Raw genomic sequence first — 231,266 nt, forward strand, 5'->3', positions numbered from 1 at the left:
ACATGGAATATTTACTAATACCTATATGCTGAGCCATAAATTCAGTCTCAATAAATTTTAAAAGATTGGAATCTTACAGGGTATATTCTCTAACCATGTTGTTCAGTTGCTAAGTTGTGTCCAAACTTTGTGACCCCATGGGCTGCAGCACACCAGGCTTCCCTCTCCTTCATTATTTCCTGGAGTTTGCTCAGAATCACACTCATTGATTCAGTGATGCCATCCAACCATCTCATTCTCTGTTGCCCCATTCTCCTGCCCTCAGTGGTCTCTAACCATTAAGAAATTAAAGTGAAGTGAAAGTGAAAGTGAAGTTGCTCAGTTGTGTCCGACTCTTTGAGACCCCATGGACTGTAACCTACCAGGCTCCTCCATCCATGGTATTTTCGAGGCAAGAGTACTGGAGTGGGTTGCCATTTTATTCTTCAGGGGACCTTCCCGACCCAGGGATGGAACCCTGGTCTCCCACATTGTAGACAGATGCTTTTACCATCTAAGCCACCAGGGAAGTCCCTATAAAGAAATTAGTTAGAAATCAATTGTAACAAGATATGAAGAAAAGCCACCAAATATTGGAAATTAACACAATTCTAAGTAATCCATAGGTTAAAGAAAACACAGAGAAAGTATAAATTATTTTTAATAGAATGATAATTACATTTTACCAAATTTATAGTACAGTGCTTAGATGGAAATTTATAGGGTCAAGTACGTATTTTAAATAAGAGAAAAAGTTTACAGCCAATGTTCAAGCTTGAATTTTAAAGTTTTAAAAAATAAATCGTAAATGCAAGAAAGAAGAAAATAAAGAGCCAAAATCAATGAAATGTGAAACAGACACTTCACAAATTTGACAAAAGCCAAAGTTGGTCTTTGAAAAAATATCAACCAAATTGATAAATCCCTAGCTAGAAAATGGAAAAAAGGAAGGAAGGAAATTAAAATTATTAATATCAGTTACAAGAGAGAAATTAGAAATCACACAGATATTAAATGGTAATTTTGTGCCAGTTAATTTCACAACATAGATGAACTGAATACATTTCTTATAAAATACACAACTTAAAATGAGACATATGACGTAGAAAATCCAAATAACTTTTTACCTGTGACAGAGGTTGAATTCACGATCAAAAAAACATGCTACAAAGGAAACCCCAATCCTAGGTGATTATACCAATGAATTCTCTTAAACATTTCAGGAAGATATAACACCAATCTTAGACAAATTATTTTAGAGAATTCTCATATCATTTTGTGAGACCACCAAAACCCTCATGCCAAAACATGACAAAAATATTATAAGAAACAAAAATTATACACTAATACAATCAAATAAATATATATGTATCAATTAATACTGTGGGAAAAAATATTGGTCAAACAAACACAGCAACATATAACAAAGATAATACAGGATGATCAAGTGAGGTTTATCTAGGAATGAAAAGTTGGTTTAACAATTGGAAATCAATCAATGTAAAGACCACTCCAGTATTCTTGCCTGGAGAATCCCAGGGACAGAGGAGCCTGGTGAGCTGCCGTCTATGGGGTCGCACAGTCGGACACGACTGAGGCGACTTAGCAGCAGCGTCAGCAAAGACCATAATATCAGAATAAATGAGAAAATCATAATTTCAATGAATACAGAAAATACCTGGTAAAATTCAATACCTATTCATGATAAAAGTTCCTAGCAAACTAGGAAAACAAAGCAACTTCCTAAATCTGACAAAGGGTGTCTACAAAAAACCTACAGCTAACATCATATCTAATGATTAAATATTAAATTATTTTCCCCTAAGATTGGGAACAAGGAAAGGGTTCCATCACTTTTATACAATATTGTAGTGGAGTTTCTAGCTAGTGCAACAAAGCAAGAAAAAATAGATAATAGTAATGTGGATTGGAAAGGAAAAAGTAAAACTGTCTCTTATCACATATGACATGGTTTTGTATGTTAAAAACTCTAAAGAATCTACCATGAGATACCATTTCATGCCAGTCAGAATGGCTGCGATCCAAAAGTCTACAAGCAATAAATGCTGGAGAGGGTGTGAAGAAAAGGGAACCCTCTTACACTGTTGGTGGGAATGCAAACTAGTACAGCCACTGTGGAGAACAATGTGGAGATGCCTTAAAAAACTGGAAATAGAACTGCCTTATGATCCAGCAATCCCACTGCTGGGCATACACACTGAGGAAACCAGAATTGAAAGAGACACGTGTACCCCAATGTTCATCGAAGCACTGTTTATAATAGCCAGGACATGGAAGCAACCTAGATGCCCATCAGCAGATGAATGGATAAGAAAGCTGTGGTACATATACACAATAGAGTATTACTCAGCCATTAAAAAGAATACATTTGAATCAGTTCTAATGAGGTGGATGAAACTGGAGCCTATTATACAGAGTGAAGTAAGCCAGAAAGAAAAACACCAATACAGTATACTAACGCATATATATAGAATTTAGAAAGATGGTAACAATAACCCTGTATATGAGACAGCAAAAGAAACACTGATGTATAGAATAGTCTTTTGGACTCTGTGGGAGAGGGAGAGGGTGGCATGACTTGGGAGAATGGCACTGAAATACGTATAATATCATATATGGAACGAGTCGCCAGTCCAGGTTCGATGCACGATATTGGAAGCTTGGGGCTGGTGCTCTGGGACGACCCAGAGGAATGGTATGGGGAGGGAGGAGGGAGGAGGGTTCAGGATGGGTAACACATGTATACCTGTGGCGGATTCATTTCGATATTTGGCAAAACCAATACAATATTGTAAAGTTTTAAAATAAAATAAAATTTAAAAAAAAAAAAGAATCTACCAAGCAACTACTAAAGCTTAAAGCCAATTTAGCAAAGTCATGAATACATATAACAACATGCACAAGTCTCAGACATTATTCACATTATGTGAAAGAAACCAGACACAAAAAACTACATGATATATGATCCCATTTATATAAAATTCTGGAACAGGCAAGACTATACAAAGGTGAAAAAAATGGGGAAAGATATTGCTTTGAGGAAAGGGATTAACTGGTAATGGACATAAAGAAACTTTCTGGAGATGATAGAAAGATTTTGTATATTAATAGAGGTGTGGAGTACATAAGTGTATGAATTGGTCAAAACAATATATTGTATACTTAGGATTTGTGTATTTCAATGGATTTAAGTTTTACACACAAAAAAAGAAAAATTAAAACTATAAACAAATACTGAAGTCCAATATTCCTTTTTTCAGTAGTATGACTTAACAATTCTAAGATTAATTTGTGTGAGTTTATACAAGTGGATAAACATATTTTAGGCTTGAGCAAATGAGTAAATATATTACTCAAAATATGAGAGCCAGATTTCTCCTTGTAGGAGTTACAAATATGAAAGCAGGAAAACAAGAATATACCCTGAGGTACTGGGTTGAAACTGACCTTATGGAGATGATAGATGAGAAATAGACAAACAGATAGACAGAGATAAGAGAGACCAAGATAGGGAGTGAGACAGACAAAAAGAAAGAGAAAGAAAAAAGAAAGAGAAAGAAATATCTCCTAGCTGTAGAACTGGGAGGAGGGGGGAGGGCTAGGACAGGGAAATTATAAAATGAGCTATGAATACCTTCTTATGCCAAAAACTAAGGAAATATAGAGGCTTCATGAGCCAGCTTAAAGTGGCTCCCTCTGGCAAAATCTGGAGCAATTTGTACATCAAAATAAATAATAATGGTAATTGATTATAACTTTTGAATAAAAGAAAAATCCACACATGTTATATTAGTTTCCTGGGGCTGCTGTAACAAAGTTTCTTGAACTAGGTGACTTAAAACAACAGAAATTTGTTGTTTCACAGATTTGGAGGTTTGAAGTCCAAAATCAAGGTGTAGGCAGGGCTATGCTTCCTCTAAAATCTGTAGAGTACTCTTTCTTTGCCTCTTTCTAGGACATCCTCCGGAGAAGGCAATGGCAAGCCACTCCAGTACTCTTGCCTAGAAAATCCCATGGATGGAGGAGCCCGGTGGGCTGCATTCCATGGGGACGCTACGAGTCGGTCACGACTGAGCGACTTCACTTTCACTTTTCACTTTCACGCAATGGAGAAGGAAATGGCAACCCACTCCAGTGTTCTTGCCTGGAGAATCCCAGGGACGGCAGAGCCTGGTGGGCTGCTCTCTATGGGGTCGCACAGAGTCGGACACGACTGAAGCAACTTAGCAGCAGCAGCAGCAGCAGGACATCCTCAGATGGTTTTCCCAGGATATCTTTGTCATTTCTTGGTTTGTAGAGGCATTGCTCTGATCCTCCATCTTCACATGGCATTCTCCATATGTGTCTTCATATTATCTTCCTTCTGCATGTATCTGTATTCAAATGTCCCCTTTTTATAAGGACACCCATCATATTGGATTAAGGCCCAAGCTTATAAATTCATCTGCATATTCTCAAGTGCTGGGAGTATGACTTTAGCATATCTTTAGCATAACTTTAGCATATCTTTTGTGTATATTTTGTGTCTTTGGGAGGAGACAATTCAATTCATAAATGCATACTGCAATGAAAAAATAAGTAAACAATGGCTAAAGTAAAATTCTTTTTTGTAATAGAAAGACAACTAATAAATACAGAAGGAATGATAGAAATAGAAAATTATTAATGGGTTAAAACTGGTGGGCAAAATTTTTATGAGTCTTAAGCTATTAAATAGAGTATCTCTTCTCTATATACATGTTAATTAAAAAGGGGAAAACATTACCTTAGAGAAGAAAAACCTGGTGAACACCACTTTAATTACATGATCAAAATTAACATCACCAGTGTTGGAATAGATATTTTATGCCTTCACTGAGAAAGATATATCACCTCGGTGATATTCTTGCCAAAAATACATGACCTGAATTGAATCATGAAGAAACATTAGACAAATCCAAATTGAGGGACATTCTATGAAATAGCCTAAACTCCAAAAAATGTCAAGATCAAGAAAAGTGAAAGGCTGAACAATTGCTTCTTATTAAAGGAGATAAAGAGACATGATAGTTAAGTAATGCATTATCCTATGTTGAATCTTGTGCTAGATCCCACATGCCGCAACTAAGAGTTCACTGAAGATCCCGTGTGCTTCAACAAATACCAAAGATCCTGTGTGCCACAACTAAGGCTTGGTGCAGTCAAATAAATAAATATTTTTTAAAACCAAAAAGATCTATAAGAATCATATTGAGACAACCGACAAAATTTGATTATGAGCTGCTAACTAGGCAGTTTTATGTCAATGTTAAAATTTTGAAAATTGCACTGTGATTATATAGGAGAATTTCCTTGCTCTTCAGAAATATATACTTAGCTATGTATTAAGTGTAGCTTAGAAAAAATAATATGCCTATGGGTAAAATAGAAAGACTAATAAACATGGGGAAATACATTTGAAAAATGATAAATCTGGGTAAAGAGTGTGCAGGAATGCCTTGTACTATTCTTACAACATTGGAATTTAAGTTTGAAATTAGAATAAAATTAAATGAAATCAGAACAAAACAGAAGTAGAAGGGAGAACAAGACTATTAAAGACTTCATCCTTCATAGCAGGAAATCAGTACTGTAAAATGCTGGAAACATTTCAGTCTTTTTGTAAAATAATTTTAATGGGAAGATAATTGATTTACAATGTTGTGTTGGTTTCTGCCATACAACATGAATCAGCCTAAGTATACATATATCCCCTTCCTCTTAGGCCTCCCTCCTATCCTTCCCATCTCACCCCTCTAGGTTGTCACAGATCACTGTGTTGAGCTCCCTGTGTTATGGAGCAACATTGCTATCTGTTTTATATATGGTACTATATATATTTCCGGAGAAGGCAATGGCACCCCACTCCAGTACTCTTGCCTGGAAAATCCCATGGACAGAGGAGCCTGGTAGGCTGCAGTCCATGGGGTCGCTAGGAGTCAGTTGCGACTGAGCGACTTCACTTTCACTTTTCACTTTCAGGCATTGGAGAAGGAAATGGCAACCCACTCCAGTATTCTTGCTTGGAGAATCCCAGGGACAGAGGAGCCTAATGGGCTGCCATCTATGGGGTCGCACAGAGTCGGACACGACTGAAGTGACTTAGCAGCATATATATTTCAATGCTACTCTCTCAATTTGTCCCACCTTCTCCTTCTCCTGCTATGTCCACAGTCCACTCTCCTTGTCTATGTCTTTCTTCCTGCCCTGCAAATAGGTTCATCAGTACTGTTTTTCTAGATTCCATATATGCTTTAATATACAATATATGTTTTTCTCTTTCTGACTTACTTCACTCTGTATAATAGGCTGTACATTTCAGTCTTTAAAAGTAATGTTGCTAATGTTTTGATGGTTTTCAAAATCTTCAAACTTAGGATCTTAAGAGAATAATATCTCTTGAGAAAATCGTTTATCAAAACTTCAAAATTCCTGCATTTCAAAATCTAGTAAGTTAAAGTAAAATTAAATGCATTTTTAATAGTTGATATAGTATGATTTCATTCTTATAAAATTATTTCTATGTCTATCTATTATCCTGCCTGTCAATCTGTCCATCTCTATGTATGCATATAGGGTTGACTAAAGGTAATGTTCACCAAATGTTCTACTAGGTTAGAACATTTAAGTTAAATTAAGTAACTTTTTGTTCATTTGTACTTCTCTTTACTACTTTAAAGTTTGATAAACTTGTATTTTTTATTAAAAAAATAAAGCATATATTCTAACATGTATATAGTGGCCCTTATATTACATTTACATTTTTATTCTCAAAACCTAATGATATTAATTTTGATTTGATGAAATATTAACATCCTAAAGTCATTTCCAGTTCTATAAACAAACTAAAAAACCAACACAAAGTATCTGCTCGACATTTCAAGTGTAATGAGTTTAATCATGTTAAGGTTATAATTTTGTTAGTCTGCTAATTTTTTTCCTCTCAATGCAACTAGAAATTAATTCTTTGTCAGTCTTAACAATGTGTTCTTATCTTTTTTCTGAAATAACGATGACATTAGATCAAAATCTTTTCATTTTTCTTCTTTTAAAAATTTTACTGTAATAGCCTAGTCGTGACAAGCATATGATAATATCATCTGCACAGACAAATAAAATTCTGTGATTTCACAACCATTCTTACCAACTACTTTATTGGGTATATGGCTAAATTAAAAATCCCCTCTCATATTTATTTAAAGTTTCTCCCACAGTCCCACTTTCTCTTAGAACAGCTTCTTTATTCCTATACCCTATTCCTTGTTATCCTGAGATGTTTTAAAATCTCAAGATTCTCCTCTAATACATGGAGTCTTACAGTTTAGAAAATTGAGGACAGAAAAATAATGTGGTTGAAGGTATTTCTGTTCATCAAGACTTCCCTTCCCTGTGTGATGATTATACTTACTTAGCCTATTGAACTCAGGCATGCCCATGTGACCTGCTTTGGCTGATGAAATGTGTAAAGTGAGGAATGTTACTTTCAGGAAGAAGTTAAGAGCCAGTGTGTGCCCCTGCCACAATGACCAGCAATGCTCTAGGTATAAAAAAGGTGATCCATTTAGCTTGGATCCCTGAGTGAAGACAATGTGCAGCCAAGCTACAAGGCAGTCCAAAATGGACATGTGGTGTGAGCAAAAAACTGTCCTTGGGAACCACTGAGGTGAGGAGGTTGTTGTTGCCACAACATTACTAGACCATCCTAAATAATACACATGAGTATGCTGGTAGCAAAACTACTTGCCCTTCTTGAGTTGTAATTTTCTTCTGCACCCATCTAGTACACCTGATGAACTCTCACCAGACTGTCTGAGAGGAGGTACCATGTCTATATCCCCAGAAAAATTAGCATAAGTTTTGACATTGGAAAGATCTCCTTTTCTGGTTACACAGAGGCAGTCATTTTACATAAATCAACAGATACAATGGATCTAGGTACACAAGTATTGGGGCTGAATTTATGTATCTGCCTTCTGTATAATGAATATCACAATAGTCAGGGACTCAGTCCTACTAGACAAATGAAAGAAGCTTGAGTCCTTACTTTCTGTTCACATTGTTATTATTGTTCAGTTGCCCATTCATGTCCAAGTCTTTTCGACCCCATGGACTATAGCACGCCAGACCTCCCTGTCCCTCACCATCTCCTGAAGTTTGCCCAAATTCATGTTCATTGCATCGGTGATGCCATCCAATCATCTCATCCTCTGATGCCCTCTTCTTCTGTCCTCAATTTTTCCCAGCATCAGGGACTTTTCCAATGAGTTGGCTGTTCACATCAGATGACCAAAATACTGGAGCTTCAGCTTCAGCATAGTTCCTTCCAGTTGATTCAGGGTTGATCTCCCATAAGATTGACTGGTTTGATTTCCTTGCTGCCCAAAGGGCTTTCAGGAGTCTTCTCCAGCACCACAGTTCAAAGGCATCAATTCTTTGAGGTTCTGCCTTCTTTACAGTCCAGTTCTCAAAACTGTACATGACCATTGGGAAGACCATAGTTTTGACTACACAGACTTTTGTTGGCAGTGTAATGTTTCTGCTTTTCAACACACTGTCTAGGTTTGTCATCACTTTCCTGCCAAGAAACAATCATATTCTGATTTCATGCCTGTAGTCTCCATCCGCAGTGATTTCGGAGCCCAAGAAGAGGAAATCTGTCATTACTTTCACCTTTTCCCCTTCTATTTTTCATACAGTAATGGGGCTAGATGCCATGATCTTCATTTTTTTAATATTTAGTCTTAAGTCAACTCTTTTCACTCTCCTCCATCACCCTCATTAAGAGGTTCTTTAGTTCCTCTTCACTTTCTGCCATTAGAGTATTATCATTCACATATCTGAGGTTGTTGATGTTTCTCCTGTCTATCTTGATTCAAACTTGTAACTGATCCAGCCCAGCATTTCTCATGATGTGCTCAACATATAGGTTAAACAGGGCGACAGCAAAGAGCCCTGTCGTACTCCTTTCTCGATCTTGAACTAACTGGTTGTCCCATATGTTGTTCTAACTGTTGCTTCTTCACCCACATACAGGTTTCTCAGAAGACAGGTAAGATGGTCTGGTATTCCCGTCACTCTAAGAGATTTCCACAGCTTGTCATGATCCACACAGTCAAAGGCTTTAGTGAAGTCAATGAAAGAGAGATAGATGTTTTTTCTGAAATTCCCTTGCTTTTTCTATAATTCAGCAAATGTTGGCAATTTGATCTCTAGTTCCTCTTCCTTTTCTAGACCCAGCTTGGACATCTGGAAATTCTTGATTCACATAATGCTGAAGCCTAACATGCAAGATTTTAAACATGACCTTACTAGCATGGGAGATGAGTGCAATTGTCCAATGGTTAGCACATTCTTTGGTACTACCCTTCTTGGGAATTAGGATGGTGATTGATCTTTTCCAGTCCTGTGCCCACTGCTGGGTCTTCCAGATTTGCTGACATAATAAATGCAAAACTTTGATGGCATTGTCCTTTAGGAATTTGAACAGTTCTGCTGGAATTTGATTGCATCCATTAGCATTATTAACAGCAGTGCTTCTTAAGGCCCACTTGACTTCACACTCCAGAATAACTGGTTCTGGGTGACTAACCACACCATTGTAGTAATCTGGTTATTAAGATTTTTTTATACAGTTCTTCCATGTATTCTTTCCATCTCTTCTTGATCTCTTAAGCATCTACTGTTCATGTTATCTCTTTGTAATGAACAACTCTTGCTTTTATGTTCAAGAAACAATTGAGTGGCTACTATATACCAGGCACTGTGTAAGACACTAAGAATGTAGGAATAATTATTGAATCCTTTCGCAGAGAAACTTACAGACTAGTCAGTGAGACAAATAAAATCTAAGTTATCCTCACATGGTAGTCTTAAATAGCTCCTTCACTGCCCATACAGGCTGTAGACAGTCTTATATTTACCCTCTGTAGTCCAGGAAATCCTGGGAACTAGGCAAATCCTGATAAAGTCACTCTCTCAAGAGAGTGACCTGGGATGTTCAATGAATCCAATAGATTCTTGGCAGCTGTCTTACAGTCACTACATTCACTCAGTTGCTGTGCTCTTTCCATTCTCTCTCTTCAGTGCCTCTCACATTCATTCTCTTTCTTTTCCACTGATACTGTGTTACTTCTCTACTTAGTAATGCTGTATCTTCATCACTTTAACCCTTTCATGGCAACTTATGTTCATATTTTCATTCACCTCCAAGATTCTGTTATTAGAGAAAAGGGTACGTGCTTGATTTGCCTCTGTATTCCTGACAGAGCCTACTCCAGATTGTGGTGTGCTGTAAGCATTCTATAAATTCTTACTGAATAAAATTAAATCTTAACATAATACATTCCTCTTTGACAATATCGATTGTGAAGCTACCTCAAAAGCGTAGGTTTTGCCTAATTGGAGACACTTGGAACCTTCATAATAATCCCAAATATGATAACTGCCACAGGTACTACAGGGCAATAAAATCCAGTGAACAAAAATCATTAAAGTTGCCTCATGACTCATAAATCATTTCATTGCATCTTTCTCTTGTTTGGTTCCTGATTCAGTTTCATCCCTGGATATCAGATTGTTTGTTCCCTTACTAAGTAACTTTAAATGTCTCCTCAACAATTCTTGCTATGAGCCCATTGATCTACCCACTATGACACTACCATCTGAATCTTGTCCATAGCCTGATGATAGGAAAAAATATTTGCGTTCCTATTCACCATGCACTGGTATTTTATTTCTGTCATATAGCAAGTCTGGCTTACACTTCTTTTTAAGAATTGCTTCTTCTTTAATTTTAAAGGACTCTTTTATAAGTGTCCATTTAAAATCTCTTGGGCAAAAATAGTACTTAATGACATAGGACATTTGTTTTTCTATTGCTCAGTAATGTCCAATGCTTTTTGTGACCCCCAAAATGCAGCACACTTGGCTTCCCTAGCATGAAAAGGCAGAGGAACTAGAGACCAAATTGCCAACATACGTTGGATCACAGAAAAAGGAAGAGAATTCCAGAAAAACATCTACTTCTGCTTTATTGATTACACCAAAGCCTTTAACTGTGTTCAGTTTAGTTCAGTTCCATCGCTCAGTCATGTCCGACTCTTTGCAACCCCATGGACTGCAGCATGCCAGGCCTCCCTGTCCATCACCAACTCCCAGAGCAAACTTCCTCTTCACTTTCTGCCATAAGGGTGGTGTCATCTGCATAACTAAAGTTATTGATATTTCTCCTGTCAATCTTTATTCCAGCTCATGCTTCATCCAACCCAGCATTTCACATGGTGTACTCTGCATATAAGTTAAATAAGCAGGGTGACAATATAGAGCCTTGACGTACAACTGTTGCTTCTTGACTTGTATACAGATTTCTCAGGAGGCAGGTAAGGTAGGCTGGAATTCCCATCTGTTTAAGAATTTTCCACAGTTTGTTGTGATCCACACAGTCAAAGACTTTAGCATAGTCATTGAAGCAAAAGTAGATGTTTCTCTGGAATTCTCTTGCTTTTTCTATGATCCAACATATGCTGTCGATTTGATCTCAGTTCAGTTCAGTTCCATTGCTTTGCCTTTTCTCTGCCTTTTCTAAATCCAGCTTGAACATCTGGAAGTTCGTGGTTCAGGTACTGTTGAAGCCTGGCTTGGAGATTTTTGAGCATTATTTTGCTAGTGTGTGAGATGACTGCAATTGTGCTGTAGTTTGAACATTCTTTGGCGTTGCCTTTCTTTGGAATTGGAATGAAAACTGCCCTTTCCAGTCCTGTGGCCACTGCTGAGTCTTCCAAATTTGCTGGCATATACGGTGCTGCACTTTTACAGCTTTATCTTTTAGGATTTGAAATAACTCAGGAATTCCATCACCTCCACTAGCTTTGTTCATAGTGATGCTTCCTAAGGCCCACGTGACTTCACACTCCAGGATATCTGGCTCTAGGTGAGTGATCACACCATTGCGGTTATCTGGATCATTAAGATCTTTTACGTAAAATTCGTCCATGTATTCTTGCCACCTCTTCTTGATATCTTCTGCTTCTGTTAGGTCCATACTGTTTGTCCTTTATTGTGCCCATCTCTGCATGAAATGTTCCCTTAGTATCTCTAATCTTCTTGAATAGATATAGGACATGGAATTTTCAAATTTAAAGATCTTTGATCAGAATTGAGATAATAATTATTTTCTTTATGATATATTTTTATTAACAATACATGATAATACAAATATCCAATTTCAGAAGTAACAGTGTCTATTTTCACTTACCTTCCACCCAATTCTGTTCCTTCCCTATAGACAACCACTTTAACAGTTTAGTATATATTCTCCCAAACATTTTTTTATGCAGTTAAATATGTAAATGAATATACATAGCTATGCATGCAACCTCCTCCATTTAACTTGTCCCTATATAGTTATTTTACATAAATGTGGCTTATCATAGATTATTAATTCAGTCATTTAGCAAGTTATATTGACCCCCACTGCTAACTATATTCTACGTACTGTTACAGGCAATGAGATACAACAATGAATAAAAGAATTCCCCTGACCTCAAGGAACTTACATTCTAGTGGACATTCTGTTCAGTATACATACTACATATATTATGCATAATAGTTTTCTACCAAAATGCAAGCATACTATATAGATTTTCTTATGTCTTGCTTTTTTTTTTTTTTTTTTTTAAATTCTCCTGAAGCTCTTTCCATATCAGGACATACAGTACATTTGCATCTAAATCACCATACCATAAACAAATAATAGACTGGGAAAAAATATTTTATCATATGAAACAGACTAAGATTTAGTTGCATTGAGCAGCTTCAGCTGCATGCAACAAATTCCGGTAAATTTTCATTTCATTTTTATTCCGTTACAAATATTTTCTAATTTTCCTTGCCATGACTTCTTAGAGGGCTTCCCTGATAGTTCAGCTTGTAAAGAATCCGCCTGCAATGCAGGAGACCCTGGATCAACTCCTGCATCGGGAAGATCCCCTGGAGAAGGCATAGGCTACCCACTCCAGTTTTCTTGGGCTTCCCATGTGGCTTAGCTGGTAAAGAATCCACCTGCAATGCCAGAGACCTGGTTTGAACCCTGGGTTGGGAAGATCCCCTGGAGAAGGGAAAGGCTACTCCCTCAATATTCTGGCCTGGAGAATTCTATGAACTGTATAGTCCATGCAGTCACAAAAAGTCAGACCTGACCAAGCCACTTTTACTTTTCACTTTCTTTCATGGCTTCTTAGATACACCCATCATTTAAAAGTGGGCATGAGGTTTTTAAAGTGTCTTTGATATTAATTTCTCATTTTGATATTAATTTCTAATTTAAATGCTTTCTTCTCTATAAGCACCCTCTGTGTTTTTTCTGTCTTCTAACTTTATTGAGACTTGTAATGGCTAAATCAAAGATTTTTCTTGGTAAAGGTCACATTTCACTTGAAAATATGTGAGTTATTTTCAAATATCTGTTGATATTGATTTCTAATATAATTCCACATTGATAAGAAAACAGACTCTGTATGATTTCAACACCTTTAGATCATGAAATTTTTGCACCTTGTTTTATGTCCCTGGATATGTTCCAGTTTCTCCTAGTTTATAGTCTATGGGAACTTGAAGAAAATTTGTATCCTACTGTTGTGTGAAAATTGAATAAATCTTAATTATGTTGGATTGGTTCATGGTGTTTTCAGGTCTACTATATCCTTCTACTTTTCTATATGTTCATTCTATTAATTTTTGAGTTTTATATTGAAACTCCAACTAAAAATCTTAAATTTATCTACTTTAAAAAATTGTAATTTATAGTGGAACTTTATGTAACTTTGTTCTGTATTTTCCAAGTCTCCTGTAAATGCATTATCATACTTTCATAATTTAAAAAATAAGAAAAAATATAAAACAGACTAATATTTTTATATCCAGAATATATATTCTTAACTCCTACAAATTAATATAAAAATATATAGATAAAACTGGAAAATATATAAATTTATATCATATTAAAAACTAAATATCTAATAAACCTCCAAAAATGTGCTTGATATCACTAGAAATAAGGAAATTTTAAATTTAAATCATATCCAAGTTCCACATGAAACTTCTACTCCAACAAAGATGGAATAATAAGGACCAATTTTTCCCTCTTCTCAGAATAACTAAAAGCTTGAAAAAATAAATGTATTTGGAACAAAAACTTTTGGACATTGGACTGAGATAGTATAAGAAATAATTATCTGAAAGAGGGAAAATTAAAAAGGTAAGACCAACAATGGTCCCAGCTTACCGCCTTGAGAAAAGGATTCCAGATCACAATCCAGGAAGAAGCCAAGTTGTTGCCTGGCAATCTTCCTGCATTGAAAGGTTGAGGAAATGGAGTTGAAAGTCCAGGAGGCTAAACTGACTAGAGTTTTCAGGGCAGAGAACTAGAAAGGAGAAAGCTACATGAAGAAAACTGAAAATCTGCAGAGACAACCCAGCCCCCAGCTTGAGTCTTCAGATCAGCATATGCTTGAGAAAATCTGGGGCCAGCAAAATAACCCCCCAAAGTATTAAAATGAATAAGACTATGAACTCACAAGGGTACTGTTTTATATTCCCATTCATCAGATTGGATAAAAAAGCAAAACCTAACTATGTCCTGCCTGAAGTAAACTCACATTAAATAGAAAGGCACAAATAGATTAAAGGAAAGAAAATAATGGAAAATTATATGTCATGCTAATACTAATTGAGAGAAATTTGCAGTCAGTCACTATACCAGTATAAAGAGGTAAATATGCTATGCGGGACATACCAGTGCCAAATGTTTATGCACCTAACAAAGCTTCAAAAAACTGGTTGAACTAGAAATGAAAATAAATGATTTGTAATTAATTTATTTAAATATTTTAGTTTAAAATGTAGAAATAAATAAATAAATCCACAATATATCATTGACATTAAAGGAAAAAAAAACTTTTCTCTGGGATTATTAAGAGAAGTAGACAGAAATTCTAGAAGGATTTAAAACAGTATCAAGGGAGGCAGTCCTAAGATGGCAGAGGAATAGGATGGGGAGACCAATTTCTCTCCCACAAATTCATCGAAAGAACATTTGAATGCTGAGCAAATTCCACAAAACAACCTCTGAACACTGGCAGAGGACACCAGGCACCCAGAAAGTCAGCCCATTGTCTTCAAAAGGAGGTAGGACAAAATACAGAAGATAAAAAGTGAGACAAAAGAGGTAGGGACAGAGATCCATCCCAGGGAGGGAGACATAAATTTATAGAGGAGAAGTTTCCAAACACCAGGAAACCCTCTCACCGGTGGGTCTGTGGGGAGGTTTGGAATCTCAGAGGGCAACATAACTGGGAGGAAAAATAAATAAATAAATAAAATCCACAGACTATGTGCCTAACAGAAATTCCCAGCAGAGAAGTAGCCCAGATGCTCAGATCCGCCACCAGCAAGCCGGGGCTGAACAGGGAGCCGCAGGCCACATTGCTTAGGGTAAGGACCAGGACTGAGTGCCCTGAGGGCAATCTGAGGGAGCTAACCTGAGATAGCAACCCAAACTGTGGGATAGCCAGAGAGAGAGAGAGAACTTTCCCGTGAAAAGCCCTAACCTAAGGCACTGCCGGGCACTCACAGGACAAAGGACTGAGTGAATACCAGAAGAGAGCTAGCCAGCAGCCGATCGGCACATCCCCCGCAGGAGGCGGGGAGGCAGGCAAGGAGGCAGGCAGGCGGCAGCCAGAGCCCAGAGCCCGAAAGGGGGCAAACTCAGCCCCAGAGACGGCATCCTACACCAAACTGCAAGCAGGCTCCCAGTTGCCAACCAACCTTCCTGGGATCCTGGAAAGATGACATTTGCTGGGAGGGTTGCAGCCAGAGATCAGCTCCTGAGAAGAGACACATGGCACATCTGAGACAGTGCACCCAGGAAACCAAGTGGCTTAGGCGGGGGAGGTGATAAGACGCACCGCACCAAAGGAGAGTGCGCTCACCAAGCACCTGGGCACCTGAGCTGCTCAGACCTGGGAAGGGCACAAAACGCAGGCCCAACCAAGTCTGCTCCTTTGTGGAGTACCCAAGAACCTGAACCTGAGCAGCTTAGACCTGGGGAGTGCATGCAACCCAGCGCCCACTTTAGACAGTTCCCCTACAGAGCAACCTGGAGCCTAAGCAATGTAAACTGGGAAAGCACGCACACCGTGAGCGGGGGCAAACCCAGTGTGGTCGAGACACTGCAAGCACTCCCCACACACACCAGTGATATTTGTTGGCAGGATTCCTCCCTCCCCACGGCACAACTGAACAAGTGAGCCTAAATAAGTGACCACCTTCGCCTCCTTGTGTCAGGCTGGAAATTAGACACCGAAGAGACTTGCAAACAGAAGAAGCGAAAATAAACAGAGGGAACCACTTTGGAAGTGACAGGTGCAACAGATTAAAACCCTGTAGTTAGCACCGACTACATTGGAAGGGGCCTATAGATCTTCAGAAGTATAAGCTGGAACAAGGAACTATCTGAAACTGAACTGACCCCACACTGCCCACAACAACTCCAGAGAAATCCTAGATATATTTTTACTATTATCATTTAAAAAAAATTTTAAGTCCTCTATTACTCCTTTAATTTTCATTTTTATAACCTACTATTACCTTGCAAAAAAAAAAAGACCCTATTTTTAAAGCAAACTTCATATATATTTTTTGTAATCTTTGTGATTTTGTTTTTTTTTTTAATATTGTATTTTTTTAAAGTCTAACATCTACTCTAGATTTTTAATCTTTGCTTTTTGGTATTTGTTATCAATTTTGTACCTTTAAGAATCCCATCTTCAGTACCCATTTTTACTTAGGATTGTGATTACTGGCTTGATTGCCCTCTCCCCCTTTTGACTCTCCTTTTTCTCCCCTAGGTCACCTGTACCTCCTCCCTCCCCCTTCTCTCTTCTCTACCAAACTCTGTGAATCTCTTTTGGGATTCCAGGCTGTGGAGAACACTCAAGGAACTGATTATTGGCTAGATCTGTCTCTCTCCTTTTGACTCCCCCTCTTCTCCTTCTGGTCACCTCTATCCCCTTCCTCCCTCTTCTCTTCTATATGTAACTCCATGAAACTCTCTGGGTGTTCCAGGCTGTGGAGAGCACATAGGGAAGTGATTACTGGCTAGCTTGCTCTCTCCCCTTTTGATTCCCCCTGTTCTCCTCCTGGTCACCTCTATCTCCCACCTCCCTCTTCTCTTCCCCATGTAACCCACGAAACTTTCTGGGTGTCCCTCATTGTGGAGAATCTTTTCTCCATTAACCTAGATGTTTTACCATCGGTGCTGTATGGATGGAGAAGTCTTGAGACTACTGTAAGAATAAGACTGAAAACCAGAGGCAGGAGGCTTAAGTCTAAAACCTGAGAACACCAGAGAACTCCTGACTCCAGGGAACATTAATTGATAAGAGCTCATCCAAAAGCCTACATACCTACACTGAAACCAAGTTCCACCCAAGATCCAACAAGTTCCAGAGCAAGACATACCACACAAATTCTCCAGCAACACAGGAACATAGCCCTGAGCTTTAATATACAGGCTGCCTAAAGTCACACCAAACCCAGAGACATCTCAAAACTCACCACCAGACACTTCATTGCACTCCAGAGAGAAGAAATCCAGCTCCACCCACCAGAACACCGATGCAAGCCTCCCTAACCAGGAAACCTTGACAAGCTACTCGTCCAACTCCACCCACAGAAAGGAATATCCACAATAAAGAGGAACCACAAACTGCCAGAATACAGAAAGGCCACCCCAAACACAGCAAGCTAAACAAGATAAAAAGGCAGAGAAATACTCAGCAGGATAAATGCCCACCAAACCAAACAAAAGAGGAAGAGATAGGGAGTCTACCTGAAAAAGAATTCAGAATAATGATAGTAAAAATGATACAAAATCTTGAAAACAAAATGGAGTTACAAATAAATAGTGTGGAGACAAGGATTGAGAAGATGCAAGAAATGTTTAACAAGGACCTAGAAGATATAAAAAGGAGTCAATCAATAATGAATAATGCAATAAATGAGATCAAAAACACTCTGGAGGGAACCAACAGTAGAATAACAGAGGCAGAAGATAGAATAAGTGAGGTAGAAGATAGAATGGTAGAAATAAATGAAGCAGAGAAGAAAAAAGAATTAAAAGAAATGAGGACAACCTCAGGGACCTCTGGGACAATGTGAAACACCCCAACATTCGAATCATAGGAGTCCCAGAAGAAGAAGACAAAAAGAAAGGCCATGAGAAAATACTTGAGGAGATAACAGTTGAAAACTTCCCTAAAATGGGGAAGGAAATAGTCACCCAAGTCCAAGAAACCCAGAGAGTTCCAAAGAAGATAAACCCAAGGCAAAACATCCCAAGACACATATTAATCAAATTAACAAGGATCAAACACAAAGAACAAATATTAAAAGCAGCAAGGGAAAAACAACAAATAACACACAAGGGGATTCCCATAAGGATAACAGCTAATCTTTCAATAGAAACTCTTCAGGCCAAAAGGGATTGGCAGGAAATACTTAAAGTGATGAAAGAGGAAAATCCTACAACCTAGATTACTGTACCCAGCAAGGATCTCGTTCAAATATGAAGGAGAAATCAAAAGCCTTACAGATAAGCAAAAGCTGAGAGAATTCAGCACCATCAAACCAGCTCTTCAACAAATTAGAAAGAAAACACAAACTTTAAATGATACAATGGACCAGTTAGACCTAATTGATATCTATAGGACATTTCACCCCAAAACAATGAATTTCAACTTCTTCTCAAGTGCACACGGAACTTTCTTCAGGATAGATCACATCCTGGGCCATAAATCTAGCCTTGGTAAATTCAAAAACATTGAAATTATTCCAAGCATCTTTTCTGATCACAATGCAGTAAGATTAGATCTCAATTACAGGGGGGAAAAAAAACTATTAAAAATTCCAACATATGGAGGCTAAACAATACACTTCTGAATAACCAACAAATCACAGAAGAATCACAAAAGAAATAAAAATCTGCATAGAAATGAATGAAAATGAAAACACAACCCAAAACCTACAGGGCACTGTAAAACCAGTGCTAAGGGGAAGGTTCATAGCAATACAGGCTTACCTCAAGAAACAAGAAAAAAAGTCAAATAAATAACCTAACTCTACACCTAGAGCAACTAGAAAAGGAAGAAATGAAGAACCCCAGGGCTAGTAGAAGGAAAGAAATTATAAAAACTAGGGCAGAAATAAATGCAAAAAGAGAGAGAGAGACCATAGCAAAATTCAACAAAGCTAAAAGCTGGTTCTTTGAGAAGATAAATAAAATTGACAAACCATTAGCCAGACTCATCAAGAAACAAAAGGAGAAGAATCAAATCAACAAAATTAGAAATGAAAATGGAGAAATCACAACAGACAACACAGAAATACAAAGGCTCATAAGAGACTACTATCAGCAACTACATGCCAATAAAATGGACACGTTGGAAGAAATGGACAAATTCTTAGAAAAGTATAACTTTCCAAAACTGAACAGGAAGAAATAGAAAATCTTAACAGACCAGTCACAAGCACAGAAATTGAAACTGTAATCAGAAATCTTCCAGCAAACAAAAGCCTGGGACCAGACAGCTTCACAACTGAATTCTACAAAAATATGAGATAGAGCTAATACCTATCCTACTCAAACTCTTTCAGAAAATTGCAGAGGAGGGTAAACTTCCAAATTCATTCTATAAGGCCACCATCACCCTAATACCAAAACCAGACAAAGATGCCACAAAAAAGAAAACTACAGGCCAATATCACTGATGAACATAGATGTAAAAATCCTAGCAAACAGAATCCAACAACATATTAAAAAGATCATACATCATGACCAAGTGGGCTTTATCCCAGGGATGCAAGGATTCTTTAATATCTGCAAGTCAATCAATGTAATACACCACATTAACAAATTGAAAGATAAAAACCATATGATTATCTCAATAGATGCAGAGAAAGCCTTTGACAAAATTCAATATCCATTTATGATAAAAACCCTCCAGAAAGCAGGAATAGAAGGAACATATCTCAACATAATAAAAGCTATATATGACAAACCCACAGTAAACATTATCCTCAATGGTGAAAAATTGAAAGCATTTCCCCTAAAGTCAGGAACAAGACAAGAGTGTCCACTCTTGCCACGACTATTCAACATAGTTTTGGAAGTTTTGGCCACAGCAATCAGAGAAGAAAAAGAAATAAAAGGAATCCAAATTGGAAAAGAAGTAAAACTCTCACTGTTTGCAGATGACATGATCCTCTACACAGAAAACCTTAAAGACTCTACTAGAAAATTACTAGAGCTAATCAATGAATATAGTAACATTGCAGGATATAAAATTAACACACAGAAATCCCTTGCATTCCTATACACTAACAATGAGAAAACAGAAAGAGAAATTAAGGAAACAATCCCATTCACCATTGCAACGAAAAGAATAAAATACTTAGGAATAAATATACCTAAAATAAAAAGAAAACTATAAAACACTGATGAAAGAAATCAAAGAAGACACAAATAGATGAAGAAATATACCATGTTCATGGATTGGAAGAATCAATATAGTGAAAATGAGTATACTACCTAAAGCAATCTATAGATTCAATGCAATCCATATCAAGCTACCAACGGTAATTTTCACAGAACTAGAACAAATAATTTCACAATTTGTATGGAAATATAAAAAACCTCAAATGGAGAAAGCAATCTTGAGAAAGAAGAATGGAACTTGAGGAATCAACCTGCTTGACTTCAGGCTATACTACAAAGCTACAGTCATCAAGACACTACTGGTACAAAGACAGAAATATAGATCAAAGGAACAAAATAGAAAGCTCAGAGATAAATCCATGCACCTATGGACACCTTATCTTTGACAAAGGAGGCAAGAATATACAATGGAGAAAAGACAATCTCTTTAACAAGTGGTGCTGGGAAAACTGGTCAACCACTTGTAAAAGAATGAAACTAGAACACTTTCTAACACCATATACAAAAATAAACTCAAAATGGATTAAAGATCTAAACCTAAGACCAGAAACTATAGAACTCCTAGAGGAAAATGTAGGCAAAACTCTCTCTGACATAAATCACAGCAGGATCCTCTATGACCCACCTCCCAGAATATTGGAAATAAAAGCAAAAATAAACAAATGGGACCTAATTGAACTTAAAAGCTTTTGCACAACAAAGGAAACTATAAACAAGGTGAAAATACAGCCTTCAGAATGGGAGAAAATAATAACAAACGAAGCAACTGACAAAGAATTAATCTCAAAAATATACAAGAAACTTCTGCAGTTTAATTCCAAAAGATAAATGACCCAATAAAAACATGGGCCAAAGAACTAAACAAACATTTCTCCAAAGAAGACATACAGATGGCTAACAAACACATGAAAAGATGCTCAACATCACTCATTATCAGAGAAATGTAAATCAAAACCACAATGAGGTACCATCTCACGCCAGTCAGAATGGCTGCTATCCAAAAGTCTACAAACAATAAATGCTGGAGAGAGTGTGGAGAAAAGGGAACCCTCTTACACTGTTGGTGGGAATGCAAACTAGTACAAGCCACTATGGAGAACAGTGTGGAGATTCCTTAAAAAACTGAAAATAGAACTGCCATACGACCCAGCAATCCCACTGCTGGGCATATACACGAGGAAACCAGAATCGAAAGAGACACGTGTACCCCAGTGTTCATTGTAGCACTGTTTATAATAGCCAGGAAGGACATGGAAGCAACCTAGATGTCCATCAGCAGATGAATGGATAAGAAAATATACACAATGGAATATTACTCAGCCATTAAAAAAAATACATTTGAATCAGTTCTAATGAGGTGGATAAATTGGAGCCTATTATACAGAGTGAAATAAGTCAGAAAGAAAAACACCAATACAGTATCAGTCAGTTCAGTTCAGTTCAGTCGCTCAGTCGCGTCCGACTCTTTGCGACCCCATGAATTGCCGCAGCCAGGCCTCCCTGTCCATCACCAACTCCCGGAGTTCACTCAGACTCACGTCCATCGAGTCAGTGATACCACCCAGCCATCTCATCCTCTGTCGTCCCCTTCTCCTCCTGCCCTCTATCCCTCCCAGCATCAGAGTCTTTTCCAATGAGTATACTAATGCATATATATGGAATTTAGAAAGATGGTAACAATGACCCTATATGCGAGACAGCAAAAGAGACACAGACATATAGAACAGTCTTTGGGGCTCTGTGGGAGAAGGTGAGGGTGGGATGATCTGAGAGAATCGCATTGAAACGTGTATATTATCATATGTGAAACAGATTGCCAGTCCAGGTTCGATGCACGACACAAGGTGCTCAGGGCTGATGCATTGGGATGACCATGAGGGATGGGATGGGGAGGGAGGTGGGAGGGGGGTTCAGGATGGGGAACACATGTATACCCATTGCTGATTCATGTCAATGTTTGCAAAACCCACAACAATATTGTAAAGTAATTAGCCTCCAATTAAAATCAATAAATTTAAAAAATAAAATAAAACAGTATCAACCAACTTGACCTAATTAATATTTGCAGAATACTCCCACCAGTGACAATGGACTATATTTTTTTTCAAGGGCATGTAGAACATTTACCAAGATGGATCATATTCTGAGCTACAAAGCAGGTATCAATAGATTTTAAAAGGTTCAAAACATATAAGTATGTTCTCTAAAATGGTGTTTAATTAAAAATCAACAACATAAGTAGAAAATCAAAAATTTGAAACCTGAATAGTATACTTCCAAGTAATCAGTGGATCTGAAAATAAATCAAAGGGGAAATTAGAATGTGCCTTAAACTGAATAAAATAAAACATGCCATATCAAAATTTGGGTTATGCTGCTAAAGCAGTGCATGCATGCTTAGTTGTTCAGGCCTATCTGACTCTTGGTAACTCCAATGACTGTAGCTCACCAGGCTCCTCTGTTCATTCTCTCCAAGCAAGAACACTGGAGTGAGTAGCCATTCTCCTCTCCTGACCCAGGGATTGAATCTGGGTCTCCTGCATTACAGGCGGACTCTTTACCATCTGAGCCACCAGGGAAGCCCTACTAAAGCAGTACTTCAGTCAGTCAGATCAGTTGCTCAGTCATATCCACCTCTTTGCGACCCCATGGGCAGGTCAGGCAGCACACCAGGCTTCCTGTCCATCACCAACTCCCAGAGCTTGCTCAGACTCATGTTGCATGTTGCTTGCTCAAAGCAGTACTTAGAAGAAATGTTATAGCATTAAAACACATATTAGAAAAGTAGAAAGGTTTCAAAACAGTGATTTCAGTTTCCACGTTACAAGATGAGAAAAAGAGCAAATTAAACCCAAAGTGGACAAAAGAAAAGAAATAGTTTTAAAAGAGCATAAATTAATTAAAAACAGAAAAAAAAATCAATGAAGCAAAAAGGTGATTATTTTGAAATAGCAATGAAACTGATAATAGTCTAGTCAGACTGATCAAGAGAGAAAGAAAAAGACACAAATTTCTAATAAGAAGAATGTGAGATATGATATAACTATAGATCTTATAGATGATAAAGTAATAGAAGGGAATGCTATAAATATTTTATGTCAACAAATTCTACAACTTTGATGAAATGGGAAAATTGCTTAAAAAACATAAACTATCAGAGTCCACTCAAGAAGAAATAGACAATATTAGTTCAGTTCAGTCGCTCAGTTGTGTCCAACTCTTTGTGACCCCATGGACTGCAACACAATTTGAGTAGGCTTAAATTTATTAAATGATTAAATTTGTTTAAAGCCTTCTTACAAAGAAAACTCCAACCACAGAAGTCTCCACTGGTGAATTCTACTAAACATTTAAATAAGAGGGAATATCAATTCTACACAAACTTTTTCAGAAAGTTTAGAAGGGGATAATACCTCCCAACTCAGTCTATGAGGTTAGCATTGCCTTGTTATCAAAACCTGACAAAAACCAGCATCTCTGAGTCATCAGGGAAGCCCCCTCAGTAATAAAATGCAATAATTCTTTATAAAACTTAACACATTGAACCCAATGATAAATAAAAGGTATAACATATTATGGCCAAATGTGGTTTATTCCAGAAATACAAGATTAGTTTACCATTTCATGTCAGTGTACTTCATCATTTTATTGTTCAGTCGCCAAGTCTATAAAAGAACACATGATCATCTCAAAAATGCAAAAAAAAAAAAAAAAAGACAAGATCCAAAATCCATTTCTAATAAAAACTCAATAAATGTAAAATAGAAGGAAATTTCTCAAATTGATAATTTTTTTAAGCTTTTCATTTTGTATTGGGATATAGCCAATTGTTGTTTAGTCACTAATTCATGTCTGACTCTTGCAAGCCCATGAACTGTAGCCCATGGACAGAGGCTCCTCTGTCCATGGCATTTTTCAGGCAAGAATACTGGGGTGGGTTGCCATTTCCTTCTCCAGGGGATCTTCCTGACCCAGGAATTGAACCCATGTCTCCTGTGTTGGCAGGCAGATTCTCTACCACTGAGCTTTCAGGTGAACAGCAAAGGGACTCAGCCCTACATATACATGTATCCATTCTCTCCCAAATTGCTCTCCCCTCCAGGCTGCCATATAACACTGAGCAGAGTTCCATGTGCTATATAGTAGGTTCTTGGCATCTATGAAAAATCTACAACTAACATCATATTTAATAGTGAGAGACTGAATGCTTTCCCTCTAAGATCAGGAACAAAATAAAGATGTTCACTATTACTACTTCCAATAAGCATTGTACTAGAGGTTTTAACCAGTACAATAAAGCAAGAAAAATAAATAAAAAGCATACAGATTGGAAAGAAGTAAAAAAAAAATGTTTTTATTCATACAAAATCGCCTGATAATCTATATAGAAAATTCTATGGAAGGTGAAAAAGACTTAGCACTGTTGAAGGCTACAAGGCCAATAAATAAAACTAATCTTATTTCTGCATACTAGTAAGGAAAATCAGAAACTAAAATTAGAATAACTATGCTGTTTTAGTTTTCTGTTGCCATTGTAACAAACTACCACAAATTTTGTGCTTAAAACCACACAAATTTAAAGTTCTATAGATTAGAAGTCTGATGTGTGTCTCACTGGAATAAAAATCAAGGTTTGGCAAGGCTGTTTTCCTTTCTAGAAGCACTAGGGGTGAATTTATTTTCTGGACTTCAATTTGTAGAGAATACTCGATTCTTAATCAAAACGCTCTTCCTCTACCTTCAAAGCAAGTAATCTTGGATTTGGCAAAGACTTCTTAGCTATAACACAAAAGCACAAATTATTAAAAAAAAAATCAGTAAAATGAATTTAATCAAAATTTAAAACTTTTGCTCTTCATAAAATACAATTAAAGAAGGAAGAGGAAGCGAAAACAAGCCAACAGAATAGAAGAAATATTTGCAGAACGTATATCTGATAGAAGACTTGTACCTAGAATATATTAAAAAAATTCTTGTAACTCAATACAAACCACTGAATAAAACAATGGGCAAAAGATTCAAACAGACACATCACCAAAAAAGATATGTATATGGAAAACAAGCACCTGAGAGGATGTTCAACATCATTAGTCATTAGAGAAATGCAAGTTAAAATGACAATGTGATACCAGTACATATCCACCAAAATAATTGAGACTTGGCAGAGTGCTAGAGAGGATGTGGTTCAAAAGGAACTATCACTGTGGGAATGTAAAATGTTACAACCACTTTGGAAAACCATTTGACTTTTTTCTTTAAAAGTTCAACATAAACCTAGTATATAATCTGGCCCTTTCACGCTTAGGTATCCAATAGAAGTAAAAGCATGCAGACACGCAATTTGAATAACCAAGTCATTTGAAAACAGCTTAAATATCCAGAAACAGGTGAATGGAAAATAAATTGTGATATATCCTATAATATTGATATATATACTCAGCAATAAAAGGGCTTGAAGTGTTGATACAAACAACAACATGGATGAATCTTACAGTAATATACAGAGTAGAAGCCACCAGACTAAAAAGAAAACTATTTAATTCCATTTAAATAAAAGACTAGAAAATAGAATAGTGATTAAATTTATAGGGATATTTCCACGTGGATACAAATATAAACATTGTTTATAATCACATAATCTTATATGCCCATCAATAGCAGAATGAGTAAATTAAGTACGAGTTATCTGTCTTATGGAATATATTTCTTTTCAAACAAGTTTTATGATATAAACACCTATTCTAATTTTCTGTCCTTAAAAGCATTACATAACCGAGTTAGTTTGTCCCCACAATGGATTTGTTTAACACGTGATATATATATATATATATATGGGATCAAATTTTATTTATTTGACAGATGTAAGTCACTTAGAAGAGCTCATTTTGATTTTTTGGTTACATAATAATATGCCTTTCAAAAGAAAAACGTGCTCATATATATTTGCTTGACAGATTGAAATGCTGCAGAACTAGCACTTTGTTCTTTCAGAGAGATGAGAGACATTTTTATATATATAAATAAAATATGTTCCTGGCCTAATCATCCAAGTAAATCCAAAGGAGTTATTCTAGGTTCTTGAATGAATATTACTCATTTTATAACGTTTCATTAAAGTAAAATATAAATATCACCTACATTTCATATACATCATCTATAAACCAGTAATTGAAGTATATTTATATACAAATTATTCACACTATTGCACTCACACCTACTATCAAAAAAACAAACAATAGTTAGGACATCAGAGTGGCATCTCCTTTTTAATTAGGAGGCTTCTATGACACTTCTTTTCCTATATCAGTTCTAGACTGTCTCAAGCTGGGAATCTCGTAAATTTTGCTTTCCTTGGTTTGCATCACAATCAGATTTTCTAGCTTCAGTTCAGTTCAGTCGCTCAGTTGTGTCTGCCTCTTTGCAACCCCATGGACTGCAGCACACCAGGCTTCCCTGCCCATCACCAAGCCCTGGAGCTTGCTCAAACTCATGTCCATTGACTCAGTGGTGCCATCCAACCATCTCATCCTCTGTCATCCTCTTCTCCTCCCTCCTTCAATCTTTCCCAGCATCAGGGTCTTTTCCAGTGAGTCAGGTCTTTGCAACAGATGGCCAAAGTATTGGAGCTTCAGTTTCAGCATCAGTCATTCCAATGAATATTCAGGATTGATTTCCTTTAGGATCAACTGGTTAGATTTCCTTGCAGTCCAAGGGACTCAAGAGTCTTCTCCAACACCACAGTTCAAAAGCATCAATTCTCAGCTTTCTTCATAGTCCAACTCTCACATCCATACATGACTACTGGAAAAACCATAGCTTTGACTAGACAAACCTTTGTTGGCAAAGTAATATCTCTGCTTTTTAATATGCTGTCTAAGTTGCTCATAGTTTTTCTCCCAAGAACCAAGTGTCTTTTAATTTCATGGCTGCAGTCACCATCTGCAGTGATTTTGGAGCCCCCAAAAATAAAGTCTTTCACTGTTTCCATTGTTCCCCCATCTATTTGCCATGAAGTGATGGGACTGGATGCCATGAGCTTAGTTTTCTGAATATTGAGCTTTAAGTCAGCTTTTTCACTCTCCTCTTTCACTTTCATCAAGAGGCTCTTTAGTTCTTCTTCACTTTCTGCCATAAGGATGGCGTCATCTGCATATCTGAGGTTATTGATATTTCTCCCAGCAATCTTGATTCCAGCTTGTGCTTCCTCCAGCCCAGCATTTCACATGATGTACTTTGCATATAAGTTAAATAATCAGGATGACAATATACAGCCTTGACATACTCCTTTCCCAATTTGGAACCAGTCTGTTGTTCCATGTCCAGTTCTAAGTGTTGCTTCTTGACCTGCCTATAGATTTCTCAAGAGGCAGCTCAAGTGGTCTGGTATTCCCATCTCTTTAAGTATTTTCCACAGTTTGTTGTGATCCACATAGTCAAGGCTTTGGCATAATCAATAAAGCAAAAGTAAATGTCTTTCTTGAACTCTCTTGCTTTTTTGATGATCCAATAGGTGTTGGCCATTTGACCTCTGGTTCCTCTGCCTTTTCTAAATCTAGCCTGAACATCTGGAAGTTCACAGTTCATATACTGTTGAAGCCTGGCTTGAAGAATTTTGAGCATTATTTTGCTAGTGTGTGAGATGAGTGCAATTGTGTGATAGATTGAACATTCTTTGGCATTGCCTTTCTCTGGGATTGGAATGAAAACTGCCCTTTCCAGTCCTGTGGCCTCTCCTGAGTCTTCCAATTTGCTGGCATACTGGGTGCAGCCCTTTCACAGCATCATCTTTTAGGACTTGAAATAGCTCAACTGGAATTCCATCACCTCCACTAGCTTTGTTCTTAGTGATGCTTCCTAAGGCCCGCTTGACTTCACATTCCAGGATGTCTGGCTTAAGGTGAGTGATCACACCATCATGGTTATCTTAGTCATGAAGACCTTTTTTGTACAGTTCTTCTGTGTATTCTTGCCACCTCCTCTTAATATCTTCTGCTTTTGTTAGGTCCATGCCATTTCTGTCCTTTATTGTGCCCATCTTTGCATGAAATGTTCCCTTGGTATCTCTAATTTTCTTGAAGAGATCTCTACTCTTTCCCATGCTATTGTTTCCTCTATTTCTTTGCACTGATCACTGAGAAAGGCTTTCTTATCCCCCTTGCTATTCTTTGGAACTGTGAATTCAAATGGGTATATCTTTCCTTTTCTCCCTTACCTTAAGCTACCTTTTGTAGCTTAATAGACCTCAATGCATTTAGCTATTGGTCTTCACCAGGAAGGGTCAAGGGAACCAACATACTTCCTAATTCACTAATGCCTCAGAGAGTGGCAGCAAACATCCTTGGCAGATGACCGCAATGGCAACTGTGCTTGAGATGAAAAGTCAACCTCCCTTCTTCAGGCTCTGTTGAGGTTTAGCTTTCAACTGCTTCTTCCTGAGGAATATGAAGCAAGATCTAGTGGCTCAGGCCAATATCAGGGTGAGAGCAAGACCTTGACAAAACCTGTCTATGTGTGAGAAGCAATGATAAGAGCAAACGTTCAGATAATCAGCAGTTTGGAGCACAGATGAAAGGCAAGACATTTAAATGAGAGACTGGAGGGCGAAGCTGTTGTAACTCAACTTTGTAAACTGAAGAGTGAGATATCATACTTCTCTTAGCCACACAGAGCAAGACAGGGCACAGAAAAATAAGCTAGAGAAAGCAGCTCCAAAAGTGATAGCAGATGGAGACCTATAAAGCAGGCAGAGGTCCTGATCGAGTAAGGCAGGGTCCCAGCCTCAAGACAAAGGCAGAATAAGCGTTAAAATTAGGACCCTTCAGCAATCTAGACAAGTGGCTGGATTTTATTTATTCAACACGTATTTATTGAGCATCTGTTACATGGCAGGCATTGTCCCAGGGCACAGAGGGAGGGCCACCTGGGAAGAATCTTAACCCTGTATCCTGGGCCAATGTAAAAGGGCTGAGGAGAGTGTGTGATTGAGGAGAGAGGTATATGGGACCCAGATTCGCCCTTAGAGAAGCTGTTTACAGGTCTCTTTGCCAGCCAAGGGGAGTTAGTGAAAACAGGAACCCAGGAGTTGTAACAAGACCTCCACATAATTAGTCTTGACAGCAGAACATTGATAAAACACTGCAAGAGCAAGTTGGGGAGGATTACTTACATTCTGCCTTTATAGGCAACAGCTTAGGAATTGGGCTATGTTTGAATCCACATTCCCACAGTAGCAATGTGCTTTGGAGGATGGGGTACCAGCAATTTAGATCCAATTGTCAAAATTCAAGGAAGACAATAACAGGAGAAATTAGATAGGGGATGACAAAAGGGAGCCAGAAGGTCCAAGCCCTGTCCAAGAGAACCCAGGAGAGTTGCAGCACATAAAGAATATAGTACAGGTGAGCAAGCCTCCAGGCAGACGCAGGAGGCAAGTAGTGCTCTGGAATAAAGGACAGTCTTATGTTGGTCATCACCCCGTTGCTTTAACCTAGAGTACTGGGAATAGCCAAAGAAGAGAAGGAAACTTGCTATTAGAGTTGGGAGGGAAGGGACCACAACTGCAGACATAAAACATGCAGCCTAGTGCCAGACACACAGTAGGCTTCAGTTCATGGCAGGAACACTTATTAACTATCATTGTTTTAACCTGAGCAAGGTCCCAATACAAACAGGTAATCACAGATCTCTCTGGCTGGTCTTCACATTCAAATCCTATAGGAGATTGGCCTGCCCAGTATATGTCCATACTCTATTCAAAAGTCTGGATTCTCTTCTTCTGAGTATACCTTCAACTCTGGGTCTAGCATTAAATAACGTTGCTAGAGAGATTAAATCAAAAAGCACTGGTGAGCCTCTGGGATTATCTACAGATTTCATTCCTGCAGGTTCTATTTCTTCTAAGTTAATATCGGTAACTGAGAAATGCCTGACCAGTATGTTGTATTTGTGTTATAGGAGCCTTCTAATGGGCCAAGGAAAGAAACTCAGAATTTGTTGGGGTGGAATTTAATACAGTCTTTAGTTCCACTAGTGTGAACCCAAGCTACACACATGTATTTTGAAAGAATTCTTAATCAGGTTGAGCCACTAAGCTTTTCTTTGCCCAACCTCAAAAGTCTTCCCTTCTCTTCACGTGGACCCACCTTCTCCACTTAATACAGACAATGTAAATATTTAATTTCAAACAGCAGATTTCTAACTTCCTCCAAGGACTAGCAAAACCTAATTAATGTTGAGAATTTTTGTGGCAGAACTACCAGCCTGACCCCTTACCCATATTTATATTTCGTTGTGTGCCCAAAGCTGAACTTGCTGCAGAACTGATGTCTCTCTTCTTTGTGACTGTCACAAGACCAAGGTGCCATTTAGGTCAATGCATTAACCTATTGATCAAGCAGAGCTGAGCAAGCCAATGGTAAAACCCTGGGTGAGCTACGCACTAGAAGGCAGATGCTGATGGGGTCAAAGACCCCACATCTGAATGCCTATATTTGACCAATAAAATCTATGTGGCTAGTTCACACCCCAGAAAGAAGTGGAAACAGCCTAGGGGAACGTTCTATGGATAGCTATGGTACACCAACCTAGAAAATTCATGTTATGATTATAAGAAAGTTTAGAAAGAAAGAAAATTTAGAAAGTTTTGAAGTCAGCATCTGGTCTTTTCTTCTAAACCCTGCTGTTGGTGAGCAGAGATACGGGAAATCCTAAAACAGCCACTGTTTTCTTTATCTTGGCATTAACAGACAACATGAAGTGTTTAAGAAAACTTTGTTGGAAAATTTCCACTTTGAACAGCAAGGGATTAGGTATTTATTCCAATTTCTTTCTCACTCCCTCCTTTTCTGAGAGGGAAGTTCACTCTTAAGTTGAAAAGCAAACAGCCACAAAAGCATTTCCAAGTACAAAGCCACGAGGTATATCCCGGCCTTTGGAAGAGTTTCCCAGATTTCTAACCACAGCCGGTTTTACGTTCCGTGCATCAATCCACACTCGTGATTGTTACCGTACACCTGTATGTCATTCAGAGGTTCACCAAGCTCAAGCAAATTATATTTTAAAACTTCACTGATTGAGGAAAAAAAAAAAGTTCAGGGAAAGGGATTTCCTAGCTCTCAAATAAAAATGTGCAGTGGAGCGCTTACTAAGTAAACAGAAAACATGGGCAGCTGAGAAATCAATTTAGCTGAACAAACAATGTTCCATGTAATGAACTACTAATTATCCTTTTATGCCATGTCAGTCTGAGTGATTACAGAGCTGTGCAGTTTAATTTGACGTTTGAGCATTGCCTTGCTCCATTAGCTTCATATAAAGCTACAACACATTCAAAAAAGGAGGGTGTCTGTATTTATCTGGAACTAAGTAAGCACCTGTATTAATAATAAGAGGAGCATCGCAGACTCTTTCTAAATATATGTTTTTCATATGAAAATAGATAAAGTATTGGGAACCTAAGGAGATCAAATCAGGTACCTTTTGGTCAGTTGATGAAAAGCATGGAAGCAGTGACATGCCCTGGGCCATCCCAGTAACTCCAGCTCTGAAAATGCCACCACCGTCAGCTGACGCTTACCTTGCTCCCCAGTCCCAGGCTTCAGTCAGCTGCAGGACTATGGAGCCTAACAAGAAGATGCAAAGTGGGAATGAAATGAGGGAGGAACCCTTTTTCAAACTAAGTTCATTAAATTGTAAGAATCTTTTTTTTTTTTTAATGAATCTGTGTTGTACTAAGAATACAATCAAGGGGATTATAATCTTAGATTCCCTTGCTCTTCACATCATATCACATAGTGAGTGAAACAGCTGAGGGAGGAAATGGTGACCTGGGAATTTTTCAAAATTACATCCAATTCAACAAGTTTGTGTTGAGTTCAGGCCATGTACCTGTGCTAATTGTTACAGTAAATAGAGAAAGAAAGAAAGGCACAGCCCATGTTCTTCAAGAATTGGACAATCTTTAATATTTGAGCCATCATCTATTCAACTTGCTGAGCAAGAAAAACCAGCCCTTGCAAGCGGTGGTTCTCAACTTTGGCTGCAGGTTGGTATCACCTGGAGATCCCCAAAACAAACAAGCAAACAAACTTAACACTGGATCCCATCTAGGGATTCTCATTTGATAGTTCTGGAGGGCAAAGGGAGAGTCGTGATTTTTAAAGCTTCTCAGGTGAATTTAATTGGAAGCCATATTACTGCTATGTTGACTAAAGTTTTATAATCAAATTGTGCCATTTACTCAATCCACAAATACTAAGTACTTGGGAGGCACTTATGTGGTATGGGAAATATACACAGTGGTGATAAAAGGATCCCCAAGAGAGGGAAGAATCACCCACCTTTTCAGAAAACATTACAGCTAGAATTGTACAGTACTTCAGAAAAAAATGATCTCAATTTGTGCCCACAACAGCCCTGGAGTGAGGTATCCATATTCCCACTTACCAGGTAGGAATGAAGCCTAGCAAGATTAAGTAGCTCACTTAATGAGGAACATTTAGTCAGTGACAAACTGGAACATATAAGAAACATAGGATTTTACAGCCAGATGAGACCTAAGTGGTGACCTAATTCACATCTTTCATTCTTCTGGTGAGTGCTCTAAGTTTTAGAGAAATTTAATGACTTGACTAGACAGTGGTCAAATGACTTTTAAAGCCCTAAGACCAAAATCTAGTTTCCCAGTTCAGTGTTTTTACCTGAGCAATAGATTGCATCTCCAAATGGTCGGCTCTGGTTACTGGACAACTAAAGTAGCATATTCAACAAGGAACAGGATTCCTAACCTCTTTTGTTTTAGCCTCACATCCGATTGATGATTATGGCAACAAACTCACTGCTCGACATTTAGTTGTCAAGCTAATTAAGAAAAGTAAGTAAATAGAATAATACTGTCAGTTAAATCTGTGATAAAGACACTTTTGCTGCTGCTGCTGCTGCTAATTCACTTCAGTCGTGTCCGACTATGTGTGACCCCACAGATGGCAGCCCACCAGGCTCCCCCGTCCCTGGGATTCTCCAGGCAAGAACACTGGAGTGGGTTGCCATTTCCTTCTCCAATACATTAAAGTGAAAAGTGAAAGTGAAGTCCCTCAGTTGTGTCTGACTCTTAGCGACCCCAAGGACTGCAGCCTACCAGGCTCCTCCATCCATGGGATTTTCCAGGCAAGAGTACTGGAATGGGGTGCCATTGCCTTCTCCAAAAGACACTTTTACAGGATCCCAAATCCTTGACCAGCTTCATGCCTGTGGCCTATTTCATTTCCATGGCTATATCTAGGATACTTAGGCAATTATGTTCTTTATTACTAGCTAAGTCTGCTGTTCTCCATCCTGGATATGCATTAGAATCACCTGGTGTACTGTTGAAAAATAACCAGGCCTGGAACCCTCCTGCCCTGTTGGTAGGAATGTAAACTGATACAGCCCCTATAAAGAACAATATGAAAGTTCCTTAAAAAAACAAAAACAAAAATAATAGAGCTACCATATGATCCAGCAATCCCACTCCTGGGCATGTATCCAAAGAAAATGATAATCTGAAAAAGTACATGCATCCCAGTTTTCACTGCAGCACTATTTATAATAGCCAGGACGTGGAAGCAACATAAATGTCCTTCAACAGAGGAATGGATAAAGAAGATGTGATACATATATACAATGGAATATTGCTCTACTGTAAAAAGGACAAAATAATGCTATTTGCAGTAACATAGATGGACCTAGAGATGGTCATACTGAATGAAGTAAGTCAGGCAGAGAAATACAAATATGTGATATCACCTATATGTAGAATCTTTTAAAAGGTTACAAATGAACTTATCTGCAAAACAAATAGAGTTACAGATGTAGAAAATAAACTTATGATTATCAGGGGGTAAGAGGCAGTGAGGGGTCAATTAGAAGACTGGAATTGACACACACTACTATATATAAAATAATAACTAATAAGGACCTACTGTATAGCTGGGAGGGGTTGGGGGCAGGAGGAGAAGAGGACGACAGAGGATGAGATGGCTGGATGGCCATCTCACTGACTCAATGGACGTGAGTCTGAGTGAACTCCGGGAGTCGGTGATGGACAGGGAGGCCTGGCGTGCTGCAATTCATGGGGTCGCAAAGAATCGGACATGACTGAGCGACTGAACTGAGCTGAACTGTATAGCACAGGGAACTCTTCTCAATACTCTGTAATGGCCTATGTGGGAAAAGAATCTTGAGAAGAGAGGATGTATGTATATTATGACAAATCCACTTTTCTGTACACATGAAACTAACACAGCACTGTAAATCAACTATATTCTAATAAAAATTAAAAAAAAAAAATACCAAGGCCTGAACCACCTCTCCAGAAATTCTGATTTATTTGGTCTGGGGTAGAGTTCTAAATATTTTTAGAAACTCCCCAACTGATTCTAATTTGTAGTGGGTTAGACCACTGACTCCAGGAGTTGCCCTCAAATATACTGGACCACCCATGGTCCTCGGAGAAGGCAATGGCACCCCACTCCAGTACTCTTCTTGCCTGGAAACTCCCATAGACGGATGAGCCTGGTGGGCTACAGTCCATGGGGTCGCTAAGAGTCGGACATGACTGAGCAACTTCCCTTTCACTTTTCACTTTCACGCACTGGAGAAGGAAATGGCAACCCACTCCAGTGTTCTTGCCTGGAGAATCCCAGGGATGGGGGAGCCTGGTGGGCTGCCGTCTATGGGGTCGCACAGAGTCGGACACGACTGTAGTGACTTAGCAGCAGTAGCAGCAACCCATGGTCCTCAGGTGCTCTTCATCCCCTGAGCAGAAGACCAGAATTGAAGGAGGCCTAGTGTCCTCCTCTATGTCTTTTCCACCCCTTTTCTTCCCTAGAATCAACCATGGTTCCTCTCTGGCTTTCCAAGACAGAAAGCAGTTTCTACAAAGCAAGAGAGGATCAGACCTCATTTTAAAACACAGTTTTTTTTTGTTTGTTTTTTTTTTTTTTACATTCTACAAAATACCTTGCCAATACCCCTCAAACTTTCAAGGTGGTGAAAAACTAGGAAAGACTGAGAAACTGTCACAGACCAGAGGAGACTAAGGAAACATGACAGATAAATGGAGCACAGTATCCTAGACTGGATCCTGGAACAGAAAAAGACATTAATGGGAAAACTGATGAAATCTAGAGTTAATAGTCATTCACCAATTTAGTCTTTTATTTTTGACAAATGTAACATGATACTGTAAGATCATAACATGAGGGAAAACTGAAACTGGTTGAGGGGTATAAGGGAATTCTCTGCTATCTCTGTAGCTTCTCTATAAAACTAAAACCATTTCAAAGTAAAAGTTTATTAAAATAAAAAGTAATTTTTAGGTGCATTGAATGAGAGTTTGAAGGATTGCTTACCTCATTTAGTTTTTAATCATGATGCTGTTTACTCTCTCTTCTCAAAACTTTACCCCTTGCTAGTATGGTAAATTGCCTGCATCTGAGGATTTTGTCCTTACCTATGTTGTTCTGAAACTATTTCATAGATCGGGAGTAGAGGGAGCTTGACATTCCCCCCAGAGGTTAGAGGGTACCATTAGTAATACTGTTAGTGTTATATGTTAATCATGTGGGGAAAATAGAGGTTGTGGCATTAGAGCACAATGAATCGCAACTCTAGAAAGTATAGCCTGGCTGTCGTGTTCTGAGACATGAAGCCACATGGTTTAGCAATATAACAAAGTGTTTCCATTGTATTGGCAGCATCATTTTTACTGTCATGTTCTTACTACACTCACATGCATATTTTATGGTCTTCCTGAATGCAATGTGTTCTCTACGTAGAACATATGTAGTCTCTAAGCACATTAAAAACAGCTGCTGCCTGAATCCCTGTTTGTTTTCCCAGCCTATAAGCCTAGTTCCCAGGCCTGTCTTCCAAGCCTGTACTACTTAAAAAAAAAAAAAAAAATGAATGAACTATTAGCAAGAGGTATTTTGCCACCAGATCTCCATGATCCTCCATAAGAGTCACTGAAGCTGAAACGAATCTAGTATCTACACAAAGGAGGAGAGAGCTGGCTACCTACACTTCTGTTCAATCCAAAAGGAAGCCAGTTCATTGTGAGTGCAGGAGTTTTGTTGCTTAGAATACAAGCCCACCTGACTCTGATCTGAGGCCCACTAAAATCATACCATCTTCTGCTGCTGCTGCTGCTAAGTCGCATGGACTGCAGGCCACCAGGCTCCTCCGTCCATGGGATTTTCCAGGCAAGAGTAGTGGAGTAGGTTGCCATTGCCTTCTCCACATACCATCTTCACCCCACAGCAAAGAATGTTCTAGGAGTCTTCTAGTCAGTGCCTCTGGGAAGTGAAACAAAATTAGGAAGTTAGGAAGAAAAGACGCTGAAATGGGGCTTTAAAAAGAGGAACTTTTATCTAATTGGGCCTGTTCTTCTCTCCCCAAACCAGTATAGAGTTCCTCAGCTTTGACCACCCTGCTAGGATAATGTTTTAAATCAGTCTCTTCCATTGGGTCTGCTTCTGACTTTCCATGTAACCAGAATAGGATTTCCCTTACACTACATTCTAATTTGGAACCTAGAGCAGGGGTGGTTCTGGATTTGGCTCATGATCAAACTTGTTCTTCCACTCAGCTTCCCACATCCTGTGTTGCCTCTGTGCCTATCTGTTTCTCCACTTGATTATAAACCCCCATGGGAGAGAAAACCATGTCTTATTAATTTTGTGTCCTTTGCTATGCCTACCACAATGCCTGTCAAATAGCAAGTGTTCAACAAATGTTGGTGGAATATGTTTTATAGATCTTTAGTGGCAAGACTTCCTATGGAGTTTGTTTATGGCTGCAATCCCTGTGGTCACAACAATGTGGGGATCAGGGCAGTGCTCAGTCAGAACTCAGCTAGGGACCCTACATTTGTTCAGCCCACCCTGGGAAGAGGAAGGGTTGATTCACTGAAGACTGAGGCAGTACTAGAAACATTTCAGAATGATGTACAAAAGACACAAACTAGGTCAGAGGGAAATTATAGTTGTAAATTTACTCCATGGTATAGAATTCATCAGCTGAAAAGTAAGGATAAATTTCATCTCATAAAAGGAGACACATAATACAAGGGCATGTCCTGAAGTCTGAAAGGCGACACTCTCTTAGGCATGATGATATACAGATGACTTACATGTAAGAGGTAGGGGTGGCATAGTTCATAATCCAGTGGCCTTACCGGGTTGGCCTGACCTTAATAAAGCACGACAAAACCAGGAGGAAATACTCTTTAATGTGAAGTTGGACAACATTTTCCAAACTGAGTCCACAAGGAATGGAGATTAAAGAAAGGCCTCTCTAGCCTATTATACCCATTCTCTGCCCCCAAATTAGTGTTAGTTCTACACTCTAGGTCTTTCCCAGAAATCCACCCCATCATGATCCTTCCCGCAGAGCTGCCCACTCGCTCAATCCTTTATCTTCCACACTTTGGTTTTTTTTTTTTGGCTTTTGTAACAGTATGTTTCCTCTCACTAAGGTTCTACCTTGGGCTAAGCATCCAGGTGGCTTGTCAATCATCAGCAATTTGCACTTATGTTTCTTGGAAGACGGAAAAGTAGAAAGAGTAGGGGACCCATGGCAATCACCTGTCTGCAGGAGAGGATATTTATGAATGAATCAAATCCGTCACACTGTCATGATTAACTTCTTGCTAGCATATATCCTTTATGTTACTAAGCTAAAATGGTATTGGAGTCCTTCTTTATCTTAAATCCTGCTGCTTTCTTGTTTACAAAAACTCTCCTTGTATTCCCTATTTGTATATCTATCTTGCTTATTAAACTGATTATAAAGTCATTGAAGAAAAGACCCATGTACCAGGTGTTCATTTGATATGTGCTCAAAGGGCACAAAAGGGGTGGAGAGCGAAGGAAAAATACAGAAGGGAGTCTGTGCTGTTACTCCAAATCCATAACTTTGTAGATTTTTCATAAATCCTATATAAGATCCCTATAAAATCATCCTGGCCATTTTGGCAGCCAAAATCCAACAGAGTATGGGTCATTTTACTATTATTTTCAATGTAAGTGAAAATTCTTCTTTCACAGGCATGCATGCATGTTCTTCAGCCAAACTGGACAATTACCTTCTCTTCTAATTTGTCTTTTCTGGCCTGTCCTAATCACATTTCTGCTGAGATTATGCTGCATAACAAACAACCCCCAAAATCTCAGGGATTCCTAACTGACATTTATTTTACATGCACAAGTATGCATGTCTGCCAAAGGTTGTGTGATCTCAGCTGGGCTCATCTGGGCCAAGTTGGATTCAGGCCAGGTCACTTTCAGGTCTGCTTCCATGAGTCTTCATGCTCGGTCCCAGGCTGAAAGAGCAGCAGTTATCTGAAACATGCTCCTCTTAAGACAAAAGGAAGGAGCTCCAGGAGGACTGGCAGGAACTTTATCATACCTCCTTTACGGCCTGTACTCACAATCATGATGTCACTTCCATTGGCCTAAGAAAGTCACAAGGTCAAGACCAAAGACACTGAGGGTTAGGGAGGATGCTTCACCCCAAGCAGTTTGGGGGAGTGAAATGAATAACTTCTGTTCAGTCATCTAATGTATCACAAGCCTCTGCAGCTGTTTTTACTACCCCGTTTGGCTGAAATACTTTTACTCTCCACAAACCTACCTATTTAAATCTGGTCCATCATCCTTCAAGTCCCAGTTCAAATGTCACCTCCTCCATCAAACTCTCCCTGGTGTCACTGGGCAGGTATAATCATTCCTTTTTCCAAACACTGAAATCTATGTGGCTCAAATAGTATTTTTTATACATAGAATTGCATTGCAGTCATTGTCTGTGTGCAATATCGCCTATAAAATCCTGAGAACCTTTAAAAACAGGGACTATGAACAATTCCTTTTTTTATTACCCACATTATTCAATGCCTTTAGCTTAGTAGACACTTGGTATGTGTTGAATAAAGAAATGAATACGTGCATATGTGTGTGTGCATGTGACTGTGTGTGTATGAGTGTCTGCATTAAAGAGAAAATATAGTAATTAAGGGTTTCAAGCTCTGCATCAGATAGACCTCAGTTCAAAAAACCCTGTCTTCCCCTCTCCTTGTCTGAGTGCCCTTTAGGAAAGCGTTTAGTCCCTCTGTGCCTCAGTTACCTCAACTATAAGATGGAAATTGTAATAATCCATGTAAAAGGTTGCATACAAGACAAACACTCAGTGCTGCTATATTATTATTACTATATATGCTATGGTGAAACATTATTTCTCTTACTATATGCAATGTGATGAAAATATTTTTGAAATAACTACATAATGACAAGGACTAAAAGGGAACATATGTTAGAGTAATAAAATTAAAAGTAAAACATCCTCTTTTTATTTCCTTCATGGATAATATGGTTTTGTTTATGCAATTTAAACAATTAAACATTTATTTTCCTTGGTGTTCAGCCAACTCCAGGGTGGTGACACCCATATGTACCTACCACTCCATATAAATGGCTTTTTGAACAGATGCTGTGTGCCAGGCCCATCATAAAAACTTCTTTTTCTAATTCTCACAACAACCATACAAGATCAATGATATTGAATATTATGTCCATTTTATAGATGAGAAAAGTGAGATCCTGAGAGGCTAAATTATTTGCCCAGGACTCTGCTGTTAATAAGTGGGAAATACAGGAAATGGATATGAGACTTGTCTCTGAAGCTCAGATTTCCTTCTTCACCCCTCATTTTTTGTTCAATCACTACTCCACAGTAGTTACTTATAGTGTGAAAAACACTCCTGAGGCACAGACAAATGTTGGTTTCTAATATCATCCTCCAATAAAAGAAACCAGGGCTCCTTAGAGAAATGGCTGAGTCTTTAACTGTAGCTGGAAACATACAAGATGAGCCTAGAGCATTTGTAGCGCCAACAGTAATGAAGCACTCCAAAAATTTACAAGAAGAAAACACGTGCACACACTATGGCACCCGTATGTCTAAGGGGCATAAGAGCCAACTGAAGGAGAGTCCAGTGAAAGAGCTAGAGCAACTGGATCAACAAAATAAAGTAGCACTGGGTTATAAACCAAAGCATAAAATAAATATCCGTGTGTCCATAACTGATGTAAATAAATGACTTAATAAAGAGATAAATTGGGGAGAACAGGTAAATTTTCCATGCAGAAGTCTGCCAAATAGTTTATGTGGATACTCCACCATCAAAAAGGTGGAGCATAAATCCCCAGTCCTTAAGTTCAGATTCCACATGGTAACTTTCTTCCAAAATGTACAGTATGGAAAAAGGAGAAATGAGTAACCTTACAATGGAGAAACAAACACTACCTCAGCCAGATGTTCAAGGTCAACATCAACAGTGATGTCATGATGATAATATGTACCCTTGGTATGATGTGATGAGAATGGTACTTTACGTCTATAGTCCTCCTCCCCAAGACCCATAATTCTAATTAATCATAAGAAAAACTTCAGACAAATTCCACTAGTGAAGCATCCTGCAGAATGCCTGAACAGTACTCTCTAAAACTGTTTTAGATACTTTGATGTCAAAGTCATTAAAAACAAGGGAAGTCTGGAAAGCTATCATAACCAAAAAGCCAAGGAGACATAATGGATAAATGTGATGCAGTATCCCTGATGCAATTCTAGAGCAGAAAGAACAATAGATGAAAACTAAGGAAATCTGAGTAAAAAGATGAATTTCCGTTAATAGTAATGTATCAATATTGGTTCACTAAATGTGGCAAATGTATCATACTAATGTAAAAATGTTCATGATAGGAGAAATTGGCTCTGGAGTATATGGGCACTGTCCGTACTATCCTCACAACTTTTCTATAAATCTAAAACGATTCTAAAATTGAAATTTTATTTTTAAAAAACACAGGGACTGGATGTGAAGATAGTTCCAACTCTGGAATTACCCTGGAAGAGCGTGGAATACAGGCTAGAAGAGTTTTCTTGTTTTCCTGGAGGTACTTAAGAAAGTACAGCCTGACAACATGCTTACACACCATCACCTTGAAGCTGACTCACCCAAGCAAGTGGATAGTCTATCTGGTGATCCTAGACGAGAGACCAAATTGCCAGATCATGAAGCAATTCATTCCATGGTTATCTGATGACAGCTATCAAAGTCCCCACTATCACATACTCTCATTGCTCACATTGTGAATAATTACTTGAGCAATTATCTGGTCAATGTCTGTCTTTCTCTGTACACAGGGAGTTCCAAGAAGGAAAGGACTTCTTTCACCACATATTCCTAGAACTTAGCAGAATGGCACCTACTAGGTGCTTGAAAATTATCTACCGAATGCATGAATGTCAGTGCAATCTAAAGGAACAATGATTAACACTGCTAAGTGTGCTCCATGGTAAATGACAAGCCTTGGCTTTCTGAGGTTTGAGAAGCCACTGGGACAAATGTAAATAGCTTCTCTTTTCAGTCTTACCAGTCTCTTTGTTCACTCTCCAGCTTCCCAAATACTATTATTTCTAAAGTGACGAATTTTGCCTGCTATAATCAAATCTAGTCCTAGAAAACAGTAAAGTTTTCAAAATCCAAGGAAATTATAAGGTCCACGTATTTTCTTTTGTGTGCCCCATCTATTAGCCTAAGGGATGCCTATCCCAGGCATCACCAGGAAAACACAGACTCCTAAAGACCACAAGAAACATGTAGCCAAGAGCACTGTGGGGAAAAACTGTAAGCATAAAACAGATTTCATTAGGGGCGCATAGTATTAAGTCTCTCTGGTACATCAATCTTCATTATTGTTATTTTATTCTATCAGTGCATTCCAGGTCACAGCAAGTTAGTAATTTTGCCATATCTTTCACTGCCTGGCTTTATGTAAGTGCTGCTAAGAATAAAATTAAGCAGTGGGAGAAAAACATCAGTTTGGTATCTAAATTTAGAAAACTTGATGAATAAATCTATTAAATTCATTGTGGGGATGAGAGTAAAGCAAATCAGTCCTTGGTGGAAAAATAAAATAAATAGAAAATAAAAGGTGATTGTCTTCATAATTCAGAAAAAGATTTAAATGTCAACCCCCCCACCCTCTTTTATTTATAAATGAGTTTATTGGTTGATTGTTTATTTCATTCACATAACCCTCAGCTTGGATTTTTAAAAAGACATAATCTGAGGCAAGAAACCATGAAGAAAATAGTTATATGAGCCCTGGACTCAGTATTTATTGGGAAGAAGTAAGACCTTTATGAGATCCTACTGAAGGGATATAAATCATCTTCCGAAGATCATGGAAAGCAGGTCCCTGACACTCAGCACTGCAGACATCTGGCAGGCTTTTATCCTCACACGCCACCCTCCCGCTCAACATCTGGCAGCCCCTTCATCCCTGCACCCCACCCCTTGCCCCCACTGCCTCCCAACATCTGCCACACACTTCTCTTAACCTCAGAAGCAAATCCATTCAAAAGCTCAAAAACACAAGGTTCCAAGGGTGACCTGGAGTCACATACTAGGTGGGGCAGAGCAGGGTTTGGGTTTTTTTGTTTTTAAATTTAAATGAATATACAATTCACTTGAAAGTATGCTTTCAAGTATGTCTGTTTGGTTCTCACTGAGAAATTTGTTTAAAATTGAAATTCAGAGTTAACATTAACCTCTTAAAAGCTTTTATATCATCCTGGGAATTAGAGGATACAATCAAAAGTTATGAGAAAAAAAAGAATTTTATTCTGATGACATACATCTTATAAGGAAAGAGAATTAATTCTGATTGGGAAAAAATAGGTAAAATATCTGTGTGTCGCCTAAATATACAAATCACTTAAAGTGTTTTAAACCTAATCCAAAAATGTTTCAAAAACTATTTAAGGAGTGAGTAGTATTTGTTTTAGAGGTTTTTTCCTTTGTTTTCACTTATTTTTTAATTTTTATATATTTTAAAGGTTACTTTTCATTTACAGTCATGACAAAATATTGGCTATATTCTCTGTGCTGTACAATATATCCTTGAGTCTGTCTTACAAGGGATTGAGTGCTATTTGCATTAATGTATAAATTCCTTCTTAGTGCCTCCAGCACCTTATTGGCACTTACATCTCCCATCTTACATCTTCCACATGGTTTACCTTGGTTCAGAACAGGACAGCTTCCTGGTCAGGCTCTCCCTGAAAGACTTCTCCACACCTGGAGTAAGTCACCTGACTGGTTTTCTACTGCCACACTTACATTCTGGGCCACACCACTCTGGCTTTTTGTTTTTAACCATTTCATGGTATTTACCTTTGGGCTACATCTAAATGAGTTAACTCCCCGACAATTTCCTCCCTCCCATCCCTACACACACACAATTCTCCATTTCCTCTCTTCTTTAGACCAATCCCTATTCCTTTCCTCCAAAGAAAGAGATGTGTTGTTTTTTTTTTAAAAAAAGAGAGAAACATGGGGAAAAAAACATGTAACCCAGAAAGTGCTGGGCACAGGTGAATTCCTCAGGAGAGGAATTCTGAGGAGAGATATTCCAGACTTGAAGCCACTCTGGGCTTTGGATGGCTGCCAAGCTGCTGGATGTATCACAGAGACTGCAGGCCTGAGCCCTATCAAAGCATGTCACCACTTTGCTACACACTTAAATTAGCAGTTACTTCTGGGGCATTATTTAAGTTCTGTTGCTGTGTGCAATTTCTTGTTTAAAGTTTAAATATGTTTGTTGTTTTTCAGTCACTAAGTCATGTCTGACTCTTTGCGTCCCCATGAGCTGTAGCCCACCAGGCTCCTCTGTCCATGGAAATTCTCCAGGCAAGAATAGTGGAGTGGGTAGCCATTCCCTTCTCTGGGGGATCTTCCCAGTCCAGAGATCCAGGTCTCCTGCACTGCAGGTGGATTATTTACTGTCTGAGCCACCAGGAAAGCTCATTAAATATGTTTAGTGACTGTTCATCATTTGACATCCTTGCACATATATTTGTGTGTTTCACTCTCCATCATTGTTTTTAGTCCCTAAGAATGCTATAAAACAAAGCGTTATATCAACATTGTTTTCTCTTTTGATTGTTACCTGGACTGGGGAAATCTTTGTGCTTATTAAAATCATAGGGATGGTAAATCAAGTTAGGTTGAAGTAGACTAGAATTATAAATGGTCTTTGCATGTCAGTTTTACCATAAGCAGGATGAAGATGACATGAATAAGTTTCACAGAGAGTGCACAACAAACTGAACTGTAATAATATGTAGTGTGGAAACAGCATGTGAGTAGGAGACAGAAGACTTGCCTTCTGGTCTAAGTTCTGTACTATCTAGTTTTATGATGTTACACATGCCTCCTCACCTCTCTGGGTCTTAATTTTTCTCATCCAGAATAAGTAGATTTGTCTATATACATTTTTATTAACTCTGTATTATTAAAAGAAAAACTCATTCACTAAAGTAGAGAGAATAGTACAATTAATCCAGCTTCAAAACTTATCCGTATATCTTGCTTCATCTACACTGCCTTAATATCTCCCATATCCTTTCCTGCTGACTTCTTTTTAAAGCAAACCCTAGACATCATAACATTTAATCTGTAAATTAGTATTTCTATGAGATAAAGATTTTTGCCTTAGGCACATCGCATTATCATCATTACATCAAAACAAACAAACCAACAAACCAAAGACAAAAAACCAAAAACACTTGATAATAATTCCTGCAGTCACTTTCAACTCTAACATTTTAAGACCCAAAACTTCCCACAAGTTAGATCTTAGTCTTTAATAGCTACCTTTTCCTAAAACTAAAGCTTTTTACTCGAGTCTATAAATGAGGAAGAGTTTTAGCATTTTTACCTGATAACTTCACTGATCTCCAATTCTGGGCTTCAAACCAAAGGGAAACATGAAAAACTTAGAATTGACTAAAGAGCCAATCAAAGGTTCAGATGTTCAAAAGAAGGTAGATTCCTTGTGAAACATTAAAGGACTAGAATTTTTCTGACTGAAAAAGAGACACACCAATGGAATAAATGAGAAGCAAGAATCCCATTCATTCATGCATGTGCTTTTTTCATTCATTCAATCAATAAACTAATTGAATAGTTGCTTATGCTAAGGGGGGCTTCCCTTGTGGCTCAGCTGGTAAAGAATCCGCTTGCAATGCAGGAGACCTGGGTTTGATCCCTGGGTTGGGAAGATCCCCTGGAGAAGGGAAAGGCTACCCACTCCAGTATTCTGGCCTAGAGAATTCCATGGACTGGATAGTCCATGCAGTCCCAAAAAGTCGGACACGACTGAGGGACTTTCATTTTCACTTTCACTTTATGCTAAGGACAATGGTAAATGATGGGAATGCAAATATGAATATGATACAAAGCATCACCCAAATTGTGGCAATTTAGATAGCATCAGTTTTTAATTAGGGAAGGATTAATAGCAGTGGGATTTCATATGTAGTGGGAAGACTAGCAAAATATTGAAGTTAGTTTTCAAGGGACTCTGGGAATCTCTTTTTAGAATGGGGAGAATTTCATTTTTATTTAGGATGGCTTAAATACATAGAGAGAATAAAAAGTATTTTAAGTTTCTTTCAATTTCAAGATATTATAAACCTTGATTTGATACTTGGGCAAGAAAGTTATAATGTGCAGATAGATACTATAATGAGTACTATTACCTGTCTACTGGATACTGGGAGTTTTCCCATACATAAGAGCAAAATCACCTTGATAATTGACCTCTCCAAACAGAAGTCATAGATATGTCAAACACAGTTGAAAGATACAGATGTTGGTTAAAACTCATTTCTATCTTCCTTCCCCTCAGTGTTCCTCTTACTGGGATATCAGGCTCTGTTATCTGGTGGCTAGGACTTCCCTGGTGGCTCAGACGGTAAAGCGTCTGTCTACAATGCGGGAGACCTGGGTTCAATCCCTGAGTAGGGAAAATTCCCTGGAGAAGGAAATGGCAACCCACTCCAGTACTCTTGCCTGGAAAATCCCATAGACGGAGGAGCTTGTTGCAGGCTACTGTCCATGGGGTCGCAAAGAGTCAGGCATGACTGAGCAACTTCACTTTCATTTTCACAGGTTCTTTAAGTTGCTAAGTCACCACAGTAATTTTGACATCATCAGCTTGAAAGCCTAGTGACTGAGAAATACTGTGTGAGGTAACTCAAACACCTGCAAAAGGAGAGCCCTAAGCCAAACAGTGATCTGAGAAATATTTGCCTCACTGACACCTTCACCTGCACAGATGACCTTCACATTGATTGGCTGTTGAGACCTTTGCTTAGATGAAGCTCTAATTCTGGGCTTTTCATTCTCCTTCTGTCTCCCACTCATCCAACCTAAGAAATGACCCTACCTATGCCCTATTCATCCAGAGCCATCTTTTATCATAAGATCAATTTTTAAGATAATGTGGATACTAAAATAACTAAATTAGTTTATTCTCCCAGAATGTATATTTTCATTTTCATAAGGACCCTCTAAAAGCATCAATTGGTCACTAATGGAGAAAAAATGTATGTATAGCACTGTATTTGCTTCAAGCTTTCAGATAATATTGTCGAATTTAGCCTAAAGTGCCACAGCACCCCAATAAGATTTGTATTATTTTACAGGAAAAATAACTGAGGTCCAGACAGACTAAGTAGTTTTTCCATGACCAGCTGACACCTAAGAGGCAGAGTTGCTTCTGATTTCAGATCTCTTCTCAATATCTGGAAGCCTGAGTACTTATAATCTCCCAAGTAGAGTTTCAGTGGGGCCATCCTCTGCTTAATTGGAAAGGAAGCAGCACTAATCCTGAAGTCATGATCCTTTGATGCCCAGTCCTCTAGCTTTTTGATTCCAAATGCTCTGTAGTATTGTTCTGGTTATGTTGTTGTTACTGTATTGTTGTCATCCTTCTCATCCCTATTTGTTTATTTTGTTTTGTTTCTGTGATCTCAGTATTTATCACTAAGGAAATGCCTTAATCCTGAGACCCTTCATTGTCGATATTTTAGGAACCTGTGGGTGCCAGGTAGCAGAGTAGCCTGCAAATGGCACCACACAGAAACCCAGGCCAGTTCTGCAGATGCTGGTTCTCATATGAGAGAGCAGTCAGCCACAAAGGAGGGAATGTCTGCCACTGGTATATAAATGGCCAACACTTCATCACCTTTGGTTTCTTTGGTCAAAGATTCAGAAAGATTGGGCTTCCCCAATGGCAACCCACTCCAGTACTCTTGCCTGGAAAATCCCATGGATGGAGGAGCCTGGTGGGCTGCAGTCCATGGGGTCGCTAAGAGTCGGACACGACTGAGCGACTTCACTTTCACTTTTCACTTTCATGCATTGGAGAAGGAAATGGCAACCCACTCCAAGTTCTTGCCTGGAGAATCCCAGGGATGAGGGAGCCTGGTGGGCTGCCATCTATGGCGTCGCACAGAGTCGGACACGACTGAAGCGACTTAGTAGCAGCAGCAATGGCTCAGTGGTAAAGAATCCACCTGCCAATGAACAAGATGCGGGTTCAATCCCTGGGTTGGGAAGATCCCCTGGAAAAGGAAATGACAACCCAATCCAGTATTCTTGCCTGAGAAATCCCAGGCTACAATCCATGGAGTCCCAAAAGAGTCAGACACAACTTAACGACTAAACAGCAGACCTCTAGTTTAGGATTGAGATTCTAGAGCCACACCCATCACAAAAGAAGTGATTTGTTGAGCAGACTGAAGAGAATGATGTAAAAGTGAATGTGAAAGTGCCATGTTCCCAGGTTACTTTCCTAAGTATGCTAATCCTGTGAACTACTGTCACTCCCCATCTCTCTGGGCTCCCCTGGTGGCTCAGACAGTTCAGAATCCGCCTGCAACGCAGGAGACCCAGGTTTGATCCCTGGGTTGGGAAGATCCCCTGGAGGAGAGCATGGCAACCTACTCCAGTATTCTTGCCTGTAGACTTCCATAGGCAGAGGGGCTTGGCAGACTACAGTCCATGAGTCGCAAAGAGTCAGACAGGACTGAACGACTAACACTTTCACTTTTCTTTCAGAAAGATTAAAGTAGATAAATCACATAGATGCCAATTGAGATGAGTACTGCTATATTAGCTAATAAGGAAAAAGGGAGATAGTCCTCCCTTTACAAAGCAGATGGCACTAAGACCATCTAGGGTCAGCTAAGCTGCCCCTGGCTTTCCCTGCACAGAAGACTTCTGTTGGGAACCTAGCTAGATTCACCCACTTTCAAGCCTGTGTGAAAATACACCATTTTCTGAGATGGGGGGCAGGGGTGCTCTCCAGACTGGAAGTCTAGGTGGTTGTTATTTAGTCTCTAAGTTGTGTCCAACTCTTTGCGACCCTGTGGACTGTAATCCACCAGGCCCTTCTGAATGTGGGATTTCCCAGGCAAGAATACTGGAGCAGGTTGCCATTTTCATCTCCTAGGCATCTTCCTGATGAAAAAAATTGAACCTGTGTCTCCTGCCACCTAGGAAGCCCAGAAGTCTAGATATCCGTGGTCTAATCCCAGATCTCACTAGCTCTGTGATCCTGGGTAAGTCACTTAACTTCCCTAGGGCCTCAGTTCTTTTATCTGCACAACAGGGGCACTGAGGAGAGAAGGTCTGGGCTAAATGAAAACTTCTGTTTTTAACACTGCCTAAGATACACTATGGAGAAGGCAATGGCACCCCACTCCAGTACTCTTGCCTGGAAAATCCCAGGGACGGGGAAGCCTGGTGGGCTGCCATCTGTGGGGTCACACAGAGTCGGACACGACTGAAGTGACTTAGCAGCATCAGCAACAAGATACACTATATTATATTCTTTTCTGTGCTGTGTGCTGTGCTTAGTCACTCAGTCCTGTCCAACTCTTTGCGACCTATGGACTGTAGCCCGCCAGGTACCTCTGTCCACGGGGATTCTCCAGGCAGGAATACTGGAGTAGTTTGCCATGCCCTCCTGCAAGGGATCTTCCCAACCCATGGATTGAACCCAGGTCTCCCACATTGCAGGCGGCTTCTTTACCATCTAAGCCACCAAGGAAGCTCATATTCTCTTCTGGAAGGATGTAAACTGGCACAAAAAGGCAGAATGGGATATACACTGGAGTTAGCCTGGGTTGAATTCTAGTTCTGCCACTTACTAGCTATGTGTCTCTGAACAATTCACTTAACTTTTCTAAGACTCATTTTTCTTATCTATAAATGGAAATAGGCTTCCCTTGTGGTTCAGCTGGTAAAGAAGCCACCTGCAATGCAGGAGACCCCAGTTTGATTCCTGGGTTGGAAAGACCCACTAGAGAAGGGATAGACTACCCACTCCAGTATTCTTGGGCTTCCCCTGTGGCTCAACTGGTAAAGTATCCCCCTGCAATGCTGGAGACCTGGGTTCGATCCCCGGGTTGGGAAGATCCCCTGGAGAAGGGAAAGGCTACCCACTGCAGTATTCTGGCCTGGAGAATTCCATGGACTGTATAGCCCATGCAGTTGCAAAGAGTCAGACACAACTGAGCAACTTTCACTTTCATAAATGGAAATATTAATTGTTGGGAGACCAAATGAAGTAATACATGTAAGCTGATGAGCAAAGTGCCCAGCATACAATAAGTACACAATAACTCTTAGTTTATATCACATTTTAAAATGTTGCTCATCCTTTACTGTCAACAGTCCACAAATTCACATGCATCAAGAATGGAAATGATTCATTCTACCTTTGAAGCTTTCCAGTTTCTGTGTAAATGTGGAAAATTTGTTCTCCAGTTCATAAATTCAAAAAAGTCTGATGAAAACTTCTCTTTGTCTTATTATAGGACCTCATTTGCTGTGATCCTGCATTCAAGCCACTATGAGCTGGTTGACTGAGCAACCACCATGTGTCAAACGCATCTGAAAGAATGTAACTTTGAAAAATATCAGTGGAGCAAAATCTGTGTAAAGAATATACTCCTGATCACCTTATTTTCTGAAAGTATCATTTTATAATGTTGGCCCTGAGACACAGCTACTGAAGTTAGTCCAGCAAGACTGTGTGTATGCTCTATATTATTTACTTACTCAAAAGATCTATGCCCACTTATTCTGTGCTATGACGCTATGTTAGTCACTGAGGCAGAAGCAGTTTAATACCCAGTGCACAGGAGCTTGTAGTCTTGTGGGAAAGATGCTATGTACACAAGTGCCTACCAACCAAAGCAGGATCCAAGTGACATAAAAGAGGTACAACGGTCCCCAGATGAAAAATTACTTCTGGTTGAAGGCAGAGGAGACTCAGGGAGGATGTGTTGAAAAGCTGGTATTTAAATCTTTGTAATAAGCAGAATTCTAATGAAAAGAGATGGGGTTTAGTGAGGAGAGTCCCTGAGAACACCCCAGGAAGAGTGACAGGCGTCAGCAAAGACCGGGAGAGCCAAATCCAGAGTGCCTTCTGTTCGGTGGGTGAGACAGGAGTGCAAGCACAAAGACTGGAACAGGCACTGCTAGGTTGGGAAGGCTTTGTCCCCACTACGTTTAGCACTGGTTAGTAAACAACAGCAAACCGCTGAAGATTTGAAGAATAATGGCGCTTTATTTAGTAAGATCAATCTCACAACAAAAAGATAAACTTTGTTCCTTTCTTCTAAAAGCTAAAACAAGATCATTTAGGGCCTATGGTTCTCTAGTGTAACACGGAATATCAAAGCTTCCTCTTGGAAGCAGCAGTATTTTCACGGATAGATAGTTCACAAATACCTAGCTAGAGTTTGGTAAAAGATCTATAGGCCTTTTTGATGACAGCATCACCATCCATGAGATATGATCTATATCTCATTTTTCCTGGGAAAAAAAAAAAAACTGCAACCCACATCCGTCAAAACAATTTATTTACTCTAAATGTCCCTAGTAAGTACTGTAGCCATCCCTAATAGCATATTAACTATTCAGATGAAAGCATTATACTAAAGCTTGCAGCCTTTATGTCAAGGTAGCTTTGAAGGTGCAAAGCACATATCATAAAATTAAATAAATTCACAAAGTCTGTCCCCTCTCTAGTCCTGACTTTCAATTCTGGTTGCATCATAAATAAAACAGGCTTGGTGGCCTCCACCTATCTCCTGGGAACACTTGTTTGATTTACCCCCCCACCAAAAAAAAGGACATGATTTGACACACTCAGCATAATTAGTATTCTCTACTCAGGAGGATGCCCCAACAGTTAGAATTCAAATATTCTGAAGCTAGCCCTGCATTTCTTTCTGTCCCCCACCTGTCTCCCTTTTCCCTCCTCTGCTCTCTCCCTTCTTCCTTGGAAGACCGTGCAAGCTGGAGATGTGAATAAGCAAAGCCCAGATGTCACGGGGGCTCTACACAGAATCGAGGAACAAAATGCATGTTTCAGCCGCGGCAGTTCTGCGTAGCTAGCAGAGGCTGCTGTTATCTGCTCTGCTGCCCAAACCTCTTCACGCAACTGCTGATTACACAGTGTTGGTTCCACATAAAGAATTTTCTGGAAGAAGCCCCATTTCAGAGAAGGGTGCTGAGCATTTAACAGTGCTTTGCTAACAATCATTAAAGTTATTGCTGTTAGTTAAATAAAGTGGGCTTAAATATGAGGAAAACATTGTGGTAACTACTGTTCACAACATATAAAAATCCTCTCCTACCAAGCACAGAAGAGTTTGCCTGTTGGTTTTAAATCTGCTTAATTCCTGTTTTAGGGGGCTTTGTGACAGTCCTCCAAAAGTTAACTGCCAAAACTGTGACTATATTTAGTTGTTTATTTCACACCAACTCAAGGTGGTACATTCTGGTAGACACACAGGAAAGCAAAGCAAACTGAAGCTCATTAGCAAAGGAGGCCGGAGAAGGCAAGCGCACCCCACTCCAGGACTCTTGCCTGGAAACTCCCACGGACAGAGGAGCCTGGTAGGCTGCAGTCCATGGAGTCGCTAAGAGTTGGACATGACTGAGCGACTTCTCTTTCACTTTTCACTTTCATGCATTGGAGAAGGCAATGGCAACCCACTCCAGTGTTCTTGCCTGGAGAATCCCAGGGACGGGGGAGCCTGGGGGGCTGCTGTCCATGGGGTCACACAGAGTCGGACACGACTGAAGTAACTTAGCAGCTTAGCAGCAGCAGCAAAAGAGGCCAGCAAAGCTTTAGGAAAATTGTGAACTGGGAAGTATTTGTTAGAGAGTTTTGGTCGCTTTTGAAGACAAAAATAATCTAAGCCCTAAACAAGCAGTATAAATGAGTTAATTTTCAAGTTGTAATGGACAATGAAGAGGTGATGATAAATTTTAAAAGACCCCAAACTCCAAGGAAATGGCTGTAATCTTTGATTTCTTGACCCTTTGGTTTCATATGGTTGGCATACTTCCCCTGGCTAATAGCCTGGAAATGCAAGGGAAGAAAATCATTTTTAATTTTGTTTCTATCCAAAAGTTACATGTGCCTTTTTGGAACCATCACAAGTTTCACCTGAGTGGTATTCAGATAAATGACAGCTTATGCTGAGAATCTGTCAATACAGCAATGCAGAAATGGGATCAAAATTAACCTGGAAGATCAGGAAGGTGTCTGCAAACTCCACATCCAAATGATCACAGTGCATTTGGTCTCTTCTCTGCAGTGACTGATTTTTATGAGATTTGAAGGTCCAGCTTAAGCTTACCCTAGAAACTGTTTAAACTGCTTATTAGTGGTCTGTGCCCTCATTAACTATCATTGAAGATAGGGAAACGGACCTTTAAGAGCACCTCCTCAACATTCAAAGCCACAATTTTATTTTATCCTTTGGTTTGGTGAAGGCCTTCCTTCATTTCTTGGAATAGTAACAGAAACTAATTGCATAAGACTCTTAAAAACCGTTTTAAAAATAGTTTGGAATTTATCCCGTGAAGTCACAAAACCATAGATGACAACTGTCTCTTAATTGTACCTCAAAGATTGGTCTTTGAGGCAGTTCATTTATATTTTCTTTCCCAATACACTCCTTCCAGGCACCCGTCTCATCACCACCACCACATTACCCCAAATAAATACATGGCTTTTCAATTTGAGTTCGCAGAGTTGGACTCAAGTGAGCGCCTGAGCACACACGAACTTCTGAATTAAGGTTTGTGGAGAGACCTTGAGTAGCATACATGAGTAAACAGTGCCACCTAGTGGAAGGGAAAAGAAGAAACCCAATGAATCGGCACAAATGGAAATTTGGGCCAGCTGTATGCTTTGGGCCACATTTCCCCCTTACTTTGGCCCTCTGTTATCACCTATGAGCAAACAAAAATTTTCCTTCTTGGAGACACAAAAAAACAACCACAAACAAATAAACCAAAACCCGCATAGCTTCCCTTCTCTAGTTCTCTGACTGCCTAATGAAGGTGCTTCTGCTGCTGCTGCTAAGTCGCTTCAGTCGTGTCCGACTCTGTGCGACCCCATAGACGGCAGCCCACTAGGCTCCTCTGTCCCTGGGATTCTCCAGGCAAGAATACTGGAGTGGGTTGCCATTTCCTTCTCCAATGCATGAAAGTGAAAAGTGAAAGTGAAGTCGCTCAGTCTTGCCCGACTCTTAGTTACCCCATGGACTGCAGCCTACCAGGCTCCTCTGTCCATGGGATTTTCCAGGCAAGAGTACTGGAGTGGGTTGCCATTGCCTTCTTCCCTAATGAAGGTATTACCCAAATAAAATTAACAGCTAGCATTTAATGAGCATTTTCCATGAGTCAGCAATTTGCAGAGTGCTTTACCCGGGACCTCTCATATTGTCATCCAAACAGTTCAGTTATTTGTTAAGGAGTTTGGGTGGCTTATTCCAAGATAATAGAGTCTGACTGTGATAGCCCATACAGTAATGCCCACTTGTGAGCACCGCACACACACATCCCAAGAGCAAGCAGAGATCTTGAAGAGAAAAATGTATACAATAACACAGTAATTAGATACATAGTAAGTATATACTGTGCCCCCAGACTACTTAGGGGATACAAAAATGAATTGATATGTATCCTGCCCTAGAACAATTTATAGTCTAAAAAGAAAACTTAAATCTATACTTTCAAGTTTACATCATTCAACCTGTCTTCACAGCCCTATAAAGTAATCATGGCCCTGACTTTAGAAATAAAGTTTTATGATTCATCTAAGTTCACACAGATAAGCTCTTTAGATTTAAAAGCAAGTTCAAAAAAAAATAAAAGCATGTTTATCACTGCATCTCATACTGCCTCTTTCCCAAATGCAGCTGCTACAGATCCCTGTTTTTATGACAAGGGGTGGAGGATGAAAACAGCAGAGAGATGACTCAGGGACTAGTCATCATGGGATCAAGTGTGGAATGTCCTTCTTTGCCTCTACCATTCTTAAACCACCCCCACTCTGAAAAGAATGACCAAAAAATCAAATTTCTCAATAGAGTAAATTAAAACAAACCATTTACATTCTGTATACCTCAAAAAATGAGAACTATAAGAGAACTTCCATAATCCAGAAAACGGCATACATACACAAGAAAACATAGCTAACATTATACTTAATGGTGAGAGACAGGACACCTCTCCCCTAAGATCATAATAACATGAAGACATCCCCTCTCATCACTCCTTTTCAAAGTCTTAGTTAAAGCAATAACACAAGAAAAATAAATAAAAGATACAGGGAGAAATACAACCGTCTTTATCTGCAGATGTCATGATTATTAACATTGAGAACTCTTAAGAATCTACAAAAAAATCTGAAACAATAGGTGATTAGCAACGGTACAGAAAATAAGATCAATACAGAAAAGTCATTGCTTTCCTATACACTGCCAAGAACAACTTGGATATTAAATTATGAAACAATACCATTTACAATACTAGCAAGAATAAGAACATCAAAAACTTGGTCATAAATCTAACAAAATACATATAGAAATTGCATATGAAAAATTACCTTCAAAGGGGAGGAAAAAACATTCTAGTACATAAAAATAGACTGGGGAATTCTGCCAGAGGTGAGAGTCTAACTTTCAAAATCCCAAGATTAGTAGTCTGTCAGAAGCTCTCTGGTGCCCTTCTCCCCTCTGTGCTCTTCTTATAGAATAAAGAAAACATAATCAGTTGTTGCATACTCAGAATGCCCTAGATCACTTATGAAAGCTAATGAAAATAACAAAGAGTAAAAAAGTAAGGTTTTTCATAAAAAGTCTTAATACTTTCAAATGGCAAAAAGAAGCAAGTACAGCATTTCTTCTGGCTCCAAGGACATGATATTACCTTTCCTAACTTGCCCTCATCAGTTAAGTTTCCAGATCTAAAATCCTTTAAGGATATTTTTAAATCAAAGAGGTCATTTTAACTTATTGAGTGGAGCTGAGAGATACAGCTGAAGTTTCCTACTTACCTTCCATACAATCAGTACCATAAAGAAAATTCATCATGCAAAATAAGAACAGGGTGAACTTTGACTTGTATGTTGTGTACTCTGTGCAACGCTGTGTCAGGCACTTTCCAAAGTGCTTTACACATAGTAGCTCATTTAATCCCCAAGCAACCCTATGCAGGAGGTGCTATTATTATGCCCATTTTATAACTAAATATACTCTGAATTTTTTTAACATTGTGAAGTTTCTCTTAAAAGTTTCACTTTGGGTTTCTTTACATAGCCAACAACCAACAATGTATGTCAACTAAAACATAATTTTGATCCCTTCACAAGGTTTCAAGAAGCTATTATGTATAAAATGCAAGATACATTGGTGCTGTGGGGGCCTTGTGTGGTGATAGGGAGGCAGAAAGGGTGATGAAGTCAAGAGGCATCTCTGTAAACGCAGTGATGTGCTGGTCAGTATTTAACAACCAGCTCTATTTAAGGGCTTCCCTTGTGGCTCAGCTGGTAAAGAATCTGCTGCAAAGCAGGAGACCTGGGTTCAATCCCTGGGTTGGGAAGATCCCCTGGAGAAGGGAAAGGCTACCCACTCCAGTATTCTAGCCTGGAGAATTCCATGGACTGTGTAGTCCCTGGAGTTGCAAAGAGTCTGACACAACTGAGAAACTTTCACTTTCTGTATTTAAACAAAAAGGCAATGGAAGAAAAAAAATAACAAAGAAAGCCATGATTTGTAGTGTTTGCTCCTTTTTGTGTATAAATACTCTTACCACTGCCTATTATAATACTCAAAAAGTTCCTGAAAGTTTAAAAATGGTCTCTCAACCAGCCAGTAGGAGGTGGCTTTAGCACACCACTGCAAAGCTTCATTGAAGACAGCATTCATGACTGTTTTATTCACTCTACCACCTAACACAGTGCCTAATGTCAGTAGATACTCAATAAATATTTGTTGAATGAATGATTTAGTGAACTGATGAGATGCAATCAAGTAATTAGGTAGAAGAAGGTAAACTATCTTCTACTGGTTGTATCATAACCAGGACCTACCTCGCTACTTCAGTGACATCATAGTCTCTATTTGTCATGCTTATGATTAGTGCTGCAATTAATTCTATGGAGGGAAGGGGAGTATTATCTCAACATTGTGCTTTGTTAATCTTAATGGAAGTGTTAAGAGAGATAAGACTCCTGATTGTGTGTTTTCAAAAGGAGTAAAAAAAGAGACAGTGGACTTGTTTTTGTCTGATTTAATCAAACATTACTAAATTTATAATTTTTATTTTTTAATGTTTTGTTTTGATGTATTTATTTATTTGGCTGTGCTGGGGCTTTAGTTGCGGCATGCAAACTCTTATTTGCAACATGTGGGATCCAATTCCCTCACCAAAGATCAAACCCTGGCCCCCTGCACTGGGAGCGCGGAGTCTTAGCCAGGAACACCGGGAAGTCTCTATCATTTTTAAATGTTTTTACTTAAACTTCTGTAAGAAAAAATAGCAATGTTATATAAATCTGAAACTCTAGCCTCTAACCTTTTAAAACAATAGCTGAGACAATTATTTCAATTAGGAAATGTTCTCAGAAACTCAATTGTTTCTTTAGAACAAGAGACAGAGAACTAGCTCTTCACTACTACTGGGCAGTTATTTCCTGCTACTGGAAATAAATTTTTTTTGTAACATTGGACAGAATGTCATAAAAGAGCTAGACAATTATTTATTCATAAGTAGGTGGACTGATTTCACTTTGCCTAATACCAGTTGTGTGTACCAATTTCAGAACCTGTAAGAAATGTAGGTAGACATCGTGTAAGACCATTAAATTTTTAAATAGTGAATGAGGAAGAGTAGCAGGACCTTGTGTGTATGTGTGTGTGCTCAGTCATATCCTACTCTTTTGAGCTCATGGACTGTAGCTCGCCAGGCTTCTCTGTCCATGGGATTATACTGGCAAGAATACTGGAGCGGGTTGTCATTTCCTCCTCCAGGGGATCTTTCCAACTCAGAAATCAAACCTGTATCTCCTGTGTCTACTGCATTGGCAGGCAGATTCTTTACCACTGAGTCACCTGGGAAGCCCTAATACAGGAGACCCAGTTAAATTTGAATTTCAGATAAACAGAGAATCATTATTAAGTATTTCCCCAGTAAAGCTCCCAATATTACATGGGACATAATTGTACTAAAAAGTGATTTGTTGTTAATGGGAAATTCAAATTTTATTGGGTATTTGTATTTTTATTTGAAAATCTAGCAACCTTATTCCAGGGATATATTTGCTTGACATGGCCTAAAATTTTAAATAGATTTAGTACTTAAAATGTAAAATAAATGAAGAAGAATTTGAGATAATTATTTTATAATCTTGAGTATTAAAAGCCTTTCTATGTTACAAACTTCAGAAGTCATGGAAGAAAAGATTGATAAGATCCACTTTATAAGAATCCAAAAAAATTTTCTCTAGTGAAAAAAATAACCCATGTTAAAAAAAAAAAAAAAAAAAGACAACTAAGCAAAAGTATTTGCTACTTGAAACATAGACAAGGGGCTAATCTCTCACATATATAAAGAATGTCTACAAATTCATAAGAGTAAATGAAAGATTATTTATCTGATTAAAAAGTCCACTAAGATAAACAGAATATTCCCAGAAAGGAAAATAGATATAGTTCTTGAGTAAGTAAAAAAATTTAAAAAGATGCCCAACTTCACTCAGAGTAATAAAAGTGAAAATTAAAAGATGAAGTTGGTTTTTTTCCATCTATGTAACAGATTGGCAAAGTCCCAGAAGCATGATAATAAACTATTTTGGCAAGATTGCATAAAAATACTTTTATATGTTCCTGGTGGGAGTATGATTTTGTAGCATTCTTATAGCGGGCCATCTGACAGTATCTACTAAAGTTTCAAATGCATATCCCATTGACCCAGCAATTCTACTTCTAGGAATTTACACTTTATATATAGAAATACAAAATGAATTAAGTTCAAAGATATTACCTGCAGCATGGTTGCAATGGAGAAAATTTGGTGACAACCTAAATGTTCATCAACAGGAGACTGATTAAATAAATTATGGTACAGCCTCAGAGTGGAATACTATGCCAATGTCGAAAAAGAATTAAGAAAGGATTAATGTATCGATATGGAAAAATCTCTAAGTTATCCTGATAAAAAGTAAAGAGTTGATCATAATATATTAATGTTGGAGGAGAAAATGAAACAGAAAAGGAATATTTGCATCAGTCTTATTTGCATTAAAAAATATATCTGATAGGATAATAAATCAATAATAGTGGTTAGTTCTCAGACAGATAGGGATGGTTTTATGAAAGGCAGGGAAGGAAGAGTCTTTTAATAAATGTCTTTTATATTTTTTATTTTTAAAACAGGAATAAAACATGTGAATGTATCACCAATTCATATAATAAAAATAAATGGATTGTATTATCCAATCCTGATGGTATTCAAAAATAATAAGGCTTAATTTTTGGATTAAGTTTACAAAAATTTTGAAACTCCTTAATCTTTCTCCTATCCCAGTGCTCACAGTATTGTTTTTACTCTCAGAAGAGAAGTATAGTGAAAGCACAGTTCCATGACTTGACTCAATGATCCTTGGCCCTTCATACTCCTCATCAAACTTTAGCCTAGGTTATCAGCAACAACAAAAATAAATAATTGCCAAGCACTGGCTGTCAGTAAGATACCATGCTAGTTTCTTTGCTTCAGAAAACCTACTAGCCCTTGCACTAACAGACTTAAAAGAAAGGCATTGGGTATAAATTTTAAAAGGCAAAAGTTGCCATGAATGGTAGAGACAAGAACACTGGACCTAGAAGAAAATATAATTACTACTTTATATGGGAGTAACGCTCCAATTTGAGCCTTGAAAGATGAAAACTCAGGGCTTCCCTCATGGCCTAGTGGTTAAGAATCCACCTGCCAAAGCACAGAACACAAGCTCAATCACTGGTCCAGGAAGATCCCACAAGCCATGGGGCAACTAAGCTTGTACACCAAGACTATGAATCTTCGCTCTGGAGTCCAAGAGCTGCAACTACTGAGCCCATGCGCCTAAGGCCTGAGCTCCGCAGTAAGAGAAGCCACTGCAATGAGAAACCCTTGCACCCCAACGAAGAGTAGCCCCTGCTCACTGCAACTAGAAAAAGCCCGTGCACAGCAATAAAGATCCAGCACAACCAAAAAGACTTTTTAAATATATAATTTAAAAAAAAACAGAGAGAGAAAGAAACCACTGCAATGAGAAGCCCTTGCACTTCGAAGAGTAGCCCCTATTTGGCACAAGCAGAGAAACTAGCCATGCAAGAACAAAGGCCAGGCACAGCTAAGAATAAAAAAATTAAATTAAAAAAAATTTTTTTTAAAGATGAGGAATTAGAACAAGCAAATAAGTCTAGATGATTTCAAATATGGAAACATGGTGAGTAAGGCCCAGACATGGAAAAATTCTACCATATTTAGATCCATGAGCAAACTGAGAGTTTTCCTCACAAGATATGGATGATAGGAGAAAAAAACAGAAAAGTGGGCTAAAACCTGCAGCAGAGATTGCCGGTTGTCTGTACCAAAATGTGTTCTCTTCCTTCTGTTTTTTAACACAGAATATTTATTTTTAGCTAGATATGTCAGCACACGGAATAAAAGGTCACATTTTCTCAGCCTCCCTTGCAGCTAGTTGTGACCAGGTAATCAGGTTCTGGACTCATTCTCTGGGATTCTGAGTAGTCCCCTTAAAAGGGAGGAGGAATGCCCCCAAACAGAAACACACAAACAGGAGCCAAAGGCCCACGAGGAAGCGTTCTGTTACAGACATGTAGAGCAAGACAAGAAGAGAGGAAGAATAGATCGTGTTCATTTACCCAATCCAAAATACCTTGTGAAAAACAGATTTCAATCCGAAGACGAAAGAGTTTTTCCCTTGAGAATTTTGTGAAACACTGGAACACAGATAGTGCTTTTTTTCATAACCAGGTAACAAGGGGTGGTATACTGAGATAAAGGAGTTTTCTCCTAATTACCATGTGAGACTATGTGGTTCCAATGGAATGGAAGCTAAGTGTGGTGCTGTTTCGGCATTTCACAGGTTTTAAACATGACATTGATGGCTATGGGCATCGAAAGGAGGATCTAGAGCAGAACTGGATAGAACTGATCACGAACTCATGGAGGCCCCCATGAAATCACTGAGAAGTAATGGAGTAATACCAGAAGTAACTGAGAATCACTTTGAACAAAAGGCCTGAAGACTTGTGCTACTTGGGTACGTTGAAATTAGCCACTGGACTGTGAGTTATTGTGAATAATGTCAACACATTTTCTCAAAAGTTATCGGGGTACAGTGACAGTGTATATACATGTCAGTCAGTGTTCCTAAGATAAGGGTCTCTACTAAAGCAACAAGAAAAAACATGGCTAGAAAAATGATAAAGTGGAGCTTACATTATAGTGTTCCGATTTCCTTCCTGGGCATGAGAAGGTGATTGATTAGTAATAGTGATAGGAAGTGTGAATGATTAGCAGTGGTAGCATAACCAGAAGGTTGCTGTGCTGTGAGGAAAGAGCTCTGAGCTTAAATGGAAAGCCAGAGCCCGGGAAGACTCACAGGGCATTTTTGACATCTCAGAGAACAGGAGGGTGGACCTCCACTTTGAGAAGAAGCAGTCATTTCTTTATACAAAGAAATAGTTGACCTCTTTTCATGGTCTCTGGCACAGAAATAACTTGAGATTTCAGAGCCATGCTTAAACACCAGCAGGTATGAGTCAATTTCCCCATATCCCCAGTGCGGAGGAGCAGAGGGTTCACCTGTTTATTCTAGTTTGTCATAGCGTCTGATGAAATGGTGAGGGCTCCTGACTACCCAAACTGTCAGCTTACAAAGACACTACTACTTGGTCTCAGAGGACTTAGGGCTGCTTCTTGTTTGCTGTTAATTTTTATTTGTTCAGTGTTTTATTTGCCATATATGGCGATCATCTTAAATCCAAGTTTTTGCTTATCCTTAGCAATGAAAGCCACCATTGAGAAGGACCACCGCATTATAAATGTAATTTTTAATGCTTCCCTTTTTGAAGTCTGGTGTTATAAGGTTATCTACCACAAAAGGGAAGGGAGAATGGGGAAGAGGAAAAGAAATGGAGAAAGAAGGAGAATAAGAGAAGATTTAGCAGAAAGACTATGTATAATTGTACCTAGAGGCCATAGAGAAATTTATCTCCAAATACTGCAGACTCCAAATATTGCAAACTACTTTACAAGTTTTGACATTATGCATGCAAGTATGACTATGCTTCCAAAGCAACATTTTTACGTTTAAAATATCCTTATATTTGACATGGACTTTTTGTCAAACTATAACTAGTTATTTTTTTTAATCTAGAACTCTCTTCAATTTTGTTAAAGCACTCAGTTGACCAGCACGTCAGAATTCCTTTAAAGAAATTCAATATGCAAGAAAAGGTGGGAGAATGGAAGGAAGCAGGATTTCTATAGTTGACTATTTGTAAGGTCCTGGTGAACCAGACCAGATTAAACATGAAAACTCCTTTAGTCATTCTAATCTAGCCTTTTTACATTCAGAGCAGAGCCTTTGGCTAACCACAGAAACCCACATATTGTTTGTGCTTTTGTAGCCTCTAGGCACATTTAACCAATCATTTACTAATGACTCACAGAAAATGTTTTAGGTCATATCTAGGTATCTAAATGACTTGAGTTGTTCTAATAATTCATGTGGATAAACCTTCTATAACCTGGTAATTGGCTTTGCCTGGTGGTAGCAATGCTTCATTTACTATCTGGTTTGCCCTGTAGAGTGATCATTTGGACCATTTATCATTTCATTTATTCAACAACCATTTATTGAGCTCTTGTGTACTCAGATGTATGCGAGGTGCTTAAAGTCCAAATATAAATAACATGATTCCCATACTCTGAGCTTAAAGCCTGATTGAGAAAAGATGCTAATAGCTAATCTTTATGAAGTACTTCGGTACAGCAACCACTGTACCATGCATTTATGCAATTTATCTCATTTAATTCTCACAATAACTCCAAGAAGTAAGAATCTTTATTTGAATTGTAGTTTGAGGCATACAAAGACTTTTCATAGGTAAATAATGCAAAAAACCAACCCTGCAAGTTGAGAAAACTGCATGAGCAAGGACAAGAAGGTGGAAGACAGCTGGCAAATTTGTGTGACCGTATCATCAGGTTCATGGAGGGAAAAGGGGGGAAATCAAATAATTTGCTGACCGACATTACCCAGTTGATGGTAATTCACTCATATCTCTCATTATCACCATCATCATTGTCTCTTATACATCTATTGCACTTTGTAGTTAGGAGCAGTTTCTCGTGCATCATCTAATCTGGTCATTTTGGCAGTTCTTTGAGGCTCGTAAGCTCTCAAAGACTCTTGAATGAGATGAGTTCTTTGTCTCACTTTCTTAGATATGAAGGTAGTGCATATCTGAAACCACCTATACTACCTTGCGTTGAACTCTGATCTTGAGCATAGACCAAGATTACCTTTAGAATACAAGCCATGGCTTTGAATGCATGGATTAGTCTTTCGGCAGATTCAGTGTAATGATCTAAGAAAATATAATCCCCTCCCCACTTTTTTTGTAAACTGGCCATGTGATGGTGAAGGGAGGTGTTCCGACAAACCTGAGGTGTCACCTTTTGGAGTCCTCCCCAGAGACCACTTTCAGCTACCTGTTACACGCAATAGATGAACTGCTTCGCCCCACCAGCCTTATCTCCATGAATACAGACATAGAACCTACTCTCTCCAGTCCTCTAAATCTGATTGTGAGTGGCAATTCCAAATTGGCTGTCCTAAGCCACTCAGAACAGTGGGAAGCATTTAAATGTTCACCATGTATAGTGAACCAAAAATACAGGTGAGTGAGACTGACTCACAGCTGGGGGAAGAGGCAAAAGTGGACGACTTTCCATCATCTTGGCTGGAGACCTTGGATGAGCTAAAGTGCACCCTGTTTCATCACATCTCCCCTCCCTTCTTGGTCATCACCTCATTGATGCACCAGGACTGTAAGCCACAGTGCACCGCAGAGAGAAGAAAGCACCAGGGATAGGGTGGAGTGGAGCCTCGGAGCAAACGCTGAAACCGAGGAACATGTAAATGTTCCAGAAGACAAGGCAAATGGTTTCTCACTAGATTGTGAGCAACTCTAACATTAAGGAAACATATTCTATTTATTTTTATATTTCTCAGACATAGTGAGGTACCAGACTTATAGCTGCTCATTAATATTTGCTGAGGGAATGATAATAAACTGTCGTGTACCTTTACTAACCTCGCCTGCTGTTTCCTCCATGGATCAAGCTCCCAATCCAAACGGCTGGCCCTTCCTGATGCCACTAGAATCGCCACTTCTAATCTTGCTCCCCTTTGTGGACCCCAAGCTTTGCTTGCCTTTGGGGCCTGCTTGAGCCCCTCACCCAACCTTCTATTTCTGCTGCCTGCACTGGGGTTCTGATGGAATCCTTGTCAGGTAGCTTGCTTCAAAATTTCTCAGCTTTCCATTTAGTTATAATAAACCTCAAATTGTTCTAGAAAAATTGTAGGCTCGTTTGGAAAACTATTTGTGAAGCAAATGATTTTCATAACAATGAGAGACTCCACATGTGAGGCAGTGGTTTTATCAAAATTTTAGTTCTCATAAGTCCTAGCAAAAGAAATTAAAATTTTAGTTTTTAGTTTTGGGGTTTTTTTTTTTTAATTTTTATTGCAGTATAGTTGATTTGCAATGTTTTGTTGGTTTCTGCTATATACCAAAATGAATCTGTTACACATATATCCATTCTTTTTTAGATTCTTTTCCCTCATAGCTCATTACAGAACATTGAGTAGAATTCCCTGTGCTATACAGTAGGCCCTTATTAGTTATCTATTTTATATATAGTAGTGTGAACATGTCCATTTCAATCTCCCAATTTATCCCTTCCCTTCCAGGTAACCATAAGATTGGTTTTTACATCTGTGACTTGATTTTGGTTTGTAAATCAGTTCACTTGTACCCTGATCTTAGATTCCACATGTAAGTGATAACATGTGGCATTTGTCTTTGCCTGATTTACTTCACCGAGTGTGACAATTTCTATTACCACCCATGTTGCCGCAAATGGCATTGTTTCATTCTTTTTTATGGCTAAAAAACTTAGTTTTTTGGAGGCAACTTGGCAGTATCTGTCCAAAAAAAGTGTAAACACTTTCATCTAGTAATTTCAATTCCAGGAATCTAATTTACAGATACATAAGTATGCAAGGGTGTGGTTGTAAAATGCTTAGTTACACATTATTTGTGATTGTTACAAACAGAATCCAAGGTAAGGCCATTAACAAGGAACTTGGTAAATATATTATGATGTATCCATATGATAGAATATTATTCATCAAGTAAAAAGAATTAGGGGAAATCGGGATATATTTTTATGTTTAATATGCAAATGGTTGAATAATTTGCTTAGTGTGATCAAACTGGTTTAAAAAAACCTGTATATAAGTGTATATATATGCATATATACGTGAGGATGGCATGACAACCCACTCCAGTATTCTTGGCTGGAGAATCCCCATGGACAGAGGAGCCTGGCAGAACTATAGTCCATGGGGTTGCAAAGAGTTGGAAACAACTGAGCGACTAAGCACAGCACAGCAGTATTTATGCTATGCATATATACACACATATATTATATATAATATATTATCATGTATGTACACACTTACATATATGTATTTTCTACTTATTTATATTGATATTTGAGTATATTTGCATAGAGAAAGGTCTAGAAAGATACACACCAAATAGTTAAGAATGGATATCTATGGAGAAAATAAATGGAATAGAATGATTTATGTAGTTAGCTGATTATCTACAGGTCTAATATGTTCTCTTTTCTTCTGCCATTTTGGCCTGTGTATCTCATAGGAAGATGAAATGAAATAGTGGTTACCTTAGTTTTATACTTCTTAGCATAGAAAAAAAAAAAGCCTATGCCTTTTTTCTCCCCTCTGACCTGTGTGTGTGTGTGTGTGTGTGTGTGTGAGTAAATTGAAATTATTGAGAAACTAATGGTGAATCTGAGGAAACAGATTAGTATTAGAGTTCATGTATCTATTTTTTTCTCATTTCCCATGATTTTATCATCTTAGATAATATGCATAGCCAGGAGTAGATTAAAGATTTTTAAAATGTGAGTGATGTATAATTTCTGAAGGTGTTATGTTAGAATGCAGATGATTCCTTTCTCAGGTTCAAAGAAAGCCTTGAGCAAAATGGTGAGGTATGGGTTGTTTGGTGCTTCCCCTTAGTGCCCCTGCTCTCTTGTTATCTTGAATGGCAGAGATGTTTTAGCAGACCCGGGTATGAATGTCAGCTCCATAAGGTACCAACCATGGGACTTGGGCCATTCGTTTAGTCTTTAAAAGCCTTCTACTGAGTGACACAATAGTATCCATCTGGTTGGGCTTTTGTGGGAAATACATAAGGTACTATATATGAGAATGCCTAGTCTACACTGCAGATGCATTAACTCAACTTTAAAGTTTATTTCATTTCTTGCCCTAAGTGCCAACTTTAGTCTTAGAAACCCCAGAGGAACCCAAACGCAGTGTATCACTTGCATGGGTTCAGAGAGCAACGTTCTGAGGAGCTAGCAGTTATACCAAAAAGAACACTCGGCTTAGTGTATGTGCCCATAGATATGCAAAAATAAAATTATGAAAGCTTCAAGTGGGAAAATCCTGAGGCCACACACATTGCTTAATCTTTGTGCTAAATAACTTCAATTCCCAGGGGGTGGCAAGAAGAAAAACAACTATACACTCTTGCTAGCAGCCCAGTTGTCAAGGTGCATGTGAGTGCATGCAAATGCCCACTTGACTGGGAAAGTGGATTGGAGCTGACCTGAAGAGATACTAAAAAATGGCTCTTTCCTGGCGTTCTCTGCAGTGTTTTGTTTTTTCTTTTGTTAATTAAAAAACTAAACTCCTGTCTCAATCCTATGATTTCCACAGTAGGCCTTACAAAAAACTGCAAAAAAGCCCCGAGTCCTCCTTAAACTAAGATTTTTAGAACTGTTTACTTTCCAAAACCAATGGGGGATAGAAACAGTAGAGGGAGATGGGTTTGTGCATGGATAGAAACACAGGTATAAAATTATTGCGTAATAGAACGTTTTGCAAGATCAGAGAATCTATAAGACATAAAAGCAATGATTCCAAATCAAAGCACTTTATTTGTCAAAGTAACTAAAACAGTTGTTTAAAGCACACACACACACACACGAGCATGCACGCACACATACTGTTTTCTAAAGCGTGATATTTTTCCGCCTGAGCCTTTTCTTCTCACTTGGCAGCCCTGTTGTGTACACGATCTCTACAGGAATGCAGAAAAACCACCTGAGGGAGAAAATTACTAATCACTAAAAATTACTAATCACGCTCTCACACTAAATAAATCCCACCCGGAGGTTTTTAGTTACACGTCGGGATATGAGTTCTTTTTTTTTTTCCTCTCAGGTGAATGATACAAAGGCATACAAAATAAAAAAAGGAAGCATGTCACATCTTAATATGCACTAGCAGGGATATTTTTACATGATAGCATCTAGGTCTCAGTCCAAAATAAAGGCAAAGTAGACTGAAAGTCTCTAATGCCCACCACCGGGTCTCTCAGAAAGAAAAGAGATTGGAGAAAGAATCATACTTCCCACAGCATTGAATACAGCGCTATCATCCCCTGGCAGTGCCCCTATCATTTACCCCAACGTTCAGTGACCTTATTTCACAGGATATTCAGTTCACAAGCTCATCGGGCTCCTGTCATGTATTATTAGGTTAAATAGACCAGTGTGCTATTCATGGCAGTCCCCACCAATTTATATCATATTTTCATACTGTTTATCTTATACTTGTTTATCTTTTACTGTTTCTTTAGTCCACTGTAAATAGCCTAGGCCCATGTACCTACTTAGCTGATCAGAAGTTGAAGGTATCCAATTCAATGGTCATATTACAAATGAGAAATTAGTAGAAGCAGTAGAATTCAGAGTTTCTTTCATTTGAGTGCCCCTTGGGTTCTTTTTGTTTCTTCTTCATTATTATTGTTTTGGCTGATTATAAAACATAACACCATTCATCATAAAAAAAATTTTAAGCAAGTCAAAAGTGTTTAAAATATAAAGTGAAAGTCTTTCTCTAATACCCCCTCTCTTCCAAAGACCATTATACATAGATTCTTCATGTTTATAAATCTATAAAAAATATAAATATATCCATCCAGTTGGAATAATATTAAACATATATTTCCATGATTTACTTTTCACTTAACAATATATTTCAGATTCCTTTCCATAGCAACAAATACAGAGTTACATCTCAGCCACTGACTATTTATTCCATTTGGAGGTCATTTTATAATTCATTTAAATAATTTCCTATTAATGGGCATATAGCTTTCCCCCCATTTTTCGGTCTTTTTAATGAAGCTGAGATGAACAAGCTTATAAATATATCCTTAAATACTTTTCTAATTATCTCCTGAGAATAAATTTCTAGAAAAGGGATCACTTCACCAAAATGTATGACATTTTTAATTTTGAAATATATTAAGAATGTAGCTTGTGGGAAAAACTGATTCACCATAACTACATTCTTACAAATACTGCTGCTGCTGCTAAGTCGCTTCAGTTGTGTCCGACTCTGTGCGACCCCAGAGACGGCAGCCCCCCAGGCTCCCCCGTCCCTGGGATTCTCCAGGCAAGAACACTGGAGTGGGCCGCCATTTCCTTCTCCAAAGCATGAAAGTGAAAAGTGAAAGTGAAGTAGCTCAGTTGTGTCTGACTCTTAGCGACCCCATGGACTTCAGCCTACCAGGCTCCTCCGTCCATGGGATTTTCCAGGCAAAATACTGGAGTGGGGTGCCATTGCCTTCTCTGCTTACAAACACTACATAGGATCAATAATTTTTACAAACACTACATAGGATCAATAATTTTTATCTGCACCAATCTGATAGATTATGATAAAATACAATATTCTTTTAGGTGCATTTCTTAGATAGTGAAAGAATATTTTCAAATGACTCATTAATATTATAAATGAAATTAAAATTTAAGGTTAAAATACTTCACTTGCTACTTTGCAGATTGAAACTACCCTCTTTATTATTGACTACTATTCACTTATTGTCAGAGAAGGCAATGGCACCCCACTCCAGTACTCTTGCCTGGAGAATCCCAGGGACAGAGGAGCCTAGTGGGCTGCCGTCTATGGGGTCGCACAGAGTCGTACACAACTGAAGCGATTTAGCAGCAGCAGCAGCATTTACTTATTGTAGCATTGAAAAATCATTTCCACTTTGTAGATAAAAAGCTGAGTCCAAAAAAAATGTAAGTGAATGACTAAAAGGGAATAAATAGTTGCAAGCCTCCTAATGCTAACATTCCTTCTGGGGAGAAAAAAAAAAAAAAAAAAACAGAGCAATGAATGGGGCATAGTCTGGGCTCTACATAGAAAGTAGAAAGCAGAAATATTAAATGGCTCACATTTATCCCCATTCTGATCTAAGTCATATAGAGTCCAATTGCATATACAACAACAACAAAAAAAAAACAGGGTTTCCCAGGTAATTCTAGTGGTAAAGAACCCACCTGCCAATGCAGGAAACAACAAAAAATATTCTGATAAAATATTTGAGTTTGTGTTTCCAAACTCCAAAAACTACACCCCTTGTTTTGCCTGCTGCACCAACACCTAAAATGCCGATTGCAACCGTGCACTGTGTTCAGTTCTTCTTTAGGGTGTGGTGAAAATATTGAAATTGATTATATTCTGGCTTGAGAAGAAAAAAAAAGTGATTCAACCCCAAATAAAAATTAGCTCCATCTGGGGACAGTCTACCTCTGACCCTTGTCTCTAAGAGTGCATGGCGTTAATCAGATGGAGTCTCTCATCTTTCATTTTCTATCATAGTGTCAAGGAGGAAGAGCCACCTGAAAAAGAACATGTAGAAAGGGTGCGCCTCAGAGAGACAGGAAGAAGGAGCGGGTTGGTAGGTGTGTATGTGCATGCACACATGTTGAAATTCTGCTTCCCTATGACATTTGGCTTTCTATTTTGGCACTCAGAGTAAGTAAGCAACACTTGCTAAATACCCTGTCAGAGGTGTTCCCTTCCCTCATCCCAGCCCCCACCTCCATCTATCTGGGCTTTGTATTTTCCTCTCTTTACTTGAAGGCTTCTTGAGGCCTCCCAGTTACAACCTGTGTGGCAAAACCAGCCTTCCCTCAAGATCACTGGCTGTGCAACAGTGCACAGGTGTGTCAAGGAGCAATCTCGGCATTCTTGTTTTTCACTTAGGCAGAAACAAAACAAAAAAGCAGAAGAGTATACCCAGGAACAAACACATGACAGAGAGAACTTAGGTTAAGCCATGTAAGCTAGAACCGTATTTAGATAAGTGGTGCTGGAGGGTTCCTAGTGATGTAATTGAGATCGAAATAAACTTAAAAGTAAACAGCTACAAAGACACAGAAATCTGACTTTTATGGGAGAGTACCACTTCATTTTAGTTGCTATGGAAGTGGCAAGTCTCTGGTAAATATGATTATACTATTGGAGAGGAAGAGACTAGACTTGACATGTACTCAGGCACCTACTATGTGCCAAATAGTATTTATGCCAAGACTTTAGGTGTTTTTCTTGGAAAGCTGCACTTTGTGTCTAAGGCACAGAGTTTATGAATCTATAAAAATAAGGCTCCCTTATCTTTCCAGGATGCTCTCTCTTCCCTGGCTGTCTAGTGGTTAGGATTCTGTGCTTTCTCTTCTGTGGCCTGTGTTCAATCCCTGGTCGGGGAACTGAGATTTTACAAGCTACCAGGCACAGCCAAGGTTACAAAGAAAAAAAAAGATCTCTCTGGTTTCTTCTCCTGTTCCTCACCAGTTTGCTGACAGTTCTTGATACTTCAAATCTGCTTTCAGTCTGGAAACATTTCTCTAATCCTGGCTCTTATATACACATGCATACACATGATGATAATAAATATGAAAATGCTGTACTCAGGAAAACACTCACAAATCCAGGGATCACCGAGCCCTATAGAAGTAATGCGTAAATCTAAGGAGATAATAACTACAATATTATGTCCCATTGAAGGAAGACAAATTTAAATCCTTAAAGAGGAAAAAATTTTTTCAATAGAGGACTGCAAGTTTCTTCCTCCCTCCCTCCCTCTCTCTCTCTTCCTCTCTCACTCTCTATTATTCTCTCTCACTCTTTCTTTCCTTCTGAATGGCTGACTCCCATGTTACAATAATATTTCCACAACCTTGGGCAATTGAAACCCTTGTCCTCGGCTCCAGTGTATACTTATTCTGTGGGTTGTTTTCTCAGGCATTGGCATGACAAAACATCAAAAATCACAGAGAAAAAGCCAGAGCAATTAATTTTTCTTATGTCTACAAGAAGAAAAAAATATTTTAAGTAAATAACCTTAGCCAACTTGATTAATAGCAAAGTATTATAGAAGCTTCCCACTCAAGGGAAACTTATACTTGTTTTTGCTTCTGCATTTTTATCCCTGAATATGGAGATGCTGATAGCAAAACTGATATAAAACCGCTTCTGGTAGAAATGTTCTCTTCCTCCCTGAACTTTTGCTGCTGCACATGTTAGGAAAGAGGAGGCGGCCTTAGCTCAGAGGTGGAAAATTAAGTGTAAATCTACAGGTCTCCAGGATGCTGCTGCCAACTAATGACAAATAGCCTGAATGTGGTCCTCCTCAGCCCTCAGAGCTGCTCCTGAACCATGACAGGCCATAGAACTGAGCAGAATCAGGGAGAAGGGAGAAAAAAGGGCACAAGCACTCAAACTACTTGGGTTCAGATCCCAGCTCAACAACTCACAAACACTTGGGGAAGTTATTTAACCTCTTTAAGTTACCATCTCTTTGGAAAATGAGCACAGGAATAGCACCTTTTTCATGAGTTTGCTGCTATAATAAAATGAGACAGTGCCTGTAACACACTTAGCTGCTCAATGCCAGAGTCAGTGCTTGATGGAAAGCAGCAGCTGGCATTGCCATCCAGTGTGCACCTCTGCCACCTACCAGCTCTACCATTGCCAAGCCCAACTGCTTTAGAGAAGGCAGCTGGTTTCACATGCAGCCCAACCACACCAGCTCTATTCACCCTACCTTTGCTTTACCCCAGCCCTGCCCTTCCCCGCCCTGTTTCCCCAGCCACCCTGCGTAAGTCTCGGTGGAAGGCTCCAAACCAGCCAGTCCTGAACACTAGTCTAACTGGATAGTGAGGCCAAGGTTCAAAAGCAAAGCCTTGACCCACAAACCACGGAAAAAAAACTGCTACCACTGCCAGCAAAAGTCAGGGGCTTTCAAACTAAGAAAAAGAGAAGTGGAAGAAATAATTGGTCCCCAGCCAGCTCTTTCCAGGCAACTAAGTAAGAAGTTTATCGGGGTTCTATTCTCAACAACCCCAACAAACGAAAACAAAGTTCCACATAAGGGTAGAATGGAGCAAAGGCAAAGCAAGGTGTCCAGGTCATCTGCTCTAGTGTTTCTAAGACAAAGAGAGGGTGGCTGTGCTCACTGACTCTCCTCGTTTTACCATGGAGGATGGAGTGGGACCTCTGCATTCAGTGCAGGGGAGCTGGCGTAGGAGCACATAAGAGAAGAGACGGAGGAATACTGGGATGTGTCCAGGAGATGGCAAACCTGCTAATGGGGAATCTCAACACTGTTTGACAGGAGGAACAGAGGAAGGATTTTCAAAGTGTTTATCCTACAAAAGAGGTATCTCATATATGATACCAGCTTACTCTGAATTGTTGGCATTTTCCCAGCTAGGCCAACTTTGTCTCTGTAGTTCCAAAGGGCAGAGCTAGGCTTGTGTGGAGCTTACAGACAGGCAAATTTCAGCAAAACATAAGAAAGGCATGTCCAGCCAACCTCCAAAGCTGAGGCTATCCTGGCAATTGTCTAGGAGATGGTGGAAATCTTACTGGCATGATTCCTGCACCAAGTAAAAGGAGAAGGGAGGGGAGTGGTAAAATGACCTCTGACTCCTGAATTCCCTTCCCATTCTATAATACATGGTACAGTGAGGAGAGTCAGTGAGCACAGCCACAGCCACCTTTCTTCAGAATTAATACCAATTTGTGTTTCTCTCCTCCTCCTACCACTTGATTATTTTCCTAAATAAGTAAATGGGACATAATTTGTTTCTAACCCTCAGATTCAATAACATTTAGAGGCTGGTTATTAACTCACTGAAAACACTGGATTACTTCTCTCTCTCTCTCTTTCTCACTCTCTCTCTCTAATGTGCCAGAAAAATGAAAAAATAATTTTTAAAACACATTTTTAAAAGATCAAGATTCAACTACATATTTTTTTTTTTACTTTTCCATATAAGAAACAAATCTAAAAGGCACATACACTGGAAAATTATAAAGTTGGAAACATATGGGACAAAAGGATAGTGTCTTAATATATAAAGAGTTCATATAAACCAATATGGAGATAGTCATTGCAATAGAAAAGAATGCAAAGGGCACAAATAGAAAATATTCAAAATAGTATATATTTATATTGAGATATATATTAAGCTACATATGTAGATATATATACATAAATATCCAACAAATATATGGGAAAATATTCACATTAACAAGTAATGAAATGCCAGTTAAAACAATAATGAGATAGGATGTTATGCCTATCATACTAGTTTCTTTTTTTTTTTTTTAACCAAATATCTAAACAGTTCTAGATCCCCATTTTGTGTGTGTATGGAATAGACACACAATGAATTTTATATACAAGGGTGTTTGCTTCAGGGGGAGAGGCTTTCTGACCTCCTTCCTAACCTCTCTTTAGACAGAAATGATTGTCAAGAGAGAAGTGCAATCATAGCATGATTACTCATTTTAGATGAGTTCAGTGGTCAGACCCTCTTCTGGTCTTTAGTTGTAGTAAAGACCAGAAGCTGGCACAATTTTTGCAGAGATATTTCTTGTAAGGAAACATTGCATATTTTATTTGCTAAAATATAAAATGTATCTTTCTTAGAAAGGTGCAGGCAGATCTTGGTAAGACATACTATAAAATACTAGATAAGAGTCATGACTTGCTACTTCCATATCTTTGCAAGAAAGATGTAAATATAATTAAATGTATGGTAACTGACAGGGCCCTTTAGGACAATAACAGGAAATCTAGTCAAAGGTCTCTGAAAATACAATTTCCAATAGCTACTTTATCTTGTATATTGCTTATAATATAAATAGAATTTTTTTTAAATACAAAAATTCTATTTTGATGTCTGCGAAAAATTATGTGAAACATTTTGTTTAGGAAAACTTCTAAGCTCTAACTAAAAAGGAGTCCCTGAATATCTTAAAACTTAATGTTATTGTCCCCATTGCTGAGAAAAATTCAAGAGAAACAGAAAAAACTTTGTAATGATGAAGGCATGGAAATAAAGTTTAAAAATCTTCTCTGAAGAAGGTATAACTGGAATAGAGGAACTAAGATAAAGGTCAAAAAGGCAGATATGGCAGGTTTTTTTAAAATTAAGAAAGAAATATATACAAAAAAGGCTAAAACTTGAGAAAGAAAAGAAAAGCTGGAGCTATCGTGTTCCATAATTTCAAACTATACTACAAAGCTATAATAATCAAAACCATATGGGACTGGCACAAAAAACAGACACATACAGATCAGTAGAGCAGAAGTGAGAGCCCAGAAATAAACCCACAGATATGTGGAGAATTAATTTATGACAAAGAAGCAAAGAACATACAATGGAGAAAAGATTCTGTCTTCAATAAATGGTGTTGAGAAAATTTGACAACCATATAAAAAAAAATATGCAACTAGACCACTATCTTACACCATACACAAAAATTAATTCAAAATGGATTACAGACTTGAATATAAGACCTGGAACTATAAAATTCCTAGAAGAAAATATTGGTGGTAACCCCCATTGACATAGGTCCTAGTGATATTTTTGCAGCTCTGACTCCAAAGGCAAGGGAAACAGAAGCAAAAATAAATAGACTATATCAACCTAAAAATATTCTGCACAGCAAGGGAAACCCTCATCAAAATGAAAAGGCAACCTACTGAATGGAATAAGACATTTTAAAATAGTATGTCTATAAAGGATTAATATCCAAAATACTTAAAGAATGCCAACAACTCAACAATTTTTTTTTAAAATCTCAATGAAAAATGGGCAGAGGATCTGAATAGACAATTTTCCAAAAAAGACATACAGATGAACAATAGGCACATGAAAAGATGTTCAACATGACTAATTATTAAGGAAATGCAAATCAAAACCACACTGAGAGATTATTTCACCCCTGTTGGAATGGCTACTGTTGGAAGGACAAGAAATAACAAATGTTGAGAAGACACAGACAAAACAGAACCTTGTTTCTCACTGTTCATGAGACTGTAAATTGGTACAGCCACTACGGAAAACAGTACGGAGTTTCCTCAGAAAGTTAAGAATAAAAGTATCATATGATCAAACTGGTGGCTCAGTGGTAAAAAAATCTGCCTGGCAATGCTGAAAACGTAGGTTCAACCCCTGGGTTGGGAAGATCCCCTGGAAAGGGAAATGGCAACCCACTCCAGTATTCTTGCCTGCAAAATACCATGGACAGAGGAGTCTGGTAGGCTCCAGTCCATGGGGTCACAAAAGAGTTGGACATGACTTAGCAACTAAACAACAGCAATGTGATCAAACTATTCCATTTCAGGGTATTTATTAAAGAACAGGAAAACACTAAATCAAAAAGTTGTATGCACCCCTATGCTCAATGCAGCATTAGTTACAACAGTCATGACATGGGAAAACCCAAATGTTTATCAATGGATAAATGGGTAAAGAAGATGTGCTGTATATACACAATGGAATACTGCTTGGTCATAAAAACGAATGACCATTTGTGACAACATAGATGGACCCTGTAAGTATTATGCTAAGTGAAATAAGTCAAATGGAGAAAGATAAATACCATGTGATTTCATTTATACATGGAATCGAGAAAAGCAAAACAAATAAAAGACTGAAGTAAAATAAAAAAAGAACTCATAGATACAGAGATCAGACTACTGTTTACCAGAGGGCAAAGGAGATGGATGTGGGGGAAATGAGCAAAGGGGATCAAATGTATGGTGACGGGTGGTATGTAGAATTGTGGTGCTGGTCATTTGTGTATACAGATGTCAAATTATAATACTATACATTTGCAACTTACACAATTTTAAAACGTTAAAAAGGAAAATAGAAGTAAGGGTAGGAAAGCTAGAAAGAAGAAGAGAATAGAGACAGGTGGAATTCAGTACAGTAGCTGTAGGACCGTCTTTCTTAGAGCTCCTCTCTGATCAGTTTAATCCTAGATGTCCATCTCCTTGAAGGGAGGGAAATGAACCACTTTTTAAAAATGTTCCTCCAACAGTCATTGTTTATAGAATCTGGTTGATTGGAAGTGAATTGAGAGCATTAAAGTTGTCTTTGTTTTTATTTTTAAGTTTTAATAACTTCTTGTTATTAATTTTAGAAAAGTGAGAGAATACAGAGGAAGCAAAGGCACTAAAATAAAATCCACTTTTACCCACATCTCACAGATAACACTATTAGGCTTAGATATAAAGCTTTCCATCTTTTTCTGCTGTTTTTGTTTACAAAATAAGGGCTGAAACCAATCAAAAATATCTGACGATTGTACAATACTATTTCAGATAAGCTTTTTTAAAAGGAAGATAGAAGCCATTTGACATTTTCTAGATTATTTCAATGGTATGAAAGTTTCAATTCACTGTTTCCTTAAAAAACAAAGGGGATGAGAGGAATAAATCCTGATTTTGTCAAGAGGTAGCTTAAGGGGATAGGTAGCCAAAACAAAAAAGAGAAGAAAGAAGGAAATTTGCATAAATCCAGAAACTGAGTAAATTACTTTGAATAAGCAATGAATATAATGTATAATGGATATATAATGAATAGCATATTATTTGTATAAACCAAATGTGCAATTGGTTAAGCAAAGATTAACCATTATTTTACAGAGTTTTCAGGGTAACAATTTTCATTTCAATCATTTTTAGAGACTGTACTGCATCCTAATACTTTTTTCCAAACCAGTCAAAGGGCATCAGCACAAACATCCCCCAAAAACGATATCTAAACTGAGACCTTAAGGATATGAAGAGAGATGTGAGCAAGCTCACAGGTAGGTCTGGGGCTATGTAATAAAGTAGAAGTAGAAGGAATAGTGTGTTTGAGAGGGAAGAGATCACATCATACTCTAAAACCTTAAAGTGTACTGTGTGGGTGGATGAGGGGTTCCAGGATGATATGGCAGGACACGAGGTTGGAAGGTGAGTCAGATCAGGCACATTCACACCTAGCCCCTCCCCAGGCCTGCCACAGCATTGTTCCATGAGAAATACTAGTCATAAAAGTCATTTCTTTGTGCATTTTAGGGAATATAATATTTACAGGGAAAGCCCCTGATGTGGAGCCTTCTACACTGTTGCACTCAACACAAAGCTTACCATTCCACCAATGTGTGCCTCCCGCAAATTCTATCAAGTTGGTCAAAATCAATTAGCAGGCGTTATAGCCAGCCAGCACTACTACTTACCATGGTCCACTAGTGTGCTGAGAGCTGTGCATGAATTGACTCTAACCTTCACAATAGTGTGAGCTAGATGCTATCATTAGCCCCATTTTACTGGGGCTAATCTTACTGATTAGAAAACCAGGACACAGAGAAGTTAAGTAACTTGGCCAAAGACACAAAGCTGGCAAGTGGCAGAGGCAGGCAATCTGGCCCCAGCAACCTTGCTTTTAAGGATAACCCCACAAATCCTCTTCATGGGCATTAAGTGCCTTCTATATGGCCTGCACTTTGCATCAATGTGTATCAAAACCATGTGGGGAATGTGCCCAGAGGACAAGAAACCTCAGTCAGCATTCTACTATAGGAGACAAAACTCCATACCACGACCTTTAGCCAAATAGTACAATAATTCAATAGGTGTGCCTTATTCAATGACAGTGAAGTAATACCAATTCCCTCTGGTATTTGTACGATGCATTGTTATTTATGAAGCAACCCTATGTTGTCTTGAGGTCATGGCTGTCACAACAACCCAGTGAAGCCAGAAAGACAAGATTCTCCTAAGAATCAGACTCTGAGGAAGGAAGTGACTGCCAGTTGTACCAGCAGGGGATCCTGACTCATGGCAGAGGCCCTAAGAAGGCTCACAACACCTGCCCTAGACTTCAGTTGGAATCTTGGCTTGTTCTGTTTTAGCTACTTAATTGCTAATTACATGATCTCTCTGCCTCGATTCCTCACCTCGAAAATGGGAATAATACTATCTGCAATATACAGCTGTTGGGAAGACTCAGTGAGGTAACGGAGAACAAAGGTCACTCAGCAAATTTTATGTTTCCTTTCTTCTGTATGACATGCTCATGAAGAAGGTATATGCCACATTCACTCTCTAAATTGAATCATCATTTAGATGCATATAAAGAACAAATGTGGTAGCATGAATGTTCAACAGCCCCCTCCTTTCTCTCCCACCATCATTCTCATAAATTCTTATTTTCTGTTTGCTGTTTTCTTAAGGTAGATCACTTAAAGTATAGCCTCCAGGAAGTGTGTAGGTAGGAGAGTTGCAAGCCCAGATTCCCCACCATATTTCTGAAGGCAGCAAAGTAACTGTGGCTGGCTCAAATCCTGTGTCCAGAAACAGCCAGAGAAGGAAGGGGCCTCCTCCAGGACCCCTCCTCAGTGTAGCACCAGACCTTTGACTTCAGGGAGTATAGCCCATCCCAACATGCAGCCCATCAGATCACACTCTGTTCTTCCCTAGGTGCCAGGGACTCTGTTGTCCCCAGAAACATAAAGGTATGCATATGGGGTAAGACACTCCCCCCAGTCCAAACCCCCCAGGGCAAACATAGCCATCCAGCCACTGGCCCTGGGGCCTCATTCCGGCAGCGGCAGCTGCAGAAGTGTGTGTCTATGTTCCCCTGCTGAAGTAACTGGCAGAAAACGCTGGGAATTGAGGAAATTCACTATCACCTCACAAAATATATAAGGAAAAAATATGTCATGCTTTTTGTGAAATAATTTCAGAAGCTGAAATGTCTGAGGGAGAAAATGAATCTCTGAATAGAAGCCTGTAGCGGGGAGAGAATGGAGGGAAAAGGCCGAATTTTGAAAATAAGTACACTTCTTTTCTTTCTTTTAAACACTGCCTGTTCAAGTAAGAATAAGCAGTCTCCAGCAGCACCCTCCCCTTGGCTCTTCCTAGGGCTTCTAAATCCTGGGAGGAGGAAATGATGTGGTTTGTTTTGCATCTTTCTGCTGTTTTTTGTGGCATTTGATTGCCCTGGTGGTGTTTACCTCACAAATGCAGCCTAGTTCAGGTCAGAGGGGAAGAAAGCCAATGAAAAGAACTCCACAGGCTAGGAGGTAAGCAGGCTGGATGCCAAACAGTGGTAGCCTTTTCAGAGGCGATCAATAAGAAGTAGCGGTAGCTGTGGCTGCAGAGGATGCAGTTCATTGAGGGATGGTTAGACTTGGCACAAGGGACAGCCAACCTTGGTTAAGGACAAGGACTTCATTATCTTAGCAGGTGGGCCCAAGAATAGGTGGCCTTCTTTGCCCTTGCCTCAACTGCAGCTCAGTTCACCCTGCTTTGAAGGAGTCAGAGAAGAACATCACTTACAAAAAGACCTGGAAGATTTGTATTGGGCTATCACATTTCATCCTCCCCCACCCCACATCCACAGCTTCTCTAAAGCTCTGTTCTTTAAATCCCACTCTTTCCAAGAAGCTTTTTCACATCCTCCAGGTCAGAAGATCCTTTTGGGCCTCTCTTATCAAGCTGTTTCAATTCATTAGTAGCAATTCACGATGCTGTATTATAGGTATCTTTTGCTTGTCTCTCTCCTCTCCTTGGCTCTCACTTCCTTAAAAGCAAGAACTGGCTTGTTCACTGTTGTATCCCTGCACCACACTAGGGACATGCAATAATTATTGGTTGAAGGATGAAATCTGAAAAAAAGAAGAGAGAGATGTTAGACACATACTTACCAGGGTGATGCCCTCAGTAGTTACTACCCATAACCCACCCCCATTCATTAATTTCGCTAGAATACTTTGGTTCATTCACATGGAAGGAAAATATTAACACATGAGTTTGATTATGAGCTAATTATGGGCTTTGGTGCCAAAACAGATCTGGTTTTGATTCCTGGTTCTACAAACACATACTATCTATACACACTCAGACAATATTTTTTAACTTCTTTGAACTAACTCTCTCATTTGCAAAATGGTAATAAGAAGCTAAAACTCGTAGAACCAGCAAGGAGAACAAATGAAATCATCATGTGGCAGGTGATATATGAAGTGATAACCCATGCATTGCCCTGTCTGTTGGTTTTCCACTCCTGTGTTCTTCTACCCCGCTCTTAAAATGAGACCCTGCTTCGACTGTACCCCAGCCTTGAATGCAGCCTCCCATTTGTCACTGCCTAGGAGAATCCCAGGGACGGGGTAGCCTGGTGGGCTGCCGTCTATGGGGTCGCACAGAGTCAGACATGACTGAAGCGACTTAGCAGCAGCAGCAGCACACGCTAAGTAAATTTTTTATTTTACTTTTCCAAAGGCTTAGCTCCTAAAAAACAATAGATTTGGGAAGATTACAGGCTGGGTGGACCCTCTTTCTAGTTCTTCCCCTTCTGCCTCCAAGCTCTTCAGAAACAAGAGTGTCTACAGGCTGGGAGAAGTGAAGAGAGCAAGTTATATGCCGATTCAAAAGTCAAGATCCTGCATCCTTAGGACGTCTCAGGAGAGGCTCTGCTGGAGGAGGGAGGGTAAGTTTCAGGATGCCTGAAGTGAGGGGACTTGAATCTCACTTACTCTGACAAAGTCTGCTATCAGAGGTCTCAAGGCTGAATTAGGACACGCTGCAAGAAACATACAGCATGTACAATTCCTTGGGGGAGCTAATGAGAAAACAATTATTTCTTAAGAGACTGCCATCCTGGAGGACATGCCCAGAGACCAAGCCAAGCAGCTATATCTCATAGGAAATGGAGTGAGATTTTAACAGATCAGGATCAAGAAAAATATACCTTCCTCTCCTCCACATCTACAGCAGCATACTCACAAATCTCTGCAGCTTTGAGGATTAACATCAGAAAGAAAGAGAAGAAGAAAGGAAGTCCAGATTTGCATGAGAGTAAAAATGAAATGACTAAGGTAATTACTGAAGGGACAGAGTTGACATAGCTAAAACTGGACTAAATTTTTTATGTCACAAAAATGTTTAAGATAATGTTAAAGTTCACTTATGGAAAAACAGTTATATTCTTGCTTTCTGTGGGCCTTGAAACTCATACTCACAACAAATAAAAGCACCTAAAAATGGCACCTAGGCTATAAAGGACGTTCAAGAGATTAGCTTCTGTTGCCTACATTACCTTATTTTTCACACGAATACTCTCTTTTTCAAGTCTGTGCTATTTGTAGCTTGACTAAGGGAACCAGTTAGCTTTACTTCTAGAAGGCAAACAAATAAATCAACAATAATTACAATACCCAACAATTATAAAAGGAGAACCCTGTCCTTCCAGGAAGTGATGTTGTAACTGGTAAAACAAGGTAATATCTGTCATTACCCTCATGAATATTAAAAAGCAGAGACATTACTTTGCCAACAAAGGTATGTCTAGTCAAAGCTATGGTTTTTCCAGAAGTCATGTATGGATGTGAGAGTTGGACTGTCAAGAAAGCTGAGTGCCAAAGAAATGATGCTTTGGAACTCTGGTGTTGGAGAAGACTCTTGAGAGTCCCTTGGACTGCAAGGAGATCCAACCAGTCCATCCTAAAGGAAATCAGTTCAGTTAAGTCACTCAGTTGTGTCCGACTCTGTGACCCCATGAACCAAGGCACGCAGGCCTCCCTGTCCATCACCAACTGCTGGTGTCTACCGAAACCCATGTCCATTGAGTCGGTGACGCCATCCAACCATCTCATCCTCTGTCGTCCTCTTCTCCTCCTGCCCTCAATCTTTCCCAGCATCAGGGTCTTTTCAAATGAGTCAGCTCTTCACATCAGGTGGCCAAAGTATTGGAGTTTCATCTTTAGCATCAGTCCTTCCAATGAACACCTGGGACTGATCTCCTTTAGGATGGACTGGTTGGATCTCCTTGCAGTCCAAGGGACTCTCAAGAGTCTTCTCCAGCACCACAGTTCAAAAGCATTAATTCTTCAGTGCTCAGCTTTCTTCACAGTCCAACTCTCGCATCCATACATGACCACTGGAAAAACCATAGCCTTGACTAGACGGACTTTTGTTGGCAAAGTAGTGTCTCAGCTTTTTAATATGCTGTCTAGGTTGGTCATAACTTTCCCTCCAAGGAGTAAGCATCTTTTAATTTCATGGCTGCAATCACCATCTGCAGTGATTTTGGAGCCCCCCAAAATAAAGTCGGACACTGTTTCCACTGTTTCCCCATCTATTTGCCATGAAGTGATGGGACCAGATGCCATGATCTTAGTTTTCTGAAGGTTGAGCTTTAAGCCAACTTTTTCACTCTCCTCTTTCACTTTCATCAAGAGGCCCTTTAATTCTTCTTCACTTTCGGCCATAAGGGTGGTGTCAGCTGCATATCTGAGGTTATTGATATTTTTCCCGGCAATCTTGATTCCAGCTTGTGTTTCTTCCAGTCCAGGGTTTCTCATGATGTACTTTGCATATAAATTAAATAAGCAGGGTGACAGTATACAGTCTTGACATACTGCTTTTCCTATTTGGAACCAATCTGTTCTTCCATGTCCAGTTCTAACTGTTGTTTTTTGACCTGCATACAGGTTTCTTAAGAGTCAGGTCAGGTGGTCTGGTATTCCCATCTCTTTCAGAATTTTCCACAGTTTATTGTGATGCCACATAGTCAAAGGCTTTGGCATAGTCAATAAAGCAGAAATATATGTTTTTCTGGAACTCTCTTGCTTTTTCGATGATCCAGAGGATGTTGGCAATTTGATCTCTGGTCCCTCTGCCTTTTCTAACTCCAGCTTGAACATCAGGAAGTTCACAGTTCATGTATTGCTGAAGCCTGGCTTTGAGAATTTTGAGCATTACTTTACTAACATGTGAGATGAGTGCAATTGTGTGGTAGTTTGAACATTCTTTGGCATTACCTCTGTTTGGGATTGGAATGAAAACTGACCTTTTCCAGTCCTGTGGCCACTGCTGAGTTTTCCCAATTTGCTGGCATATTGAGTGCAGCACTTTCACAGCATCATCTTTTAGGATTTGTTCTTCCAATTTTATTTTATTTTTTAAACTTTACATAATTGTATTAGTTTTGCCAAATATCAAAATGAATCCGCCACAGGTATACATGTGTTCCCCATCCCGAACCCTCCTCCCTCCTCCCTCCCCATACCATCCCTCTGGGCCGTCCCAGTGCACCAGCCCCAAGCATCCAGCATCATGCATCGAACCTGGACTGGCAACTCGTTTCCTACATGATATTTTACATGTTTCATTGCCATTCTCCCAAATCTTCCCACCCTCTCCCTCTCCCGCAGAGTCCATAAGACTGTTCTATACATCAGTGTCTCTTTTGCTGTCTCATACACCGGGTTATTGTTACCATCTTTCTAAATTCCATATATATGCGTTAGAATACTGTATTTATGTTTTTCCTTCTGGCTTACTTCACTCTGTATAATAGGCTCCAGTTTCATCCACCTCATTAGAACTGATTCAAATGTATTCTTTTTAATGGCTGAGTAATACTCCATTGTGTATATGTACCACAGCTTTCTTATCCATTCATCTGCTGATGGACATCTAGGTTGCTTCCATGTCTTGGCTATTATAAACAGTGCTGCGATGAACATTGGGGTACACGTGTCTCTTTCCCTTCTGGTTTCCTCAGTGTGTATGCCCAGCAGTGGGGTTGCTGGATCATAAGGCAGTTCTATTTCCAGTTTTTTAAGGAATCTCCACACTGTTCTCCATAGTGGCTGTACTAGTTTGCATTCCCACCAACTGTGTAAGAGGGTTCCCTTTTCTCCACACCCTCTCCAGCATTTATTATTTGTAGACTTTTGGATCGCAGCCATTCTGACTGGTGTGAAATGGTACCTCATAGTGGTTTTGATTTGCATTTCTCTGATAATGAGTGATGTTGAGCATCTTTTCATGTGTTTGTTAGCCATCTGTATGTCTTCTTTGGAGAAATGTCTATTTAGTTCTTTGGCCCATTTTTTGATTGGGTCGTTTATTTTTCTGGAGTTGAGCTGTAGGAGTTGCTTGTATATTTTTGAGATTAGTTGTTTGTCAGTTGCTTCATTTGCTATTATTTTCTCCCATTCTGAAGGCTGTCTTTTCACCTTGCTAATAGTTTCCTTTGATGTGCAGAAGCTTTTAAGGTTAATTAGGTCCCATTTGTTTATTTTTGCTTTTATTTCCAATATTCTGGGAGGTGGGTCATAGAGGATCCTGCTGTGATGTATGTCGGAGAGTGTTTTGCCTATGTTCTCCTCTAGGAGTTTTATAGTTTCTGGTCTTACGTTTAGATCTTTAATCCATTTTGAGTTTATTTTTGTGTATGGTGTTAGAAAGTGGTCCAGTTTCATTCTTTTACAAGTGGTTGACCAGATTTCCCAGCACCACTTGTTAAAGAGATTGTCTTTAATCCATTGTATATTCTTGCCTCCTTTGTCGAAGATAAGGTGTCCATATGTACGTGGATTTATCTCTGGGCTTTCTATTTTATTCCATTGATCTATATTTCTGTCTTTGTGCCAGTACCATACTGTCTTGATAACTGTGGCTTTGTAGTAGAGCCTGAAGTCAGGTAGGTTGATTCCTCCAGTTCCATTCTTCTTTCTCAAGATCGCTTTGGCTATTCGAGGTTTTTTGTATTTCCATACAAATTGTGAAATTATTTGTTCTAGCTCTGTGAAGAATACTGTTGGTAGCTTGATAGGGATTGCGTTGAATCTATAAATTGCTTTGGGTAGTATACTCATTTTCACTATATTGATTCTTCCAATCCATGAACATGGTATATTTCTCCATCTATTAGTGTCCTCTTTGATTTCTTTCACCAGTGTTTTATAGTTTTCTATATATAGGTCTTTAGTTTCTTTAGGTAGATATATTCCTAAGTATTTTATTCTTTCTGTTGCAATGGTGAATGGAATTGTTTCCTTAATTTCTCTTTCTGTTTTCTCATTATTAGTGTATAGGAATGCAAGGGATTTCTGTGTGTTGATTTTATATCCTGCAACTTTACTGTAGTCATTGATTATTTCTAGTAATTTTCTAGTGGACTCTTTAGGGTTTTCTATGTAGAGGATCATGTCATCTGCAAATAGTGAGAGTTTTACTTCTTCTTTTCCAATTTGGATTCCTTTTATTTCTTTTTCTGCTCTGATTGCTGTGGCCAAAACTTCCAAAACTATGTTGAATAGTAATGGTGAAAGTGGGCACCCTTGTCTTGTTCCTGACTTTAGAGGAAATGCTTTCAATTTTTCACCATTGAGGATAATGTTTGCAGTGGGTTTGTCATATATAGCTTTTATTATGTTGAGGTATGTTCCTTCTATTCCTGCTTTCTGGAGAGTTTTTATCATAAATGGATGTTGAATTTTGTCAAAGGCTTTCTCTGCATCTATTGAGATAATCATATGGTTTTTATTTTTCAATTTGTTAATGTGGTGTATTACATTGATTGATTTGCGGATATTGAAGAATCCTTGCATCCCTGGGATAAAGCCCACTTGATCATGGTGTATGATCTTTTTAATGTGTTGTTGGATTCTGATTGCTAGAATTTTGTTAAGGATTTTTGCATCTATGTTCATCAGTGATATTGGCCTATAGTTTTCTTTTTTTGTGGGATCTTTGTCAGGTTTTGGTATTAGGGTGATGGTGGCCTCATAGAATGAGTTTGGAAGTTTACCTTCCTCTGCAATCATCTTTTAGGATTTGAAATAGCTTAACTGGAATTCCATCACCTCCACTAGTTTTGTTTGTAGTGATGCTTCCTAAGGCCCACTTGACTTCGAATTCCAGGATGTCTGGTTCTAGGTGAGTGTGAGTGATCACACCATCGTGATTATCTGGGTCATGAAGATCTTTTTTGTACAGTCCTGAACATTCATTGGAAGGACTGATGATGAAGCTGAAATTCCAATACTTTGGCCACCTGATGCAAAGAACTGACTCATTGGAAAAGATCCTGATGCTGGGAAAGATTGAAGGTGGGAGGAGATGAGGATGACAGAGGATGAGATGGGGGGATGACATCACCGACTCCATGGACATGAGTTTGAGTAAACTCCGGGAGTTGGTGATGGACAGGGAAGTTTGGAGTGCTGCAGTCCATGGGGTCGCAAAGAGTCAGACACGATTGAGTGACTTAACTAAACCAAACCCTCATGCAATGAAGGCAGAAGTGCAATATAAGACCTTTGGGCAGTAGTTTCTAGGTATATTCAGTTGTCAACCACTCTCATCATTTCCATAGCTCTTACCCTACTCCCAGTGGCCATCTCTCACTTGGATGTTGCCTAGTCTGCTTCTGCTCATGCTTCCTACAGTCTGTTGCCTACCCTCCAGGACACTTTTAAAGTGTATATAGAACTGTGTTACTCCTCTGCTTAAAACACTCCAAAGAATCTTAACTCCTACTAGTCCCCTTCCCCTGAGGGTGAGCTAGATTCCAAAATAGGAAAAGAGGAAAAGAATAACTATATGGTGGAGAAACCTGACAAACCTATCTTCACCAAAAAGTGGAGGTTAATATCCCCAATGAGGTCATATGGATATCAGATGCCCCTTGACATGATGTGATAAGAAGGGCACTTCACTTCTGTCGTACACTTTCCAAAAACATATAAGCCCAGTCTAATCACAAGAAAAACAGCAGGCTAACCCAGTTTTTCTGGGGTTATTCTATAGAAAACTGACCAGTACTCCACAAGACAGTCAAGGTTATGAAGAGCAAGACAAGGCTAAGAAACTGTCACAGACCAGGGGAGTTTGGGGAGACATGAGAGCTAAATGCAATGTGTTACTAGAGATTGGATCCTAGAACAGAAGGAGGACAGAAAAAGAAAAACTAATAAATTCAAATAAAATCTGGAGTTTAGTTAATAGTATTATACCAATGTCAATTTCCTAGTCTTCACCTGTTACCCACTACAGTTTATAGATGTTAACTATAAGAGAAATTGGTCCCAATTTCTAAGTCCTAGAATGGCTTAGAAAGTCCCATATAATATGATAATCTGACTGATCTTTTCCCTCCAGCATCATTGCCTCTTCCTCAGCCATTCCCATCACTTTCCTGTTCATGGAATCTTCAAGCATATTCTCGCCTCAGGTCCTATGTATTTGCAGTTCCCAGAAATCTACATGATTCTTTTTTCTCAGACTTCTACTCAGATGTCACTTTTTCAGAGAAACTTCGAATGATTGAACCAAAGTAACACCGTCACTCTCATGCCCATCATCCTCTTGTTGTTTGGTCACTAAGTCATGTCCAACTTTTTGCAACCCCATGAACTGCAGCACACCAGGTTTCCTTGTTCTCCATTATCTCCCTGAGTTTTCTCAAACTCATGTACATTGAGTCAGTGATGCCATCCAACCATCTCATCCTCTGCCACCCCCTTCTCCTCTTGCTCTCAATCTTCCCCAGCAGCAGGGTCTTTTCCAATGAGTCGATTCTTCACACCAAGTAGCCAAAGTATTGTAGCTTTAGCTCCAGCACCAGTCCTTCCAATGAATATTCAGGGTTGATTGTCTTTAGGATTGACTGGTTGGATCTTCTTGAAGTCCAAGGGACTCTCAAGAGTCTTGTCCAACACCACAGTTCAAAAGCATCAATTCTTCAGTGTTCAACCTTCTTTATGATCCAACTCTCACTTCCCTGCAAGACTACTTGAAAAACCATAGCTTTGACTATTTGGACCTTTGTCGGCAAAGTGATGTCTCTGCTTTTTAATACACTGTCTAGGTTTGTCATAGCTTTCCTTCCAATGACCAAGCATCTTTTAATTTCATGGCTGCAGTCACCATCCGCGTTAATTTTGGAGACTGAGAAAATGAAATCTAACACTGTTTTCATATTTTCCCCATCTATTTGCCACAAAATGATAGGACTGGATGCCAAGATTTTCATTTTTTGAATGTTGAGTTTTAAGCCAGCTTTTTCACTCTTCTCTTTCACCCTCATCAACCGACTGTTTAGTTCTTCTTCACTTTCCGCCATTTAAATGGTATCATCTGCAAATTTAGGTTGCTGATATTTCTCCCAGGAATTTTGATTCCAGCTTGTGATTCATCCAGCCCAGCATTTCACATGATGTACTCTGCATAGAAGTTAAATAAGCAGAGTGACAATATACATCCCAATTTTGAACCAGTCCATTGTTCCATGTCTGGTTCTAACTGTTGCCTCTTGTCCTGCATACAGGTTTCTCAGAATGCCGGTAATGTGGCCTGGTATTTCCATCTCATTAAGAATATTCCACAGTTTGTTGTGATCCACACAAAAGTTTTAGCATAGTCAATGAAGAACAAGTAGATGTTTTTTTGGAATTCCTTTTCGTTTTCCATGATTCAGTATATGTGGCAATTTGATCTCTGGTTCCTCTGCCTTTTCTAACTCCAGCTTGTACGTCTGGAAGCTCTCAGTTCACATACTGCTGAAACCTAGCTTGAAGGATTTTAAGCATAATCTTGCTGACCTGTGAAATGAGTGCAACTGTACGGTAATTTGAGCATTCTTTGGCATTGCCTTTCTTTGGGATTGGAATGAAAACTGACCTTTTCCAGTCCTGTGGCCACTGCTGAGTTTTCCAAATTTGCTGGCCTATTGAGTGCAGCCCTTTCACAGCATCATTTTTTAGGATTTGAAATAGCTCAGCTGGAATTCCGTCACCTCCACTAGCTTTGTTCATAGTGATGCTTCCTAAGACCCACTTGACTCTGGCTCTAGGTAAGTGATCACACCATCATGGTTATCTGGGTTGTGAAGATCTTTTTTGTATAGCTCTTCTGTGTATTCTTGCCACCTCTTCTTAATATCTTCTGCTTCTGTTAGTTCCATACCATTTCTGTCCTTTATTGTGCCCATCTTTGCATGAAATGTTCCCTTGGTATCTCTAATTTTCTTAAAGAGATCTCTAGTCTTTCCCCTTCTATTGTTTTCCTCTATTTCTTTGCATTGTTCACTTAAGAAGGCTTTCTTATCTCCCCTTGTTATTCTCTGGAACTCTGCATCCAAATGAGTATATCTTTCCCTTTCTCCTTTGCCTTTCACTTGTCTTCTTTTCTGAGATATTTGTAAGGCCTCCTCAGACAACTTCTTTGCCTTCTTGCATTTCTTTTTCTTGGGGATGGTTTTGGTCACTGCCTCTTGTGTACTATGTTGCAAACCTCCATCCATAGTTCTTCAGGCACTCTGTCTATCAGATCTAGTCCCTTGAATATATTCATCACCTTCACTATATAATCATAAGGGATTTGATTTAGGTCATACCTGAATGGCCTAGTGGTTTTCCCTGCTATCTTCAATTTGAGCCTGAATTTTACAATAAGGAGCTGATGATCTGAGCCATGGTCAGCTCCAGGTCATTTTTGCTGACTGTATAGACCTTCTCCCATCATCCCCTAGACCCCTACATTAACATTATATTATTAGACTTATTTGGGGTGGCCTTTTTTTTTCTTTGTGAGGAGAGAGATTTTGCCTGTTTGATCCCTGTTATAAACCCAGTACCTCAAAAATTCCTGGAACATAGTCAGAAGTTATCTGTTGAATGAATGAAAATAAAATCTGTGCAGTTTGCTTCAGTCCGTGTCTCTTCAGGTGGCTCTGGTCCATTTCAACAGGAAAACTGAGATTGCTTTCTGGGCCCCAAAGATACTGATGATGGACATGTTTGATCTGAATGAAGCAAAACCTCCCAAATTCAGCTAATTATAAGAAGCCATTATAATTAGCTCATTGTTAAATTAATCAGTAAGCTTTTGCTACCTCAGGAGTAAAGTTTTCCCCAAATGATTTTGGAACCACTGATAAGCCCATGGGCAATAAGCGATATTTAACCACCAGCAGGTGTTCAAGAAAATAGCTCATTTAGTTAAGATGTTGGTTACATGTATTAGTGAGAGTAAGCCAGATTTCAGACTGCAGTTATTTTTATAGCCAAATACATTCTACATACGTCACACTATGACAGTGGGGAATTTTCTGGAATAATGAAGATATTCTTAATTATAATAGTGATCACATAACTGAAAAAATTTATCAAAATTCATTGACTATTAAACTTAAGACCTGTGCAGTGCATATATATTTTACCTCAGTTTTTGAAGCATGGCCCTAAATTGTTTATAATCTCATTGCACATGACCCATGTTAAGAAAACCCAGTTTGAAGGAGAAATGTATATGTTTATAGATGAGTCTATCAGTTATGGAAGAGATATATGTCTATCATAAGAACAACCTTTGAACTTTCTTTTTGTTTGGAAATTTCTAATTAAAAGGCACTAGACTAATATTCTAGTGCCTTTAAGACACTTACTCCTTGGAAGGAAATTTATGACCAACCTAGATAGTATATTCAAAAGCAGAGACATTACTTTGCCAACAAAGTTTCATCTAGTCAAGGCTATGGTTTTTCCTGTGGTCATGTATGGATGTGAGAGTTGGACTGTGAAGAAGGCTGAGCACCGAAGAATTGATGCTTTTGAACTGTGGTGTTGGAGAAGACTCTTGAGAGTCCCTTGGACTGCAAGGAGATCCAACCAGTCCATTCTGAAGGAGATCAGCCCTGGGTGTTCTTTGGAAGGAATGATGCTAAAGCTGAAACTCCAATACTTTGGCCACCTCATGCGAAGAGTTGACTCATTGGAAAAGACTCTGATGCTGGGAGGGATTGGGGGCAAGAGGAGAAGGGGACGACAGAGGATGAGATGGCTGGATGGCATCACTGACTCAATGGACGTGAGTCTGGGTGAACTCCAGGAGTTGGTGATGGACAGGGAGGCCTGGCGTGCTGCGATTCATGGGGTCGCAAAGAGTCGGACACAACTGAGTGACTGATCTGATCTGATCTGAGACTAATATTTCACATTATCATCATCATCATCATCATTGGAATTTTTTATAGTTTTAATAAAATCATCTTGAAACTATGTGTGTTGCCCTCATAAGATATAAAACACAAAACAATAGGTAGCAAAAACTATCCCCTCAAATCTAAATATTATCCTAGCAGCACAGTCTTAATTGGAGGCAAATTTTACTTGACTACTTTCCAGTTGCAAGGAGGATTTGCATAGCAAAGAGATAAATGCTTTATTTGGGCTTCCCTGATGGCTCAGCTGTAAAAGAAGTTGCTTGCAATGCAGAAGATGTGGGAAACGAAGGTTTGATCCCTGGGTGGGGAAGATCCCCTGGAGGAGGAAATGGCAACCTACTCCAGTATTCTTGCCTGGAAAATTCCACGGACAGAGGAGGCTGGTCGTCTACAGTCTGGGGGGTCACAAAAGACTCAGACACGACTAAGCAACTGAACACATACACAAATGCTTTAATTGGAATTAATCCAAGTTTGAAACCCCCATTCCCTAAAGGTGGAACTAAAGGACCTTGCAGGTAATTAGCACGATCATTAACACAAAGGGAACCATAAGGTACTGAGCACAGATTGAGAGCACTCAGCTGACTCTGGGAGGGATATTGTGAATCTCGAATTCCAACCGTATATTAGCTGTCAAAATTAGTCCAAGGCAGTAACATTTTAATTTATATTTCTATATCTAAGTTGCCAGATCATAACTTACAAGGAACTGACACCAAGTTTTCCCAAGAGGAATGCTTACGTATAAGCAGAGAAATATTTGCGATACTTCTACCTTCAGTTTCACAGAGGAATGTTCTACCAATTGCAATATAAAAAATTTTTATTGTATTTTTATTAAAGAAATCCTCTTCAGGTAGAGATTAGGTGTGTGAGACTGAGATCCCATCCTCAGTGGGAGGGATCCTTGCTTTGACCCTTAAATTTCCCACCCTGACTTATTTACTTCACAGCACCTATCACCACCTGAAATTACATTATTTATGTTTGCTGGTTGACTTGTTTATGTGCAGTCTCCTCCATTGCCATGTGAGCTCTGTGAAGTCAGAACTTGGATCACCCAATCTTTGTGTGTCCCAGCACTTGATGTAGCAATTGCAGGGCACATAGTCAACGCTGAAACTACCAAATTCATCCACCCTAACTGTGTATAGATATCCTGGGGAAAGGTGGCCATGGGTACATTTCATTTGGTTGGTTGGTTGGTTTTTTCAGCACAATCTTTATAAAGAACAATAGAGCACATTTTCCCACATTGTACTCAGTACAGCAAAGCCCAGGTAGTGAGCCTGTTGCTGTTAATCCTCAGCAGAGGCTGAGAGACCTTGGGCCCCAAGCAGTTGTGTCAGAGGCCACTCCAAAGAGACTCACACGGGGTGGGACAATGGCCAGATGAATGGAGGACAGTGGCAGGCAGTGTGGTGGCCAGAGGGAGGGAGTGGAGACAGGGGTGAGGATGTAGAGGAGGTTGTTGTTAGGGTCACAAGCAATGCGGAGAGTGCCAAGGGGAGCAGGACACCTGGACGGGCCGAGACCTAGGGAATATGATTTGTAGGAGTTCTGGCATGAGTAGCCAGATGAAGCAAACAAAAAAGCATGACTTGTAGGCAAATGACATCAGCAGTGCAGAAGGGTCATGAAGAAGGGCCTGGAGTGGAGCAGTGACAATGACACAGAGACAGTATGAGACACGTGGACTGGTTCCCAGGCAAGGCCAGAGGACATGCAGGTTGCACAGGAGAAATTAGAGAAAAGAAGAAAAAGTTACCTAACCCATCTGTACTGCACAACACCAGTACCATCTAAGTATTTCTTCACACATTATATCACTGGGAGACAATATAACCGCTTCCCCTGGCTCCTTGCGCCACTCACACACGTGCTCCCCAGTGTCCCGACTCAAGTCTGTTCTCACCTTGTTTCTTCTGCCTGAATTGTCTTTTCCCTTTCCCATTTCCTCATGACTACATTTCGCCTACTTGTTGAAGGCCAGCTTAAATGTACTAACATAAGTTATTTGTAATATCTTTTTGACCAGAATAACCAAATAAATAAATAAATAAATGGGACTACATCAAACTAAAAAGCTTTTGCATAGAGGATAAAACTGCCAAAAAACCAAAAGGCTGTCTACTGAATGGGAGAAGATATTTGCAAGCAATATGTCTGATAAGGGCTTAATATCCAAAATATACAAAGAACTCATACAACTCAACATCAAAAACACAAGAAAACCCAATTTTAAAAAATGGGCAGAGGACCTGAGTAGACATTTTTCCAAACAAGACATACAGATAACCAATAGACACATGAATCGATGCTCAACATGACTTGAAATGCAAATCAAAATCAGGGAAATGCAAATCAAAATCTCAAGATATTGCTTCACATCAGTCAGAATGGCTACTATCAAAAAGACAAGTAATAAGTATTGGCAAGGATGTGGAGAAAAGGGAAACTTTGTGCCCAGTGGTGGAAATGTAAATTTGTGCAGCCACTATGGAAAATGGTATGGTGATTTCCTCAAAAAATTAAAAAATAGTACTACCATACAATCCAGCTATTTCACTTCTAGGTATTTTTTTCAAAGAAATCACAAACATTAACTTAAGTAGAAATATGCACCCCTGTGTTCACTGCAGCATTATTTATAATAGCCAAGGTATGGAAGTAACCTAGAAGTGCATCAATAGATGAGTGGATAAAGAAGATGTGGTGTATACATATTATATATATATACATACAATGGAATACTAGCCAGAAAAAATAATGAAATGTCATCATTCATAACAACATGGGTGGACACAGATAGTATTCTGCTAAGCAAAATTGTTAGAGGAAGACAAATGCTGTGTGATTGCACTTATATATGGAATCTAAAAAATAAAACAAATGAACAAACATAACAAAACAGACTCAGAGATTCAGAGAACAAACAGGTGGTTACCAGAGGGCAGGCATGTAGGGAGATGAGTGAAACAGGTGAGGGACATTAACAGGGACGAACTTCCAGTTATAAATCATAGGGATGAAGTGTACAATATGGGGAATATAGTTAATAATACTATTATAACTTTGTATGGTAATGGATGATAACTAGACTTATCATTGTAATCATTTTGTAATGATTCGCTGGAAGAATCACTATGCTGCACACCTGGAACTAGAATGGTTTTGTAGGTCTATTATATTTCAGTAAAATCAATGAATTAATAGATAGATATTATTTCTTATGTCCTTTTAGGAGATGGGTCTCTTTGAGGTTGGCCATCAAAGAGATGTGTAGTATCCTAAGAAAAGGATGTGATGTGTGACAGAGAGTTCTGGGCTTTAGAATCAGAAAATCTGGATTCAAAGAAGCACAAATTACACTAATACAATATCAAGTGCACTATTTACACAGTTTCCCTTCTCCCATTAACCCATGGATCAAAGAGATAATCAGTTTGATTGGTAATAAGTTAAAGTTCTTCACAGATGGGAGATGGGCTTCTGTGATAGCTTCATTGGGTTACCTTCATCCAAGGACTGGATACAGAAGCTGACTTCAGGATCATTCTACATCCAACTTTTCCTATTCAACACTCCTCATACCCTGTTCAAGGTTTCTGGTACAGGTCACTAGGACACAGGTGGAAATCTGGTCCTGCTGGATCAAACATTGTTCTATTTGAAGGCAGTGAAAAATGAGGACAACCTCTGGTGGTCACTATCTACCTGAAAGCTCCCCAAAAGCTGGCCTCCAGCTTCATAGTGTGAAAACACTAGGGAAGGAGTTAGGCATTGCTTTGTCCTTGGATGGTGTTCTGAAGGGCCTAGTGCTAGAGAACATACTTCAGTTCTTGGCTTTGTCAAGACCTCATGTGCGGATACATAAAATATATCAGATACTGACCAAATGCTAGGGCCCTGATGACACTGCAGGAAGAGTGCAGAGGCAAATGCCATAATTGGTCCAAATGTCATGTCCTAGACCATGTACTAGAACATGAGGTTTCTTGGATACAGCATGAGGAGGCCATGGGGCTCACTGCCAACCTAGCATGTCACTCTGTGGCCTCTGATGGGTTCAGAGACCTAGAGTTGAGACACCTAGTCCTGAGAACCCAGGCACTAGGGCCCAGATACTCTTTCTGAGGCCACCCAACAAGGGTTCCATGCTCCCTGAAAATCTGCTGTGGCTCTAAAGGACTGGGTAGGTCCTTGGGAGCAGAGATCCCAGAACAGAGGCCAGAAAGAATGACCTGGAAACACCAAGATCTGTGGGATTGACATTGCCTGACATTGCCTTTCTGTGGCTCCAGGATATTAGGTATTCTTCCAGGGGAAGAAGGATCTGGGAGCCAAGGCAGATACAAAGAGCTAGGTCAAGGTAAGAATATAGAAAACAATACAGACTCCAATGTTCACAACAAATAACAGAATACCAAGAAAAGTTTCCAAAGATGGAGCCCATGTGGAGCCCAAGAGCTGATACAGAGAACCCAAGTTGTTGGTAGAGTGACTGTAGTTGAGCCCATAGGCAAGGAAGCCCAGGCAAGGGCACTGAGTCTATATGGACAAATATTCATAAATTCCAACTCATTCTCATCCTGTTTCTGACAAAATTACATTTTCTTTCCTCCATAAAATGTGGTTAGATAATTTATGTTTGCCATTCAATGCCAGATGGACTTAAGAGTTATCTTTTTAATTGGGGGTTGTAAATATTTAGTCATGCCTGACTCTTTGCAACCCTATGGAGCATAGCCAGCAAGGCTCCTCTGTCCATGAGATTCTCCAGGCAAAAATACTGGAGTGGGTAGCCAATCCCTTCTCCAGGGAATCGTCCCAATCCAAGGATCAAACCTATATCTCTTATGCCTTCTGCACTGGCAGGCAGGTTCTTTACCACTAGTGCCATCTGGGAAGACCAAATATTTAGGACACTAATACATGCATATAATATATACAGATATATAAATATATATGACTTATACAAACATGCTCCATATTTTATATATATTAAGTAGTCAAATGTATCTTCAGGTACTGAGCACACAATGTCTAGAAGACACATAATACATCTGAAGTATAAGTATTTAGTTAATGGAGAAATAAGACAGACATAGAGATAGAAAGAAAAAGAGTTAGAGATTGAGAAAATGAGAGACTTACAGGTCTAGAGTTCTACATGCAGGAAGAAACCGAAGACTTGTTTGTTTTTTGAGAAGGGTGGTGCACTTTGGATTCGGAATGCTAAGTCACAAAAACAATGTCCACATGTCTGGATTATGTTTGGGTTATCTACACCCTCCGATCTTAGTGCAACAGGATTTGCCAGTGGACCATGTCCACTAGAACAAAGACGTAAAAAGGATGCGCATTCCTTCACACACACCATCACACAGAGGCCTCCAGGGTCTGAGGGCCACTTCTGTCTATGGCATGTCCATCTCCTGTCAGTAGGCCTCCATGCCTTCGACCGTGAAGACTTTACTAACAGGGAGGAGAAAAAGAAGCTTGACACCTTTAGTAATTTAGGAAAAGCTCCTTCACAGATACGTTTTCTTTAGTATTGCTGTTTTCCATCTTTATTACCCAAGGCTACACTTGGTCACAGGTGAGATGGGGACTAGCATGCTTGTGGTCATTATGCTTCAGGATATCATTGTTTGTTGATGTGTATGGAGTACTAGTCACTCTCTTCCTTTGCTAGATACCAAGCATTTGAGTAAAGTGTCCTAAGTGCCAGCTGACAGCCCCACTGAGTGTCAGAGTGTGAGGGTGTGCATGCTACTCTTTACTGTGGGTCACTTGAAATGATAAATGTTAGAGGATGTTAGAATAGATTTTCCTGAAATTCTAGCCTTCATTTGTATAAGTAAATGTCATCTAATGCTTAGCAAAAGCATTCAACTGAAGTGAATAAGAATCTGGGGTTTCAGACAGTAATGACCAATGGAGATAATTTGTGTCAGTAGATAAAGGATGATAGAAATCTTCCATTTTGCTTTTTTTTTTTTAAAGAAGTCTAAAGCCTGGCAAATAGTGCCTGTATTCCAAAGCAAAGACAATTAGCAGAAGGGTCAATGCATTGAAAGAAAACTGAGTTTTCATTTTAATAATTTTAAGAAAATTAATTCATGAGGAAATTTATTTAAAAAACAAATGAATTGATTTCTACAAGCTGTCCAAAATCGTAGTAGGACATTAGTTTTTAATTCATAAGGGTATACAAAAGTAATCTGATGAAAAGCATCTATCCTTCATTCCTACAGACGTTTTTCTCTGCCCTGACTTTCTCCTCTCATTTATCTTTTCTAACTAACCAAAATATGTTCACAAAGAGAGATTTGTGACCCTAAACTGTCTTCTGAGAAATTCCACAGGAAAACACAGTGCCATTGAATGTCTTTACCTATTAAATCTAGTTCTATAACACAGAATCAATCTATTTAGTTTCATTCATTCCTAAAATGCTTATTAACTATGTTAGCAACTATATGCCAGGTATTGTCTGTGCTGAAAATGCAATGAGGAATAATATAAACAAGTTTCTTACCTTCAGGAAACATATAGTCTGGGAGAGAAGGCACGAATCATAGACTCACATATATAAATGTAGAGTTAAAATTGTGATAAACTCTATGAGGGAGAATCACAAGGACCTATGAGAGCTTATGGTCAGTGAATTTGACCTAGAAATATCAGAGAATATTTCCTTAAGGAAATGACAGTTGCAATCTGTATAAGGAGAACAAAAGGAAGAGTCAACTTATAAGTTAAAGGATTAGGGAAATGAGAACTGTACATACAAAAAGACCCTACAGAAACTTCCCTGGTGGTCCAGTGGCTAAGATTTCACGCTCCCAATGCAGGCTGCCCAGGTTTCTATCCCTGGTCAGGAAGCTGGACCCTGCATGCTGCAGCAAAGCTCAAGATCCCGCATGCTGCAACTAATACCGGACACAGCAAAATAAATAAATAATTTTTGTTAAAAAAAGACCCTGCAGCAATAGGGAATATGATACATTTCAGAAACTAAAAGTAAAACGAAACTGCATTAGTCACTAGGGAAATGCAAATCAGTGAGATACTGCATCATAACTATTAACATGGCTGTAATCAAAAAGACAGACAGTAACAAGTTGGCAACGATGTAGAGAAACTGGAACCTTCATTCATTGCTGGTAGGAATGTAAACTGGTTCAGCCACTTTGGAAAACACTTTGGAAGATCCTCAAAATTTAAACATAAAATTACCGTAATGACCAAGCAATTCTACCCCTAGGTATATTCCCAAAAGAATATGCTCACACAGACTTGCACCTGTATGTTCAAACCCAAATATCCACCAACTGATGAATGAACAAACAAAATATACTATATACATACAACTTGACAATAAACAGGAATGAAGCACTAAATAAATAAACATTTAACTCTGAAAACAGTATGAAAAATGAGAGAAAGTCAGACACAAAAAGCCACCTTCCACTACATGATTTCTCCATTATAAGATGTCCAGAATAGGCAAATCCAGAGGGATAGAATATAGATTAGTGGTTAACATGGGCTGGGGTAGAAGAAACTGGAGGATGAATGCTAATAGATTTATTTTAGAGGGGATGAAATAGTTGAATTAGATTGCGGTGATGGTTGTGCTGTGCATGTGCTTAATCACTCAGTCATGTCCAACTCTGCAACCCCATGAACTATAGCCCACAGACTCCTGTGTCCATGGGGATTCTCCAGGCAACAATACTGGAGTGGGTTGCCATGCCCTCCTCCAGGGGATCTTCCCAACCCAGGGGTCAAACCCAGGTCTCCCACATTGCAGGTAGATTCTTTACCATCTTAGACACCAGGGAAACCCAAGAATACTGGATTGGGTAGCCTATCCTTTCTCCAGGGGATCTTCCTGACCCAGGAATCGAACCAGGGTCTCCTGCATTACAAGAGGATTCTTTACCAGCTGAGCCACTGGGGGTGGTACCAGGGAATCCCCAGTGGTGATGGTTGCACAACCTTAAAAATGTACTAAAATGATTGAACTGTACACCTCAAAAGAGTGAATTTTATATTATGATATACCATAAGTGATACCAAAAAGAGTAAATGATATATCAATTTTTTACAACAACAAAAAAAACTAAGACAAAAGAAGCAAAGAGAGATATGAGTAGAGTAATGCAAAATGGGGCTGAAACAAGAGATAGAGGCCTAATCTCAGAGGGCCTTTGTGACTTAAGGATTTGATCTTTGTCTAAGAGTAATGGAATCTTATAAGGAGAAAGGTGATGTTATTAGATTTGTGAAAAGAGCTATCACTTGGCTATAGTGTGGATAATGGATTCGAGAAGACAAGAGTGAGTGCTACAGAGTGGATAAGCCTTTTTGTAGGCTCCCAGGTGTGAAAAGTTGGACTATAAAACAAATTGAAGGAAATAAAGTTGCAGAGAAGTGGATGAATTTAAAGTTCTTAGGAAATATCATCTAGGGAATTCCCTGGCAGTCCAGTTAGGACTCAGTGCTTTCACTGCTATGGTCCAGGGTCAATCCCTGTACAGAGAAATAAGAGCCCACAAGCTCAAGGTGTGGCAAAAAAAAAAAAAAAGAAATAACATCTATCCTACTTGGTGTATGTTTGAGGGTGGTGTCAAGGACATCATACATATTTGTACATATATATGTCAGGATGATTCCAAGTTTCTGGTTTACATAATAGAATAAATTATAATACCATTTCACGAGAAAAGGAAGACTGCAAGAAGACTGGGCAAAGACAAGAAAACAATGATCTTGATTTAACACTGAGTTAGAAGCCCTTTCAGACATCCCAGAGGAGATATCAAGTGAGCTGATGAATGAAAATGCAGAGCTGAGTTTTAGAGAAGAGGTCTAGACTGGAGCTATTTTGTAGGGTTTGTGAGACATCTTCATGAGTCAATCTTTAAAGCCATAAGCATGGATGAGAGAAGAGAAGAATAAGGAATGAAAAAAGAGACAAGCCTAGGCCTAATCCTTGAGGAAATCTAATGTCAAATGACCAAGTAGAAAACAATGAGCCAATCAAGGAGGTAGAAGGACCCAGATAGGTAAGAGGAAAACTAACAGTGATGTCACAGAAGTAAAGGAAGAAATTGTTTCAAGAAAGAAGATGTCAGTCTTGTTCCATGAAAAATACATCCTATGAAAAATGGAGTCTATAGTTAAATTTAGTAGAAAATACTGGATTAACTAACATTAATAATTTTCTCTATTGCAGGACTTCTCAAATTTATTTTTAGATTGTTTAATATATATTGTGAATGTCCTATGGTATATAAATATATCCCAAACATAACTGGCCTTAGAATCCTTTCTTGGGGTGGAACACTTATTAATATGGTTTGGGACACTGTTTGGGGAAAATTGTAGGAGGCAATGTGTGGGTGAAGCTCAGTTGTCAGCCCTCCCCACCTTGAAGTAAGAATCATCATCCTTACAACTAATAGATTTAAAATAAAGGTCATTTCATTTCTTCAAAGAAGACACACAGATGGCCAACAGGCCCATGAAAAGATGCTCAACATCAAAAGTTATTAAAACTACAATGAAATAGACTATATCCCAATACAAAATAAAAATTTTTAAGTTTCTACATGCATGCTAAGTCACTTCAGTCATATCCAACTCTTTGCAACCCTATAAACTGTATCCCACCAGGCTCCTCTGTCCATGGGATTCTCCAGGCAAGGATACTGGAGTGGGTTGCCATGCCCTCCTCCAGGGGATCTTCCCAACCCAGAGATTAGACCCACATCTCTTATGTCTCCTGCATTGGCGGGTGGGTTCTTTACCACTTGCTCCACCTGGGGAGTCTGTTTAAGTTTGGAAAAATAGAAAAAGGCTATCTAGATAAACAAACAAACAAAAATTACTATGAGGTATCATCTCATACCAGTCAGAATGGCCATCATTAAAAAGTCTAAAATAACAAATACTAGAATGGGTGTGGAGAAAAGGGATACAACCCTCCAACACTGATGTCAGGAATGTAAATTGGTGTACCCAATTACAGCATGGAGGTTCATTAAAAAGCTAAAAATAGTTACCATATGATCCAGCAATCCCATTCCTGGGCATATATTCAGAAAAGACAAAAGCTCTAATTTGAACAGATGCATACACCCTAAAACTAAAACTAAATATTAAAAATAATAATAAATACTAAGATCATGGCGTCTGGCCCAATCACTTCATGGTAAATTGAAGGGGGAAAAGTGGAAGCAGTTTGGGTTCTAAAATCACTGCAGATGGTGACAGCAGCCATGAAATTAGTATACTATTGCTTCTTGGCAGGAAAGCTATGAAAAACCTAGACAGTGTGTTAAAAAGCAAAGACATCATTTTGCTGACAAAGGTCTATATACTCAAGGCTATGGTCTTTCCAGTAGTCACGTACAGTTCTGAGAGCTGGACCATAAAGAAGGCAGACCGCCAAAGAATTGATGCTTTCAAACTGTGATGCTGGAGAAGACACTTGAACAGCAAGGAGATTAACCCAGTCAATCTTAAAGGAAATCAATCCTGAATACTCATTTGAAGTACAGATGCTGAAGCTGAAGCTCCAGTACTTTGGCCACCTGATGTGAACGGCCAGCTCGTTGGAAAAGACCCTGACGTTGGGAAAGATTGAAGGCAGAAGGAGAAGAGGGTGACAGAGGATGAGATGGCTGGATGGTGTCACCAATGCAATGAACATAAACTTGGGCAAACTCTGGGACATGGTAAGGGACAGGGAAACCTGGCATGCAGCAGTCTAAGGGGTTGCGAAGAGCGGGACACGAATTCACAACTGAACAGCAGAAACATACATCCCAAGTTCACTGGAGCACTACTTCCAAAAGCTAAGACATGGAAGCAACCCAAGTATCTATCAACAGATGAATGGATAAAGAAGATGTAGTGTATATACTAATGAAATAATGCCATTTGTAGCAACATGGATGGACCTAGAGGTTATCATACTAGATGAAGTAGTCAGACAAAGCCATATATTATACATCATTTATATGTTTAATCTAAAAAATAATGCAAATAAACTTAAATACTTATAGATCAGAAACAGACTCTTAGACACAGAAAGTAAACTTATGGTTATCAAAGAAGAAGTGAGGAGAAGATAAATTGGTAGTATGCGATTAAGAGGTGCACATGGTGCATGGTGGGTGCTCATTCACTCTGTTCTGTCTTGACTGTAGCCCACCAGGCTCCTCTGTCCCTGGGATTATCCCAGCAAGAATACTGGAATGGGTTGCCATTTCCTCCTCCAGGGGATCTTCCTGACCCAGGGATCAAACCCACATCTCCTAGGCTCCTGTGTTGGTAGGTTGATTCTTTACTGCTGGGCCACCTGGGGACCCCCAAGAGATGCACACTTCCATATATAAAACAGATAAACAACAAGGACCTACTGTATAGCACAGGGAGCTATATTCAATATCTTGTAATAAACTATAATGGAAAAGAATTTTAAATCAATATAAATACACACACACACATATATATATACAGGGAACCAAATCACTTTGCTACACACTTGACTAACACAGTATTGTAAACTGACTCGACTTCAATTAAAAAAAAATTTTAAGGTCATTTGTCATTTTGCTTCATCTTTTTTTGTCCTCCATAACACCAGCACACAAACATCTCCAGTTACAACAGACTTGACAGAATGATTTGTGGTAACTAAAAATAATAAACCATAGGGATTTCATAATGTACATAAATCAAATCATCACACAATATGCCTTAAACTTATAAGTGATGTATGTCAATTATTTCTTGATAAAACTGGGGGAAAGACCATAGGAGGGTAGGATGGCATAGGGTTGATTGATGGATGTAAAATTTTTACATTTTACATGACCTTTCCCATGTTCAAGGGAAGACCATCCAAGAACATAATTTATGATGGAAAGAGGGTTCTCATAGTCACCTGCATCCCAGCTTCTAAGTTTTCCCCCACCATACTTAACAACCATTCCTCTCTAATCATCTTTGTCATGCAATCCTCTTCCCACTCTCAGAAAATTCTATTTCTGGCCTTCTAGAAAGAATCTCACCTCAAGTATCTTTTCTCTTTCCCCCAGCAGTATCTTTCCCTGAACCAGTAGAAGTCAATATAAAAAAGAAGATTCCCAGGGCTCCAGGAAACATTCTCAGTAGCATTTGACACATCATGCCCTAAAAAAGTGTGGGGTTAGGATGGGAGTACAGATATGCCCTCAAGACTCAGAGATCACAAAAATCTAGAGTGAGTCTAAGCAACACACTTGGTATCACACGTCCACTATACAGTCTGTTCAGTAGAGAACTGTTAGAACATACACACACCCACACATACACACACACACGCACACACACACACACACACACACACACTTTCCAAGGACCAACATTAGTTCTCAGAGGCAATATAACTAGTAAGGAGAAAAAAATTTTCTATCTTCTTCCACATCTTGCAATACCAACCATCTCACAATGAAATCGGTAATTCATGTTTTTATGAAAAATACTTGTTTATTTTGTTCTTTGCATCCCAGCCCATTTCATATTGTGCCCATTCAGGTCTGCCAAGAACAATAAACAGTTCCATTGTTTAGCCATACATTTTTTAATAATTACCAAAGACTCAGATGTAAGGAGCCCCATCGAATTTGTCTTGAAATAGGAGAGAAAGTTTGTTTAATTCTACTAGGAAAACATAGCTTGGCTCTTCACATTCTTAGAAAAAGAACTCTTAATGCATCCAACACAGCTAAATTCACACTATAATTTTTATGCATCATTGAGTTTCTTTGTAAGAGAGCTCTCAAACTCTAAAACTTCCTAAAAACTAGCAATGGGTTTCATGTACCATTTTCAAGATTTTTAAATGTCTAAAAGAATCACATATTTGGTCACCATAAGGGAATCTGCAATATCTACAACAGGTTTCCTTGGTTTGGATAGGAATTATAGAAATTCAGTGTTGAATATGTATGTTTCACCCTCATCATAATCGTTAACTGGTAGTTAAAATTGTCTTTGCTTATTAAAATGGAAAAACCCAGGGACCTTCCCTGTTGGTCTGTGCTTCCACTGCAGGGGGCGCGGGTTCAATCTTTGGTTGGGGAACTAAGATCCTGCATGCTGCAAGGCTCAGCTAAAGAATACGGGGGTATTCTCAGCTAAAGAATACGGAGGGGGAGCGGGGAACCCATAACTATTTACAGAATGCAAATATATGGGAGAAAGTCTCTCTCAATTTGCAGATGATTGGGCAGGTAGATGACAGGATTTTTGCTATTGACAGTGTTGGAAACCACTACCTCTGTGGTTTCATTAGAGTACTATGTCCTCTGAAACAATACATTAAATTAACAGCTGCTATCTGGCTTAGCAGTCTTATGAGCAGGGCGGTCTTCTGTTGACAAATTTTTGTTTTGATTTTCTGTGTTGGTGTTTACTGTTGAAAACATATCTTCCCTTGTAGCTACAAGGTTATAATTATTAGGTGTTCCAATTAAAGCCATGTAAGGGCTTATCTATTGTTGCATGATTTTGAAAACATGCTATCTCTTTTGATGACTGTGATATTATTAATCAGCTAATTACCATCATTGGAAAAATATGTGTCCAAGTAGTTTCAAAAACACCTCTGAAAACAAACTAATTTAAAGTCTTAAAATGTGTATGTTATTTGCAGATAAGATGCATTTTTATATGCAGTTGCTCAGCTCCAAGCCAAGGCAAAAATAAGCACAGGACCCCACAGGAATTGTGTCACCTTGTTGACTTCTGATGCTTTTGTGACATTCCCTCCCAGCTCAGCATGAGGTATTTGTCTGTCAGCAATGGTCAGCTAAATGATTAGCTGACACAGCTCTTCACTCTATGGGTCACTGGCAGAACAGACAGGTTCAAATATACAAGATGTTGGCTCTAGCTCTTCCTGAATGCCTTTCCTACTTCATTAAGCTTTAAACATAGCTGTTTTTGTAGAGAAATAGCACATATTGGCTCTCAAAAATAAAAAACCCACTGCTTAAATGCAATAGATACATTTATGTAGACTGATTTTTTATAAGACTGAGAAGAAATTTTAGCTGTGATTTATTTTGACCTGTATTTTATCCATACAGCTTTATAACTATGACACAGCAATAAGACCCAAATGTAGTCACCAATATCTGTTCTCCCTCCCTGAATTACACCCATGAATGCAGACAATATTGACCACAATTAATCAAAACAAATTCTAATAAAATACACTTGGCATTTTCTCAACACATCATATTAGACAAGTGTTTAATTTGGTGCAATGTTGTATCTGTCTGGGAATGGTTGAGGAAGACCAGCAAATTAGAAAAAGGACAAAAGAAGTATGACTTGGAATAAGATGGTACGATCCAAAGGCTAACAGTAAACTAAAACCCTTATTAAATGTAATTGGTAACTTCCTTCCATAGACAGACTATTAAATGCAAACTATCACAATCTGATCACATGGACCACAGCCGTGTCTAATTCAATGAAACTATGACCCATGCCATGTAGAGCCACCCAAGACAGAGGGTCATGGTGGAGAGGTCTGACAAAATGTGGTCCACTGGAGAAGGCAAACCACTTCAGTATTCTTGCTTGAGAACCCTCATGAACAGTATGAAAAGGCAAAAAGATAGGACACTGGAAGATGAACTCCCTAGGTTGGTAGGTGCCCAATATGCTACTGGAGATCAGTGAAGGAATAACTCCAGAGAGAATGAAGAGATGAGCCAAAGCAAAAACAACACCCAGTTGTGGATGTGACTGGTGATGGAAGTAAATTCTGATGCTGTAAAGAGCAATATTGCATAGGAACCTGGAGTGTTAGGTCCATAAATCAAAGCAAATTGGAAGTGGTCAAACGGGAGACAACAAGAGTGAATATTGACATTTTAGGAATCAGCAAACTAAAATGGACCGGAATGGGTGAATTTAACTCAGATGATCATTATATCTACTGCTGTGGGCTAGAAACCCTTAGAAGAAATACAGTAACCATCATAGTCAACAAAAGAGTCCAAAATGCAGAACTTGGATGCAATCTCAAAAACAACAGAATGATCTCGGTTCGTTTCCAAGGCAAACCATTCAATATCACAGTAATCCAAGTCTATGCCCCGACCAGTAATGCTGAAGAAGCTGAAGTTGAACGGTTCTATGAAGACCTACAAGACCTTTTAGAACTAACACCCAAAACAATGTCCTTTTCATTATAGGGGACTGGAATGCAAAAGTAGGAAGTCAAGAAACACCTGGGGTAACAGGCAAATTTGGCCTTGGAATACAGAATGAAGCAGGGCAAAGGCTGAGTTCTGCCAAGAGAACGCGCTGGTCATAGCAAACACCCTCTTCCAACAACACAAGACAAGACTCTACAAGTGGACATCACCAGATTGTCAATACTGAAATCAGATTGATTATATTCTTTGCAGCCAAAGATGGAGAAGCTCTATACAGTCAACAAAAACAAGACCAGGAGCTGACTGTGGCTCAAATCATGGACTCCTTATTGCCAAATTCAGACTTAAATTGAAGGAAGTAGGGAAAACCGCTAGACCATTGAGGTATGACCTAAATTAAATCCCTTACGACTATATGGTGTAAGTGACAAATAGATTGAAGGATTAGATCTGATAGACAGAGTGCCTGAAGAACTATGGATGGAGGTCGTGACACTGTACAGGAGGCAGGGATCAAGACCATGCCCAAGAAAAAGAAATGCGAAAAGGCAAAATGGTTGCCTGAGGAGACCTTACAAATAGCTGAGAAAAGAAGGAAAATGAAAGGCAAAGGAGAAAAAGAAAGATATACCCATGTGAATGCAGAGTTACAAAGAATAGCAAGGAGAGGTAAGAAAGCCTTCCTCAGTGATCAATGCAAAGGAATAAAGGAAAATAATACAATGGGAAAGACTAGAGATTTCTTCAAGAAAATTAGGGATAACAAGGGAACATTTCATGCAAAGATGGGTGCAATAAAGGACAGAAATGGTATGGACCTAACAGAAGCAGAAGATATTAAGAGGTGGCAACAATACACAGAAGAGCTATACAAAAAAGATCTTCATGACCCAGATAACCATGATGTTGTGATCACTTACCTAGAGCCAGACATCCCGGAATGCGAAGTCAAGTGAGCCTTAGGAAGCATCACTAAGAACAAAGCAAGTGGAGGTGATGGAATTCTAGCTGAGCTATTTCAAATTCTAAAAGATGATTCTGTGAAAGTGCTGCACTCAATATGCCAGCAAATTTGGAAAACTCAGCAGTGGCCACAGGACTGGAAAAGTTTAGTTTGCATTCCAATCCCAAAGAAAGGCAATGCCAAAGAATGTTCAAACCACCACACAATTGCACTCATCTCACATGCTAGCAAAGTATTGCTCAAAATTCTTCAAGCAAGACTTCAACATATGTGAACCGTTAACTTCCCAATGTTCAAGCTGGATTTAGAAAAGGCAGAGAAACCAGAGATCAAATTGCCAACATCCTTTGGATAATTGAAAAAGCAAGAGAGTTCCAGAAAAACATCTACTTCTGCTTTATTGACTATGCCAAAGCCTCTGACTATGGATCACAACAAACTGGAAAATTCTGAAAGAGATGGGAATACCAGACCACCTTACCTGCCTCCTGAGAAATCTGTATGCAGGTCAAGAAGCAACAATTAGAACTGGACATTGAACAACAGACTGGTTCCAAATTGGGAAAGAAGTGAATCAAGGCTGTATATTGTCACCCTGTTCATTTAACTTATATGCAGAGTACATCATGAGAAATGATGGGCTAGATGAAGCACAAGCTGGAATCAAGATTGCTGGGGGAAATATCAATAACCTCAGATGTGCAAATGACACCACCCTTAGAGCAGAAAGTGAAGAAGAACTAAAGAGCCTCTTGATGAAAGTGAGAGTTAAAAAGTGGCTTAAAGCTCAACATTCAGAAAACTAAGATCATGACATCTGGTCCCATCACATCATGGCAAATAGATGGGGAAACAATGGAAACAGTGTCAGATTTTATTTTTCTGGGCTCCAAAATCACTGCAGATGGTGACTGCAGCCATGAAATTAAAAGATACTTGCTCTTTGGAAGAAAAATTATGACCAATCTAGACAGCATATTAAAAAGCAGAGACATTACATTACCAACAAAGGTCCATCTAGTCAAACTATGGTTTTTCCAGTAGTCATGTATATATGTGACAGTTGGACTATAAAGAAAGCTGAGCACCGAAGAATTGATGCTTTTGAACTGTGGAGTTGGAGAAGACTCTTGAGAGTCCCTTGGACTGCAAGGAGATCCAACCAGTTCATTCTGAAGGAGATCAGTCCTGAAGACTCATTGGAAGGACTGATGCTGAAGCTGAAACTCCAGTACTTTGACCACCTGATGCAAAGATTGACTCATTGGAAAAGATCCTGATGCTGGGAAAGATTGAGGGCAGGAGGAAAGGGGGATGACAGAAGATGAGCTGGTTGGAAGCCATCAATGACTCAATGGACATGAGTCTGAGTAAACTCCAGGAGTTGGTGATGAACATTGAAGTCTGGTGTGCTGCAGTCCATGGGGTCACAAAGAGTCAGACACAACTGAGTGACTGAACTGAACTGAACTGATCCCTGAGTTCTGGGAGACTGGAAACTCTATCTCCATTATTTAACATTTCATCTCAAGTACCTGAAACTCTGTAGGTTCTCATAAATATATTTTGACAAATAAGTTTAAAACCTTAGAAAATCTCCAGACAAAACAGAGTTGGGTACTGAAACCCACAGGAGCAAAAGGATTTTCCAAAGTCACAAGTATCTGGCAGTCTAACCATGGTGCTTCCACAGCATCTTGCTGGTGTTTCCTGGAGTAGGGCCTGATCCTTCACCCTCAAAGGAAGGCCCTTACTTTTTATTTTAGGCTTCTATTTCCTGTGGAAGTTATAGAGTTAACAGTGGCCACCTGTTATCTGAGACATGCTTTAATTTTAAGCCACATTCCTGTGGCATCATAATAGTTTCTCAAAGAGACTCCTTTGCACTCAGACTGCCCCAGTTTATGTTTCTCTTGAAATGATGTTTGCTGATGAGAGCTGAGGGATGGGCTCAAGGTGGTCCTGCCAATCCAATGTAAAGGAAAACATTGTGAAGATGGAAGAATTTTTAAAACCATTTTGGTGAAGTAGAAAGAATAATTGAAAGCCAAGGATATATTTAGAGAGAAAAGATGCTATCCCAATGCCTACTTTCCATAGTGTCAAACCCTGTGTACGAGACAGCAAAAGAGACACTGATGTATAGAACAGTCATATGGACTCTGTGGGAGAGGGAGAGGGTGGGAAGATTTGGGAGAATGTCATTGAAACATGTAAAATATCATGTATGAAACGAGATGCCAGTCCAGGTTCGATGCACGATACTGGATGCTTGGGGCTGGTGCACTGGGACGACCCAGAGGGATGGTGTGGGGAGGGAGGAGGGAGGAGCGTTCAGGATGGGGAGCATGTGTATACCTGTGGCGGATTCATTTTGATATTTGGCAAAACTAGTACAATTATGTAAAGTTTAAAAATAAAATAAAATTTTTTAAAAAAGAGAAAAAAAATGTAAGCTATAATTCTTATTACATAAAGGAAGCATTTTCCTTTCTCATTTTAAATATCCTTGAGTGGCTATGGTAGAAGATTTTATCATCAGACAAAACAGAATATTACCTTTGGTACAGAATTTTGTAATGGAAGGATACCATTTTAAACCCCAAAATTGAGTGTTAGAGACATAAACCAATATACAAATTCTATAGATTGTAGAAAGGGATTTAACAACCAGCTATTCTGAGGAACTGGACTTCAGCCTTTCAGGACAGCACAAGTCAGACTCAAAGGTAAAATGTTCATCCTATCATCATTATGAAGTGCTCAGCTGCATGTGTAGATGAGCACCATTCACACAAGGTAGAACACACATCTAAACTCCAAGCTCTTAAAATCAGTGACAACTCTAACACAACAAAATTAAGTGTCTATATAGGAACAATTCGGAGAAGGCAATGGCACCCCACTCCAGTACTCTTGCCTGGAAAATCCCATGAACGGAGGAGCCTAGTAGGCCGCAGTCCATGGGGTCGCGAAGAGTCAGACACGACTGAGCGACTTCACTTTCACGTTTCACTTTCATGCATTGGAGAAGGAAATGGCAACCCACTCCAGTGTTCTTGCCTGGAGAATCCCAGGGACAGGGGAGCCTGACTGGCTGCCATCTATGGGATCGCACAGAGTCAGACACGACTGAAGTGACTAAGCAGCGGCAGCATAGGAACAATTAGCTACATATAAATTAAAGAAATGAACATATCTCCATTAATTCCACTTACAACACAGTGCAAGTGGTAGAAGGGGGGAGAAAATCATAGAGTTTCTTTATGCAGACAGCTTGGAGCCTGAAAGAGCTTGTGACCTGTTGCAGGTCTATTCAGGATGATATCATGACAGTATTGGGAATTCCAGCAGACCCTGACTGCAGGGTGGTTTGATGAACATGTGAGGTGAAGGCAGTGTAAACAAGAAATAATAGCCTAAGAGACTTCTCGGGGTGAGATTGAGATGATTTGACAGGTTACTAAATGCATTTGCTTGGGAGGCCTGAGGGTCTGAGGCTACAGGGAAGCAGAAGGAGACGAGAGAAAGCAGAGCAGGATGGAAGGGAATGAATCCTGTGATGTGAAGAGGTTGGTCTGACCCTATAAAGAACATCTACTGGACTCCTAGTTAACCTGCAGATGCATTTGAGAATTTAGGGGTATTTTGCAATTTTATAAGCTTGGTCCCCCCTTGAAGAACAATAACTCCTGTTTTGTTTTCACTTACATATATTGGGGGTAGCATGGAAAATAAGAAACCAGATCATGTAGCTGGAACTCCTGGGACTCTAGGAAAATCAAACTGCCAGGAGCAAGGAGTTACAAGGTCTGAACTGGAAGGTCATTCCATATCCACGGAAGCCCTAGCAGTGAGGTGACTGTCACACATGGGAGTCCCTTGTTCCTTTAATCTAGTGTTTAGTTACAGAGTTGTAGTCAAATGCATCTCTCAAGCAGGTGTTACTGTTGTTTAGTCACTAAGTTGTATCTGAGTATTTTGCAACGCTATGGACTGTAGCCCACCAGGCTCCTCTGTCCATGGAATTTCCCAGGCAAGAATACTCGAGGGCCATTTCCTTCTCTAGGGGATCTTCCCCACCCAGGGATCAAACCCATGTCTCCTGCATTAGCAGGCAGATTCTTCACCACTGAGCCACCAGGGAAACCCCCACTAACACTTAAACATCCCAGAAATGTCCAAGTGCTTGTTTACATGGCTCTACCATGCTTGTTCTCACTCTATGATCTCCTAAATGTATGGTCCACCGTGCTATGAAATCACATGTGTGTGTCTCCCTCCCCATCTCCCACCTCCCATTACACTGTGGCTATAGAGTTCATGACACTTCCTGCATGTGGCCCACAGTCCCACCAACAACCCTAATGACCCTGTTAAGGTTCATTAATATAAACACAAAACCTGAGTTATTTTTTCTTAAGAGAAGATATTGCATGTATGAAGATAGATTTTGGTGGAAAAAAATCAGTGACTGAATTATCTTCTTTTCCTTCAGTTTACTACTGGTGAAAAAAAAATGTTTCCATTAAAAGTTATTTGGATAGCTAAAAGGTACTCTAAGCAAAATGAGTGTAACAACTAATAAACAGAATAAAAGTGAACTTTTAAAATAAATTTAGTTAAAGCAAGTGTGTGATATCTCAGATTCTAGATGTCATAATTTTTCCAGCCCTAAATTACTTTTTTCAAAGAGAAGAACCAAATTTTACAAAGAGAAGGCTTTGCTGTACATATTTATTATAACATAGAGCTTTGTGTACTGTTGTATGCTTAGCAAGTGCTAACAGAGTTTTTTTAATTCCTGTTTTGGAAACCAGGGATAGTAGAAACAGAAGAAGAACCTGACTCCATATTAAACTTTATTTCTTATTGAAGTACAGTTGACTTACAATATTATATTAGTCCCAGGTGTACAACATACTGAGTCAATATTTTTATAGATTATATTCCATATAAAATTATTATAAAACGTTGGCTACCTTCCCTGTGCTATTCATTTTAAAAGACCATGGTAACTGTTTCTGTACAGGAGGGTTTGGCTGTGAATAATCTAGAACAAGTCCATATTCCACTTAGATAATTTGTTCACAATTCTTGCTTTGACTCTCCCACTTGACTAAATACATATACCAACTTTCAAGAAAAACAGATTCATGTGAAGATTAGCCTAAATAGTGGGGTAGTGTTCAAAGCAAATTAAAATACCAAACTGGAAAATACAGTACTACCCACAGAATAGTGTATTCCATTTTTGAGTCTTGGTTGTACAATTCTTGATTTACTAGTTAATTAACCAGTTTCCACTGTAAATTTTCCTGTGTCCTTAATTAGATTGAACATTGAAAACCTCTTGGATTACAGTAGGGCTCTCAAACTTACCTGAGTGTTAAATCAGCTGGCAGATTATTAAAACACAGATTGCTGGATCTCACCTTCCAGTATTTCTTATTCAGTAGTTCTGGAAGAGGACCAGAGAATGTTTATTTCTAATAAGCTCTCAGTTGATACTGATGCTGCTGCTGCAGCATCAGTATCACTTTGAGAACTACAGGATTCAAGAACATTATTGTTCACTATTAGCTTTAACAGAATAAACTCCACATTCCAGAGCTACCAGAATCTGTAGCTTTCCAGTAAATATTTCAATCATGTTATTATTAGCATCTTCAACAACAAGTTGGTAGACCAGAGTCTAGCAAAAAGCAAATCTGCTGAGGGGTTAAGGAGTAGAAATTGGTATTTCCTAAGGAATAGAAGGAGTCTAACAGAAACTAAGAGGATCAAGTGAACTTAAGTTTAAGCTGCCCCCAACTCTGAACTCCATTAGAGGATCTAACAGCCAAAAGATCAGACCTAAACAATACCTAACTCTAAATACCAGAAATACCTGACTCTGTCAAGATACGAGTGTGCACCAGCCCCAAGCATCCAGCATCGTGCACTGAACCTGGACTGGCATCTCGTTTCATACATGACATTTCACTGGTGCGCTGGGAAGGCCCAGGGGGATGGTATGGGGAGGTTGGGAGGGAGGAGGGTTCAGGATGGGGAGCATGTGATTTTTTTTTAAATATTTAATAAACAAAAAAAAAAAAAAAAAAGAATTTCTCTATTATGCAAAAAAAAAAAAAGATACGAGTGTGGGAGTCCAGCAGCTGCGAAGCAGTAGGAATGGGAATCAAGTCACAGAGACAGTTCCAAGAGAATAGAGTGGAAATAGCATGAATACCAATTCCAAAACAGGTTATTTCAAGAATTTCGTTAGAATAACTAAAGAAAGATTGCTTCTCCAGGTATTGGAGGTGGTTATGATGTGACTTTGGAAGGAGATAAAAAAATTCTGAATACCCAAGAATACCTATAATATAGATAAACATATACCACCTAGGGAACTTTTCAAAAATACCAATGTCAAGGCCCTACCCCAGACCTCACATAAAAACCCTAGAGATGGACCCTGAATATTAATATTTTTAAAAAATCTCCCAGGTGATTCTGGTTAATAGAGGATTGAAGATTACTGGTATAAAATAGTAAGATTACATGTTCAGGGTGGTAAATGGGACAAAAGCAGGAAAGGGAGGAAAACAAAAGATGATAGAAAGCCCAAAAATATCAATAACTTTAAAAGAAAAACTTCAGTAGACTAAACTTGCCAATTTAAAGACAAAAGATCAGAATGTAACATACTATAAAAAATACAAAGATCCAGATATATGTGGTTTACAAGAGATTCACTAAATAAAGTAGAAATCAACTCTTCCTGGAAAACAAAAATCTGAAGTTTCTATATTATCAGCCAAAATAGAATGTGACAATTCTATTAGAAATTGGAGTTTACTACATAAAGATAAAATGCTCTGGCACTAGTGGTAAAGACCTGCCTGCCAATGCAAGAGACATAGAAACATGGGTTCAGTCTCTGAGTCGGGAAGATCCCCTGGAGCAGTATATGGCAACCCATTCCAGTATTCTTGCCTGGAGAAACCCTTGGACAGAGGGGCCTGGCAGGCTACAGTCCACAGAGTCTCAAAGAGTCAGACATGACTGAAGCAAGTTAACACACACACACACACACACTAAAATGCTCAATTGTTCAGAATTATATAACAATTTTAAATATATATACACTCAACCAACTAAATATATAAGCAAATACTGATAAAACTACAGGGAGTTACATGTGCTGCAATTACTGAAGTCCAAAAGCATAGAGCCTGTTCTCACAACAAGAGAAGACACTGCAATGAGAAGCCCTTACTCAGCAATGAAGACCCAACACAACCAAAAATAAATTAATTTTTTAAAAAACTACATGGAGAAATTAACAAATCCTTGTATATTCCCAGGTGGTGCTAGGGATAAAGAACCCCCTGCCAATGCAGGAGATGTAAGAGAAGCAGGTTTGATCCCTAGGTCAGGAAGATCCCTGAAGAAGGAAATGGCAACCCATTCCAGTATTCTTGCCTGGAAAGTCCCATGGACAGAGGAGCCTGATATTCAGAAATTATTGCCAATTCAAGAGATTCTGTTTTTTTTAAAAACTGCCCTATGCAAACGGTCAATATATTGGGTTGGCCAAAAAGTTCATTGAGGTTTTCCATAAGATATATGGCAAAACTCATATGAACTTTTTGGCCAACCCAATAATTAGTTGCTCTGGAGAAGATAACTTACACTGGCTCACTGTCATATAGCTACAGAGGATGTCAGAGAAGTGCCAAAACATATCCAAAATTGAGATAAAATTTTAAAATATGAATGATCTACTCCATCTTGTAAGTAAATATCTTGGATTAAAGATAATTTTCAATAGCAGTTTTGATGACTAACCTGGAATGCTGATGTAGCATCCTAATTGTACTCATGTCTCTCACTCTTAATCTATCATTCAGGACTTCAGAAAGCATCCTGTTAGCTTTTATAGCATCTTTTATAATTATATGTTGATTTCTGTGCTCATTACTTTATTCTTTCTCATAAACCTTAAGATCCATAAGGACCAGGACCAAGTCAATTTTTTTTCAGTATCACATACCTAGCAGATGCCTCACATACTTAGAGAGAGTTTGGCATGTGAAAGGCATCCATTAAGTTTCTTAATGAATATATTCATAGCATTCAGAACAAATGAGAGACAAAGAAGCTCAGCCCCTACTACCTAACTAAAAATTTACACCACACAAGAAAATGATCATCAATTCAAGCTTTGTTTCAAAACCATGAGACAAAATGACTGCACCATCAATTCAGTAATGAAGAAAGGAAAAATATATATATTCCTTTAAAGTACATTAGAATAAAAATACTGAGACACTTTCAATTGCCACAGCAAGAGAAAGCACTGGAGACAACAGAGATATCATATTTTAGCAAAGCTCTAATCCATTCTTTGACTCAAACTTAGTCCTTCAAAAAGGTACAGGTCTTAATGAGTGGGCCAATCTATTTATAAGATTTGTTGTGGCAACCAATCAGTGACAACACAACTCTAATTTGGTAAGCTGACTCTCTGTAATCTAAGATACTACTGAGAAATTTTGAAATTTTTACTCTTTCTTACTTCTAGAGGAAGTATTTATTTTTCTAGTAAAAATATAGGAAGGGAAAAAAGAGCAGGGGGGAAGTCAAGACAGCTTTAAATAAGATAGGGTCAGCTGAGGTACTGGAAGATGGAGTTAACTGAATTTTACACCAATCCACTCTGGTAGCTTTTGACCAGATGGATCAGTTTCATGTGCTGTTCTTGGTTGGGAAAAGTCTTCCTAACTGGCTACCTCACATAGATGCATATGTGCACGTATGCTCTGTCACTTTCGACTCTGTGACCCCATGGACTGCAGCCCTCCAGGCTCTTCTGTCCATGAAATTTTCCACGCAAGAATACTGGAGAGGGTTGCCATTTCCTGCTCTGGGGATCTTCCCAACCCAGGGATTGAACCTGTGTCTCCTGTGTCTCCAACAGTAGTAGGAGGATTCTTTTCCACTGAGCCACCTGGGAAGCCCACTTCATATAGAAAAAGACAGTTATTCTTCCATTCACAAATAAAAAGGAGTCACAGTGATATATACTAATGTTCCTTAAGTAATGATTAAGTAGCATTTGCATACAAGAAGGGCTGAAGATAGAGTAAGCATAAAACTTTAAAGACGATAAAATCTCACATATTTTTCTTCAACTTTTCCACTGGGATTATTTACATAAATAATGTTGCAGTGTTTAAGATAAAATAGAGTCTTAGACATCTATATTTTTCTTATGATTTTGATTAATATGCTATAATATAAAATGTCAAAATTGAAAATAGGATTTATTGAACTCTTCACTTTTTTAAACCACTTTTATCCTCATTTTCACTTTCATTTGTATATGTTTATTTGTTCAGTTTAGGTTCAAAAACGGAGCTTGCCAACTTCCCTCCAAAGCCAGTTCTTATTTGGAATTTCTGTTGTGATTCATTCTTGAGGTTTAGAAACAGAGGGATCATTTTTTACTTTTTCTAGCTGTGTGTATGTGTGTGTGTGCATGTAATGAAACCTGTTAATGATGCTTTAAAATGCTTTTTAAATCTAAAATCTATCTATACCATTTACTCAGTAATTCCTTTAACTACAGTAAAATCAAAAATAAAGATAATTTGAACAAAGATAGAAAATCTTTGGCATATATATCCATCAATGGCAAATGAATATATAGATTATTGCATCCATGAAAGGAAATGCTTTCATTTTTGCAAAGAATGTTTAATTGGGAAAATATTTCTTAAATATATTGGTTGACATGTTGAAAAAGATTGGAAAGGCATAATAAAACATTAACTTATACATTTCTGTATTTTATAAATATTCTATTATGATATATATATTTTTTTTAATAAAGGGGGAAAACAAGTTATTACGAAGCAGAGAATGAGAAAGGGAAGGAGGGAGAAAGGGACAAGAGAAAGCAGGGAAAATTTCATAGATTTACTCCTTCCTCTCTATTCTTACTTGGACCACTGAAGCTCCATACCTGTTCATAATACCCCAGCATTGCTTTATGGCTCCAGTATCTCTTCCCCTGATCCATCCACTTACTGCTGAGAAACTGCTCTTCCTCTGATCAAGAATTCCACAGATTCCAAATTTCTCTGCCAAGAGTGGAATGATATTCACACTCTCATATCCTGGTAGTAGAAATGTATACTGAAAAAAGAAAGAAAGAAAGAAATGTACACTGACACAGCTTTCAGAATATTAAACAAAATATATCAATAACATAAAATATTCATATATTTTGGACCAAGATGTGTCCTTTCTAGTAATTCATTTTATGGAGGAAAAAAATCAGCTTTTTAAAAAATTATTCTCATGGTAGTATTATGCATTAGAAGAGAAAAAAAATACAGCAAACTAAAATTCAGAAAAAACATAGGCTGATTAACTCATAGCAAGATCACAAAATTTGGTATTATGTGGCCACAGAAAACATTTTTCCAAGGGATATGTAATGGCATGCAAATAGCAGTGTTAAATGTAAGTTGTAAGACTGTGTATATAGTATTGTATGTTTTAAATATAAAAGTAAATATCTGCATAGGGGAAAAAAGCTAGAAGCAAGTATATACAGCAATGTAGTTATCTCTGGTAGAATCACAGGATATTGTTCAGTTTCTCATTGTTTATATCTATTTTCCACTTTAAGAAGTACATCTACTTAGTTAACCTTGACTTTTGTGACCCACACTTTAGTCAGATGGTCTCCTCGTCATCTCTCCAAACTGCTTTGATTTTTTCCTCCTTCACTGATCTGCCTACCTAGAATTTTCCTTTTTCTTCAAGAGCAAGTTTCAATTTCTCCATCTCCATAAAGGTTTCCCTGTCTATGCCGATCTTCAGCCATTACTTTTACCTTCAAACCTTTGTCATTCCTCACTTAGTGGCATTCAGTTCAGTTAAATTCAGTTCAGTCGCTCAGTCGTGTCCAACTCTTTGCAACCCCATGAATCACAGCGCGCCAGGCCTCCCTGTCCTTCACCATCTCCCGGAGTTCACTCAGACTCATGTCCATCGAGTCAGTGATGCCATCCAGCCATCTCATCCTCTGTCATCCCCTTCTCCTCCTGCCCCCAGTCCCTCCCAGCATCAGAGTCTTTTCCAATGAGTCAACTCTTCGCATGAGGTGGCCAAAGTACTGGAGTTTCAACTTTACCATCGTTCCTTCCAAAGAAATCCCAGGGCTGATCTCCTTCAGAAAGAACTGGATGGATCTCCTTGCAGTCCAAGGGATTCTCAAGAGTCTTCTCCAACACCACAGTTCAAAAGCATCAATTCTTTGGTGCTCAGCTTTCTTCACAGTCCACTCTCACATCCACACATGACCACTAGAAAAACCATAGCCTTGACTAGACAGACCTTTGTTGGCAAAGTAATGTCTCTGCATTATATGTCACTTATCCAGAACATCAATTATCTCCTTCAATCTTCAAACCTTTATATGCAGAGGACATCATGAGAAACACTGGGCTGGAAGAAGCACAAGCTGGAATCAAGATTGCTGGGAGAAATATCAATAACCTCAGATATGCAGATAACACCCCTTATGGCAGAAAGTGAAGAGGAACTCAAAAGCCTCTTGACGAGAGTGAAAGAGGAGAGTGAAAAAGTTGGCTTAAAGCTCAACCTTCAGAAAACTAAGATCATGGCATCTGGTCCCATCGCTTCATGGGAAATAGATGGGGAAACAGTGAAAACAGTGTCAGATTTTATTTTCGGGGGCTCCAAAATCACTGCAGATGGTGACTGCAGCCATGAAATTAAAAGTCGCTTACTCCTTGGAAGGAAAGTTATGACCAACCTAGATAGCATATTGAAGACCAGAGACATTACTTTGCCAACAAAGATCTGTCTAGTCAAGGCTATGGTTTTTCTAGTGGTCATGTATGGATGTGAGAGTTGGACTGTGAAGAAAGCTGAGCGCTGAAGAATTGATGCTTTTGAACTGTGGTGTTGGAGAAGACTCTTGAGAGGCCCTTGGACTGCAAGGAGATCCAACCAGTCCTTTCTGAAGGAGATCAGCCCTGGGATTTCTTTGGAAGGAATGATAGTAAAGCTGAAACTCCAGTACTTTGGCCACCTCATGCGAAGAGTTGACTCATTGGAAAAGACTCTGATGCTGGGAGGGATTGGGGGCAGGAGGAGAAGGGGACGACAGAGGATGGTGGCTGGATGGCATCACTGACTCGATGGACGTGAGTCTGAGTGAACTCCGGGAGCTGGTGATGGACAGGATGGCCTGGCGTGCTGTGATTCATGGGGTTGCAAAGAGTTGGACACGACTGAGCGACTGAACTAACTGAACTGAGGACTGCATTATTATATCCATTTCATTGATGAAGCTACTGTGTGATATAGAGTGAACAGGTAGCGTGTACAATAGCACTGTTTCTTTACTGTTAATTTCATGCTTTTATGCTTTTTCTCTCCACCAAGATTATAGGCATTTTGTGTTCAAAGATCTTATTTTATGCTATAGTACCCTACTTATCTAATATACTATTTTTTACATAATTATATTTTCCAAAAAATTGGTTGCTTTAAATATCAAACAGCATTTTGTGTTAACCATGTTCGGTCATTTTAACAATTCCCCGCCTACTTAAATTGAGTATGGTGGACATAATTAGCTTTTTTTCTAAGATGTGTATAAATATTTGTTGTTTTCAGTTGCTCAGTCGTGTCTGACTCCGCGATCCCATGGACTGCAGCATGCCAGGCTTCCCTGTCCCCCACCACCTCCCAGAGTCTGCTCAAACTCATGTCCATTGAATCAGTTATGCCATCCAACCATCTCATCTTCTATTGTCCCCTTCTCCTCCTGCCTTCAATCTTTCCTTCAATCTTTCAGGGTCTTTTCCAATGAGTCTGCACTTTGCATCAGGTCAGCTTCAGCATCAGTTCTTCCAATGAATACTCAGGGTTGATTCCCTTTAGGATTGATTGATATGATCTCCTTGCAGTCCAAGGGACTCTCAAGAGTCTTCTCCAACACCACAGTTCAAAAGTATCAATTCTTTGGCATTCAGCCTTCTTTATGGTCCAATTCTCACATTCATACATGACTACTGGAAAAGCAATGGCTTTGATTAGATGGACCTTTGTGGGCAAACTGATGTCTCTGCTTTTTAATATGCTGTCTAGGTTTATCATAGCTATTCTTCCAACGAGCAAGTGTCTTTTAATTTCCTGGCTGCAGCCTCCATCCAGAGTGATTTTGGACCCCAAGAAAATAAAGTCTATCACTGTTTCCATTGTTTCCCCATCTATTTGCCATGAAGAGATGGGACCGGATGCCTTGATCTTAGTTTTTTGAATGTTGAGTTTTAAGCCAGCTTTTTCACTTGCCTCTTTCACCTTCATCAAGAGGCTCTTTAGTTCCTCTTCAGTTCATTTCAACTGCTCAGTCGTGTCTGACTCTTTTCGACCCCATGGACTGTAGCACACCAGGCTTCCCTGTGCATCACCAACTCCCGTAGCCTACTCAAACTCTGGTCCATCCCATTGGTGATGCCATCCAAATCTCATCCTCTGTCATCCCCTTCTCCTCCCACCTTCAATCTTTCCCAGCATCGGGGTCTTTTCAAATGAGTCATTTCTTCCCATCAGGTGGCCAAAGTATTGGAGCTTCAGCTTAAGCATCAGTCCTTCCAATGAATATTCAGGACTGATTTCTTTAAGGATTGACTGGTTGGATCTCCTTGCAGTCCAAGGGACTCTTAAGAGTCTTCTCCAACACCACAGTTCAAAAACATCAATTCTTCGGCGCTCAGCTTTCTTTATAGTCCAACTCTCACATCCATACATGACTATTGGAAAAACCATAGCTTAGACTAGACAGACCTTTGTTGGTAAAATAATGTGTCAGCTTTTTAACATGCTGTCTAGGATGGTCATAGCTTTCCTTCCAAGAAGCAAGTGTCTTTTAATTTCATGGCTGCAGTCACCATCTGCAGTGATTTGGGGGCCCCAAAAAATAAAGCCTGACACTGTTTCCACTCTATTTGCCATGAAGTGATGGGACCGGATGCCATGATCTTAGTTTTCTGAATGTTGAGCTTTTGGCCAACTTTTTCACTTTCCTTTCACTTTCATCAAGAGGCTCTTTAGTTCTTCTTCACTTTCTGCCATAAGGGTGTTTTCATCTGCATAGCTGAGGTTATTGATATTTCTCCCAGCAATCTTGATTCCAGCTTGTGCTTCATCCAGCCCAGCATTTCACATGATGTACTCTGCATATAAGTTAAATAAGCAGGGTAACAATGTACAGCCTTGACGCACTCCTTTCCCAATTTGGAACCAGTCTGTTGTTCCATGTCCAATTCTAACTGTTGGTTCTTGACCTGCATACAGGTTTCTCAGGAGGCAGGTAAGGTGGCCTGGTATTTCCATCTCTAATAATTTTCCACAGTTTGTTGTGATCCACACAGTCAGAGGCTTTAGCATAGTCAATGAAGCAAAAGTAGATCTTTTTATGGAATTCTCTTTTTCGATGATCCAATGGATGTTGGAAATTTGATCTGTGGTTCCTCTACCTTTTCTAAATCCAGTTTGAACATCTGGAAATTCTCAGTTCATGTACTATTCAAGCCTAGTTTGAAGGATTTTGAGCATTACCTTGCTGGCATGTGAAATGAGCACAATTGTGCAGTAGTTTGAACATTCTTTGGCATTGCCCTTCTTTGGGATTGGAATGAAAACTGACCTTTTCCAGTCCTGTGGCCAATGCTGAGTTTTCCAAATTTGCTGACATATTGACTGCAACACTTTCACAGCATCATCTTTTAGGATTTGAAATAGCTCAACTGGAATTCCATCACCTCCACTAGCTTTGTTCTTAGTGATGCTTCCTAAGGCCCACTTGACTTCGCACTCTAGAATGTCTAGCTCTAGGTGTGATCACACCGTCGTGGTTATCTGGTTCATGAAAATCTTTTTTGTATAGCTCTTCTGTATATTCTTGCCACCTTTTCTTAATATCTTCTGCTTCTGTTAGATCTGCTTCTACCTTTTCTGTCCTTTATTGAGCCCATCTTTGCATGAAATGTTCCTTTGGTATCTCTAATTTTCTTGAAGAGATCTCTAGTCTTTCCCATTCGATTGTTTTCCTCTATTTTTTTGCATTGTTCGCTTAAGAAGGCTTTCTTATTACTTCTTGCTATTCTTTGGAACTCTGCATTCAGATGCGTATATTACCTTTTCAAGGGATTTGATTATCAATATAAATATCAGTTATGATTTAGTGCTATAACATAGTGATGCTCTCAGAAAACATTGGATAGAGGATGAGATGGCTGGATGGCATCACTGACTTGATGGATGTGAGTCTCAGTGAACTCCGGGAGTTGGTGATGGACAGGGAGGCCTGGCGTGCTATGATTCATTGGGTCGCAAAGAGTTGGACACGACTGAGCGACTGAACTGAACTGAACTGAAGTCTATTCAGATTCATTTGTTTTAAGATAGACTCACAGAGATTTCCAAACTTCTGCTATATTCTTTATTATCAATTACATAAGGCCCTTTAGAAATATTCAGTTAATAGCTTGAAATACTCAGATTCTAGATTTTTCTTAAGGAAAGAATGATTCTGATGATCCGGGACCTTAACATATACTCTTTTTTAACAGGCCTTCTGGGTGATTCCAAGATCTTTCTCAAAAATTGGTGTTTGGGGATAATCTGGCCTCTGAGTCCCTGCATATTAACAGATGTCTTTTTTTTTTCTCCATGAAGAACTTCTTGCACCTTTTCCCTTCATTACACAAATGGTGGGAGCTTATTAGGCCTTGTTCTAGGTTGTAACAATGAACACAAAAATCCCGTCTTCATGACACATGTATTCTAAAAGGAGAAAACATACAATAAACAAATACACAGGAAAGCAGATGGAAAGTGCTAGGTAGGAAATAAAGCAGAATTAGGAAGATAGAGAATGACTGAGAGTTGGGGTAGGGGATTGCCATTTTATTAAAATACATGGAGTTTTCCTTGATCAAACAGTAATAGAAAGAAGAGCTGAAGGAAGGGAGGGAACCATGTGAGGATCAGGTAAAGTGAATCCCAGGCTGACAGCAAGAAGGCTGCTGTGACTGGAGAGGCGTGAACAGGAGGGTGAGTCGAAGACGAAGTGAGAAAAGAAAGGGAAAGGCTGCTTTCGGAACCACTTAAGGAGTTTGTGAGCAGAAGTGGTGTGATCTGAGCAATCTTTTAAAAGAATCGTTCAGGATGTTATGTGGAGAACAGACTCGTGAGTAGGCTACTGCCGTAATCCAGGTGACAGGCGTGGGTGGCCTGGACCAGTTGTTTGATCAAAGGTTTGCAGGTTTGTTTCCTTTTTCCTCTCACATGACTTGGATTACAATAATTTTATTGCAGTCTTCTGTAGATGCTATATATTTCACAGTCTTCTGAATTTAATGTTTCAAAGGAAAAGAACAAGGCAGTCTAAGTCTTTTTACCTTTCTGCATAACTTGTTCTTTCTATTTGGAAGCTTGTAAGACTTTTTTCATTGTCTTTGAAGTAGGCTAAAGACATATTAAGTGGAGTGCCAAAGGACAGAGTTGGATTGTCAAATCAAGGTCAGGAAAAACACAAACTTGGGGATGGGAAAACTCTTGGAAGCCCTGGGCCTGAACACACAGGCGAATGGGTTAAGGGCAGAAAATCAACTTTCAAATAAAGTTGTTCCTGGGGACTTCTTTATCTGCTGCAGGGTGACTGTCCTTCCCCCATCAGCCTCAGCTCAAATCAATTAACCTTAGATCTCAACCTCCAAGCTGGATGAACATCCTTCATCTTATGCTTTTACTATCACTTTCCTTTGTCAACAAAACAAAAGACACAAAAACAGGGTCAGAATCATATTCCAAGACAATTTCACTGGCCACATATGTTGTTGACACATAATTTCTATATGCTTACTTTCATCTTTATTCATAAGCATTTGTTCTAGATACTTGCTTCATACTTAGATCTAAGAATCTATTCACATATATCTGTGGCCCTGAAAGAACTTGGATATATTTATTCAAATGTATAAGTAGAAATTCTGCTTTATTTAGATGCATTTCTTGATTTTTTAAAATTTCATATTTGGCTAAAAGCTGAGTTCATATCTATAAAAAGTCAGTCTCGTTTTGGATATACGCAAGGAAGAGCCTGAAGGAAAGTATTTATGCCTCGGGCTATTTGGTGGGAGGAGAAAAGGGGATGAGTAGGAAAGCCTGATTGAATACAGGGTAAGTAAGACAAGGCTCCTCCATCTACTGTGGAGGGTGAGTCAGAGCAGAGGCTCCAGGAAAATCAAGAAATATTATATAGGAGATCACGGCAGGAAAGCAAAGCATAACATTTGATAATGATACCCAGAAAGACAAAAGTGCAATAAAGATAATTATCTCCTTAATTTATTCTGTGTGTCCTTTCCTCTTCTGACTCCTCAGGTTATTGGGATATATCCTGCTTCCACTCTTTCCCTGTAGCCCACAGTCACCACATTTTCTCTTTCATCCATTCTGTACACATCTTTGACTGCTATTTCTGTGTTTTCAGATGAAGGAACATTTCAGTGCATGTAATGTGCAGCTTACAAGGTACATATACAATTTTGGATGAAGCTAGCTGACCGAAGGATACCAGGAGGTACACCAAAACATAGAGAACTAAGTGGGCAAGATGCCCAGGCAGTGGACAGTAGACGAAACTGAACAAAATCCAAAGAGCCACCTGGAGAACAGATGGGGACCGGGGACCAGAATGCTCTTCCCAAATGAAACGGAAACAGAAAGGCTGTCCAAAGATTTGAGGGACAGGGAGAATGAGCAATGCAGAGGGAATAGTAACCAATGAGCTTTTCTCAAAGAAAATGAATCTAAAGCAGGTGCAGACAGAATGAGGGGGCTTCCATTTCCTGTTTATAATATGCTCAACAGGTTCCATGGGGTTGCAGAGTCAGACACGACTAAGCAACTGAACTGTACTGAACTGAACAACATGTTCAAGTGGAAAGTCTCAAAGGATGACACCATTTTTCAACCTTAAAATGCTCTTCTTCTTCAATGGAGGTGTTTGTTTTTAAGAATACAAGTACAATAGAATATTCATGATGAAGAGTTTTTGATGGCAAAGGGCGATCCCAGAGGATATCTTTTGGTTGCTACACTGTCACCTTCTGCAGAACTTTCTCCCTCTCTCTTCATTCTTCACTAGGTTGAAACTGGGATAAAAGAGCAGAATGGGTCATAAGGTCCTGTTTCAAGTAATTAGAGAGTTTCTTCTTTTATCTAAATGTACCTTGTTAAAGTATATCTGTGTCAGCCGGGTTAATTGGAACTTTAATGCATAATTGATATTAATTTATGGCCCTTTTTGTTTCAGGATGCTACTGCAGATCTTAAAGTCAGGATACAGTTTTCTTGTTATTAATTATATACAGAAAGCCAATATCCCCTTTGAGAAGAGACACATGTCATCTGTAGCTTATTAAAGATGCAGTATCAGATGAAGAAACGCTTCAATACATGTAGTGTGCAGACTAGTGTCAGCAATAGGTCACTTTTACTGTTTAGGTCCTCTCTAAATTCCATATTACTCCATAATATCATAATAAATTAATCACAGTAAGTGAAAATTGGAGTTTCAAGTTAGGGCTCATGGATGCTGTTTGTTAAAATGTTTAAAAATGTATTATATTTCTGTGGACTCATTGTATTCCACAGACCATGGAATCCTAGTTTGATTTTGGAAATTAGTACACCACCCTGGAACCAAAAATGTTTCCATGAATATAAATGCAATAATACTGCCATAACTGAGACTGCCATGAGTATAGAATACCAAATGAAGACTATAAAATTAGAATTTTCTTGCAGAGTTACTATTTCAAGTCTGCTGCTGCTAAGTCGCTTCAGTCATGTCCGACTCTGTGCGACCCCAGAGACGGCAGCCCACCAGGCTCCCCCGTCCCTGGGATTCTCCAGGCAAGAACACTGGAGTGGGTTGCCATTTCCTTCTCCAATGCGTGAAAAGTGAAAGTGAAGTCGCTCAGTCGTGTCTGACTCTTAGCGACCCCATGGACTGCAGCCTACCAGGCTCCTCCATCCATGGGATTTTCCAGGCAAGAGTACTGGAGTAGGTTGTCATAATTCTCATTAATCACTTTTTTTGAGACAGAGGGAGAAAAATGGTATGTCCCAAATCCACAAAACACTCTATGTTCTTAATATCTTCCACTGTGAGAACTTAAGAATTCTGTTGACAGAAATAGAGGATCGTGCAAGAACTGTAAGATGCATAAGCTCATATGTTGTACAAAGTGCCACAATCAAAACCCTGAACTCAAAATTGAGGAAAGGGCTAAGTCCAGTGAGTGAATTTCTTGATGAATAGCAGTCCTAAATTTGTTGATGGTTAAAACATGCTAAATTTGCAAAGTTTGCCTAGTAACTGTACCATTTTGAAGGAGTGAAGAATGAGTGATTTCATATAAATCGAATGTACTGGGTTGTTTTCCGGTACAAATGTTCTGGTGAACATTTTGTTCAACTTGACGTTTCCACCATGTGATATATGACATAATGTGAGAAACAGCAGGGGTGTCTCACAATGAATGGAACATGACACAACAAGATGTGTCGAGTTTCTTTTGAACCTTTCTTCGGATCCAATATCAGCCAAAGGAGGTCACTTTAATTATCAGATGATTAATTAATTAGATAGTTAATTGTCAAAGGTAGATGAATCCAAAGATAATGTGGTTCTCTACATCCATGTTTGTACACAGAGGGAAACGTGACATTTTAAAGCACACCTACTAAATGAAAAACTGAAGTTTAAGAATTTCAGTTTTTTTTTTTGAAGAAACATTCATGAATAGCTACTATGTATTGTATTGTTGTGAAGCATGCTAGCATGTTCAGAGATAAAGGAGCTTTCCTACCCTCAAAGGGCTTGATATTCAAGTTGGAAACACAATGCCTTGCTTAAAAAAAAAATCTGGACATTTAGAAAGTGCTTCATAAAAAAAATTTTAAGTTAATGAAGGAACAAGTTCTAAGACAATGAATAAAAAATATGAACTATATTGTACCATATTACTTTGCCAATGTTTGCTTTTTTAGGGGAAACTACCAAATACCAGAAACAAGGGTGACGGACATACCAAAAGTTCTTTTAAAGCATAGAATTGAAAGTCTAGTATCATCCACTCAAACTTTGAGTTAGGTATAAACCAAAAAAAAAATAGGATCCTCTGTGAAACTTTACTAAATCAATATTCTAAAGTATTGTCTATTTTTACTTTTCTGCTGAAAGCAGAGATTCAGGACATAAAAAATATTCAATTTTGTTACCAAATCAAACTTGAGTCCACTTCCCAGACACACAGCAAAACCCATCTGTTGATACCAGACGATGAAGAAAAGTGTAGCATTTATTGCAAGTTCTCAAGCAAGGAGAATGGGCAGCTAATGCTCAAAAGACCTGAATTTCCTGATGGCTTTTAAGAGTGGGTTTTTAAAGACAAAGTGAGAATGAGGGTCATAGGGAATGTAATCAGTTCATACAATTTTCTGATTGGTGGGTGGTGAGGTAACCAGATGAGGTGACAGAGATTGATCACATTATCAATCCTCCGGCTCCAGCCAGTCCAGGGGCTACATGCTCATGGTCATCATTGTCCATCTGGCTGGGGTCTGGTTTCTGTAAAACAACTGAGAAATGTGCTTTAGACTACTTTTGAGACAAAACCAAGAATCTTTGAGGCTGATTAATATTTTAAGTTATGGCTATTTCTCTGCCTGACTGCCCTTTATCTTTATTTCTACATTCCTTAGCTTTTCCAATCATCCTGCTTGGGCTTGTTTCTTCCTCTCTCTAATCATGGAGGGCCATGACGGCCACAGTATATTTCCGCAGTCTTTTTCTTAGTCACTAAGAAGCAGGGGACACACTGGGAGTTCTCTCACCAGGAAGGCCTCTACCTGGGTTGCTTAGTTTCAGTTTCACGTTTTTATCTAATAAACAGTATTTTACCTGCAGGACATCTAAGTTCCCATCTCTCTTGCTTGCAGGAAGAGCTAGAGAATCATATAACCTTAATGTAAGAGGCTGTCAATATTGTGAATTCCTTTATACATATTTAGAAGGGTTTTTAAACAATTAATGGCAATTAATGCATCATGCAGAATCATTGTCAAGTACATTTCTTAAGCATCTATTTGCATGGGATTCTATCCTAGGCATTATACAAAACAAAATAAGCATGTAGTTAATATCTGCAACTTAAGATACAATTGCTTTTCATAATTCTAAATTAATGTTTCTGTTTATTTCTCCCCCTCAACATTTGTGATTAGCTCCCAAGCCTTCATTTCCATGTAGCTTAAGCCATTGTAATTTATTGGCTTTTTAGAATGCTTTTCAAAATATAATTATGCTTGGTATCCACCTTTCCCTCACAGCCACTTCCAATCCATCAGTGAGTTCTGCATGTCCTATCTCCAAAACATAACTAGAATGTATTCTCTCGGTGTCTAGGACCACCTCCCTAACCAGGTACTCATATCTCCTCCTGAGAATAACTGCAATGGTCTCTTCAGGTGGGCCCTGCCCCATGCAGCCTATCATGCACTGCTACAAGAGTGATGTATTTTCAATAGATCTCAGTGGGTCTGTCCAAGCCCCTTCATTATCAGTTGACTATTTCACTACTTATTTCACTGAGAAAATAGAAGCAAATCAAACAGAAAGTCCACAAATTTCTGCCACCACATCTAACCACATACCTATGTACACACTCACCATTCTGCCTTCCCACCTGTTACTCCAGATGAATTGTTTCAGTTGCTATCTAAAGACAACCATCTTGTCTGGAAGATCTCATTCATTCTTACCTTCTTGATGACATTGCTCCAATTATTCTCTCCTCTCCAGAATCATCAGCTTTTCCTTTTCTGTTGGATCATCTCCATCAACAAATAAACACTATAATCTATCACTCCATTTTAAAAAAAGATTCTCCCTAAACCTTACCTACTCACCTCCCTAAACCACTGCTCCCTCAACATCAAACTTCTCCCCTGGACTTTAGATTCATGTATTCAACTCTTCATGTAACACCTCACATAGACATCTAAAAGGCATCTCAAAGGTAACATATCCAAACTGAGCTCCTAATCTACCCCCATACCTGTTCTTTTGCAGTCTTCATCATCTCAGTGAATGGTAACTCCATCCTTCCAGCTGCTCAAATCAAAAACCTTGCCTCCTCTCTTTGTCTCATCAGCAAATCTCTTGTCCTGTCACTGCAGCTACTTCTGGACTTCATCCACTGTACTGCTACTACCCTGCTGCAAGCTACCAACCTTCATTTTCTAAATCAGCCTCCCTACTACTTTTATCCTTCAATCTATTGCCAACACAGCAGGCAGAGTAATCCTTTAAATGTAAGTTAGACGACGGTTCGCCTCTGCTCAAAATTCTGCAGTGACTCCCCATCTCATGCAGAGTGGCATTCAGAGTCCTTATAATGGTGTAATATCCCTGCATGACCTAAGCTTCAGTTACCTTTCTGACCTCATCACCTTCTATTCTCCTTATGCATTTCACTCCAACTATACTGGTCTGCTAGTATTTCTTAAACATGCCAAGAATGCTTCTGCCTCAGGATCTTCGCACTTGCTCTTCCCTCTGCATGGAAAGTTCACCCTCTAAATATCCTAATATCCTAGATACTTTCTCACCTTCAGATCTTAGCCCAGATTCACCTGTCAGTGAGAACTTCCCTGGTTCCCTGCATGAATTTACACTTTCCCCATTTCCACAAACCAGACACTGTTTTCCTGCTCTGCTTCATTTCCCACTATAGTAACTACATCATTTAACACACTCTGTGTTAGCTTCATGAGGTCAGGGAGATTTTTGTCTGTTTTGTACACTGTACCTTCATGCATAGAATAGTCCCTTAAATAGTATTAGGGAAATAAGTGAAAGTTTGTTTTAAAAGTTAATGCCTGATGTTGATGCGGGTACAGGGCAAAAGTTACTGTCATTTCTGCTGATTAAAATATAAATTTCAACAACTTTCTGGTGGCCAATTAGTCACTAAGGATCCCAAATCCTAAAAACAGATACTATTCAGCTCAGCAACTACACTTTTATGACTGAACCAAGAAAATTCTCATGGATATCTGGGGGGGAAGTTTGTATAATAATGCTTATTGCAGGACTTTGTAATAGCAAAAAAATGGAAATAATCATAAAAATCAAACAAAAGAGATTTGGTAGGATAAACTACAGTACAGTACACTTGTATGGTGAAATTTTATTCACCTAGCCTTGATTAAATTTTAGAAAATCATATAACAATGTGCAAAGCTGTTAACAATAGGTACAATATAATAAAATTAAATTTTGCTAGATAAAAACATATACATAGAAAATGATTGGGAGTAGATATCTCTGTTTATCTCTGGATTATGAGATTATACGTAGTTTTATTTCCTTTTGTTTGTCTATATTTTCTTTCTCTTATTGAAGTATAGTTGACTTATGATGTTGTGTGAGCTTCTGGTACATAGCAAAGTGATTCAGATACACATTGGGTTAACCAAAAATGTCACTGGAGTTTTTTTAAAGATTTATGTATTTATTTTTATTTTTTGGCTGTAGTGAGTCTTCATTGCTGCACGTGGCTTTCTCTAGTTGCAACGAAAGGGGGCTACTCCTCATTGTAGTATGTGGGCTTCTCATTGTGGTGGCTTCTCTTATTTCAGAGCAGGGACTCTAGCTGTAGGTTTCAGTAATTGCTGCATGTGGGTTCAACAGTTGCTGCTCAGGGTTGCTAAAGCACAGGCTCAACAGCTGTGGCTCAGGGACTTAGTTGTGCCAAGGTATGTGGAATCTTCCCAGACGAGGGATCGAACCAGTGTCCCTTGAACTTGCAAGGCAGACTCTTTAACCATTGGACCACCAGGGAAGCCCCAGTATTCTAGTTTTCCTGTAAGATGTTACAGAAAAATCCAAACGAACTTTTTGGCCAAGCCAATATATATTTTTTTTCATATTCTTTTCTATTGTAATTCATTATAGAATATTGAATATAGTACCCTGTGCAATACAGTAGGACCTTTCAGTTTATCTATTTTTTAAGTATTTAGTTTCTTTTTTAGTATTTATTTATTTATTTGGCTGTGCATGCAGGATCTTTAGTTGTAGCATGTGGAATCTTTTCTTTAGTTGTGGGATGTGAACTCTTAGTTGCAGCACATGGGATCTAGTTCCCTAACCAGGGATTGAATCTGCGGCCCCTGCATTGGTACTGCAGAATCTTAGTCACTGGATCACCTGAGAAGACTCTGTTGATTTACCTTATATATAGTAGTTTGTATCTCCTAATCTCAAACTCCTCATTTATCCCTCTCACACTGCTTTTCCCCTTTGGTAACTGTAAGTTTGTTTCCTATATCTGTTAATCTGTTTTGCAAATAAGTTTGTGTCACAACTTAAATTCGACATATAAGTGATATCATATGGTGTTTGCCTTGCTCTTTTGACTTACTTCACTTAGCATGATAATCTCTAGGTCGATCCATGTTGCTGCAAATTGCATTATTGCGTTCTTTTTTATGGCATAGTACTATTCCATTGTGTATATATACCACATCTTTACCTGTTCATCTGTTGATGGACACTTAGGTTGTTTCCATGTCTTGGCTATTTAAAATAGTGCTGCTATGAATTTTGGGGAGCATGTATCTTTTAAAATTAGAGTTTTCCTCCAATATGTGCCCAGGAGTGGGATTCCTAGACATATGACAGTTCTATTTTAAGTTTATTGAGGAACCTTCATACTGTTTTCCATAGTGACTGCACCAATTTACATTCCTACCAACAGTGTAGGAGGGTTTGTTTGTCTTTATTTTCTTAACTGACTATAATGAATAGGTTCAGTTCAGTTCAGTTGCTCAGTGGTGTCCAAATCTTTGCAACCCCATGGACTACAGCACACCAGGCTTCTCTGTCCATCAACAACTCCTGGAGCTTACTCAAACTCATGTCCATCTCATCGTGATGCTATCCAACCATCTCATCCTCTATCATCCCCTTCTCCTGCCTTGAATCTTTCCCAGCATCAGGGTCTTTTCAAATGAGTCTGTTCTTTGCATCAGGTGGCCAGAGTATTGGAGTTTCAGCTTCAGCATCAGTCTTTCCAATGAATATTCAGGACTGATTTCCCTTAGGATGGACTGGTTGGATCTCCTTGCTGTCCAAGGGACTCTCAAGAGTCTTCTTCAATACCACAGTTCAAAAGCATCAATTCTTTGGCACTCACCTTTCTTTACAGTCCAACTCTCACACCACACGTGACTACTGGAAAAACCATAGCTTTGACTAGATGGACCTTTGTTGGCAAAGTAATGTCTCTGCTTTTTAATATGCTGTCTAGGCTGGTCATAGCTTTCCTTCCAAGGACCAAGTGTCTTTTAATTTCATGGCTGCTATCACCATCTGCAGTGATTTTGGAGCCCAAAAAAATAAGTCTGTCACTGTTTCCATTGTTTCCCCATCTATTTGCCATGAAGTGATGGGACCGGATGCCATGATCTTAGTTTTCTGAATGTTGAGTTTTAAGCCCACTTTTTCACTCTATTCTTTCACTTCCATCAAAAGGCTCTTTAGTTCTTCTTTGATTTCTGCCATAAGAGTGGTGTCATCTGTGTATCTGAAGTTATTGATACTTCTCCCAGCAATCTTAATTCCAGCTTGCGCTTCATCCACTATAGTAAGAAAATGACTTAATGACAAGTTAATATGCCAAATACTTATATATGCCATCTCATTTAATTCTCAAAGAGACATTATGAAGTATTGTCTTAGTCAGTTTGGGCTGCTGTATCAAAAATAGCATAGATTGGATGGCTTATAAACAATAGAAATTTTTTTTTCACAGTTCTGAGTCTGGGAAGTCCAAGATCAAGGCACATATCTGGTGTCTGATGAGAGCCTTCTTCCTAGTTCATAGACACCAACTTCTCACTGTGTTCTCACATGGCTGAAGGGGAGGGAGATGTCTCTGGGGGTCCCTTTTTTAATGACATGAATCTCAACCTTCATGGGTTCATCACCTCTGAAATGCCCCACCTCCAAATACTATTATATCAGGGATTATTTCAACAGATGAATTTGGAGTGATGTGACTTCAACATCACCCCCTAGTCTACTTGGTGTAAGCTGGGACAGAATATCAAAAATGATTACTGTAAACATCTCAGGACCTACATAATCACCTTTGTGGCTAGGGTTAATGAATTAGGAGACTCCAGAATTACAACCATATAAATAGAATATGCAAATGTGAAGAGTATTTATAGCATATCAACTAAAAATTCACTTTTTGTGAGATCTCTATCACAAGTAAGATAGCAAATGTGGGTAACAGGTTTAAGGCCAAGGGTTAATCATTCCTACTGAAGAGTGCACGGAAAGGTGAGATAATCAATTTCTATATAGCTACAAAAGACCTCCAACCTTTTTCATACTATATTAAATATTAAATAATGGCTAGTTTTAAGAAGGAGAAAATATTTGTTGCAGTTAATGCATGTTAAAAAAAACACCACCTCAAGGGAGGGACCAAGATGGTAACATAGGAGGCTCCTAAACTTCCCTCCTTCCATGGACACACCAAATGTACAACCTCACGCAATGCAATTCCCTCTGAGAGAATTCCAGAAACTAACTGAGTGACTCCTACAACCCAGGGAAAATGAGAAAGTAACTACAACAAAATAAGTGGGATAGGCTGAGACATATCCTTGCCATAAACTCCACCCCAGGCACAGAACCATACAATCAGGACAGAACCCTAAACTCCCAGTTTCTCCCTGAGGAGCAAAGAACTTGAACTGTGCATCTATTGCTCTACCTTTTAAAGATCATATCAGAGGGATGGGTCCAAAAACACATATCTCTGAAAGCCAATAGGGCTTGGGTTAACAGGATCCACAAAGCTATAACAAACAAAAAAGCAGTTCTTAGCAGGAGTATTAGCACTCACTACATGTACTCTCACCAGGGCTCAGTGTAGAGAAGCAGGCAAAACTGTCCATTACCTAGTTTTTCCCTGGACATTTTTTCCTGGCTTAAACACTTACTAGTTACTGCTGAAAGTCTATGCCAACCAGCCCGCATTAGATGATGACAGCAGTACTCCTCAGTATTCTTTGGGACATTGATGGGTCTTGGCACACCCTCAAATAATAAGGATGGTTGCTGGACAATCACAGAAGTTTGAGAAGCAACCAGGAACTTGGACCAGGCTGATTCACAAGGTTCATATCCTACATGAGACCAGTCTATTAAGACTGGGGAAGGTGGCTCTTTTATCTAATGTAGGAAAACCAACACAGAGAGCCAAGAAAAATGAAGGAACAGGGAAATGTGTTCCAAACAAAAGAACAAAATAAATCTCCAGAAATTGATCCTATTGAAATGGAGATAAATCCTGATAGTTCAAAATAATTGCTAAAAAAAATGCTCACCAGGATCATAAGATCAATTCATGAACAACAAAGAGATAGAAAATATTTCAAAGTACCAAACAGAAATCATAGAGCTGAAGAATACAGTAACTAAACTGAAAAAAAAAATCAATCAGTTCAGTTCAGTCGCTCAGTCATGTCCGACTCTTTGTGACCCCATGGACTACAGCACGCCAGGCTTCCCTGTCCACCAACTCCCAAAGCTTGCTCAAATTCATGTCCATCGAGATGGTGATGCCCTACAACCATCTCATTCTCTGTCAGCCCCTTCTTCTCCCACCTTCAATCTTTCCCAGCATCAGGGTCTTTTCAAATGAGTCAGCTCTTCGCATCAGGTGGCCAAAGTATTGGAGTTTCAGCTTCAGCATCAGTCCTTCCAATGAATTATTCAGGACTGATTTCCTTTAGGACTGACTGGTTGGATCTCTCTGCAGTCCAAGGGATTCTAACGAGTCTTCTCCAACACCACAGTTCAAAAGCATCAATTTTTCGGCCCTCAGCTTTCTTTATAGTCCAACTCTCACATCCATACATGACTACTGGAAAAACCATAGCTTTAACTAGATGGACCTTTGTTGGCAAAGTAATGTCTCTGCTTTTTAATATGCTGTCTAGGTTGGTCATAGCTTTTCTTCCAAGGAGCAAGCATCTTTTAATTTCATGGTTGCAGTCACCATCTGCAGGGATTTTGGAGCCCCAAAAAATAAAGTTTTTCACTGTTTCCATTGTTTCCCCATCTATTTGTCATGAAGTGATGGGACCGGATGCCATGATCTTAGTTTTCTGAATGTTGAGTTTTAAGCCAACTTTTTCACTCTCCTCTTTCACCTTCATCAAGAGGCTCTTTAGTTCTTCTTCGCTTTCTGCCATAAGGGTAGTGTCATCTGCATATCTGAGGTTATTGGTATTTCTCGTTCAGTGTCAGACTTGATCATTCAGAAGAAAGGATCAGTGAACTTGAAAACAGGGAAGTGGAATTCATTCGATCAGAACAGTAAAAGGAAAGAGAATGAAAAAAAGTGAAGATAATTCAAGGGACTTTTTGGTATAATACCAAAAATACCTATATATGAACTATAGAGATGTGAGAGAGAAAAGGAGCGGAACACTTATTCAGGGAAATAATGGCTTAAAGAATACTAAATAGGATGAATGAACATAAACAGACCCAAATTATAATTAAACCATCAAAAGTTGAGGACAAATCGGGCAAAGACAGCCTCTTCAATAAATGGTGCTGGGAAAACTGGACAACTATATGTAAAAGAATGAAGTTAGAACACTTCCTAACACCATCAGTTCAGTTCAGTTCAGCTCAGTTGCTCAGTCATGTCGGACTCTTTATGACCCCATGAATTGCAGCACTCCAGGCCTCCCTGTCCATCACCAACTCCCGAAGTTCACCCAAACTCATGTCCATTGAGTCAGTGATGCCATCCAGTCATCCCATCCTCCATCGTCCCCTTCTCCTCCTGCCCCCAATCCCTCCCAGCATCAGAGTCTTTTCCAATGAGTCAACTCTTCACATGAGGTGGCCAAGTATTGGAGTTTCAGCTTTAGCATCAATCCTTCCAAAGAACACTCAGGACTTATACACAAAGATAAACTCAAAATGGATTAAAGACTTAAACGTAGGATCAGAAACTATAAACCTCTTACAGGAAAACATAGGCAGAACACTCAATGACATAAATCAAAGCAAGATCCTCTATGACCCACTTCCTAGAGTAATGGAAATAGAAACCAAAGTAAACAAGTGGGACCTGATTAAACTTAAAAGCTTTTGCACAGCAAAAGAAACTATAAGCAAGGTGAAAAGACAGCCCTCAGAATTGGAGAAAATAACAGCAAATGTAACAACTGACAAAGGACTAATTTCCAAAATACACAAGCAGCTCATACAGCTCAATACCAGAAAAACAAACAACCCGATCAAAAAGTGGGAAAAAAGACCTAAACAGACATTGCTCCATAGAAGACATACAGATGGCTAACAAACACATGAAAAGATGCTCAACATTGCTCTTTATTAGAGAAATGCAAATCAAAACTACAATCAGATATCACCTCATACCAGTCAGAATGGCCATCATCAAAAAGTCTACAAACAATACATGCTGGAGAGGGTGTGGAGAAAAGGGAACGCCCTTGCACTGTTGGTGGGAAAGTAAATTGGTACAGCCACTATGGAAGATTCATTTAAAAGTATGGAGATTCCTTAAAAAAAAAAACAAAACTAGGAATAAAACCACCATGCTGCTGCTGCTAAGTCGCTTCAGTTGTGTCCAACTCTGTGCAACCTCATAGATGGCAGCCCACCAGGCTCCCCCGTCCCTGGGATTCTCCAGGCAAGAACACTGGAGTGGGTTGCCATTTCCTTTTCCAATGCATGAAAGTGAAAAGTGAAAGTGAAGTCACTCAGTCGTGTCTGACTCTTAGCGACCTCATGGACTGAAGCCTACCAGGCTCCTCCATCCATGGGATTTTCCAGGCAAGAGTACTGGAGTGGATTGCCATTGCTTTCTCCACCATATGACCCAGCAGTCCCACTCTTAGGCATATACCCTGAGGAACCCCAAAATGAAAAAAACACAAGTACCCCATTGTTCATTGCAGCACTATTTACAATAGCTAGAACATGGAAGCAATCTAGACGTCCATCGACAGATGAATGGATAAAGAAGTTGTGGTCCATGTACACAATGGACACAATGGACAATTTTACTCAGCCATAAAAAGGAATGCATTTGAGTCAGTTTTAATGAGGTGGATGAATCTAGAACCTATTATACAGAGTAAAGTAAGTCAGAAAGAGAAAGAGAAATACCGTGTTCTAACGCATATATATGAAATCTAGAAAAACAGTACTGAAGAATTTATTTACAGGGCAGCAATGGAGAAACAGACATAGAAAATAGACTTATGGACATGGGGAGAGGGGAGAAGAGGGTGAGACGTATGGAAAGAGTAACATGGAAACTTACATTACCATATGTAAAATAGAGAGCCAAGGGGAATTTGCTGTATGGCTCAGAAAACTCAAACAGGGGCTCTATTTCAACCTAGAGGGGTTGGATGGGGAGGGAGATTCAAAAGGGAGGAGATATATGTATACCTATGGCTGATTCATGTTGAGGTTTGACAGAAGACAACAAAATTCTGTAAAGCAATTATCCTTCAGTAAAAAAATAAATTTTTTTAAAAAGTTGAGGACAAAAAAAGAATCTTAAAAGCAGCAAGGGAAAAGCAATTTGTTATATACAAAGGAATTCTCTTAAGACTATGATCGTATTTTCAGCAGAGACCTTGCTGGCTAGAGGGAGTAGGATGATTAAAGTGCTGAAATTAAAAACCAAAATACTCTACCTGGCAAAGTTGTCCTTTACCTTAGAATTGAAGGAGAGATAAAGAGTTTTCAGACAAAAGCTGAAGGAGTTCATCAACACTAGACCAGTCTTACAAGAAATGTTAAAGCAAGTTTATCAAGTTTAAATAAAAGCATACTAATTAATAACATGAAAACACACAAATGTATAAAATGTAAAAATGTACTGGTAAAGGTAAATGTATAAATTCAGAATATGCTAAGATTGTAACAGTTATGAGTAAGTCACTTATAACTCTAGTATAAACATTAAAAGACAAAAGCATTAAAAATAACCTAACTACAATAATTTCTTCATAGATACACAATATAAAAAGATGTAAATTGCAACATCAAAAACATGAAAGGTGGGAGAGATGTGAAAATATAGAGCTTTTGTATGCATTAGAATTTAAGTCATTATCAATTTTAAACTAACCATTTTAACTGTAAGATGTTTTATGTAAGCCTCATGGTAACCACAAGGCAAAAAACTACGGCAGAGATACAAGAAAAGTAAGGAATCAATCATACGACTACAGAAATACACCAAAGTACAAAGGAAGAGAGCAAGAGAAGAAAAAAGGAACTACAAACATCCAGAAAATAAGTTATAAAATGGAAATATTTACTCCATAATTAAGTGTAAATGGACTAGAATATAGCCAATATTTTAATGACTATAAATAGAATATAATCTATAATATTTTGAATCAAATATTGTATATTGGAAACTAATGTAATATTATTATAAGTCAATTATGCCTCAATAAAATTAAATAAATATATAAATAAAATTTTTTTAAAATCTAAATAGACTAGATCCTCCAATCAAAAGACAAAGAGTAGCTGAATGAAATTTTTTTAAAAAATCCAACCATATTCTGCCTACAAAAGATTCACTTCTGCTTTATAGACATGCATAGACTGAAAGTGAAGGGATGGAAAAATATATTCTGTATAAATAAAAATAGAAAGCGAGGAGGGTTAGTTACCTTTACATCTGACAAAATACACTTTAAACGAAAAATTGTAACAAGAAGCAGAGAAGATCACTATATAATTATAAAAGGACCAATTCATCAGAAGATATAACAATTATAAATAATGTATAATGTACATTTAGGTACATCAAAGCACCTTAATGTATAAAGCAAATATTTAACAGATCTGAAAGGAGAAATAGAAAGTTATACAATAATATAGGGAACTTCAATACCCCACTTTCATCAATGGATAGATTACCCAGATGGAATATCAGTAAGGAAACACTGGACTTAAAGTACACACTAAGCTAACAGACATATATAGAACATTCCATCTAACAGCAGCAGAATACACATTCTTCTCAAGTGCACATGGAACATTTTCCAGGATAGATCATGTGTTAGGACACAAAATATGTGTTAATATATTTAAGAAGATTGAAATCATATCAAGCATCTTTTCCAACCACAATGGTACAAAACTGGAAATCAACTAAAAGAAAAAAACTGAAAAATTCACAAATATGTGAAGATTAAACAACATGCTCCTGAGCAACCAACAGGGCAAAGAAGAAATCAAAAGGAAAACTAGAAAACATCTTAAGACAAATGAATATGGAAGCAAATAACATACCAAAACTTAAAGGGTATAGCAAAAGCAGTTTTAAGAGGGAAGTTTGTAGCAATAAATTCCCATACTAAGAAAAAATAAAGATCTCAAACAACTTAACTTTACACCTCTAAAACTGAAAAAGAACAAACTAACCCAAAGTTAGTAGAGGAAAGGAAATAGCAAAGATCAAAATAGAAATAAATGAAAAAGAGGCTAAAAAGACTAAAGGAAAAAATCCTTGAAACTAAGATCAAGTTCTTTGACAAGATAAATGAAATAGACATAGTGTAGCTAGATTAAGAAAAACAGAAAAAAAGACTCAAATAGATAAAATTGAAATGAGACAGAAGACATTACAACTAATAACACAGAAACAGTAAGGATCATAAGAAGCTACTATAAACAATTGTATGTCAACAATTAGCTAACCTATAAAGTGAATAAATTCCTAAATACATATAATCTACCACAACTGACTCATGAAGAAACAGAAAATCTGAATTACTAATAGATTAAATCAGTGTTCAAAACCTTCTCCAACACATAAAAAAGTAGATGACTGCACTAGTGAATTCTACAAAACATTTCAAGAAGAATTAATACCAACCCTTCCCAAACTCTTCCAAGAAAACAGGAGAAGGGAACATTTTCCAATCTCATTTTACAAGAATAGTATTAGTCTGCTATCAAAAACCAGGGAAAAACACTGTTAAGAAAAGAAAGTTATAGGCCAATGGCCCTTATGAACACATATGCAAAAATCCTCAACAAAATATCAGCAAACCAAATTCAGTAGTACTTTGAAAGGGTCATACACCATGATCAAGTAGGAAGTGAAAAGAAGCTCAACATCACTAATCATCATCAAAATATAAGTCAAAATCACAAGGAGATATCACCTCATACATACTAGGATGTGAGGTGATATCTATTATTAAAAAGGGAAGACAGACTTCCCTGGTGCTCCAGTCCAGGGGACATGGATCTGAGCCCTGTTCCAGGAAGATTCCGCATGCTGCAGAGCAACTAAGCCCATGCACCTCGACTACTGCAGCCCAGATGCAGCAACAAAGACCAGGGCAGCCAAAATTAATTAAAATTTTCAATAAATAAAAAGATAAGAGATAACAAATGCTGGCAAGGATATGAAGAAAGGGAAACTTCTGTACATACTTGGTGGAAATGTAAAGTTGGTACAGCTTCCATGAAGGTTCCTCAGGAAACTAAAACTAGAACTACCATATGATCCATCAATCCCACTTCTGCATATATATCCAAAGGAAATAAAATCACCATCTAGAAAAGATGTTTGTACTTCCATGTTCATTGCAGTATTATTGAGAATAGCCTATGTACCCATCGATGAATGAATGGATATAGGGAATGGATTGAAAAAATATTATTCAGTCTTATACAAAGAGTAAAATCCTCCATACATGACAACAAGGATGAACTTGGAGGACTTTATGCTGAGTGAAATAAGCCAAACAGAGAAAGATACATACTGCACAATATCATTTATATATGAATTTTGTAAATTAAATTCATAGAAACATAGAGTTGAATGATGATTTCCAGGGTCTGGAGGGTTGGGGAAATAGAGTTTGATAAAAGTGTACAAAATTTCAGTTTAAAGATGATTAAGGTCTGAGGAACTAATGTATAACATGGTGTCTACAGTTGATAATACTGTATTGTATAATTAAAACTCGTAAAGAGTGTAGAATTTAAGTGTTCTCACCCAAAAAAGAAAAGATAAATAAATATGTGAGGTGGGAATCCTTTCACAATGTATGTCTCCGTCAATTCATCATGTATACTTTAAATACATTACAATCTTTTTTGTTAATTATACCTCAATAAGGGGCTTTCCTGGTGGCCCAGTGGTAAAGAATCCACCTGCCAATGCAGGAGACACAGGTTTGATCCATGGATCAGGAAGATCCCTGGAGAAGGAAATGGCAACCCACATCAGTATTCTCGTCTGGAGAATTCCATGGACAGAGGAGCCTGATGGGCTACAGTCCATGGGGTCACATAAGAGTTGGACATGACTTAGCAACTAAACAACAACAAAACACCTCAATAGAACTGAAGAAAAAAAGAAAACATCACGTCTTCATTATGCAGTTACCTTCTTCCAAGGAGCTGAAGTCTCTTGAATCCACACATTCAAAGCAAATGGCAAATACACTGGGCCAATTCTACATCCAAAAAGTTATGGCAATAATTCGCAGAAAAGTTATCCAGATCACTGTAAGTTTTAACTGAGCCCATTATGTTGCTAACACTGTTAGAGCCTCTAGGAGTAACAGACAAAAAGAGAAAGGGAGACGGGGAATAGAAAGAAGAGAAGTAGCATGTTCTTGTCCTAAAGGAGCTTGTAATGCACTGGGGAACCCCTCAGAATGTTAGTTTGAAAATGAGCAAGTACCAGATTCTCAGTTGGTCCCTCCGCCTTCACTTCTCACTGCACTCTACCCATTCACCATACAGCATACAGCAATCTGAATGATTGCTTAAAAACCTAAGTCAGAGCTTGTACTGTGAAACTGAAAATCTTGTCATAGCTTCCTATTTCACTTACCAGGAAAAAAAGAAAAAGTACAGTCCTCACAAAGGCTTAGATGTCCGAGACCTGCCAACTTCTGAGACCCCATCTCCTACCACACATCTTCACTTTCACTAGCCTCAGACCGACTGGTCTTCTTTCTATTCCTCAGTCATCCAAGCTCTTACCTACCTTTGGGCCTTTGTACTGACCAGTCCCTCCCCTGACACAGCTGGCTGCTGGTTTTCGGTAGGCTCTTAGATCCTGTGTTACCCACTGAAAAAGCCTTCCCTAACCGTGCAGCATAAGCCAGCCACTCATCCCACTTGCCACACTCTCTGACATGCGTTTTCTTCGCAGCGCTTTTCACCATCTGAAACTGTCATATGTACTAGTGTCCTTATTTATTGCTTGTTTCCTCCTACTAGAAAGTCAGCTATACGAAAATACAAACCATGCCTGTGTTGTTACTCACCACACATACTTGGCTTCAATAAATATTTTTGAATGGAAGGCAGACAGAAAGGAGCATGTTAGTGTTGACTATATAAAGTTATCCAAGAAGACTCCAAGAATTCAATGGGCCTTGAAACACAGATAGTGGTAAACTGCTCAGAATCTGATCAGGTTAACTCTCCTTCACTCTTTCCCACTAAAGCCTATATCCCTCAGCATCTGAAAAAGTCAAAGTAACCCAGAAAGCACGTGCCAAATGCTTATTGAATTGAATAGCTATTTTTGAACAATCCCACGTGGTGTATATCACTTGAATAGAAGACTGGTATTGGGTTCACAGAGGTTTTTCTAGTTCAGGGCAGCAGTGTCCCAGATAGAGCCTGCTCTATGTCTAGAGTAAGGACAAAATGAAGCAGAGCTACAGGTAACCCAAACTGGTGTTGCTATAACAAGGAAAAGAAATATACTCCAAGTGAGCTCCTTTCCCTCTCTAACTCTCAAGCCTAACTCTACAAAAATACATACAATATGCAGTAAGTCAAATTTTGTGACTTAAATGCCGTACTGTTTGCCTTAGATAAGTTTTTGGCTCCTGTGTCATGCTTTTATTTCTGGGAATGCTTACTTAGCAAAGAAAAGAAATCTAAGGCTTAATGTCTCTCTCCATTAGATATCCATATTCCAAAGTTTTAAATTGCACCCCGTTTCCATCCCATGGTCCCTAACACTCTGTCATTTCAACCACAACCAGGTGGGATACCAAAGGGGATTACATGTTCATTTGGAATGAGATATGTGCAAAAAACCCCTTAAGAAACTAAGATCCTTCTTCTATTCATTAATAATAATGTACAAGAAAAGAAAAGGGCAAATGGAAGAGCAGCAAGAAGCGTTTTTTAGTCGTTTGGGAACTAGGGACTTGGCAGATCTTCTCTGGTATGACAACAGGTCTTGAGCCTAGTGTTTGTCAGACTAAGACTAAAATTGCAATGCCTTTTTACTTGACATATTATGTCCTAGAAAAAAACTCCAAGGAACAACTTGCTAAATATATTTTATGTCTAAAATATATAAAACTGTCAAATCTTAGATTGCACAGCTATAGCTAATTAATTTGTGTATGTGATAAAGTGTTTAAAAGTACTTACAAAATTAATTTTTTAACTTTTGAAAATCAAAAAGTAGTCACACACAAATATACTTTTGATTTGGAGAGGGCACGTATGATTTGCCACATAAGTGACAAAAGATTAAATTCTTATGTAAAACACAGTTTAAATTAATTAGAAAAAGATAACTCACAATAATCGATAACTGAACAATATGAAAAAAGCAACTGACACAAGAAGAAATTCAAATGTCCTGCTAACATTTATTCATCTTTTCCTTAATCAGTCAACAAATATTTATTGAGTACCAAATATGTACCTGGTATTACCCAAGACACCAAATTGATTGATGAGCAAAAACTGGCCCTGTTTTGAAAGAACTCATAATATATTAAACCCAATTCATAATCAAAGAAATTCAAATTAAAATGGTGTCTTACCTATTAATTCCTTCAATTTACATTCTATAAATTCAGCAAGATACACTAAGCAGTTTAAATTTTTTCACAAGCTTGTCTTGCTAATTCCATACCTGGGCATTTTTCCTAAGGGAATAATCAGAAAGATGCAAACAGACTTATGTGTAACTATGTTAATTGTGCTATTCTGGGATCCACCTTAATGTTCAACGATTGGTAATGTTTTCTGGAAATTTTTTATGTCATTAGAAAATTCTCAGAAAAAAAGTGTGGCTGAAAAAAAATCATACAAAACTGGAATACCAATAGCATAATATCGATGCACAAATATATCCATATTCTACATTTTCTAAAGTTAAAGTGTTAGTCTAATGTTAAGGGAAAAGTGTTTTTAAAATAACCAACAACCAACAAAAATCCTTTTAACAAGGATGCCATCTTATAAGGATGCCATCTTGTTTGCCAAATAAACCGTCTAAATATACTCCTTTCAGTGTTCACAATTTGAATCTATTTTGGAGTATACAGAGGCTAGGAAAATCCTAATGATAGAAGCAATACAAATCAACCCTCTTAGTTGAACAATAAAATGCTGCATTATTTAAATTGTTTTGAAAGGAAAGTTCAAAGTTTAGCTTGACAGTCACCTCTGCCTTTATACAAGAAACACAGCCTATAGCACCATTTAAAAACCACAGACCGCCGACTTGGACTCAGGACCGGGATTTTCTCCGTTTAGCCCTGACTCTCAAAGGTCCCCAGCGCCACGCCGTCTGCAGATGGCATACCCCCAAAGGGAAGCGCGACTCCACTTCCTGCCTGGGGGCGGCACGTGGGGCCCTCGCAGGGATTTCAGAAACCTGTTCGAGCCGTTTCTTGTAGGGCTGAACCTTGTTATTTGGTAAATATTTATTTAGCTCTCTGAGAACTCCGAACTAATCACTGCCACTTCTCTTTAATAATAAATGGTGAACTTCAAACGCAGCAGAATCAACCAACTCATCAGCGCTCGCCGGGAGGTGCAAAACTGCAGCCGGCCAGCGGACATGAAAGACTGAACATTTCCTGTTCCAGCTCCCGGCGGCCCAGAATAAACTTAAACCAAGTGGGAAGATGTTGGTGCGGTCGCCCCCAGCGCGCGGGCCGCGGGAGCTCGAGATCCATCTGTCCGAGGCCGGGCGCGCCGCCCCTTCCCCTTTCGCCCCAGGAACCCTCAAAGCCCGCAGCTCTGCCGGCTCCACAATCTGGGCTGCTGCCCTTCTGGGCTTTTAATGCTGCCTTTTAAATGTGTTGTTCAGCTGCAAGCCAATTAGCCCTTTCCGTTTGCCCGGGCGAGCGGTGGGAGCGCTCGGAGCGCCCCTCACCAGCGGAAACGCAACGGCTCCCTCGGCGGCGCTCCCGGGCTCGGAAGGGACTCGGCACGCCTGGGCGGCGTTGACGCCAGTCTTCCAGGATTTGGTCCTCAAAGTCTTTTTTAATATACTAGGAAAGACAAGAGTCTCCCCTTTGATGGTTTCATTTTGTAATGTGAGAAACAAACTTTAAGGCCCATCCTATACACTCGTATTTGATTCAACAAAGCTACACGGTCCCACCTTTCATCCACTGCTGATTTCGAAATGCTATCAAGCCTTTGGAAATACTGAAAGATTTTTCTCCCAGACACAGCGATAAAGATAATGACCTGACTCATATTTGTCTAAAATTCTGTTTATCCAAGATGTATTTTTGAATTCTGTACTGCCCGTTCTGATGAAGGCATGTGTTTGAGGTAGAGCTGACTCTAGTTTTCTAATAAACCATAATAAAGCTTTGAATGAGAAATGTTTTACCCTCAATGTATTCTTTATTTTGTATGATTATTTCATCTGTGTATAATGGAGACCCAAACAGATCTGAAGTCCAATTTGTTCTCAAACTTAACACATTTCTGTTAATTTTTTTAAACATGAATTAATTTAGAAGAAGTTGCTGGAACCATAGGGATTGATGTTAAAATAGCTGCGCATCATTCTCAAAGAGCCCTGCTAAATGTACTTTCAATTTTACTCAATAATCCTTAGATATGGAGAGGAGACATGAAGCACTTGGTCTCCAACGGCTCACAGAAGCGACCCTGCGGGCATTTTCAGTGATGAGCTTGGAGTGCCCCTCTGTGGAAGGAGGTGAGCACTACAATTTCTCTCACTCGTGAGTTTGTGGTTGCTGCTGACTTGGACAGAGAAGGCAATGGCAACCCACTCCAGTATTCTTGCCTGAATACCAGACGGAGGAGCCTGGTAGGCTGCAGTCCATGAGGTCGCCAAGAGTCGGACACGACTGAGCGACTTCACTTTCACTTTTCACTTTCATTCATTGGAGAAGGAAACGGCAGCCCACTCCAGTGTTCTTGCCTGGAGAATCCCCAGGGACGGGGGAGCCTGGTGGGCTGCGGTCTATGGGGTCGCACAGTGTCGGACACGACTGAAGCGACTTAGGAGCAGCAGCTGACTTGGAAACCTTGTAGTTCTTCACTTCTGCATACATGAGGGCAGATGTTACTTTACTGTTAAAATCTGTGAGTTTAGTCTCACTCCTTTTCTTCCGTGAAACATAAATACTTGTTGAAAAGAATGAATGAGTGAATGAATCCTTTTGTCTCTTTCAAAAGCTTTGCATTTATTTTCTTGCAAAACCCATAGCCGTGTTAGTCCCCATTCTGACATTTAGGAGCAGATAGAATGAAATGACAAGGAGCACAAATAGGTGTTATCTTATGTCCCAGGTCTCAGAAATTGGCAGTGGCTGCCACAGAGGGAGACTGTGGCCAAGTGTTGGCTCAGAAGGAAGGGTGATGTGATGACTGAGCAGGATGCAAAAAAGAAGTTAATCACTCTGTGCCCTAGGAGCTGAAACCTGTCTTATTGATATATAACACTTCTGCTGCGGCTGCTGCTAAGTCGCTTCAATCGTGTCCAACTCTGTGCGACCCCATAGACGGCAACCCACCAGGCTCCGCCATCCCTGGGATTCTCCAGGCAAGAACACTGGAGTGGGTTGCCACTTCCTTCTCCAATGCATGAAAGTGAAAAGCGAAAGTGAAGTCGCTCAGTTGTGTCCGACTCTTAGCGACCCCATGGACTGCAGCCCACCAGGCTCCTCCATCCATGGGATTTTTCAGGCAAGAGTACTGGAGTGGGTTGCAATTGCCTTCTCCGATAACACTTCTAGCCATTGGTTAATTGTCACTGAATTTTTTTAATGCATTTCAGTCTTTGTTTTCATCTCAAAAGAAAAATAGTGTATTTTCTGTTTACCCTGCCAAATAATAAACTCCATTTTTATTTATGTGATAATAAATTAAAAGGGGCTTTCCAGGTGGCACTAGTGGTAAAGAACCCACCTGCCAATGCAGGAGACATAAGAGACATGGGTTCACTTCCTGGGTAGGGAAGATCCCCTGAAGAAGGGCATGGCAACCCACTCCTGTATTCTTGCCTGGAGAATCCCATGAACAGAGGAGTCTGGAGGGCTACAGTCAAAAGAGTCACAAAGTGTCAGACACAACTTCTTGGAACACTTATTGGCTAGAAGTCATATGTTCAAGTTATACTCTAAATAGAAATATTATCATTAGGATGCTTTTAACTGCAAGTAAACAAAATCCACATCTGTCTTATACAATAAAGGCAATGCATTGGCTCATGTAACTGAAAATTCCAGTTCAAGCTGTAAGCAAGTGTTGATCCAGGGGCTCCAATAGTGTCACCAAAATGTTAGTTTCTTTCCATTTTTCTGCTTTATCTTCCCAGGTACTGTCTTCACCCTAAAGGTGAATTAATGAAATCACCAACATTATCATTACTGTTTGAAGGTCACTCAATGTTCTCTAAGAAGGAATAACAGATAAAGTAACAAAGTTGTTTGAATCAAGATATTTTTTCATGAAATAATCTATAGATTAAGTCATTCAAGGAAAAAAATTTTGTTGAGAGCCTGTTGAGGCCCATCATGGAGGAAACTGTCCTCCTTTTATCTTTTTCTTTAATTGAAATATAGTTGATTTGCAATATTGTATTAGTTTAGTTCCAGGTATACAGGAAAGTAATTCAGTTGCTTTTTTTCAGATTATTTTCCGTTATCCGTTCAGTTCAGTTCAGTCTCTCAGTCGTGTCCGACTCTTTGCGACCCCATGAATTGCAGCACGCCAGGCCTCCTTGTCCATCACCAACTCCCAGAGTTCACTCAAACTCACGTCCATTGAGTGGGTGGTGCCATCCAGCCATCTCATCCTCTGTCGTCCCCTTTTCCTCCTGCCCCCAATCCCTCCCAGCATCAGAGTCTTTTCCAATGAGTCAACTCTTCTCATGAGGTGGCCAAAGTACTGGAGTTTCAGCTAGGTTATTACAATATACTGAATATAATTCCCTGTCTATACAGTAAATCTTTATTGCTTATCTACTTTTAATTTAACAGTTTGTATCTGTTAATCTCATGTTCCTAATTTTTCCCTCCCACTTCCTCTTTGGTAACTATAAGTTTGTTTTCTATGCCTATAAGTTTATTTCTGTTTTGTATATAGATTCATTTGTATTATTTTTTATCCCACATAAAGTGATATCACATATTATTTGTCTTTCTCTGTCTGACTTACTTCACTTAGTATGATAATCTCTAGGTCCATCCATGTTGTTGCAAATGACATTATTTCATTCCTTTTTATGGCTGAGTAATATCCCATGTTGTGTGTATATATGAAAGTGAAAGTGAAGTCGCTCAAGTCGTGTCCAACTCTTTGTGATCCCATGGACTGTAGCCTACCAGGCTCCTCCCTCCATGGGATTCTCCAGGCAAGAGTACTGGAGTGGATTGCCATTTCCTTCTCCAAGGGATCTTCCCGACCCAGGGATCGAACCTGGGTCTCCTGCATTCCAAGCAGACGCTTTAACCTCTGAGCCACCAGGGAAGCCCATATGTGTGTGTGTGTGTATATATATATATATATATATACACACACAACATCTTCTTAAACCAATCAACAGTTGTTGGGCATTTAAGTTGTTTCCATATCTTGGCTATTGTAAGTAGTGCTGCTATGCACATTGGGTGCATTATCTTTTCAAATTAGAGTTTTTGTCTTTTCTGGATATATGCCCAGGAGTGGGATTGCAGGATCATATATTAGCTCTAGTTTTAGTTTTTTAAGGAATTTCCATACTTTTTTCCTTAGTGGCTGCACCAATTTATATTTCCAACAATAGTGTAAGAGAGTTCCCTTTTCTCCACACCATCTCCAGCATTTATTATTTGTAGACTTTTTAATGATAGCCATTCTAACTGGTATGAGGTAATACCTCATTATGATTACGATTTGCATTTCTCTAATAATTAGTGATGTTAAGCATCTTTTCATGTTGTCCATCTTTTCATATTGTCCATCTGTATATCTTCTTTGGGCTTCCCTCATAGCTCAGTTGGTAAAGAATCTGCCTGCAATATGGAAGACCTGGGTTCAATCCCTGGATTGGGAAGATCCCCAGAGAAGGGAAAAGCTACCCATTCCAGTATTCTGGCCTGGAGAATTCCATGGACTGTATAGTCCGTGAGGTTGCAAAGAGCTGGACACTACTGAGAGACTTTCACTTTCACTATGACTTCTTTGGGCAAATGTCTATTTAGGTCTTCTGCCCATTTTTTGATTGGGTTATTTGTGGTTTGTTTGTTTGTTAATTTTTTAATTGAGTCATATGAGCTGTTTGTATATTTTGGATATTAATCCCTTGTCAGTCATTTCATTTACAAATACTTTCTCCCACTCTGTAGATCATCTTTTAGTTTTGTTGATGGTTTCTTTTTATGTGCAAAAGATTTTAAGTTTGATTTGGTCACTTTTGTTTATTTTTGTTTTTAATTCTTTTGCCTTCGGAGGCTGACCTAAGAATATATTGATATGATTTATGTCCAAGAAAGTATTGTCTATGTTCTCTTCTAGAAATTTTATGGTGTCATGTCTTATATTTTGGTCTTTAAACCATTTTGAGTTTATTTTTGTATATAGTATGAGGGACTGTCCTAATTTCATTGATTTATATGTAGCTGTCCAGCTTTCCCAATGCCATGTGTTGAAGAGACTGTCTTTTCTCCATCGTACACCTTTGCCTCCTTTGTTGAAGATTAATTGACAATAGGTGTGTGAGTTTATTTCTGGGCTTTTTATTCTGTTTCATTCATCTATGTGCCTGTCTTTGTGCCAATACCATGCTGTTTTGATTACTGTCACTTTGCAATATTGTCTGAGGTCTGAAAGAGTTATACTTCCAGCTTTGTTCTTTTTCCTCAGAATTACTTTGGCAATTCTGAGTCTTATATGGTTACACATAGATTTTAGGATTATTTGTACTAGTTCTGTGAAAAATGTCAAGGGTATTTTGATAGGATTCACATTAACTCTGTAGATTGTTTTGGGCAGTGTGGCCATTTTAACAATGGTATTTCTTCCAAAACAATAGCATGGAGTGTCTTTCCATTTCTTTGAGTTATCAACTTCCTTTATCAATGTTTTGGGGTTTTCAATGTATAGGTCTTTCACCTCCTTGATTAAGTTGATTCCTATATTGCTGGGGTATTTTGGGGTTTTTTTTAATTTTACACTTTTTGTTGTTGTTGTTGTTGCATTGGGTCTTTGTTGCTGTGCAAAGGCTTTCTCTAGTTGCAGTACACAGGATTCTCATTGCAATGGCTTCTCTTGTTGTGGGGCACAGGCTCTAGGCTCAAGGGCTTCAGTAGTTGCAGCTCACGGGCTCTAGAGCACAATCTCAATTGTTGTGGCACACAGGCTTAGCTGCTCTGAGGCATGTGGAATCTTCCCTGACCAGAGATTGAACCTGTGTCCCCTGCTTTGGCAGGCAGATTCCCATCAACAGTACCATCAGGGAAGTCCTTTGGCATGATATTTAATGGGATTTTGTTCTGACATTTCATTGTTAAGAAATGCAACATATTTCTGTATATTAATCTTGTATTTTGCTACCTTGTTGAGTTCATTTATTAGTTCTAATAGTTTTTGTGTGGTGACTTTAGAGGTTTCTATATACAGCATCATGTCATCTGCAAATAGTGACAGTTTTATCTCTTCCGTTCCAGTTTAAATACCTTTTTTAAATTTTTCGTATCTGGATTTCTTGTCTGTGGCTAATAGCCTCCCTTATTCTACTGTACACTGTTTAATGTGGTGGTGAGAGAAGGCTGTGATGAATACTAAAATATACCCTACCTTCATATATTACACCAGACTGATAGTGCTAGGAGAAACCTTAGAGAACACTTGGTCTTGCATCTTTGGTGTACCAGGAAACTAACTAAGACCCAGAGATGGGGGGTAAACATAAAGTTAATTTTATGAGAACTGAAGAGACACTTTAAAATGTGAACAAGGGGGCTTCTCTGGTAGCTCAGTGATAAAGAATCTGCCTGTCAATGCAGGAGACTTGGGTTCAATCCCTGGTCTGGGAAGATCCCACGTGCCACAGTGCAACTAAGCCAGTGAGCCACAACTGCTGAGCTCACGTGCCACAACTGTTGAAGCCCATGCACCCTGGAGCCTGTGTTCCGCAACAGGAGAAGCCACTGTAATGAGAAACCCAAGCACTGCAACGAGAGAGCTGTCCCTACCCACCACAACTAAAGAAAAACTCAAACAGCAATGAAGACCCAGCACAGCCAAAAATAAACAGATAACATTTTTTTAATAAAATGTGAATGGGGATCAAGCCTCTGCAAGACCACACGTGTTTATCTGTCAACAAATAGCACCTGAAAATCAGTCTTACCTAGAGATTCAACCGTCCAGACCAATTTACCATGCCCTCCATGAAGACTCTGTTGTGCAATTTCAAAAACTAATCTCCCTTCAATCTGCTACTCACAGCTTCTTCTTACCTTAAATAGTATTTTCTGAATTGAGATACACATAAGTCAAAGAATACATTGTATTTTGTATTTTGTATTTGAAAAAATATAGCTGGTATTTCAAGCTGTTGATTTCACGACCATTATTGTTCATAAGAAGACTATAGTTGATGTATCAGTGGTGTTCTACCTTATACAGCACATTTTTAACTTTAAGTATACAATTCAGAGATACCTGCAAAACTTTAAAATAGTCAAATTTACACACTGATGTAGTCACAGAAAAAAACTTTGACTGCTTTGGATATGGGCTTCCCTGGTGGCTCAGCAGTAAAGAATCCATCTGCAATGCAGGAGACACAGGAGACAGTAGTTTGATCCCTGGGTTGAAAAGGTCCCCTGGAGGAGGACATGGCAACCCACTATAGTATTCTTGCCTGGAGAATCCCATAGACAGAGCAGCCTAGCAGGCTACAGTCCATGGGGTCACAAAGAACTGGACACAACTGAAGCAACTGAGCAGAAACACATGCTCTGGGTGTGTATGAAGATTTAAGAGAAAAATGTTGTAAAATTTTTAATTTTACAATCTCATTAATGCCAAGTTGTTGATCTCTTTGCTTTTTTATTTAACTTTTTAGAGAGATGCAGCTCATTGCCTTCATTCAGTAACGTTCTCATGCTTCTATTTGCTTTGTAAGAAACTCCAAGTCTTTTCTCTAATCTTCAATCTGCCAAATTGTATACACAACTTGTGTTTGTGTTAAAAGATACTTGCTCATTTGAATATTCTAAATCTAACCCTCCGTGGCAAGTTTGCATTCCATATGCAAGATAAAGTGAATGGGAAGATCATAAAACTGGGGCTGTGAGGAATACTGCTTAATCATGGTGAATAAGATAGGTTTTGTTGTCTGAATTACCTTTTTTTAACTCAGCTGAAGATCTAGTTGTAATTTTTTTAATCTTATTAAACAGACACTTGAGAAAAAAACTTCAGATTTCCTTTTCTGGAAGTAAGAGGAGCTAATATTCTGAGAGGGCCTCCCACCAAAAAACAAGTAGATCCTGATAAGCCATCCTTTATTGCATGTCTATAGTTGTAAGAAAAAAAGGTAATTTTTCAGGATACTCTCTCCAAAAATAAATTTCAAGAATGCAGAATGATGCGCAGTATTAAGAAGGGAAAGGTAGAGTGGCCTAAAGGCATAAGCCAATATTAGAGCTTTGATAGCTGGACCAAGTCTTGGGATAGAAGCTACTATAAGAGTTGAACTTGAGAATCCCACATTAAGCTGATCTCAAAGGAAACTGAAATGTTCCAGCTCAATGGTCTCCCTGTTGCCTAGCACAATTACAAATAAATATTCTCTTAAGAAAACTATCCCCATTGTATTACCAAAAGATCCATATTAAGAGAAAGCAAATATGGGCTCAAAACCAAAATCAGAAAATACACATGTAAAAAAGACACCATCATTGCAAGTCATCAAATAGATTCCAGTCCCTAAGGAATTCACATTTTGGAAATTGTCAGATACAGATTATAACATTTCTATATATAAATTGTTCAAATAATTAAACATGCTTTCACAGAACAAGTAATTGTTAAGGGATTATCAAAAATATTCTGCCAACTTGAAAAAAATGAAAATGAAAAGAACTTTTGGGAATAAAAAATGTAATTGTTGAAAAAGAAAATAGATGGTTTAGACTGCAGATTAAATGTAAATGAAAAGAGAATTGGTAAACTGGAAGATATATCTGAAAGAATATCCAGAATCCCATATAGAGAAAAAAGAAGATAAAAATTAATATAGAGATTGAAAGTTATAGAGAATAAAATGAAAGACTTTAAAATACTTCCATTCAGAATCCTAAAGAAGAAAATAGAATGGAGGAACTGCAATATTTGGAGAGAAAATGATCAAGGAATTTCCAAAATTGATAAGATACATAAACTCAGAAGTATCAGTAAAGGAAGCTGATATATAATAAACAAGATAAATAAAAAGAAACCTACAAAGATACATTGTAGTGAAATTGCAGATCACAAAAGACAAAAAGACTTTAAAAGCAACCTGATAAAGAATGATGTTTTCCTCTCAACCATACCGATAGAAAGCAAAAAGACAGGATCGCTGAATCATGGAGAAAGCGAGGGAGTTCCAGAAAAACATCTACTTCTGCTTCATTGACTATGCTAAAGCCTTTGACTGTGTGGATCACAACAAACCATGGAAAATTCTTAAAGAGATGGGAATACCAGACCACTGTTCCTGTCTCCTAAGAAATCTGTATGAAATCAAGAAAAAAACAGAACAAGACATCTAATAACTAACTGACTGATTCAAAATTGAGAAAGGAGTACATCAAGGTTATATACTGTCACCTGGCTTATTTAACTTTTATATGGAGTACATCATGTGAATGCTGGGCTGGATGAATTACAAGCTGAAATCCAGGTTGCCAGGAGAAATATCAATAATCTCAGATATGCAGATGACATCACCTAATGGTAGAAAGTGAAGAGGAACTAAAGAACCTCGTGATGAAGGTGAAAGAGGAGAGTGAAAACACTGGCTTAAAACTCAACATTCAAAAAACTAAGATCATGGCAAATAGATGGGGAAAAAATGGAAACAGTGACAGACTTTTTCTTGGCCTCCAAAATCACGGCAGATGGTGACTGCAGCCATGAAATTAAAAGACACTTGCTTTTTGAAAGGAAAGTTGGGACAAACCTAGAGAGCATATTAAAAGACAGAGACATCACCTTGCCAACAAAAGTCCATATAGTCAAAGCTGTAGTTTTTTCAGTAGTCATGTATGGATATGAGAATTGGTCCATAAAGAAGGTTGAACCCTGAAAAATTGATGCTTTTGAATTGTGGTGCTGGAGAAAACTTTTGAGAGTACCTTGGACTGCACAGAGATCAAACCAGTCAATACTAAGGGAATTCAACCCTGAATATTCATTGAAAGGACTGATAGTAAAGCTGAAGCTCCAGTGCCTTGGCAACCTGATGCGAAGAGTCAACTCTTTAGAAAAGACTCTGATGCTGAGAAAGCCTGGAAGCAAAAGGAGAAGGGAGCAGCAAGAGGATTAGATGGTTTGAAAGCATCACCAACTCAGTAGACATGAATTTGAGCAAACTCCCAGAGGTAGTGGAGGACAGAGGAGCCTGATGCACTGCAGTCCATGGGGTTGCAAAGAGTCAGATACAACTTAGCAACTGAACAAGGGGAAAAATTAACTGTCAGCTTATAATTATGTATTCTGCAAAATTATCTTTTCGGAAATAATGAAAAAATGAAGACATTTTCAGTTGAACAAAAATCTAAAGAGTTTGCCATCAACAGTTTTAGGAACTTGTAAAGAATGTGCATTAGTAAGAAACAAAGCCATTGTTAAAGAAAAGTCTAAAATGCAAATTATTAGTGAATAAATTGGTAAAGATGTAATTTTTACATCTTTAATTTTAAATTACCTCATTCAAGGAAGAAGAAGATTAGAAAGAAAGAAGGAAGGAGAGGTGGGGTTCTAATTTATAGTGTTTAAGCAATAAAATACAGAACTGAAGTTCTAGACTTAAGTAGCATTTGGAGATTCTTCAGTCTCCAGATTTTGGTTTTGACTCACCAATGAGAAGTAAGTAGCTGATGGAAAAGTGTTCTAAGATTCTTGCATCGTTCAGGAGCATGTTTAACATATTAACTTACTTTAGACTTACTTAAATTTAATATGCATGATACAGTTTCAATAGTAATTACTAAAAGAATATTTCATCTTAACTGGATGAGGGAAAAATTTGTTAAGAAAAATCTTTAACTAAAAAATTGAATTAATCTTGAAAAGGAAAAGGAAGGAAAGAAGCAAGTGAAACAGAAAGGAGAAAAAAAATTAATATTTGTTTATTTTACTTAGCACAGCCAAGTAGCATGCGGCATCTTTTACTTGAGGCATGTGGAATCTAGTTCCTTGACCAGGGATCAAACCCAAGTCCCCTGCCTTGGGAGGGCAGAGTATTAGGCACTGGACCACCACGAAGGCCCCTAAGGAAAAATTTACATTGATAGAAACAAGTCCAATTATATCAATAATGACAATAAATATAAATGAATTAATTACAAGTTAAAAATTTATTTAATCTGTTTTTTCTTTAGCTAAACCTAAAGAAAAAGTTTATAGTCACACCTAAAATATAAAAATGTCAAAAGATTAAAAAAGAAATTCCAGACAATGCCAGAGCAATCATAGATCACTACACTGATATTAGATAAAATATAAAACAAAGAGCATTATTGGGAATAGAGAAGGTTATTATATAATGGTAAAAGTTTTCAGTTCACTATGTAATTATAGCAAATTTAAATTTGAATGCACAGAATAAAATTGCCTCAAAATCATCATAGCATATGTTATCACACCTTTGTAATTATTGGTGGTCTAGAAGATAACATATTAATTTGAATAAAGAATGCTTGAAAAACAAGTATAACAAAATTGCTATAATTAACATATTTAAAATTAGATATCTAACAAGTAGAGAACACACATTCTTCTCAACCTCACAAGCAGTATTTCTTAAAATCCACACTCAACTCAGCCATAACACATGTCTCAACACATCTCAAAGAATCAGCATCATGAAGACCATATTCTCTGGCAGCAATGCAGTTGAAAAGATAAGGGATAATAATACAAATTTGATGGAAGACTGCAAATCACACATTCAAGAAGTCCTATGAATCCTAATCAGAATAACTACAAAGAAAAGCATAACCAGGATATCAGAGCAAAAGAGCTAAAAACAAAAGAAAAGGAGGAAATTTTTAAATCAGGCAAAACAAAAGACATTATCTTCAAAGGAGGAACAATAAGATGAACAGTCATCTTCTCAACAGAAACCATAAAAGTCAGAAGATAGTGTTCTTTTCTCAGTCTGATTGGAGGTGTATCAATTTACTGATCTCAGATAACCAGATTTTGATCTCACTGACCCGTTTCCCCTGTTGTTTTCTGTTTCACTGATTTCTGCCATGTTTATTCCCTCCCCCACCCCTTATTCTGCTTACTTTGGGCTTGATTTTCTCTTCTTTTTCTGATTCCTTAAGGTAGAAGCTGATAAAGGACATCCACAAAAAAGCTTACTTTTAATATCATTATTACTGATAAAAGATTGAATGATTTCCCCCTCAGATCAGAAATGAGAGAAGGATGTCCACTCTCATTTCTGCTATTCTGCATCATAATGGAGGCCCAAAGGACTAAAGCAAGAAAAAGAAATAAAAGACATGCATATTGGAAATAAGCTTCCCCTTATTTGCAGAAGACATGATTTTCTATGGAGTAAATTCATATACCAAAAAAAGAAAAAAAGAAAAAATGACTATAAAGTATGAGTTTTGTAAGATTGCAAGATATAGATTCAATATTTAAAAAATTCATTGTAACATTTCTGCAAAAAAGACATACAGATGGCTAACAAATACATGAAAAGATGCTCAACATCACTCATTATCAGAGAAATGCAAATCAAAACCACAATGAGGTACTTCTATCTCATGCTGGTCAAAGTAGCTGTCATCAAAAAGTCTACAAACAATAAAGGCTGGAGAGAATGTGGAGAAAAGGGAACCCTCTTATACTGTTGGTGGGAATGCAAACTAGTACAGCCACTATGGAGAACAGTGTAGAGATTGCTTAAAAAACTGGACATAGAACTGCCGTACGACCCAGCAATCCCACTGCTGGGCATACACACTGAGGAAACCAGAACTGAAAGAGACACATGTACCCCAATGTTCATTGCAGCACTGTTTATGATAGCTAGAACATGAAAGCAACCTGGATGTCCATCAGAAGACAAATGGATAAGTAAGTTATGGTACATATACACAATGGAATATTACTCCAAAGCTATAAAAAAAAAGAATGCATTTGAGTCAGTTCTAATGAGGTAGACAAAACTGGAGCCTATTATACAGAGTGAAGTAAGATCAAAAGAGAAGCACCAATACAGTATATTAACGCATATGTATGAATTTAGAAAGACAGTAACGACGACCCTATATGGAGAACAGCAAAAGAGACATAGATGTAAAGAACAGACTTCTGGACTCTGTGGGAGAAGGCGAGGGTGGGACGATATGAAAGAATAGCTTTGAAACATGTATATTATCATATGTAAAATAGATGACCAGTGCAAGTTTGATACATGAAGCACGGCCCTCAAAGTTGGTGCTCTGGGACAACCCAGAGGGATGGGGTGGGGGGGGAGGTCAGAGGGGAGTTCAGGATAGGGGGGTGCCCGGACACCCATGCCTAATTCATGTTCATATATGGTGAAAATCACCACAATATTGTAATTAGCCTCCAACTTAATTATTTTTTTAAAAAACTACATAAAAGCATAACATAGTAAACCCCGAAGATAAGCAGATATGCATTAGAAATGTTGATTCAAAATCAAGCATTTGATAATAATGTTAAGAGCATCATTTAATCATAAGAGTATTTCACTGTATTTATTAAGGATGAAATGAATTTTAAGTACTTAGGGAAAAAAATATCAAATGTAATTCTGTGTACCAGTAGAAGACAATTGAAAATTGAAATTTTAAAGCAGAATTGTTGACTATAGCATCAAAAAACATGAAATGCTTAGGAGTAAATCTAGCAAAATAGTACAAGAGCCATAGACTCTGGAAAGTATAAATGTACTGAGCTCACAGGTCAGAATATACAGTATTATTATGATATCAGTTCTTGTCAAATAAATCTATAGATCCAACACATTCCCAATAAATATCCCAGCAGGCTTTTTTTGTAGAAATAGATAAGCTGATTCCAAGTTTTACAAGGAAAAGAAAAGAGCAAGAACAACCTATTTCCTCATCAGCCACCAACAGAATCCCAATATCCAAATTTCATATATATCTCATGGTTTAGAACTTTCTCCCAACTAAATCTATTTGTCTTATTTGTACTCATTGCTTAACCCAGGAATGGGTACATTGTACCCATGAATGTACCCATGAAGGGGTACATTGAATGATTATCCGTTCTTAAAACCATATGCAATCACATTGTCTTAAAAGCAATGGTTAACATAAATACATTTTATTAAAATAACTTTCCCATCTTGATTAGCTTGTTGGAAAGAATGAAGAAATTCACCTATCAATATGTGAATTTTCCACACATTCAGTTTTTAAGAAAATAAAAGTGTAAATCTTTATTTTTGCACTCATAAGCAACAGAAGTAATGAGTGTATTCTTTTCCATATTTTTCACAGCAGCTTCTGTTACTAACATCTGCTGCTCTTTATGATGTTCATGTGAAAATATATACCAGTTATTATAAGCTTTATCAAAAGAAAATAGAACAGGTTGAACAAAAACTTAAAATGTGAATAGTAGGACCTTTTTTCCTTTGGGATCTATAGATTCAACACATTCCTACAGTAGTAGAATATGATGCCCTTTGCTATATAGTAGGACCTTGTTGTTTATGTACAGTATTTTCTATGTAGTAGTTTGTATCTACTAATCTCAAACTCCTAATTTATACCCCTACCCCGTTCCCCTTTGGTAACTGCATATTTGTTTTCTATGCCTGTGAGCCTGTTTCTGTTTTGTAAAAAGTTCATTTGTGTCATATGCTAGATTCTGCTTATAAATGATAGCATATGCTATTTGTCTCTCTCTTTCTTACTTCACTTGGTGTGATCATCTCTAAGTCCGTCCATGTTGCTGCAGATGGCACTTGATTCTTTTTTATGGCTGAGTAGTATTCCATGTATACCACACCTTTCGTATCCTGTCATCTGTTGATGGGCATTTAGGTTCCTTCCATGTGTTGGCTATTGTAAGTAATGCTGCTATTGAATACTGCACTGTACATATCTTTTTTTTTTTTAATTTTTTCCCTTCTTATTTTTATTTTTTTTAATTTTATTTTATTTTTAAACTTTACAATATTGTATTAGTTAAAATTAGAGTTTTCTCTGTATATATATGCCCAAGAGTGGGATTGCTATGTCATATGGCAACTCTGCTTTTGGTTTTTTGAGGAACCTCCATACTGTTTTCCATGGTGTCTACACCAATTTACATTCCCACAAACAGTATAAAACAGTTCCCTTTTCTCCACAGTTTCTCCAGCCTCTGTTATTTACAGACTTCTTAATGATGGCCATTCTGACCAGTATGAGGTAGTACCTCATTGTAGCTTGAGTTGCATTTTTCTTATAATTGGCAATGTTGAACATCTTTTAATGTGCCTCTTGGTTGTATGTACCCTGGAGTAGAAAATGGCAACCCACTCCAGTATTCTTGCCTGGAAAATTCCTGGACAGAGTAGCCTGGCAGGCTACAGTCCATAGGGTCGCAAAGAGCAGGACTGAGCATGCACATATTGGCTGAATGTCTTGCCAATACCAATAAGGTATTGGCAAGACCTTATTTTAAAAGCACTACTCATGTCATTTTCTGTTCTGAATTGTGTTCTCTCAAAATTCATATGTTGAAACCCTCCCTGTGACTATATTTGGAGATAGGGTCTTTAAAAGGTAATTAAGTTTAAATGAGGTCATGAAGGTGGGGCCTGAATCCAATAACTGGATCCTCATAAGAAGAGGAAGAGGGACTTCCCTGGTAGTCCAGTGGCTGAGACCGCACGCTGCCAATGCAGGGGGCCCGGATTCGATCCCTGGTCAGGGAACTAGATCCCGCATCCCGAAATTAATTAAGAGTTCGAATGCCACAGCTAGAAGATTCCACAGGCCACAACAAAGATCGAAGATTTAGCATGCCACAACTAACTCCCAGTGCAGCCAAATAAATAAATAAAAATAAATTTTAAAAAAGAAGAGGAAAGGACACCAAGGGGTCTGGTGAAAAGGCCATGTGAGGGCACAGCTAGAAGGCATCCGTCTGCAAGCCAAGGACAGACAGAAGTCTCAGGAGAAACCAAATTTGCTGACACCTTGATCTTGAACTTCCAGCCTCCAGAACTGTGAGAAAATAAATTCCTGTTGTTTAAGCCACCCAGTCTGTGGTATTTTGTTATGGCAGCTCTAGCAGACTAAGACTTAGTCCAGTTTTTGCCTCTAATTTTTGCTTTGCCTACTTCTCTGGATATTTCTGTAAAAAATGATTATCCAAAATTCATGCCATTTGACCACCTCACACCATACACTCAGCCACCATTTGTCTGACCCAGTCATCTCTTCACCTCCCTGTATGGCATGACTCCGAAACCGCCTAGAAATTCAGGATTGGTTTCTGCTGCCCTATTTGATTAGCTCATTTTGCAAGTTTCTGGGTGGATACAGACCATTACAAAGCCAGCTTGGCCAAGGGACAGAAATCAATAAGGAGGGAGACAGCAGGAACAACAGGGGTTGGGTTCAGAAACCTTGCCACACAGTGCGCTGGCTTTGTTGAGCTTCATGGCACAGGCCCATGTTCTGTAAACTTTTCATCTGCACACAAATTGCATTTCACAGCAATACTAAAAGGGTGGGTTACTGATGCTGCATGTGGGAGGTATGTGCACAAATCCTGTTATCTGATAATAGGATTACCATGCATGCCTCCTGAGCATGCTTTGAAAGTTTACTCCTGAATCTACATATACAGCCACAGGCCAGTCATTTTATTGCACAACAAATAAAATTACTGCCAAATCATTTTTAAAGTGACTATTATTTTCCTCATTATATCTGTCATCATTTCTGAGTTGAGCTGCAGCAACAGCCATATCCAGGTAAGTGTTTTTCTTCTCCCTTATCACATCCACACCGTCACATCCCAACCCACCCAAGCAGCACCAAATTGTTTCTTAATATTTCTGAAGCCCACAGGATATTATAGGCAAACTAAGGAGATAAACCGATAGAAAAGAAAATGCCTGTTATTTTAGCAACATTGATGAGGTATCTTCTTCAAAACTTATAACCAAAAAGTTCTTTTAAATAGTCACTTACCAGAAACTCCCTGTTGGTCCAGTGGTTAGGACTTGGCGCTTTCAGTGCCGCGGCTAGGGGTCAGTCCCTGGTCACGTAACTAAAATCCTGCAAACCGTGTGGCCAAAAAAATTAAAGTCGTTTACCATACATGTTGCCCTTGACTTTGATTTAATCCTTTCACTAAGTCTTAGGTTATGGACAGCACAGGTGCAGGTTCAAAATTTTCATGTGTATGATTTCTGCCCTCTCTTGTGGCTAGAAGACCTCATACTGTGCTCCAGCTCCATAGGAGCTGAGGAAATTGTTCCGCCTAAAGAGACCAGAGCCATGACACTCAGGGCAGTGGTGATGGTTGATCAAAGTCCCTGAACCAATAATCACGATGCCCTGATCTAGCAAAGATTTTTCTCTCAAATGTGAATTTATTTACATGGAAATTATTCAAAATATACAAATAAATGTCATTTATATGTACATTTAATGACTCATTTTTCCTATAAATTATATGAAGAGAAATACAAGATAAGTATACAGTTCAGTGAGTAATATATCTGTTTCAGTAACATAAGAACACTTGGAATCTACAGTATCCTAAAGTATCTAGAAGGGATACAAAAAAGGGAGGCATGGTATTGGTTCTGAGTAAAACGTATGTATCTCATATTTTCTCCTCAGACTTACCTTACACAGGAAGTAATGGCACCATAGAGTAGGATGGTACATTTATATTAATGGTGTAAGATGAGTCTGCGGAGAAAATACGGGATGCATATGTTTTACTCAGAACCAATACCATGCCTCCCTTTTTTATATCCCTTTAAGACCCTCTGACTGGACAGAGCCTCTCCTTAAGCTTCCCTTTGGCTCCCAAGAGGAATCTTTGTGTGTTCCAGTTTATTTCCACTTATCCTTCTTTGCCTGCTTGCCCTGAATCTCATTGCCTCAGGGCTTTACATAAGTCTGTATTGTAAAGGAGAATTCCATTCCATAACCCTTGAGAATTGTCACGCTGTTGTAATCATCAACATGGGTGTGAATGCAAATACATTTGGAGCTAACTACCTAGGATTCCTGGTCAAATCCTAAGAATGCCCTGACCCAATCACTTGTTCAGTCACTCAGTCCTGTTCAACTCTTTGCGACCCCATGGACTACAGCACGCTAGGCTTCCCTGTCCTTCGCTATCTCCTTGAATTTGCCTCAGACTCCTGTCCATTGAATCAGTGATGCCATTCAACCATCTCATCCTCTGTCGCCCCCTTCTCCTCCTGCCCTCAATCTTTCCCAGCATCAGGGTTTTTTCCAATGAATTGGTTCTTTGTATTAGGTGGGAGAAGGCAATGGCACCCCACTCCAGTACTCTTGCCTGGAAAATCCCATGGACGGAGGAGCCTGGTAGGCTGCAGTCCATGGGGTCGCTAAGAGTCGGACACGACTGAGCGACTTCACTTTTACTTTTCATTTTCATGCATTGGAGAAGGAAATGGCAACCCACTCCAGTGTTCTTGCCTGGAGAGTCCCAGGGACGGCGGGGCCTGGTGGGCTGCCGTCTATGGGGTCGCACAGAGTCAGACACGACTGAAGCGACTTAGCAGCAGCAGCAGCAGCAGCATCAGGTGGCCAATGCATTAGAACTTCAGTTTTAGCATCAGTTCTTCCAGTGAATATTCAGGGTTGATTTCCTTTAGGATTGACTGGTTTGATCTCCTTGCAAGAGTCTTCTCCAGCACCACAGTTCAAAAGCATCTATTCTTCAGAACCCAGCCTTCTTTATGGACCAACTTTCCCATCCGTACATGAGTACTAGAAAAACCATAGCTTTGATTATATGGACCTCTGTTGGCAAATTGATATGTCTGGCTTTTAATATGCTGTCTAGGTTTGTCATAGCTTGGTCACTGTCTGCAGTGGTTTTGGACCCTAAGAAAATAAAATCTGTCACTGTTTTCATTGTTTCCCCATCTATTTGCCATGCAGTGGTGGGACTGGATACCATGATGGTAGTTTTCTCAATGTTGAGTTTTAAGTCAGCATTTCACTCTCCTCTTTTACTCTCATCAAGAGACTCTTCTTTTAGGATTTGAAATAGCTCAGCTGGAATTCCATCGACTCCACTAGCTTTGTTCGTAGTAATGCTTCTTAAGGTCACCTTGACTTCACACTCCAGGATATCTGGCTAAAGGTGAGGGACCCAATCACTTACCCCTCCCCTAACAACTCTCTTGAATTTTATAGTCATCACCGCACTGCTTCACTTTATAGTTCTCCAGTTTGGGGCTATTTCAATTGACCCATCTCTAAATATTCTTGTACATGTATCCTGGTGAACATAGCACACATTTTTTTAGGGTATATACTTAGGAGAGGAATTTGTGTCAAAGGATATGCAAATCTACAACTTCACTGGATAATGCCAAACAGTTTCCTGAAATGGTTGAAATAATTTACCACCTGCCACCCGACCAGCAGTATATGAACTTTTCTGTGGTTCCACATCTTTGCTAACACTTCTTAAGGTTAGAATTTAAGTTTTACCCAGTGTGGTAAGTAGTTGTACCTCACTGTAGTTTTAATTTGCGTTATCTTGATTACCAGTGAGTTTGGATATCTGTACACGTTTATTGACCATTTAGACATCCTCTTTTGTGAACTGTCAATTCATGTCTTTTCCTTTTTTCCATTGGGCTGTCTGGTTATTTGGTATTTTGTCTTTTGTCTCCGTTTGTTGTTGTTGTTATTTGTTATATGTCTTTTATTGCACTGTAGAAGTTCTTTTTATATTTGGATGTGAGCTTTTTGTTAGGTGCATCACGAATGTTTTTTCTCTGTGACTTTTTTTCCTTCTCTTAATGAGTCTTAATGTGTCTTCTGACTCGTGAAGCGAAATTCAGCAATCATTATTTTCTGTGGCTTGTTTTAAAGTATCTTTCCCTGGCCAGTGATCATAAGGATATTTTCCTAGATTATCTTCAAAAATCTTTATTCTTTGTATTTGACATTGAGATCTACTTTCTACCCAAAACTGACTTGTCATGGTGTGGATTGATTATGGGTTCAATATCTCTCCTTTTTTTCTTTCTCTTCCTCTCCTCCTCCTCCTTTTTCTTTTTGTTGGTGTGGAGTCATCAGATCCATAAACATGGTACATTTCAGTTGCCTTTATTTTCTTTCATTAAGTTTTATAGTTTTCTTCACAAAGGGTTTGCACTTTTTTTATTTATACCTTGGGACTTGATTTGTTAAGCTATTTTGAATGGTTATCTCTTTTTTGTTTCCTTTTTAAACTATTGGCTGCTGGTATATAGAAATAGTTAATTTTTGTATTGACTTTGTATCCACTGCTCAATTTGGCTAAAAACTAATATTGTATTCATAGATTATTCTGGGTTTTATCATAATCATATCATTTTTAAACAATGAGTTTGTTTCTTCCTTTCCAATCCTTATAATTCTTATTTCTTTTTCTTATGTAATGGCTCAGACTGGGACTCTGCTACAGTTCTAAATGGAAATAGTTATAATGGGCATCCTTGTATTTTTCCTGATTGTGTGATTTGTAACTGTGGGATTTTAATTTATTGAGGTGACTAAATGATGACATGAAAGCTAATGCCATTGAAATAAGAATTACTCACATTTCCTGAGAGAAGAGGCCACATCATTCAGACCACATGAGTGGTCAGGAGACAGACAGGAGAGAGGGAAAAGCCTAAACCCAGAACCCTTATTGGAGTTTCTTGAGAAAGGCAGGGCAAAGTAAAACAGTTTAGGATTAGTTATTATTAGTAATAAATTGTGGGCTTTGGGCTATGGGGTCCTTTCTAGCTACTTGGTTCCTGGCCTTGGGATGACTTAGGCCAGGGGAAATATTTGCTTAGTGTGTAAGCATTAGATAAAGGAGGTGATTGGCTTGCACATGAGAGGCATGCTCCCAAGTAAAGTATTTACCAATTTCAGGAATTACTAGCCCGAGGAAGCCAGCCTCCCCTCCACCATTAAGATTTTTAAGATGTCAAAATATCATAAGATATGAAAAAATAAGACATGATTAATACACTGATCTCAAAGAGAAAGTTTCCAACATTTCATTAGTTCCATTTTGTTTTTTTTAGATGTCCTTTATCCCTAAAAAGATACCTTCAATTTTAGTTTGTCAACAGTACTTTTTCCTAGTTATAAACAGATACTGAATTTTATCAAATTTTTTTTCTGAATCAATTAAGATGATTATATGACTTTCCTCATATAATCTGTCAATATTCACATTTACATTTATTGAACTCCATTTCCCTGGTGGCTCAGACAGTAAAGAATCTGCCTGCAACACAGGAAATCCAGGTTTGATCCCTGGATTGGAAGATCCCCTGGAGATCCCACTCCAGTATTCTTGCTTGGAGAATTCCATCAACAGAGGAGCCTGGTGGACCACAGTTCATGGGATTGCAAACAGTCAGACACAATTGAGTGACTAACACTTTGACACTGAACTTGTGATGTTAGTCTGTATTTTTATTTCCAAGAATGATGTGTTATTTTATACTTTGTTGAATTCGGTTTGTTAACATTTTGTTAGAATTTTGGCAGCTATATTTGTAAATGAAATTCATCTGTATTTTTCTTTGCATATGTGCAGAATCTGTCATATTAGTACAAGATTATGTTCATCTTCTGAAATTAGCTGAGAAAAAGACCATAGGATTATTGGCATTTCCTCCTTGCTTGGTAGAATTCTCCACTTGAGCCAATCAGAGCATAAATTTTCTTTGCAGGATGCTTTTAATAAGAGACTGTATTTCTGTAATAGTTAGAGAAGTATTTAGGTTTTCTGTGTTTTCTAATCGGAGAAGGCAATGGCACCCCACTCCAGCACTCTTGCCTGGAAAATCCCATGGATGGAGGAGCCTGGTAGGCTGCAGTCCATGGGGTCGCTAAGAGTCGGACATGATTGAGCAACTTCCCTTTTATGTCAGTTTTGGTAAGTTTGCTATTTTTCCAGGAGTCTAAATATTTCATTTAAATCTTCAATTTGGGGATAAAAAGTTGTTCATAGTATCCTCTTATCTTTTTATATATTGATTATGTGTTCCTTCTCTTTCTTTTTTTGGTACACTCACCAGAAGTTAATTGATTTTATTGGTCTTTTCAAATAACTACATTTTGGTTTTTGTTCATCTTTTTTATTGACTGTTTTCTGTTTCGTTAGTTCATGTTCTCATCTGTTTTATTTCCTGCCTTCTAATTTCTGTGGATTAACTTTTCTGTTTTTTCTCTCTCTTTTTTTTTTTTTTTTGGCCACACCTCATAGCTTGCAGGATCTTGGCTCCCCACTAGGGGTTGAATCTATGCTACCGTCATGAAAATGCCAAGTCCTAACCACTGGATTGCCAGGAAATTTCCTCTAATTTCTTGAGATTTGATGTATGGCTTAATTGTTGTCAGCCTGTTTTTCCTTTTTAGTATATGCATTAAAGATAGTAAATTTTCTCCTAAGTACTGGTCTAATCCTATCTTAGGAGATTTAATTTGTAGCATTTTCACTATTACACAACTAAAAATATTTTCTAATTTTAATTGTGATTTTTTTCTTAGACTTATGATTTGTTTAGATGCTTACTAATTAAATTCTAAACATGTAGATATTTTTATCTCTTTATTATTGATTTTGTTAGAATAAATATACTTTGTTAGATAACATATTCTATATGATTTCAGTTCTTTAAACTTGTTAAGACTTTATTTATAGCTCAGTATAGCATCAATTTTTGTAAATATTCTTCATGACTTTGAAAAGTGTACAATATGCTGCTATTGGTGCAATACTCATTCTTCACTATTAAGGTGAATTTGTTTCTCCAGGCAATTCTGCCTGAAGTTTGCTCTATATATGTTGCTGTTATCATATTCAGTTCAGTTCAGTTGCTCAGTCGTGTCCGATTCTTTGTGACCCCATGAACCGCAGCACGCCAGGCCTCCCTGTCCATCACCAACTCCCAGAGTTTACCTAAATTCATGTCCATTGAGTCGATGATGCTATCCAACCATCTTATCCTCTGTTGTCCCCTTCTCCTCCTGCCCTCAATCTTTCCCAGCATCAGGATCTTTCCAAATGAGTCAGCTCTTCGCATCAGGTGGCCAAAGTATTGGAGTTTCAGCTTCAACATCAGTCCTTCCAGTTATCATATTAAAAGCATGCCAATGTAGAATTTCCGTATCTTCTTCATGAGTTTACTCTTTCATCATTATGACGTAAAGCCCCTTAATCTAGTAGTGTTTCTTCCCTAAATTCTATTTTGTCTGACATTAATGTAACTGCTCCAATTTTAAAATAAATTTGGAAGGAAGTTAATATTTTACTCTCCATCTTTCTGTATCCTTATCATCTTCCTCATTTAGGTATATCGCTTAAAAATAAATTAAATATATATATATATATGGAATTCCGTGGTGGTCCAGTGATTAAGACTGTGCTTTCACTGCCGAAGGCCCCAGGTTAAATCCCTGGCTATGGAACTAAAATCCCTCAAGCTGCCAGGTGCAATGAGATATATATCCACATATAGATATATATCTCCAGTTACACATTATACATACAACTTTCTAACTGGAGCATTTAGCCCATTTATAGTTAACATAATAATGCTGTTTTGGGGAATATATTTACCATCTTACTATGTGCTTTCTATTTGTCTACAAACTCTTTCCTTTTTCTCTCCTATCTCCTGTCTTCTAGGGTAGTGATTTTTTTTTTTTTTTTGCACATGCCTCTTATCTATTAGTTTGAAAATGTACACTCTTTTTAGTTTTGTTTTGTTTTTAGTAATTACGCTAGAAATTACAAAATGGATTAGACTTATAAAAATATGTGTATAAATAATTTAAAGCCAACTGTAGGATTTTACTCCCCTCAGTGTTATTTTTATTTGTTTCCTTCAGACACCTGGACACAGTAGCAATCAGGATCACTTTATTTGGGATTTTGGGGGTTTCCATATGACTGGAAAGGTACAGCCCATACAAAATCTGATTTACTTCCAGTTAATTTTTATTGCTATATTCCCAGTCCAAGGGGTAGAGGTAGAGTGCTATTTATCAGGGGCCTTCCCAGGTGGCACTATTGGTAAAGAACCTGCCTGCCAATGCAGGAGATGAAAAACACCTGGGTTTGATCCCTGGATCAGGAAGATCCCCTGGAGAAGGGCATGGCAACCCACTCCAGTATTCTTGCCTGGAGAATCCCATGGACAGAGGAACCTTGAGGGCTACAGTAATAAGGTCACAACACCCTTTGCATGCCCTGAATTGTAATTCTGACAACTCCTAGCTCAGTGAGATCTCAGCTCAGCCTCATGGCTGCCTCCACTGAGTCAGCAGCAAAAGTCATCAAGTAATATTGAAACCAAGTCCTACTAAAACCTAGTTCCCTTCCCAAGTTTATGATTAATATCTCTATCCAAAACTTTATTCCCTTTCTCGTCCTCCATGACCTCAATCCTGTCCTAACTGAACACTAATCCTCTAGAGTTAGATGACTACAGTTGCTGTTGTATGTATCATCACCAACGTACAAACTCAGGTTGTTTCCCCAGGGCAAGATAGGCTAACAGACCCCTGAGCCATGGACCACTAGGCCAGAGAATCATAGACCAGAGACATCCTGACTCCCTAAACTACAATTAAGAAATGGCACATAAATGGCACAAGACTATGATTAATTCCAGCCTTTTTGTTCTTCCCCTTAAAAAAAACATTCTAATTCGAAGACCAAGTTGGAAAGAACTTGAGTCTTGTCTTCCTTTCCCTTGCTTCACACCCAGCAATAAACACTGTACTTTCTTTCACTACAGACCAGTGTCAGTAGATTGGCTTCACTGCTAATGAGCGAGCCAACCCAAGTTCAGTTCAGTAGCAGTGCATTCACATTTTGAGCTCCCATCCTCTGCCAGATCTCAGTCCAGTAATAGTCGATTATGTTGTTTGTTCTTTGATGCTATGATATTGTGATTTATAATATAATTATAATAGAATAGAGTATATAATACTTTATAAAAATATAAAATATATTTATAGTATATAACTAATATAATTTGTAATACAATATATTATAAAAAATACACTTATAATATAATATAATTTGGTCCTCATCCCCATTTCTGGCACAGAGTTCCTAAAACTTTTGGAATTTCCTAAGTGATGAGAGCAACAAAGATGTTTTCTTTTAGGTTGATGAGGTGACTTTTGGAAAGCACCTAAGGATGGAGGTTGACTGCCAGGGGAACCAACCAAATGATTAGAGGGGTTGAAACTTTTAATCCCACCCCTGACCTCCCAAGAGAGGGTTGGAGTTTGAATCAATTGCCAGTGACCAATGATTTAATCAATCCTCCATAATGAAGCCTCCATAAAAACCCCCAAAGAACATTGTTTAGAGAGCATCTGGGTTGGTGAACAAGTGGAGGTGCTAGGAAAGTGGCTTCAGAGAGGACCTGGAAGCTCTGTACCCTTCCCCATACCTTTCCCTATGCATCTCTTACATCTGGCTCTTCCTGAATTATATCCTTTTATAATAAACCAATGATGCTGAAAGCTCAGCCTCTGTGCACCAGTGCCAAATTGAATCTCAGAGGCTGAGTTTTGAGTTAAACAGAAAAGAATAGCTTTATTGCTTTTCCAGGCAAAGGGAACAGAGAAGGCTCGTGCCCTCAAAACTGTCCCTACCTGGAAGTATTTGCTGAGGAGATTTATAGCAATTGTTCAAGTGTGGGGTTGCTAATAAGTATCAGTTCGGTTCAGTTCAGTTCAGTCATGACTCTTTGCAACCCCATGGACTGCAGCATGCCAGGCCTCCCTGTCCATCACCAACTGCCAGAGTTTACTCAAACTCATGTCCATTGAGTCAGTGATGCCATCCAACCATCTTATCCTCTGTCATCCTCTTTTCCTCCCACCTTCAATCTTTCCCAGCATCAAGGTCTTTTCAAATGAGTCAGTTTTTCGCATCAGGAGGCCAAAGTATTGGAGTTTCAGCTTCAAAATCAGTCCTTCCAATGAATATCCAGGACTGATTTCCTTTAGGATGGACTGGTTGGATCTCCTTGCAGTCCAAGGGACTCTCGAGTCTTTTCCAACACCACAGTTCAAAAGCATCAATTCTTCAGTGCTCAGCTTTCTTTATAGTCCAACTCTCACATCCATACATAACTACTGGAAAAACCATAGCCTTGACAAGACAGACCTTTGTTGGCAAAGTAATGTCTCTGCTTATTAATATGCTATCTAGGTTGGTCATAACTTTCCTTCCAAGGAGCAAGCATCTTTTAATTTCATAAGAGCCCAAAAAGATAAATTCTGTTACTGTTTCTACTGTTTCCCCATCTATTTCCCATGAAGTGATGGGACTGGATGCCATGATCTTAGTTTTCTGAATGTTGAGCCTTAAGCCAACTTTTTCACTCTCCTCTTTCACTTTCATCAAGAAGCTCTTTAGTTCTTCTTCACTTTCTGCCATAAGGGTGGTGTCATCTGCATATCTGAGGTTATTGATATTTCTCCCATCAATCTTGATTCCATCCTGTGCTTCTTCCAGCCCAGCGTTTCTCATGATATACTCTGCATAGAAGTTAAATAAGCAGGGTGACAATATACAGCCTTGACATACTCCTTTCCCAATTTGGAACAAGTCTGTTGTTCCATGTCCAGTTCTAACTGTTGCTTCTTGACCTGTATACAGATTTCTCAAGAGTCAGGTGGTCTGGTATTCCCATCTCTTTCAGAATTTTCCACAGTTTATTGTGATCCACACAGTCAAAGGCTTTGCCATAGTCAATAAAGCAGAAATAGATGTTTTTCGGGAACTCTCTTGCTTTTTCCATGATCCAGCAGATGTTGGCAATTTGATATCTGGTTCCTCTGCCTTTTCTAAAACCAGTTTGAACATCTGGAAGTTCATGGTTCACGTATTGCTGAAGCCTGGCTTGGAGAATTTTGAGCATTACTTTACTAGCGTGTGAGATGAGTGCAATTGTGTGGTAGTTTGAGCATTCTTTGGCATTGCCTTTCTTTGGGATTGAAATGAAAACTGACCTTTTCCACTTTTCCTGTGGCCACTGATGAGTTTTCCAAATTTGCTGGCATATTTAGTGCATATTGAGTATATAAGGCTTGAATTCCTTTAAGGTGAACTCAGGTGGTCTCCTAAGGAGCTTCTCTGGTTCTGGAGGTTATCGAACTATGACTTTCTCTCTGGAATGAAAAATGCTTCATCAGGTAGTTAACATCTTTCGTTTGTTTGGGAGTTTAGTTCTGCAGAAGAGCTCAAAGGTATTATTATGTATATCCCTTGAGGCAGAACCGGATCCTGACCCAAGGCTGCACTATTGTTTCTTGACTTCTTCCCTACTTCTTCATCCCCTCCCATCCCTGTTTAAATCTGCCCTTTGAAACTCAGGGAAGGTCATAGAGGCTGAAGCCTATTCCCTACAAACAAGAAACAGAGGACGTAGAAAGGCTTCCACGCCCGGGAGACCCACAGGGTCCTACTTGGTTGCACTATCTCCAGGTAGATAGTGTCAGAATTGAGTTGAATTGTAGGACACCCACTAGTGAAGAATGGCTTGTTGGTGTGGGAACCACCTCTGCTTCCTTCCCACCCCACCCCCCCATATACATACAAATCAGAATTAGTCACCATAACCTCTGAGTGGTTTTTCAGAAAACTTTTAGTATATTCCATTCAGCTTTTTCATTCCAGTTCTTTAGAGATTACCCCTTAACTCCTGCCAGTGAGGTCCCTGGAACTGCTTATAACCTGGTTTCTCATTTAGTCAGTACATTATTGGAGCCTACTATGTGCCTGGCCCTGTTCTAAGCTCAGAAAACAGCAATAAAGCCCTGCTGTCATAGAGTTGACATTCAAGTTGGGGAAAAGAGGTGATAAACAAGTGAACATATCTGAATAAAGAAGTGAACTATATAAAACTCTGGTGGAAGCTTTCTTCAGCAGGTGAAACAAGTTCAAAGGTCCTGAGGCAGGGGAGAGTAGGGAGGGTGGACTACCCGGAACTGATGGGGGTAGGTGGGGAAGCAGATTTGAGGTAACAGGGCCAGGGCCAGATGGTGTAGGGCCTGGTAGAGTTTTATTCTAGCATGTAATGAAAAGCTCTTGGTATGCAAGAAAGAGACTTGAATGACTTGTATTTGTATTAAATTGCTCTAGCAGCCTTATAGAAAATAGACTGTAGACCTTTTCTCTGATTCTGATTTAACACATTCCAGGAAATTCCTTTCCATCCTAAGTTAGCTATAGTTGTAGAACAGACAAATAAAAATCCTAAATAGTGTGACCAAAGAGGGGACTGCAGAGAAATTTGAGGTATTTTATTAGAAGTGATAAAAGACAATGAATTCATATTCCAGACTGGGAAACTATTGACCCTTGGTATGTAGGACTTAGCCATGCTCTCTTGGATCTGACCTCCCAAGCTGGCTGTTCCTTATTTGATACGGAGAGCACACCTACAGCAGAGGCCAGGCTGTTCTAGGAACCAGCCACTCCCCTAAAACAATCAAGGTCCTGTTTTCAACCTGGATCACCAGTTCTGATTTCTCCTTCCTTCATCCCCAGAGGGCCTTTTGCATCCTCTGCCACCCACCACTTCCGTTGAGGTCACTGCTGTCACCTGAGATATTCTCAGAATTGAAAGAGATCATGGCATAAGGATAAACAAGGATAAAAACAGTTACAGATTGCACAAAATAGGTAACCCCTGAGTAGCAGTTGGACACCTGCTCGATCTTACTGCTGTGAAATAGCACACTTAGTAGACTGGTGTGAAGCTTCCTGAAGCAGTTTGCTGAGCACTCTTGAAAAATGAAGTAGGAGTAAAGTGATACAGCATAAGAAGGCAAGTGCTCATGGTAAAAAAAAAAAAAAAAAGAGTAAAGAAAAATGATTTCTCATTCCTAAATTGTGTGAACATATGTTAAATATGACATATCTCAATGTGGGCCACAAAGTCAAAACAGTCATTTTATTTCCATGTATGGTAACATTTCATCTCTTCAGAATCCAGCTACCTAGCTATTTCAGCTACCCAGAATACAGTTAAGAAAAGGACTAAGCAAAAAAACAAAAAACAAAATTATCTAAAGAATGCAAATAAGATTTAATAAAATTGTTCCCTAAGACCCATATCTTTCACTCACAGGAGAGCCCCTTGCACTCTAGGTGGTGGTGGTGGTGTTTTTTTCTTTTAGTTCATTCATATTTCTCTCAATTTGCTTTTATGTTCATTCTTTATTCTTGTAGTTGTATGCAGCATAGTGATAATAGAGGGGAGAGATGGGCCATCCTGTGGATAACACTCTAAGGACATATGATTATGTGGTTACTAACTGGGCTCTGAAGTCAGGTCGATCTTGATTCAGCTCTATAACAGCTATATGACTTAGGACAAGTTACTTACCTACCCAAAACCTAGGTTCCGAATCTCTAAAATGAGATTATTTGTATCTCTCTCTTGGGGTCAGTGTGAGGATGAAATGAGATCAAGCAGGTGAGTCTACCCAATAGTGATGTGGAAAGCTCAGCTTATGTGCACTGGTGCAGAATCAAATCTCAAAGACAGAGTCTTAGGTGAAGTAGAAAAGAATAGCTCTATTGCTTTGCCAGGGAAATGGGGATACTGCAGGCTCATGGCCTCAAAACTGTGTGCCCCTATCCAGGGGGATCTGCTGAGGAGTTTTATAGCAACAGTGGGGTTGCTAATAAGGACTAGAGAGTGCACAGGGTCTGTACTCCTTTATTCTGGTCTCAGGTGGTCGCCTAATGAGCTTCTCTGGTTCCTTTAATCTGGCCTCATATGGTCTCTTTTTTGGTTTGTTGTTTTGGCTGTGTCAGATCTTAGCTGTGGCACACAGGGTCTTCTGTTGAGGCATGCGGGCTTAGTTGTCCCACAGCATGTAGGATCTTTGTTCTCCAACCAGGGATCGAACCCATGTTCCCTGTTTTGGAAGGCATAATCTTAACCACTGGACCACCTGGTGGTCTCTTGATGAACTTCTTGAGGCCATCAAACTGTAATCTCTGGAATTAAGAATACTAACTTCTTCCATTTGGTGGGGGGCAAGCGAGGGGGCGGGTGGAGTTCAGTTCTGTAAAGAGCTCAAAGATATCATTCTGTGTATCCCTTGAGGTGGAACCAGGACTCGGCCCCAAAGCTGCACTATTGTTTCTTCACTGCTCCTCATTTGTCTCTGGGCTTCCGAGGTGGCGCTAGTGGTAAAGAACCCACCTGCCAATACAGGAAACACAGTTCAGTCCCTGGGTCAGAAAGATCCCCTAGAGGAGGGCACAGCAACCCACTCCAGTATTCCCGCCTGGAGAATCCTCATGGACAGAGGAGCCTGGCAGGCTACAGTCCATGGGGTTGCAAGAGTCGAACGCAACTGAAGTGATCGAGCACGCATGCACGCACTCTTGTCTCTGCATCTCCCCTTCCCTGATTAGCAACTATTTGAATCTGCCCTTTCAGACTCAAGGAAGGTCATGGAGGCTGTAGTCTGTTCCCTACAAACAAGAATCGGGAGACAAAAAGGCTTCTGTGCCCAGGAGCCCCACGTGGTCCTGCTCAGCTACAGTAGTTGCTCTATAGTGGGAACTATAACTGCTAGCATGTTAATGTTTAAGGCAATGTTGCCTAATGACTATGGATTCTGTAGCCAAAATGCATAAAAGGTCAAATATTGGCTTGGCTACTTACTTAGCTGTGTGACCTTGAGTAAGTTACTAAATTTCTGTATGCCCCCATTTCTTGGCCTTTAAAATGGAGACAGTCATTGGACCTACTTCATAGGGTTGTTGGGAAGATGGAGTTAATACATTAAAAGTGTTTAGATCATGACCTGGCACCATAAACACCATGAAAGTATTGACTGTCATTATTAATGACTTATCTTGCCATAATTATAAAGCACTTCTCTCCTTCAGTTTATCCATGACCTCCTAGCTCTGTCCTCCCCTGGCAATCATATCATATACAAAGTGTTCTCAAGTACATCATCCCACATCTTAGATATCTAAGAGATATCTAAGAGAGTCTTAGGACAAGAGAGTCTTAGGACATCTCTGTGATACAAACAGGAGAAACTGATAAATGTATATAAATTCCACACAAATATTTGTCCAAAAAATGCTTAATTGAATCATGGATCCTGGTATCAAACAATTCAAGTATCATGTCACATAAAAGTAAATTTGGAAAAAGTATATAGTTGCAAAAATAAGTGTCTTATCTCTCCAGTTCATGGAAAGTCTACTACTGAGACGTTACAAGAGAAACCAATCTAAATAGGTGCAATTTGTTCACTTTAACACTAGGTGGCGGCAAATGATGTTTTAATCTGTGGTTTTATGCCCTAGACAAAATGTTACCGACTAGACAGAAAGTCTAAGAATACAGCTGGGCATCCCAAGGAGCTCCAGCTGTCAGCAGCTTCCTTCACCCTTCTATGCCCAAACTTCTGAAATTGCTTCATCTTTCAACCTCAATCTCAACTTCTGCAACAATTTGACCACAGGTCAAACTTCTTTAGGAAGTCAGGTGGTGAGCAAAAAGTGGAGAATCCTAGGTTAGTCTTTGTTACCCACAAGAGTTATTGGATATCTAAGATGTGGGAAAATGAAAAGTGAACTAGTTGCTTTTTGCAATTTCCGGTCAGATTTCAGGCTGGAGTGGAGATGGGGTTTTTGTATGACACATTTTAACAGCTGGAAGTGAGACTATGGGATCTGCAAAGCTCCAGAGGTCCACTAACTACCTGGTTTCAAACCCTGAGCTCTGGCACTCATTAGGTGTGTGGCTAGTTTTGCAAATTATTGTTGTTTAGTCACTAAGTTGTGTCTGAGTTTTTGTGACCCTGTGGACTGTAGCTCACCTGGCTCCTCTGTCCATGGGATTTCCCAGGCGAGAATACTGGAGTGGGTTGCCATGCCCTCCTCCAGGGGATCTTCCTGACCCAGGGATCAAACCCACGTCTCTGACATTGGCAGGCAGACTCTTTACCACTGAGCTACCAGGGAAGCTATTTCATCTTTATGTTGCCTCACTATCCCCCTTTCTAAAGTGAGAATGGTAATATAATAGCAGTGCTTATCTCACTGAATAGGTAAGTAAATTAAATGAATTAGTATGTGTGAAGTTTTTAGTATAGCGCTTGACATACAGAAAACACCAGATAACTGGTAGCTATTAGATTTTGGAAGGCTTTGAAAATCAGTCTGAGAAATTTGAACAGTAAGTAACACAGAGATACACTCAGGGAGGTAGGACAAAAGGAAAAGCACAACAGAAGGTCAGTGTGTTCAAATGGGGTAGGGGTGGGGGGAAGTCAGGCAGAAGAAACAGACTCAGTAAATTGAACTTGAGGTTCCAAGGGTTTGACTTGTGGGGTAGTACAGTAGGGAATAATGTGTGGGAGATTAGTTTATTAGCATGAGAAGCAAATGTCAGCAGGTTTATAAGTGGAAAGAGCACCTTAAACAGCTGGGTGACTTGGGCCTGGCTTTGACTCCACTGGCTACGTGAACTTAGGTGAGTCACTCCTCCCAACCTCTGGTTATTCCCCTGTTGTTGATTTGGAAAATATCCTCACTGCCTTCCTTACAGTGATGGGAGAAGAAAATGGTATGGTATGCATGAAGATACTTTTAAAACAGTAAACTTTCAGATGGATATTATTACTGTTTTTGTTAGGAAGGATAAAATGAATTTATCCAGCTGGAAAATATTGACAGACCCTCCAGGGATGGCTTAAAATAATTAATTCAAATTCAAGGTTATGGAATAAAAGTATTTAGAGGACTAAAACTAAAGAACTGTATTTAAAACATTTGATAGTCATCTATTAAATGGAGCAAAGAGCCTGTGGATTTCTCCTGGGTATAAATCCTTTCTGTGTCCTCCATTTCTTGTTTGTAGGAAACAGGCTGCATTCAGCCTCCTTGACCTTCCATGAGTTCCAAAGGGCAGATTCAAATAGTTACTAATCAGGGAAGGGACGGAATGCATAAACAAGGAAGGAATAGTCAAGAAACAAAGGCAGAGCCAGAGTGCAGGGGCCTGGTTCCTCCTCATGGAATATGTTTTTGTTGTTCAATCACTCAGTCCAACTCTTTGAGAACCCATGGACTACAGCTTGCCAGGCTTCCCCGTCCTTCACCATCTCTTTGAGTTTGCTCAAAGTCATGTCCACTGAGGCAGTGATGCCATCTCATCTTCTGTCGTCCCCTTCTCCTCCTGCCTACAATTTTTCCCAGCATCAGGTCTTTTCCAATGAGTTGGCTCTTCGCATCAGGTGGCAAAGTATTGGAGCTTCGGCTTCAGCATCAGTCCCACCAATGAGTAATCAGGACTGATTTCCTTTAGGATTGACTGTTTTGATCTCCTTGCTGTCCAAAGGATACTCAAGAGTCTTCCCCAGCACAGTTCAAAAAGCATCAATTCTTCCGCACTCAGCCTTTTTTATGATCCAACTGTTATATCCATACCTGACTACCAGAAAGACCTTAGCTTTGACTATACAGACCTTTATCAGAAAAGTGATATCTTTGCTTTTTAATATACATCTTAATATTCCCCAAGGAATATTCAGTTCATTTCAGTCGCTCAGTCATGTCCGACTCTTTGCGACCCCATGAACCGCAGCACGCCAGGCCTCCCTGTCCATCACCAACTCCCAGAGTCCACCCAAACCCATGTCCATCGAGTCGGTGATGCCATCCAACAATCTCTTCCTCTGTTGTCTCCTGCCCTCAATCTTTCCCAGAATCAGGGTCTTTTCAAATGAGTCAGCTCTTCACATCAGGTGGCCAAAGTATTGGAGTTTCAGCTTCAACATCAGTCCTTCCAATGAACACCCAGGACTGATTTCCTTTAGGATGGACTGGTTGGATCACCTTGCAGTCCAAGGGACTCTCAAGAGTCTTCTCCAACACCACAGTTCAAAAGCATCAATTCTTTGGCGCTCAGCTTTCTTTATAGTCCAGTACACATCCATACATGACCACTGGAAAAACCATAGCCTTGACTAGACGGACCTTTGTTAGCAAAGTAACGTCTCTGCTTTTTAATATGCTTTCTAGGTTGGTCGTAACTTTCCTCCCAAGGAGTAAACATCTTTTAATCTCATGGCTGCAATCACCATCTGCAGTGATTTGGGAGCCCAGAAAAGTAAAGTCAGCCACTGTTTCTACTGTTTCCCCATCTATTTGCCATGAAGTGATGGGACCGGATGCCATGATCTTAGTTTTCTGAATGTTGAGCTTTAAGCCAACTTTTTCACTCTCCTCTTTCACTTTCATCAAGTGCCTTTTCAGTCCTCTTCACTTTCTGCCATAAGGGTGGTGTCTATCTGCATATCTGAAGTTATTGATATTTCTGGCAATCTTGATTCTAGCTTGTGCTTCCTCCAGCCCAGCATTTCTCATGATGTACTCTGCGTATCAGTTAAATAAGTAGGGTGACAATATACAGCCTTGACCTACTCCTTTTCCTATTTGGAAAAGGAATATACATAGCAATATATTTTAGTTCTTCTGTAGGAACTAAAGCTCCTGCTCAGGTGAAGGATGGTAACTTCAGGCTGAGCACAAGATTCCTGAAACACTGCCCTGTTATTTCACCACCACCTAGTCAGAAGAAAGCCACATACCCTGAAGCTCTCATCCCACATTTTGCCTATAGAAACTCCCTGGAGTTTGAGGTTTTTGAGCACAAGCCACCTGTTCTTGTTTGCCCCTGCAATATACCTTTCTCTGCTCCAAACTTGAATGTTTTGATTCATTTGGCCTTCCTGTGTGTCAGGCATAAGAACTTGTTTTCAGTAACATCTACATGGAATTAAGTGAAGATTTTTAAATGTGCTATAAAAATGGCAGTAATAAAAAGGATTCCATTGAATACAATGTATAAATATATCAATCAAAACTTTAAAAGAACTAAACTTCCTTTTTAAAATTAAAAAGATCATGGGAAAAAAAAATTTAGGAGGGGTGGGGGAGAATTTTTTAATTCCATTATTTGTTGCCCTGAAAAAACATGGTTAAAGACGAACTGAATCACCCAAAGTAAAGGCTAATTTCTAATTAAACAGATTGATCACATACATTTATCTCCTTTCCAATTCAAGTCCTCACCAACACATCAGTGAGAGAAAGGTATAAATCTGTCATAACAAAGAGAATAGGAGCTGATGTAACAAAATTTTACAACTCAGAAAGTAAATTGTCTTATTGCTGCCAAACCAAACTTGGGTCTGCTCACCCACCCACAGTAAAGCTAGTTTCCTGAAACCAGTTGTGGTGAAGGAAAGTACAGCCCTCATTGCAGGTTCGAGCCAAGAACGTGGGTGGCTCGTGCTCGAAAGATCCAAACTCCCTGATTGTTTTCAGGGGAGTGTCTTTAAAGACAACCTTTGGAGCAAGGGCTTCTGATGGGGCAGTAGTGAGGCAACAGGGTGGTATTTCAGGGCTCTCAATCACGAGCCTTCTGGTTCCATCCAGTATGCGTCTAGTGCTTGGATTCAGCAGCAGTAGCCAGCATCCTCTGCCTCAGGTAGGGATCGTATTTCCTGAGGAACAGCTTCAGAGATACCTGTCCAAATGTTATGTGTATCCTTTGAGGAGGAACCGGGACTCTGCTTTACCACTGACCCGTTATTGCTTTTCTTGTTTAACTACTTTTCCTTTGTTTCTGCATACCCTCACTCCCCTAATTAGTAACTGCATGGGCCTGTGTTTTGCAACTTCAGAAAGATCTAAAAGACTAAAGTCTTTTGTTACACACAAGAAATAAGGAACACAGAGAGGCTTTGGTACCCAAGAGGGCCCCACTGGGTCCTGCTGTTTCAAACCTCCCCCACGCTTTTTCTCTGATACCCCTCAATCCTGAGGGAAACAGATGCAGGATGAGAAAGGGAATAAAGCTTTGGATAGAGAGGTTAATCATAAACTTGGCAGGGGAACTTGGTTCTAGGGGAATTCCGTTTCATTAGCAAAGGACAGAAAGCTATGAAAACTGTCTGTAGAAGCTGTCAGCTACAAATTGTCACTTGCCATGAGCACCTGCCATCTACCTCTACAATGATTAAATCATGTGTTGCTACAGCTGCTGTGACCTTCAACACCCCCTGAAGGGAGTTCAAAGTAGAGATCAAGAATGAAGTACTCTGTGCTCTGGAAAACTGGCAGAACAGGTCTTCAGATAGATATTTCCAGGAGCAGATATTATGAGCCCAATTCTTGCATCTCCTCATATCTACAAAAGCACTTAATCCCTTCATGGTGACATCAGCTCCTCATCACTAGCAGAAAACTTTTGCAAAGATAAGTACTTGATTACATGAACTCCCTCTTCACCAAAATTCCCTATATATTGACCTCTCCCCTCACCTCTTTGAAGCAGTTTCTCAGTTACCTGAGGTACTGTCTCCCAGGCTGGAGTCCTCATTTTTGCCCAAATAACTTAACACAATTCTCATATCGTGCAATTTTTTCAAGTAGACAAAGGGGATCCCAAGGAGAATAAACCAACATGTACTGCTGAACTGAAATTGTGCGCCTCTGACTGGGAATTGAATCCTTGTGCCAGAACTGGAACGCAGCCTGAACCCAGACAAGGACTTAAACTCATGGTCTTTTAATTATAATCACTCACCTTGTGTCTGGACATACTGAGGCTCTGGTTCTTTGTGTCTCAGTGTAGAAGGAATTCAGTGAGAGGCAAAGTAATAGGCAAGAAGTACACTTATTAATTTAGGATGCTGTGAGAGATGCCAGGGAGGCCTGGCGTGCTATGATTCATGGGGTCGCAAGGAGTCGGACACGACTGAGCGACTGAACTGAACTGAGAGATGCAAGGAGGCAGGCAAGGGGGATTAGGTGAGCTACAATTTTATAATCAAAGGAGAATGGGGGAGAGAGGAAAAGATCAGCTTCTTCCTCATTCTTCAAGTATACATCAGGCTTATATAACTAGCTCTGCCTTCATATTAGGCAGGAGAATGTCCAACCCTATGAGGTCAAACTATGACTGTCGTAGTACTTATTCACATCAGCAGAAGGGCAGTAACATTTTTCTTTCATTTAATGACCAGGAGGCAGGTAGGGTGGTCTGGTATTCCCATCGCTTTAAGAATTTTCCACTGTCTGTCTTGATCCACACAGTGGATCAAAGGCTTTAGCACAGGCAGTGAGGCAGAAGTAGATGTTTTTCTGGAATTCTCTTGCTTTTTCTATGATCCAATGGATGTTGGCAATTTGATCTCTGGTTCCTCTGCCTTTTCTAAATCTAGCTTGTACATCTGGAAGTTCTCAGTTCACGTACTGTTGAAGCCTATCTTGAAGGATTTTGAGCATTACTTTGCTATCATGTGAAATGAGCACCACTGTGCAGTGGTTTGAACATTCTTTGGCATTGCCCTTCTTTGGGATTAGAATGAAAACTGACCTTCCCAGCCACTGGTGTATTTTCCAAATTTGCTGGTATATTGTGTACAGCACTTTGACAGCATCATCTTTTAGGGTTAGACCTAGCTCAGCTGGAATTCCATCACCTCCACTAGCTTTGTTCATAGTGATACTTCCTAAGGCCCACTTGACTTCACATTCCAGGATGTCTGGCTCTAGGTGAGTGACCACACCATTGTGGTTATCTCGGTCATTAAGATCTTTTTTGCATAGTGCTTCTGTGTATTCTTGCCACCTCTTCTTAATCTCTTCTGCTTCTGTTAGGTACTTACCATTTCTGTCCTTTATTGTGCCCATTTTTGCATGAAATGTTCTCTTGGTATCTCTAATTTCCTTGAAGAGATCTCTAGTCTTTCCCATTCGATTGTTTTCCTCTATGTCTTTGCATTGTTCTCTTAAGAAGACTTTCTTATCCTTGGTATTCTTCAAAATTCTGTATTCAGATGGGTATATCTTTCCCTTTCTCCTTTGCCTTTCACTTTTCTTGTTTTCTCAGCTATATGTAAGGCCCCCTCAGACAACCATTTTGCCTTTTTGCATTTCTTTTTCTTGGGGATGGTTTTGGTCACCACCTCCTGTACAGTGTTATGAACCTCCATCCATAGTTCTTCAGGCACTCTGTCTCAAATCTAATCCCTTGAATCTATTTGTCACTTCCACTGTATAATCATAAGGTATTTGATTTAGGTCATACCTGAATGACCTAGAGGTTTTCCCTGCTTTCTTCAATTGAAGTCTGAATTTTGCATTAAGGAGCTCATCTCTTCTTAAAGAGATGGGAATATCAGACCACCTCACCTGCCTTCTGAGAAACTGGTATGCAGATAAAGAAGCAACAGTTAGAACCAGACATAGAACAATGGACTGGTTCAAAATTGGGAAAGGAGTACCTCAAGGCTGTATATTGTCACACTGCTTACTTAACTTATATGCAGAGTACATCATGTGAAATGCTGGGTTGGATGAAGCAAAAGCTGGAATCAAGATTGCCAGGGGAAATATCAATAACTTCAGATATGTGGATGACACCACCCTAATGGCAGAAAGTGAAGAGAAACCAAAGAGCTTCTTGATGAAGGTGAAAGAGGAGAGTGAAAAAGCTGGTTTAAAACTCAACATTCAAAAAACTAAGATCATGGCATCCAGTTCCATCACTTCATGGCAAATAGATGATGAAACAATGGAACAGTGACAGATTTTATTTTCTTGGGCTCCAAAATCGCTGCAGACAGCGAGTGCAACCATGAAATTAAAAGACGCTTGCTCCTTGGATGAAAAGCTATGACCAACCTAAACTATGTATTAAAAAGCAGAGACATTACTTTGCCAACAAATGTCTGTATAGTCAAAGCTATGGTCTTTCCGGTAGTCAGGTATGGATGTGACAGTTGGACCATAAAGAAGGATGAATGATGAAGAGTTGATGCTTTTGAACTGTGCTGGAGAAGACTCTTGAGAGTCCCTTGGACTGCAAGGAGATCAAACCAGTCAATCCTAAGGAAATCAACCCTGAATATTCATTGGAAGGACTGATGCTGAAGCTGAAGTTCCAATACTACTTTGCCCACCTGATGCAAAGAGCCAACTCATTGGAAAAGACCCTGATGCTGGAAAAAATTGAAGGCAGGAGAAGGGGATGACAGAGGACAAGATGGTTGGAGGGCATCACTGACTCAATGGACTTGAGTTTGAGCAAGCTCCGGGAGTTAGTGAAGGACAGGGAAGTCTGGTGTGGTGCAGTCCGTGAGGTCACAAAGAGTCGGACACAACTGAGCAACTGAACAACAACAAATTCAAAAGTGCACAGTTGTAGACTTATGGATTGCAGCCATTCTGACTGGCGTGAAATGGTACCTCATAGTGGTTTTGATTTGCATTTCTCTGATAATGAGTGATGTTGAGCATCTTTTCATGTGTTTGTTAGCCATCTGTATGTCTTTTTTGGAGAAATGTCTATTTAGTTCTTTGGCCCATTTTTTGATTGGGTCATTTATTTTTCTGGAGTTGAGCTGTAGGAGTTGCTTGTATATTTTTGAGATTAGTTGTTTGTCTGTTGCTTCATTTGCTATTATTTTCTCCCATTCTGAAGGCTGCCTTTTCACCTTGCTAATAGTTTCCTTTGTTGTGCAGAAGCTTTTAAGTTTAAGAGGGTGTGGACAAAAGGGAACTCTCTTACACTGTTGGTGGGAATGCAAACTAGTACAGCCACTATGGAGAACAGTGTGGAGATTCCTTAAAAAACTGGAAATAGAACTGCCTTATGATCCAGCAATCCCACTGCTGGGCATACACACTGAGGAAACCAGAAGGGAAAGAGACACGTGTACCCCAATGTTCATCGCAGCACTGTTTATAATAGCCGGGACATGGAAGCAACCTAGATGCCCATCAGCAGATGAATGGATAAGAAAGCTGTGGTACATATACACAATGGAGTATTACTCAGCCATTAAAAAGAATACATTTGAATCAGTTCTAATGAGATGGATGAAACTGGAACCTATTATACAGAGTGAAGTAAGCCAGAAAGAAAAACACCAATACAGTATACTAATGCGTATATATGGAATTTAGAAAGATGGTAACAATAACCCTGTGTATGAGACAGCAAAAGAGACACTGATGTATAGATCAGTCTTATGGACTCTGTGGGAGAGGGAGAGGGTAGGGAGATTTGGGAGAATGGCATTGAAACATGTATAATATCATGTATGAAACGAGTCGCCAGTCCAGGTTCGATGCACGATACTGGATGCTTGGGGCTGGTGCACTGGGATGACCCAGAGGAAGGGTATGGGGAGGGAGGAGGGAGGAGGGTTCAGGATGGGGAACACAAGTATACCTGTGGCGGATTCATTTTGATATTTGGCAAAACTAATACAATATTGTAAAGTTTAAAAATAAAATAAAATTCAAATTTAAAAACAAAAAAACAAAAGTGCACAGTTGTTAACAGAATTTCTAATATGAGAATAATTCTAACATGAGAGTAAACAGGTTCAAAACCCTATACTGCCCTACTTATTATTAGCTCAGTGAACTTGGGCCATTCATTAGTTAAGCTCTCTGAACCTCAGTTTCCCCATCTACAGAACTATGGCTTTAAGGCATAGAATCATGGTATGGATTCAATGAGATTATATGTATAGGAAAGCTTCCAGGAAAAACAAACCTTCATTACATTTAAGGTGCTGTATTTGTTTTGTTGTTGTTGTTGTTGTTGTTGTTGTTGTTTTGGCTGCTGTTACAAAATGCCACAAACTTTTGGGCTGCATTTCCTGTTTCATGGTGCCTTCCACCATTTTCAAAACCTGTTTTGCTTCGGTATCTACTTGCCTCCTTCTTCTATGTCCAATCTCCCATAGCTTCTTTGCTCTTTTCATAAAAAGATTGTATTGAAGTATAGTTGATTTACCATGTTTTGTTAATTTCATCTTTACAGCAAAGTGTCTCATATATATATATTATAATATATATAATTCTTTTTCATATTCATTTCCATTATGGTTTGTTACAGGATATTGAATATAGTTCTCTGTATTGTATAGTAGAACTTTGTTTCCTCTTTTTTTTTAAATATTTATTTATTTGGCTGTGCCAGGTCTTAGTTGCAACATGTGGAATCTAGTTCCCTGACCAGGGATCACACCGAGGTCCCCTTTTTTGGGAGTGAAGAGTCTTACCCACTGGACTACCAGAGAAGTCCCCCTCTGCCTCTTTCTTAAAAAGACACCTGTGAACCTTTAAAAATTGTAACTTGCAGACTTCCCTGGTGATACAGTGGTTAGGAATCCTCCTGTCACTGCAAGGGACACGGGTTTGGTCCCTGTCTGGGAAGATTCCACATGCCACCTGTGTGCCACAACCACTGAGCCCTCCCTCTCTAGAGCACATGCTCTGCAACAAGAGGAGACACCACAAGGAGAAGCCCCTGCACTACAATGAAGAGTAGCCCCCAAGAGCTGCAACAAAGACCCAGCACATACAAAAATAAATAAATAAAATTTAAAATATATGTATATATATATATATATAGAGAGAGAGAGAGAGAGAGAGAATAGACACCTGTGATTCCATTCAGGGCTCACCTGGATAATTTCCTGCCTCAGTATCTTTTATTCATACCTACAAAGTCTTTCTTGCCATTATAAGATAATATTTGCACAGTCCAGAGATTAGGATATCTTTGGGGCCATTATTTAGGTTTTATCTATAAACTATGCTTTGGAGGAATAGAAGAGTCCTGTGACTTTTAAACTCATCAAGTCTATTATTGAAAATGAATTGCCCCTCCCACCCAGGCTCTCCCATGGCCTATTTCATCCTAGGCTACAACCAACTGAATAGGAAGATAACCCTACCTTGGCTGGGCTTCCCAGGTGACTCAGTGGTAAAGAATACACCCTCTGACACAGGAAATGCAGTTCCATCCCTGAGTTAGGAAAGATCCTGTGGAGCAGGAAATGGCAAAACCCCACCCCACCCCACACCCCCCAGTATTCTTTCTGGGGAATCCCATGGACAGAGGAACCTGACAGGCTACATACAGTCCATCAGGTTGCAAAGAGTCAGAGACGACTGAGCACGCCAGCACCTATTCTGCCTTCAAGAAATTAAGAAAGCAAGCTTCATCATCCACCCTGTCATAAAAAAGCCTGGAAAAGTCGGCTGACCCAGCAGAATCTCTGCAAGTGTTGCTCTGTCACCTGTGGCTTACCTGCTCAGCTGGGACTCTTTGCAGATACCGAGTTTGCAAGCAGGCAGGCAGTAGAACTCCAGCAGAGGCGTGGGAGGTGTTCCTTCCCATGGGAGGTCTTTCCTCCCAGACCTGGAGGCCAGCCAAGACCAGCACCAGAGGTTGGGACTGCTCACTCTTATCTCCCTCCATGCAGTGGTGTGGTACCAGGCTCTCTGTGTAAATAAAGAGATCTTTTATTTATTTTTTTTTAAGAGCTCCTTTTTAGTTGGCAGCATCTGGCATGAGTCCCTGTCATTATTATTGGCAGGGTTGTTTTTTCTTCAGTTTGGCAAGTCTTATGTAATAATTCCCAGGCCATGTGGTTCTCACCTACTTCACTTGGCCCTAGCTTATAGTCTTGGCAATTCTCTTAGTATAGATGATTGGTCTACAAGCAAGAGATTTGAGAAGCTAGGAGCCAACATTTGTTGAGAGCTTACTATGCACCAGACACTCTGCTAGCTTATGTCATTTTTCCATTTTGTTTTATAACCAGCACATCATGCAAGTGTGAAAATTGGGGGCTTAGCTAGCTTAAAAGTTAATTTACTTTCTCAAAATCATAAAGTAAAAATAAGAGGCAGAGTTTAGAGTTCCTCCTAGTCAGACATGGGTGTGTCTGACTCCTAAGTTTTCCCACTACCCCTCCACCTAAGGGAAGGAGAAATAAAAAGCATCTGATCACAGCCATGACTCAGTGGTTTGTCTTGGAGTTCCTTAATTACCAGCAGCAGATTATCCCCTAGTTATAGTTTTACAATCCTAGCTACCAAACCAGTGGCTAAATGACAAGTAAACATCACACAATTGAGAAATCATTCAGCAAACTAAAATCGAATTATTATTCTGCTTTCACCTAATCCATTACCTTATGGGACAGTAATCTCAAATTTTTTTAATTATACACCCTAGTCAGTAAAAAATTATTGAGCACACACCCTCAATAAATGTCTGTTTATTTTTATAATCTATATACAGGCACTAGACATATAAAAAGCCCACCGGGAATTCCCTGGTGGTCCATTGGTTAGGACTCTGCACTTCTACTACCAAGAGCCTGGCTTCAATCCCTGGTTGGGGAACTAAGATCCTGCAAGCTCTACAGTGCAGTAAAAAACAAACAAACAAACAAATAAAAAAACACACAGAAGTAGACGTCTATAATGCAGTATTTTAGTTAGAAGTTCTAATATTTTCTTTCCATATTTGAATGAGTCAGCTTGCATCATCGCTGTAGGAACAGTCCCCCTGGAAGGCCACTCTCACATGCAGCTACTGTTGAGCTACAGACCCACGGCTGTATACCCAGACTCATTTATAGACATTTAAGAAAACCTCAGCAATGATTAAAATGGCCTCCTATAATGAAAGCTTACTGCTTCTGTGGCAAAAAAACAAACAAACAAACAAAAAAAAACAGAACAAACTCAGGTGATTCTATAGCATCTTCCGCATGGCCAAACAGAACCCTCCCATATCCCTTCATGCCTAAGTGGCACTCTGGTACCCAGGGAACATTTGCCTAGCTGCTCCCTAAATGTTCTGATTCCCATAGTTAATGCATTCAAAAGTGGCCCTAAAGAATATACTATAGAAACTCGGACTTTACCTTAGATTTTGGTTATATAGAGCTTGCCCTGAATTTGGGATGGGTGCCCTGAATTTATTGGAAATCAGTCAGTCACAAAGAGCATCCAACTCCCTGCCTCATTAAGTTTAATTTATGTTTTCTTTCAAAAACAAGTACCTTTGAGTTTGTCTGTCCTGTCGGATGTCTAAAGCCCTCCTCCCTGAGTGAGATGGCTCTCTATAATGTCTTTGTAAATTTCCCCTTCTCCAAGCCTTGTCTGAGCCATGGAGAGAGGCTGTCCTGGTAGCATGACCCCTCTCACAAGGATTTCTTTATCCTGGACCACAGATGGGTCAGAATGAACCTGATATACTGGGCAAAGCAGCCCATGCTGTGTGTGTGGCCTTGATGAGGGAATTGGGGAGTAAAATGGTGATTCTCTAGAGAACTGTTCAAGGAAGTAATTGAAGAGAAGGGTCTGCAGTAAATATCATAATTCAAAGTTCAAATACAATCTTAAAGAACCTATGAATTCTAGCAAAGCAAAAACTGCCACCTGGGTGAATACCTGAGAGAAAGGCTGTTCTGTTCAGCTGACTTTTACCTGCTCACTGAGATATGGAAGGAGGAAGACCAATGTGATATTGGCAAACTCTACTGGACCCAGGATCACTTGGGGACTTTGTTAAAAATGATAATCTAATTCAGTAGACTTTGGAGGAGAAAACAGGATGGAGACTATGAACCTCCATTTTTAACACACACCTCTAGTGGATTCTGATACAGGTGTTCCATGGCTCACATTTTAAGAAACACCGAAATAAGTTATAGCTACGTTTAGGCTACTAGGCTACTATTGGAAACATAGTTTTCTGAGCTTTAAATGATGTATATGTGCAGTGTTGTTTAGTCACTAAGTTGTGTCCGACTCTTTGTGACCCCATGGACAGCAGCATGCCAGGCTTCCCTGTCCTTCACTCTCTCCCTGAGTTTGCTCAAACTCATGTCCATTGAGTCACTGATGTCATCCACCATCTCATCCTCTGTCCTCCCCTTCTCCTCCTGCACTCAATCTTTCCCAACATCAAGGTCTTTTCCAATGAGTCAGCTCTTCACATCAGGTGGCCAAAGTATTGGAGCTCCAGCTTCAGCATCAGTCCTTCCAATGAATATTCAAGGTTGATTTCTTTAGGACTGACTGTTTTGATCTCCTTGCTGTCAAAGGAAGTGTCAAGAGTCTTCTCCAGCATCACAGTTCAAAAGTATCAACTTCAGTGCTCAGCTTTCCTGATGGTCCAACTCTCACATCCGTACATGACTACTGGAAAAACCATAGCTTTGATTATTGTTGGCAAAGTGGTGTTCCTGCCTTGTAATATGCCGTCTAGGTTTGTCATAGCTTTTTTTCCAAGGAACTAGCATGTTTTAATTTCATGGCTGCAGTCACCATCCTCAATGATGCTATGTGCATAAATGATTTAAATGATCATGCTAATTAATGTATACTATATATTTTTCCACTGAAAGAGGCATCTAAAAATCATCCCATGTTGACTTAAGTGCTACCAATAGAAAGTTCAAAACTAAGAGGGAAGGGATGTAACGGATGATCAATCAATGGCAATTATTATTCCCTCCTACTGGTGAGGTGCAGCACCCTTTAGGAGTTATTTTAAAAGATTATAAGTCCCCAAATTGATGGGTGTAGAATTTACATTATTCCTGTAATAATTTCTATTTCACATTATACTTCTCTCTTTTAAAAAAAATTAAATTATTTATTATATAAGTTATTGGCTCAAAAGCAGTATCAGCTATTTTCTAACACGAGCGTCAGTCTTAGGCTTTTTTAAGACCTAGTGAGAAAGACCATAATAAAGTTGCCAGATACTATTCAGATCTTGCAACAACCAAAAAAAATTACAAATATTTGAAAACTAGAAGAGAAGCCTAGGGTTGATAGTAAACATACTCTTACAAAGCAAAAGATAGTGATGAAATCAGTCTAAAAACATGGAGTTGCTGATTTGAAGGAGTGTTGGCTTTGTTTTTAATGCAGTGACACTTAATGATGAAGAGACTTGCCAGGATGCAGCAGAGGCAGAGGGTTTGTTTGGTGGGAGTTAAAGGAGAAGGCTTCCTGGGTTCTGAGGATAAAAAGTAAACTCCTAAGAAGCCTGTTTGGTCACTTTTTGTCACTTTTTTGTTTCTGCCCATTGTTGTGGGGTATCAGATGAGATTTCTATTGAAATTCAATTGGTTTCTTTGTTGCTTTTTTGTATACTAACTTTCTGTGAACAACTTGATGTAACTGCCCACATAATATTGACATTCCTGCCAATGCAATAATATGCTCCTATATTTTGTGCTAGTTTTTAGTGAAATATTTGTTTAGCTACATGTGCTTCAACTCCTGTATTCATTCAAGTTTATTTTATATTGCTGCTTGCTTTGTGCCCATTTTTATTAATATATTTACTCTATAGACTATGCAGAAATTTATCCTAATGTACTTCATATTATAACTTACTTATTGGTACAAACAAATAAAATGCAGTTTCATTATTTGCTTTTACAATATGACATGTACAGTAAGGGACTTAATTTACCAGTCAGTTTGTGATGCTTTATTCTCTTCTAGTCACCAATATTCAGTGGTAATCAATATATTTCTTTAGAACTATATATTTTATATTTTTCCAAGTTTAGTAATAAATTGTTATATATTACATATTGTATTATATGAGCAAAACTATATTTTCCTCTTACAACAGGCACTTTTAAATCACTTTTATACAAGTTTAGAAATAGATCTACTATTGTTTCTGAGTTGCAGGCAATTTTACGTGAGTTATTTTATTTAATCTTTATGGCAATCCTAAGAGGTAAGTACTGTTATCCTTTTTTTTTTAACTTTTTAATTTTATATTGGAGTATAGCCAATTAACAATGTTGTGACAGTTTCAAGTGGACAGCAAAGGGACTCAGCCAAACACATACATGTGTATCCATTCTCCCCCAATACCATCCCTGTTTTGTAGAGGATGGAACTAAGAATCAGTGAGATGTAACTGCCCATTTCACAAGCCAGTAACTAGGCTTTGGGGAAGGCCCCAGGACTCCTCAGGGCCTGCTCATATCTGAATGATCCCACCTGCCCTGAGGGAACCCTCCTGATTTAAGTTGTGTACATCAGCGAAGGAAAGGAACAGATGGAAATCTGAGATGTCCATGCCTTGTAGTATCTACAGTGAGTAGAGAGAGTCACAAACAGGCGTAGTTCACTCAGGTTCCTCTTCCATCTCCAGTTTCATTGCTTCTGTCCTAGGGTGCTCAGTCAAGTCATCACCTTCTCTGGTCGTGAGTTTCTTTGGAGTACAAATTAAATAGCTTGGCTGGATGATTATCAAGAACTTGTCACTTCTAAGAGCTAGAAATTAACTTCCCTTCCATATCTATAGGTGGAAGAGGGAGGTGTTGGAAAGCTGACCTTCTGGTAAGCCTGTTCAGTCCCGTGTTTATAACAGTCTGACACCATATTCTTTATACAGCACCTGTGCTGTGTGCTAAGTCACTTTAGTCGTGTCTGATTCTTTGCAGCCCTATGGACTATAGCCTGCCAGGCTCCTCTGTTCATGAGATTCTCCACACAGGAATACTGGAGTGGGTTGCACGCCCTCCTCCAGGGGATCTCTCCTGCATTGGCAGGCAGGTTCTTTACCACCAGCACCACCTGGGAAGCCCAACTGTATACCAAACACCAGATCTTCTTTTTTTAATAATCCCCAAAAAAACTTTAAATATTTATTTTTATTTATTATTTATTTGGCTGTGCCAGGTCTTAGTTGTGGCATGCAGAATCTTTAGTTGCAGCATGCTCTTAGTTGTGGCATGTGGGATTGAATTCCCTAACCAGGAATCGAACCCAGGCCCCTCCGTTGAGAGTGCAGCACCTTAGCCATTAGGCCACCAAGGAATTCCCCCCACCCACCCAAATAGCTTTAAAAAATCGTGGTGTTCTTCTCATTTTACAAGAAGGGAGATCAAGTATCAGAAAAGATAACTTGTCTGAAGACACAGCCAGTAAGTAGTAGAAGTAAAAGTGGAACCCAGATCTATCTTCCTACAAAGCCCCTGCAGTGACCCACAGTGCTCTCCTGCTCGTCCAGCCATGCTATGCGTGGTTTCAGTAGAGACATGGAGGAGATGGGCCCCTCTCCCCACACTTCTCTGTCTGTGGCTACAGTTTTATGAATAAGAAAGTGTATATAGTATGACTTGTAGTCTCTTCAAGTGCCCCACTTCCTGCCTCTTCCATCTTCAAAGAGGGCTAAGATTACCTGTTTACGAACCAGCAAATAGAATGCAGCATAAAGGACTTAGAAGAAAAATATCACTTATGTGGTTTTGGTAAGCACAGATACTCTGTAAAATATGTTGATAAACTAGGATTGAGAATATTTTTTCTGTCTCACAGGACTCTTATGAAAATCAGATTCACATTTCACTTGTTCTTTTATTGAACAAGTATTTGTTGTACAGCTATTATGTGAAAGGTGTTGTTCTGGATGCTGGTAATAAAATGGTGAACAAAATAGGCAGGGCTTGTCCTCATGGAGCTTATTTTTTAATAGAGGAAAACAAATAAACAATGAAAATGTGAACAAATAAACAGGATGATTTCAGATTAAGTATTCTAACTGCAGTAAACAGTGATTATGAGGAGGCAGGCAATTTTATAAGAGGACAGAGATGAGGGTAGGGGTGGGGGAGGACCAAGAAGGAATCTAGAAAAGATGACATTGTCAGCCATTCCTAAAGCCTAAGAAACAGCTAGCTATGTAGAGAGCATTCCAGGAAGAGGGAATAAGTGCAAAGTTCCCAAAGTGGCCATGAGTTGAGCACACGTGAGGAAGGGAAGGAAGGCCAATGTGGCTACAGCACAGTGAGCAAGGGGCAGGAGGTTCAAACAAGGAAGGAGAGAGGCATGGAAATCAACCCTGACTTTACTTTCAGTGCAAAGGGAGGGTATTAAAGGATTTGAAGCTAAGGAATGGCACAATCTGAATAATGCGTAAAAGACATCTTTATGGCTGGTGTGTGAGGGAAATGGATCGGAGGGGTCGTGGCAAGGAGTAGCAGGGATGCAGGAGACTAGGTCATAGGCTACTGCTGGAGCCCAGCGGAGAGACAGAAGAGCCTGGGTGAGGCTGGATTGGGGCAGAGAGATGGGAGAGACAAGGGAAAGAAAGGGATCAAGGACAGCAAATGGATTTCTCAACTGAACAGAGCTAAGGAATTACCAGTATATTGTGGCATCCTGAGGGATGGCAGAGAGGACTACTGCTGGGAAAGAGATACAGGAACGCTAAGACTGAGGACCAGGAATCCTAAATACAAGCTTCTCCTTGATTTCCCTAGGTCTGTCCCTGCGATGTGGAAATTCTGCTTCAAAGGTTTGAAATGAGGGCTGCATCCAATTCTCAAGCCATTTATATATTTTTAAAATTTTATTATTTTGTTGATTTTTAATGATAAAATACACATTAAATTTACCATATTAACCATTTTTTAATTAAAATGTGTTAGTTCCAGGTGTGCAGAAAAGTGATTTATATATATATATTTATTATATATATTCTTTTTTTTTTTTTCCCCAGGTTTCCCCTTTCTACCTATAATCCCCTACTGGGACTTTTATAACTACCTGTATAACTATTCTATTCTATCTCCATTACTTGGGCAAGCCTTGAACTCCTTATGCCTCTGTTTTCTCATGTATGGAATGGGTATAATAATAGTGCATATATCATATGTTATTTATACTATTTATATTCCTTAATCCCACAAAGTACTTCATTTTTTATTATTTCCCTTTTTATAAGCTTAGTAATGTATGTGTGCATGCTAAGTCGCTTCGGTCATGTCCGACTCTTTGCAACCATGTGGACCATTGCTCACCAGGCTCCTCCATCCATGGGATTCTCCAGGCAGCGATACTGGAATGGGTTATCATGCCCTCCTCCAGGGGATCTTTCGGACCCAGGGATCAAACCTACATCTCTTACATTGCATTGGCAGGCAGGTTCTTTACCAGTAGCGCCACCTGGGAAGCCCCTGGCAGTGTATACATTTTATTTTATTTGTTAAAATTATTTATTTTTGGTTGCCCTGGGTCCTGGTTGCTGCACACAGACTTTCTCTAGTTGTAGTGTGCAGGGGCTACTCATCGTTGGGGTGCACGGCTTCTCTCTGCGGTGGCTTCTCTTATTGTGGAACACAGGCTCTTGGTGCACAGGCTTCAGCAGTTGCAGCATGCAGACTCAGTAGTTGGGGCGTGTGGACTCTAAAACTTGGGCTCAGTAGTCATGGCACACAGGCTTAGTTGCTCCATTGCCGTGTGAGATCTTTCCAGATCAGGGATTGAATCCATGACCCTGCATTGGCAGGTGGATTCTTATCCACTGTACCACCAGGGAAGTCCCTCTTTCAGTTTATTTTCCATTATAGGTTATTACAAAATATCAAATATACTTCCCTGTTTGTTTTATATATGGTAATGTGTATATATTGGTCGCAAGTTCCTGATTTATCCTTTCCTTCCCCTTTCCCCTTTGATAACTGTAAGTTTGTTTTCTATGTCTTTGGGTACCATTTTAACCATTTTTACATGTACAATTCAATAGTGATAAGTATATTCATATTGTTGTATCTACAGATATTTAGAAGTTTTTCAGCTTCCAAAACTGACCCTCTACCCATTAAACAGTAATTCCCTCCCTCCCTCTCCCATTTATGCTGTATTTTGAACATAGATCCAAACAAGTTTATTCTTTCTCCCCAGACTTAGGCTCCATCCCTAGGTACTTATCCTTCATATTTGAAAATGATATTGAAAATAATCAATGTTAGAACATCCAACTTACTTGGATTTTTGTTTTCAAAGAATCTTATTCATAAATCAAAAGCTATGAAGTCTGTTCCATGAAGGAGGTGTCTGTGACTTGGTATTTTTCATCAGGATGATATTAGCATGCTTGGTGGGACTCTTCTTTCCTCTTTAGGCAGGCAGTGCAGGACATTAAGTGTCACTGCACCCCATCCCCACTAAGCACCAGCCTTATCCTAGTCATTGTGACCATCTAAAACACCCCCTCACATTTCCAAACACTCCTTGGGGAGTGTTGACCCATCTCAGCAGAGATTCACAAATTGCATATTTATTAGGACCCCCTGACTCAGAATAGTGAAGGACAGGGAAGCCTGACATGCGACAGTCCATGGAGTCGCAAAGAGTCGGACACAACTTAGCGACTGAATTTTTTTTTTTTTTGACAGGAAACTGTTATAGTCATATGGCCTAGTTCAATTATATTATCATGAGTCCATGATAATGACATGATTCTAGCTACTTTGCAAGAAATAGTTATGCTTTCCCACACTCTTTTCCCCCACAAGCATTTGCTTGGACTTTTTTGGGCAATTCTCTTGGCCTCGCACTTCTTTGAAGTAGTTGTCATTAAGTAAAAGGTCTTAATAAGAGAGGCATGGCCTCCTTCATTCACCTGCCACCCAGTCCTGCCACTATTTGTGCTTTTAATTTCATTGTATAGACCCAAGGAGACGTGTGGGTCTATATGTGACTCAGGAGCACAAAAGGCGCCAAGAAGGGGCTTGGTTAGAGTCTTGTGTGCCACCTGACTGATTCAAAAAGGGAAGATCTGATTGAGGGCCATAATCACCATCACCACATTGGCACAAGCTGCCTTTTCAGGGTGAAAACCATTGCCTTGAACAATAGTACAATTTTGTCAGAGAGAGACAGTCAGACAGACAGACACAGTGCAGCAACTTTTATCAGACAAGACACAATGACTCACTCCTTTCCTACAGGTTTCTCCAGTTCTTCTGGCATTGAGTGGTTTGATCTGATAGTAGGAACCAACGATAGACTACCTCCTGGCTCTGCCTCTGATTCATAGCAAGTCTTTCTTCTTGGGATGAGTTTATTACTCATCAAAGTAAGCCACAGCCACCAGACTCGATATTTGGCTTCTCTGGGATCCTCCCAGAGAAAGTCCCACAGCAGAATTATGAAATGTATGTCACTTCCAATAACATCTGTACTTTTACTTCATATAAGTGATGACCAGTTGTCTGTATCATGTCATAATGTGGTTTGCATTATCTACTTCTTGTCATGACAAAACAATCACCCCATTTTCACTGGGAGCTACAAAGCTAATGTGTGCAACAGACTATGTATCCCTTTAGTTTTATTTCTTTTTCCTTGCTTAAACATCAGTTTACAGTAATATAATCTGTGAAGTCTCCTGGGGAGAAAAGCAATTTGGAGGTCCCCACTGTAACTTGATTCACAGACTCTGTTGAATGCATCAGATACCTCATGTTACTGTCTTATCGATCCTGGAAACACATGATGCCTCATCTTCTCTCCATTCTGCCTCCAAGCATCTCTCTTTACACGCTTTCTCTCATCCTCCCCACTGGTCTCTGATGGGGGATGTATTGCTTCCCTTCCCATCTGCTCTCTCCACCGCTGTCTGCCTTGTCTCCTCTGTTCAGTTGAATCCTCTCTATCTTCTTCACTCCCTACTAATTCACTTGCCCTTTCTTCTGTCTACCCTCTGAAACAAGCCTCCTCTGTCCTAGATATAAAACAAAGCAAACAAAAAGCCTTGACTAAGCTGCTCCGCTAGTAAACTACCCTGCCCCTTCTACTTCCTTTCTCTGCCAAACTTCTGGTCTCCACCCTCTGCTTCCACTTTTATATTAACTACTCACTTGAATCTAGTTCCACATTTAGAGCCCAGTGAATCTGCAGTCTCCCAGGCTGTTCCTCTCATCTCTCTGCAGCTGAGTATCCGCATTTTGAGAGGTTCTCTTTCTTTGTATTCCAAGAGAGCTTTCTAATCAACCTTCCCATCTCTGTTTCTTTTGCTCTTCATCACTCTCTTCTCCACAACCACTCCTTCAGAAATCTCACCCACACACACTCAGTTCTCGCCTTGCAAGGCACTTTTAAGCAGTTGTGCCCACCCAAGCCTCATGTCCTCGATTCACGGCCTTTGCTTCCTGAATTGCAGCGGGTGGAGACTAGATGTCTGGCAGAGGAAAAGAACTGGATTTGTTCCAAGCCCTGTGTCTCCTGTCAATCAGCCCATTTCTCAGTCTGCTGTCAGAGACTTAGCTTTCCACTCAGATCATCACATTGTTCCATCTTGCCAACACGTGTACTTATTATATCTTGGATCGTGAGTTTTCTCCTGAGGTTTAATTCTACACTTTAACTAACTGCTAAATATTTCCACTTGATTTTCCTGTCATCACCTCAAACTGAAAGCCTAAGAATAAATGTACTTACCCCTGAGAGAATGCGGGGGAGGGGCAGGCAAGGAACATGGTATTCTTTGTAATTCACTTAGTCTCCAAATACCAGTCATTTTTGTTTCCTCTTCCTATTCTAGAAACCAGCCCTCTTAATTCTTCCTCTTTACTTTTCTTTCCTTCCTATTTCCACTACCAGCATCTTGATTTCTCTATTCTTGATTTGCTACTAGTTTAATTTTCATAAAACCCTACTCTTTTTATAGCCTATGGTAATCAGAAGTCTTTCAGTTGCAAATAAAAGAACCCAGTTGGTACTGACAAATTTAAAAAGAAATGTACTGGCTCACACCTAAATGAAAAGGCCAAGGATATCTCTCTTTGAGCATGGTTGCCCAAGTACTTGTCTAGTACTTAACCAATATCACTGGGAGTCTCTCTCCTCCATCTCTTGGCTATGGGTTGGCTTCACTCGCAGGCACACTCTTCCTAAGTGTGTACCAGGACACACTTAGCCACCACTTTCAGCCACCACTACCAGCAGATTCATACTAGAGAAATGCAACATCATTAGCAGAAAGAGAGGACTCTTTCCCAATAGTCTGGCAGAAGTCCTAATACTGAGTTTGACATGTAAGACCTGAGTCATGGGCCCATGCCTAGAGCCTGGGGTGATGTGAACCCATCCAATCAACATAGAGCAAAAGGAGAAAAAGCATGGTTCCCATAGAAAATAAGGGTGCTATTACAAGATGAGAGGATGGACTTATCTGTAGGTACAGGCAACAGATGGCCAATACACTCTCCCTTGACTGTACAATACAGTTAAATTCCCTTAATCTGACAATCTATAATAGATTCTTTTACCTTAATGTGGCTTAAAACTTCCTTTCCTATTTGCTCACCCCTTATACAACACAAGCCTTTCACTGGAACCAATATTTTTCCTCCTAGCTTTCAGTTCAGTTCAGTTCAGTCGCTCAGTCGTGTCCGACTCTTTGCAACCCCATGAATCACAGCACGCCAGGCCTCCCTGTCCTTCACCATCTCCCGGAGTTCACTCAAACTCATATCCATCGAGTCGGTGATGCCATCCAGCCATCTCATCCTCTGTCTTCCCCTTCTCCTGCCCCCAATCCCTCCCAGCATCAGAGTCTTTTCCAATGAGTCAACTCTTCACATGAGGTGGCCAAAGTACTGGAGTTTCAGCTTTAGCATCATTCCTTCCAAAGACATCCCAGGGCTGATCTCCTTTAAAATGGACTGGTTGGATCTCCTTGCAGTTCAAGGGCCTCTCAAGAGTCTTCTCCAACACCACAGTTCAAAAGTATCAATTCTTCTGAGCTCAGCTTTCTTCACAGTCCAACTCCCACATCCATACATGACCACTGGAAAAACCATAGCCTTGACTAGACGGACCTTTGTTGGCAAAGTAATGTCTCTGCTTTTTAATATGCTATCTAGGTTGGTCATAACTTTCCTCCCAAGGAGTAAGTGTCTTTTAATTTCATGGCTGCAGTCACCATCTGCAGTGATTTTGGAGCCCAGAAAAATAAAGTCAGCCACTGTTTCCACTGTTTCCCCATCTATTTCCCATGAAGTGGTGGGACCAGATGCCATGATCATCGTTTTCTGAATGTTGAGCTTTAAGCCAACTTTTTCACTCTCCTTTTTCACTTTCATCAAGAGGCTTTTGAGTTCCCCTTCACTTTCTGCCATAAGGGTGGTATCATCTGCATATCTGAGGTTATTGATATTTCTCCCGGCAATCTTGATTCCAGCTTGTGCTTCTTCCAGCCCAGCATTTCTCATGATGTATTCTGCATATAAGTTAAATAAGCAAGGTAACAATATACAGCCTTGACCTACTCCTTTTCCTATTTGGAACCAGTCTGTTGTTCCATGTCCAGTTCTAACTGTTGCTTCCTGACCTGCATATAGGTTTCTCAAGAGGCAGGTCAGGTGGTCTGGTATTCCATTCTCTTTCAGAATTTTCCACAGTTTATTGTGATCCACACAGTCAAAGGCTTTGGCATAGTCAATAAAGTAGAAATAGATGTTTTTCCAGAACTCTCTTGCTTTTTCCATGATCCAGTGAATGTTGGCAATTTGATATGTGGTTCCTCTGCCTTTTCTAAAACCAGCTGGAACATATAGAAATTCAAGGTTCATGTATTGCTGAAGCCTGGCTTGGAGAATTTTGAGCATTACTTTACTAGCATGTGAGATGAGTGCAATTGTGCAGTAGTTTGAGCATTCTTTGGCATTGCCTTTCTTGGGGATTGGAATGAAAACTGACCTTTTCCAGTCCTGTGGCCACTGCTGAGTTTTCCAAATTTGCTGGCATATTGAGTGCATCACTTTCACAGCATCATCTTTCAGGACCTGAAATAGCTCAACTGGAATCCCATCATCTCTACTAGCTTTGTTCATAGTGATGCTTTCTAAGGCCCACTTGACTTCACATTCCAGGGTGTTTGGCTCTAGGTGAGTGATCACACCATCATGATTTTCTGTGTCGTGAAGATCTTTTTTGTACAGTTCTGTGTATTCTTACCACCTCTTCTTAATATCTTCTGCTTCTGTTAGGTCCATACCATTTCTGTCCTTTATCAAGCCTATCTTTGCATGAAATGTTCCCTTGGTATCTCTAATTTTCTTGACGAGATCTCTAGTCTTTCCCATTCTGTTGTTTTCCTCTATTTATTTGCACTGATCGCTAAGGAAGGCTTTCTTATCTCCTTGCTATTCTTTGGAACTCTGCATTCAGATGCTTATATCTTTCCTTTTCTCCTTTGCTTTTCACTTCTTTTCTTTTCACAGCTATTTGTAAGGCCTCCCCAGACAGCCATTTTGCTTTTTTGCATTTCTTTTCCATGGGAATGGTCTTGATCCCTGTCTCCTGTACAATGTCACGAACCTCAGTCCACAGTTCATCAGGCACTCTATCAGATCTAGGCCCTTAAATCTATTTCTCACTTCCAGTGTATAATCATAAGGGATTTGATTTAGGTCATACCTGAATGGTCTAGTGGTTTTCCCTACTTTCTTCAATTTCAGTCTGAATTTGGCAATAAGAAGCTCATGATCTGAGCCACAGTCAGCTCCCAGTCTTGTTTTTGCTGACTGAATAGAGCTTCTCCATCTTTGGCTGGAAAGAATATAATCAACCTGATTTCGGTGTTGACCATCTGGTGATGTCCATGTATAGAGTCTTCTCTTGTGTTGTTGAAAGAGGGTGCTTGTTACGACCAGTATGTTCTCTTGGCAAAACCCTGTTAACCTTTGCCCTGCTTCATTCTGTACTCTAAGGCTAAATTTGCCTATTACTCCAAGTGTCTCTTGACTTCCTACTTTTGCATTCCAGTCCCCTATGATGAAAAGGACATCTTTTTTGGGTGTTAGTTCTAAAGGGTCTTGTAGGTCTTCATAGAACCATTCAACTTCAGTTTCTTCAGCATTACTGGTTGGGGCATAGACTTGGATTACTGTGGTATTGAATGGTTTGCCTTGGAAACGAACAGAGGTCATTCTGTCATTTTTGAGATTGCATCCAAGTACTGCATTTCGGACTCTTTTGTTGACCGTGATACAACTGACAAATAACATTGTGTGTTTAAAGTGCATAACAGTGATTTTATATAAGTACATATTGAAAAAATGATTCCCACAATAAGGTTAGTTAACATCGCCACCATCTCACAGTTTCCATTTTTTTAGCTTAATCTTAACTATTTTTTAATCCTCTGATCTCTCCATGGTCTTCCTATCTCTACATCTTTGCTGATGTCACTATCCCTCTCACCTCTTCAAATTCTACCCATCCCCCAAATCCAAGAGTAGTTCACTCCTTTTTGAGGTCCACCTAACCCTCCAGACTGCAATGATTTATGTTTTTATTCCCTAGATTAACATTTATTGACTGTGAGCTGGGTCAAACAGAGTACCACTCAAAAGTCAAAAGCAGAAGGCAGTATCTGTTGTCAGATTGTGGGCATGTAGCCAAAAGATCAGTAACAACAGAAAAAGCTGGTATGGAAATGAATATTTATTTGGTATGATAAAATAAATTACAACAATTACAAATTTTGAAAAGACATGTCACAAAATCACAAGATCCAAGAAAGCAACTATATCTTTATTGATTATCTGCCTGGCACCCCTTTATAATTATAATGCTTGTTGGGAACATTTTTGTCTGTATATTCTTTCATCACATCTTCTATTGACAATTATTTTGTAATATTTTCTATAAAGAAAATAGATAATTCAGTGTTTGAAGCTTTTTGCTCTTTATTATTGATATATTATTGATATACTTTAGCTTCATAACTCATATTTGGTAATGTCATGTAAATACTTAGTATTCTGTCAAATTTGGGAGAAGCTCTATCCTCAGACTTTTTTTTTTTTCTATTTATGATTTATCAGATTTAGAAAAAAAATTTTTTAGTCTGGCTCCTAATATTTTAAACCTTGGTGTTCCTCCATAACACATTCCCACGGGTACAGGTCTCTGTGGAACATATACATTATATATTCATGATAAGAAAGTGGCCCTGAGCTCTTGGGTAGAGAATGACATGTGAGTCAGCACAGAGATTGGTAGAAATGTTTTTAGAAGCCATTCCATTTCCTACACTGGAATGACTGGCAACAACGTTATCTGTGGAAGTGACAGTGAACCATATAAATATATTTTACTAAAATCTCCACTAAATATATTTCCCAGTCTGCTTCTGTCCTTGACATTTTGTGAATAAGGGTGACCTTCTTGCTTTGGAAGGCAGCTTAACCCTCATTATGTCAGGCTGAAGTTATACTGTGGGAAAACAGAAAAGACGGAGCTGGGGAGCTGATACAGTCATCTTCAGGGCAAGAACAGCTCCCAGTACCACTTAAGATTTGGTGTAGCACGCAGAAATCAAATCCCAGATTTACTTACGGCAAGCTTCTTCTCATGTTCCCTAATCTGACCAAGCGCTCTATACTCCAGAACACTTCCTTCCCCAAAGGGGAGCATCCCAGATCAACAGCCAGCGCTGTCCCACCACTGAAGTTTGTCTAACCATCTAGACTAGTTCTGCAAGTCCTTCCCAGTTCAAAGAATTATGAACTCAAGTGTGTGCGTGCTAAGTCGCTTTAGTTGTGTCTCTTTGTGATCTATGGACTGTGGCCTGCCAGGCTCCTCTGTCCATGTGATTCTCCAGGCAAAAATACTAGAGTGAGTTGCCATGCCCTTCTCCAGGGGATCTTCCCTACCCAGGGATCGAACCTCGGTCTCCCGCATTTCCTGCATTGCGGATGGATTCTTTACCACTGAGCCACTGAGGAAGCCCCAAGGAAACTGGCCAAAAAATCCAAGCTGATGTGTGGGCAAAAAAGCAATGCTGAGTTAAAATACAGTATCCTACATAGCCAATGGAAAAATTCTAATGCCTGTTCACTAAATGATGTTCCCCAAATAGTAAATGCCTTCCTATACCAGTTCCCAGGCTGGAATGGCAGTTGACCCAGCTGAATCAGCCACCCTACCCCTGATCACCACAGCCTTGTACTCTTTCTCCTACTCTTTAACTGAGCTTTGAAAAAATTGCATCTTTCAAACTGAATTTTAATACATGAAAACACACTAGAGCTATGTTTTCAGTGTTCTCCTGTTAGAGCTGGAAGTCCACCTTCAGGTGCCATTCCCCCGTGTTGTGCAGGAGAGTGCTTTTCCACAAAAGAAATAAACCTCAGAGAACTGTACAAGGCAGGCCTGGTCCAGAATAACCTGAAGGTTTTTGAAAATTGCAGGCCTCCATCCTTGATCTTTTATCATTCTTTTGAATGACTTTAAAGACCAAAAATATGGGTTAATACAAAGCTAGGAGAAACAGTGAACTAATAAGAGGAGCCAAAAGTTTTCCTCAGGTTAATTCTATTATGTTGAAATTTTTTAAAAAACGAATAAATGTAGAATACTATAGTTGAGTCAAAAAATTTTCCAGATGCTTGCAGAAGTACAAGATTAAACAGTTAACACTTATTGAATGTTACTATGTGTCAGCCACTATTATGGCTTTAGTTGTGTTTACCATATCTAACATGCTATGATGATAAGGCTGTCATAGATAAGTTAGGCATCATTAACTCATCTAGCAAGGTTGTAAGGATTAGAAATGGTATAGGTATACTGCCTGGCACATAGTAGGTGCTCAAGAGATATAGGATATAACTAGTTTGTAAAGAAAGCTTGAAACAACTTATCCCCTTTAATAGAGAGTGATTATTTAATCTTAGATGGAGGGATACGAATAACGAAAATAATTACCTCTAGTTAATTGTAAGACTGTAAGTCTGGGGAGGTAGTGAATCTATTTTAAGTGGCCCTGTAAGAAAGATAAAAAACAGTAAGTGAAAGACACGGTTAAAAGGAAGAAAGGGAGGGAAGGAGAGCACAAGGGAGGAAGGGAAGAATAGTGGAAGGAGCCAGGGACTGTCTTGAATCCCCACATGTCTGTGGGGCTATTCTAGAAAAGGCAGGGACAGACTTCTGAAAATGGCAGTTATAAGGGGAATGCAAACATCTTATAAGCTTGCAGATTAAGGGTATTTTTCCAGCTAACCTAATACCAAGCCCCACTTCAAAATTTACCCAGATGACTTGAGATAAAAGTGAGTGCCTTGGAGACTTTTTATCAGAACTTGTGCTTCACAGGACAGTTTTCTGCCGAATGGAGTTCTTATTAATGAAGCAAAAGATAAAGTTGATGCCTGTATAAATGAATAGGTAATGTCCAATCACTATTTTTAGAAGCTCCTTGAAATTAAAGAGAGAGTAAATGTTCCCTCATCAGACCAACATTCTTGAGGCCAGTAACTCAGTGACCTTTTTTTAAGGACAGTGGATATTATTTATAAAGCTTTAAGGAGTTCATTAGTCAAGTGAATGCGATAATGTTATTCTTAGAAGATTCTGGATCTTTTTTGCAAAGTAAAGATGTGCTTCTCCTGTAATAGTGAATCTAACACCTATAAACATTTTTAAAATGAACCACTAGACAAATGCAGGGTCCCATTTTTACTATTTTCACAGTCTCATTCAACACATTTCATGACAAAGTGGGCTTCATTATAAAGCCTGGTTGTTGTTGTTTTTTTTTCCCCTTTAAAAAAAAGCTTTTTAAAAATTCATTTTAAAAAACCAACTCAAAGGTTAAAATAACAAAATCTGATGCTGAGGCTGAAACTCCAATACTTTGGCCACCTCATGCGAAGAGTTGACTCATTGGAAAAGACCCTGATGCTAGGCAGAATTGGGGGCAGGAGAAGAAGGGGACAACAGAGGATGAGATGGCTGGATGGAATCACTGACTCGATGCACATGAGTTTGGGTGAACTCCGGGAGTTGGTGATGGACAGGGAGGCCTGGCGTGCTGCGATTCATGGGGTCGCAAAGAGTCTGACATGTCTGAGTGTCTGAACTGAACTGAACTACATGGGAAGAGGAGAAAGAAGAGCATTTTTATTTTTTTAAATATTTATTTATTAATTTGCTGTGGCAGGTCTTAGTTGTAGCACAAGGGATCTTCATTGCAACATGTGGGAATTTTCCTTGTAGTGCGCAGACGTCTCTCTAGTTGCAGCTCATGGGCTTAGTTGCCCTGCACATGTGAGGTCTTAGTTCTTCAACCAGGGATCAAACCCTAAGTCAGGAAGTCCTAGGAAAGCGTTTTTTTAAATCAGAAGAGAGAGAGAAGATTCTGGGAGACTGGACAGGGGCCTGAAGTCAGCAGATCCTGCAGAGCACCAGGGACTAGTTGCACTGCTTAACAGCAGAGCTACAGGACGAGGCAAGGCCTCCGAGAGGAAGATTTACAGTGCCCCAAAGCAGGACAGAACCTGGCTGTCCCAGGGTTCTCCTTCCTCAGGCACGGTCCAGAAGCAGCTGAACCCTCAGCCCATCCTGATGAGACACAAGCCTGGCAACAAAAGCCAGGCCGGTCCTTTGGTCAGTGCCAGAGTAGTCCATCTCTCCCCAGAATCAGCACGGTTCTGTGGCAAGACTCCATCAAATCAGTGAGTGAGTGCTGTTCCTGTTCTGCAGGATGGGGGCTCTGAGTCAGATTTCAGTGATTTAGGGAAAATAAAGAAATATGATATTTCCCGCGTGGCTGTTTGTGAACTGAAATTCATTCCCACAACAGATAGGTATCTGGGATGCGTGACTACTACAACCTGACTCTGCCAATTTGGGTGTCCAAAGGGGATAAATTCAGATAATCATCCCCTTTTACAGAACGAGGTTTTATTTTTACATGAGTAAGTGGGGTGGAGAGGTTTCAAAAAATTACTTATTGGGAACAGTTATCCCATTTCTGGCAAGTTAGGGAATGTTGTCTAGTGAGTTAAGCTTCAAAGTATGGAAAAATGATAATAGAGGAAAAGTTTGGTAAATTGGAATGGTTTATTAACTTTTATAGTTACAATATTACAATCTAGTCAGGACTTCCCTGGTGGCTCAGACAGTAAAGCGTCTGCCTACAATGTGGGAGACCTGGGTTCGATCCCTGAATCAGGAAGATCCGCTGGAGAAGGAAATGGCAACCCACTCCAGTATTCTTGCCTGGAGAACCCCATGGATGGAGGAGCCTGGTGGGCTATAGTCCATGGGGTTGCAAAGAGTCCGATATGACTGAGCGACTTCACTTTCTTTTACTTTCAGGAGGAAAAAAACTCGTTTTAAAAAAACTCACAAAGGAAACAACATAATCACATGCTGGATTAGGAGCCACCATCATTTGAAACTTTGCTTCATTTAACAGGATGAAAACTGAACAATCACTTCATGTTTGTGGAATATTTTATCACTGTTTATTAACTGCCAAAATGTATGTCAATATCAAATAAAGGGCAAGGAACCCAGAAAAGAATTGAGGGCAGTTGGAATCAAGCATCAAGAAAATGGTCCTCCTTATTTACAAAACAGAAACAGCCTCACAGACTTAGAGAATGAGCTTGTGGTTACCAGAGGGGAAGGGTAAAGGAAGAGATAGACTGGGAGTTTGGGATGACATGTACACACTGCTATATTTAAAGATAACCAACAAGGACCTACTATACAGCACAGGGAACTCAGTTCAACATACAGGTTTCCAATTCCAAAGAGATAATGCAGTAGTATCTCACCCATAAGACAATGAGATGGTTCATCCTGTATGTGGAATGATTTAAAATGGAATGTTAAAAAAATAAATAAATAAATAAATAAATAAAATGGAATGTTAAAAAAATTTTACATGGATCACTACGAAAATATGTAAAATTTTATTGGAAACTAGTGTTTGCTGTATAACCGTGATTTTCCACTTTTTTTTCTCTTTCCTGATAAATCTTAAAAAACACAAAAAGTATGCCTCTTTCTAACTTAAAATTGATATGAAAATGTTTCTTATAGGTTTAAAAAAAGTAGTCCTTTATTGATTTAATTGAAACTCAAGTTTACCTTTAATGCTTCCATGCCTCTCTTTTTGTTTTGTTCTATTTTCATTTTCTTTTTTTTCCTCACTTTTGTTTTCTTCTCCAGAAGTGAAAGCCAATAGAGTTATGTAGTTTTGAAGTAGCATAAAGTTTGCAGGCAAAAAAGAGTTGAGTCTGAATCTCTACTTGCTCTTGGGTTGGGGAGTTAACCCCTTCATTTCCATTTCTTCCCAGGTAAAGGGAGATGACAGTGCCAACCTCACAGAGTGAGAAGGAGGGAAACGGCAGTCAAGAAACCAGCAGCTGACACAGAGCAGGCAGGTAATCAGGGATGTTCATTATCCTTTCCCCTTTAGCAAAAGGAGAGTGAGAGAAGCAGTCTCTGTCTTAACAGCTGTGCTTCTCAAGCTTTAATATGCATGTGAAACATGTTAGCACTAACATGCAGTACTAACACAGAGATGTTAAAATGTGTATTCTGTCCATGCTGGGTCTCAGATGTTGCTGGTCCCCAGACCACACTTTGAGTAGTAAAGTTTTAGAGGTAAAAAGAACATGGAAATGGTCAAATGATAAAGATTAATAGGCAGGAAAATATACCAACATTTACAGAATATGTACTGCATGCCTAGAAATATATACATAAATACATTTTTAAAATACTTTTTTTAATCCTCAAAATAATTGTGTGAAGTAGGTTTTATTACCATTTCCCAGAACAGGAAATTGAGGATCAGGTGCACTAGCTCAGAGGAGATCCTTGTCAATCCAAAGCTCACATTCACCTTATGCCTTGACAGAGGACACAGGGTGTGACAGATCAACAGAAAGAGGTAATAAGTCTAAGTGGGAGAGAAGGACCAAGTACGGGTGGGCATCAGTGATCTGTAGAGGGAAAGATGAAGGGGCTCGGGGAATATAGGGGTGCATTTAACAGTGAGAGAGAAGAGTGCAGGGACAACGAGCCCTTTACTCACCCTATTTTGCCCATACTCCTTCAGAAGCCGGAATAGCTACTGTTCAAGGTCCAACCCTTCACCTCTTCGGTCAAATCATTATTGGCAAAGAACTAGGGCAGCTGTCACCTTCCAAGCAGTGAAGGAGTGGACCTTAGCCAACTTCACCTCTCCTAGTTATTTCTCTGGTTACCGAGATAAGAAAGAAAATGCACAGAGAAGGTCAGAAGGAGGACAATCAGTATTGCACTTCTGAAGGCACTTTTTCAACCACTTAGTTTAGCAGAGAGTTTATATCTAATCTAGGTTTAATATTGCCCTAGCAAACAAGAGCTGGAGCCAAAGGTATGAACCCATGATTACAATAAGGTCTAACAGGTGACAATCTTATGACAAGAAAAACATGTTGCCACATAAATATCTTACTGTAAGGCAGCAAACATTTCAATGCTTAGGCTCCATAAACTGTGGACTTCACTTAGGGCAGACACAAAAAAATATAACTGTTTTTCATAATAAACTCTAAACTTCATTTTGTTTTCAAGATGATACACTTAATTGTTTTTAAGGCATCCTTCAGGAAGATACCAGTTTGGATCTGAATTAGTAATGTCTTCACTGTAGGGATGTGGGAAGTACTAATAGCTGTCTCTTCTGGTCTTCCCTGGTGGCTCAGCGGTAAAGAATCCTCCTGCAATGCAGGAGACCTGGGTATGATCCCCTGGGTTGGAAAAATCCCCTGGAGGAGGAAATGGCAGCCTACTTCAGTATTCTTGCCTGGAAAGTCCCATGGACAAAGGAGCCAAGCGGACCACAGTCCATGGGGTCATAAAGAGTTGAACACAATTGAGTGACTGAGCACACACACTCCTGTGTATGGTTGGCCTGACTCATTGCCCCACCCCCACCCCTTTCTGAGTGCCTGATTCTGAGTTCTCAGTCCACTCCCAGTAGGACTAGACTTCAGATGTGAACTCCTTCACAATTAACTAAAATTTCACCCTTCCCAAGTCCCAGCACAATTTCTAACTCCTTCTCGAGATGATACTCATCTGTTCCTCTGAGCTCCCCATGATGAAAAGTGAATCCCAGGTGCCACATGAGCACCAGTGAGCCACTGTTCCTTTCTAACTTCACTAAAACTGACCAGGGTTCACAGCTGGTCCTCGGCGCCTGGTTGCACCTCCCTCCTGAACATCTGTGAGACTGATGCTCAGCTCTGAACCCCAGCAAGCTGGCCCACGGTATGCCTCACCATATCATAAACACACTTCTTGCTCTACAGTTTTAGGCCCCAGAATATCCAGAACTAGTGCTGCCTGCTCTGTCCCTCCCAATCTGATACCTTTGGTCACTGACGCTTGAAACAAACAATTTTGCTACATCCCACTCCACCACCCTCAACAAGACATTAGTGAGCTGTTGTGCCTTCCAATGTGCAAAATGCCACTGGAATTGTACATCCCAGCCAACATATCCCTGGAAAGTAAGTCACAAATCTGCCTCCACTCAAAATGTTTCCTCCTTTCTTAGTTTTATGGTTCAATATGCCATTTTGTGAAGGAAGGGAGGAGTCCAGGGGGCAGAAACTCTTTCATAATAATGAAAGATACGTAACCTCTCTTGATTTAAAACATATATAAAACTAGGCCAATTTTAAATCACAGAAAGTATGTCTAAAATCTGACCATTATTTTCTATTCACTAGTCAGTAGATGTGAAAATCTATTCTAATGTCAAGGTTCTGTTTAAGTCAAGAAAGTTACTAGGAGACATAAGTTGGCAGAGAGTTTAATTTGAGAGCAGTATCTAAAACACAGCATGCAATGCAGTGATTAAATTTGGTTTTGATTGAGCAAATAAACATAAAGGGGCTGCTTATAAGGTAACATTAGTCCCATTAATGTTGCTGCTGCTGCTGCTAAGTCACTTCAGTCGTGTTCAACTCTATGCGACCCCACAGAAGGAAGCCCACCAGGCTCCCCCGCCCCTAGGATTCTCTAGGCAAGAACACTGGAGTGGGTTGCCATTTCCTTCTCCAATGCATGAAAGCAAAAAGTGAAAGTGAAGTCGCTCAGTCCGACTCTTAGCGACCCCATGGACTACAGCCTACCAGGCTCCTCCATCCATGGGATTTTCCAGGCAAGAGTACTGGAGTGGGGTCCCATTAATGTTAAGGAAGATCAAATTCTTAAATATGAGTTCCCAGGGATGGCTCATAAGGAAAATTAATCCAAGGATGGGAGAAAAGTAGGAGAGCTTATTGTTAATTATTTTAAACAACTTCAAATTCCTTAATTGCATTTGAGTATGGAAAACCAATGGCACCCTACTCCAGTACTCTTGCCTGGAAAATCCCATGGATGGAGGAGCCTGGAAGGCTGCAGTCCAAGGGGTCACTGAGGGTCGGACATGACTGAGCGACTTCACTTTCACTTTTCACTTTTATGCACTGGGGAAGGAAATGGCAACCCACTCCAGTGTTCTTGCCTGGAGAATCCCAGGGATGGGGGAGCCTGGTGGGCTGCCGTGTACGGGGTCGCACAGAATCAGACACGACTGAAGTGACTTAGCAGCAGCAGCATGGAAAACCAATGGGGAAATGAATCATTCTTTCTCCATCTGTAGGTCTGGAGTCAGAGGCTGACATTGTTGATCTGGAGTTTATAAGAGGGACTCCATTTTGGATATGCGTAATTTCATTCCATATATACATGGGTTGCTCTGAAACCCATCCTCCAGGACTCTGTAAAAGATAGAAAGAAAAATGGAATTGCCTAGAAAAACATGAGCTCCTCCTGGGTTTTAAGGTAGCTTCCTTATTAACTATAGAACTAGGTACAGAGGTCAATAAACAAGAAAAAAATATAATCAGGATTCCTTTTGTATTGATATAGTGTGGAGCTTGTCTTAAATGAAGATCTGAAAGGAAAATCATCACAATACATTTTTTAAATATTAAAGCTATTATTCTGGGGTGTCTCCCTGACTCTCTTGGAGATTAGACAGCACTTCTCTATACCCATTGCAGTTCACATGCCTCCAATACAGCAGATACCATGATATTGTAGTGGCTTTAGCTTGTGCTCAGTCACTTCAGTTGTGTCCAGCTCTTTGCAACCACATGGACTGTAGCCCACCAGGCTCCTCTGTCCATAGGATTCTCCTGGCAAGAATAGTGGAGTGGGTTGCCATGCCCTCCTCCAGGGGATATTCTCAACCCACAGATTGAACCCAGGTCTTCTGTATCTTCCTCATTGCAGGCGAATTCTTTACCACTGAGCCATTAGGGAAGCCTAATGACTTCAGCTTCAGATCAGTTCAAGTCAGTAGATCAATCATGTCTGACTCTTTGTGATCCCATGGACTGCAGCATGCCATGCTTCCCTGTCCATCACCAACTCCCAGAGCTTGTTCAAACTCATGTCCATTGAGTCAGTGATGCCATCCAACCATCTCATCCTCTGCTGTCCCCTTCTTCTCCTGCCTTCAGTCTTTCCCAGCATCAGAGTTTTTTCTAATGAGTCAGTTCTTCTCATCAGGTTGCCAAAGTATTGAGCTTCAGCTTCAGCATCAGTCCTTCCAAATAATATTCAGGGTTTATTTCCTTAGGATTGACTGGTTTGATCTCCTTGCAGTCCAAGGGACTCTCAAGAGTCTTCTCCAACACCACAGTTCAAAAGCATCAATTCTTCAGTGCACAACTTTCTTTATGGTCCAACTATCACATCCATACATGACTACTGGAAAAACCATAGCTTTGACTATACAGACCTTTATTGGCAAAGTAATGTCTCTGCTTTTTAATATGCTGTCTAGTTTTGTCATAGCTTTTCTTCCAAGGAGCAAGTGTGTTTTTATTTCATGGCTGCAGTCACCATTTATAGTGATTTTGGAGCCTAGACTTTAGCTTATCTGGCTCAAACTAAGATTGTTAGTTACTTGAAGTCAGGGACAATTTTTTCTTTGGTTTTTCAGTGCCTAGCAAGGCACTACCAAAATGTATTGAACAAGTTAATAATTTTTTATCTGTAAAGTAGTTGTATAATACAGATATAAGGTAAACATTTATATCAATAGAATGATTTGGAAATAGACTGGTGATGACAACTAATACTTGTTTCCTTTGGTCTTTTTTCTAAGAGGGAATCAAATATAGCAGGTAGGATCATCTGTTTATGACTTTTAGAAGCACATTTTTTTCAGGAATATGATTCATGGGAAGAAAAGGCCATTTTCATATAAAATTACTATGTCAGTGTTGCAAAATTTAGTGGTAATTTAAACACTGCTTCTTTGAAATACATTTGCATTAGTCAGTCTTCTCCAGAGAAACAGAACTAAATATATACATAGAGAGAAGGAGAGAAAGAAATTTATTATAAGTAATTGGCTCATGTGATTATGGAGACTGGCAAGTCCAAATCTACAGGGTGGGCCAGCAGGCAGAGGCCCAGGAGAACTGACTGTGCAGATAAAATCCAAAGGCCATCTGCTGGAGAACTCCCTCTTCCCTGGAGGAGGGTCACTGTTTTTTGTTCCATTCAGGCCTTCAGCTGGTTGGATGAGGCCCACCCACATTGTGGAGGGCAATCTGATTACCAATCAAAATGTTAATCTCATCTAAAAACACCCTTAGAAAAACACCCAGAACAAAATTTGACCAAATATCTGGTCATCCTATGACCCAGTCAAGTTGACACATAAAATTAACTATCATCATATTCATGTGGCAGATAGCAGTGTCTGTATAGGGCTGTTCACTGTATACCACTGTGTACCATGAACGCTTGGAGTAAATCTCAACTGAGTAGACTACGGCTACCAGAGTCTACTGAGGTAGACTCAGCTGAGTAGACTACAGATAGTTTTGTGTGACTGTGCTAGTGGGGGCTTTTGCTTCACAGAGACCTGGGTTCCAGGCCCTTCTACTATTTGTATGACCCTCAACAAGTTACATAAACTTTGTACATTTTAGTTTTTAAATTTGTATTTTAGGAATAATAATAATAATACCTACTTCATAGTCATTGTGAGGATTAAAATCAAATGCACATAAAGCATTTAGCTAGTACCATGCCCATAGTATGACATCAATAAATGTTATTGGTTTTTATAATTATTTCCATACAACTTTCTCCCCTTTTAGATGGTCTAATTTCTCAAGACAGAGAATTTATTTTTAACCTGTTTCTATCATGCTCCATGCATAATCCATCACGTGCATCTGTTAAGTACTTCTAGGTTTAATCTGCCTCAGATTCTATGACTTTCGTTTTATGATGAGATGCCATGGGTAAGAATACATGTTAATAGTGGAATTTGTATTTGATTTTTTTTTAAAGAAGTAAATGATGGCAAATAGTTCATATGGTCTTGAAGTAGTGTCAGAAGCTAGGCGAAAATCTGTGAAGCAGAAATAAGCTCTAAATAGGCTCTGGTGAAAAAAGATAAATTCCTTGAAGGAATAAATAAATTTGTACATGAAAAGGTCTGGAGCTCATGTGCAACATTCTGTAGGCTTTAGTTGCATTTAAAAAATTGATATGAGCTCTATTTGAAGAAACTCCAGGTTGTTCTGAGGCAAATTCAAGATATCATTCATTCTCTATATATTTCAATATTGCATCATTTTAAAAGGACTTTCCTTTTTATTTTCATATTTTTAGGACTTCTCTTTTTAAAAAGCTATAATACTTTGCTCCCTCCAAAGTCAGGAAAAATTCCTTAATACTACTAATACCCAATGTTCACATTTCCCTTATCACACTATGAAAACTTTTTAAAAAACAGTTTGTTCAAAATCTTGATACGAAGGGTCCATATATTGTTATGGATTGATATATATTTTGAGAACTTTTTTCTTTAATCTATGTTTCCCCTGGATCTCTCTTTAAAAAAAAACCTTGCAATTTTATTATTGAAGGAAAAGGTCACAGGCCTACAGATGTCCTCACTGTCTAGATTTTGCTGACTGAATATCCATGGACTCTTTTAAACATATTCATCTAGTCATACTGCCATCTGCCACATTTTATCTTCTATAAACTAAAATCTGAGACTTGATCATATTTAGATCTTTTTTTTTTTTTTTTTTTGGTGAAGGACAAAACCACCTCACAGACGTTTATAAACTTCCATCAGAAGGTACATGTCTGGTTGTCTTCTTGAGATGCAAATAGCCTTCGTTGAGCAATACCTACATAGTGATACTCTTATTTCTTCCTAGTTTTTGGCTGTGATACTATAAAAAAGAAACTTTCCCTCACTACTGTTAGGTTATTTTGAGGTAATAGTATCCTTGACTATTGAAACTGTACATTCATTAAAATTTTAGTAACTAAATTTTATGTTTGACATGAGATTGCAGAATTCATCATTTCTTGCCACTGTCAGCTGCTGGACTATGTCAGTAGTGTCTGTAGTATACATTTGTATCATGAAATAGGTGCTCGTTTTCAATTATGGTAGATGAAGGAACGTGATACCTAGTTTGTGAAAGTGATTAACCAAAATTTTAGTCTATACCCTTAATGTTGATTATTTATTCTGTACCAATGTCTTATTATTATGGATAAAGAGGTAATGAATGTATTCATGTATATACCTTTTTTATTTCTTTTAAATTAGTTTGTGATAAAATTCCTCAAAGTAGAATTGATAGAACAAAGGATGTGATTATACTTATATCTGTTGTTCTTTGTTTCCATATTCCTTTCCAAAAGGATGGTATTAATTTATAGTGCCATCAAGAATGAGTACATACTTTCACTTCAACATTGACAATTGTCATACTTTTATTTTGCTATTTTAGTAAATGTAAAATGTTATTTTTACATCACTTTCACTTGCATTCTTTGGATTACTATCAAGGAATAACATTTTTTTGCCTATCTATTTGTATACTAACTATGTTTCCTAGGGTAGAAGAGCGACTTTTCTTAACTATTAAAAGGCATGCCTGAACAACGTAACTATGTAACAGGAGCAGAGGATTTCAGAATCTGGTGAATTTTCTGTTTTCATAAATTGGCTTACTAGAAGTGGATATAAATATTTCTGGTTTCAATTTCCTTTTTTGTAATGGGAGCAGAGGGTGCTGTCTCGGGAAGGAAGATTCCCTGAGTGTTTGAATACATCATAACATTTCTTCCCATTTTGTTTTTCCATTGGAAAACCCAGTGGATTTAACAGCCAGCCCCTGTGGCCATCCAGTTACAAGTCGGTGTACTCCTTGCTCCCCTGGGAAGGTGACTTTCCAAGCCAAACAGTGGCTGTGGCCTAATCTGCAGAAGCAAGCATGAAGAGAAGCAGCTCCAGAGAGAACATTTACAGAGTAGCTGCCCAGACCTGGCTCGCAGCTAGACTAGGGTTCTCAGTGTCAAGCAACCAAATCGGCTTGAGCTGATTTAAAACTGACAAAGATTTTTCTTATTCGTTTTGAATAGTATGCTGATCTTAGCAATCTTCTTAACCCAGAGAGACACAATCACAGTGAGAGAATGCCCAGTTGACAATGATTTTACAAAACATTTTATATCTCCCAAACTGATTTTGTGAGTGTGTACATACTCAGTGGTGTCCAACTCTTTGTGACCCCATCAACTGTAGCCCGTTCCTCTGTCCATGGGATTATCCCAGCAAAAATACTAGGATGGGTCGCCATTTCCTCCTCCAGGGGATCTTCCTGACCCAGGGATCAAACCCAGGTCTCCTGTGTCTCCTGCAATGCAGGCTGATTCTTTACCCATTGAGCCACCTACTTAATCTCCAAGCTGTAGAATGCACAATGACTTCTAGGAAATTTGATAAACTGTTTTTCTTAGTATACAATAGACTTTTCTTTCTTTAACTTGCACCTTAGTGCCCAATTAAATAATAAGCATGCCAATTAAAAATTAATAATAACATGTAATTAGCTTTCAAAAACTAGTGAATTTATCAAGAGATTAGGCATTGTTGTTATTTAGTCGCTAAATTGTGTCCAACTCTTTCTTCACCATTCCATAGACTGTAGCCCCCTAGGTCATTCTGTTCATGGGATTTCCCAGGCAAGAATACTGTAGTGGGTTGTCATTTATTTCTCCAGAGGAGCTTCTCAACCCAAGGATCAAACCTGGGTCTTCTGTATTGGCAGGTGGATTTTTATCACTGAGCTACCAAGGAAGCCAGATTAGGAATTAGGAAACCCTAATTTTAAACCTAGCTTGTTAATGATACACTCTATTTCCATGCTATTTCTCCCATTTCTGAAACTAATGTAAAACTGGAAATGTCAAAATAGTTAATAGCTAAAAGTTTAGTAATCACTCACAAGTAGTAGTACATTCCATGAGGAGGTACTCTTTAAGAATGAGAAATAAGATTGCCCTCTGGGTTTTACAACAAAGATCTACACTGAGATGCACCTTAAAGAAACAAAATAGCCTGCTACACAATTAATAAAGGTAAGAATGGTAGGGAGACTAGATCTGCCCCAAAAATAGAGGAAAAGGAGATTCACAGTATAAACATTAACCGAGCCCAGTCAATTTGTGTTTTGAGGAATGAAACTCCAGCCAGCTTCTTCATAGTATCTGGTGCCCAGTAGGTATTTTCTTAGAGCAAAAATGCACACACCGGGCCATCTTAACATAATGCCATAAAGTGAAGTCGCTCAGTCGTGTCCGACTCTTTGCGACCCCATGGACTGTAGCCTACCAGGCTCCTCTGTCCATGGGATTTTCCAGGCAATAGTACTGGAGTGGATTGCCATTTCCTTCTCCAGGATAATGCCATAAGTCTCTCACAAATACCTCCTCTCCTAAGCCTCCTCTCCTAAGCCTTTGCTCCTCAACATTTCTGCTGATTGTTTGGCTTCTTACAGGGGAGGATAACGAGAGGAAGAAAAATTAAACAATGGGCTCCCCGATCCCTAAAGGTTTTATTTCTCATTGTAAATTAATAAAAGTACTATTCTGATCTCATATATCAATCTTTTGAGAGGTTTGCTAATTGAACATCCCCAGTCCAATCAACTTCAAATTACTGATGAAACATTTTCTAATCTGTGACATTTAGAGCAGACTCTATTGAACAGTTAAATTCTCCAAGGCTTCCCCAGGTAATCCCCTCTGCATTGGTAAAGTGTCAAACAACCCTTTTCTGCTCCTATCTACACCCTTACTAGTGAGCACAGTGCACTCCAGGTCAGCTACAGGATGTAAACACAATGGTGGATGCACAGGAATGACATCCAGAAGTTAACTTTCTTTCCTGTCTTCATTTGAAACAGGCCTCACTTGCCTCACCTCCCTTGATCTCTATAGCAAATACAGCTCCTAGCACATAGTAGGCCTTCAATTTATATATGTTGAAATGATGGCTGCTCTTGTGCATATTTGATGGTCTCTCACAAAGGATAAGAAGGCAACTCAACATTGTGGGAGTATTTTTGTGACTGTATATGGCTGGGATGATTTAGTCTCAGAGTGTAATCCTAAAAACAGCAAAACTTCCCAAAACTTGGGAGACTTTTTGTTTTAACAGATACTTCTCAGGTTCCCAGGGGAAAAAAAATAAAGCAAAGAAATGAGGATCATACAATCATCACCAGCTCAGGGCCTCTCCGGGGTACTTGCTAGTGATTCAGCCCTCCCCTGCCAAGTCCCTTCTGCCTTCCAGCAAGGTCCCAGAGGATTCCCACTGCTCCTTGCTCCAGTCCTCAGCAACCACAGTAGCTCCTACTATCACTGCTCCTCACCAATTCTGACCTCCCTGTGTGGAACAGTGAGGACTAGCTCTGGCTTCAGGTGTGTTTCTATAACTCTCTGAGCTCAGATCCTGCCTGCAGCCATCTTGAACCTGTGAAGAAGTGATCATGGGGCAGGTTGCATCCCTTCATAACTGCTAATGTAAGTCCCAGGGTTAACTGTCACCAGAGAGCTGTGTGGGCCCCAGGTGTTCCTCAGAGCGCAGTGAGGAGCACGGGCAGGTATCTCACCCCTGCTGCTGCTTTGGGGAGAGGCTGCTTAGTGCTGCTGCAGGCTGACACCTCCACTGGTCCCATGGGGTTCAGACAGTGCCAGAAGCCCCACTGCAAACTTGAACAGACCAGGAAGAGATAGGCACAGGCTGCTGTCCCAGAAAAAGAGCCAGACTGGGACCTCAGCAAGAAATCTTGGCCCTGCCCAGATGCCACATATGTATACCTTCCAAAGGTCTTCCCTCTTATTCTCTTTCCAAATACTGCATATGGATAAAGTTTACTGCTTCTCTCACCATGTCCAGAGGATTTCTGCTTTCCCCCTAGTCAGTTTTCCTGCGTTGGCACAGGGATGAGGAAATATCCAGTCCTGGAAGGCTTATTGCATTTTGTTAAGTAAAAGTGAACTTTGTAGTTGGCAGATTTCTTGATCCCCATATGGGTGCTAAGTAACAGTCTTTAAAAGATAACATGTGCTAAGTCGCTTCAGTCGTGTCCGACTCTTTGCAACCCATAAACTGTAGCCTGCCAGGCTCCTCTGTCCATGGGGATTCTCTAGGCAAGAATACTGGAGTGGGCTGACATTTCCTTCTCCGAGGGATCTTCCCAACCCAGGGATCGAATCCAGGCAGATTCTTTACCTACTGAAGCTGCGAGGGAAGCCCACTGAAAGAAACACAGGGCTGTAATAATAGCATTGGAATTTCCTTTGATACTAAGGATGAGGTTGGATAATGACCTGGACATTTATGTATGCTAAATTGGAGGCTCGCTTTTTGTCAGAAATGGAGAGAAAGACATAATAGATGAGATGCATAGGTAGAGAAGTAAAATATAATGCCAAGAGTTTTCAACAATTGGTATTTGGATTTTGGATATTAAAATTATATATAAGTTTTATAATATTAAGTTTTATAATATATTTATATAATAAGTTTTATAATATATAAAATTATATATATATAAAGGTAGACATAGTTTAAAAGTATATAAAATGTGACTTTTGTAACTGAAAATTTTTGATTAGGTTAAATACCAAGTTGTGTGAATTAAATTGGATACAGTGGATTAAAAGATCAATCAGGGTCAAGCAAATATTGCATAATCACAGCTTTTCTAGCTACTAAACAATTACTGTACTCATGTTGTAAGATTGTGGGAAATAATAGGAAAAATAGTGAACAGTTTAAGAAAAACAATAATGCAGCAGCTGTGAGGTACATGTTCAGTCACAAAGAGTCAGAACATTGACTCTTTGTGACCTCATGGGCTGTAGTCTGTCAGGCTCCTCTGTCCATGGAATTTTCCAGGCAAGAATACTGGAGTGGGTTGCCATTTCCTACTCCAGGGGGTCTTCCCAACCCAGGGACCAAATCCAGGTCTCCAGCATCTCCTGTATTGGCAGGCAGATTCTTTACCATTGCACCACCTGGGAAGCCCAATAACTCCTAAAAACATTTCATAATCTGGGAATACACCTAGTCTGTCAAATAATGCAAAAGAAAATTAAATTTTTTTAATATAATTGCATCTGAAAAATTATTGTCTATAAACCCAGAGAAGAAACAATATAAAGTGAGAAAATAGTCAAATCAAATCTAAGCATCCTTGAAGCAACTTGAATATTAACAGTTATTGATCATTTAAAATCCAATGGTATATTTTTTCATATCTGGGAGTTTATATTAGAGATAAATCATATTTTTGGCTAAATTAACAACCAGGTAATGCTTTCCCTAATGAAATATATCAGCTCACATCTTGAGAGTCTTCTGAAATCTTTCTCAGCCTATACAATTTAACATTTCTTCAGACTGTGGTTATACAAAATGAAATAGCTATTTTAAAACCATCTGCTTATTTTTCCTAAGGTAGACTTTCAAAACAGGATAATTTAATGGATTTGAGTTTTGTGGATTTTGAGCCTCAATTGTGTCTTGGCACTGAACATTAAATCAGCTAATTACCAAAATGCCATCTAATTTTACAATGACCTTAAATCTCCAGTGAACATTTAGTGGTCTAGTGGTTTGGGAAATGTAGGTGAGGTGAAGTGAAATTCTATTGAACTTAGCTACAACTAAAACTGACATAATTTTCCTCTTAGTTTTATTTCAGGTATGAAAGTAAAGGCCAGATTAATTTTTTTACTCCATAAGATGGCAATCTTCACTATTGCTATGAGGGAACTGAGGGCATCAACCACCTAAGCAGCCAAGGACCAGAACTGAGGATCTTACTTCCAATTTTGAGTCAATTTTCCCTGACATTTTGATGGTAAGATCAAAGCTAATTTGCATTACTGATAAATCAAAATTATACCACGAGTTCTTTTATACCCTTCAAGGGATTTTTCCACTCAGATAATCCTGAGAGAATAAAGGTTGCTGTCATGTACTCTTTTTAAACAGAATTATATTCACAGGACTTCCCTGATGGTCTAGTGGTTAAGAATCCGCCTGCCAGTGCAGAGGACATAGGTTTGATTCCTGGTCCAGGAAGATTCCACACGCCTCTAAGCAACTAACTCCATGCACCACAACTACTGAGCCCATACTCCACAGCCTGCAAGCCACAACTACTGAGCCCATGTGCTGCAAATACTGAAGCCTGCACACTCTAGAGCCCGTGCTCTGCAAAGAGAGAAGCCACCGCAATGAGAACCTGAGCACCACAAATAGAAAGTAGCCCCTGATCACCATGGCTAGAGAAAGCTCATGCACGCAACAAAGACCTAGCACAGCCACAAATACATAAATAAAAACTGTACCCACGGTAATCAGATTGTACACAATTATTAAATAAATGATATTATTAAATGTATGATATATAATTTTCTGACTTCCGTTGACTCGCTAGCTTTCAAAGGCCTCACTCTATCTGAATGATGAAATAAAGGCAACTGCTTGCAGAGAAGGAAGCTGAAACTAATTGGGGAGAAAGAGATGAGAGCAAGATATAGAATATCTCTTATCCACAGAGATGATATTGTTGGAGAAAAAAATACAAAGAAGTATTGTAACATAGACATTGAGACCCTCAGCAGAGTACACTCACAAAAGATGTCTTTTACTCCACAGTTATTTTCTCTGAGCACCATATTGAGATCTCCCCCACTTAGTAATAATTAAATATGTTATGAAGAAAACTTCTCTATTAGTTATAAGAATGTAAAGCGTCAAATAGTATGATTATTGCATCGCAGTTAAACTGCATCTGCCTATAAGGAGCCAAATTTCCTCTAAATAAGCATACTTTTACTCTCAGTTTAACATCTAATCAATAGAAATTTGAGAGAGATAAATAAAGAAGAATTATAGAGTAGGCTGTATTTGCTCACTTGTGGTTATTATTATTAAATAAATATTAATAGTAAAATTAATAAAGCATCAAAGTTATATTAAAACCAATGAGCAATAGCAGCAAATCCCCAACTTTGAAGAATGCAAGTACTTTCTGTCCTTCTCCCAAGTTGGATTCAGTGATGCATCTTCTTAGACTCTGACTCAAGGGGCAGGGAGAGGCTGAGAATGGAGATTCTGGGAAACAGCAGATAGGGCAAAAGGAAGAAGGAAAATCCAGGAAGAAGAGACTCCCAGGTTCCAACTGGAGACAAATTCCATCTACATGTTCTACAAAGAGCCCCTAGGAGAACAATTAAGACCCTCAGAACCTCAGTGTGTCCATGATCTGACCTCAAAATAGAAGAGGTTCTTTCTGGTACCAGGCCAGGACACCTACCCTGCTGAGGTGCATGAGAGCATGTTTAGGGGTCAGTAATGAAGTATTCACTCTAGGAAAGATAATGGGGACAATATCGAAACTACAAATGCAGTACTGTACCAGCATTTAAATAGCAACTTGATAAAACACAACAGAGGGAGCTAAAACTGATGGATGCAATCTAAAAGCTGGCATCTCTCCCAATTTACTATTTAATTAATTAACACAGGAGAAAAGTTGCATTTTCTTGTCTGGCATTTCAAAACAATAAAGTAAAAATAAGATGCCATTCAGAATTCTAAAGCAACCTTGCTGGAGCACTCACATTCATTAAAGCTATCATTAATTACAGAGTTGGACTAAGGCTTATTCATTAGAATTCACATGCATTATTATATTATTCAAGGTTAAATTAGATTTATATCTTTCTGTACAAGTACATTAATAAAAAGACATGTAATAATACAGAGGAAAACATATACATGTATGTGTTTAAAAGTTGTTTACCTTTTCTATTATGGTTCCTCTTTTTTTTCATAGGACAGTGGAAAGTCACAGGGTGATACATCTAACAGTAATCTCCCTTTACAATGATGATCTGACCTCAAAAAAGAAATGGTATTATTGATCTGCCATTATATGAATTGAATTTATGGTCATGTTGGTGATTTCACTGAGTTATCTGCTTTCTCCTGCCCTATTTTGGAGGCTGGAAATACAAACTATAGTCCTGAGATAAACTTTTCTTTTGGTAAAGCTAACAACCACCTCTGAGGGTTGAGTCTATGACTTTACACTCATCAGTAACTCTGGATAAAAATTAAATAAGCTAAGTAATAAAACATGCACACATCACCTCTTCATCTCCTCCCCTCCTGGCACCCAGATGCACACATATACATGCATAAATACGCATACACACTGACAAACCATCAGCCCTGCATTGTGTAGAAGTGCAGTCTCCTTTTCAACAGACAGAATGCTTCTTCATGCAAAGTCCCTAAGTATGCATATGATACATATGCATAAAACATCGCTCCATCTAAAAAAGTTACCACATCCCAGATGAAACTTTGAGGATCTGATCAGTGAAAAAGCAAGTTTGAAGTTGGAGGTGACAGAACTAAGAAATTTTTAAATTTTATCTTCTTATAGACCTTTTTTACTCTATGTACCAGTAACTTTTAATACTTTCACATACAATATTTTTACTATATTTAAGATGACAGATATGAAATTGTGTTACTTTAATAACTTAATTTTAAGACGGACTTAACAGGACTTAACCAGGACTTAAACAATGAACTCCTGAAGTGTAAGGTGTCTGGGAACATTAACCCAGACACCTAGCACAATGACTGCATGTGTGAGTGTGTGTGTTAAGTTGCTTCAGTCATGTCTGACTCTTTGGGATGCTATGGACTGTAGTCTCCTCCTCCTCTGTCCATGGGATTCTCCAGGCAAGAAAACTGGAGTGGGTTGCCTTTTCCTTCTCTAGGGGATCTTCCTCATCCAGGGATCAAACCTGGGGCTCCTGCCGCATCTCCTGCTTTGTAGGCAGATTCTTTACCGCTCAGCCACCCGGGAAGTCCCAAAATTGTTTACACTTGGCAGGATAGTTGGTAGAGTAAACAAATGTTTGAACAAACAGACCCTGCCCCACAGGAGAATAGTGTCATAGGGAAGACAAACATTAAAGTGATTTCAGCAAAAAATTACATGATTACCAGTGTACAAAATATTTGGGAAGGTATAGGACACTGGACATGCTTAATGAGAAGAGTGCAGAATTACCTTGACTGTTGACTCAACATTTGTCTGGGGCACAAGGAGAGCCTCAAGGGGGGAAAAAAAGGAGTAAAGAGAGAATAGGGCAGCATGTATGAGAGACAGAGGGGGATAATTTCAATCCGAAGAAAATCTAGAAAGAAGTTATTCAGGATATGTACACATTTTGTTGTATGTTATTTCCAAAACAGGTAAATGTTTCACACTTTTGTGTGTGTGTTTGAGTTTGTATTTAGCTTGTGTGGGGGGTGGCAGCCACTGGGATCTTTTGAGTGCTTATAAATGTCTTAACCTAGCTCTATAAGGGAACCTGAGCTTCTCTGAACACTAATTTTTAAGCTGAGACTTAAATGATGAAGAAGAATTAGTCAAGTAAGAAGCTTTCTTCTCTTCAGGATATCAGAAGAGACTTGCAAACAGAAGTACATGGAGCATGTGAAACCACCCAAAATTGTCTGAGACCACAGCCCCATTCATCTCTTTCCTCTTCTCCGCAGGAGTCACTGTGAAAGGCTGATGCATCCAGGTCCTGTCATATGTGCACAACAAATGGCCTTGCTGTGAGGGCCACGTCAGAATATTAACCACAGGCAAGTGGGCAAACACGGTAACACAGACACACAGCTCAATTTGGTACAGCTTTATTTATGTAACTGGGGCTTCCCAGGTGGTACAGTGGTAAAGAATATGCCTGCCAATGCAGGAGACACAGGAGACATGGGTTTGAAACCAGGGTCAGGAAGATCCCCTGGAGGAGGAAATGGCAACCCACTCCAGTATTCTTGCCTGGAAAATTCCACGGACAGAGAAGCCTGGCGGGGTCACAACAAGTTGTATGCGACTGAGTACGCATGCATATTTATTGTAAAAAAAAAATTCTGAACACATAATATAATATGTGCCAGGCCCTAGGTTACCAGAGAATTTCCTACTCTGGGTTCTTACAGGGCCACTGCCTGATCTCAGCTGTCTTCGCTTGAAATCTTCTCACCTGACTCCCAGAGAGGTATGACGTCTCCTACTGGTTGTATTCTGCCCCAGCGTCCTATGTCCCCTAATCCAAACCAACCCAGCCACTGTCTTCAGTCCACCCCAGAGCCCTTTTTCCCTGAGAACTAAGGCAGTAACAGGCTTTATATGTTATCCAGGATTATGCCCCCCTCCACGCTCACCTGCTCTCTGCTATTTCCTTGCTGTTATTTCTGTGAAATCAACCAGACCCTTCCTTGTGTGTGTATGTATGTACTCAGTTATCCAACTCTTTCTGGCCCTATGGACTGTAGCCCGCCAGGCTCCTCTGTCCATGGAATTTTCCAGGGAAGAATACTAGAGTGGGTTGTCATTTCCTTCTCCAGGGATCGTCACAACCCAGGGATCAAACCTGCTTCTCTTGCGTCTCCTGCATTGGCAGGCAGGTTCTTTACCACTAGTGCCACCCGGGAAGCCCAGACCCTTCCTTAATAGTATGCTATTAATATTACCAAAAACCCTTCAAACAAGCAGCCACTTTCTTTCTGTTTCCCATACAGAAATCTCTTGGAGTAGTATTTCTTAATACTCAACTTTCAACCCATTCTACTTCTTGCAACCTTAACATAGTTCTTTGTTTGACTCAGCATGTTTTCTTCCTGATCACACTTTTTCCCCTCCTTTCACATACTACCAAACCTGATTTCAACCTTTACTCATTGGTTTGTTTCCTTACAGTTAATCGCCGACTCACACAAATTAACATCTCTACTCACCATAAAGTAGTGAAAACATACGTAATTGTGGCAGTAAAGGAAATCACAATCTTCAGATTAGATTATTTGGGGCTTATTGTTATCTTAAAACTAATCTTTATGATTTATAATATGAATATCTTATTTTCTTTTATTCCTTCTATTCAGAAACAATTGAACATCTTCAAAATATAGAAGATACAAAGGAGATGAAATAACTAGCCAAAGGGAAACTAAAATTAGACAAAACAAGAAATCCAGGGTAAGAGTAATTCACAAAATGTGTGCTGTAGAGTCTAGGCACTTGCCATAAATAATTCTCTGAAATTTTAAAATAGCAACAAAATGACAGAAGGAAGCTTGTTCAATTACATAATTCAAAATGCTCAGAAGCTTACAAAACAAACTAGTTGCTCAAGAGAAGCAGAGTCATCTGTGGTGAGGAGTTTCTGCAGGCTCTCAATAAAACAGTGTGATGAGTGAGCGGTGTTCCCAGCTGCACCTCCACAGCAAAAGCAGTCACGGGCTTCCTGAGGCTGCTTCTCCTACCTTCTCTGGACTTAAGCTGTTCACAAGATTCTAAACTGCAGTTCAGTAAAAGTCACCATAGCAGGAGCCAAAATAAGACTATGTAAAGACAGATTTCTGATCATTTTTCTTTTATCTGAAGATAAAATAGACATCACCAGAAGAAAGTACATAGTCCTCAGGAAATCCTCCATTAACTTTTCTTCTCCCAGCTGAGCATTTCTGACAAATTTGCAAGTCAGAAAGGAATGTTGGCAATTTAGGGTATATTCACTTCCATTAGTACTCAGCAGAACTGGGGATGGGTTTCATGTGGTTTTATAAAAGTTAAGGAAACAGATGGGAACTGAGGAAACATTTGTGGGCTAAGCCAAGATTTTCCTCAGAAAAGAATTTTGGATTTATTTCTAATATAGATAAAAGGGTAAATGCCAAGATTTTGCTATTGAACACAACTGTGATGGTTTAACCTAGAAAAATCAATGAGGTAACTGTTAACGAACATCTCCCTATGCAGTCTTTTTTTCCCCCAGTTTTGTTTTTTTTTTATCGTGGTAAAATACACATTTAAATTTATTATCTTAACCATTTTTAAGTGTACAGTTCAGAATATATTTATGCTTTACATACTTTGACTTTTCAAGAAGGGATCATTTTTATAGACCCTAACTCTCACAATGGCTCTGAGTTTCAGTGGCTTTTGAGTTATTTGTAAGCATAAATAACCAGAAATTAAACTGTGTTCATACAACTTAGTCCTGACATCTGTTTGAGAAATTTTCAGGAAAAGTTTCAAATATGTAATGTACAATTGTTCCTGATGAATTTCTTTACCAGTTGATAAAATACACAAGCCTGGTCACTACTGGAAAAAGCTGCCCTGAAGTCTGGTCTGGAAATTCTAGAATGAGAGTTAACCAGAAGGAAATTGCTTTTTAAGCATAATAATTTATAACATACTAGATTTATAATTTTGGGAAAACATAAAGCTGTCCTTTGAAAAATGAGACCAGATTTTAGAGCCCAACTGATGGTTTCATCTGTGGGAAAATAATTAAAGCAACAGATTGTCAAGGCTCACTTTCCTCCACTCAGACTGAACCTTGAAGGGTCCTGAGAGGCATGCCACACAGAGTGCCCTGACTCTAAAGGACAGTAACCGGTACTCCTACTGTATAGCTTATGATATCCTGAAGTCATCCGGTATACTTCACTCTTCCACTTTGATACTTCGGAACCAGATGTTTTCTTCCCTAACTACTCAGTTATTGGTATTAATTAATTTGACAAACACCTATTGAGTACCTTTTACACACTATGCATTCCAAAACAAATGAGCCAGGAATCATGACCCTAACAAGCTCACAGTCTGTGCTTCCTACTGATGGTCCAAGATGTTCTGATCAAGAAAAATATCCTTCTTTGTCCTTATTATACCTAAGAATCTCTATTACAGAAAACCAGGAGATTTTTTTACTCCCTGGGAATAAACACATCTCACAGGTATATTTAACACAGAATTATATAAACAAGTTTCCTCAAAAAAAGGAACCATACTTACCATTAACTGAGTGACTGAATTCAGTTGTGTGATGCTATTATTCCCTTGGAAGGCCTGTCACCTCACTTGAAATGGCTTAAGTTCAAGTTTCTTTGTCTGACACCAGAGCACAACTTCCTATAATATGGGTCTCTGCCAGTCCAGCATTTGTGAACTTGATGCTTCATTCTAGCAATAATTTCCTATCGATGTTTTTTCTCTCTTCACCCTATCACACATAATGTCTATGAACATAACACTCTGATTTCATTCTGTCATTTCATTGTTCAGAAAATTCCAGTGATTGCCCAATTTCTGGTAAACTGTGACTAGCCAGAAACTCTCCTAAGATTATGCCTTCCCTACTTATCCAACCCCATCTCTTATTCCTCCACAGTAGTTGTACCTCAAACATCTTTAGCTTTCCGTGGTTCTTGCTGCTGGGAAGCCTTTGTCTCCCACCTTCATCCTCCCATTTCAAGTTCAGTTCAAATTAATCTCTGTTCTTTTGAACTCTCTTCAATTGATATTGCCCACATCAATTTTCTGAAATTAGTGACTATTATTGGTATAGTTCTTTAGAACTTAATCTCATACTGCCTTGGACTGTTATTTAACTGATTCCTCTCTGCAACTTCTCGTTCCAAGGGGATTGTAGACTCTCCCCAGAAAGAAGGGGCTCATCTTAAAAGTCGTATGCACTTGTGTCTCCTCCTAATATTAGGCAATTGTTATGCATACATTTGGTGTCCAATACATTGAGGAAATAGCTATGGAATGAATGAATGACCACTGACTGCAAATACATTTTTTTTCCTTTCCTTTGCAGTTGGTGCTTGCCTTAAGTCCTGTGTATTCCAATCTCAATGTTTTCAAAACTTTCCAACCACAACCAATAGGACGACATTCTTTTATACCATGATCTGGTGTGTATGTGTATATACACATACACGTATGCACATATACATAAACACCTGAAACAAAATTTTACAAAACAATACATATTATCTACACTAAGCAATATATTCCAATGTTTTATATCCTATTTTTTAAAGACACTGATCATGACACATTAAACTGATTTCATTGCCAATAAAGAATTACAATCTACAGTATAAAAACTTAATACTTCTTGGATCAATATGAGGCATATAATATTGCTCTTGAAAAATCCTTAGACCAAAACACTGCCATGAATACTCATTCTGTTACTGACAGTTTGAGCTACAATTATTATCTTTACACAGTTACCTTGAAATAACATCTTACCGTATTCCACCATAGAATTTAGAATCAGCTTCAACTCCTCCCACTCTGCCTTTTGAAAATTGGGACACAGTTAAATAATAATACACAAAATGTCCTTTAGCTTTCTATTTCTCGTCTTGACAAACTTTAGTGGCATATAAATAAAAATTTCCAGGACTAATTTTAATCAGACCACTTGCAGATGATAAAAGTAGATACATTCATATTTTTGTTTCTTTACAATAAGAGCATGAGTTTTTGTTGCATCTGGGAATTTGAATCCCAGCTCTGCTGACTTAACCTGAGCAAGTTACTTAAACTGAACCTCCATTTCTGCATCCACACAATGGAAATCATAGTATCAACTTCAAAGGATAGATTTTTGGGGGCTCCAAAATCACTGCAGATGGTGACTGCAGCCATGAAATTAAAAGACACCTACTCCTTGGAAGGAAAGTTATGACCAACCTAGATAGCATATTGAAAAGCAGAGATATTACTTTGCCAACAAAGGTCCATCTAGTCAAGGCTACAGTTTTTCCAGTGGTCATTATGGATGTGAGAGTTGGACTGTGAAGAAAGCTGAGCGCTGAAGAATTGATGTTTTTGAACTGTGGTGTTGGAGAAGACTCTTAAGAGTCCCTTGAACTGCAAGGAGATCCAAGCAGTCCATCCTAAAGATTAGTCCTGGGTGTTCATTGGAAGGACTGATGCTGAAGCTGAAACTCCAATATTTTGGCCACCTCATGCAAAGAGCTGACTCATTGGAAAAGACCGTGATGCTGGGAGGGATTGGGGGCAGGAGGAGAAGGGGACGACAGAAGATGAGATGGCTGGATGGCATCACCGACTCAATGGACATGAGTCCACCAACTCCAGGAGTTGGTGATGGACAGGGAGGCCTGGAGTGCCGCGATTCACGGGGTCGCAAAGAGTCAGACACGACTGAGCGACTGAATTGAACTGACTGAAAACAGGCCATGCAAGTAAAGAGCTTATTATAGGGCTTGGGACACACAAGTGTTCCATAAATGGTAGTAACGTTTGATCACTGTAACAAACAAGTAAACGTATCGCAAACTTCCTTTTAGGGTCATAAAGAAAGATTTAGTCATAAGAACAGAAGTGAGATTACGTTTTCTCTTTGTAGTCAGACTATACATATAATGTAAAATTCCACTTCTGGTTTTACAGATCATTAATACCCCTAAGAAAAGGCTCTATTTGTGGTGCTGGATAATCATTATATAATAAGGAATGTCTACTGAAATTAAGGCTTCCCCGGTGGCTCAGCGGTAAAGGATTCGCCTGCAATGTAGGAGACAAAGCCTGAGCTACGGGTTGAATTCCTGGACTGGGAAGATCCCCTGCAGAAGGAAATGGCAACCCACTCCAGTATTCTTGCCTGGTAAACCCCATGGACAGCCCATGGGATCGCAAAAGGGTCGGATACAACTTAGAGGATAAACAACAACTGAAACTAAAAAATTTTATATATATATATAAGAAAAAACTGCCCAGTTTTGCTAATTTCATTTAAATTTGTTTTTGCTTAATAAAAAAAATTCTTTTTAACTCGTTTGTGTTGAAGTGTGCTTTAATTCAGCAAAATACTGTACACGATACGCATACATAACACTCAAGATGTATAGGAGCTTGCTTTGAATAAAGCGAGACCCGGCGCTTCATTTCAGCCTTCCAAGTCAAATTTTTATTCCAGTTGTCTTTACAATATATTCCTTCTTACTTCTATTCTTTCATACCCTCATCTTACTTAGGTCTTGCTACTTACACGGTATTCTTAACCGCATTTCGGCAGTT

At 39.1% G+C, this 231,266-nt stretch overlaps 1 protein-coding gene, 1 long non-coding RNA gene and 1 other non-coding gene across 5 annotated transcripts; 1 reads left to right on the plus strand and 2 right to left on the minus strand.

The window, feature by feature from the left end:
- Positions 1-79,716: 79,716 nt before the first annotated feature.
- Positions 79,717-209,069, minus strand: LOC147379608 (uncharacterized). 2 transcript variants are annotated; one of them, XR_015162193.1, is made up of 5 exons: positions 208,952-209,069; positions 187,571-187,764; positions 117,403-117,575; positions 112,770-112,848; positions 79,717-80,049 (listed from the first exon to the last, which is right to left on the minus strand). XR_015162193.1 is itself a non-coding variant. In XM_086395766.1 (4 exons), the coding sequence occupies exons 2-4, from the start codon at positions 187,739-187,741 to the stop codon at positions 79,917-79,919; spliced, it is 477 nt and encodes a 158-aa protein (XP_086251892.1). In that variant the 5' UTR covers positions 187,742-187,764; positions 208,952-209,069; the 3' UTR covers positions 79,717-79,916. The 2 variants fall into 2 exon arrangements, 1 of the variants encoding a protein (XP_086251892.1); XM_086395766.1 differs by lacking the exon at positions 112,770-112,848.
- TRNAS-GGA (transfer RNA serine (anticodon GGA)) lies at positions 149,341-149,412 on the minus strand. Its single transcript has one exon. It is a non-coding gene; the product is annotated as a tRNA-Ser (tRNA).
- Positions 180,830-221,717, plus strand: LOC147379610 (uncharacterized). 2 transcript variants are annotated; one of them, XR_015162197.1, is made up of 4 exons: positions 180,830-180,940; positions 208,209-208,295; positions 221,002-221,171; positions 221,306-221,717. It is a non-coding gene; the product is annotated as an uncharacterized LOC147379610 (long non-coding RNA). The 2 variants fall into 2 exon arrangements; XR_015162196.1 differs by having other exon boundaries at positions 221,320-221,717.
- Positions 221,718-231,266: the final 9,549 nt, after the last annotated feature.

This window comes from Bos grunniens, chromosome 1 (genome assembly GCF_055505025.1).
Source record: "Bos grunniens cultivar Pamir isolate PY7600 chromosome 1, Bosgru_T2T1.0, whole genome shotgun sequence".
In the NCBI taxonomy this organism is placed as follows: Eukaryota; Metazoa; Chordata; class Mammalia; order Artiodactyla; family Bovidae; genus Bos; species Bos grunniens.

What these genes read in the sequence shown, in the direction of transcription:
- LOC147379608 (XM_086395766.1), bottom strand. Translation starts at nt 187,741, where the DNA reads ATGGAGGGAGATAAGAGTGAGCAGTCCCAACCTCTGGTGCTGGTCTTG. An exon ending in AAAGAGTCCCAGCTGAGCAG is followed by an intron (nt 117,576 to 187,570) that starts GTAAGCCACAGG and finishes TTCTTTTTTCAG; the next exon opens with TATACATTTCTACTACCAGG. An exon ending in TGCTGGGGTATTATGAACAG is followed by an intron (nt 80,050 to 117,402) that starts GTATGGAGCTTC and finishes TCTTTTTTTCAG; the next exon opens with ATTTCATCCTTCAACCAATA.